General features: G+C 45.3%; 5 protein-coding genes, 1 long non-coding RNA gene and 1 other non-coding gene across 14 annotated transcripts in view; 3 read left to right on the top strand and 4 right to left on the bottom strand.

Moving 5' to 3' along the window:
• The window catches only part of NCMAP (non-compact myelin associated protein), a 49,646-nt gene extending 43,818 nt beyond the window's left edge, over nt 1-5,828 (bottom strand). The window contains exon 1 of one of the 2 annotated variants that reach the window (XM_060016340.1): nt 5,719-5,828. The gene's annotated coding sequence lies outside the window, so the exon portion shown is untranslated. The remainder of the gene's footprint in view (nt 1-5,718) is intronic. The other variant, XM_060016348.1, reaches the window with a different exon arrangement.
• A 4,356-nt stretch (nt 5,829-10,184) lies between these two features.
• RCAN3 (RCAN family member 3) lies at nt 10,185-63,715 on the bottom strand. 3 transcript variants are annotated; one of them, XM_069540824.1, is made up of 5 exons: nt 63,504-63,715; nt 55,966-56,220; nt 39,459-39,632; nt 38,200-38,371; nt 10,185-10,277 (listed from the first exon to the last, which is right to left on the bottom strand). In XM_069540824.1, the coding sequence occupies exons 2-5, from the start codon at nt 56,158-56,160 to the stop codon at nt 10,237-10,239; spliced, it is 582 nt and encodes a 193-aa protein (XP_069396925.1). In that variant the 5' UTR covers nt 56,161-56,220; nt 63,504-63,715; the 3' UTR covers nt 10,185-10,236. The 3 variants fall into 3 exon arrangements, with proteins under 3 accessions (XP_069396925.1, XP_059872273.1, XP_059872283.1); XM_060016290.1 differs by lacking the exon at nt 10,185-10,277 and adding an exon at nt 35,073-37,210; XM_060016300.1 differs by lacking the exon at nt 10,185-10,277 and adding an exon at nt 35,073-37,210 and having other exon boundaries at nt 55,966-56,217.
• TRNAS-GCU (transfer RNA serine (anticodon GCU)) lies at nt 47,101-47,173 on the top strand. The gene has a single exon. It is a non-coding gene; the product is annotated as a tRNA-Ser (tRNA).
• Nucleotides 63,716-63,838: 123 nt separating the features above from the next.
• Nucleotides 63,839-81,136, top strand: LOC132415659 (uncharacterized). The gene is made up of 4 exons (XR_009517406.1): nt 63,839-63,971; nt 79,958-80,098; nt 80,686-80,804; nt 80,914-81,136. It is a non-coding gene; the product is annotated as an uncharacterized lncRNA (long non-coding RNA).
• Nucleotides 81,137-83,860: 2,724 nt separating this feature from the next.
• Nucleotides 83,861-135,768, bottom strand: NIPAL3 (NIPA like domain containing 3). Of its 4 annotated transcripts, XM_060016246.1 has the most exons (15): nt 135,673-135,768; nt 134,641-134,784; nt 132,279-132,611; nt 114,029-114,097; nt 112,274-112,445; nt 109,652-109,711; nt 105,561-105,706; nt 101,818-101,914; nt 99,127-99,262; nt 97,140-97,228; nt 95,033-95,096; nt 93,217-93,311; nt 88,583-88,778; nt 84,776-84,892; nt 83,861-84,072 (listed from the first exon to the last, which is right to left on the bottom strand). In XM_060016246.1, the coding sequence occupies exons 3-14, from the start codon at nt 132,369-132,371 to the stop codon at nt 84,790-84,792; spliced, it is 1,320 nt and encodes a 439-aa protein (XP_059872229.1). In that variant the 5' UTR covers nt 132,372-132,611; nt 134,641-134,784; nt 135,673-135,768; the 3' UTR covers nt 83,861-84,072; nt 84,776-84,789. The 4 variants fall into 4 exon arrangements, with proteins under 4 accessions (XP_059872229.1, XP_059872240.1, XP_059872259.1 ...); XM_060016257.1 differs by lacking the exons at nt 83,861-84,072; nt 84,776-84,892 and having other exon boundaries at nt 84,938-88,778; XM_060016276.1 differs by lacking the exons at nt 83,861-84,072; nt 84,776-84,892; nt 88,583-88,778 and adding an exon at nt 89,061-89,159.
• Nucleotides 135,769-137,366: 1,598 nt separating this feature from the next.
• On the top strand, nt 137,367-188,424 carry STPG1 (sperm tail PG-rich repeat containing 1). Its single transcript, XM_059998795.1, has 10 exons — nt 137,367-137,441; nt 139,783-139,901; nt 147,299-147,439; nt 155,094-155,212; nt 164,453-164,554; nt 168,904-169,074; nt 174,042-174,150; nt 177,902-178,067; nt 186,267-186,466; nt 188,252-188,424. The coding sequence occupies exons 3-10, from the start codon at nt 147,367-147,369 to the stop codon at nt 188,326-188,328; spliced, it is 1,017 nt and encodes a 338-aa protein (XP_059854778.1). The 5' UTR covers nt 137,367-137,441; nt 139,783-139,901; nt 147,299-147,366; the 3' UTR covers nt 188,329-188,424.
• Nucleotides 188,425-193,225: 4,801 nt separating this feature from the next.
• Nucleotides 193,226-228,667, bottom strand: GRHL3 (grainyhead like transcription factor 3). Of its 2 annotated transcripts, none has more exons than XM_059998699.1 (16): nt 228,501-228,667; nt 216,543-216,729; nt 213,742-213,803; nt 211,179-211,524; nt 210,848-210,921; nt 210,235-210,388; nt 209,920-210,031; nt 208,430-208,524; nt 206,036-206,194; nt 205,368-205,446; nt 205,113-205,246; nt 203,326-203,417; nt 202,098-202,186; nt 201,161-201,246; nt 198,647-198,711; nt 193,226-194,160 (listed from the first exon to the last, which is right to left on the bottom strand). In XM_059998699.1, exons 1-16 carry the CDS (start codon nt 228,515-228,517, stop codon nt 194,046-194,048), a joined length of 1,866 nt encoding a protein of 621 aa, XP_059854682.1. In that variant the 5' UTR covers nt 228,518-228,667; the 3' UTR covers nt 193,226-194,045. The 2 variants fall into 2 exon arrangements, with proteins under 2 accessions (XP_059854682.1, XP_059854766.1); XM_059998783.1 differs by having other exon boundaries at nt 203,383-203,417; nt 228,501-228,666.
• Between the last annotated feature and the right edge of the window lie 24,877 nt (nt 228,668-253,544).

Below are 253,544 nucleotides of genomic sequence, written 5' to 3'. Positions count from 1 at the left end.
GAAGAATGTCCACGAGCTGATCATGTACCCTGCAGCCCTACCCCTAATGCTACTTTCAAAACCCTTGCCTGAAGGCCAGGGTAGTTCAGGTCTTTTGAGTACTAGCCGCCCGTTCTCCTTGCTTAATGCCCTGCAATAAACACTGTACTTTCCTTCACCACAACCCAGTAGATTGGCTTTGCTGGTGTCAACTGAGCAGACCCGGGTTCAGTTCGGTAACAACTCTTCCTCTCACCAGCCTCCCCCATAAGGAATTGACCAGGGTCAGACACACCAGCCAAGCTCAGTGAGGCAGAGGCATAAAAAGGCTCTAGGTAACCTTCATCTCTCAGTTTATTTATTCATTAAGTCCTCCTGAATGTTCACTACAGGCCAGGCACTCTGCAAGGTGGGGCAGAGTCAGTGGGGGCCCTGCCCCAGCCAGTAGACCTCACCTTCCAGTGGGGCTGTGAGGACAGCTGATACCCAAGCACAAAAGATGGTAACACAAGAGAAAGACAGTCTGTGAAAAGTTCTACAAAGGAAATAACGTGCTGTCTTTGATCATTATCCATGGGAGGGTAGGGGCTCCTTCAGAAAAGGAGGGAAGGGCAAGGACCATCTGCTGGGAGAAGACGGGTGAGCTGAGATCTAAAGGACAAGCAGGCAGCTGTGGGAGAGGCTGGGGCTGGGGAGCATTCTGGATGGAGGGAAAGCCCGTAAGGCCAGTATGGTGGACCAGAGTGGGGGTAGAGGGCAGAGTGGACAGCATGAGGTCAGAATCAGGCAGCGGTCAGATCTCGTGAGGTCTTAGAGGTCAGAGTGAGGAGTTCAGATCTCATTTCAAGAACCATGGAAAATCATGGGAGGGTTTAAGAAAGGCAATGGCCTGATCTGACCTATGTTTTTAACGGACCACTCTGGGCAGTTCCCTGGCAGTCCAGTGGTTAGGACTCGGCACGTTCACTGCTGAGGATGCGGGTTCAATCCCTGGTCAGGGAACTAAGAATCTGCAAGCTGCGCAGTGTGGCCAAAAAAAAAATAGACCACTGTGGCTGGCTGAGAAGAACAGATCAAGGGAGCCCAGGTAGGAGGGAGGTGCGGAACAGGGGGTGGCAGTGGAAAAGGAGAGAAGTGATCAGATTTGGGATATATTCTGGAGGACAGGCAGACGGGAATTGCTGATGGAGAGGAAGGTTCAAAGAAGGCCATGTGGTGGCTTGTTTGCTGCCGAGTCAGTTCATGCCCTGAGCAGTGGAAGCTCCCATGACCAGAATCCCTGACCCTCCTTCTGCTGAGCTGGATGCAGCTCGGAGACCTTCAGGTCACCCCCGGATCTTACATCCACAGAGTGTGAGCCCGGGGAGGTGGGGAAACGTGCCCAGGTAAAGGCAGAGGTCCCCTAGCTCCCAGTCCAGAACCTGCCTGACCCACTGGCCTTGATTTATTCCTTGGGCAAACCAGGAGCTGGTCATCTAAGGTGCCGCACCGGGCAAAGGGATTATCGAGAGATATTCTGCACGTAAAAGCTAGAAATGACCACAATTCCAAGCGATAGAGAATGGCCTAGCCAATTGTGCTTCATAACAGATGCAGCAGACATGTAAATACTCAGGTGTTTCCAACTGTGGAGATACATAAGAAATACGTATTTTGGTCTTCATCCAAGGTTTCTGGCTCACAGCTCCCCAAACCCTGTAATTCCTAAGTGATTAGAGCCATAGGGGCATCTTTAATTATAATATTTGGTTTTTATCCTCAGTTCCTAAGATAGCTTCAGAGTGATAAAAGTGAAACGAGTGTCTTCTGTGATTCACAACAAACCCCTTTCAACCACACCTGAGTTTATGTTAATGGGGTGATTTTTGGAAAGCCGCTAGGTAACCTAAGGATGGGAGCTAGTTGCCAGACCAACCAAGTGATTAGAGGGTTGGAACTTCCAGTGCAGCCCTCCCTGAACAACCTCCAGAGAGGGGAGAGGGGCTGGAGTTTGAATCAATCATCAATGGCCAAGATGTAATCAGTCGTGCCCTATATAAGGAAGCCTCCATAAAAAACCCCAAAGGGTAGGATTCAGAGAGTCTCCCGGTTGGCAAATAAGGATACATCCATGTGCTGGGAGGGCGGCACAGAAGCTTCTGTGGTCAGGACCCTTCTGGACCTCGTGCTATGCATCTCTTCATATGGCTGTTCATTCGTATCCTTTAATATCCTTTGTAATAAGCCAGTAATCGAGTAAGTAAACTTTTCCTGAGTTCTGTGAGCCACTCTAACAGATTAATCAAGCCCAAGGAGGGGGTCACGGGAACCTCCGATTTATACCAGGTTGTCAAAAGCACAGGTAATAACCTGGACCTTTGATTGGCATCTGAAGTGAGGGTCAGTCTTGCAGGACTGAGCCCTTAGCCTGGGGGATCTGATGCTGTCTCCAGGTAGATGGAGTCCGAATTGAGTTACATTGTAGGACACCCAACTGGTGTCGCAGAATCGCTTGAGAAGACCACCCCACTCCTCCAGCAACCCCCCACACACGTGGTGGGCAGCAGTGTCAGAAGTAAAGCAGAGTGTTGAGGGTAGAGGAGACACAAGGTTACGCTTTCACATAAGAGTGTATAAATAGAAAATGAAAACAGCAGGCGCAAACTCTGACAACTATATAAAAGGTATGTCCACGTACTGATTAAGATTTGAAGGGAATTTGGTGGAATGTAAATAAAGTGTGGGGATTTTCTGTGTTCTTTTTTTTTTCTGTAGAGACGATGATATTTATGTAAAACAGTTTTATAAGTCAATGAAAATGGCTTATAAAATTACCCAACAAACCACCCCTGTTTCAGACGTACCATATGGATGCTTAAGCGCCAGGAGGTTTAAAAATAACAAAAAACTGCTCTTTCCACATAGGAAATACTCAGATGCACCAAGCTACCCTTCCCTTTCTTGTTAGCAGAGGGCGTTGCTGCAAACCAGCCTTTGAGCCCCCGGGTTTTCATCTCCTGGCCTGGACCGTGTAGTCTCTCACCTCTGCCCTCAAAGCCTTAATCTGCTATTCATGGCATCTGAGATGGTTGCTGGGGAAACAAGACAAATGTCACGTAGGGTTAGAAGGCAATTTTAGGGGGAGATGAAGCACAGAGAACCATGAATCCAGAGACATACAAGTCCACACTGATTCATCCAGGAAGAAAGAGGAAGCAGACATACCCAGGCCAGTCGATTCTGAAATCAATTCCTTGCCTCCCAGCCAAGGGGATGGGGGGAGCAGCAAAGGGCAAAAGGCTCAGAAGCCACGGTTCTTAGTTGGCTACAGAGCACACCGTGTGATCTTCCATGTGACTGCTACCCAGATAACTGTGTACCCCGTGGTACCCAGAGATGTGATCCACAAGCCGAGCAGCGGTCCTGCATTCGGGTTAATTCCCATTTCAGCTGTGAGAAAATCTGGGTGATGGAGGGTGAAGACAGGAGAGAGTGACGAAGGCTGAGCCAGACTTCTGTAACCCCCAGCAAGCCACCTGGTCTCTTGGGGCCTTTGTTTTCTCATCTGTAAAATGGCAGATTGGACTGTTTTGTTCCTGAGGCCTCTTCCAGTGAGTTTGACTGTCATGACTGCCCCCACCCTCTTTATTTTTTTTTCGGTACGCGGCCTCTCACTGTTGTGGCCTCTCCCATTGCGGAGCGCAGGCTCCGGACGCGCAGGCTCAGCGGCCATGGCTCACGGGCCCAGCCGCTCCGTGGCATGTGGGATCTTCCTGGACCGGGGCACGAACCCATGTCCCCTGCATCGGCAGGCGGACTCTCAACCACTGCGCCACCAGGGAAGCCCATGACTGGCCCTTTAAATAGCCAGCCCTGGTCATTACCTGGCAGCTTCCTCATTTTTATGCCACATTTTTAGGAAACCCATGATTCAATTTTACTGGTTGCAAGGGAAAAACTTCTGTTCCCAAAATGAAAATGAGAGGCTGTAAATTAAGTTAAGCCCTTTGGCCACCAGCGGAAGCTGCCCTTCCTCACCCTGGCAAGGAAACTGCTTTTATCTGAGATTCTAGGAGCAATTCCTGGCAGCAGTCAGTCCATTTGCAGCTATCTCTGATGCTGGATTTGCTCTCCCCTGGTACCTCCTGGGTCCACCCTAACTAATATCAGTCACCCTAGGAAACCTAGAGCAGGAGTAGAAAGAACACACACACACAGAAGCTACTCTATTTACTTGCTGTGTGACCTCAGGCAGATCTCCTAACCTCTCTGGGCTTTAGTTTACTCTTCTATGATTCATTCATTCATTAATTCATTGAAAGAATATTTACTGAGTGCTTGCTATGTACCAGCAATGAACAAAAGAGACAATCATCCCTGTCCTGATAAAGCTGACGTTCTGAGATGAGGGGAAAACAATAAAAATAAGTAAGCCAGTGATATGGCATGTCAGAAGGTGGTAAGTGATCTGGACAAAAATAAAAAGGAGTTGGAATAGTGATGTCTGCCTACTGCCTACCCCTAAGGGTTGTGATGAGGACGGAATGAGCTGATGCTCATTAAATTTCTTCCTCAAACAGTAATGGGCTGTGCAAATATAAAGAACAATTATAATATATAAATGAACATTTTGTCCAATGAAAGCATTTACAGAGATCCCAAAGGCCCAGAGAATGTGGTGATCCAGGGATGGAGAACCCAAGTTGGCTTGAATCATGGCCTGGGGCTGGAAGGGGACTTGGACATCCGCTAGCCCAGGGATCTGGCTGTCCCTCGGAATCACCCGGGTGCTTTGAAAAACTGCCGAGGTCAAGGTCACACGGCAGATGCCCTTGAACCAGAGTCTCTGGGGGCGGTGCCAGGCATTCATGTTGTTTCTTACAAGCTGCCCTGGTGATGCTATGTGTGATCAGGGTCGAGAGCAGCATCTGACCATGGAGAGGGGGGCGACTTGCCTAAAGGCTGGTACCCAGGCCTGAGATCTTTCCTCTCCCAGGCCCAGTGTCATTGTGTGCCGCTCAGCACCTCATTCCCTTCCATGCTGGGAGCCCCCACGGGGCTGTCACCGCGTCTCGGCCACTCCTCCCACCTTGCTGCAAGCCGGAGTGGCCCTCTTACCTGAAGGCTAAGAAACTGTGTTACTTCTCAGTGATGGCCAGGCTGTTGATCATTCCAACTTCAATTTCTGGTATGGGCTGAATTGTCCCCCACGCCCACTCCTGACTCACTCCCCCCTCCACCCCCAGAAAATTCCTGTTGGAAGTCCTAACCTCTAATACTTTCGAATATGATTGTATTTGGAGATAGGGCCTTTAAAGAGGTAATTAAAGTAAAATGAAGTTGTATGGTTGGGCCCTAATCCAATGTGATTGGTGTCCCTATAAGAAGAGGAGATTAGGACACAGACGCAGAAGGAAGACCATGTGCGGACACAGGAAGAAGACCGCCATCTACAAGCCTAGGAGGGAGGTTCTCAGAAGAAACGGACCCAGACCTTAGATTTCCAGCCTCCAGAACTCTGAGGGAATAAATATCTGTTCTTTAGGCCACCCAGTCTCTGGTACTTTGTTCTGGCAGCCCTAGCAAACTCATACCACCTCGTAATTGGTCACATCACGGGCATCCCGTCCCCTGTGGCACTGGAAGGAGAAAGCGTATTTGATTCCCTTGCAGCCTAAGAACCTTGTGTACCCTTCAAGTCTCAAGACTAAGCTCAACTGTCAGTTCCCAGGGAACTTTTATAACCCCAATCGCATGTACCTTCACTTGCTTCTGTCATGGACAAGGTGGTTGTTATTCTTCCTCTCCGAACAGACCATGAGCTTCTCGGGTCCTGTTCACCTGTGTGTCCTCCACAGCATCAAGCACAGTTCTCTAAACAGATGTCCAGGAAAGTCATGAATGAAGATATGAAATACAGTCTTTGGCCAGGGTTTCTTGGATCATCGGGTAAGAGTGAAAAATAAAAATTAAAATTATAGGGCTTCCCTGGTGGCACAGTGGTTGAGAGTCCGCCTGCCAATGCAGGGGACACGGATTTGTGCCCCGGTCTGGGAGGATCCCATATGCCACGGAGCGGCTGGGCCCGTGAGCCATGGCTGCTGGGCCTGCGCGTCCGGAGCCTGTGCTCCGCAACGGGAGAGGCCACAACAGTGAGAGGCCCGCGTACCGCAAAAAAAAAAAAAAAACACAAAAAAACACAAAAAATTAAAATTATAGGTCATGTTTAGGGAGCATGTGTTACATGCATAAGTCATTTGTCTAGACAATTCTATGAAGTAGATACTATTATTTAGTGCATTTTACATATGAAGAAATTGATGCTTGAACAAGTTAGTACAATTTGCCCAAGGTCACCCACGTCGTCTGGCCCCAGGGCTTTCAGGCTTACCCACCGTGAGGTTAGCCCTACAGTAGGAATTGACCTTGACCTTCAGGGACATATGTTCTCCATCCTCAATTTCACTAAGGATCCTGGTCTGACCATTTGTTCGTCTCTTGCTCCCATCACTGTGGCCATCACTCTCTGGGCCTGCTGTCCTTTCCAGTCTTATCTGGACTTCTCCCCAGCCCCGTGGGCGGCTTCTGCTCTGCAAACCTGCCCTGGGCTCTGGGTCAGAGCGGGCCATTCCTTCCAGAGAGATGCTCTCCTGTCCCTCCCAGTCACAAATGGCCTTCCTTCAAGATCCCACATCCTTCCATGAAGTCCCTCTAAGCCCCCAGCCAAAGTCTGGCCCCCGTTCTTGGGGAGCCCTAGCGCTGTGTCTGTCCCCAAACCATCACCTGTGATTCTGTCTTACACTACAGCTGGCTATTTGCAGACCCATCTCTCCTGTTCTGTTCTGGGCTTTGGAGGCCTGAGTTTATATTTCCCAGAGCATTTAGGTTTTTGTTTTGTTTTATTTTGGTTATTTTGGCTGTGCCATGAGGCGTGCAGCATGTGGAATCTTAGTTCCCCGACCGGGGATCGAACCCATGCCCCCTGCACTGGAAGCACGGAGTCTTAACCACTAGACCGCCAGGGAAGTCCATCCCAGAGCATCTAATGTTAAACAGGTTTTTTTAAATGTGTTGGTTTGCAAAATGAATTCATTTGCCTTATAGCACCCTCTCCTTTGAATGGATTTGGCCTTTCCCAACTGTGGACATGGTAGGGAGACGCAGCCAGCAGGGGACTGACAGAAGCTGCTTGGTAGGGCTACAGGATATCCAGGACCAATCCCAAGAGCTCCCGATGGCTTCTCGTTTTGCCTGGAACTGCTCTGCCTTGGGATGGAAAAGCAAAACATTCCAGTGAGAGGAAACCATTTTGGGATTTACTAATCAGGCCCCCAGAGGAATTAGGCGGGGAGGACTCAGTCATCCAGAGGTGCTAAAGATCACAGAATCCTGGCTGCCCACAGGCCTGGACATTGTGGAATTTTCTAGAAAGACTGGTGTCCCCGGGGGGGGGTTCTGCTCCCAGGATGGGCGGATTAGAGAATTGTTCAGGTTGAGCCTCATCCTTCTTCTCTCTGTCCCTCTCTACAAGGTGAACTGAGTGGGGCACAGCACAGGGGAAGCATGTCTGCAACAGCCTGCGTGGGTCAGGTGACAATGTCCTCTACTTCGGTGGCATCTGTACAGCTCACACAGCTCGTTCACTCTGCTGACGCGACAGTCTGGAGATTCAGCAGGTCAGGTCAAGTTTGGGCAGCTCTGACACTGGCCAGCTGCACTTGCCAAGTATTTTTTCTCTCCTTGGTCACTTATTCTTACGGTTAACTTGTGAGGCAGGAAGGATCATTACCCCTGTTTTACACACAAGAAAAAGGGCCACAAAATGATGTGGCCAAGATGCCAGGAAGGCAAAACTTGAAGCACAGCAACTTAACTCTGAATCCCAATTTCTTTCCAGATTTTAAGCCCACAAATCCTCTAGCCTGCTTCTCCTCCACCCGCTAACTGACATCCCATTAGACACCATCAGACTGAGTTTCAGGGGAGCCGGTTATTCTTCTAGGCATCTCCTTAGACTGCATCACCTAGTCCAGCTCTTCCCACTGCACAGATGAGAAAGGGACTTGCCTATGGTCACCTGGGGAGCCAGGAGTAGTCCAGGTTAGAACCTGGGCTTTCAACTGGCTCTTTCCTACACAGGTGTCAAGTGTAAAAATGCATGACCAATGAAACCAGAGTCTGTTTCAGAGAAAAATCATTTCACAAATTGGGGCAGGTAGTGAGTGACGATCCAACAGGACAGCTGCTGGGATCCCAGGGAAGCAGCCAGCTTTGAGAAGCCGGTGGCAGTGCCCCAAATACAACACTGGTCAAACAGGAAATGTACCAAAATTTGTTTTCAAAACCATGCCCTTTGCTGTTTGTCAAATGCAAAACACGGAAGAGTTTATAATGGCCAAGTTCAGAGGCCATGGCACAAAATCAAAGTAATTCCCAAACCATTTAGCACACTGCTGACGGAACCACCTTCCAACAGCCAGCTCACCATTGCTTTTAGGATCAAGGACAGTCATTAGGTCCGCATTCAGGGCCTGCCTTAGTTGTCTTTAGCTCATCTCTCCAGTGTTACCTTCTACTATGCACCTATTTATACCCAACCCTTCAACCAACTACACTTGCTCCCACAAATGCTGAACACTATCTTTAGGCTTTTGTTTCCTCTCTCCTGATAGCCATTCCTTCCAACCCCACTTTGTGAAATTCCTGCTTCTCCTATAAGCTCTGGTTCATTTTATTGCTCTTTTTTCTAGCTTCTTGAGTTGAACGTGTTGTTTATTTAGACTTAATTCTTTCTGTTTTCTAATACATGGACTTAAGGCTACTATGCATTTTCTTCTGAATACAGCCATGGCCACATCCCAAAAGTCTTAGTAGGGAGCACTCTCACTGTTCATTTCCAAAACCAGTTTTGTTTTCCTCTTAACTAAAGAACTATTTAGAGGGGTAGTTTTGTATTTCCAAGTGGTTAGATTGGTTTTTCTATGCTTTTATGGTTAATTTTGAATTTTATTATATTATGGTTAATGAATGTGGCACATGGGTGCTGTAAGACTGAATATTTGTGTCTCCCCTCCCCCACAAATTCGTATGTAGAGATCTAATCTCTAAAGTGATATCATTTGGAGGTGGAGCCTTTGGGAAGTGACTAGGTCACGAGGGTGGAGCCCTCATGAACGGGATTGGTGCCTTTATATATATATATATATATATATATATATATGTATATATGATATATAATAAATATATATTATATATATTTTATAAATATATATAATATACACTTAAAATATATATTATATATATTTTACAAATATATATTTTTGTAAAATATATATTTTACAAAATGGATGGAACCCCTGCCCTTGCATTGGAAGCACAGAGTCTTAACCACTGGACCACCAGGGAAGTCCTCTCATGCCTTTATAAATGAGTGTCCAGAGAGATCCCTTGCCCCTCCCACCGTGTGAGGACCCAGTGAAAAGGCAGAAGTCTATGAATCAGGAAGCGGCCTCTCATCAGACACTGAATCTGCTGGTGACTCAATCTTGGACTCAGCCTCCAGAACTGTGAGAAATAAATTTCTGTTGTTTATAAACCATCCAGTCTACGGTATTTTGTTATAGCAGCCCGAATAAATTAAGACGATGAGATTTCTGCTTTTTGTGATTTGTTGAAAATTTCCTTGTAGACCAATACTTGATAATCATTAGTGATATTAGATATATGCTTGAAAAGAATGTGCTTTTTGGGGTACAAAGTTATATATAAAGATACACATATAATCTATGTATATAATCTATCACATAATTATGTATCATGATACTAGATTATATTATTATACAAGGTATATTTTGTGTAATGCAATATATATTTATGTTACATATAATATGTAATTAAGCTGTTTAATTTTTATTTAACATTGTGTTATCTATATTTCTTTTTTGTCTACCATATTTCTTATGATATATATTAAAATCTTCCCTTCCTGTTCATATACCATCTCCTCTGTGAACTTCTTCCGAATGCCCTAGGCAGGCTATTTCAAGGCTGACTGCTGTCTCTGAGATGAGTCCATTTTTAGACGGGTTGCTGGTACCTTAAGCATGACTTTGTCCTCCGTGTCCCTTTTCCTCCAAGCCTGGAGTGCCATTCCTCTCTCCTCTTTATCCTATGTGCTCACCTCTTCTCAAGATCCACATTGTGTTTTTCTTTTTCTTCGTGACTTCCCCGGGCACTTCCTTGAGTTTCTGTTGAGCTCAGCAACTGTGTTTTTGTCTGTTAAACAGTAATCACACATGCCTGGCTGGGCTTCTGGGTTACTGTGAAGGCCAAAGGAGATAACGACTGTGAAAATGCTTTGAAAACGCTCAGGTACAAATGTCAAATTATTTACAATAATTAATAATTAGACCCATAATGACTGGAACACAAAACATCGTGACTGTGTTATGGCCTAGTGTGGAATCTGTTGTGGGGCAATATTGTCCGGAACTATTAACAGCAATTGAGGGATGCCTGTCAATCAAGGATGAGGCTTGCTTAGGAAATAAAGTAAAGCATCCTATGAGCTCTTTTTACACAACTGATCATGGAACGGCATTCTGAGGTCAGACGCTGCTCTCAGAGATACGCTTGGGAAGAATGTGGTCAAAGTTTTGCTTCTCTTCTGTAAAACTTGGTGGCTCGTTGTTTAGATTTCAAAGATGTTATTTTCCCAGTGGGTATCTTTAATGCTTCTGTACTGTAAGGAAATACAAAGCCTTCAAGGAAAAGTCTTTTTCTTCTGACTTAAGAGGCAGAGAGAATAATCCTCTGCATGTAAAGAAGTTGATCTGATTTTTCTCTTCCTACCAGGGCAGCCACCAAATACTCAATAATGTTATTACTTATTTAGAGCATATTAGATACCAGAACACTGCCAGTGTTACTGAGTCCAAACTCGCTCTCCTTGCTGCACAACAGACCAATAAATTGGGAGGCGAGGTGTTGAGGCAAGGAACACAACTTTATTTGGAAAGCCAGCAGACCGAGAAGATGGCGGACTAGGGTCCCCAAGAAAACCATCTTATGGGGTCTGGATGCCAGTTTCCTTTATAGAATCAGAGAGGGAAGGAAAGTAAAAAGGCAGAATAGAGAGGGAGAGGTGGGGAGGAAGTAAAGTAAAAAGGGCCATCAGTCTTGACGTCTCCTGGAATGGTCAGCCTGGGGGGAGGGGATGTGATAAATGTGTTAATTTCTTCTTTCTCGCAGCCATTCACAGGTGGGTAGGGTTCCCTGAGGTAGGCCATTATGCATGATTATAATACCAAAAGCAACGAAAAGCAAAAGCTAAAGTCAAAGAAACAGATCCAACATGTAGTCAAAATTGGCTCTTCCCTGTTACATTAGATGATCTACAAGTGTTTTTGAAAAAATTGTGCACCTCAGATTGGGACTTGAACCCACGCGGCCGGGACTCGAACCCAGACAAAACCCCCAGTCTTCCAACTGAGATCACACACCTGGTTTCAGGACTTAATGAAGCTCAGGTTCTTGATGTCTCATCACAGAAAGAATTCAGTGAGAGACAAAGTGATAGGTAAGAAGTGGATTTTTTTAGAGAGAAACACACTCCACATGGGCCATCTCAGGAGGTGAGAAAGGTGCCAGGGCACGGGGTTGTCAGTTTTTATAGGAGTGGGTAATTTCATAGGCTAATGGCTGGGAGGAGTATTCCAGCTATTTTAGAAATTAGCCTAATTTCATAGGCTAATGAGTGGGAGGAGTATTCCAGCTATTTTAGAAAGGGGCGGGGATTTCCAGGAATTGGGCCACCGCCCACTTTTTGATCCTTCTGGTCTGTCTTGGAACTGTCATGGCGCCTGCGGGTGCGTCATTTAGCTGCTGCTTTTTTTTTTTTTTTTTTTGTGGTACGCGGGCCTCTCACTATTGTGGCCTCTCCCGTTGCGGAGCACAGGCTCCAGACATGCAGGCTCAGCGGCCATGGCTCACGGGCCTAGCTGCTCCGCGTCATGTGGGATCTTCCTGGACTGGGGCACGAACTCATGTCCCCTGCATCGGCAGGCGGACTCTCAACCACTGCGCCACCAGGGAAGCCCTCATTTAGCTTCTTGATGTGAGCGTATACTGAGGCTCAAGGTCTAGTGGAAGTCGACTTGTCTGCCATCTTGGACCCACTTGGTTCTAATCAGTTTATGTCATGTCCTTGGGCTATGTCTTTCTTTCAAAGGTTGTGCCCTGCCTCCTTCCCTCCTGTTTCATTTTCATTAACCCTTACTGCAGTATTTTATTATTCCCATTTTGAAGGTGAGGAAACTAAGTTTCACAGAGGTTAGGATTAGGAGTCTTGCCCTAAATTGCACAGTGCTGAATCAGCATCTGAGCCCAGGTCTGTCTGACTCCAAAACCTGGGTCCTATGATCCCCTGCAGAGATCCTCACCATCTGGACTCCATCAGAAGGCTCCTACCTGGGCTCCTTGCCTCCTCCTTACTTCAGGGTATCCCACCCGCTTCTGCCAGGTCAACTGTCCTGCAGCCCCACCTTGCACAATTCTCCTTCACTTCCACCCTTCCTGAAAACCTTACTCAGGGTGAAGTCCAAATCCTTCGCAAATCAGACTTTGACTCCCACACCCCCAGGCTTGTTTCCTTTATTGTACAAAGTCCAGGCCAGGCCAATTCAGTGATTCTGCTTTTTGCTGCTCCTTTGCTTAGGTCTTCCTCTTCTCTGCAGGATCTTTCCTCTTTTTCTCTACTTACGTGAGGCTTATTCTTTCTTCCCAGCCTAACTCATCCTTTCTCTCTCATGAGGACTTTCTTGCTGAGTTCACATCTCAGTGATCTCTCCACCCTCAGAATTTCCATGGCATCCATCCATCCCTCTATCATCCATCCATCCATTCACCCAGAGCTGACTGATCTGAGGCACAGTATAGGCACTAAGGATAGAGACATAGTCCTGACTACAGAATTATGAGCAGGTAATTACAATCCAATTCAACAGCACTTGCCGATTTCAAGTGATGTCAGTGTACCAAGCACCATGGAAATGTGGTGATGAATGAGAGAAACATGATTCCTGTCCCAGTGGAGCTCACAGCCTGGTGGGGGAGAACTCCAGTGCGATTAAATGGGAGGGGCCCTAACCTGGACTTCTGTGGATGGTCAAGGAAGGCTTTGAGAGCCAGAGAGCCTATATCATCTAGCTCTGCCTGGATGGTTTCAGAAAATTTCTCAGAGTCTACAGCATTTAATCTGGGAACTAAATGTACCCAGCGAGAAAGAAAAACATAAGTGGACGGTTGCATCAGTCCTTTAGTATCATTTAGGTAGCCACCCAATTCTTTGAGGAATTAAAAACAGCTATCCTTGTTTTACAACTTTTGTCTTTACAGTACCAGAGGTGTGGCTTCAGAAACAATTCAAAGCCCATCAAAATTTTTTTTTTAAACTACTCCCCAAACCTCCCCTATTTATCTTAAGAGGCTTGTACGCATTGATGATGGCAGACTCAGAGAATTGTGGATCCACCCGTGGAACAGAATGGAGACCCAGAAAGATTCGCCCAAGCCCATATGTTTGGCAAAAGTGCAAAAGCAAAAAGATGGCCTCTCCTTCCAGTGGGAGGAGGGCCATCGGACATGGGCAGGCAAAACACCCAAACAAGCAAGCAAGCCAGCCAGCAAACAACAGACCAAAAAACCCTTGACCTAAACTTCATACCTCAGACAAACAGGAACCCCAAAAGGATCATGAACCTCCACGTCCTCATTTGTCACACCACCTACAAAAATAAACTCCTCATGGATCAAACACACGGAACTTGCATTTCTCTCCCTGTGCCTTTGAGATGTAAATGTTCTACCTGGTCTTCTCCAGGAACTCTTTTCAAGCCATCTCTTTATTTATTTTTAAAATTTTATTTATTTTTGCTGCATTGGGTCTTCATTGCTGCACGCAGGCGTTCTCTAGTTGCGGCAAGCAGGGGCCACTCTTCGTTGCGGTGTGCGGGCTTCTCATTGCAGTGGCTTCTCTTGTTGCAGAGCATGGGCTCTAGGCCTGTGGTCTTCAGTAGTTGTGGGGTGCAGGCTCAGTAGTTGCAGCTTGCGGGCTCTAGATCGCAGGCTCAGTAGTTGTGGCACACGGGCTTAGATGCTCTGCGGCATGTGGGATCTTCCCGGACCAGGGATTGAACCTGTGTCCCCTGCATTGGCAGGTGGATTCTTAACCACTGTGCCACCAGGGAAGTCCCCAGGCCATCTATTTAAAAATGCAAATTTCAGGAAGGTAACTTATCAAAAGAAGAAAAACCAAAAGGGGTAAAGGTCATTTGGAGCTTGACTTGTCAAGGAGAAATGCAAATCTTAAGTCTTCTCCACAAACATTAGTAAAAGGGCTTTAGCCATCTGAACAGATGACCTTGATTTGTTCCATCTGCCAGAAATCCAATTTGAATCAAACCTATTTTGTAACTTGTGGGGTTTATGTTATTGTACCTGAGTCATGGCTGAAGTTTTGGAACAGGAGTTATGGGTTCTCTGTTTGTGCCTGTTGGTATGTGTCTCGTAGATGTGATGTTTTCTACCTTTGGATGGCATTGCCAAAATTAATTTGTAAAAGTGTTTCATTTAATTGGTTTAAAGAAAATTAAGGGCTTATATAAATTCTCAGAAATATAATAGAAACTAACCCAAATGAATTTCAGGTTCATGTGATTTGGGAAAATATTTGGTATTAAACCTAGTTTAAGTTTGTTGGTTTAATTAATACAGGTATGTCTTTAGAGTTATATATGACTACTGTTCTAAATATAAAACAATTTCTGTAGAAATAGCTGCATCTGGAAAACTACCAAACTGCTTCTGGAAAGTTCCTCATGATGTATAGAGTTGGCTTTTGTTAAACTTATTCTATGGGGAGTGGACGTCACCTTTTCCAGGATACACGTGTTAACTCAGCCACATGTGGATTCATTTAAGTAAGCACACATTGAGAGTATATGAGGGGCAAGGAACTGAGTTTGGTACTATGAGAGACACAAGATTACTATGTCCTCTGCTTTCGAGGAGTTGGTATCTGGACATAGCAATTCTTTTTATATGTGCAGCACTTTGCAACTTATAAAATTTCTGCAAATGCATATACATCATCTCACTTGAGTCTAACAACACCTTGAGATACGGGGCAGATGTTGCATCAGCATTTTACACATCAGGAAACAGACTTAGGCAAAGGCACACATTCAAGGTCACATGATGCAGTAGCTGCGATCGGGATACTACATTTTAAAAAAAATTAATATGCTTTTCTCCTTTATATTTACTTACCTGACTTCCCCCTGTTCTGCCAGGTTACCTGTGTTTTCCGAATGTTTTATCAACCACAGTGATACTTCCACTGTGGGTGACATGTGAGGACAGTTTTCCTGTCGTAAACTGGTTACATGAAAGCCACATTTTTAAAGATTTCCCTCCAGTGAAAATTATTTTTGTTGGAGTGGTTTTTATTTTTACTTCTTAACTACATTCTTTTTTTTTTTCCCAGCACACCACCATCCCCTCCCCACTGCGGTTTCCCCACCTTGGTGTCCATACGTTTGTTCTCTACATCTGTGTCTCAATTTCTGCCCTGCAGACTGGTTCATCTGTACCATTTTTCTAGGTTCCACATACATGCGTTAATATACAATATTTGTTTTTCTCTTTCTTACTTCACTCTGTATGACAGTCCCTAGATCCATCCATGTCTCAACAAATGACCCAATTTCATTCCTTTTTATGGCTGAGTAATGTTCCATTGTATATATGTACCACATCTCTGTATCCATTCGTCTGTCGATGGGCATTTAGGTTGCTTCCCTGACCTGGGTATTGTAAATAGTGCTGCAATGAACATTGGGGTGCATGTGTCTTTCTGAATTATGGTTTTCTCTGGGTATATGCCCAGTAGTGGGATTGCTGGGTCATATGGTAATCCTATTTTTAGTTTTTTAAGGAACCTCCATACTGTTCTCCATAGTGGCTGTATCAATTTACATTCCCACCAACAGTGCAACAGGGTTCCCTTTTCTCCACACCTCTCCAGCATTTGTTGTTTGTAGATTTTCTGATGATGCCCATTCTAACTGGTGTGAGGTGATACCTCATTTCACTTTTGATTTGCATTTCTCTAATAATTAGTGATGTTGAGCAGCTTTTCATGTGCTTCTTGGCCATCTGTATGTCTTCTTTGGAGAAATGTCTATTTAGGTCTTCTGCCCATTTTTGGATTGGGTTGTTTCTTTAATATTGAGTTGCATGAGCTGTTTATATATTTTGGAGATTAATCCTTTGTCAGTTGATTCATTTGCAAATATTTTCTCCCATTCTGAGGGTTGTCTTTTCGTCTTGTTTATGGTTTCCTTTGCTGTGCAAAAGCTTTGAAGTTTCATTAGGTCCCATTTGTTTATTTTTGTTTTTATTTCCATTACTCTAGGAGGTGGGTCAAAAAAGATCTTGCTGTGATTTATGTCAGAGTGTTCTTCCTATGTTTTCCTCTAAGAGTTTTATAGTATCCAGTCTTACATTTAGGTCTCGAATCCATTTTGAGTTTATTTTTGTGTATGGTGTTAGGGAGTGTTTTAATTTCATTCTTTTACATGTAGCTGTCCAGTTTTCCCAGCACCACTTATTGAAGAGACTGTCTTTTCTCTATTGTATATCCTTGCCTCCTTTGTCATAGATTAGTTGACCATAGGTGCATGGGTTTATCTCGGGGCTTTCTATCTTGTTCCATTGATCTATGTTTCTGTTTTTGTGCCAGTACCATATTGTCTTGATTACTGTAGCTTCGGAGTATAGTCTGAAGTCAGGGAGTCTGATTCCTCCAGTTGTTTTTTTCCTCAAGACTGCTTTGGCTATTCGGGGTCTTTTGTGTCTCCATACAAATTTTAAGATGATTTGCTCTAGTTCTGTAAAAAATGCTATTGGTAATTTGATAGGGATTGCATTGAATCTGTAGATTGCTTTGGGTAGTATAGTCATTTTCACAGTATTGATTCTTCCAATCCAAGAACATGGTATATCTCTCCATCTGTTGGTATCATCTTTAATTTCTTTCATCAGTGTCTTATAGTTTTCTGCATACAGGTCTTTTGTCTCCTTAGGTAGATTTATTCCTAGGTATTTTATTCTTTTTGTTGCAATGGCAAATGGGAGTGTTTCCTTAATTTCTCTTTCAGATTTTTCACCATTAGTGTATAGGAATGCAAGAGATTTCTGTGCATTAATTTTGTTCTGCAACTTTATCAAATTCATTGATTAGCTCTAGTAGTTTTCTGGTAGCATCTTTAGGATTCTCTATGTATAGCATCATGTCATCAGCAAACAGTGACAGTTTTACTTCTTCTTTTCCAATTTGTATTCCTTTTATTTCCTTTTCTTCTCTGATTGCCGTGGCTAGGACTTCCAAAACTATGTTGAATAATAGTGGTGAGAGTGGACATCCTTGTCTCGTTCCTGATCTTAGAGGAAATGCTTTCAGTTTTTCACCATTGAGAATGATGTCTGCTGTGGGTTTGTCATACATGGCCTTTATTATGTTGAAGTAGGTTCCCTCTATGCCCACTTTCTGGAGAGTTTTTTATCATAAATGGATGTTGAATTTTGTCAAGAGCTTTTTCTGCATCTATTGAGATGATCATATGGTTTTTATTCTTCAATTTGTTAATGTGGTGTATCACATTGATTGATTTGTGTATATTGAAGAATCCTTGCATCCCTGGGATAAATCCCACTTGATCATAGTGTATGATCCTTTTAATGTGTTGTTGGATTCTGTTTGCTAGTATTCTGTTGAGGATTTTTGCATCTATATTCATCAGTGATATTGGTCTGTAATTTTCTTTTTTTTTTTTTTTTTGTGGTATGCGGGCCTCTCCCTGTTGTGGCCTCTCCCGTTGCAGAGCACAGGCTCCGGACGCGCAGGCCCGGCAGCCATGGCTCACGGGCCCAGCCGCTCTGCGGCATGTGGGATCCTCCCGGACCGGGGCACGAACCCATGTTCCCTGCATCGACAGGCGGACTCTCAACCACTGCACCACCAGGGAAGCCCTCGTAATTTTCTTTTTTTGTAGTATCTTTGTCTGGTTTTGGTATCAGGGTGATGGTGGCGTCATAGAATGAGTTTGGGAGTGTTCCTTCCTCTGCAATATTTTGGAAGAGTTTGAGAAGGATGGGTGTTAGCTCTTCTCTAAATGTTTGATAGAATTCACCTGTGAAGCCATCTGGTCCTGGGCTTTTGTTTGTTGGAAGATTTTTAATCACAGTTTCAATTTCAGTGCTTGTGATTCATCTGTTCATATTTTCTATTTCTCCCTTATTCAGTCTTGGCAGGTTTTACATTTCTAAGAATTTGTCCATTTATTCCAGGTTGTCCATTTTATTGGCACAGAGTTGCCTGTAGTAGTCTCTTAGGATGCTTTGTATTTCTGTGGTGTCTGTTGTAACTTCTCCTTTGTCATTTCTAATTTTATTGATTTGAGTCCTCTCCTTCTTTTTCTTGATGAGTCTGGCTAATGGTTTATCACTTTTGTGTATCTTCTCAAAGAACCAGCTTTTAGTTTTATTGATCTTTGCTATTGTTTTCTTTGTTTCTGTTTCATTTATTTCTGCTCTGACCTTTATGATTTCTTTCCTTCTGCTAATTTTGGGTTTTGTTTGTTCTTCTTTCTCTAGTTCCTTTAGGTGTAAGGTTAGATTGTTTACTTGAGATTTTTCTTGTTTCTTGAGGTAGGCTTGTATAGCTATAAACCTCCCTCTTAGAACTGCTTTTGCTGCATCCCATAGGTTTTGGATCATCGTGTTTTCATTGTCATTTGTCTCTAGGTATTTTTTGATTTCCTCTTTGATTTCTTCAGTGATCTCTTGGTTATTTAGTAACGTATTGTTTAGCCTCCATGTGTTTGTTTTTTTTACATTTTTTCCCTTGTAATTCATTTCTAATCTCATAGTGTTGTGGTCAGAAAAGATGCTTGATATGATTTCAATTTTCTTAAATTTACTGAGGCTTGATTTGTGACCCAAGATGTGATCTATCCTGGAGAATGTTCCGTGCGCACTTGAGAAGAAAGTGTAATCTGCTGTTTTTGGATGGAGTATCCTATAAATATCAATTAAATCTATCTGGTCTATTGTGTCATTTAAAGCTTCTGTTTCCTTATTTATTTTCATTTTGGATGATCTGTCCATTGGTGTAAGTGAGGTGTTAAAGTCCCCCACTATTATTGTGTTACTGTCAATTTCCTCTTTTATAGCTGTTAGCAGTTGCCTTATGTATTGAGGTGCTCCTATGTTGGGTGCATATATAGTTATAATTGTTATATCTTCTTCTTGGATTGATCCCTTGATCATTATGTAGTGTCCTTCCTTGTCTCTTGTAACATTCTTTATTTTAAAGTCTATTTTATCTGATATGAGTATAGGTACTCCAGCTTTCTTTTGATTTCCATTTGCATGGAATATCTTTTTCCATCCCCTCACTTTCAGTCTGTATGTGTCCCTCGGTCTGAAGTGGGTCTCTTGTAGACAGCATATATATGGGTCTCGTTTTTGTATCCATTCAGCAAGCCTGTGTCTTTTGGTTGGAGCATTTAATCCATTCACGTTTAAGGTAATTATCGATATGTATGTTCCTATGACCATTTTCTTAGTTGTTTTGGGTTTGTTTTTGTAGGTCCTTTTCTTCTCTTGTGTTTCCCACTTAGAGAAGTTCCTTTAGCATTTGTTATAGAGCTGGTTTGGTGGTGCTGAATTCTCTTAGCTTTTACTTGTCTGTAAAGCTTTTGATTTCTCTATCGAATGTGAATGAGATCCTTGCCGGGTAGAGTAATCTTGGTTGTAGGTTTTCCCCTTTCATCACTTTAAGTATATCATGCCACTCCCTTCTGGCTTGTAGAGTTTCTGCTGAGAAATCAGCTGTTAACCTTATGGGAGTTCCCTTGTATGTTATTTGTCATTTTTCCCTTGCTGCTTTCAATAATTTTTCTTTGTCTTTAATTTTTGCCAATTTGATTACTATGTGTCTCTGTGTGTTTCTCCTTGGGTTTATCCTGTATGGGACTCGCTGTGCCTCCTGGACTTGGGTGGCTATTTCCTTTCCCATGTTAGGGAAGTTTTCCACTATAATCTGTTCAAATATTTTCTCGGGTCCTTTCTCTCTCTCTTCTCCTTCTGGAACCCCTAAAATGTGAATGTTGTTGCGTTTAATGTTGTTCCCAGAGGTCTCTTAGGCTGTCTTCATTTCTTTTCATTCTTTTTTCTTTATCCTGTTCCACAGCAGTGAATTCTACCATTCTGTCTTCCAGGTCACTTATCCGTTCTTCTGCCTCAGTTATTCTGCTATTGATTCCTTCTAGTGTAGTCTTCATTTCAGTTATTGTATTGTTCATCTGTTTGTTTGTTCTTTAATTCTTCTAGATCTTTGTTAAACATTTCTTGCATCTTCTCGATCTTTGCCTCCATTCTTTTTCCTAGGTCCTGGATCATCTTCAATATCATTATTCTGAATTCTTTTTCTGGAAGGTTGCCTATCTCCACTTCATTTAGTTGTTTTTCTGGGGGTTTATCTTGTTCTTTCATCTGGTACAAAGCCCTCTGCCTTTTCATCTTGTCTGTCTTTCTGTGAATGTAGGTTTTGTTCCACAGCCTGCAGGATTGTAGTTCTTCTTGCTTCTGCTGTCTGCGTCTGGTGGATGAAGCTATCTCTACATTCTTTTTTATGATCAAAATATAATCAGAAAATACATAATGGTTAAATATCCTGCTTTCCCTGAAGCAAGACTCAGATTCCGTAAATCTTTGGTGTCTGGTGAAAACTAGCTTTCTAGTTCATAGACAGCCATCTTTCTGCTGTAACTTCACATGGTGGAAGAGATTAGGGTGCTCTCTAGGGTCTCTTTTATAAGGGCACTGATCCCATTCATGAGGGCTCCACCCTCCTGACCTAATTCCCTCCCAAAGGCCCCACTCACCTCTTAATACCATTGTGTTGGGGGGTAGGATTTAAACATATGAATATTTTTTAAAAACATCTTTATTGGAATATAATTGCGTTACAATGTTATGTTAGTTGCTGCTGTATAACAAAGTGAATTAGCTATATGTATACATATATCCCCATATCTCCTTCCTCTTGCGTCTCCCTCCCACACCTCTAGGTGGACACAAAGCACCGAGCTGATCTCCCTGTGCTATGCAGCTGCTTCCCACTAGCTATCTATTTTACATTTGGTGGTTAAACATATGAAGTTTGAAGGGACATGAACATTCACTCTATAGCAGTAACTAACTCTGTGAATGACGGTGAATATCTGTTTATATGTCTGCATTCTAGTGTTTCCCCCACTAGAATGCATGCTCAAGGGCAAAACAGATGCCTCAGTCATCTATTGAGAAGACATAAAATAGATTCTTGTTGTATAAATTAATAAATGAATGAAGAATGAATGGGAGCCAAGAACAGAGTAAGGCATTTACTCAGAAGAGCTCAGCCACATTCATCCTCTCTCTCTTCTCTCTTACATTTCATTACAAATTGTGTGACTTTTCCTAACAAGTATAATAACACGTGTTTAAAGTCATTCCTAGGATACGAGTGAGGCAGGCTGGGAGCTGGGACCCTTTGCTGCAGTGCTTGCACCTGAATGCACCTCTCCTCAAGCAACAAAATACAAAGAAACTATAAGGGACCAAAAATAACTGCATGCATGCGCAGTTGGGGAAGATTACGGACAAAAAGATACAGAAAGACCAAAAAACCCAACTGCCACTTCTGAAGAGCTAGGAACTGAAACAGGTGTTGGGAGCAAAAGCAGGGTACTGCGCATGCCCCCTGCACACAACACCACCAAATGGGTGGGCAAACCACCTAAGCTACCCCTCTGGCCAGAGCCCTGGTCACACCCCGTAAGGAACCAGCTTGCCCCCACTCAGGGAGCGAGCAAGGGAACCTGCTACTTGTTTTCACTCCTTCCTGCAGCTTCAGGAGCCCCAGTAAAGCCTTGTCTGAATTTCTTGTCTGGCCTCTAGTCAATTTCTATTGATTGGGGAAGGCCAAGAACCTTGGTCAGTATCAGGAGGACAAGTGGGAAAAAAATAAACATAAAGAGATAAGCACAAATATAGTCCTTTTAAAACCAAAATACAAAAATTTGCTTTTAAAGCTAGTGATATAAATCAGACTGTTGTTAAAAACTTTAACTGTAAGGAAAGAATTAAGTCCTATGTAGTATGTTCTGGTTATACATTGAAGTTGTGAATAAAAACACAAATAACCCCATTTAAAAACAGGCCAAGAAGCTTGTATTAGTTTCCTACAGTGGCTGTAACAAATTTCCACAAACGGCATAGCTTAAGACAACAGAAATGCATTCTTTCACACTTTTAGCAGCTTTGGAAGTCTGAAATCAAGGTGTTGACAGGGCTGGCTCCTACTGGGGCTCTGAGGGAGAACCTGATCCATGTCTCTCTCCTAGCTTCTGGTGGTTGCTGGCAATCTTTGGCATTGCTTGGCTTCTGGAACATCATTCCAGTCTCTTTGCCTGTTTCCACATGTCATTCTCTTTGTGTATGTCCATGACCAATTTCACTCCTCTTATAAGAACACCAGTCGAACTGGACTCAGAGCCCACCCTAATCCAGTATGACCTAACATTGACTTAATTACATCTGCAAAGACCCTATTTCCACATAAGGTTCCAGGTGGACATGAATTTTGGGGGGACACTACTCAATCCATTATACAGCTGAATAGACATTTCTCTAAAGAAGATATACGAATAGCTTATGATAGGTACATGAAAAGGTGCTCAACATCACTAGTCATCAGGGAAATACAAATCAAACCCACAATGAGACACCACTTTACACCCACTAAGATTGCTAAAATCAAAAAGACAGCTAAAGGGACTTCCCTGGTGGTCCAGTGGTTAGGACTCTGAGCTTCCAGTACAGGGGGCGTGGGTTCGATCCCTGGGTGGGGAACTAAGATACCACATGCTGCACAGCTCGGCCAAAAAAAAAAAAAAAAAAAGACAGCTAATAAAGAGTGTTGGTGAGAACTGGAACACTCATACACTGCTGGGTTGAATGTAGAATGGTGCACCTTTGGAAGACAGTCTGGCATTTGCTCGAAAAGTTAAACACAGAGTTACCACATGACCCGGCAATTCCACTCCCAGGTATATCTATCCAAGAGAATCAAAAACATATGTCCCCACAAAAACTTGTATAGGATGTACATGAGAGCATTATAGATAACTAAAAAGTGGGAATATCCCAAATCCACCGACTGGTGAATGATGCAACACAATGTGCTATATCCATTCAGTGGAATATTTTCAGCCACAAACAGGGATGAAGAATTCATTCTATGACACGGATGAACCTTGCAAACATGCTAAGTGAAACAAGCCAGACACAAAAGGCCACATATTGTATGACTCCATTTATAAGAAATGTCCAGAATAGGCAAATCTATAAGACAGAAAATAAATTTGTGGTTTCCAAGGGCTGGGGGCAGGAGAGAATGGGTAGTGACTACTTATGGGTGCAGGGTTTCTTTTAGAAGTGATGAAAACATTCTGGAATTAGATGCTGGTAATAGTTTTCTTTCTTTCTTTTTTTTTTGGTAATAGTTTTGAAAACTTGTAAATAAAAATTTACACTGAGAAAAAAGAATGGAAGGATACAGTGTGAGAGTAAAATTTTATACAGTCAGAAAATCTAAATAAAAACAAGCTGTGAGGGCTTCCCTGGTGGCACAGTGGTTAAGAATCCACCTGCCAATGCAGGGGACACAGGTTCGAGCCCTGGTCCGGGAATATCCCACATGCCTTGGAGCAAATAAGCCCGGGCGCCACAACTACTAAACCTGTGCTCTAGAACCCGTGAGCCACAACTACTGAAGCCCGCGTGCCTAGAGCTCGTGCTCTGCAACAACAGAAGCCACCACAATGAGAAGCCCATGCACTGCAGCAAAGAGTAGCCCCCGCTCACCACAACTAGAGAAAGCCCGCATGCAGCAACGAAGACCCAACTCAGCCAAAAATAAATAAATAAAAAACAAACAAACAAAAAGCAAGCTGTGATGTTTCCTTCTCTGGATCTTTAAGTATTTAATAAGTGAAATAATATAAAGTGACTTACCCTATCAAAAATTTAGAGTAGTGATAAAATAACGTTCTTCATGGATTCTGAGTACATGTCTCTCAGTGTAACATGGAAGACTGTGGTACTGGTGTTGTTTGTCACTTGACGTCAAGATCCTAAGGAAGTTCTGTGGTAAATTATCATGGAAGATCTGTGTCAGAAACCTCTGTATCACAAGTTATTTTGGGTACGTTTATAAGACTCCCTTAAAATTTACTCTTCATATCTTGCCTGGAATCAGTTGGATGGTAAAAAATAAATACCAGATTAAAAAACAAACACTGCTTATCTGTTAGATTGCTAAAATCTGACAAATTCACCAATCGGTAAAATGCTGTCACCTTTTAGGCTTTATAATACTCATCAGTATGCTGAAGTACATACATGGTGTTTTTGTCTGCCCTTCTTCTGTTTCCCTTTCTGGGGTAAAGGACTTGCCCACCTGGCCACAGGGATGGGCATGTCATCCAACCAAGCCAATCAGAATCCTCCCCTAGGTTGGGACTCTAGAAAGTTCTCCGTCTACCTGTTTGCTGCCTTGTTCTCTACTCTGAGAGGAAAGTCCTTTTTGCCGTAAGAGGGGATGAAGTGACCACTAAAGAGAGTTAGCATAAGGAGAACTGATAGATGAAGGGAAAGAATTAATTCTTTACCCTTCTCTTAATCTAGGTGTTTAGAGCTTTACATTTCCCTCTCAGGATTGTTTGAGCACCCTTCCTCTCCTCCCATTTGGTACCAGGGTTGGTCTGTGTGACCAACAGCATACGGCAGAAGTGATGGGATAGCACTTCTGAGTTTAGGTTATAAAAAGACTCCAGGGGCTTCCCTCGTGGTGCAGTAGTTAAGAATCTGCCTGCTAATGCAGGGGACACAGGTTTGAGCTCTGGTCCCGGAAGATACCAGATGCCTCGGAGCAACTAAGCCCTGCGCCACAGCTACCAAGCATGCACACCCTAGAGCCCGTGCTCCACAGCAAGAGAAGCCACCGCAATGAGAAGCCCGCGCACCACAATGAAGAGTAGCCCCCGCTCGCCGCAACTAGAGAAAGCCCATGAGCAGCAATGAAGACCCAACACAGCCAAAAACTAAATCCATAAAATAAATAAATTTATAAAATACAAATACTTTATATAAAAAAAAGACTCCATATTGGGTTCTCTCTCTGATCCCTCACTCTGGGGAAAGCCAGCTTCTATGCCCTGTGTGCACCGACGGGGAGGCCCTGTGGTGAGGAACCAAAGCCTCCCGCCAACAGCCCTGTAGTGAGCCCGGAGGCGGGTCTTCCAGTCCTGTCAGGTGACTGCAGCCCAAGCTGACTACTCAATGGAAACTTCTGAGAGACCCTAGGCCTTCACCTTCAGACAGCCCCAGACTCCTGACTCTCAGAGACTGTGAGATAATAAATAAATGCTCTGTTGTTTTAAGATGCTAAATTCTGCAGTAATTTATGATGCAGTAGTAGATAACTAATGTGCTCCTCAATGGGTTTTTATTAAGCCTGCAGTTTAATTTTATTCCAGTATGAACAATTCGTAAGCCCCTCTCCAGGAAAACACATTTTAAGGTGCTCCATTCCTGAATGGATGGTGAAGGGAAATTGAAGACTGGAACCAAGTTGGAGGGCAGCTCTGTCTCTTTCACAAAGGAACCCACTAATTCATTAGAATCAGCAGGTGGCACTGGTCAATCAATGCCCAAGGGCTGCTTCTCATTTGGAAAGGAGACATCTCCATTCTAGACTTTCCAACAGTTGTTAGAAATTTCTAATAAATAGTCTAGGAAATGACTCAAGTTATCAAGGAAATAAGTAATAGAAGACGTGTAAAGCTGGCCCATTAAAGACCTTTTATTCACAGGACTTACCCAGGCAACCTCTGAGAAATCATTTGTGGTCTAATTACCTGCTCTGGGGCCAGGGGGCCTACTCAGATCTCTCAGGACAGAAAACTGTATAATTTTCCATTAAAGATCTCAATTATTCAAAACACATGGAAGAAAGGCAGCACCAGGCCAAGAAATAACTTGATTACTTCTTTGAAGCAAAAGGAAATGGTGAATCTAGAGTCAAACCACATGCAATGCTTATCTGTAGCTCAGAGAACCATGAATGGTGGGTATATTTTTTTCCATCCATATGGGAGTACAGTTAATAAAGAATCTATGCAACTTACTTGGAGAAAGCATTAATATACACACATCTAGCATCAGAATAGGCATTCCTGACATTTTTCTGAAATATTTATCCTAAAAGGCAAATACCTCCAATAAAATCTGCATTTCACCTAAACAAATCACAGCAAAATATTTTCTTCTAGGGCAATAATAAAGAAAAATAACATAAAAATTTTAAACAATGTAGAATCAACGGAGGAAAGAGACTGAGGTATGTATTAGTAGTTTCTTAAAGTCTATGTAAAGGTTATGTATGAAATAATGCCACGTGAAGCAACACGGATGGACCCAGAGATTGTCATACTGAGTGAAGTCAGACAGAGAAAGACAAACATCATGTGATATTGCTTTTATGTGGAATCTAAAAAAAAGGGTACAAATGAACTTATCTACAAAACAGAAACAGTTACAGATGTAGAAAATAAACTTACCGTTACCAGAGGGTAAGGGTAGGAGGAGGGATAAGTTGGAAGATTGGTATTGACATATATACACTACTATATATAAAACAGATAACTAATAAGGACCTACTGTATAGCACAGGGAACTCTACTCAATACTCTGTAATGGCCTATATGGGAAAAGAATCTTAAAAAAGAGTGGATATATGTATATGTGTAACAGAGTCACTTTGCTGTGCACCTGAAAGTAACACAACATTGTAAATCAATTATACTCCAATAAAATTTTTTTTTAAATATTAAATAATATGGGCCAACCATCACCTTGGCCAAGTGTCATAAAACACACCTCATCCCCACTCCAGATGGCTGTCAATAAAAAGTGGCATTTAAAAACACTGACTGGAAAAAAAAAAAAAGGTTATGTAAAGTCTAATAGTAAATCAGACTTCTCAGTTCCCAGCACAGTATCATCATTGATCCATGCAGGATGCCTCTTATGTATATATATGTGTGTTTAATGTCTTTTTATTTGTATATATTCTTGCATAGTGATTACTGTCTTTGTATTTTAATTTATGGAATGCAACTGTTATATACATCTCACTCTCACTTTTGCCATTCAGCTCTGTTTTTCAGACCCATCCATGCTGTTGTGTGCATGGTTACTCTCTTGATGTGCAGTTCTCCACAGTGTCAATTTCCCAGTTGGGGACACCAGCTTGCCTCCATAAATAACGGCACAATGAACATTCTCAAGACGTCTCCTTACCGACCTGCATGAGAACATCTTTGGGATACTCTTGGGATATATATCTCCAGGAGAACTGCTGAGTCAGAGACTTTGTTCTTTTTTTTTGGCCATACCACACGGCTTGCGGGATCTTAATTCCCCCGTCAGGGATTGAACCCAGGCCCCTGAAGTGGGAGCGCAGAGTCCTAACCACTGGACCGGCAGGGAAGTCCCCAGAGACTTTATTCTTATTGATATGACAAAGTACTACCAGCTAGTTCTTCAGAATAACAGTCTCCATTCCCACCAGTATTATATCAGGTTTCCTATATCCCCACCCTCTGGCTAGACTTGGCGTTATCTGCTTTTTACATTTTTGAGAATCCAATAGGTGTAAAGTGGGATCTTGTTTTAACTTACACTTATTACTGGGTTGGAGTATCACTTCATAGGCTCACTTTTTCCTTTGTTGTCAACTGCTGTTTGTATCCTTTAGCCAGTTTTCCTATTGGGCTGCTTTTCCTTTTGATTTCCAAATTTTTATTAATCCCATGTTAGGATTGCAAGTATCTTCTCCCTATTGTCTGTCAACATTGCCCATGGCAGTCTTCACTGAACCTAAAACATTCATGTCAATGTAGTCAAATTATACTTACATTACAGCAATGCTTTTAAAGCTGTATGAAGTCTTTTCCTGTGTCTGGGTCACAATGGCATTCCCCTACAATTTGTTCTGCTACATTTACCATTTTACATTCTATATTTAGGTCTTAAGTTCATCTGGAATCCATCTTTGTGCGTGGTGTTTGATGGGGAACCAATTTTTATTTACCTACATATGCTAAGCCAGTTTCCCCAACACCATTTACTAGACAATCCAGCCTTTCTCCATTTTTATTTTATGACGGCACTTTAGGGGCTTCCCTCGTGGCGCAGTGGATGAGAATCCGCCCGCCAATGCAGAGGACATGGGTCTGAGCCATGGTCCGGGAAGATCCCACATGCCGCGGAGCAACAAAGCCCAGGCGCCACAACTACTTGAGCGTGTGCTCTAGAGCCCATGAGCCACAACTGCTGAAGCCTGTGCGCCTACAGTCCATGCTCCACAACAAGAGAAGCCACTGCAATGAGAAGCCCACCCACGGCAACAAAGAGTGGACCTGCTAGCTGCAACTACAGAAAGCCCGTACACAGCAACGAAGACACAACGCAGCCAAAAATAAATAAATAAAATAAATTTATGATGCCACTTTATTGTATATTAAATTCTTATATGTACATGGGCTGGTCTCCATTATTTTTTTTTTAGTTTATTTGCCAGTTCCTGCACCAATCTCATTTGACTTTTTGGTTAATATTTGGTAAGGCATATCTCCATCTTATTTCTTTTTAAGGTTGTCTTAATTATTTATTTTGTTATTCTTCCATAAACATTTTAGAATAAGATTAATGAGTTTATTATAAAACTAGAGGTGGAATTTTGACAGAGATTTCACTAAATTTATAGATTTTGAGAAAATCTGACATTCCTAAAATATTGCTACCCCATTTAAACGCATTACTTAGGGCTTCCCTGGTCGCGCAGTGGTTGAGAGTCCACCTGCCGATGCAGGGGACACGGGGAGATCCCTGGTCCGGGGAGATCCCGCATGCTGCGGAGCAACTAAGCCTGTGCGCTACAACTACTGAGCCTGCGCTCTAGAGCTCGCGAGCCACAACTACTGAGCCCACGTGACACAACTACTGAAGCCCCTGCGCGTAAAGTCCGTGCTCCGCAATGAAGAGCAGCCCCTGCTCGCTGCAACTAGAGAGCCTGCGCGCAGCAACAAAGACCCAACACAGCCAAAAAGAAAGAAAGAAAGAAAGAAAGAACATGCTTGATGAAAAAACGAAGTTCCTAGAAGCACTGCAATATAGCTGCTTAACTTTTCCAAATATTTCAGACCACAAACTTTTTCCAAACATATAACAAATTTTGATACACCCTATTTAAATACCTAATCCATGAATTACTTATATTTATACCTTCTATGTCTCAGAAGACCAGGGGAAGTTTGGCAAGATTTGAGATCTTTCCTATGAGCTTAAGAATTTAAATCTTTTTTCTTTCTAGATTGGAACCATATTTTCATGCATTCAATGAAAGCATAGTGGGTTACTGCTCACTCCCCATATCTGTTCCAACATGTTTCTTGGTGATAATAGGACTCTGATACACACATTGTTGAATCTAACTTTTAAGTCACTCTATTTTTTCTCTTTTTTTATTTATTTATTTTTTCTTTTTTTAAATCTTTTATCTCAGTCAGTCTAATTTTATGAGGTAAATTACTTAAACCTTTATTCTTGTATTTTCTATCCTGCATTAAAAGAGTGTTTTACCTTTAGGTTATTTGTAGTGGTTTTCCAACTTGCTGTTTCAGCCAAGGAATCCTTAGCTCCAGTGAGATCTTATTTTAAGGCCATTATGTGCAACAGATTAGAGTGAAGAGTGCCAGGCCCCGGTCACCTGGAGGCTCAGCGCCACCTGGAGGCCGCTCCCCAGAACACAGCTTGAAAAGCATGTGTGACAATGGCAACGTCCCCAACAACTCTGGCTTAGTTCTTTTAAAACAAACAAAGAGGGACTTCCTTGGTGGCACAGTGGTTGGGAATCTGCCTGCCAATGCAGGAGACACGGGTTCGAGCCCTGGTCTGGGAAGATCCCACATGCCGCGGAGCAACTAAGCCCATGCGCCACAACTACTGAGCCTGTGCTCTGGAGCCCACGTGCCACAACTACTGAGCCTATGTGCCACAACTACTGAAGCCCACATGTCTAGAGTCAGCCCGTGCTCCACAACAAGAGAAGCCACAGCAATTAGAAGCCCGCACACCACAAGGAAGAGTAGCCCCCGCTTGCCGCAACTAGAGAAAGCCTGCGTGCAGCAACAAAGACCCAACGCAGCCAAAAATAAATAAATAAATTTATAAAAAAACCAAACCAAACCAAACCAAAACAAAAAACAAAGAAAAACACTAATAATTTTAAGAACCTCTGAATCGTGATACGTCTTCTCCCGAAAAATTAAGGATTTCAGTTTAACAGAGTAGGAGAGTGTGGTAGAAAGAACCTGGGACAGGGGCAAGAAACTGTGATTTTAGTCCCAGGTGGCCTACCATCCAGATGTGTGAACCTGGCAATGCCTCTTAGGCCGTTTGCTTGTAAAGGTGTGAGTGGAGAACATGGGGGTGGGGGTGTGGAGGCTACTGAAATAGATCCCTGTGGAGTGCTCTGAACTGTTCCATGAGCTCTCACACGGGCTGGAGGGGACTGTGGGTCCCCATTCTCCCCACCCCCTGCCTCCCTTCAAAAGGAGCAGCTCTGTTTACCTTTGTTTTTGGTAATCACTTTTACACTGGGATTTACATAAGACTTTTTCTGAACAAAGAGCAGAGTTCAACAGCTTAAAAACTGGTATATGTATATATATATATATATATATATATATATATATATATATATATATATATATATAAAATCACTGTACTAGATAACCTCTACAGTCATTTTTAGCTTCAACATTTTGAGTTAGAGACTTTTTTTTTTTTAACCAAGACAGACAATAAGCCTTTAACAAGAGTAAATCGAATTTTTTGGGGGGGCCACACCCCATGGCTTGTGGACCAGGGATTGAACCCAGGCCCTCGGCAGTGAGAGTGCAGAGTCCAACCAATGGACTGCCAGGGAATTCCCAGAGTAAATCATTTTTAACTGAGGAACAAACCAGGGTAAAAGCTTTTCTTGCTGACGAACGCAAACCAGAGTCAGCAGTGAGTCACCACCTTTAACTTGGGCACAAACCCAGCACTAATGTCCAGCTGGGATCTAGTTAAAGAATCAAACATAATATTTCACTTTTCTGCCTTTTGTGTTATTACCTAAATGTGATACTTATTGAAAATACTAAGAAAACTCAGTTCAAAGGATTAAAAAAAACCTAACTTTATTAGCTTTAAAAACAAAACTGTTACAATTAATCACAAAGGCTCCCCCCCCAAATTACATTCTGCTTTTATCACCTTGATAGGATGAGGAATGTTTAAATGTCCTCAAAATACAGAAGAGCCAAAGCTGACAAATAACAAAGCACTACAAACTACGAATTGCCACTTCAAACACACTAAAATGTGGAATACACACATGTGAATTACTGACCAGCTTCTTGAAGTACAATAATATTCACTACAGTCGATAGTACCAGAAAGGTAATGTGCCCCAAAATGTAACACAAGATCACACATGTGTTCAGGTAAAATAACAAATTCAACTCCTGGGTTCAGTTAACAGAACAGCGAAATGGTGGAGAAACGTTTCTTAAACTTGGAGGATATGCACAATACAGCACGGATGAAATCACGGGCGCCCCAACTGGGGCTGAGAAAGCAGTGGGAAGAGTATGGCACAATACCAGGATTAGCCACCTTCCTCTCTCCTCAGTCCCCAATATGAGTTAGGAAGATCGGGGACTACGCAGAAAACAATACAGAAAAACACATATTAGCTGCATAGATATAAATCTTCCCTTACGGCAAGAATGGACATTCAGTCAAAGCTACGCTTGGTTCTCAGCGCCTGCAGAACGTGGTTTTGTTTCAAAAGGAAATGCAGGTTTACAAGACGGACCACGTGGCTGCTTCAGTAAAAGGCCTTTAAACTTTTGTTTAAATGGACAGAGACACTTTGACTCAGTCCAAGGTTAGTTCTTAACCCTAGCTGGAAACTTCTACTTTGAACTTGACCATTTTAATAATTTTTTTGGTCAGTGAACCTAGGACTCGTTGCAAATTTCAGTGGCTTTGTTGCTTGTATATTTGGTAATAATAATAACACTCTACAAATTTTTACAATTTCCCCCGATTCATGATTTTTTTTGTATTTTATTTATTTTTTATACAGCAGATTCTTATTAGTTATCCATTTTATACACATCAGTGTATACATTTCAATCCCAATCTCCCAATTCATCCCCCCCACACTTTCCCGCCTTGGTGTCCATACATTTGTTCTCTACATCTGGGTCTCTCTTTCTGCCCTGCAAACTGGTTCACCTGTACCATGCAATTAAAAAAACCTGCATTTCAATGAAGATGTTCTGGCTGACCCCACTTCAAAGGAAGTTTAAAGAACATGTATTTATCAAATTGTTGGACAAGGTTCACAAATCTTACTCTTTAAATTTATTTAACCTTTTAAAAGGCGAGGTTCTACAACATGGACTTACCTCCTCAGCTAGGAGGCAACTACTTCTCCAAGTCTTTAGTTTCTTTATATTGTCACACTTATTGTCAGTAATTTATTTCCCTTCCTACAGGAAGATATAAATGCAAGTGTGCCAAGAAGAGAAAGACTGACCAAGCTCACCTGTAGGACGGGTATGAAGTACACAACTGTGGAGAAAAGAGAGAGATCCAGCAGACAGTGACCCTGATGAACCAAAGAATTTTGTACATTTTCCAATGCTTAATTAGGCGTGAGATTTTCCCTTTTACAAATGAAGCCATGGTCTGTAAGAGTCTATATAGAAACCTGAAGCACAGGTCAGCCTTCAATCTTTAACAGAACTCCATCTTACAAGCACTGAGTGAGCGTGCCATTCCACTGCAAGCTCTTTTCAAATCATATTAGATCTCATTATGCTTCATGAGAATCACATCTCAAGTATGCCTATTTATATTTTAATCTCATTACTATGAAATCTAGGAAAGCCCACATATTGACAAAATGTCAACACAATTCCTCGCTACCAAGACAATATTTAAGTAGATTCCAAACCCAATGGTACAATGACAACAAAGACAAAACATGGAACATTGAATTCATTCATTAAAATTACTAAGTCACTGATTTCATCAGGTAAGATTTTTCTTATTCATTGTATCGCATCAGGGGAAAAGGAATTTTTTTCCCTTTTGTTTGTTTGTTTCTTTTCTTATGACTGGGATTCACTGCCTCTGAGTGTCTTTAAGAGGCTAAGGTGAGAAAAACTAGAGGAAGGCCCTAGCCTGGGAGTTGGGACTGCCAATTCTAGAACCAGGGCTGCCTTCTGTGGGCTTCACAGCAAGTCACAGCTCCTGTTTTCTAATCTGAGTAACACGAAGAGTACATTATGATTTCCAAAGTCATCTTCAGCTCTGTCATTGAGATTCTGAGAAATCAAATCTTTTCACTTTACATCACAACTTTTTTTTTTTTTGCTCTGCTGTGTGGCATGCGGGATCTTAGTTCCCTGACCAGGGATTGAACCCAGGCCCCCTGCAGCGGAAGCACGGAGTCCTAACCACTGGACCACCAGGGAATTCCCTATATCACAACATTTTAAAAAGACAGAATTATTGTGAGTGGGAAACACAAACAACTGTATTCTAGAATGAAAAGTGCTAACCTGACTCTGTCTCCTGGCATCTCTTTGATTTGAACATCCCATAAACCACAATGTTTATCTAAACTTCTACGTTATAAACAACACGGTCCTACTGCACAGCACAGGGAACTATATTCAATATCCTGTGATAAACCATAACGGAGAAGAATATAAAAAAGAATATGTATATATATGTATAACTGAATCACTTTGCTGTATGGCAGAAATTAACAAAACACTGCAAATCAACTAAACTTCAATTAAAGAAAAAACCCTTTATGTTGAACTTAGAAGTTCCCAGGAGCTTTTATTTGGCTCTTAATTACTGATAGGTTTTAGTGTATAATATTTTGGCGAAGGAGAATGTGAGAAGACTAGTTGGCTTTCACCTGGTTTTCAGCTCTCCAAGGCAAGGGAACTAACTGCTCTTACCACTTCTGCTTCTTAGCACCTTAAACTAGTAGATGCTCACGGGGGTACACTTTTAAATAGATTAACTTCCGGTTTCATCCGGTGGGTAAATTGAAAGAACCTAGACCATAATAGCCCACGCATTACAGGTTCTGTCGACTATTTTTACTGTCGTACAATTTTCTTATCCTTCGCAAATGTTTTTTCCTAACGAAAAACATCATCTTCTTTCCTCATAACTGTCTACATAAATTGATTCCCAAGAAGAGGTTATCACTTCTAAAGAAAACATAGCTACCATATTATCAGTTAAATCTAAGCAATGACTCAATTTCAAAGAAGAAGTAGATAAACTTATTAGAAGGTACTTAAAAAAAAAAAAAGATGCATGAGACTCATCTCCCACAAGATGGATACATGAACTGGATACAAAATAGCCAAAAATAGAGCTCATAATAACTGGGGAGATCCTGGTTGATTTCACAATATTTAAAAGTCAAGGGGAGGGAATTCCCTGGCGATCCAGTGGTTAGGACTTGGTGCTTTCACTGCTGAGGGCTCGGGTTCCATCCCTGGTCAAGGCCCCATAAGCCGTGGGGCATGGCCAAAAATTAAAAAAAAAAAAAAAAAAAGTTAATGGGCATATAGTAGTTTTTCTTTTAGAGTTCATTTTGTGGAAATATTATACTAGAAAGAATGAAAATATTAACGTTTTCCATTCAGAAAAGTTTAATATATATTAAATAATTATATTTTAAATAAAAATATATATTACTTAATATATATTTAATTTTGGTTTAAGTTTTTCTTCAATTTATTCAACACTGGAAAAAAAGAAAGAAAAGAGAAAAAGAAATATTCAGGTAATTTGCATTGTTTGACTTTAAAAGACAGTTTTAAGTTAGGGATAGAATATTCTTTAATTGGAAGGTAGAGCATGAAAGCCAAGCCAGATAATAAAACATCATGACTTTTGACCACTTAGAAAATTATAGCAAATAAATATGATCTAAAAGGAAATTCAAAAATTCCCAAATGTTGAAAATACATACATTTCCTGACTTAGGGTCCGTCCTGCAATAAGTTAGTACACCCAGATAAGATTAAAAAGTGACAAAATGCTGAATTTAGAACTGCAAAGTAAATTTATTAAGTGGCTGCCAGTTAAACTGCCAAATAATGAGTTTAATAAACTGCTTACAGAATCACAAGTTTCAACTGAATTTACACTGAGGCTTACCAGTGGTGGATATATACAAATAGAAGAGTTGATCATCTCAGAGTATTTGAGGGCAAGGAAAATATAGAAAACTCTTTTTTTTTTGCAATGAAGTTTATGTCCTTAGAAATAAATTCTACCATAATAAGAACATCTAGACCACAGAAACACATTACCAAAAATGTATAGACAGCACAGTCTGAATTTCTGCATTTTTCTTTCTTTGTAGTGGCAGCCATATTGGTTTATTAGTCTAAACTCACACGTCCCTGCACAGACACACCAGGGAACCCCAGACACTTGCCATACAAAGAAAACCTCGGAGTGAGCAGAGAATCAGCAGAGCCACTTGACCTGAAGCAAAGCATTCTTAGTTTTGATGCTTCTCTATAAAAGGGACCTCAAAGTCCAAACAGACCACAAAGAGTTAAGAAGATGTCTGCTTCTACCTTAGCAGGTTCAACGACACACTCTGAAACACAAGTAGGAAACACTTCTATTTTAGGGGAAAATGCCAACTGGAAGCCAGGGTAAAAAAATTTCACCCAGAAGAAAGTCCAATTAACAAAACGATCTCCGTTTGCCCCATCTTTCCCTAATTCACAGAAAAAGAATGTGTATGACTTTTCTTTCAAATCAAACTGAAAAATGTTTAAATGGACGATTTAAAAATGGAAAATCTTATCATGACCTTTTCTAATTCAAGAATAATGACACACAAATATGCGTAACAAAAACTCAACTGGTGGTTGAAGACAGTCGAGCTACAGGCCAGGACGTGGTCACAAATGGTAGAGTGCAGTGGCCGCCTGAGGTCACAGTCATCAAGCTCACAAGGGATACGTCCTGCGTTCCAAAGCAACAGCTCTGTGTCCGGGAGGGATGGCACATCAGGAACTGAGGTCTGTGTATCACTTTCGGGATGAGAACAATGTGCACATAGATTTGGGTCCCTTGATTCTGACAGTCAAAGGGAATTGGGTATTTCTTCCCCAAAGTTAAGGAAAAAACACTTGAGAAAAATGATTTTCTACAAATTATTCTCTATGTCAGGTTTCTTTCTGTGCAAAAAATTCCATGTATATTGAAGAGCAATTAACCATTTACCAACAGAATAGCTGGAAGCCAATAGACCATTACAAAAAAAACCCGCACTACATTATTAAAATTGTAAGACTATTTTTAAGTTCTTAAAAATGGTACTGCACTCAGTGACTAGAGTTTTCATTTTGCGGTACCCCACGCTATACGGAAGCAGGGAAATCAACGTTGCTGGAGGGAGCCATTCTCCCAATTTGCTATTGTTAAAAATGGTCAAGAGTTGCCACATGTTGGGCGCTAATCCTTTAATTTAACGTGCTGCTCAGAGCAACAGTTAAAATTTTGAACAGGTAAACCCGGCTGCTACTCTGTACTCCCCTGTCCCCAAGGCAGGCGCTCTGTTCCCTCCTGTCCTCGCCTCAGCTGAGCAGCGGTCACGGGCAGGCATGTCCCCACCACCCCAGCCCAGGTGGCAGCAGCCTCGCCCCACAACCAAAGCCTCACAGCGTGCAGTCAAAGGCCCGGGGCTTGCTCAGTCCTGCAGTCAGAGGTTCAGGGCGCCTTGTCTGGGTGATTTTCTGTTTGGGATTTTTTGTTTCCTCTTCCTCTTCAGTTTCACTTTCACAGACATGAACCACCACGCTCGGTGTCGACTCGGTTCCCGCGTGAAGTTCGTATTTCTCTCCTGTGGAGGTAAACAGCAAAGGAAGGGTTCCGTCCCTTGGAACTTCTTGCTCTACTCATATTTTCATTGCTCATTATTGGTTTTTCAATCTTTAAATCCTATTTCAGAGAACTTCATCTTGTCTTGGCATTAGAGAACTGATGCTTTAAGGTTCTTAAAGAGTTTTGGCATTTTAAGACATTAGCTAGTACGGAGTACTGAGGTCTTGGGGATTAAAATGTAAGCGCTAATTACTGTTTATGAATAACACAAGTACATCTGCTTAATTTCATAATGGTTTCTGGTTTTCCCTTGGTAGACACCTGTAAGGTTCCGGGCAGCATCAGCAATCTCGTTACTATAGGACCTCAGAGATCCAAGATACAGCTCTGATGTCTAAAAACAACAACTAGCCACTTCCCCTCAAAATGCCTTTTGTATCCCCTATAAAAGACATAACATTATTTTAGGTGGACAACTTGTATGAACAACAACGCTACAGATTTCTTATATTATTTTAAAGGGATGAGAGAGAGAGAGAAATAAAAGAGAAGGAAAAGAAGAAATGAAAAATAAATACAGGAGAAGAGTCTGGAAGGGATGACATGGTATCACCACCAGTTCCCCGATATACTAGTCAACGTGACGTCTGTCTATTCTGATGGCAACTAATATTCACTAACGACCTGTTATATACTAGAATTTATAGCGGTAAAAACCGCAGTTAGATTAATTATTACATATATATCATGTAATCCTTATAACCACGTTGAAAGGTAGCTATTATGATCCCTATTTTGGATTTTAGAGGAGAAAACAGAGGCTCAGAAAATTGAAGCTAAGTAACTTGCTCAAGTTCACAAAGTTAGCAAATGCTAGAATTTGAACCCAGGTTTTATCCTCCATGCTGATCATGCTGTTACTACTTGGCTAGAACACAAATTGCTGAATACAGTCTTTAATACCAAAGTTTCTTGGGAAAAAAAACAGGAGAGACAGAAGTTTGTTACCTGGTCCCAATTTGGAAACAGCACAGAGTAAATCATAATTTATAACAGGCATCGCGTCTTCCCCCTGCTTCCACCCCACTGGAGGCGACGCAGGAGGGGAGATGAGGAACTGTTTGACCGGCTGGGGGGGCAGTAAATACGATTTGTCCTGTGTTTCGCTGGACATCTGTACCTGCAGGGAGGAAGATGTTCAAAATTTGACTGGACTATTTTTTTCACTTTCATCTTTACATTAACTGTAACATCTCTTGGGAGAAAATTTTTAAAAATTAAAAATTTCTCTTTAACAGTACATCTCCCAGTGGCTGGGTCAGGGTCTGTGCCTGTCTGGTTCACCACTGAACACTCAGTGCACAGCACAGAGCATTATGTGCTCAATAAAGATTAGTTGAATAGAAAAATAAATTGGTGGAGAGATGAATGAACAATGAATGGTACTAAGCACTGAATCCCAGTTTTAGAAGAGATTAGGTTATACCATCTCCATCAATTCCACCAAGAGAAGTCCAAACATGGGTTTCATTTGGAGTATGAGATGACAAACCCCTTAATTTTTTTTTTTTATTTTGAAAGCTAAGACCAAGGGAAAAAATTCTGTGTTGAAAATAAAACAGTGCCCTTAACACATCATCTAATGCCTTTATTTCACTAACTCTTCCGAGAAGAAATTGGCTTCTCAGAGTCCTATCAATGTAGGATTAGAATAATAAGCATAGCCAATTCTTGGCAACCCACAGGATCCTTTTCAATTCCAAAGTCTAAAACAGTCTTTCTGTATGTGCCGTGCCTCCTCCCTGCTCACCCCTTGGGCTGGGAGCCATTTTCAAAGGGGTGCCTCATCTGAATCACAGCACACGGAAATGATTCCAGAGACTTCTTTCTCACTTCTTCCAAGGATGTCCCAGCATGAGTGCCATTCTAGATGCACAGGAGAAAAGTTAATTCACTGGCCTTAAGGTGTTAGGGCTTAACCTTCTCAACCCCAGTTGAGAAAAGCTGCCAGAAAAATGAATTCCTTAAACTGAATAAAAAAGAGGTTGAAACTCTTTTCATGTTTAAGCAAAACAAAGTTAGGGCGGCAAATATGCTTAATAAATAAATGTATATATCTGTAAAATAAAGGAAAACATATTTTTCTCCTTGGCGATTGTTCATATCAAAGACCTCTGGCATAATAATAGAGAAAGTGGAGAACTGACAGTATTTCTGGATGGAGGAAAACAAGTTTAGAGAACACTGCCCTCTGCACCATGAAGTACCTGTGCGAAATACAGCTTCAGCTTCTTCCCATTGAAGTCTGTCTCGTGGAGTTCTATTCGAGCCCGCGCTGCTGCTTCAGGTTTGCTGAAATTTATTCGGACTCTTCTAAAGCTTTTAAACAGCTGAAACGTAACTTGGTCATCATAGATGGTGAAAAGCGCTTCAAATCTCTCCTACAAATTGAGGGGCAGCCAGGCAGAGAGAATGGGGGCGGGGGGAGAAACGACAAACCTTTACCAAGAGGAAATTTAAGTCATTAAACATAATTAATGGGATAGAACTCATTATAATTTGCCTTTTTCCCCAAAAAAGCATTTTTTTCTTGTAGGTATACAAGAACAGGTATCCTGTTAGTCATATGCTAAATTCTGCAGTTTGCACTTATTCTAAAAATAACCTTATTAAATATAGTGTAGATTCATATTATAAAATCATATGTAAAGTATTATAAAATAAACGTAAGGTATAAAAATCAAAAAAACATTCCCAATTATAGAACAAAAACATTACTATCATTTTGAAGTCCACAGTGTGTCAGAGTTTCTACCCCCATCCTATTCCTTTCCTGCTTCAAAGTAACCATTTTCTGGAATTTTGTGCTTATCTTTCCCTTGCTTTTCTTTATAGTTTTACAACATTTATATGGATCCCTAAATATTGCATCATTTTGCACATATTCCTCTGTAACTTGCTTTTTTTTTTTTTTTTTTTTTTTCCGGTATGTGGGCCTCTCACTGTTGTGGCCTCTCCCGTTGTGGAGCACAGGCTCCGGACGCGCAGGCTCAGCAGTGATGGCTCACGGGCCCAGCCGCTCCACGGCATGTGGGATCTTCCCGGACCGGGGCACAAACCCGTGTCCCCTGCATCGGCAGGCAGACTTTCAACCACTGTGTCACCAGGGAAGCCCTGTAACTTGCTTTTTGTTCCTAAGATTCTTCCTTGTTGCTGCGTGTAACTGTGAGCTATCCTTTTCATGACTGTATAGTATTCCATTGTAGAGCCATACCACAATTCCTCTAGTGCTGCTGGAATCTGGACTGCCTCCAGATTTTGCTACTACAGTGCTGCTATGAACATTCTTTGTACCATATGCATGAGTTTCTCTGAAGTGCAATCCCTGGGCCTTAGCACTGGCACATCTTTAACTTTAGTAGATGTTGCCAAATAGTTTTCCAAAGAGCTTATATCAGTTTACTCTCTAAGAGTGAATGTGTGTTCTGGTTGCATCATATCTATGCCAACATTTTATAAAGACCTTTAAATTTTTATCAATGTGAAGTAGGGAATATGAAATGGGCTCTAATTTTGGTTATAATTCACGTTTCTCTGAATAATAAAGAGGTTGAACCTCGTTTCATGTTTATTGGCCATTTGGGGCTCCTCTTACTGTGAGGTATCTGTTCATATCTTTTGTCCATTTTTCTATTGGGTTGTCTTTTTTTATTGAGTCATGGGAGTTCTATAGAGATACTAATTCTTTGTCAATTATAGGTACCATAAATATTAAAATTTGAACATAACTAAATGTATCCACTTTTTCCTTTTGTGTTGTGTCTTGAGAAATCCTTCTGCACTCTGAGATCACAATGATATTCTCCCGGATCGTCTTCTCTAAGTTTTATGGTTTTACCTTTCCTGTTTAAGTCCTTACTTAAAATAAAACAGATGTGTATGAGGTGCCCCCCCTCACCCCAGTAACCACCATCTCTTTTTCTATCACTCTAGATTAGATTGTATTTTTTAGCATTTTGTATAAATGTACTTTTGGTCTGTGTGTGGGGAGGTCCAGGTTTCTTCCCTGAGCATAATCATTTTGAGATTCATATTACTGGGTTCTCTTTTGTGGTCCTTCTTATTGTCAAGTAGAATTCCACTGTAAGGATGTTTACCCATGTACCCGCTGATGGACATTTGGGCTGTTTCTAGTTTTGAACTATTAGGTATTAGGCTGCTATGAACATTCATGTACACATTTTGGGTCGATACATGATTTTATTTCTTTTGGGTAAATACCTAAGAGTAGAATGGCTGAATTGTATGACAAGTATATGATCAACTTTTCAGAAACTGATTTTCAAAGTGATTGTACCATTTTACATTTACACCAACAGTGTATAAGAGTTCTAGCTGCTCCACATTCTCACTGTTTGGTATGGTCAGTCTTCTTAACTTCAGCCATTGTACTGGGATACAGTATTATCTCACTGTAGTTTTAATTCACACTTCCCTAATGACTACTGATACTGAGTATCTTTTCCTAAGTTTATTTGCCATCTCTATAATTTCTTGGGTCAAGCGTCTATTCAAATCTTTTCCCACTTTTAACTTGGGCTATCCTTCTTATTAAGTTGTAAGAGTTCTTTTATGTATTCTATATAGAAGCCCTTTGTCAAATCTATGTCTTTCAAATATTGTCCTTGCTTTCCTTTTTCATTTTGAAAGAGTATCTTTTGAAAAGCAAGTTTTTTTTTTGTTTTGTTTTTGGATGAAGTGTTGACTCTGTGTGTTGACTTAAAAAAAACCTTTGTGCTTTTTCAGGGAGATCAGCTCGGTGCTTTGTGACCAACTAGAGGGATGGGATAGGGAGGATGGGAGGGAGGGAGACGCTAGAGGGAAGAGATATGGGGATATATGTATATGTATAGCTGATTCACTTTGTTATGAAGCAGAAACTAACACACGATGGTAAAGCAATTATACTCCAATAAAGATGTTAAAAAAAAAGAACTGTATCAAGTATAAACGCACGTAAGTATAAAAAATAAAGACAATAAATAACTTAAAAAACCCCACAAAAAACCTTTGTGCTTTTTGTGTCATATTTAGGAAATCTCAGCCGTACCCAAGGTCACTAAGATTTTTTCCTATGCTTTCTTGTAGACGTTTTATAGCTTAGTTCTTACGTTTAGGTCTATGATCCACCTCAAGTTAATTTTTGTATGTGAGACAAGGGTCAAAGTTCATTTTTTATCCCATACGGCTATCCCTTTGTTCCAGCACCCATTGTTGAAATGATTATCCTTTCCCCTGTGCACTGAAAACTATAAGACATAGTTGAAAGAAATTAAAGACCCATATAAGTGGAGAGATAGAATTCTTTCTCCTTGGGGAATCACCTTTCTGACACTGTTGGCTCTCTCCATGTATGTTTATTCACTTTTCATTAATTCCTGCTCTTTATTCTTTTCTTTGAGTTTTTTTCCTATCACCTTAAGATGGATGCTTACTCCATTAGTTTTTCAACTTTTCTCATTTTTAATATAAGCATTTTAAAAATATACATTTCTAAGTATTCTTTTAGCTGTCCCCACAAGTTTTAATATATATTATTTTCACTATCATTTGATTCTAAATACTTCAGTCTAATTTCCATTATGATTCTTCCTTGTCTCATGAATTGTTTAGATGTTTCTTAAATTTCAAATAAGTTTCAGGGAAGTTCAGGTTCAGCTTGAACTTCACATCCAGCCCCAGGCTTCTATTGGAGTAGAGAGAACTGCCTGTAGATGGTCCGATGGCCCCCAGTCAGGGACAATGTCGTCCACATGGTGGTATCTTTCCTGTGACTTCAGTGACCGAGCACTGGCTTTGATGAACAAGTACAAAACCCACCTCTGCATTTGCAAGGGGGACATGAGTACACACCATCCATTCCTGAGGCTCTCTGCTCACTGGCCTTTAGCATGGGTAAAACACTCCTTTTTGCATCCAGTAACAGAGACTCTTCACTTCTTCAAACATGAGACCACAAAAGGAAGACCTAAGGAGGAATTCACAGCCTGGACAGATCACTTCAGCAAGGTCTTATGGCTTCTACCAGCCACTTATCTTCTGAGCACAGAACTCTGGAGCTTGGCTGTCTGTGTTTAACTCCTGGCTCCATTACACATCTGTGTGACCTTGGGCGAGTTACTCACTTTTGCTGTGCCTACAGTTTCCTTATCCATTAACTGAGGATAGTAAAAGTACTCACTTCATTGGGTTATTGGTGATAGAAAGAGAGACCATTTAAAGGTCTTAGAACAATACATAGGGAGTATTATCACTATTATTAACAGAAATAGGTAGAGCTGTGGCAATAATCCATTTGCCATTCTGTGGTCACATAAATAGCTGTTCTACTGTGTGATGTGGATTCCCCAGGAAGGAGGTAAATACACAGCGATGACAGGGTGAACTAGATAGCAGGTACCACGGAGGTCGCCAGTGGAAAATTAAAACCTGCCCTTCCTGACAGTCCTTTAGTGTAATTCAGATGCATCGAGCTGATGGAGCAGTCACCTAGGAGACATGCCCTCCCAGGAGTCTCGGTTGCAGTGGGTGATACAGTGAACCACTAATTAACAGAATCAGTGTCCATCTTCCCAGGATTCTTCTGAACTTGACCTATGACCCTGACCCCTTGAAGCAGAGGACACTGCTTCTCTGTTATGACACTGAGGACTCTGCATTACTCTGCTATGAACTTTGACTTGAACTGAGGGAGAGGATAGCAGGGTTTTTTTGTTTTTTATTGTAGCGATAAATTGAATTGTACATACAGAAAAAATACACTATTTCCATGCCAGTGGCTTTTAATCTTCCTTATTAATTTTGTCTTTTTGTTTTGTTTTCTATTTCATAAAGTCAACTGTTTGGTGATGGCCTTGGAGGTGCTTACTATGTATGTATTCACGGCGCCAAGCTTGCACAGAATGAAAAGCCACTTAAAACAAATGGAAACGGCTGATATGAAGCTATCACAGTATGCATGAAAATGTGGAGGAGCAAGACACGATTCCTCTTCGTCAAGGTCAGTTACGTACAAAGACCAAGAAACATTTCATTCTCGGGCTTGTCCGTGTGCTTAAGGATTGGCAGTAACTTGAGCTCTGTTCCAGTTCTTTGGTCTCCATCTAGATCTTTGTGTGTACGTGTCTTGATAAATTCTTTCTCACTGTTCATCCACTCACTCATTCAATAAGGCCAGGTACTATCTTAGATATTGAGGCTAAAACAAGGAACAATATTGATTGTGTGATTTATTCCAGGGTAGACGTTCATTTCCTTTCCGGTGGTGTTTTCTTCATGGACATTAGAGAATGAAGGTGATTTTTCAAGTTAGGGACCCATCTTTCCAAAGACATGTAAACTTGAAAGAATGTCAGAAACAAGTCTGAGAAGGAAGTGTATTATTTGTTCCTTTAAAAAGAATAAGGCATCCTTCCTCTTCCTGAACATTCGGTTCAGAAGCCTTCAGGTGTAGCCAAGTAAGGTTGGGGTGCCCATGCTGATGGGGAGCCTGGAGCAGGGTGTCAGATACAGGTGGGTTAAGGGGGGCAGACACCAGGGAGGGAGGCAGGCCCAGCATGGGGTACGGGAGCCCAACAAGGATGAGGACAGTGTGCCCACATAGGGGTAGCCCAACACAGGGTGCTGAAGCTCAGTGGGGTGAGGTGGATGTCCATGCAGGAAGACTGCCCAGAGCAGGGCAAGAGGGAAGGTATCCAGCAAAGGGGCAGGCTGATGGCGCGAGAAGGCCGAGGAGGGGACCTGCTCAGGAAGGCAATCCAGCCTGGAGCTCGGAGCCCAAGTGGGTAGGGATATGTCTGTAGGAGGCCAGCACAGGACACTGGATCCTGAGCAGGGTAAGGAGGGCACCCACGGGAGTATCAGAGCCCAGGTGGGGTGAAGGGGACTTTCCTGTGGTGGGTCTGGGTGCAGGGTGGGACCTGACACGGGGTGTTGGAACACAGGTGGGTGTCCACATGGGAAAGGGGTTGGGTGGTGATTTAATTTAAGGTGATACAGAAGAAGTGATTGAATAAGTAACTATAATAAGATAATGGAAGCTAGTTATCTCTCTGTCAGAGAAAGGAGTTACAGATTTGAAAAGGAAGAAAACTAGAAACAACTCTTTAGTGTTGGACTGGAGCTGGAAGTATACGTGTAAACACAGGTATGTATGCAAATATGTTCATTTGCACATAGTTCCCATCTCTGTGCCAGAGGCCTAGGAACAGTGAGACTCCAAGAGCACCCGGCACACAGCTAACTCCTATCTCGGTTCCTAAATATGACTGTTCTCCATTGAAAGGAATCAGGGCTCCTCAGAGGAATGGCTGATTCCAGCGCTGGGGCAGGGAGAGTACAAGATAATTCTGGAATAGTTTGTTATGCTATAAAGTTTAAAGAGGTACCCAAAGAGTGATGGGCACATGTCAAAAAGACACAGAGACCACCTGGAAGGGGCAAGTGCTGGCCAAACCTGGGACAAAAGTGAGCATAAAATCGTGACAGTAACAGATTATAACCAACGAATGAAATAGGAAATCACGAATCTTGCTGATATGAGTAAATATGTTTAAAACTTGACGGGGATACAGGATATTTACTTTCATAGTAACTCCCACAAAGTACTTATTAATTACAAGGAAAAAAAGAATAACTCGACAGTGCAGAAACCTGGGAGACACTGTCTTAATCAACGGCTCAAAGTGAATTTCATTGGTAATAGGACAAATTAAAGATGGATGTGAGAAGAGGACAGCATCACTTCTGGGATGTTCCTGCCAAAGGTGCACAACCTGACTGACCCTGAAGAAACAGTTTTCAGCCAAACCCAAACCGAGAGATGGGCTACAAAACGACCAGCCTGCAGTCTCCTAGAGGGTGAGCATCCTGAAAGGCAGGGAGGACTAGGAATTGTTTCAGACTGAAAGAGACTAAAGAGACCTGACAACTGAATGCACTGCATGATAAGGGACTGGATTTTTGATGTTGTTGTTGTTATAAAGGACATTACTGGAACCACCGCAAATCTGAGTAGGGTCGGAGAATTAGAACAATGTAATGTATCAGTGTTGATTTCCTGAATTTTGTTTTTTCTCTTAGAATGCCCTTGTTTGTAGCAAATACAAATTAAAAAATTGTGGGTGATGGCCACCATTGCTGGCAACTTACTCTTAAAATGGTTTGGGGAAAAAAGTCCTTTGTACACCCAAACCAGTAAAAGTATTTCAATACGCACTGCCAATATACTTTATTTATTTATCTACTTTTAAATTTATATACATACACACATACCCATACACACACATATTATGGACATGTTGTGCTATTCCAATATAATATGCCCTATAAAACTTATAAAAATAGAAATGTAAATCAGATAAGAAAATAAAACAAACAGCAAAGACATGGTTACTGAAATTAATTTAGGAGGGCTCAACATAAACGCTGGCGAGTGCTGGTACCCTGACCTTGTAGATAATCTTCCCAGTTTTTTATTCATCACATATTTAATGCACAGCAAGGCTCAAAAGCTGGGCTCTGTGACAGGCAATATAGAGGTGACACACGTGCCTATTCCGAGCTCGCTCACTCCTGAATTATCCCACCCTCCCCCATGGGAGCACCCTGCTTTGGAGAGATTAGGAACACATACACATGGGTAATCTAGATGTTTCTTAGAACCCAAGGACCTTAAATCCTACATTGATTTGGGGACCGGCAGATCTTTTCCAACTGAAATTGAGATTACTGGGGAAAAAAAGCTTCAATGCAGTTATTTGTTTTGAGAAAGATTAAAAAAAAAATTATAAGGCATTTCAACTATATACACACATGAGAGAAAAGTTATTTAAATTATGTTAGGGGACTTCCCTGGTGGTCCAGTGGGTAAGACTCTGTACTGCTAATGCAGGGGTCCCGGGTTTGATCCCTGGTCGGGGAACTAGATCCCTCATGCCGCAACTAAGAAGTCCACATGCCGCAACTAAGAAGCCCGCATGCTGCAACAAAGATCCCGTGTGCCGCAACTGAGACCCAGAGCAGCCTAAATAAATAAATATTTAAAAAATTATGTTAGGATAAATCTCAATTAAATTATAGGAAGTATTAAATATTATACTGGTTCTTTCTCATTATTCGGTGACTTCAAACGTCACTTCTTCAGACAGGCCTTCCCCAACCACTCTAGTTAAAAACTGTCACCCATCAAGTCACTCTCTACCCCTCCACTATTTTATTTTCTTCACAGCAATACTTGTTATTATCTGAACTTCTGATTCACTTGTTTGCACGTTAAATATATTTATCTCCTTAATGTTCCATCAGGGCTGGAGAGTCACTGTGTTCACCACTGTCTCCCCAGAACTTTAACTGTGGCTGGCACAATGCTCAATAAACACTTACTGAATACACAAACCAAGATCGAATGTGGAATCTGTAAACCAATTGTCTCTAAGAACATGACAGCTAACCTGACTATTCAGTGATCTCTTAATATGGCCGATAATTAGGATACCTAACTAAATGATCTAAGACCCTTTTTAACTCTTGTTTTTGAGACAAAGTATTTACAATGGAAGCTACAAATATAATTGAAGATAACTGAAGATAGCTTCTTCATTTCAAAATCTTATATTTGTAATTTCCTAAATGTTATATATACGATGCGGTGGTCTGAGGACCCAGCACTAGTCCATGAACTTCGCTACTGGTCCACAACAAGGTTTGGCATAGAAATTGAGAGAAAGGGTCTAGGAACATTTTAGCAAGTTTACACTGCTGTGACATTCTTATTGCATTTTACAAATCTGTGACAGTTTGGAGGAAAAACCTGGTCCTTCACTAAGCGATAAATTTGAGAAGCATTCATCTACAGTTTATGCAAAAGTGTGTTAAAAAGGAATAAAAATGTTAACTACCAGACTGGCAAACATTTTCAATTCTGAAAATATAAAGTATTGGTGATGCTATGGAACAATGGGAACTCTTCTACACGGCTGGTAGGAATGCAAACAGGTACAACTTTAGAGACTATCTGACAGTTTCCACTAAGATGGTGAAAATGCGCAACCTGACAAGCCAGCAACGTCATTCCTGCTTATATACCCCGAGGAGACGCCCCACCCTCACCCTCACATATACAGGACACACACAGAACACTTACAACATCACTGTTGCAATAACAACATCTCAAAAATAACCTAAAGGTCCAACATTAGAATGGGTAAATAAAGAATGGCATATTGGTAAAACAGGACAGTATACAGCAAGCGACACTGAACACATATCTTAACATGGATTAATCTTACAAATATAAGGGACTTCTCTGGTGGCGCAGTGGTTAAGAATCCTCCTGTCAATGCAGGGGACATGGGTTTGATCCCTGGTCTGGGAAGATCCTACATGCCGTGGAGCAACTAAGCCCGTGCACCACAACTACTGGGCCTGCGCTCTAGAGCTCGCGAGCCACAACTACTGAAACCCACGCGCCTAGAGCCCGTGCTCCGCAACAAGAGAAGCCACCGCATTGAGAAGCCCGTGTACTGCAACGAAGAGTAGCCCCTGCTCACCACAGCTAGAGACAGCCCGTGCGTGGCAACGAAGACCCAATACAGCCAAAAATTAATTAATTAATTAATTTAAAAAACCACAAAACTTTGCAGGTCAAAAGAGAGAGGCATGGTATTTAAAAAAAAATCTTACAAATATAACATGGAGAAAAAACATATAATTATGCCATTTATAGAAAATTTTAAATTATGTAAAATTCTATGTATTCCATTAGTGTTATAGTTTTCAGCATACAGATCCTGCACATATTTTGTTGGATTTATCTTTAAGTATTTCATGGTGCTACTGCAGTGTTTTTTAAGTTTCAATTTCCAAATGTTTACTGCTAGTATAGAGACATGTAGTTGATACTGTATATTGACCCTGTATCCTACAACCTTCTTAAACTCACTTATTAGTTCTAAGAGTTTTTATGTAGATTCCTTTCTAAATAGACAATCTTGTCAACTGAAAATAGAGCAAAATTTAAAAATAGTATACATACATACACACAGTATTAGGCTGAACCAGAAGAAACGCCAATACAGGTATCCACCACTTTTTGAAAGTTTGCTTTATGCTGCTTTGCTTTTACAAAAGACCTACATTAGTACCTGTTTTCACTAACTGAAAGAAATCCAAAGAGGATGTTTCCCTTTTACAAAAAAAAGGCGAAAATCGCACTCAGCATCTGTTTTGCAGCAGCTGTTATAGAGGCAGTGCACACCACAAGCGGTGAGAGTGGCACCACCAAGCTCCGTCCCGGGGAACTATCCTTAGCATCTCAGCATCTCAAGCCACCTTAGCTTTGAACTGTGTCTGTGAGCATCTGTGCTCTACCTTGATTTATTCTGTGCATCCTTTGGTAAGATGTGTCCTAAGGAATTGCTTCTTCATTTTATACCGTTTCAGCTTACAAAAGGTTTTGTAGAAACACTCTACTTTTGGAGAAAGGGGGAAACCTGTATTTGACCATTTTGGCCTACAGATACACCAATTTCATACGGTTAAACTTAATAAAAAGTTAAAATTGCATGGGAAATGATAAACATGGAGTTCAGGACAACGCTTATCTCTGGGAGAAGACAAAAGGAGTTCAATTTATTAGTAAAATTTTATTTGCTAAATTGGGTGGGCACGTGGTTTTTCTTTATATTAGTCTTTATCCTTTCTGCACAAGCTAAAAATTGCCCCTTTTTTGAGAGCCTGAGACAGTGCCTTTACACAGGAGGAATAACCAAACTTGTAAGTTATTCACCTGTGTCTTGCCTGGGCTCCTTGTGAAAGCAGAGGCCGAGGCAAGGGCACACACAAGGAGCTTGTTTTGGGAAGTGACCTCATGTGACAAGGTGGGAACAGGGAAGAAGGGAAAGCCCGTCCTCCTTCTGTCCAGGTTGTGTTACCAAGCTGGTCACCTCTGTGAGCAACTGGGGCTTGATCCTGCTAGGAGCACTCTGAGGAACCAGAATCCAAGGAACTGGTGGCTGGAGAGTAGAGGAGAAGGGACGTATTCACTGGCTTCAGCCCCCCACTGGTCTAGGATTGCCCTGTGAGATGTTAATTAACTCCCTCACACTGCTACGTCTGCACCTGCATCAATACGGACGAGCATCTGTGCACAGTCAGCAGAGAAACACTGGGACAAAGAGTAAGATATCCACAGTGCCACGGAGGCCAGCTGCTGTGGGGTTACACCTGCACATTACACCTGCACACAGGTGAGTACGCTCACAACAGCTGGAGTGAAAACGTGGGCCGAAAGCATGCAAAAGAGGTGCCCATACATATATACATATGTAGTACACACACATATGTACATATTATATATATATTATATATGTATAAAAGCACATTACAAAGAATGATAAAGTCAAGAAAAAGGGGAGGTTGCATTTTTTTTGTGGTAAAATATACAAAACGCAAAATTTACCATTTTAACCATTTTTAAGTGTACAATTCAATGGCATTAAGTATATTCACACTGCTGTACATAACCACTATCCATCTCCAGAACTTCTCATCATCCCAAATTGAAACTCTGTAGCCATTAAGCTGTAACTCCCAATTCCCCACTTCTCACAGCCCATGGCAACCACCATTCTACATTCTGTCTCATATAAGTAGAATCATACGATATTTATCCTCTTGTGTCTGTCTGGTTTATTTCACTTAGCATAATGTCTTTCAAGGTTCATCCACAGCATCAGAATTTCATTCGTTTTTAAGTCTGGATAATAGTCCATTGTATGTATACACTGCATTTTGTTTATTAACTTATCCGTTGATAGACATTTGAGTTGTTTCCACTTTTTGCCTATTGTGAATAATACTGCTGTGAACATTGGTGTACAAATATCTGTTGGAGTCCCTGCTTTCTTTTGTGTATATACCCAGAAGCAAAATCATTGGATCATATGGTAATTCTATGTTTAATTCTTTGAAGAGCTGCCATACCATTTTCCACAGCAGTCACACCATTTTATGTTCCCGCCAGCAATGCACAAAAGGTTCCAATTTCTCCATATCCTTGTCAATAATGGGTGTGAAGTATCTCATTGTGAATTTGATTTGTATTTCCCTAATTATTCATGATGTTGAGCATCTTTTCATGTACTTATTGGCCATTTATACACCTTTGGAGAAATGTCTATTCAAATCTTCTGCCCATTTTTCAATTAGTTGTATATACCCCATTTGGTTTTTGTTGTTGAATTTTAGGAGTTCTTTATATATTCTGGGGATTAATCCCTTATCAGATATACGATTTGAAAATATTCTCTGCACACGTTTTAAATTCTGATAAAGTCCAATTTATCTACTTTTTCTATTGTTGTCTGTGCTTTTGGTGTCCTATCTGAGAAATTAATGCCAAATCCAATGTCAAGAAGCTTTCCCTCTATGTTTCCTTCTAAGAGTTTACAGTTTTAGCTCTTACATTTAGGTCTTTGATCTATTTGGAATTAATTTTTGTATATGGTGTAAGGTAAGGGTCCAACCTCATTCTTTTGCATGTGGATATCCAGTTTTCCCAGCATTATTTGTTGAAAAGACTGTCCTTTCCCCGTTGAATGGTCTTGGTATCCTTGCTGAAAATCATTTGACCATATATGCAATGATTCATTTCTGGACTCTCTGTTCTATTCAATTGGTTAATATGTCTATCTTTATACTAGTACCATACTGTTTTTTTTAAATTGAGATATAATTGACAAGTAAGCACCACACTGCTTTGATTACTACAGCTTTGTATTAAGTTTTAAAATCAGCAAGTGTGAGTCCTCCAACGTTGTTCTTTTTCAAAATTGTTTTGGTTATTTGGGGGTCTCTTGAGAGTCTATGAATTTTAGGATGAGTTTTTCTATTTCTGCAGGAAACATCTTAGGGATTGCACCAAATCCATAGACTGTTTTAGGCAGTACTGACATCTTAACAATATTACGTATTCCAGTCCACGGATATGAATATCTTTCCATTTATTTATGTTGTCTTTAATTTCCTTCAGCAATGTTTTGTAGTTTTCAGTGTACAACTGAAAAATGGGTTCTAAAGCAAGCTCAATTACTCTGTTACTCTGAAACTACTGTATGAGACTTGGCTAGGATTTCTTCCAGCTCTAAACTTCTATGATTCTCTAGTGTTTAATCTAGCCTTGAAGTTAATTAAATTTTTACTAATTCTTGGCCAGAATGGCACTACAGATTCAATTGAACAAATATTTACTGAAACCATATTATGTTCCAGGCACTGTTAAAAATACAGTTCACTTTAACATTCTTCCTTTGAATCCCCTTTTTCAATTCTCAAGTTTAAAACAAATCACTTTCCTCAAAAGATTCATTTCTCCTGGATTGAAGGTTGTATTAGAACACTCAACAATTGATTAGGTCTAAAAACCAGAGACTCAGGGTATTTCAGTTAACTTCCAGATATCATTTATTTTTCTTAAGTAATATTTTCTATTCTTTAAATGGAGGGTATAGAAACCAAATGCTCGACAGAAAGATTATATTATGAATATGATTATACAGACCACAGAAGAATTTGCGCCAGTGTATCTGAAATCACAATTTCAGATTAAATCTTCTACATACTACTTAACCTCACTCAGCTTATAAGTCTGTTTCTCTACCACAGCTCTGTATCACTAATCCTCCACAAATATCTTACATAATCCATTCATTCAACAAACATTTAACAGGTGTTGCCCCGTACTGGGAACTGTATTAGATGCTAAGTGTCACTGATCAAAAAGCAGGACCAGGAGAGCAAGTAGAGATGTCTTAATATACCCCAACCATCGTCATTAGAAAAATAAATCAAATGTCGTATGGTGAGTAGGTCAGTGGAAACAGTTTCATGAGCGAAGGGTAGTGCTTTGCGAAGAGACTAATCCAATAGCCACATGCATTTCTTTATAAAGTCAGTCCTATCGGAACGCTGCTTCGCATCAACATTTACTGAGTCCCCTCAGATACTCAGACCTAAATCAGAAAGGAGAATCACTCCAGTTTCTCCCATCATAAAAACCTAAATTGCATTTTGAAGACCTCTCATGTTCAAACCAGAAGGCTGCTCAATTTTTCCTTATTTTAAGAAAGGGAAAATTGGGGTTAAAAATGTCAAGTTAATAAAATCACACGGAACAAATTCCAATCTGTTACAGAAAAATTAGGTACTAAACCTGCAGTGCTCCAGATGGAGCCGCTGATTAGCTGAGCACATGTATAAGAACTAGCAACCGTGCTGCTGCAGAAACAGAAATGACGAGATAAGCCTTTTCCTCGGTTTATTTTTCTTACAGTTTCCTATATTCTTTACTTTTCCTCCCCCACCTCATGCAATTTTCAAGAAAAACTGATGAAAATGTAGAGCCCAAATCCAGCGATCTAAAATGAAGATTCACCTTCACATGACAATGGCCCCTGTGTTACTCAGTCCACCATTCAGAAGAGGGTAGAAGCGCATTCCAACAATTATAAAATTATCAAGACAAACGCCTTTTCAAACCTGGAGAAAAAACTAAAATTCTTTTGAAAATAAAACATTTAATTGCAATCAGAATGATTTTGTCCATAATCCATCAGAAGTGGTTTTTGTTTTGCTTTGTTTTTTGCACGTATGTGGATGACCTGCACAGACAGGTTATTCCAGAAGAAACTAAAGCAAAATAAGACACTGATAGTGAGAAGCAAACTATAAAGAAAACATTTGATTCTCCTTACACTTTATATCCAATTAATGATCCATATATAATTTTATTATATAAACATTTTATATTCTGCAGCTTCAGATATTATCATGAACTCATAAAATTTACTATGAGTTGTAATGTGAACTGTATGTAATGTGAAGTCCACTGAACTGCTGCTAGAATTTCTGGTGATATGATTTCCAATATAAATTTAGGTTAGATACAACGTCAAATGGTTTTAAAATTGAAAACCAACCAGAATTCATCACTTCGGCAAGTTAAACAAACCCCTAGGCTATAGTAAAAAATGAAAAACTTGGGACAGATAAGATTGTGAGGTTTCTTGAAAAATTCTTACGAATTTTAAGATAAACTAGTAATACATGTGGTTTCTCACAACAGCAAACAACAAAGTCAATGTAATTATTTATTACATGAAAATTTAGAGCTCTTAAAACGTATGAGAAAACTAGGAAGAATGATTTCAAAATGTCTACACTGTGACTGAACTTGGGAAAGAAAATAGCATTTGTAAATGTAAACAAACCCAAACGGTAAAAACCTGGTGGCTGCCACCCTCTCCCTCTCCCCTTCCAGGTCTCCTGTACCTCTAGGCTGGTTTCCACAAGCGCACCCCAACGGGCCCTGCTTTTGGCTCTCCTGCCACTGCTCTGCCCTTTACAGGTTGTGGCTGACCTTCCCAATGTGTAATTCTGACTGCCACTCCTTTGCTCAGAGGCTACTGACCACAGAAGGGCAAGCTCCTTGAGTCTGCAGGATGCCTCACACTCACCTTTCCAGCCCAACTGCTCTTGACGTTGGCTACATCTCACCTCAGCGCCAGCCACACAGAACTGCTCACTACTCCCTGCCGTAAGCGGTCCACCCTCTCCTGATTCAGCTCTTTTGCTCATTCTGTTCCCTCTGGCTGGAACTGCCTTTCCCTTCCCTGCTAAACTCCTACCCAACTCACACAGCTCCTCTGCAATGCGTCTCCCCGTAAGCTCTTTTATTCCAGCTGGCTGTGATCCTACTCCTCTGTTACCTCAGTACTTTCAAGTGTCTCTAAAGGCACGAGTATTCTATCTTACATCAAATTACTGATCATCTCCACTGCAGGACTGTAAACTCTCTGTGGCAGAAGCTGTTTAAATTCCCTGAAGCAACTGGTACAGTGCCTTACACACTGGAGCACTCAAGTATGTACTGAGTCAAACTGTATCAAGTTCTGCTCCATGAGAGTCACTGGAAGGAAAATACTTAGAGGGCATAGATAGCAAATTAAAAGGATCGTGATAGGATTTTTAAACGAAGTCTTAGAACATGCAAAATTCATACCAGTGGCAGAAATATTTTACTTTTGTATGACTAAGACCCACAAGCTTTTGTGAGGTCACGACGGAACCAAAAGCGCACATACAATCTCTTTTTCCAGTTAAATAATGAATGAACTAAAGAAGAGTAACCTTTTAAAAAACTAAACTCAATCATTTTGCCCTGGCCAGGTTGTAGAAAGTAAAACAAGAAATACTAACAACTCTGTTAAAATGAAATCATAAATAGTCCTAATTATGTAATTAGCCCTAGAAAAAGGCTTAAAATAATTCCTTCTTTTGTGAATTAGCTCCCAAGTAATAGGAAGCCAGGCTAAAAATCACTTAGCTTCTCTTTAACCACGGGCTCCAAAAATGAATGACTGCATGAATAAATGGATGAACTTAATAGGACTTGATTCAGAGTTCACTAGAAACCAGTACTTCTCAAAATGTCTGTGGGGAAGGACTGGATTTTAAATATTTCCTATCTGTTGCAGACTGATAGTCTCATAAAGCATAATAAAAATGCCCGAGCAATGTCTAAAGTTTGGTGCACACTTCTCTACTTGTCACGGACCAGTAATAAACTTTGCAAACGGGCAGCGACATGCTGTTTCCCCGAACCCGCACACATTTAACACACTATCAAAGGCAGGGAAAGGCAGGGTACATGCCTACCTTCTGCTCTGGCACCTCAAACACAGCTTCATGGACACTGCAAGCAAAAAGTGAGGTAGGCAGATCACTTAAATCCATCATTTCTTCCAAATCATCTTCATTTTCACCAAAAATCATCTCTTCTTCCTCTTCTTGGTCACTGCTACAGAGATCTGACTGGCTGTCATTCCAAGATTTCATAGTGTCCCTCAGCATTATCCCCTAAAAGCAGGTCTTTTCCGTTCTTAAAGTTCTAAGATGTCTACCAGGCATCTACTGTTAAAAAAAAGAAAACAACAGAGATAAGACTTTGAAGGCCCAATAACGCTCCAATTAATTCTCAAGACAGCGACTCATCAAATGAAGCAATTTTATTCAGGAAAGATCACTCAAAGTTTAAATAACCTCATTACAGTCCTCATAAATGAATTCTATACATACTAATTGGATTTGCTTAGCATACTTTATGTAATATATTTCACTGGCAACGACATATTACGAAAAAAAGGCTGCAAGTTTTCTACTGAAATGGAGCTGGGAGTATAATACAAAATGAGATACTATCAACATGTACACCAGTTTACAAGCAGTAGGAAGGAAAATGTGAACCAGAACTGCCTTTGCATATTTGTTTGGGATTTAGGTCTGCAACACTGAAATTGGCAGAGCAGAATAAAACCCACACTGATTCACTCACCATCTGCACCCTAAAATATGGTCTGCAATAAGCTGACTTTACCTTTTTTTTAAACAATTTGTTCTTTTTGAATACACTCTCGAAGAACTAAGTTACACAGAACCGAAAGTTCTATACAAAGTTGGTCTTTGCTAATATCAGTAATATTTACAACGGGCAAAATCTGACATAGAAGACAATTTTAAAAATGTCCTTTCTCTGAATGCTTAAAAATCAATAATTTAAACCCCAAAGCATGGAGCTGATAGTGTCCCACTGTTAAATAATGAGCAGAGTCTGTCTTATAGGACTGTTTACGTGCATTTTTGTCTCTTCTGATGAACTGCACTCCACATCCACCAAGCAGAGTGCCTTGAACATAACACATTTCAAAATGCTGGAATTTAAGTAATACTTCAGGCACAGAAAAATTAAGTGAGCATGATTATTACTACCTCAATATTCCCTTCGTGATTTTCTCTTTTATTTCAAAGAACACGAAGTTGCAAATATATTGCTTATATAGAAAACAGTACAGAATGTTAATTATGCGAAAAAATAGTGATTTTTTTCCCCCCGTTATTCCACTGCATCAATCAGGAAAGACTAATTCTAAAAAGTAAAATCTTTACTTGTTTTCAGAAACATTTTCCGAGTGTCTACTGCATGCCAAGTACAGCGAGCTATGAGATGAATAAAACATGGTTCCTATCCTCAAGGAGATCCCACCAAAGCAAGAATTTCTTCTCTTCAATAATACCCCCAAAGGACCTTGTTCCATTAACTGGCTCCTATACTTTTAATTTCTCCGTCTCCACCCATTCACTCCTCTTCTTCAGCAAACATACCTCTTCAAGATTCCCCACCCCCACTCCGGCCCAATCTTGAAAAAAGAAAACCTTCCATTTGGAGTCGGCCTGCCCCTCCATCTACCTCCCTCTGTCTCTGCTTCCCCTTTCCTACCAGCTTCCTGGAAAGAGGAGTCTCCTCAACTCCAGTCACTCCTGAATTCAGGACTGCAGGACTCCTGCCACCCTCTTCCAGCTAAAACTGCCCCCATTGGACAGCAACAGCCTCTTCGTGGTGTCCTAATCCCAGGCCTCTGCCTGTCTCTGCAGCTCGGGACCGCCGCCCACCCATTCCTTCTGGGACGTCTCTGTGCCCCTGCCCTCCCCGGGCTCCGTCTTTCCCGGCTCTCCTTCCTCCCCAGCTGCCCTTGTCACTGGCTCCTCTTTCCCTACTCACCCTTTACAACGTCTCTTCGAGGTTTCAACCCCATCCTCTTCTTCATCTTACTCTTCCTGGGTGGTTTTATCAAGGCCCAAGGATTTTAACTACTCCACCACCAGTGTTTCTCAACTTTGTTTCTTGCTTCCCCGTGGTTGACACACACAACACATGTATATCAATACAGTCTCTCGCTTCAATAATTCTTAAGCGGGGAAAGATGTCACCAAAATTGAGGGGGAAGCAAGAGCAGAATCTTGGGCATTGGAGGCGATGATGCGTTGAAAACCTACAGGATCCCGAAAGATTCTCATCTGCCCCCAGGTCTTTCCTGCCTGTGCACACTGAACTCCACCTCTCTCTCCTGAGTTCTAGACTTGTATTTTTAGCTTTCCTTTGAATATACCTATCTGGTACTACAACTGTTTAAAACTTATTCCTTTAAGTAGATGACTGTGCTGGAAATCTCTGATCTGGACAGGGGCGTGCTGGGGGGGAAAATGGCATCTCACTGTGACTTTCATTGTAATCTTTTCTTTAAGCCTAAATTGTCAGGTAGAGTCCGTAGCTTTGTTCATTTCTCTGTTATGTACTTGATTATTTGTTTACAAATCACTCCTAAGCTACCAGAGCTTGAGTACCTTTGAATTCCCAGTCCCTGGCACAGTTTCTAGCTCAGAGTATATGCTTAATAAGGATTACTGAACGCAAGCAGGTAGTATTGTGTTTACCCCTCTGATACGGCAGCACAGACAAAGGAAAATTTAATTCTGCATTAGATTAGAGACAGCTTCCCCAACGGAGGTTATAGTTAGACTTAAAAGATGAACAGAATTTCTGCAGGAAGAGAATGGGGTGCATTCCAGGCGAAGCCAACAGTTCACGGACAAAGGCAGGAAGACAGAAAGAGGAGCAGGCACAAGACCATGAGATCTGGTGTGGCCAGAGTGGACCAGGTTTGGTGCGGATGGCACGAAACAAAGTGAGAAAGGTAGGTTTGGGCCAGGCTGCCTTGAAAGTAGGGTTACAGAGTTCTGACATAAAAATTAGTCAATATTAGCATGGCATTGAAGGTTTTAGGCAGGGAAATGATATAACCAACCTAATTTAACTTTCAGTATCACTAAAAGTGGGCTGTCTTTACCTCTTATCTCTGAGACACTAATGTCTTTATCCTCCCCCTCCCCATTAAAAAGAGGTGAGGGGCTTCCCTGGTGGCGCAGTGGTTGAGAGTCCGCCTGCCAATGCAGGAGACACAGGTTCGTGCCCCGGTCCAGGAGGATCCCACATGCCGCGGAGTGGCTGGGCCCGTGAGCCATGGCCGCTGAGCCTGCATGTCCGGAGCCTGTCCTCCGCAACGGGAGAGGCCACAACAGTGAGAGGCCCATGTACCGCAAAAAAAAAAAAACAGGTGACGAAAACACCTGGCCTGGCTGGAGTGTTAGGGAGCTTTGAATGGCTAGATTTTGAAATTTGAGAAAGTCAAGCTATTTTTGATAAGATTTTCTGTTTGTCTCAAGTTCCTTCCTCCAACCTCTAAAAAAAAGAAAATCAGAGCACAAGAAACAATCCTTCACCTGACTTAAAAAAAAAAATTCTTAGAATGTTACACCTTCATTTCCTGTTTTCTACCTTCATTTTGGGGCAACTTTTTCTTTTGATATAATGTCAAACAGAAAAGTTGTAAGAATAGTATAAGGAATTCCTGTGTACCCTTTTTCTGTATACAATTACTTACATTTTTGCCTATTTTAAAAATCATTCCCTCATTTTAATACATATACATTTTTCCCCAAACCGTTGAGACCAAGATAGGGTATGCCCCCTTTACTCCCAAATACTTCAGTGTATAAGAATAAGATCATTTTCTTATACAACCTACAGTTCAATTATCAAAACCAAGTACTTTAACATTGATATAATATTTTTATCTAAATCAGAGTCGATTTTCACATTTTGTCAGTTATCCCCTATAATATCTTTATAGGTATTTTCCCTTCAATTTTTTTACATTATTGTTAAATTATTTGCCTTTTGTCCCAAGATATTTCAATAATCTTTATAGTATTGCTATATTTTCTTCACTTATACAGTAGTGTATATTTGATACAGCTTAAAAGGATGGATTAATGAAATACCATAGTAACTGCAAACAAGTTTGAACAATATTTAAATATATCTCAGAAAGATTCAGGCTCCATAATCAGACTCCTCTAGATTTAAACTCTGTCCCCTGTATTCTATGTTAGGTAAATTACTTTGCCTCCCTTTCTATTTCCTCAACTATAAAATGGGGGTGATAATAATAATTCTTATCCAATAACGATGTTAGAAGTATTAAATGAGAGAATACATGCTGCGTGCTCAGAATAATGCTTTGCATATAGTTGGTGGTTGATAACTAATTATTTTATATAGGCACAATCTATGTCAATGTATTGTTGGGTCGAAAGGACCCCAATAATATCAGAACCTTCGGTGGAATTTATATTAAAATAACAAAATGAGAAAAATGCACACCCAAATGATCTAATTCCAAGCAACAAAAAGGATACAAAAATAAAACTAAAAAAATAAAACTAATACTTTGTATCATTTCAAGAAAACTGTTCAGTTGCAGATCAATAAAATCAGCTCCAGAGCAACCACTGGTAGTAGTAATATAGCTCCAGTATGAAATCATTTAAAGATTTAAAAACAGACAGCTGGGCTTCCCTGGTGGCACAGTGTTTGAGAGTCCGCCTGCCGATGCAGGAGATGTGGGTTCGTGCCCCGGTCCGAGAGGATCCCACATGCCGCGGAGCGGCTGGGCCCGTGAGCCATGGCCGCTGAGCCTGCGCGCCCGGAGCCTGTGCTCCGCAACGGGAGAGGCCACAACAGTGAGAGGCCCGCGTACCGCAAAAAAAAAAAAAAAAACTAAAAAAACCCCCAGAGAGCTAACTGAGAAAAGGCCATGGTGCACTTTTTATGGGCCTCAAAGAATTTTATGTTGTAATTCAGTGCACACAGTATTAGAGATGTTGTCCTTCATATGACGGTTCTCTTGCTAAAGGCCTGCCATGAGATTTTTTTGGATATAGCTTAAGTCAACATCATCAACTATTTCACAATTTTCTGACATCATAAATGCAGCCAGATTTGAACAGAGAGATATGATCAGAGTCAACCAGTGGAAAAGACAATCCTAGCACATCTGTAAAGAAATCATCTTACAAGGTAACTCAGCCGGTACTTAAGTTGTTTGGTTTTATTAAGGAAAAGAAAAAAATTTACAGAAGTATACAGCCTCTATGCTGATATTACTGGAGTTGTTGCTAACTCTGCCTCACTGCAACTCCTACAAGGCTAACCTGTCCCTCAGTTTACTAACTCAGGGAAATATTGATTGGAAAGGGCTGAACCGATATCCACTAGCTTTTGTAAGCCAAGGTCTGTGCTAATCAGGGTTTAGCATCATCTGCAGCACAACGGTAGCTGTGGCTGGCTTCTGGCAAATTGTTTCTTCATGGAAATATCACATGAGTGGAAAACTCCAAGTAGCATGACCCTCTGCTCTGCTACAAGCCTAGTGACAGAAGTAATCCATCAGGGGAAAATGTCAAGCACATGGATTTGACTCTGCATTTTAAATTCTGATCAGGAAAAGGTAAATTCCTCCTCCTCCTCCAGGATTAAAAAAAGAATAATTTTTCAAAATAGTATGCTTCTCAACTTGGTGCATATTTAAAATACCTTAGCTAGATGCACTTTATTACGTTTTGATGTGCTCAAAATGCTATTGATCAATACTGGAAGCAAACAAAATACCCCATTTCCAGCTCTACAAGTGCCCTGCTGAATAACCTTGGAACAGTCACTTGGCTTTTTGTATTACATTTGTCCTCTCAATATAAAATGAGGAAAATACTCACAGATGCTGTTGAACTACTAAATACCTTTTAAAAACGTCTAAATTATAAATTTAGACTAAATTCCTTTTTTAAAAAAAACCCTCTGGATTGTCAATGTGGGGGTTCTGAATAGCTATCCTGCAAGCCTCTATCTCCCACTTCCTCCCCACTCACTACTTTTAGGTAGAATCTTACTACTTTTTAGTAGCTGTGGTATGAAAAAAAAAATGGTGCAACAGTAAAGATGAAAATTAGATTTTTGAATTTTGTATGTTTCAATGACCTATGCCCTCTTTTCACATTTGTCAGAACAAATGAAAATAACAGGTTTTAAAGAATAATTGAAGTAGAGATGTAAAGACTGATGCTATTCGTTTCGCTGTATGTAATTCATTTCCTCTCACTATAACCTCTACATTCTAGGAAAAAAGTGGAGATCCACTGTCTGACCTCCACCTTCTGTAGCTCTTTGGGTCTAAATAACAAACGGTATTGAACTTTAGACCTCCCATTATTTCACAGGTTTCAGCCTAATAGATTTCCAAATCACACTATTTTTCATGATGTTTTGCCTAAGTCTTTCAACCAACATATCCTCTAGTACCATACAAAATTTGTACTCATTTGTAATCCTTAACATGAACACGTTTAAAAGTTTTACAGATGTTACAATTCAATAGTGGGACAAATCTTGTTTTCCTGAAAAGCACTGAAATCTCTTCCCACGCTAAGAAAGAAAAGTTTTGCCAACCTGATAAAACATAAAGCTGACAGCGTGGCTAAAGAAGGGGCTCTGAGTTTTCAGGCCTTTCACTGTCTTCCCGCATCAAAAATCCATTTCTAGAAAACCAATATAATATCCCCACCAAAAAGCACGCACTTAGCTGATACACAAACATCTGTATTCTGAGTCTCAGTCTATGTGTTTTTATAATTTAGTATTTTGAATCAGAGCTAATGAAACAGTCTTAAAATTAATCACTTTAAATCCTATGTAATCACAGCTACAAATAAGTCAATCGCTTATGAAATTGTACATCTGAGACTTCTATGAAATACAGAGACTTCTATTAAAAGTTCGAATAAATGTGGTGTGCTAGGTAACTTTCAACAAGAAGGAGCAAATACTTCTGGCTTTGAGCACTGCACTAAACCATCACTTTAAATAATCCTAGTTTGTATCTGCAACACGGATCTGAACTGCTCCCTGCACTAGACTCCTAATCCCTGAAGGAGATGATCAGATTTTGCACGGAAGCTGGGACGAAGCAACCTGAAAACGGACCACTACTGCTCTATTGGTCCAGGCAGCAGATGGAAGCAGACAGACAAGTTTCAAGAAGTTATCGAATAGGTAATGCGATCGTTACCCGCGCATCACGGAGGAAGGAGAGCAAGAAAAAAGGAGGGGCTTCCAACTTCTGGTCGCCCCTGGACTGCACCCTTCTGCCTTCAGGAGCACGCTGGCTCTGTCAGCTTTTCAAAAAGTCAAACAGCTGTTGGGAGAGAGAACATTTTTCTTGGTTTTGTTTTCCAAGACACGACCCCAGAGCTGTCAGAGAAGAGCCTGGACGCCAGAGGGGCTGGACCCGGAAGGCAAAGGCGCAGCGTCTCTGGGGTCTCGGGCACAGGAGCGCCCACCCCTCCCGGCACCTGTGGACCGTTTCTTTTTTTAACTTGCCACACCCAGTGCCCCCCATCCTACCGAGAGCCGGGGGCAGAGCCTGCTCGGAGAGGCGGCCCCACCCTGCGAAGGGGAGACTCACCTGCTCGCGTGGCCGCCGCAGGCAGGCAGGCAGGCAAGGAGAGGCCGGGACGGCCAGACGGGCTACGCGGGAGACGGGGCGCCGCGAGGGGCCGCACTTGGGGAGACGCGGCGGGCGATCGCCGGGGTACAGTCTGCTAGGTGCCCGTTGCCCAGAGCCTAGCCGCCACGCCCTCGACGTCCGCGGGAGCGGCCGCCTCCGCCTGGGCGCGAGCCGCGTCCTGTAGAGCGAGGCCGTCGGCGTCGCGCGCGCGCGCGCCCGGTCCCGCGCGGCTCCGCCCCCCCTCCCCCCACCTCCGGCGAGCTCGCGCGGCGCAGGCGCCCGGTGTAGACCGCCCGGCGGGGGCGCGCGGGGACCAGTAGCCGGCAGGAAGCGGCCCCGCCCTTCGCGTGCGGCCTTGGGGCCGGGGCGGGAGCCTGGCTGCGCTCTCGCACTTGACCTGCATCCGGGTTTTCTTGTTCCGCGCAGGTGAGGGGCTTGGGCGGTCTAGCTGGGGAGGGGGCTTTAGGTGCCCCCGACGGCGGGACCTTTGGCGATCTTCTGGGCTTGCACCGTGACCAGAAATGGCTTATCTCCTTTTCTTGCTTGGTCCCATTCAGTCGGTGGCAAGAATAGTTAGTAGGAATATAATGAACATTTACTGAGGGCTAGTTACTATGTACACTGCAACGTGTGCTTTGCAGGATTTACCTCGTTTAACCTCACAACCAGCGAACCGAACATTATTATCCTCCTTTTATAGATGAAGAGGGCTTCCATGTGCTTAATTCCCCAAGGCGAGACAGCAAGTTAGGTGGTTGAGCTATAGGCTGCGTCCGGGTGCTGACTCCTTGTCCTGGGCTCTGAACCACGGTGGGCTTCTGCTGCAGCCGCCGCCTCCTCCAACCCCCCGCCCTCCACTCCCCCTCCACCTCCTCTTCATCGTATGTAGAATCCTAATAATATTTACATTTCTAATGTTTTATTCCCCGTTTGCAAAACACTTTTCACCTCACAGTCTTCCTTGATTCTCTCAGAAGCCTCTATTTCTTTTACAAATAGAAAGACCAAGGGCCTGAGCTGTTCAATGAGTTGTCCAAAGTTACAGTGGTAGGACTGGGGCTTCCTTTGTCAGGTTATTTAAAAAAAAAAAATTTTTTTTCCCAAGGCGTCTGAGCCAAGCTTGGAAAGGAGCCTGTGTTCACAGAGAGGGAAACAGAGGCACAGAACAGGAAAGGAATTTGACTTAAGGTGTGCAGTTAGAGGAAAATCAGCTCTGATCTCCCACATAATCCCCTCTGAGGCAAAGTGAAGCAAATTGAAGGTCAAAATCAAGGAAGCAGTGCCGTGAGGCACTTAGCCCCTGGGTCATGGGACAGGAAGAAGGATTAAAGTGTGTAGAATACATCTAATCTCTGTTAGATTTAAACTAAGGAAACAGGATTGCATTATGGTCCCAATCATTCTTTAGCAATTGACCTGGCACCATCACAGAGATATGTCCAACGGATCACCCCTCTGGCTTCCTGTTCATTGCTTGTGTTGTTTCTGTTGCTTCCAACCCTACTGCCCCTTGCGCCCCACCAAGTTCTCCCTTTCATTCACTTAACAAATATTTATTGAGAGCCACTTCATGCGTTAAGGTCACCCTAAGAGCCGCAGTTATTTTTCTTCTCTAAATTTCTCAAACACAGCAACTTCAGCAAAAATTGAGCTTTTAGGTCAAATGAATTTGGAAGTTGCTGCATTCGGTACCCCTGCATGGGGATCCATTAATGCATCTTAACACAGAAATGGCTCTGAGAAGTCCTAAAGTAAAAAGACTGGTTTAGCCTTGTTTAACTCAGGGTTTAGGCCTTGTGCTGGGTACTAGGCTTACAGGGGTAAGGGCCATGCAAATCTATCCCTTCAGGAGGTCACAGATAGGGGAGACAGATAAGCAAACAACTAACTATGACACGACTTTATATGTACACTGATAGAGGCATTTGCAAAGTGCTGACAAAGCAGAGGAAGGATCGAGCAATTCTACCTGGAAAACTGAGGGAAGGCTTTGCATTAAGAGGATATTTGAGTAGGATTTTTCTAGGTGGAGAATATGGAAAAGGACATTCCATAGAATAATGGCATATTTAGAGACATAAAGGTATGCCTTTATGTTGGTCTTTGGGATAAGTATTAAATATTATTCAAGAGGTTTTGTTTTTGTTTTTTTTGCATGTAATATACCACTCAAACTGGATTAAACAGCAAATGGAATTCATTACCTCATGTAATGCAGAAAAGTTGTGGGCTTCAAGCATGGCTGGATCTAAGGGCTTAAAAGTATGACATCAGGATTTGATCTCCATTTCTTAACTCTGTTTTCCTTCGTGTTGACTTCTTTCTCAGGCTGCCTTTCCCCATGAGATAGCAGAATGGCTGCTAACAACTTCACATCATATCCTTACCATTAGAGTTTCTTTTCTTCAGTGCTGTCAACAAAAGTCCCAGGACTGCATCTCGTTGGTCTAACTTGGGTTACTTGTGCATCATTAAGCCACTCTCTTCAGAAGGGGCGTGGACTATTCTGATAGCCCAGACCTGGGTCATGTGCTAACCTCTGGAGTAGCTCTTAAATCTCATGGACTGAGAATTGGGGAAACGTGGCTTCCTGTGTGACCAAAAATTTTTCTCTTGGTCCCTTTATCTACTCTACATTTTTTTCTACCTGATTTGTGCCTTAGGAGATACCAGCATGGACTGCTTCAATGGGTCCCTAGTTCTCTGGCTTACAGTTGAATTTATCCATAGAAGGCATTGGAGGCGTGCAGAGGATTGGAGGAGGATGAAGTTAGGCCCCTTCCGCAGGCCCTTTCCCTTCTGGGTCACTGCATGTTGGCCACATACCTCTGTTGAGTCTTCTGTCTAGTGCCCCTCTTCATACGGGTCTCTCCTAGCTCTGGTAGAGTCTCCCTTCTCTTGGCCTAGAGGTGGTGGTAGCTCCCTACTGCTGGCAGCCTCAGAGTTTCATCCTATCATTCCTTCTTGTTTCCCTCAACCCTGCCCACACATTTGTATATAACCTTTACCAAACTCAGCTCAGATTAACCTTCTGCAGGAACCCTGACGGTTACATTCACCAAAGGTAATTCAAGTTTTTATTACCGAAAGAAAGGGAAATGTGTAAAGAGCAGGCAACAGGCGATAAGATAGCAATACTGATTTGGTAGAGCTATTACAATAAGGCAGGCCAGAGATGACAGTGGCTTGGACAAGGGTTATAGGAAAGGAAGTGGTGAAAAATAGTATGTTCCTGGTGAAATTTAAAGGCAAAGTTAACAAAACTTACTGATGAATTATATGTAAGTTTTGAGCATGAGAGAGGAGTTGGGATAGAAGCAGCTGGAAGACACAGGTCTGGAGCCTAGGAGTGGGCTCAAACCAAGCATAGTGATTTTGGAAGGAGGTGTGCGGGGTAGTTGAAATCATTAGCTCCGGTGAGATGACCCCGGAGGAGCAGGTGGAAAAGAAACACAAAAAGGGCAAAGGGCCGAATCCAGAACAACATCAATCTTTTCATGGTGGGCAGAGGGAGAGGTGCCATCTTATATCTATCAACTAGGTTGTGAGCAACTTAAGGACAAGAATGGAATCCTCCACATCTTCCCTCTTACATTGTGCCCACGGTGTATAAGTGCTTGTTATGAACGAACTTCACATAGTTTTACATTTCTAACACTCCCTCCCTCTCCTCTTCATCATTGTGAGGTTTGAGTTACAGGCAGAGAAAAAAAGAGAGAGAAATTGATCCCTTGTGACTCAATCCATTGAAACCTATGCCAAGGTTGATAAGCATTTTTGCTGTCCTGAAAAACTCAAGTAGAACTCATCAGGTAAGGCTACAGATCCTGAGTAGCTCATCTCTTACCTTGGAGGAGAATTTCCAGACAGATGATTTCATTTCAGATTTTGTTATTCTTATCTGAGTAGACTTAAAAGTCAATACTTTAAAAAGTCCTTATTAGGGACTTCCCTGGTGGCGCAGTCGTTAAGAATCCGCCTGCCAATGCAGGGGACACGGGTTCGAGCTCTGGTCAGGGAAGATCCCACATGCCGCGGAGCAGCTAAGCCCGTGAGCCACAAATACTGAGCCCACGTGGCACAACTACTGAAGACCGTGTGCCCTAGAGCCGGTACTCCTCAACAAGAGAAGCCACTGCAATGAGAAGCCTGCGCAGGGCAAGAAAGAGTAGCCCCTGCTCGCCGCAACTAGAGAAAGCCCGTGCGCAACAATGAAGACCCAACGCAGCCAAAAATAAATAAATAAATTTATAAAAAGTCCTTATTAGGTTTGTGCTATGGAATTAATAGAAATGATAGAAGATCTCCATCTCACACTCCAGGGTTGCTGGTGGAATGTAAAAGGAGACAACCAATTTGGGGGAACTTTTGCCAGTTTTTCAAGCTAAGTGTACATCTACCCTGCGGCTCGGAAATTCAATTCCTAGTTATATATTCACAAAAAATGTCAGCAAGTATCCCCCCAAAGGGGGAGGGGTTGTACAAGAATGCTTTTAACATCTTTATTCACTCATAATATACACAAACTGGGAATATTATAAATGTTCATCAAAAGAAGAATGGATAAGCAAACTATGGTATATTCCAACAATGGAATACTACACAGCCATTAAAAGAATAAACTACTGATACACATAACAGCATAAATAAATCTCAAAAAACTGTTGGGCAAAAAGAAGGCAGACACCAAAGAGTTATAGATGTATGATTCCATTTACATGAGGTTAAATAAAAGGCCAAACTAACCTATGGTAATCAGCATCAGAATAGTGGTTGCATCTGAAGGATGGAGATTGACTGGAAAGGGGTACAAAAGAACATTCAGGGAACATTCACATTTATTGGATTCCTGCTATTTGCCCAGCACTGTTCTAGGCATTGAGAAGATAGTGGTGAACAAAACAGACCATGTCCCTGCTTTTATACAGATCTAAGTTCTTTTCATTGGCTGCGTAGCATCAATGCACTTTAAATAGAAAAAAGTGGCCTTTCTTTAAATATAATCAATGACAAGTCTGAGGAACTTTCTTCTCCATTTTTTTAGTTGCTGGTGGGAAGGCAGCAAAATACAATGGAAAGAGCATGGGCTTCAGGAAGTCAGCTCCACCATCACTGGTGGTGTGATCTGCGAGCAGTTTCTTTAAACCCACTGAACCTCACTTTTCCAGTCTGTTGAATGACAGTGATGATATCTGCACTGCAGGGTTGTTCTCTAAAGAGCTAGACACATTAAACATTAGACACAGTAAACATTAGTTGGTTTATTATCAGTTTACAAGTAAATGTTATTCAAGGCAGCAATGTGTTACCTCCCTTGCAACTAGGCATAAATTAATTTTGCCTAGTGAGATATGAGCAAAAGGAAGCTGACTTAGCTGGGAGAGGTACCCTGTGCACTTCTACTGTTCCTCTTTCTTCTAGCCTGCAATATGAATATGATAGCTGGAGCTCCAGCAGGCATTTTGGACCAGGAGGTAACCTTGAAGATGGAAGCCACATGCTGGGGTGGTGGATCCAAAAGATGTGGATCCAGGATTCCTTGTGACACTGGAGCTGTCATACCAGCCCTGGGTTGCCTGTATCCAGACTGCCTTTACCTGGGAGAGAAATATTCTTCTATACTGTTAGGTGTCTGTTGCAGCCAAACCTAATCCCAAATGATATACCTTGTGAATGACCCACAGTTCCCTATGCTACTTTTCATGGCATCTATCACAGTTGTATTTAAGAGAATAATTATGCAGTTACTGATTTAATGGCCTAAGCCCATTACTAGAATATTAGTTCCATGGGGGCAGGGAGTAGTCTGTTCACTGATAAATCCCCAGCTCCTATAACAATATCTGGTTCTGGTATATAGTAGGTGCTCAATAAATCTGGAAGAGAGAAAGGGAGGGAGGAAACAGAGCTGCTTCTGATCGTGAGAGAGATCACCTCATGAGAGAACACACACTGAGGAAGGAAGAGGCCTGAAGATGGAAGCCTGCCTGCCTGCCTGCCAATTGGTCTCTGTCTCTGTCTCTCTGTCTCAAAGGCTCATAGAACCCAGGCATATTAGATATTTAAATTCACGGCCTACCACATGCTCTAGATCTCCTATGGGATTTGCCTTGTAGATGACACCTTTTCCTGAAGAGGCTTTAATTGCCCAGCCTCCCTGGTAACACCCTCATTTATCTCCTCTTCCTGGAAAATCAGTCATTCCCCAAAGAAGAGAGTTACAACAGAATCCAAGAGCCGGCTGGGAAGGGGGAAGCTTCTTACCAGCACCATTGGTTGGGAGATGAGTGATGTCGATTTTTTATACTTAAAATTTCTCATTATAAAAACTAGACTTGGGGCTTCTCTGGTGGCGCAGTGGTTGAGAGTATGCCTGCCGATGCAAGGGACACGGGTTCGTGCCCCGGTCCGCGAGGATCCCACGTGACGTGGAGCGACTGGGCCCGTGAGCCATGGCCGCTGAGCCTCCGCGTCCGGAGCCTGTGCTCCGCAACGGGAGAGGCCACAACAGTGAGAGGCCCGCGTACCGCAAAAAAAAAAAATAAATAAATAATAATAATAATAACCTAGGTTTTTATGGATAATTTGAAAACAAAAGGATAAATAAGAAAATTAAAATCACTTATAGCCCCATGATCTAGAGATTATTCAATATTTTGGTATATTTCCTTCCAATCTTTTTTGTAAGATGAGGTATATCAGTGCCTTCTGAAGCCTGGATGCTGTGTAAGATTTCATCCAGTTATGTTCCTCTAAATTACGAAGAATCAGTCCTATTTGCCTGCAGACTCAGAGGCTGCAGAATTCACTGCAGATGGGTTCAAGAGCAGCAGGGCTACTCCACGCTGGAAGGAGCCGCTCTTTAAATGTTGCATTTCTTGAATTTGTTAGGAGGAGATATTATTTCCTGATTAATTTGGGCTGCAGATGGGTGGAGGATAATAAGAGCTAGAAGACCATCATCAGGAAAGGGGATGGGGCACAGAAAAGAAAGGAAGAAAATGGAACATTAAAAATAGGCAGCTGCATGAATAGCCCAGGAATTCAAATTATCTTGATTTTTCTTGACTCCCAGGGTTTGATCAGGAGACAGAAGTCACACTAGTGATTTGAACAGAAAGAATTTAATATAAAGAATTGTTACCTACATATAAAGTTATTCACTAGTAACTAAACAGGTAAAAAAAAGGGATCACAGAGGTAGCAACTGCAGGAAGCAGGATGAAAGGAACCAACGGAAGAGGTTTAATTATTAAAACTTAGAAGATAAGAGGATATTCAGCCATAAAAAGGAATGAGGCACAGATCCATGCTACAACTTCGATGAACTGTGAAAACATTATGCTAAGTGAAAGAAACCAGTCACACTAGTCCACATATTGCACGATTCCATTCATGTCAAAGTCCAAAACAGAAATCTACAGAGACAGAAGATAGCTTAGAGGCTGCCAGTGGCTGGGAGGGTGGGTATAGGGAGTATAGGAAATATGGGTGGGGTGGGGGGGAGTGTGATAGCTGCAGGGTACAGGTTTGTTTTTTTTTTTAATTGTGGTAAAATATGTGTAACATAAAATATACTATTTTAACCATTTTTAAGTACACAGGTTAGTGACATTAAGTACATTTGCACTGATGTGCAGCCATCACCACCATCCATCTCCAGAACATTTTTCATCTTCCAAATTGAATCTCTCTACCCGGTCAACTCCCCACCCGCCTCCCCCCATTCCTGGCAGCCACCACTCCCTGCTTTCTGTCTCTATGAATCTGACTACTCTAAGTACCTCATGTAAGTGGAATCATACAGTATTTGTCCTCTTGTGTCTGCCTTGTTTCACTTAGCACGTTTTCCAGTTTGATCCATATTGCAGGATATGTCAGAATTTCCTTCCTTTTAAGGCTGAATAATATTCTGTTGTATGTATACACCACATTTTAAAAAAAATTATTTATTTTTGAATTTTAAAAATTTATTTTTTATACAGCAGGTTCTTATTAGTTATCTATTTTATACATATTAGTGTATATATGTCCATCCCAATCTTCCAATTCATCTCACCACCACCGACCCCCACCCTGCCCCGCTTTCCCCCCTTGGTGTCCATACGTTTGTTCTCTACATCTGTGTCTCTATTTCTGCCTTGCAAACCGGTTCATCTGTACCATTTTTCTAGATTCCACATATATGCATTAATATACAATATTTGTTTTTCTCTTTCTGACTTACTTCACTCTGTATGACAGTCTCTAGGTTCGTCCACGTCTCTACAAATGACCCAATTTCGTTCTTTTTTATCTCTGAGTACTATTCCATTGTATATACGTACCACCTCTTCTTTGTCCTTTCATCTGTCGATGGGCATTTAGGTTGCTTCCATGACCTAGCTATTGTGAGTTTATCCACGTGTCAATGGACACTGAGTTGATTCCATCTTTTGGCTATTATGAATAATGCTGCTGTGAATGTGGGTATTCAAATATCTGTTTGAGTCCCTGCTTTCCATTCTTTTCTGTATATACCCAGAAGTGGCATTTCTGGATCATATGGTAACTCTATTTTTAAAATTTTGAGAAATCACCATACCGTTTTCCATAGTGGCTGCATCATTTTACATTCCCACTAGCAGTGCACAGGGTTCCAGTTTCTCCGTATCCTCACCAACACCTGTTATTTTCTTTTTTTCTTCTTTTGGAGCAGAGAAAGCTTTATTTCAGGGCCAAGAAAGGAGAACAGGCAGCTTATGCTCAAAAGACCCAAACTCCCCAATGGCTTTCAGGGGAACATTTTTTGTGTGTGTGTGTGTGTGGTACGCGGGCCTCTCACCGCTGTGGCCTCTCCCGCTGCGGAGCACAGGCTCTGGACGCGCAGGCTCAGCGGCCATGGCTCACGGGCCCAGCCGCTCCGCGGCACGTGGGATCCTCCCAGACTGGGGCACGAACCCGCGTCCCCTGCATCGGCAGGCGGACTCTCAACCACTGCGCCACCAGGGAAGCCCAGGGGAACATTTTTAAAGGCAACATTTGGGAGGGAAGGCTGAAGGATTCATGACTTTCTTCTCATTGATTGGTTGTGAACTAACAGTGTGGTGTTTTAGGAATCTTAATCATCAACCTTCTGGTTCTGAACAGTCTGGTCCCGTGCTTGTGCTCAGCAGGTAGTTGCCACCCTCCACGTGAGTATGGGGGTCTTAGTTCCTGTAGAACAACTGGTTTCAGGACTTAACGAAGCTCAGGTTCTTGATGTCTCATCGCAGAAAGAATTCAGTGAGAGACAAAGTGATAGGTAAGAAGTGGATTTATTTAGAGAGAAATGCACTCCACAGACAGAGTGTGGGCCATCTCAGGTGAGAAAATCCACCTATTATTTTCTTTTCAGGGTTTCTTTTAGAGGTGATGAAAATGTTCTAAAATTAATGGTGGTGATGGTTGCATATACCCATGGATATACTAAGAACCATTGAATTGTACAGTTTAGATGAGTGAATTGTATGGTATGTGAATTATGTCAATAAGGGCGTTAAATATGTAAGAGGAGGGCACAGCAGACCTGGACCCCAGACCTCTGAGGAGGGGGTGCTGATGTCTCTGAGGGGTTGCTATGAAGTTGGTTGTCCAAGTGCTGGAAAGAACTGCAAAACCAGATTCAGCTGCTGCTGCGCTAGAGTGAAGCAGTGTTGCTGAGTGACGTACTTACGAACAAGAAATAGGAAGGAGTAAGTCCTTGTTCCTCGTGCAGCCTCACTGTCTCCCTCACCGGGAGCAGCTGGCAAAGCAGAAAGGCGGTTTCAGCCCCGGCACCCCAAAGCCATCCGCTGGAAGTGTGGGTTTAGAACTGAGAGAAAATCTTAATGACATGCTGTCTTAATCAGCTTGGGTTGCTATAACAAAATACCGTAACCTGGGTGGCTTCTCAACAACAGACATTTATTTCTCAGTTCTGGAGGGTGGAAGTCCAAGATCACGATCAGGTTCTGGTGAGTGCCTTCTTCCTGGTTTACAGATGTCTTGTGTATCCTCACGTGGCAGAGAGAGAGCAAGCCAGCTCTCTGGCCTCTTCTTTTTTTGTTGTTGTTAGTTTCTGGTGTGCAGTGAAGTGATTCAATTATACATATTCTTTTCCATTATACGTTATTACAAGATATTGAATATAGTTTCCTGTGCTATACAGTAGGACCTTGTTGTTTATCTATTTTATATTCAGTCGTTTGTATCTGCTAATCCCAAACTCCTAATTTATCTCGCCTTACTCCCTTTTCCCTTTGGTAATCATAAGTTTGTTTTCTATGTCTGTGAGTCTGTTTCTGTTTTGTAAATAAGTTCATTTGTATATTTTAAATTCTACATGTAAGTGATATCATATGGTATTTGTCTTTATCCTGACTTATTTCACTTAGTATGATAATCTCTAGGTCCATCCACGTTGCTGCAAATGGCATTATTTTATTCTTTTATATGCTTGAGTAGTATTCCATTGTATGTATATACCATGCCTTTACCCATTCATCTGACGATGAACATTTAGTTTGCTTCCATGTCTTGGCTATTGTAAATAGTGCTGCTATGAACATTGGGGTGCATGTATCTTTTCGAAGTATGGTTTTCTCTTGATATATGACCAAGAGTGGGATTGCTGGGTCATATAGTAACTCTATTTTTAGTTTTTTTAAAAATATTTATTTTATTTTACTTTTTATTAATTTTAATATTTTATTTATTTATTTATTTGGCTGCATCCTGTCTTAGTTGCAGCATGCGGGATCTTTCGTTGCGGCACATGGGCTTCTCTTTAGTTGAGGCGCATGGGCTCCAGAGCATGTGGGCTTAGTTGCCCTGCGGCATGTGGGATCTTAGTTTCTTGACCAGGGATCAAACCCACGTCCCCTGCATTGGAAGGCAAATTCTTTACCACTGGACCACCAGAGAAGTCCCTATTTTTAGTTTTTTAAGGAACCTCCATACTGTTTTCCATAGTGGCTGCACCAATTTACATTCCCAACAGTGCAGGAGGGTTCCCTTTTCTCCACACCCTCTCCAGCATTTATTATCTGTAGACTTTTTAATGACAGCCATTCTGACCAGTGTGAGGTGGTACCTCATTGTAGTTTTGATTTGCATTTCTCTAATTATTAGTGATGTTGAGCACTCTTTCATGTGTTTGTTGGCCATCTGTGTGTCTTCTTTGGAGAAATGTCTATTTAGATCTTCTGCCCACATTTTGATTGGGTTGTTTTTTTGGTTTGTTTGTTTTTTAAATTAATTAATTAATTTATGGCTGCATTGGGTCTTTGTTGCTGTGTGCAGGCTTTCTCTAGTTGCGGTGAGCGGGGGCTACTCTTCGTTGTGGTGCGAGGGCTTCTCATTGTCGTGGCTTCTCTTGTTGTGGAGCATGGACTCTAGGCACGCAGGCTTCAGTAGTTGTGGCACGTAGGCTCAGTAGTTGTGGCTTGCGGGCTCTAGAGCTCTGGCTCAGTACTTGTGGCGCATGGGCTTAGTTGCTCCATGGCATGTGGGATCTTCCCTGGCCAGGGCTCGAAACTGTGTCCCTTGCATTGGCAGGCAGATTCTTAACTGCTGCGCCACCAGGGAGGCCCTGTTTGTTTGTTTTGTTATTGAGCTGTATGAGCTGTTTATATATTTTGGAAATTAAGCCCTTGTCAGTTGTATTGTTCGCAAATATTTTCTCCCAGTCTGTAGATTGTCTTTTTGTTTTGTTTATGGTTTCCTTTGCTGTGCAAAAGCTTATAAGTTTGATTAGGTCCCATTTGCTTATTTTTGCTTTTATTTATTATTGCCTTGGGAGACTGAACTAAGAAAACATTTCTCTGATTTATGTCAGAGAATGTTTTGCCCATGTTCTCTTCTAGGAGTTTTATGGTGTTCTGTCTCATATTTAAGTCTTTAAGCCATTTTGAGTTTATTTTTGTGTATGGTGTGAGGGTGTGTTCTAACTTCATTAATTTACACGTGGCTGTCCAGCTTTTCCAACACCACTTGCCAAAGAGATTATCTTTTCTCCATTGTATATTCTTGCCTTCTTTGTCAAAGATTAATTGACCATAGGTGTGTGGGTCTATTTCTGGGCTCTTTTTTCTGTTCCATTGATCCATATGTCTGTTTTTGTGCCAATACCATGCTCTTTTGATTACTATAGCTTTGTAGTATTGTCTGAAGTCTGGGAGGGTTATGCCTCCAGCCTTGTTCTTTTTCTTCAGGATTGCTTTGGCAGTTCTGGGTCTCCTATGGCTCCATGTAAATTTTAGGATTATTTGTTCTATCGATAGTTCTGTGAAAAGTTTCATGGGTAATTTGATAGGGAGCACATTAAGTCTGAAGATTGCTTTAGGTAGTATGGCCATTTTAGCAATATTAATTCTTCCAATGCAAGAGCATGGGATATCTTTCCATTTTTTTTTTTTTTTTTTTTTTTTTTTACATTTGAAGGTGAACATATTCTTTTTTTTTTTTTTAACATCTTTATTGGAGTATAATTGCTTTACAATGGTATGTTAGTTTCAGCTTCACAACAAAATGAATCAGTTATATATATACATATATTCCCATATCTCTTCCCGCTTGCGTCTCCCTCCCTCCCACCCTCCCTATCCCACCCCTCCAGGCGGTCACAAAGCACCGAGCTGATCTCCCTGTGCTATGCGGCTGCTTCCCACTAGCTATCTACCTTACGTTTGGTAGTGTATATATGTCCATGCCTCTTTATCGCTTTGTCACCGTTTACCCTTCCCCCCCCCCATAGCCTCATTTCCTTAAATCACCTTCAACTTCTTTTATCAGTGTTTTATAGTCCTCAGTGTATAAGTATTTCACCTACTTGGTCAGGTTTATTCCTAAGTATTTTATTCTTTTTTGATGTGATTTTAAAAAGGATTTTTCTGATGTTTCATTGTTAATGTAAAGAAACGCAACAGATTTCTGCATGTTAATCTTGTATTTTGCTACCTTGCTGAATTCGTTTGTCAGTCCTAGTGGTTTTTGTGTTATGTGCAGATGACATGATACTATATATGGAAACCACTAAAGTCCTAGGAGTCTTTAGTGGTTTCCATATATAGTATCATGTCATCTGCACATAATGACAATTTTACCTCTTCCCTTCCAATCTGAATAACTTTTATTTCTTTTTCTTGTCTGATTGCTCTGTCTAGGACTTCCAGTATCATGTTGAATAGAAGTGGTGAGAGTGGGCATCCTTGTCTTGTTCCAGATTTTAGTGGGAAGGCTTTCAACTTTTCACCATTGAGTATTATGTTGGCTGTAGTTTTGTCATAAATAGCTTTTATTATGTCGAGATATGTTCCCGCTATGCCCACTTTGGTAACGTTTTTCCTTTTTTTTTTTTTATTACGAATGGATGTTGAATTTTATCAAATGCTTTTTCTGCATCTACTGAGATGATCATGTGGTTTTAGTCATTTCCTTTGTTGATGTGGTGTATCACATTGATTGATTTGTGTATGTTGAACCATCCTTGTGACCCTGGGATGAACCCAACTTGATTGTGGTCTATGATCTTTTTTATGTGTTGTTGGATTTGGCTTGCTAGTATTTTATTGAGAATTTTTGCATCTATGTTCATGAAAGACATTGGCCTGTAATTTTCTTTTTTGGTAGTATCTTTGTCTGGTTTTGGTAGTATATTTATCAGGGTGGTGGCTTCATAGAATGGCTTTGGGAGTGTTACCTCCTCTTCAGTCTTTTGCAAGAGTTTGAGAAGGATCAGTATAAGTTCTTCTTTGTATGTTTTGGTAGAATTCCTCAGTGAAGCCATCAGTCCTGGACTTTTGTTTGCAGGGAATTTATTTTATTATAGATTCTATTTCACTTCTAGTGATCGGTCTGATCAAATTATTTATTTCTTCTTGATTCAGTTTTGGTGGGCTGTAGGTTTCTAGAAACTCGTCCGTTTCTTCTAGGTTGTCCAATTTGTTGGCATTGCCTCTTCTTATAAGGGCACTAATCCCATTCATGAAGGCTCTGCCCTCATGACCTAATTACCTCCCAAAGGCCCTGCCTCCAAATACCATCACATTGGGATTAGGGTTTCAGCACATGAATTTGGGGGTCACACAAACATTCAGTCCATTGCATTTGCATACCTTGGTAACCGGAAGATTTTATCCTTAGGTATGACTGAGACTAGCTTTGTAGTTTTAGAAACTGTGTATGCAAGGGCGTCTTCAAAAAGATACCCACAAGCTTGGTGATAAGGTTAAACTTGTAAAAATCCATTCATGAGTAGATGAGATACATGTCTATTCAAAAGGCCTCCCAAAGGTGGCCAAGCCCCAAATACAATGCAAGAAGCCAAAATCTAAGCACCTAGCTCTTTGACTTTGGCCTGTGGCTCTGTGCCTCTATTTATACTGCTCCCTAGCTTAAAGAAAAATAATAACAGTAGCTAATGTTATTTAGACGTCACTCAGTACCAGGCATTGTTGTATATTACATCCTTACAACAAACTGCAAGGGAGGCAGTATTACCATGCCAATTTTACAGATGAGGAAACTGAGGTTTGGAGGGGTTATGTATTTTCCTAAGGTTTCAGAGAAAGTAAGCTCCAGAGCCTGTACTCTTAGCCTTGATACTGTGCTGCCTCCCTGTGTCCTGCTCTGTGCTTCTCTTAGCTATTATTGGACAGGCCATGTGATCTTCCTTCAGTCAGGGAGCAATATCACCGGAGATCTAGAAGACACTAAAAAAACCCCGCCTAAACGACCAGACCAGAGATCATGTGCACAGTTGTACTACAATGTGTGTGGCCACTGAGTGGTTTTCAAATGCTACGAGCATTCATCTTGATGTTGCCAGTGTCTAAAGGACCAGGCTGAGTTGCCTCAGTTCTGGGAGGGACCACTGAGTTGGGCTTTCTTTTGATGAAGCCAAATTCTTGAGGAAAGACTTGTTCTTTCAGGGCTCAGTGGGATTAGTCAGGTCTGGGTTCTCAGGTGCTCAGAGAAACCTGGTGGAGGAGAAAGGGGATGGGCAGCTAGCCCCATGGTGTGGAGGCCTACCTGGAACCAGATGAGAGTCCTGCTTCTGAAGGGTTCCTGAGGTTCTGTTTGGACTTGTGGGCTCACAAGAAGCTATTTCCAGGGGCTGCTGAAGGCCTGACCCATGCTTTGGAGGGGGAGGCCCACAGTAAGGACCAGAGAGGGTAGGGGGAGTATATATCAGTGGGAGGTCACCAGCAGGGGGCAGCTGACCCAGCTCAGTGATGGTCTCAAAGTGGCTGGTAGAGCAGAGGTCATGGCAAGAAGAGTAATTAAGAAAGGAAAACCCAAGAGATGTTACAGAGCACACAGTACACTTGAAATGTTTCCTGAGAATCTCTCAAAAAAGCAGAATATGGGGCTGGGGAAGAGAATGTCACATTGAAGTGGTTAATTTCTAGCTATTAGAAGCTTGTGCTGTAACAGTCTGGGTATAAAAAGGAAAAGTATTATTAGCCAAAGTCATGGTCTGGTGAGGCCTGGGTTGAATGGGTTACAGTTGAAATGTAAATTAGATAAGCACGTTTATCCAACAAATCAAGCTGTCGGCTTTAGGCTTCAGGTGATTTGACTTGAGGGGAATTGACTCAGGCACCTACCTTGCTCTTTTACTTCAAAAGTATCCCGTGTACTAAACTTACTGTGATAATCATTCCATTGTGTGTGAGTCAAATGCTGTACATCTTAAACTTATACAGTGTTGTATGTCAATTATATCTTAATAAAACTGGAAGAAAAAAAAGTATCCCAGGTAGCTTTGACCATTTTCTGAATTTACAGTTTTTCAGTTTTTAAAGTGGAAGCAGCACACTGGAAATGCCCACACAGTAGAGTTTGTTTTCTTTCTTTCTTTGAATCTTTCTTTCTTTGAATCTGAGATTTATTTCAGTCAGAATGGACACCAACACCTTTTAAGAGCAATGAAAGACATTTTCACATATTGAGGTATGGGGAAGTCATTCTGGCTTATACATAGGTTAACTTGATTTTATGCTAACTAACACAGCCTGTTTGTGGCCTATCAAACAAACATTGTACATCTGCTTTAATTATTAAAGAAAAGGACATATTGACCAGAAGTAAAGAATGTCCGTGTTAAAAATAAAGATTAAATGCCTCCCTTCCTGGGATGCCAATGCTAGTACTCCTTTGAATGATAAGACTCCCTTTCCAGGTGCCAAGGCCATACTGACTTACTGTGTATGTGCTGATCTGTTTGTTTGTTTTTAAACCTTGAAGGAATGTATCCCTGACTTATTTGGTTTTCTTTGTCCTGACAAGATACAAAATTGTGCTGAAAACCATGGTTCTCTAGAGCAGTTCTTCACTTATCCGAGAGGCTGTCTCCTGGGCTATAGTCCTCAGTTTGGCTCAAGTAAAACTCTCTTCTATTCCTATGACAGGTTGGGACCTGGGACCTGGGACCCTTTGCTGCAGTACTTGCACCTGGACGAATATCTCCTCGACCAGCAGAATACAAGAAACTCTAAGGAACTAAAAATAACTGCCCACATGTGCAGTTGGGGCAAAATATGAACAATGAGGTACAACAAGGCCAAAACCCAGCTGCCACTTCTGAGGTGCCAGGAGCAAAGGCGGGGTCCTGCGCATGGTCCCTACAAGGGGGTGGGCAGACCCCCTAAGCTACCCCTCTGGCCTACCCACCGATCCACCCCCCCCACCCCATTTAAGGGACCAGCTTGTCACCCCCTCAGGGAGTGCGCAAGGACACCTGTTACATGTTTTTGCTCCCTTGTGCCGCAGCGATAAAGCCTTACCTGAATTCCTTGTCTGGCCTCATCAATTTCTATTGATTAAAGAATCCAAAAACCCAGATTGGTAAAAGGAGTTTGCTGTCGTTCATGAGATGAGACCCAGATTGACCTGGATTCAGGGCAGCTTTCACACTGAGGACCTATCAGTTTGCTACTATGAGTCCACATACGCGGGCACCGCGTGGGGGTCTTGGGAAAGCCCCTAGAGAGCCAGAGCCAGCTTTCCAGGCATGGGTGAACTGTGCACTCCTACACGACCCCACGCTCAAAAGGGCCTCACACTTGGTTTAATGCTCTGCGTTTGCCATCTTGAAGTTCTTAATAATTTTATCTTTGAACATCTTTCTGTTTGTCAGCAAGGTATGATGGGTGCCACATGCATGTGAGCAGAGGAGTTAAAAGCAACGTGTGTGCGGCGTTCTTTGCACGTAGCGTTCCTGATGTCCTCATCAGGCGTGCTCAACGCAAATCCTAGGTGACCGTTAGGCCTGTGATTCAGTGGGGGCAGGGGTGGGAGTGGGGAAGGGCTGACATTCTAGAGAGGCTACACTTTCCATTCCAACTGAAACTTTCTTCCAATGCAGGAAGGAGGCAACGGACAAGGATCCCCATCACGTCCTTCTTACACGTGTTACTTCCCTGTATCAGCCTATCAGACAACCACATCCGCTGAAAATGACGACCTAGATGGAAAGGGAAAGCTCAGGCCACCCACAGCTCCTTCTCTTTTTATTTCTTTACTCATCAATAAGCTGAAGGCTGAGAATGTTGGTAGGATATGTGTACACCCATTAAGAAATAAAAACAGTTGAGTTAGTTTTGTGTAGGATTTCCATCGTTCAGGTAAGAACACAATACTTATTCATGTACAAGCAATGAAATACGAATTGTGTCATATCAGTGATTTCCTTATTAGTTAGTGCTCTTATATTTGCGTTTAAAATGGGTATTGCATAACACAAAAATGAAGGGTAAAAAATGGTCCCTTTAATGGCACTTTTTGGGCCCCTGCACTTTCGTTTTGCACCGGGCCCTGGATGTTATGTAGCTGGCCTTGCAGATACCTTAGTTTGGACTGAAAAGTTGTCTCCGCCTTCTCCTGAACTCCGGGTCCAGCTCAGCCCGGGCTCCGGGGCTGAGACACAGTGCCTGCTCTCCACCGCACCCAGGGCCATGTCCACAGCTTCCGTCTCCCCTTCTGGGTTCTCTTGTTTCCTGCTTAGTCCTGGCCCCATGAAATTTCATCATCAGTCCCTCAATTGTATTAACCATCACACTTTATATTGTTTGCTTCGTTTTCTGACTCCTTTGTATGGAGTTTCTCTTTTTTTCATTGCTGTATGTATGTACTTAGCACATGACAAGTGCTCAAAACACCACTTTTTCACTTTTTATTATGAAAATTTCAAGCATACACAAAAACAGAGATGACAATTTAATGAATCCTTGTGGACTATTGCCGGCTTTGACTACACTATCTTGCCATTCTTGTTTCACCTCAACAATTTTAGTCTTTCTCTTTCGTGTTGTTGGATTTCTTCAAATGCCTTGCATCTCGGTGGACAACTCCCACTTATGAATGAAGAGCTATATTGCTTCCTGCAGAGTTGGGTGGGTTTCCTTCGCAGTCGTGTGGGTTTGTTTATTCAAAGGCTTACGGTCCCCTCCGTGGGAGGGGTAATTTTTGTCTCTGAGGAAGTGAACGGGGTCTCTCCATCAGCTTCCCCTTCAGGCGTGTGAGTGTGGAGCCAGCAGGCTGCCTGGGGATGCAGGCAAAAATAAGCAAGACTGACTCTAAGGGTAGGGAGCTTCAGTGTCTATCATGCCTGCACAGGGCTGTCTTTCCTTATTTCTCCTCCTGGTTATTCTAGAGGTCCATTCATTTCTTCAGCTCCATCTTGACACCCTCCCCCACCCCGCCGCAGTATCCTTACCGTGGGCCCTCTACAGCCAAATCACTTCCACTGTTTAGAGTAATTCTTAGAGCTTCAGCTGGGGCACAGCTACTCTGTGCCTGTCGGCACGGCAATCCCTCGGATTGCTGCCCAGAGCACTCTTGTTCTTGATACCTACTGACTTTAAGCCCAAAGCCGCTCTGGGATGGAGAGGAGGTGAATGCGTGTGCTTAGGCTCCATATTGAATGGGAAACTCTAACAGATATTTTTGGCGTAACTAAATTTTGTTTTCTCCCACTTAAGTTCAGAGAGTGTGGCTTCTTCATCTGTGGTCTCCAGGGCTTATCCAGAGGCTCGTGGGCCTGGGTCCCAGTTTTCCAGGGTCTTCCTCCAAGCTGAGGCAGAGCATCAGCCTCTGTTTCAGCTCCTCTGAGTTTCAGCTCCGCGGGGCCCCTCCTCCAGGCATCTAAGTTGTAATCATTCCAACCTCTTCCTTTATTCCCCCCAGCCTTTGGGGTGGGAGCTGTGTCTTATCTGTATGACACTTAGCGGTCTCTCTGTACCCTTTCAGTTGCCTAGTGAACAGCTTCATTCCTAGTTACCAATTCTTTATATTAAAATTTCTGTTCTAAAAACTGGCGTGGTTTCTGTCACCTGACTGCACCCTGACTGATACAATAGTTGCCTAAAATACCATATACTCAGTGTACCAAAGGAACGAAAGATGCCTTGGCCCAGGGCAACGGTGAAGATTGAAAGCTAATGCTCTTGTGCTCCTCCAGACTCAGAGAAAGTTGCATTTTATGCTTAAAAATGAACAAAGAATGTAAAGGTACAAAAGTATTGTCTATTGACATATCGAGGATGGGATTAAAAGAAAAAGTACAGACTTTGGAATCAGTTATATCTGGGTTTGAATCCAGGCTCTGCGGCTTACACACACAAATGACTGAATTTCTTTGAGTCTCAGTTTCTGTATTTGTTAATCAGGGATTGAACAGGTTCCTTGCAGGGCTGTTGAAAGAATACAATGCGATAATGGATGTAAAGTCCTTAGCACAGGGCCTGGCACAGAGTTAAAACTCAATGAATGGGGTGGATGTAGGATGTAGGATATAGCACGACTCAGTGATGCAGTGGAAAGGGGACGGACTAGAGCTCATAAGATGGTTTTAGTCCTGTGTCTACAGCTAACTAGCCCCCCTTTCCTCACAAGTAATACCAAGTTTGAGCTGTGTCAAACCAGGTTAGGTTCCCTAATGCTGGTTTCATCTTACAGGCCTGCAAGAAAATGAGGCAAATAATGAGACTGTCCTATATTTTTCATAAAGCTAAATTATTCAGTTTCAAGGATTATCCTTTGTTTTGAGATTTTGCTCTTACTATTTGGGTGCTGATGTCCTGTTTTAATGAAATAATAGTATAGTAGGGTATTTTTTCCCATGTTCTCACTGGACAGACGGGATGAGGGAATTCTCTGGGGTCTCTTTTATAAGGGCACTAATCCCATTCATGAGGGTTCCAACCTCATGTTCTAATCACCTCCCCAAAACCCCAACTCCAAAAACCATCACACTGGGGATTAGATTTCAACATATGAACTGGGGGCAGGGGGCATTCTGTTCTTTAAGTCTGCATCCTTCTTAGAAACTGTACATCCTTTTTATTTGTCAGATAAAGGTGAAATCCTAATGTGTGGTGAACTTACCCCATGGAAATTCAACCACACCAGGAAAGGCAGCACAGCAGAGGGATGAAGAGCTCAGGTTTTGAAGTCAGGCAGATCTGGGCTCAAATAGCAGTTCTGCTATTTACCAGCTATATGACCTGAGTCTCAGTTTCTTCATCTGTAAAATGGGGATAATATTAAAACTTACCTCATGGAATTGTTATAAAGGAGAATTGAGATGTACGTGAAGTCTTAGTATAGTGTGTGTGGCATATAATAAGTGCTTATTAAATGTCTGAGTATGTATACATTATTCTGTGTGTGTGTGTATAAATAAAGATTTAGGCTCTATTCCACACCTGTCTTTGTAGATTGGAAACTTAGAATGAAGAGAGACACATTTGCTTAGAATTACTTAAGAAAAATCACAAGTGTTCATTATACAATTTCAAAGTGAATAAGTAAATAAATAAGTAAATAAGGAAACCATTGCTTCAGTGTTATACAGTGTCCTGATGGGATGCCATACATAGTTCTAAGACTTTACAGCTATTAACTCACCTGATCCCCATAATAACCCTTAGGAAGTGACCATTACTATCCCGGATTTACAGACGAGGCACAGAAAGTTTAAACAACTTGTTCAAGACCACACAGCTACTAAGTAGTAGAGCCAAGAATCAAACCTAGGCAGTGCGGCCACGAGTCTATACTCTTCACCACGGCAGTGGGGAAAGAAAAAGTGCTTAATTCAGCCTTAAGTACAATCACGGGCATCTCTAGATCTGCACGGTTTCTACAGCGGCCACTAGCTATATGTGGATATTTAAGATAATTGAATTTAAATAAAACTAAATATCCAATTCCTAGGTTGCACTCACCAGGTTTAACGTGCTCAATAGCCACATGTGGATAGCGGCTGCCGTTTGGGCAGCACAGACATGGAACATTTCCATCGTTGCAGAAAGTTCCATTGGACAGCACTGTCGTAGATAACTCTGGAAAGTATTAACCAAACATAAAAGACTCAAACTCAACAGGCATCACATGGATTTTCTTTAATTAAATACCACTTCATAATGCTATTTGCACATAGCACATACATTTTTTTGAAAAATAAGACATGCCATACTTTAGTCACTAAATCAACAAAATGTGGGCTTCCACATAGAATATATCCTAAGGTGACATGATTTACACAGCTTCTCAGAGAAACACACAGTAAAATTTTTTGTCTGTCAGCCAGTGTTGGACCAGATTTGGAATTCACAAGGCTGCGGGTTGGAGATTCCCCAACACTACCCTGAGGGACATCTTGTCTCCACACTGTACCATCAAGCCACCTCATTTCCACCAGAAGAGCCATGGAGATGTCAATCCTCCCTTGCCTACCCAGTGTTCAACTCCATCCTGCAAAACCCTTGCATGATCTGAGACTTCACGTGATGGCATGTCAGACCTGCGGCTTCGTGGGAGGGCTGGGGGCGGGTGGAATGGGGCTTAGGTCCCTTCAAAAGCTGCAGGCACCCATCTGTGAAGAACTGCTTTTAATGTCTGATTAGGGACCCCAGAATCCCAGCCTTTAGAAGAGGGGAACAGAGTGGGGTGGGGAGAGGAAGCCAGAGAACAAGTGGAAAGCTGAAACCCAAGTTTGGTGACCTTGCTGTGAGAAGGGAGATGGCGGCAGGATACGTATTGTTGCCTGGAGCCTTCGAGAGGGCTTGGCGACGTGAGAGCCATGAGAAAATAAAGAGTCAGGGCTGTGAGTGGAAAGCTGATGTCCTTGGGCCCCACCCTAACAGCAAGTGCTGCTTATCTGCCACCAGCAAACCGTCCATTTACACTCAGGGACAAAGACTGGGAGATGCCAGCCCAAGACAGAGTCAGAATTCTGGGGACCATGGCGCCACATCAGCCGTTCTTCCCGGGACCCAGGTGACCTACCCTGGCTTCCACTCCGCAGCCACCATGCAACCCTGCGCAACCTTCCTGTACTCAGCCTCACGGGATGGCGCTGTTGCCCCAAACCTGAAGGCAGCTCCTGGGTGGCACTGAACCCATGACTGTCAGCTGACCTGAGATTACAATGTGCTTTCAATCCATTCATCACTGTTGCCTGACTCCAGGTTAAAAGACCCAACACAAAACCAAGGGAAGGGGGCAGAGTAAGGCTGGGAGCACATAAGATACCAAATGATCACCTGGGTTTGACACATTTAAATGGCCTCCCCGCTCACCTTCCCTTTATCCACTCTGCCCTCACACCCCCTCCCGGCCCACATTAGAAACATCACTGGGAAAATGTGAATAGCAGCGAAATTGGATTTTAATTCCCCTTATGTGTTTTGTTCCTGCAGCTGTGCAGCCTGACCTTGAAAAGTGAGTTTTATTACCCCTTCAGAGTCTTCCTCCGAACTGCATAGGGCCTCCTTTCCAATCAGTGCGGATCCTGCCACTCTCTTCCTCATGAACCATCAATGGCTCCCATGTTCTCTAGGATATGTTTAAACTCCTCGGCCAGGCCTTCCAGTCCCTCCATGATTCTACCTCCACTGCTTATCTTTCCAGGCTCATTTCCCATTACCTACCCCGGCTCTTCCTTTGCCACCCGCCTCAACCCATCTCTGTGTCTTTGCAAATGCTGGCCCCTCTGCCTGGGGGTGATCACCCTACTTTCTATGCTTTGCCCAAATCTTAGCTAGATTTGCCACCCATCCATGAGTGGAGCCTAAATCATCTCCAATTCTGAATACCCAGTTCCGGGCTCAGGGCCTGACCTTTAGCAGGACCTCCATAACCGTCATTTTCTGTGGTCCGCTATTGCACTCGGCCCGCCCTGTCATAGTTGACCAGGTATTTGTGTCTCTCACGGCTGGCTTGGAGTGCAGAAACCAGGTCTTATTACTTGTAGCCCTCACTGTCCAAATGCTTAACACATAGTAAGTGCCTCATAAATACTGTTTTGATACTTATTCTAAAGGAAAAAAAAGTCATCGTCTGTTGCCTTCTTAGGCAGGTAAGACACAATACAGAAGTGGTTATCACAGGCAACAGATATCAGTTTTGAAGTCAAGGTACTAAATCAAATCAGTATGAAGCAAATCCATAAAGGTTAATGATCTATCAACACGGGTCTGTTAACACTGTTATCTTGCCAGTTAGTTCAAGGCCGCCTAGGGAAGCAGGAAGTGTAGTTCTAAGAAGTAATCACTGGATGCAGAAATGCCCTGGATCCTACGGGGAATATTCGGCCTGCCAAATGAACCCCCAAGAGGAGACAAGGAATGGTAATTCCAACCTTCCAGCAGGGGTGTGTCAGGGTTTCAGCAGACTGTCTCTCTCAGTTATTAGGTTTTCAAGGTGTGTGATACAGGCAGGATTACCTGCCTCAGGATCACCTGTGCTGCCAGTTAAGAATGCAGACTCTTGGGCCCGGTCCCAGTCCCACTTAATCAGAGTACCTGTGGTTGGGGTGGAGGAATCTGTATGTTAAATAAACTCCCTAGGGGATCCTTATTTTCATTAAAGTTTGCAGACCTTTACCTGCCATTCTCAAAAGCATACAGTCAGTCTAGGGGAAGACAATCGTGTATGCAGCCAGCCAGCCAGCCAGCAGCAGCCCCATTTCTGAGAATGCCTACTTCCAGATGTACGTGCACGGGGATGAGGACCCAAAGAGTCTATCGACCCCAAGGAAGTTAACCAATGACTCAAGCTTGGTCTGTCAATCTATGAGGGAGAGGAGAGAGGAGAGCTGAGTGAGGCTGTCTCTGAAATGAGCACCCCTGGTTTTCCCAGAGGACCCTGGTGTGCAGGAAAATACACATACAACAGCCAGATTGTCTGTCCGTCCTTTATAGGTGATGCAATCACCTCTTGCAAAATGAAAAGGGATTTTTCTCCCTTTATGGGCTGAAGGCTCATGACCCCTGCTCCTGTCTTTCTTATTCTTCCCCTTCTTCTCTTAATTTCTCAGCTCCTTCGGGGGGAAAGAAAGCAACCAAGTAATTCACAGAACCAAAACCAAATTCGTTTTCAGAGTGGACCCAGTATAAACACATCAAGCACACCCTCACTGGGGTGGCACAGACCATCAGAAAGCAGATGTGCATTTCCTACAGGCAAGTGACAGGATGTTACACCCAGGGCTGGTTCACCATGCCGTGTGAAGGCGACACAAAGCTTATCTCAAGTACAGAATCAAGAGGGAGGTGGGTAGAGATCAGGCCTGCACATAAGGTGAGGGAAGACTAGATTTGGAGGTTTCCAGCCTTTCAATGGATTTGGAAAGTATAAGGGCAGAATCTCTGCCTTGCTTTAGCTCTAAAGAATGTGGTCACCTTTGGTCACTGACTGGGGAAACCCAGTTCCCATCCTCAAGGATGACAACGGCTTTCCAAATCTCATTGGGCTAAATCAGGCAGAGGCTGAACTCTGTACTGCCCACCTAGAATACTGCTTTCAGCCCCCCACCCCAGCCCCACCCTCATCATCTGAAACTTCCAGGACCAAGATAATCTGCCCTTTGCCAGAGACGAAGGCTTTTCAAGATCCCCGTCCCCAGAGTTCTTGGATTAAAAAAATAAGACTTGAAAGGCAAGTTTTAGAATTAAGGGTTGAACCGCTATCAGCATGGCTTGAGCAGCTGTAAATGGAGAGGAGGTGAGTCTCCCTCAAGGTGGGCTCACTCCTTCTTGGTGTGTTCCAGGACGCGATAGGGAACCCCAGAGGCGCTTCTAGAGCCGTGTTCTTCCTGCATGATGGGCAGCGTGGCGGGAGCGTAGATCTCAGAAATGTTGTCATTGTTTTCCAGGGCCCCGTAGGAAAAAGAAGCTTTGAGGTCAGGCTGGACGGTCATCCCTTTGTCATGCATGTTTTGCATACCTGAAATGAAATTCATTTCCCCCAAATCATTATGCAATGGGGCCAAGGGAGGCTGCATCTCATCCTCCTCTATCCCACCACAGACTAATCACAGTGCTCAGGAGCTAAGCATGTGCACTGTCAACTTCCTGAATGGTTTGGATTGAACAAAAAAAGAGCACCCATAAATATACACTAGAAATATTATAGTTGCTAAGCAACAAAGGATGACTCTTCAGGAAATAAGCACACAGACCAGCCACTGTCAAAAGAAACCATTGGCTTAGAATGAGGTGGGAATGTCCGGGCCACAGGGCAAGTGGAACCAACACTGTGTTGTGAACGTGGTAGATGCCAACACTTCTCGCTGAATTGAATCAGGATCCAGAAAACTTCATTATACTGTTGAGAGAAGACGAAAACTTTTGTGTCGTGGATACATGATGGTGACACATGTATTATGATGCTCAGAGGGAGAGTTTTGACGTTAACATCCCTGATCCACATATGGAGTAAGGTGCGATTTTGCTTATTACCTCTGGGCACACTGATGTCGGATTTCTACTTACATTTGAGGGCAAAGACTTTAGTCATTAATTCCTTTAAATGTAGTCTACAATTCCCCTAGCTACGTAGGACCTGGCCTCCTCTGAGGCCAGTTCTTTTCCTGGTAGGGAATTAAGACCCTTCAAATTCTCTTGCCCCCGGTTGAGTAATAAAAACGCTGAATGCAAATTATCTTCCATGAAACCATGATGATAATAACAGCTGACATCTGACTGCTTCTTATGCCTGACGCACTGGGCTAAGTGCTTTAAATAGTAATAGTAACAACAACAGCAGTAATGATAATGGCTGATGAGGACTGAGCATTTAGTTGGGGGCAGACACCGTTCTAAATAGTTACAAAGTTTTGTTTTGTTTTGTTTTGTTTTGCGGTAAGTGGGGCTCTCACTGCTGTGGCCTCTCCCGTTGCAGAGCTCCGGACGCGCAGGCTCAGCGGCCATGGCTCACGGGCCCAGCCGCTCCGCGGCATGTGGGATCTTCCCGGACCGGGGCACGAACCCGTGTCCCCTGCATCGGCAGGCAGACTCTCAACCACTGCGCCACCAGGGAAGCCCAAGAGTTATAAAGTTTTATCTCATTTGATTCGCACAACTATTGATTAGGAAAATGAGGCAGTTGGAAGTTAAGGAACTTGCCTGAGGTCGCCAAGCTAGCAAGTGGCAGCTCTGGGGTGCAGACTCAGGTGGTTTAAATTCTGAAGCCCACACTCTTAACCAGAATGCTGTGTGGGCTCCCTATAGACCTTAATCCCCCCAAATCCTATGACAGAAATATGCTACTATCTTCCTTTTCCAGAGAAGAACACAGAGATTCAGAGAGGTAAAGTAACTTGCTCAAGGACACACAGCTAATGAGAGACAGAGCTGGGATTTGACACCGAAGCCCATGCTCTTATCTACTCTGCAAATGGCCTGGGAAGACCCAATCTGTGGAAGGGCCTTTGCTTCCACATTGCACAAGCCTTGGCTGATGGGAATTTTTTTGTGGTACGCGGGTCTCTCACTGTTGTGGCCTCTCCCATTGTGGAGCACAGGCTCCGGACGCGCAGGCTCAGCGGCCACGGCTCACGGGCCCAGCCACTCCACGGCATGTGGGATCTTCCCAGACCGGGGCAGGAACTCGTGTCCCCTGCATCGGCAGGCGGACTCTCAACCACTGCGCCACCAGGGAAGCCCGGCTGACGGGAATTTGAAGGGTACAGTTTAAGAGTCTGTGGTTTAGATTTTGGGGAGGTAATTGGGAGGAGATGAGGGGTTGCCTATTCCTCAGGGAAGAGAGTTGGCTTACCAGGTATAGTTTAACTTTGTCAACGTTCCCCAGCCAAAACCCACCAGGAATACACCTATAGTCTAACAAATTTGGGTTTCTTGACTCATTTCAGTGAAGGAGGCGTACGTCACGGGGAGCTGTTTCAGTAAGAGGGTATTAGAAGGACTTACTACAGAATTTGGGTTGTGTTAGGTGATTTCAGGAGGGTTTAAGGAAGCAGGGCTTTGCTTTCAATTAGATGCTGTCAGGAAGTGGGGATAATTCTATAACTGGGGATCTTAATGATTGTTATCTAGAAGGAAAGAAGACTAGATGGAGACTAAAGCTGTGACTGGTAAAGAAGCAGCAGTCACTCATGTGAGGGGGATGGTTGGTCTTTCTATGGTTTGGACAATGTTCATGTTTGTCTGTGTTTGGACATGACAATGGCATGGTCCTGTTTGTGTCTTGATCCCTCACAGTCCCAGAATGACCTTGTGTGATGTTGATGTTCTGTGAAATGGTCTATGTTCAGCCAGGAACACCAAGGCCCAGCTGTGAGAGCCAGGCCAGCTCCTCGCTGCCAGGGACTGTTTTTCTCCTTCTCATTTTCTAGAAGTCTTCCAGGTGCTAGAATTATTTCAAGCCTCTCCTAACTGTGACGTGTAGTTAATTTTCAGAACTTGAATGCCTCTTGAACCGTGGCTACTAGTCGGTTGTGAAGATATCAATCTGGTTAGACCCAAAGCCAGGGAGGCCCTGATGCTGACCAGGGAAACCAAGCAGCTGGAAAAGCGTCTCTGTTTAAGAGTTTTCTTCTTCTTATTTTACCTGACATCAGGTCAAACGAGTGTTTGAAATTTTCACAGTCTTTTTTCAAGTAAAAACAACGTGAAACCAAATTCAACCAGGCATCTACCAGGTCCCAGACATTGTGCAAGGGGCCTTTAACATATTATCCCACTACCCTGGGAAAAGGAATCCCAATTTACAAGCGAGGGTCAGAGGCCTTGGGAGGTCCGGGCACACGCCCAAGGTCACTCAGCAGGTAGGTGGTTGAGAGCTGGGATTTGAATCCAGGTCATCTGAACTCCAAGCCCACGCTCAGCTTCAAAGTACAGAAGCCAGGCCTACTCAGAAGTCCTGACATGCCACGGCACGAGGGCAGGTCTCCTTTCTCCAACATCCAACTTCCCACCGGTCACGAGGCACAAAGAGGAAGCGAGAGCCACGTCCACAAACAGATCACAGAACGCGGATACCTAAGATTACCTTAGGTTACCTTCTATCTTCTACCAGAAAACACATCTGCATATACGCAAATACTCATGTAGATGTACACACATACACGGTTTATAAACACACAAACACACACATACATACACATACTTGCACACACAGAGTTGACACCTCACCTATCTGGAATTCAGCTATCCAGCGCCCTCATCTATCCGGAACACAGCCGAGAAACAAGGAAGTAAGCAAAAAAGGCATCTGAGCAGCCAGATTAGATGTTTCAAAAGTCCATGCACTAAAGCTCATGCACTTAACTCATAGGAGAAACCTTAAGGCCCCAACTCAGAGCTTATTTATTTTAACTTTATACATGATTCGAACAACTTGGGTCAAATGAGAAGATTGACACGGAGCTGCTACACACAGGCAGGCTGGTAACAGCAAGAATGACAGACAACAGCTTAATAGCAAGAGATGAAGAAATAATATAAAAAGTAGACACATAAACCCTGGGGCCATTTAAATCATGGGCACCTCGGTCAGCCCTGAGAACACACCTGCCTCCCGAGTACTTTATTAAGTAGTACTCTACTCCATCACTGTGATTGTCTTTTGTTCAGAAGACTGTCTTAATGGAGGGTGGGAGATTATGCTTTGGAGAGAGTTCCATTTTATATATCTAAAATAAAAATTAAATTTGAGTTAAAGAGTGAAAGCTAGGGGCCGCTAGTATCCTATAGAATTTAGGTCAGCAAATCTAGACGGGGCTGCCCAACATCTTAACTTTCTCATCTGAATCCCTTGAGGCTGGAAAGTGCTCTCCAGTCCTCTACAAGCCCCATCACTCCCTTTTGTGCAGTACTCAGCTGATTCACACATTTTCGTTCCTGCCATTTGAACCTGTGCTTCTCAGCGTGAACCCTGAGCTCCCTGGGGAACTAGGCTCTCCAGAACAATCCACTCCCTTGTGGAATCTAAGGAGTGAGGTTATGGTATTTGAATTTCATTCACCCTATTTTCCTTCCCCTCTCTGATCATTCCATTCCACTGAGATGAACTGGATTTCTCCTTTTGCAGGCATGAAGCCTGGTGCTGCAGATGAGAATTATATCCAGTGTGAATCAGAATTGTCTTCAAAAGATCCCCAAATTGACATGAGAACTGGCAAGATGTGCGCAAAACCAATCGAGGTGCCTCAGCCATTGCCTCCTCTTTTGCAAACTGAGATCAAACAAAAAACCAAAAAAAAACCCACAAAAAAACAGAAAGAAAAAAAAGAGAGACAGTCACGTCATAATAGCACAGCACACCTTCCCTGCACCAAACCCAGAGGCTGGTTGTGTCTTTTTAAACAGGAAGCAGCAGTCATTCTATGTGGACGGGCTGGCCAGCTGGGTTTGAATGTTACCTGGCATGGCATCCATGGAAATGTAGGGCTCAAAGGGAATGGCCTTCTTCCTGTTACGTGTGATTAAGAAGACGCCCAAGAATGCGATGAGGCACCTGGCAAACACAGAGGAAGAGAAACAAGGCCAGAGTGAGGTTGGGAGGGATGCTTTCAAACGTGAGTAATGGGAAAAAGGGGAAAACAGGGTGGCAGGCTGCGGAGGTGGGCTCACTGCTGAGCGGCCCTGAGAGGCGGCCGAGCCTGGGATCAGCAGGAAGCAGATGCGAGATAAATAATAACAGCCCTGCAGCCCACACAAGCCTCAATCAGAACAAATCAGGCCATCCTTGGCCAAACCCTCACCTCCACTTACGCTGCATCTCAGAACCCTGCCTTTAAAGATTTTTTTTTTAATTAAAAAGTTCTTTATGGCCTAAATTCAATCAATACTGGAGCAGAGAAAGTAAAAATTAGGAAGTCCCTGTACTCGGCCCCACTATAGGTGTATATTCTTCCGGAGTCTTTTTTTGTTTTGCTCTTTTCTCCAGAGCTTAGATAAACAAGCACACTTTCTAAAAACTGAGGCATAATTTACAGGCAATAAAACGCACAATCCTTAAATGCGGAGCTCGATTAATCTTACCTGTGCACACACTCGTGGGATCACCACCCAGGTCAATAGAGGAGTCATTTCCATCCCTTACCCACAGAAAGTTTCCTGTGCCCCTTCCCCATGCATGCAGACCCTTCCCCAGAGGAAACCACTGTTCTGACGTCCTCAGAATCGACTGGCCCGCTCTTCAACTTCTTGTGAGTTAAACAATGCAGTGTGTACTCTTCTATGTCTGACTTCTTTCGCCTGATAAATGTTTTTAAGATGCATCCACTTCATTGTGTGCATTAGTAGTTCATTATTTTTTTATTGTTGTGTGGAACGCATTATCTGATCCATTGTCTGAATATATCAGAACTTGTTTTCCACTCTCCTGTTGTATCCAGTTTGGGTATATAATGAATAAAGCTACTGTAAGTATCATGTACAAGTCATTTTGTCAATATATATATAACTAATTTCTTTTGGGTCTATATCTAGATGTGGAATTGCTGGCTCATAGGGTATACTATACATTTTAAAAAATGTAACTTTTTTCATTCAACGTATCCTAGACATGGTTCTACGTCAGTACCAATAGACTGACCTCAATTTTTCAAAATGGCAGTATGGTACTTAATTATACGAAGATGTGTAATGTATTTAACCTGTATTTTACTGATGGGCATTTAGGTTGTTTCCAATTATTTGCTTATACAATTAATTTAAAAAATAACAAACACCCTCATACATGTGGCGTTACGTCCATCATTTACTTTTCCAAGATAAATGATTAGAAATGGAAGGCTGCGTCAAGAAGCTCATTTAAAAATCTCACTGTTATCGCCAAACTGTCCTCCCACGTTAAAGAACTTCTCACACTGTGGCAGAGAGCTGGGCTCCTCATCCTCTTGCCAACATGGGACATTACCCCCCCTGTTAGGTTTTGCAAAATGATGGCATCTTGTTCAGCTTCAGTATCCATGCCTTTGATCTGAGGTGAGGTTGAGAGTCTTTCCTGCGTCAAATTGTGATGTGTTCGAAATGACAAGGAGATTAAAGCCCAAAAGAGAAGAAAGGAAAAGTAAAGCCCTTTGGGGAATAAAACGCTCACCTCTGGGGACAAAGCTCCCACTGCCAGCTGCTCCTCTGGCTCTAAGGGACTGCCTGAGAGGCTGGAGCAGGGGTAGGGAGAGAGGGGCAGCCTGCCTGGAATTCGGGGCCAGGGAGCAGGATGGGACTCACCCCAGTGCAAACATGCAGACGTGCAGCACGTCCTCCCCGAGGAAGTCCAGGTAGAAGATGGCGCCTGAGCAGCAAAGAATGGAAAATACGGGTGAGCTGTTTTCAAATCACCCACCTGCCAGTCTGTTTAGGATCTGGCGAAGCTCCCTTCCCTACAGAATACCAAAGGGGTCCAAAATACTACGACTGCACCTAGTAAGAGATTAGCAGAATGGAATAAAAGCCATTTGGGGGGGAATAGACTGTCTTCTCTTTCTCCCCCACCTAGGTCCCTCTTACCTCCATCTTTTTTTTCTTAACTTTTTATTTTGAGATAATATTAGATGCACAGAAATAGTACGGAATTCCCACGTACCCTGTGCCCAGCTTCCCCCAGTGAAACGACACTATGAGCTAAACTAGAGACTTACCAGTTTTTATACACTCCTCTCCCTCATCTTTCTTTCTTTTTCTTTTTTGTTAAGTTTTTATAGGAGTATAGTTGATTTACAATGTTGTGTTAGTTTCAGGTGTACAGCAAAGTGAATCAGTTATACATATACATGTATCAACTCTTTTTTAGATTCTTTTCCCATATAGGCCATTACAGAGTGTTGAGTAGAGTTGCCTGTGCTATACAGTAGGTCCTTATTAGTTATCTATTTTATATATAGTAGTGTGTATATGCCAATCCCAATCTCCCAATTTATTCCTCCCCTCCCCTTTACCCCCTTGTAACCATAAGTTTGCTTTCTAAATATGTAACTCTATTTCTATTTTGTAGATAAGTTCATTTGTACCTTTTATTTAGATTCCACATATAAGTGATATCATATGATATTTGTCTTTCACTGACTTAACTTCACTCAGTATGACAATCTCTAGGTCCATTCACGTTGCTGCAAATGGCATTATTTCGTTCTTTTTTATGGCTGAGTAATATTCCACTGTATATATGCACCACATTTTCCCCCCATCTTTCTTAAGATGGAAAACCAAGGCTTCGTGGTTAAGCCGCCGGAGCTTTCTAACCTCATGAGACTGGCAGATGTCACACCCTGCAGTGTGGCAGTGCCACAGGCCTGCCGCCCTCACCCTGCAGCCAGCGTCTGTCTGGACCCACTTCACACCCCACCACCCCAACCCTGCCCGGAGCTCCTGATTCCCTGCCTGACTGCGGACTCAACCACGGTGTTTCTATCCCTTTCAATCTTGCCTGGACCGAAGCTGTTGACCATGACTTAAATCTCTGCACGAGGTTAGCTTTCTGGCTGCTCTGGGTCAAGCCCCGCTCAATCCCTGGTCCCGCTCACGGCACAGGCCCTGGCAGGCTGTGTGCCCTCTTGTTCTAACCTCTGTGAACACCAGTTTGGGCACCACTCGTCCAAACTGCAGTGCGAAATATATGGCTTTCCGGCTGGGCCTTCCTCAAAGGGAGGCACACTGGTTGTTACTGGTCTTTTTACTCTGAAAATCTTAGTCACCATTGCCATTTAAAAACAAACAAACAAAAAAACCCGACACACACACACACACACACACACACACACACACACACACACACACAAATATGCTTGCAGCCTCTGAAGCCACCTCAGAAAGAAAAGGAAAAAACATATAGGGGTGGAGTAGAAGAAAAGGGGAATGTAATAAAGACGATGATCACTTACTGAGCACATGTTATGTACATACTCATGATCTCTAAAAATTATACAGAAGAAATGTGTGGTCACTTGGCCAGTGGAGGCTGTGGAGTTAGCAGATGATGGTAAACACTGTTAAAGAAACCTAACACAAGCAGTACAAAGTAGGGGACATTTGGACTATACATATTTCAATTCTAGGAGGAAAGTATTATTACTCCCATGTTATGAATGTGGAACTGAGGCTCAGAGAGGTGAAGTGATTTTCCCAGAGCTACACAGCTCCGTGTCTGTGCTGGGGTGCAAACCTAGGCCTCTCTGGCTCTAAATCCTGCGCTTTCCCCACAAAACCATCTACAACTGGGACAGGCAGAACAAGTCAGCAGAATTGGCCTTCTGACAGAGGCAGCGCCCCTTCCCTCCACACTGGGGTAATGTCCCTGCTGTCAAGGTAGAAGACAGAAATCTAGCGACCACACCCTTACCTGCTGTGATAGCCACGGTAGTGGATAGAATGTAGCCCACGCTGGCAATCAGAGAGGAGTCATACATCTGTGAGGCCTGACCTAAAAACCTTCAACACAAAAGCACTCTGGTCAGTGGGCTGTGGGGAGGTCGGAAGGCCGAGGTGACAGCCGATGACCGCAGGCTTGGTCTGAAAATACGAAGATGAGGCATGAAGGAATATTCCTTGGGATTATAAGCATGCCAGCCTTGTGTGTCTCCTGGGCTGGGGTCCACGCTCTGCTTCTGTTCTTCCTCTAGACACACAGCCTGAGGCCCATCCCTCTCCCCGTCCAACACCTCTGACCACATAGTTCTTATCACCGCAATGCCCTTCTCACCTCTGTGTCCCCTGCATCCCCTACCCACTAAAAAGCCATTCCTCGTCCCTTAACACTCCAAGAAACTCCTGTAGCGCTTATCACATCCTGCCTCGTGTTGTAATTATTCTTTTAAACAAATTTTCTTCTTAATTCAACTCTCACTGCAATAAATATAGGAAAACGAGAGAGTAAATTAGAGTCACTCCTAACCTCTCCACTGCGGATAAACACTCCATCATTTAGGAATGTATCCTTTGTCTATTCTCTGCATAGCATTTTGGTTATTGTCGCAAAGTTCCTTACACCATAACACACTTCCCACCCAACTGTAATTGTCTGTTTACCCGGCTGGACCAGGGCTGTGAGCACCTTGAGTTCAGTGACTATCGCTCATGTCTCTGTGCGTGGAAGGCCCAGCACGGGCCCGGTACACAGCAGGCCTTGATGAATGTGTGATGTGTGAGTGAGAAGCTTCCCGAGGAGGGTGGGGCACCTGATCATCTTTGTCAGCCCTGGAGGGCACAGCACAGAGCCCTGGAGGGCACAGCACAGAGCCTTGCACTGGACAGGGGCTCAGGGGTGATGACCAGAACCATTGTAGGAGGACTAAGCATAGTCATACTCAGCATAATAATAAAACAAAAATCATAAAAGAAGCTACTATTTACTGGACGTTATCCTGGATCCTACTAAAGCCTGCTGCGGTCCTGTTAGGTAGGGGCTGTTGCTATTGCCATTGCAGACGGGGAATCTGTGTCTTGGAGAAGCTGAGGAGCAGGCCTAGAGCAGAGGGGTGAGGGGCGCGGGACGGGGAGGGAGACAGACGCCGGGGTTCCAGTCTCAGCTCCGCAGTTCCTGGCCTCTCGCAGCAGTTCCTTACATGCAAAATGAGGATATCATTGTCGTGGGGACCAAATGAATTCAAGTTCCTGTGAAGGCAGTGAGAGCACAGCTTACACTGGGCACCCAGGTGGCAGCGGTCACCGCTGTGTTCCCCGGAGGCACCGCTGGTGGATGGTGAGCCCCGGCGGCTGGAGTCCAGGGCCTGACCTGTTCGGGGTGAACCGGCCCCATGCACCACACTGAAACCTGCACTGTCCACCCTCCGTCCCCACGCAGGTTTGCCACATGCTCGCCCAGGCCCCCTGCTGGGCACCGGATCTCTGACATGAGCAAGGCCCAGGCCTACCCTCAGAACTGCTGCTTCTGAGGCAGAAACCATCACCTTGCTCTTCTACTTGGAAAGATTTCTTGAGGACAAGCAAGTTGGAGACAACTTTGTCTTCCACCGGGCAGACAGACAGGTGCCTCACGGGGACGGCACAGCTTCTTCTGATGCCCCGGAAGTGGGCACCTGCCTCGGTCCAGATGGGAATCGAGGCTGCCTCTGATTGTGTGCTTCTCACATTTTGAGGCAGAGGGAAAAATACATCCACTCCAGGCTTTTCAAGCAGCACGGCACCCCTCCATGTGATAACTCAGCAAATTAGCGACCCCTCTCTCTCCACAGTGGATGCCAAACCCTGGCGACAGAACATTTGCATGTTCTACCTGCCCTACAGCTTCAAAACCGATTGTCATCAGGCCCAGAAGCTGGAAGAGACCTTTGTGGGGAAGCCCAGCAGGAAAAGAATCTGCAACTCACGCGGCTTGATAGATAGCAGTCGCCACCATGCACACGAGCATCACGTAGAAGATGGGGTAGTCGAGCTGCAGGTTCCCCTGTATGGACAAGACGAGCATCCCGGCCACAGCCTTCACCGTCACCACGGTCATTGAGCCTGCAGAAGGTTAACAAGGATGTGTGGCAGCCTCAGAGACATGGGTGGGGGGGACAGTTTATAAACTCAAAGGACAAAGTGACCAAAACACAGGGAACACGGGCAGAGCCCAGCCAGTGATTTACACGGTGAGAAGATCCTATTGGCATTGGTTCTTTTGTACCCTCCCGTGAGAGCAGAGAGGAAAGCAAAACTCCAAAGGGTATTTCCAAATACCCTTCTAAACTCTACCAAGAAAGGGTAGTGAGTTCACTCTGAACTCCAGAGTGGCAGCACTGTGTCTGGAACACAATGCAAGGTCAAAACAATCGAATGTATAAATGAACTTCTTTTGAGTATCATTCTCACGGCAATCACAAGAAAAATGTGGTGTGTACAGAGCTCAGGAGTTTTTTGTGTTGTTTTTTTGGTCTATTAAAATGCTTACTCACTGGTATTTTTAAAAACATTTCTTTAGACCAGAGGTCGCCACATGTTTTGGAATGCATACCCCTATGCATATGTCTATACTTTTCAAATATATATACATTTATTTAAAAATTATAGTCATGTAACACTGTGCTTATATGGTATATACATCATAAAACATGTGTAGGAAATATACTTAAAAGGTGGAGATAAAAATAAATACCAGTTCTAATATTTTTTCTTCCCATACACCCACCTCACTATGGAGACCACTGCTTTACCCAGTGCTGCAGAAACGACTTGGAACTCTAAACTGCTGCATTTCCCTGCCAGAGCAGGAATTACAAGGAACTCCCAAGTACGGTACAAATGAAGTTCCTTGTTCTGGCTGAAATGCTTTGCTTTCCTATTTTTCTCAGCGTCCGCTCATTTTGCCTTCTCCTGCCAACAGCCCAGCAGACACAGTGGCTTCTGGGCTCCTCAGCTACTTAGACTACAGTTTTCAAACATCGGCAGGCAGTTAGGTCAAGCACTTTCTCCAGGCTGTCCTTGTTGGTGAGGAGGGGGCAGAAAGGAATTGGCCAACGTGCCTCAGAACCTTCTGACCTTCCAACTCACCAGGAGCGAACGTTCTGGGACCGTGATCTTCCAATCCACTTTGCAAACAAAATCATCAAGGAACGGACCACTGAGTCATGCTGCAACAGGAATGAACCTCTACAACATCATGCTCAGTGAAAGAGGCCAGGGACAAACAGCCACATGGTGTACGATTCCGTTTATGTAATACGTCCAGAAAGGCAAATCCATAGAGACAGAAAGTAGATTAGTGATTGGCCAGGGCCTGGGAGGATAGAAAAATGGGGAGTGACTGCTAGTGGGCACAGGGTTTCTTTTTGGGGTGACAAAAATGTTCTGAAATTCGATTATGATGATGGTTGTATCCTCTATGAATATATTAAAAATCACTGAGTTGTAGGGGCTTCCCTGGTGGCGCAGTGGTTGAGAGTCCGCCTGCCGATGCGGGAGACACCGGTTCGTGCCCCGGTCCAGGAAGATCCCACATGCCGCGGAGCGGCTGGGCCCGTGAGCCATGGCCGCTGAGCCTGCGCGTCCGGAGCCTGTGCTCCGCAACGGGAGAGGCTGCAGTGGTGAGAGGCCCACGTACCACACACACACACAAAAAATCACTGAATTGTATACTTTAAACAGGTGAGCTTTACGGTATGTAAACTATATCTCAGTAAAGCTGTTAAAAACAAAAAAATGGAGCCCTGTCCTATGATGACATATCTGTGTGTTTTATGGCCTGTCGCTGGAACGGGGGCTTGCTGTCGGAAGGACAGAAGGAAACAACACACACTGGGGACCGGTGCTCATCTCATTTAATCGCCTCTCCCCCCGAGATCTGGGTGTTCTCTTAGGCCCATTTTTAGAGGACAGCGTGGCTGACACAGGGGCAGTCACTAGGAGGTAGCGGCAGGGCCGCACCCACCTCTCCCTCTCCAGGAAGAAGGGGTGCTTCTCACAGCTCTACTTAGTGAATCTAACTCTATGTGGGGTTAGAACCTTGCCCCAAGCTGATTTAGGAGCCATTTCCCCCATTGCACCCATGCCTTTAAAAGGAAAAAAAAAAAAAAGATAGCAAAATCAAAATCAATTCTTGACTTTGAATCCAGAATTAAGTCTTAACCTCTGATAGGTCTTACACGGACCCTTAGGGGTTCACTTGTTGGAACCTGTTCCACCCCTGACTTCTCTGAAATAACCTCTTAACCCCCCACCCCTACCCTTACTCTGCTTTCTTCTTCATCATTGTAATTGTCACTGCCCAGACTTATACTATCTATGTATTTGTCAACTCGTTTACTGTCATTTCCTCCCTCTCGAATGGGTGGCACCCTGAGGGGACGGGTGTCTGTCTGGCTCAAGAATACCAAATGCCGTCCGCAGCACGATGGAACTGACAAGGCCTGCATCCGGTTAGCAGGGACCCAGCTCCTGCAGCCGCCGATGCAGAGGGACCAGCCTGAAGCGGCCTCCAGCAGCTCCTGGGTCCAGATGCCACAGCTCAGTAAACAAAACCCACATTTCCTTTTGGTGCTACTTAGTGGTGGCAAAGCTCAATCCCCAGGACCCTCACTTACCAAGTAACGCCACCAAGAGGAGAATCACAACAATGTTGTTGGCGTTCCTCTCCTTGTAGAAGTACAGCAGCAAGCAGAAGAGAATGATCTCCACGAGCTACAGAGAGCAGCAAGGGAGGGGGGAGGTCAGCGGGGGCCACAGGCAAGACCAGGAGACCCTGGAGGGCTGGGCTGGAGTTTATGCTGCTGATTGCATCAGTCACAGGCCCTCAGAGTTGAAAGGGAATTGAAACAGCCAGTATTTCCCACACCGCTGATACATACCCTGCAGGAAAGCAGGGAACGCTGAATCTCTCTACTCCCAATACTGAGGAGCAGTTCACCTCGCGGTGAGGCTCTGAGGGCGCTGTGCTGGCCTCAGGTCCACCCTGCCTTGGATGGTCAAGATTCATCAGGCTGAACTGGTGTCCCATTTCACTGCTCCACGGTAACCCCCACTAAAACTGGGAGTTGGTTAAAGAGGGAGCTGCTTGTTTGGTGAGGAGAAGAGCTCTTTGGTTAAGTATATAAGTATATATACCACTTGCCTGCTAACCGAGCCTCCACTGCGTGCAGCTTGGTAGAGTTGGAAAAAAGAGGACTTCTGGAGTCAGGGAGGCCCAGTTATGAGCTTGGATCTCCTTCTAAACTAGTTGTGTGACCTTAGCCAGGTCACTTAAGTTCTCTAAACCTCAGTTACCTCCTTTGTGAAACAGGGATAAGTGTTCTTAACTTAAGAGGACCACAATCACAGCTTATACTTGGTGAACTCATAAATCTGCCAGGCTCTATTCTAAGCATTTTATCTTTACTCAACTCACTAAATCAGCATAATAATTCTATGAAGAATCTCAAGCTAGCAAAAGGCAGAGCTGGGATTTGAACCCGGATAGCCTGGCTCCAGGGCCCATGCGCTTTCCCACTAGGCTACACTGCCTGCAGATGGGGGCGCAGTGCCTGGTGTTCAGAAGGTGCTCCATCAGTAGAATCTTACTAGACAACAGCAAGTTTGAAAACCGAAGTTTGAGAAGTTCCCTGCCTTCGCAGCAACAGCTCGTCCCTTCTATTCCTTAAAGGTCCAGACATTTGGCAATACTTCCCCAAGGAGTGAAGCCAGCCCCAGCCCCCGGCAAAACTAAAGCAACGGCTCAGCTCTGTTTGCCTATCCCAACCTCCTACCGAAGTTCATTTATCACAAAAACCAATGCAGAAACATTAATGGGCATTTTAAAAAGAAAAAAATTGTTAAATTCCTCAGAACTAGAGATCATAAAACACAGCTGCGTTCATTTTCCTGTTTCTTCCCGTCTTTGTCACAGTGAATATATATTTTATCTACTTGTCATCACAGTCAAAGCACAGTTTTGTGCTGGGCCGTTGTTCGTTACCGTAAACAATTTTCATGTTTTATGAAGTTGTCATCATTATCTTTAATTGTTGCAAAATACACCATCAAGCAGATGTAGTTACTCATCAACATTCCCAAATGATGTGCATACATTTGGGCAGGGGGGTGGGAGTGGCCGATCTCCCCACCATTCTTCATGATGCTTAAACGCACGCTGGGAGAGCACTTGGCGTTCTGTCGTGAGATGGCTGTATATGTGTTGGTGCCTCCTGATGGACCATGGGTTCTGTCAGCCTGTCTCGTTTAGCTTTTATACCCACAGTGTCTGGCACATAGCAGACACTCAATAAATATTTATTGAATTTGATTTGGCCAAATCTTTCCAGCTGGCAGCACTGCCTCACAGTGACGACGGAGGAAGCCAAACTGAATTGGTCACTGAGCATCCGTCACGTGCTGGGTGGACCTGACAGCCACCCCGGGTCCAGTGACCCCTCCAGTTAACGTACAGAGAAGGAGGCAGAGCATGCGGCTAAGTGCCTTGGTTACGGCTACACAGTATGCAATGGACTCGAGCCCAGGACTCTCTGAAAGAGAAGCCTGTGTTCTGGGGTTAAGCTTTTCCTGAAGAGGTGGGTCTCTGGCTCTGCCCGGCAGACACTTCTCCATGCCTACAGGTCAACGCTGGGGCTGGCTGGCACTAGGGAGATGACACAGCCCCAACCTTGGGGGAATCTATCATCTGCCTCACGGGCAATCTGAGGAAAAAGGATGTTCGGGGCCTCTACAGCAGGCCCAGGCTTCTTGAGTCAAGGCAAAACAGTGAACACCTTCGTTAGCAGGCTGTGGTGACACGTGAGGCCAGCCAGGCAGGCAGGCTTCAGGTCCAGCTCGGCTCTCACGGGACTCTGAGCAAGTTTGCTAACCCTGAGATCCAGTTTTCTCATCCATAAAATGGGGAGAAAAACACCTATGTTATAGGACTATCGAGGGAGTCTGAGATGTGATGAAACAAATCTTCACACATTGAGGTCTAGGGAAGTCATTCTGGCTTCTACATGATTTAACTCAGATTTTATGCTAACAGGGACTTCCCTGGTGGTGCAGTGGATGAGACTCCGAGCTCCCAATGCAGGGGACCCGGGTTCGACCCCGGTCAGGGAACTAGATCCCACACGCATGCCTCAACTTAGAGTTTGCATGCCACAACTAATGAGCCCGCCTGCCACAACTAAGACCTGGTGCAACCAAGTAAATAAATATGGAAAAAAAAAGATTAAAATGGAGAAATTTAAAAAAAAATTTTATGTTAACTAAAACGGCCTATTTGTGGCCTTTCAAACATACATTGTACACCTGCTTTAATTATTAAAGAAAAGGGTACACTGACCAGAAGTAAAGAATGTTCACATTAAAAATAAATATTAAATGCCTCCCTTCATGGGATGCCAATGCTAGTACCCCTGCGATGATAAGATTCCCTTCCCAGGTACCAAGGACAAACCGACTTGCTGTGTACATGCTGATCTGTTTTTTGTTGTTGTTGTTTTATACCTTTAAGGAATGTATCCCTGACTTGTTTAAAGTTCTTTGACCTGAGAAGATATAAATCTGTGCTGAAAACCATGCTTCTCCAGAGCAGTTCCTCAGAGTTATCTGAGAGGCTGTCTCCCAGGCTATAGTCCTCAGTTTGGCTCAAATAAAACTCCTCTGTTTACTGGTTATTTTTGTTGATAGATAATACATTAAAAAGTGTTTAACATGCTGCAGGGAGAGCAGGAATAAGCTTTACCAAATACCTTAGATGTTTTCCTTGATTAGTCTATTTGTAATCAATTTAGATTACAATTAGTCAGTGGTAATCTATTTGTAACCTTGATTAGTTCTGGTTGGGGGTTTAGGAGATAAAGTCTGCAGTGTCTCCCGTGTTTCTATCAGCTTCTATCAGCTGTGTGATAGCGGGCAAAAATATATATATAACATTCTTTAACTGTTAGAAATTTTAACTTTTTTTCTTACCATAACAGTTTTAAATGCTCACTGTAGAAATTTTGGGTAATATGTAAAGACGAAGGTGAAATAAAGACACAATCATAATTCCATCTCTCAGAGACAACTACTGATGGAGTTTCTGTTTTTCTATCCAATCTTTTACAGGTAACGTACAGACCTACAAATACCTCTAAAAAAATCAAGTTATCACACTATACATGCAGTTTTAGACATTACTCAGGGCACAAGTGAAAAAAAGCACTTCCCCAGGAACTACGTGCTCTCTGCGAGCGTGGTGTTCGGCGCTGTGAAATACATCATGATTCCCGTGAACCCCGTCTTGCTGGGAATTTGGGTTTCTGGTTTCTAGGACTCCATCCCCACCCCCATCCTCTCAGGTGGAAGGACCGGAGGCTTCTCTCACCATGTACAGGAGAAAAGGCCAGCTCACAAGATGTCTGATGATGTTCTCGCCTGTCATCTTCTCATGACTGTTGGGTGCGAATGTCACCAGCAAGTAGGTGCCCACGATGGCCAGACCGCAGCCAACGAAGGATAAGATGTAGCGCCCTGCAGGGAGAGGGAGGCCATCACAGGGCTTACTGCAAGCACCCGCCCCAGGCCAGCATGTGTCTTTAGGGTAACATATGGGGACCTGCTATTGCTTGAATTTGGGGTTTTTCTTTACTTGAAAAAAAACAGAGTATCTTCATGAATGTCACTTTTTTTTCTACTTTTTTGGCCACGCCTCAAGGCATGCAGGAACTTGGTTCTCCCACCAGCAATCAAACCCGTGCCCCCTGCAGAGGAAGTGTGGTGTCTTAACCAGTGGGCCGCCAGGGAAGTCCCCTGAATGTCATTTTTTAAAGATACATTTAGTGTTAAAAAATTTTTTTAATAAGATAGCATGCATACAAAAAAGTGCTTGATGAATTCTTACAAAGTGAACTCACCCACGTAACCAGCACCCAGGTCGAGAAAGGGAACATTTATAGGACCCCCAAATCCCCACTCATGTCCCCTTCCAATCACTAGCCCCCACCCCCAGGGCAACACTTTGACTCCTACCAGCACTGACCATTTGCCTGAGTTTGTACTTTATATCAATGGATTCGTACAGTACGTTTGCTTGTGTCTGGGTTCATGCAAGGCTATGTTTGTGAGATTCATCTGTATCCTGGCATGTGGTGGTAGTTTCTTCATTCTCACTGCTGTACGGTGGTCCATGTGTGAATAGGATACAATTTATCATTTCTACTGTTGGTAGGCATCTAAGTAGTCTCCAGTCTTGGGTTATAACAAATCACGTTGCTACAAACATTCTTGTGCATGTCATTTGGAAAACATATGCATGTAGTTCTATTGGGTACAAAACTAGGAGTGGAATTCGTGGTCATGGGAGATGTAGATGTCCAGTTTAGTAGGTACTGTCGAATGGTTTTCCAAAGTGGCTGTACCAATTTACACTCCCACCAGTAGCGTATGAGCAAAACTGCGTATTTTTTCTTCATTTTAGCCGTTCTAGTATTGCACTCTGGTTTTAATATGCATTTTACAAGGAACGTTCTAAAGCTAGATGGGCTAGATAAAAACAAAAAACAAAAAAACCTCAAAAGCAAACCTTCAGAGCCTACGGTATGCCTTTGAAAAACTGTCTTAGTCTCTCCCAACTGGCTATTTAACCTACACCCAAGGGAACTATCTAAATACTACCAACACTCTAGTCCACAGACCTGTCAGATATTGTTGGTGGCCCAGGAGGCATGCTCCTGGGTGAAGGACCAGAGTCTCCTGACTCTTCCCCAGGGTCCTGTCACACTCCAATTGAACCCTGTGGGGTTGGTGAAAGGCCTCTGGTTGAAGTTGAGTGAGCCCAGCCCCATGCAAGCTGAAAAGGACCGTGAGTTCTGAGCTGCACATATTGTGACCACAGGCTTCTGGATTTTTCTGTGATACAATTAACTCTACCTGTTTCATTTCACTATCTCGAGGAAATGTGATATCATATTAAATGTCCTTTATTTTCATTCTAGGCCTCAAAAGGTGTTCAAAAACCAGTTGTTCAATTGCTCAGTGAATGAATGAACCATGGTTAAACTCAACATGGTAAGTTCTGTGCAAGTCTATTGTCTTAAGTTCTCCGTAAGCAGGGACAGGTCTTACTCATCAATATACCTGCGTTGTCCAGCAAAGGTCTAGCACTGGGTGAATGTTTGCTGAACTTTAATAGAACTCTAAGCAGGGCAGCCAGGTACAGTTGTGCAGGTTGCTCACTGCACAAGGGCAGTGAAGAGGGCTAAAATCTAGCCCATGCTCTGCTCACCAAGGCATTTGCCCACAGAACTATAGATGCCCAGAGGGGCATCTTTTTCTAATTCACATAGGGCATGCCTCTCATTCCAGGACCACCTAGCATGACCCTGGAAGGGACATAAACCTCTACACTGATCTCAGAACCAGCCCCGCCCCGCCCCTCCCCCAGCAGAATTACTACAAATCATTCTGAATCTTTCGGTCTTTGTGGCATCATTTGTTTGCTGAGCAGTAGTTCTGCTTTTTTCAGTGTAAGATTCTTTTCTTTTTCCACCTCCTGGTCCAATCTTGCTGTTACTCTACACCAATGATTCAGAACAGTGATTCCCAAATGTGGCTGTGTGTCTGCAGCATCTTGGGAGCTTCTTCTCCCTGACATTTTGTGTTTAAAAACTTTCGGACACAAGGACCCTGGTGGTGCAGTGGTTAAGAATCCGCCTGCCAATGCAGGGGACACGGGTTTGAGCCCTGGTCCAGGAAGATCCCACACGCTGTGGAGCAACTAAGCCCGTGCACCACAACTACTAAGCCTGAGCTCTACAGCCTGCAAGCTACAATTACTGAGCCCGCGTGCCGCAACTACTGAAGGCTGTGTGCCTAGAGCTCGTGCTCCACAATAAGAGAAGCCACTGCAATAAGAAGCCCGCTCGCCGCAACTAAAGAACACCCACGCACGGCAACGAAGACCCAACACAGCCAAAAACAAATAAATAAAAATAAATTTATATAAAAAGAAACTTTAATAGTAAGCACCCATAGTCCCACCACCTAGATTCTAAATTGACATTTTATTATACTTGCTTTATCCCATATCGTGATCCATTTTCTTCATCCCTCCACTCAATCATCAAGCCAGGTTATTTTTGGATACATTTCAAAGCAAGTTGCAGACTAATATACTTCACCCTGGGGAGCTTTATGAGAATGCAAATGCCCAGGCCCCAGCCCAGATTTAAAGTCTCTGGGGATAGAGCCTGGACCCACCATCATGTCCCTCCTTAACTCCTTAGCATGGCTCGTAAGCCCCTGCATCATCCAGTTCCTCCATGCCTCCTTGCTCTCATGTCCTGCTTCCTCCTTTACTCATCACCCTCCAGCTACACTGGCCTTACTGATACCGGACACGCCAAGCTTATTCCTGCCTCAGGGCCTTTGCACCTGCTGCTCCTTCTACATGGAACACTGCCCACAGACCTTGGCGTTGGTAGTCTCCTTACTATCAGTTAGGTCTGGGTCCCACCTCTTCAGAGAGTCTAACCCTGACCAGTCTAGGAAAAGCATCCCCACATCCCCAGTGCCCCAACAAAAAGCATTCTACTTTCTCTGAAGCACTCGCTAAGATCTAGAATTATTTTATTTGGTTAGTTATATAGTTAACTTGTTTACTGTATGTTCTCCCCTCCAACACACATATACATTAGACGGTAACCTCCATGAGAGTAGGATCCTCATCTGTCCTACTGCTATATCTCCAGCACCTACAACAGAGGGTGGCACTCAGTAGGTAACTTGTTCCCCACTCCTTGGGTTTCTATGTGGAGGAAGCTCCAATGGACCGACACTTCTGCCTCTTGCACCATTGGTCTGCATTTCTCGACCGAAATGGAGTTAATCTATCGAAAGAATTTAAACACTCAGGCTTTGATCTTTTTTTCTCCCTTCTCTGTCCCAGGATATGTACGGCAGTAATTCTGGATAAGTGTTCCATTCTGTAAACCCAAATATTTCCTTGGGAGACTGGCCCAAGGTCTAGCTGTGGGCTGGAGCGCACTGCGGGGAGAGCGTAAGCAAGTTCACGTGGCTGCATGTTCTAATCTAGCTTTTATTAGTAATAAAGCATAACTTCTGATCTCTTGTGTTTGACTTCCTTATTTAGTTCTCACTGTTTTAAAACTCAGTTAGGGAAAGAGGGTGCCTTTTCCTGGGCCTCCTAAAATCCCAGCAATAGATGTTCAATAAATATTGATTGAATGGAATAAATGAAAGCCCATTTTAAAAAGTTGCACGGATGGTTCTGATGCGTAGCCAAGTTTGGGAACCACTGATTAAAAGACCCAGCTCTCAGGAGCCCGATGAGGGTGGGATACAGAACCACACAGGGGAGAAGGAGACAAATGATCTCTACATTGGGGTGAGCTGGTTTCACAATGAAAAAAAACACAAGCATAAAATTAAGAACAGAGCTCCAATCCACGAACTTACTCAGAAAGTCTTTAGGTTTCCATTTTTCTTTGATGAATATGATTCCTATGATGGCGCTGGCTATAAAAAAAAAAGCACAGGGAGAAGAGCGTTGAGGCTGCCATCAGTCAAATGGAGTCCCTTCGCCAGTGCCCTCTGGGTTGGCTCATTTGCGCTGGAGCTTGCCTAAGCTCTCACTCATGCTCCCAAGAGCTGTCTCTTGTTATTAGAAACAGAGGCTCCTCTCTGAGCCTCCCTGAGGATTTCCTACAAGGAACACCGGGGGTTGAATACTCGCTGTGTGACAGGCAACTTACACAAGTTATTTCTGGCGTGTTTGCTCTTTGAGGTGGGCACTGTTATGATTCCATGTGGAAAATGGGGACACTGAAGCTGAGAGAGGGAAAGGACCCGCTCAAGACCATGCAGCTGGCGAGGAAAGGCTGGGCGCAAACCTAGGACTGTTGGAGGCCAGGGCTCTTGCTCCTTCAGAAGGCAATGCCTACCACTGACATTTCCCCCCTGGTTCTTTTCTTTTCACTCCCTGACTCTTCCACATTTGCAGATGTACTCAAACTTTCTTGTGACTGTTCTAAAGGATGGGGCTGGCATTCACCGTGAAGAGACCAGGGTTACTATCTCAGGTCCGCCTCCTCTGGCTGGGTAACCTGGGTAGGTCACTTCACCTGAGAGTCGGTCTCCTAGTCTCTGAAATCGTGTGCTGGATCCAGCCTTCACCAGCTTGCTGAGGGTTAATAGTCAGGAAACCATTGGCAGCTTGGAATCAGCGACAGTGTGGGTATTTACACCCTTACATCAGAAACATTAAAAATCAGGTCTTCTTTTTCTTCCACTTTTCTGTCCCTTCCCTTCTTCCTTCCCTCCCTCCACCTCCTCTTTCTTTTCTTTTTCTTCTTCTCTCATTCTCTCGAGTTGGTTTATCAGCATATCACTGAAAATACCTACTTCTCAGAGTCATAGGGGTAATTAAATGAGATAATATAGGCAAATCACTTAGTACATGCTCAATAACTGAGTAATTATTATTATTAAAGTAACTGGAACAGTAACTAATAAGTAATAGGTACCCAATAAATGGTGATTATTATTTTAATATTTATTTTTAATATTATTTTTCACTTGGTGACTTAAGAAACTCTAAGAGCCCCTTAATTTCTAGGGGATGATATGTGAAGTCCCATCATTATAATTCAGCCCATTTTTAAGAATTTGGTTATTTGATCCTTATTAAAATTCAAAGACTAAGATTTAAAGTACTTAGTCATTCAGTCACATATTCCTCATTGTCAATAAAGGTTCTGAGAGCCCTTTGGATAGATGAGCAATGGGCAGAGGACAAACCTAAATACCTGTTGGGGCTGGGCAACAACACAGATGTAGAAAGCGGGCCAGATGTAAGACAGTAGAGAGAAGCTGAGACTACGGCAGACAACTTGCCTCAACTAAAGGCACTCAAATGACATTTTGAAACGATACTGGGTGGGAAAGAACACAGCATGCCTGAGGACCTCAGTCATCTTGTAGGCTGCCTGTTTACCAACCCTGGTCGAAAAAAAGAGGGGCTTTCAATAAATAGGATCAGGGAAAGCAAATAGATTTCCGCTCCTCTGCCAACTCCTAGTAATTGGTAATGACTGCCTGAAGCTCTGAGAATTCTGAGGGCCCATCCAGGCTCACTATGATTGATTAGTGATATCTGCCTTGGGCACTGCAGGGGCACATAAATGCCATGCCTATGCCATCCCTGTATGGAAGAGGCCCTCTTAATTCCAGGAGGATTAAGACTCAGAATAGGATTTTCTCCTTTAAGAGCAGAGAAGAGCTTCTCGGCACTGTAATGCTTACCAGCAGGATGGAAGGAAACATTTCAAAGCAAGTTCACTGTCCCTGCTCCTATGTACAAAAAACTATTGTTCACTAATCTACTAACATCTTTTACTTAAGAAGAAAAGAATTTTTTTCTAATTCTATTTTATTTGTGACTTCATGGATATTAAAACTCCTTTGTCTTCTAGTTGGTTCAAACGTTCTGAAACACTGGTTCAGTGATTACAGAAATCATAGAAAAATGGCAGATGAGAAAGTTAGTGATGTTTTAAAAATGGTATCAGTTGATGTAAAAAGATCAGAGGATAAGCTGAATGTGCATTTCTTAGAGGTGTGAAGTACCTGAACTCTGAAAGCTTAGTTTATCTTGACAGTGTTAGGATGAATGTGTCAAGGTTTATCTTCCTTCTGCAGTAGAAATAAAAAGCAATTCTGATAAACTTTCCGAATCTTAAACAGCTTCTGGAGGCAGAACGCCAGTTTGCATCCCAGCCCTGCTTCTCGCTAGCTGTGTGATTTGGGGAAAGTAATTTCACCACTCCGTGCCTCGGTTTCCTCATCTGTAAAATGGGGATAATAACAGTATCTCCCTCAAAAGGCTGCCAGGAGGATTAGAAGAATCACTATCTGTAAAGTGCTTAGAGCAAGTCCTGCTGAGTATGAAGCGCTTTGTAAGTGTTAGGCATTACTAGCAAAGCAAAAGCTGGTTTGGTGAGTCTCTTTGATACTGGCGGTGACCTGCTCACAGAGGTAGGCAAGTCCCAGGGGAGGGGCGGGGTGGGAGCTGGGTCTTACCTATCACGGAGACGGCGCTGAGAGGCACAATCAGCGAGAGCGGGGCGAAGGCGTAGGAGGCAAACACGCCCAGCTCGCCCAGCAGCATCAGGAACAGGCCCAGCCACCATGTCTTGGTCTTGAAATAGGCCCGAGGGTCCTTGGAGCCCGCGAGGCGGATGTGACAGTACTTCTAGAAATCCGAGAAAGAATGCGATTTGTCCAGATCTCCAGGAAAAAGATGCTAAGATGCACGAATCCTAAATCCACTCCCCACTTTTAAAAATAGTTTGGGGAGACCTGTCAAGTGTTTTTGGAGTTCTGACTCAGAGAAGAGTAAAGCAGTAGTGATCTAAACCTTAGGTTGCTATTCTGAGACAGTAGTTCTCAAATTGGCTGGGAAGCCTTAAATTCCCTGGGAAGCTTTGAAAAAATACATGGGCCTGGGCCTCACCCTCAGCGGGGAGATGTGGGTGAGGCCTGGAAATGTGCATTTCTGATGCACATCACAGGCAACGAGCATTCTGGGGTGGGAGCCATGATCTAAGGACCCCCACTTTAGCCTGGCCCTTGGGTTGACTTTTCCCTCTAATAGCAATGCCCAGGAGTCCCCGTGTTCAGTGTGCCCACTTGGATACACTCCTTTCCGTAGAGATGCTGGCTGCTCTGCTGGGCAGCCCTGTGGGTGCTAGTGGACGCTGCTCTCCCTCGGGTGGATACTTGGCCCAAGCATGGACAATATTCCTGGTTCTGGACTTGTGAACTTGGGACACAGACCCTGAGGCAGTGACTAAGGAAAGCCAGAAAGCCATGTTGACTTAGAGGGTCAAGGCTGCCATGTGGGGAGGATCTTGATGAGGGCTGCTGGTCTGCAGAGAGAAGAGAGGGAACCACATAAGGAGCTAAGAGACCATGCAGCCTCGGAAACACACAGAAACACACACGTGTGTGTATGTGGAAGCAGAGTGTTCACGTGCCTGCTCCAGAGGGGCAGAGCGGCTCGCCGAAGCTGGAAGCTGTGCAGCGCTGGGGGAAAGCGTTGGCCAGTGTGCTGTGGGATTTGTCCTGCTGGCAGGTGTCAAGTCTTGGACTGGGTTTCCCAGAAGCAGTCCCTGAAACAAGGGCTGGGGAGCAGGGAGTTGATTTGGGAGGCGATTCCAGGAAGCATAAGTCAGGGAGTGGGAAAGTGAGACAGGGAAGGGAGGAGGGCCAGTGAAGGGTGCTTTCACGGTGAGTTAGTGCTTTGGGCAACTGGGGCTCAGTCATTCTGAGAAACCCTGTGAACTCCCCTCAGAACCATCCTACCCAAGGACGGGGGCCTGGAGCATTTATCCACTGACTCCCATCCCCCACTGGTTGAAGGCTGCCCCGGGGCATTAACAACCGCCACCAGCGCCCAACACACACAGCTGGTTTCCCAGCTGCACCTGCAGCCAGTGGGGCCAGTTCCCATGGTGTCGTCAACTGGCTCTAAACCACAGCTGTCTGTGAGCTCAACTAGGCCGAGGAGTTATGGGGCAGGGCGTACACAGCAGCTGCTCCAAGGCACCCCCCAGAGACTTTTAAGTAACGGAGAGCACTGTCTTCATGGTTGAGGGGTGATGGGGGATGAAGCAGGGGCAAAGAATCAAGAGAGATTCTGGAACAACCTAAAAGGTATTGTCCCAGCCCTGGGATGGAATAGGCAATGTCCCCCAGAGAGGAGGCAGCCGGGCCTGCACCAGATACCCATCGGCTGTATCTCTGCCCCAGGCAGTGCTGGTGACCGAAACGTACCTGGAGGTTAAGTGCAATGCTGACCACAAGGTGTCCGAAAATCGCCAAGAGGGCACCGATCAAGTTTTCCTGTAAGGAAAGTTCACAGGAGCAGACGTGAGCTGGGCCTAAGCCAAAGGGCCCCAGGACACATTGGAATCCAACTGTTTGTGGTCCCAAAACAAAACCAACAACATCCCTCACAAAGCCACGCCCCCCAGACACTCCAGTGGAATTTTTCTACCCGAGTTTACTCTGGCTGCCTTGCTGGTTTACAGAACACGGCCTGCGATGGGACACTACCAGAAAGCACCATCCTTTGTCCTCCAGTCACAAGGACTTGATAAGGCCTAAATCTGCTCTTCCAGTTCCCTTAATGTATTGATTTGGTATGGTCTTGCGCAGAAAAGCAATGTTCAGAGATCAGAATTTACAAGAAAAACACAGGCAGGGATACTATTTGCCATCTAATCAATGGAGTCTTCCTATTCCCAGAGGGGTCTCAATGAGGCTCCTTTAAGTGGCAAAGTTGCTTAGGGCACTTTTAATTATTTAATTTATAAAAATTTAATTTATGTCACCTTAAGAATGAGGTTCAGATTCCTTAGCACGGCATTTTTTTTAAAACTTTATACAATGATTACCAAACGTATATTCACTGTAGAATAATTAGGAAATATAAATGAAAAGAACAAAAACGCAAAAAAGATAAAAGCCATCTGTCACTCTAAAACCCCCAGAGATAGTTACTGCAAACATTTTGATTTTTGTAAAAATTTTTTTCTGTCCATGAATTTTGATGTCAATGGCAGTGTTAATTTATTTTTATAAAAATAATATTATAATTTGTTTTACAACCTGTTCCTTTACCTAAGATATTATAAATACATTCTCTTGATAGGCATATCTAATTCACCATTTTTAATAAATGTCAAAATAACTTACCATTTGGATGTGCATTTCTATCATTGCTTCTGTATTATTGGATACTTAGGCTATTTCCTTTTTTAAAAACAATGCTGTGATCGAACATCCTAGTTCATGCATTTTTGTGCATTTATGAAGATTAATCCCTTGGGATAAATTCTTAGAAGTGGGACTGCTGGGTCAAAGCGTACATGGCCCAGCACTTAAACCACACTGTGTTATGTGCTCAACACACCCTCCAGCATTATCCTGCTAAACACCAAAGGAATGCATCATTTTAACCAAATAGGAATCCTCTCTTTCCAGCATGGGCTTTCCCAACTCCTCCTTTGCTCAAGAGTCGCCTCCTGGGCTTCCCTGGCGGCGCAGTGGTTGACAGTCTGCCTGCCGATGCAGGGGACACGGGTTCGTGCCCCGGTCCGGGAAGATCCCACATGCCACGGAGCGGCTGGGCCCGTGAGCCATGGCTGCTGAGCCTGCGCGTCCAGAGCCTGTGCTCCGCAACGGGAGAGGCCCCAACAGTGAGAGGCCCACGTATTGCAAAAAAAAAAAGAGTCTCCTACCACTGGTGCCCTCCCTTGTGAAATCTGCATGTTCTTCAAGGCCTGGGCCAGGCCCAAGTGAACCAGCAGTGAACATCAAGACAAACTCAGTCCAGTAAAAATTAATTTAAAAAAAAAAAAAAAAGACAAACTCAGTCCTTCAATCCCTCTGGAAGGACAGATAATCAGCAAGCAGTAAGGGGGATAAAGTCAACCCTCTATCCCGCCTCCTGCCCCCCTCTTCCCTTCCCTCTCCCAGAGTGCTGAGGGCCCATAGAGCTGAGGGGGCCTCCCCAGAGAAGGGGCAGTCACTGTGGGATAGGGCGGGAGGAGGGCAGAGGAGGCCTGCTGATGGAAACCACCGTGGCTGTCCCCGACTTCTCCCCCTCAAGGTGCAGTGCTGCAGCATAAAGGAAAGATGCTGAGCTGGGTGCCCAGAGACCTGGGATCTGGTCCCAGCTCTGCTACCACGTCACTACATGGCCTCAGACAAGTCCCTTTCCCCTCACCAGGCTTGTGTGTCCTCTCTGGATGACCTAAGTGCTGGCCCAGACGACTGCTAAGGGCCCCTCCGGCCCTGACCCAAGCTTTTGGTCACAGCCAGACTGCTCAGAGAAACCAAGTGATGATCATGCCAGACAAGAAGCCGACCAATTCATTTCACATAAAATAGCTCATTAACTGGAGGTTATTGGCGGCATCTCCTGGGACCCAAAGGAGCTGGCTTCCACTGCTTCCCAATACGGCTCTCAGCCTGAGCTGCACTGGCTCGGTCCTTCTCCATCTCCACTGTTTCATGCTTTTTGGTTTCTTTTCAGTTAAACAGAAGCCATGTCCTTCCTGCAGGATCACAGAATCTCAGAGCTAAAAGGGTCACTGGAGGCCAATCAGGCCAGGGTTCCTAGATACGTCAATGGGGTTCCAAGGCAAAAGGCATCATGTGGTTAGATAAGTTTGCAAAACGCTGTATCCTCCATCCAGTGCACTGGCCCAGTAGAGGCTCTCAGAGGCAGTTTCTCCTTATCTAGCTCAGGTTTCCCAAACCCATTTGGCTCTAGAGCTCTTAGCTTAGAGTCCATCCACTGGCATCTGTAGTACCTCTGCGATTCTCACCAGCCTGACATTTTAATCACTTTCCTTTCCTTCTGGTAACAGCACCCCGATTGTGCTGTGGAGGACTCCTTGCCTCCCCCCTGCCTCCTCATTGGATACTCCTGTTGGGACTGTCATTCAAAGGGCTCCAGTCTCCTCTCCTAGACAAGGATGGGCCTGTGACCCACGCTTGATCCAAGCCAGGCAGGTCAGAAGCTCTCTTTCTGGGCTCCAAATCCTGGACTGAGAAACACAAGGGCGGAAAAAGGCTGGTTCACTCCTGCCCGAGGTGAGGTTTAGCCAAGTCAGACCCCTGGAGCCTTCCTGGTTCCTGACCTTCTGAAGCTGGCTTCTCCAGCTCTTCCTTCTTTTCCGGAAGCAGCCCCACAATCTTTTTTGCTTACGAGCTAGTTTCTGTTACTTGCAACCAAAGAGCCTAATAGAGTCAAGGCTTCACAGAACAGAGTTTGGGAATATGTTTATTATTATTAGTCCAACTCCTAGTAAGTATGTGTCCCCCCCTCAGTTTTATAGACAAAAACGGGGTAGCTTTTATGGACAAAAAAGGCTATGTGCATTCACTTTGTTTTTTTAAAAAAGTATATACGTTATTAAAATAATAGATTCCCTGATCTGGTTCTTTGGAAACAAAACCTTAACAAGGAACTAAGTTTTTCTTATAAGTCTAACAAACTGCACTTATGAATATAAGGAAACTGAAATTCTCTTAAATACTTCAGCTGTTCACATACAATAAAATTCTCTGACAACTTTAACTTTAAAAGACTTCTGCTTCCAGTAAGACGGAGTAGACATTCTTTTTCCTATGCTTCCTGCTACGCACAACTAAAAACCCTGGACATTATATATAAAACAAACATAAGAAGACTGAAAGGTGGACAGAACAAGGCGGACAGGCTAAGGAGCTTGAGATCTGAGGAACCACACGGTAGGGAGTTCCTTGAGCTTTCTTTCTGCCTCATGTATCCAGACTTGGAGCTGAAGAAACTGGCAACTTGGAAATAGCAACAGGTGTGACCCAAAAAAGCCCCAAGAAAAGCCTGCACTCTGGTCGGAGAATAAGGAAAGGAGCAGCCAGGCCAGGCAGAAGGCTTTTAGACAATAACTGATGTGCTCCAAACACTGCCGGAAAAAAAAAAAAAAGGCTCCACCCTGCCCCTGCCAGCATAAGCCAAGTAGGGAGCTTAGATTTCCACCCTTTGGAGGCTGTAACAAAGCAACCCAACTCCCCTGCTGGGACTATCAGAGAAAGCCAAGTGGGCAGCTGAGGCCAGCGATGAGGCAGTACCCCCCTCCACCCAGCGTCAGTAGAGACCACAGGGAGACTAGACCTCTGCCCCACCTGGCAGTCACGAAGCACCCCTTCTCCTCCCCACTGTGGTGGTATCAGAGGAGGCCTGGTGGAGAGGCAAGATTCTTCCCGCTAGACTTTCACAATTACATTGTCCTGAACTGGGGGTTATCATTTGTAGTAAACTGCAGTGACAGCTGCCAACGATTCCTCCCATCCCTGTATGCATGCGCTATGCCTCCCCTCAAGAGGTGGGGTCTTTTCCCCATCACTTGAACCTGGGTTGGCCTGTGACTTGCTTTGGTCAACAGAATGAGAGAGAAGTGAAGTTCTGGGATTTCCGAGCTCAGGCCTTACAGGTTCTGCTTTTGTTCGGAGGGGAACCCAGGCACATGTAAAAAAGCCCAGCCTGTCCCCCAAAAGAGAGAGAGGTCATGTGGAGGGCCAAAAAGATATATGAGTGGGCCCAGTCAACACCAAGAGAAGAGAGAGGCACAGCCACCTCAGCCCACTCCAGCTGATTTAACCCATCCCAGCTGAGGTTCCAGACATGAGTGAGGACCTCTTGGATTCTCCAGCTCCAGCCCCAGCCAAGCAAAGATGCAAAGGCCACCACTGCTGAGCTCTGCTCGAATTCTTTCTTTTTAAAAAAAATTTTACTGTGGCATAAACACTTAACATAAGATATACCCTCTTAATAAATTTTTAGTGTGCAATACAGTATTTTTAACTGCTGGACAATGTTGTACAGCAGATCTTAGAACTTATTCCTCTGACATAACTGTGACTTTACGCCCAATGATTAGCAACTCCTTACTGTCACCCTCCCTGCCAGCCCCTGGCAACTGCCATCCTACTCTCTGATTCTATGAGTTTGACTATTTAAGATACCCCATGTAAGTGGAACCATGCAGTATCTGTCCTTCCGTGACTGGAATACTGCCTTAGTCAATTTGGGATGCTATAGGGATGCTAACAACAGACTTTCATTTCTCACAGTTCTGGGGGCTGAGAAGTCTAAGATTAAGGCGCTGGCTGATTCTTTTCCTGGTGAGAGACTCTTCCTGGTCTGCAGATGGACACCTTCGTGCTGTGTCCTTACATGGTACAGAAAGAGAGCTCTGTCTCTCTCTTATAATGGCACTAATCCCATTTATGAGGTCCACCGTCACAACCTAATTACCCCTCGAAGTCCGCATCTCCAAATACCATCACATTGGGGATTATGACTTCAATACATGAATTTGGGGTGGGGGGGGAGGCGAGGCACATTCAGTCTAGCACTTATTTCACTTAGCGTAATGTCCTCAAGGTTCACCCATGTGGTGGCATGTTCCAGGATTTCCTTCTTTTTTAAGGCTGGGTAATACTCCATTGTAGGCTGGGTAATACTCCATTGTAGTATATACCACATTTTCTTTCTTCATTTATCAATGGACATCTAGGTTGTTTCCACACCTTGACCACTGTTGATCGTGCTGCAATTAACAACAGAGTACCACTATCTCTTCGAGATCTTGATTTCAATTCTTTTAGATCCTGTCCAGACTCCTGACTCATAGAATTGTGAGCAGTAAAATGGTTGTTGTTTTTAGCTACTTAGGTTTTCAGGTGGTTTGTTACCCAGCAATAGCTAGTGCTTTCTCAGTGGACCAACGTTGCTTAATGATCCAGCAATTTTTGGCTGGGACTCAAGATGTGACTCTATTCCAGACATTTACTAGTGGGCGGCTTTGATCGTCCATCTGATCTGAGTACGGATCACTCTACTGCTTGGTCATCTCCCCCCTTTTTTGCTCAGTTAAGGTATTTTAATGTCTTCCCATCTTAATGCCTGGTTCTAAATGCTCTTTAAGGCCATTCTATGAACTCAGAATATCTTTCTTTAATGTGTCACTACCTTTTTCATTGAGACAAATTCAAAAATCATAAAAGTCAGCATTTTGACGTTTTTAAAGTGTTCCATTCAGTGTTTTTTTTTAGTATCTTCACAATGTTATAAGTGATGCCATTGAAAATGGTGGAATAGAGAAGAACTCCAGGGATCCATCCCTCCAGTAAAACAATGAATGAACTGGCAAACACTGTCTGAATCAACTTTTCTAGAACTCTGGAGTCTAATTAAAAACTTATAATAAGAAGAGGAAGCCTTGGTGAAGAAAGAAGCAGTTGCCTTATGGTCAGAAAGCAATGTGGCATTTTAAATTGCTTGCCAACCATCCCTTACACTCCAGACCTATGGCAGTCATGAGGGCAGAGGGAGCAATAAGGACCTTATTTTTAAAAAATAATTGTGGTTGTGGGGCTTCCCTGGTGGCGCAGTGGTTGAGAGTCCGCCTGCTGATGCAGGGGACACGGGTTCGTACCCCGGTCCGGGAGGATCCCACATGCCGTGGAGCGGCTTGGCCCGTGAGCCATGGCCGCTGAGCCTGCGTGTCCGGAGCCTGTGCTCCGCAACGGGAGAGGCCACAACAGTGAGAGGCCCACGTACCGCAAAAAAAAAAAAAAAAAGAATAGGTACCTGTATATGTATAACTGATTCACTTTGCTGTACACTTGAAACTAACAAAACACTGTTAATCAACTATACTCCAATATAAAATTAAAATTAAAAAAAAAATTGAGGTTGTGGATTCCAACCTGTCTGGCAGCTCCCTGAAGGAACAGCACAAGGGCTTGCCTTTATTTTGCCTGACTTGGAGCAGTACCAGGGCTGGGGGGCGGGGGCAGCTTCCGGGATGCTTTTGCTGAAAGAATTTAAAGTCATAAGTGTTGGCTGCAGCATCCTGAGGCGAGGGACAGCACTGGGATGCACAGTACACAGAAGGAAAAGCCTGAGCAGGAAGAGCTGGGAAAGAAGATACGGGGGTGCGGGGTGGAGAGAGAGAGGGCTTTTAAAAGCTCCGGTGTATCCTGGGGAATCAAGACTATTCATATACCCAGGGCTGGATGCGTGCTCCAAAAACACTTGAGAAGATGCTAAGCCTTCACCTCAGGTGGCCTTCAGGCTGGGCAGAGCAGCAAGTAAAAGTGAAGGCAGAGCTGTAAATAGACTGGTAAACGATGGAGTAGTGCCCCAGCACAGAGCCAGTCTGCAAAGACTGGGAGAGGTTTTTTTCTTTTTTCTTTTTTCCTCTTTTTGGCTCTAGGTATTTAACAAAACTATCAAAACAAAACTGACCACCGAGCTAACAGACACAGACTTGGATAGGCCACACACAACAGAAAACACAGACTTTACAAAAAGAGTTGAGAAAAACCACTAAACAAGCAAACAATAAGAAACCACAACAAGCAGCAACAACAAACAGGAGGCCGGGTGTGGATCTGATTTCCGGAGCTGCCACATAACCTTGAAAACGTCCAGATTTCATCAAGTTGTGCCGTACCGATATCTAAATGCAGAACACTTCTGTCATTCCTCAAAGGAGCCCCAAACCCACTAGCATTCATTCCCTGCTTCCCCTCCCCTCACTTCCTGGCAACCACTAGTCTACTCGCCGTCTCTATAGATTTGCCTATTCTGGACATTTCATATAAATGGAACTCTACAATATAGGGTCTTTTGTGACTGGCTTCTTTCACTTAGCATAATGTTCTTAAGGTTCACATGAACCTTAAGAACTGGTTCACATGAACCAGTACTTCATTCTTTATTACGGCCAAATAATATTCCATTATATGGATATACCATTTTTTGTTTATCTGTTCATCAGTTACATGTAAATTATTTCCACTTTTTGTCTATCATGAATGTTGCTATGAACATTTGTGTACATCTTTTTGCATGAACATATGTTTTCAGTTCTCCTGGGTATATTCCACTAGGAGTGGGATTTCTCAGTCATATAGTAACTCTGTGTTTAACTTTTTGAGGAACTGCCGAACTGTTTTCTATGGCGGCTACAGCAAATTACATTCCCACCAATCAAGGGTTCTCATTTCTCCACATTATTGCCAACACTTGTTATTTTCCTTAAAAAAAAAAAAATTACGATAGCCATTCTAAAGAGTGTGAAGTGGTATCTAATTGTGGTTTTGATTTGCATTTCCCTAATGACTAATGATGTTGAGCATCTTTTTAGGTATATATTGGCCATTTGTTTATCTTCTTTGGAGAACTGTTTATTCAAATCCTTGGCCTATTTAAAAAAATTCACATATAATAGAGTTGACTATTAATCATCTTAAAGTATACAATTCAGTGGCATTTAGTACATTTTCAATGTTGTGCAACGCTTTGCTTATTTTTGTGTTTTTTTTGCGGTACGCGGGCCTCTCACCGCTGTGGCCTCTCCCATTGCGGAACACAGGTTCTGGATGCGCAGGCTCAGCGGCCATGGCTCACGGGCCCAGCCGCTCCGCAGCATGTGGGATCTTTCCGGACCAGGGCACGAACCCATGTCCCCTGCATCAGCAGGCGGACTCTCAACCACTGCGCCACCAGGGAAGCCCACTTTGCTTATTTTTAAATTGAGTTGTCTTTTTATTATTGAGTTGTAAGATTTCTTTATATGTCTGGATACTAAACCCTTGTCAGATATACGATTTGCAAATATTTTCTCCTATTTTGAGGGTTATAGTTTACTTTCTTGACAGTGTGCTTTGATGAACAAAAGTTTTAAATTTTGATTAAGTTTAATTTATCTATTTTTTTCTTTTGTTTCTTGTATGGTTTTTGGTGTCATCATTTTAAAAAATTGTTGTCTAATCCAAGGTCACAAAAATTTGTACCTATGTTTCTTTCCAAGAGTTTTATAGTTTTAGCTCTTAGATTTAGGTCTTTGAATTAATTTTTTAATTTTGAATTAATTTTTTTTACATGGTATGAGGAAGGAGTCCAACTTCATCCTTTTACATGTAGATATCCAGTTGTCCCAGCATCATTTGTTGAAAAGACTGTATATTCTTTCCCTATTGAGTGGTCTTAGCACCCTTGTCAATAATCAATTGACCACAGATGTGTGGGTTTATTTCTGGTCCCTGTATTGTCGTCCACTGATTTGTATGTCTGTCCTTATGCCAGTACCACATTGTTTTGATTACTGTAGTTTTGTAATAATTTTTGAAATCAAGAAGCATGAGTCCTCCAACTTTGTTCTTCTTTTCCCAAGATTGTTTTGGCTAGTTGGAGTCCTTGGCATTTCCACAGAATTTTAGGATCAGTTTGTCTCTAATTTCCCTTGTGATTTCTTCATTGACCATGGGTTAATTTTCACATATTTGTGAATTTCCCTCTTTGCTGCTGTGAATTTCCTTCTGTTATTAATTTCTCATTTCATCCCGCCACAAGAGAGGCCACAAGAGAAGCTGGGGCTACTCTTCATTGCAGTGCATGGGGTTCTCATTGCAGTGGCTTCTCTTGTTGCGGAGCATGGGCTCTAGGCGTGCAGGCTTCAGTAGTTGCAGCACGCGGGCTCAGTAGTTGCAGCACGCGGGCTCAGTAGTTGCGGCACACGGGTCCTAGAGGGCATGTGCTTCAGTAGTGGCAGCATATGGGCTCAGCAGTTGAGGTGCGTGGGCTCAGTAGTGTGGCTTGCGGGCTCCAGAGCACAGGCTCAATAGTTGTGATGCATGGGCTTGGTTGCTCTGCTGCATGTGGGATCTTCCTGGACCAGGGGTCGAACCCGCGTCCCCTGCGTTGGTAGGCGGATTCTTAACCACTGCGGCACCAGGGAAGTCCCAGCCTGAGTTCTTTTACATGGCTGGCCAGCTCTTCTACTAGAGAGAGCTCAGCCTTTGGAAACTGACAGACTGGGTTTGTTGTAAATATTAGAAATAAACATGACAGCAATAATGACAAACAACAGTACTTATTGAGCACTTACTACATGCCAAGTACTATTCCAATTACTTCATATATATTAACTCATTTAATCCTCATAACAACCCTATAAGGTAGGTAGTATTATTATCTAATTTTACAGTGAGGAAGCTGAGGCACAGAGGATATGAGGTAGCTGGTAAGTGGATGAAGCAGGACTGGAACCCAGGGAGTCTGACATTAGAGCCTATGCTCTTAACTAGTATGTCAAGCTATGGAATATTTAAAGCTCTAGAACAGTGCCTGACACAGGATAAGTATTCAATAATTAGTAGCTATTATCAAGGGCTGGGGAATTGGTTCTTGACTCAAAGGTTCCTAGGCTAGTGCAGAATACAGACACTTTACAGAGGAGGGAAGAATAGCATTCCAGACACTTATTCAGTGCCTAGTGTGTGCCATGCACTGACTGCCAACGTGCCATGCGCTGTCCCGGTCCTCATGCAGTATATATTAAACACCTGACTATTTTTAAGCCCACTTCAGTTAGAGCTACCTAGGAGAAGCACAGATGCCTGATGTAGTGTGTGAGAGACCCAGGATTAAGGGAAGTCAGGGAGGCATCTTTGAAGAATGGTTTCAGAGAGAGATCTGAAGACGTAGAGTGATGGGGGTGGGGTGGGAAGCCCCCACGGTGGGAATGAGCACGGTGCCTTTGCGGAATGGAAAGAAGGTGATGTGGAGGGGTAAGACCCAGGGGGAAGTGGGCTCAAAGGCACTGAGAGGTAAAAGGGGATGTGTGTGTGAGAGCTTGAGGACCAATGAGGGCTTCTATATAGCTGGGCGAGGGTCCACAGAAGACAGAAGAAACGTGAGTGCAGAGGGATAAGGCTTAGGGGTGGGCTGGTCAGATTGGGAGGGGGCTTCTCTACTTCAAAGGGTTTGGATTTGGGCTTGGAGATGATAGGGAGGCTCTGAGTGATGTCATTAGGACTGTTTCCAAAAGAGAAATCAGGGTAGCAGGATCTAGAAGGCCATATCCTTCAGATTGGGGGGCCCAGAGACTCTCTTCTACAAAGGTTTTGCTGATACTGACAGTTTTAAGGGATTCAATCACCATATCCTCATTTCCACCTGTGCCCTTTGCTAGCTTCCCATTGTTTCCCTTCCTTACTTTTCTCTGTAGCTTCCTCCCACTTTATCAAAGAAAGGCTTGTCCTTCACTCATGTGGAATCTTACTCTGGTACATTGCCCCAAATTGTAAAACCACTAAGAAACCCAGGGGAATTTTGAAATTTTGTTTCCTGGGAGATTTCTTTAGTGATAAATGCCCATTCTAGGAACTGTTTTCTCTCCCCCTCTCATACGTATTCCTGTAAGCCATGACAGATATCAGAATGGGGTAACTTGGCCCTTGTTAACATATTCTGAAATCAGAAAGTCTGATTTAACTGATGTTTGTACAATAAAAACTAGCTTTGTTAATTAGGTTATACCTACAGTTGTAAGTTTTGACAAAAATATATTCAAGCTAGGGATAAATACATGTACAAATATTTATAGTAAATATTTGCATTATATTCTAGAGTTAAAATATATGTATTACAGTACAGTAAGGGCAAAGGTGTAGTAAAATTAATCATATTTCAATTTCCCCAATCCTTTCTGGATATATGAGATTAACCCAATGTGCCTCTAAGCGAAAAAAGTGACCGGCATAATTGATCATGCTTTTTTGGTAAACTTCATGGAAACTGTAAAAGCAAAAACAAAACCTGTTCTAAATTAAGTATGTCTAGTACGTTGCTTTGAACAAAAATGAATGAGGTCCTAATCATACAGTTAGCTGATAGGTCAATAAAACTAGTTTATCACTACATGATTTTTAGCACATAACTTGGAAGGAGTTGAAAGAATTCAGTGATACTGCTGTAACAATACTTCTTCCATTCGGGGTACATGAAGAGACTCAGCACTTCTAGCCATAAAAACCAAAGCTTGCTACAGGATTGATGCTAAACCCTATCTCATTCTACCAATTAATAATATTTACCTTGAATATTGAAAATCAAGTCCAAATCTTTTCAGATACATTTTTCTAATACAAAGTTATTTTTGTTCAATAATGATGATAAAAATTTATACTGCATTAATCAATTGCTTTTATTCAATTGTATAAAAAATTCTGTATCGAATCAATATCTATGAACCTTATATCAAAGGAAATTTTAAAAAAGAAATTTGGTTACATACTCTACATTCTTTCTTGTAGAGAAGTATGATAGATGTCCGTAAAAATTTTAAGTATTGAAAGACAGATACATATAAACAAAGAAGAACAAGAGCGTTTTTGCTCACCACCCAATTCTGCAAGGATTAAGCTGTAATTTGTTGCAGTCGATAACCGACAATACACTCTGAACGGAAATTAAGACAATGACAGGATGCTCTGTGCTTGGACAAGCAGGCCCCTTAGATAGTTAGATGCACATCTCAGGAAGAATTTTAATGAACCCAGATTCTTGCATCTTCCCACACATTAAAAAAAGCACTAAATCATTAACTTGAGATATCTGTTCTCTGTGACCGGCAGTAGTCTTTTACCAAGATGTATACTTTACCGCATGTATTTCCTAGCCAAAAATCACATACGTATAAACTGGTTTCCCCCTCAACCTCTTCAGAACAGCTTCCTCAGAGCTACTGAGCGTCTGTCTCCCAGGCTATAGTCCTCAGTAAGGTCTCTGAAAAAAACTTAAGTCACAACTCTTAGGTTGTGTGTTTTTCTTTAAGCTGACACAATTTTGGGATAAAATTCTGTGGGGAAATGGAAGGGAAATAGAAATTCAAGAAGGAAAAGGAATGATGTAAACTTTCCAACTGTTAAAGAAGAGTCTTTTCAGAAGTCTGATGGTAGGGATCAATGGTCTTTATATTCTGGGGGCTTTAGTTAAGTACGTGTAAGAGTTTAAAAAAAATAATTTAAATGTGTCAGGAATTACATACTTTGTGAATATTTAAACTTGTAATCATAAGTTTTAGATGTCAATGAAAAGAAAGTGTGAGGAAATACACAGTGTTTCCTTAGAGGGGCAAGTTTGAGGACCTCAAAGGAAGCCCTTCACTACATGTGGTTCCTAAGGATTGAAAGCAAGGACCTCAACCTCATGGGAGGCAAAGAACTTGGGGCCAGGCAGGCACTCTGCCTAATAACTCAGTTTACCTACGCTAATGAGTAAATTGTTACAAAGTGTTAAGTGGCAGTGATTTTGCAGGAACTGCCTTCGGCAGGTAGGAGACAAAAAGACTCCGGTTGCTGCTCCAAAAACACTTCAAAGCTGCTTTAACACCTTAGTGGGAGACAGGGGAGAGCTGGAAACAGGCCCCAGGAATTGTGCAGAAACGGAGACCTGAGCAGGGGCTGCTCAGAGGACAGCTACAGGTTCAGGGTCGGCAGGCTGCTGAGATCTGCTTCACTAAGCTTCGGTTCCGCTCTCTTCTGCTAGTTGGGATGACGGTGCCCCTCTGTCAGAGCTGGTACATGAACTTCTTGAGATCATTTGGAAGAAACACTTAACTCAGTAAATAAGAATTAGGGTGAACCATAAAAATTGCCAATATCCAACCAGTTTTGACCTACAAAAGTGGTAGTTTCTTTTGGTTCGACCTACAACTGATGGCCACTACATTATTATTACCCAGAGATACCAAGCTGTCCTCTGATGAGACTGAATCCACAAGGCTGCTGGAGAATGTGCTGTGAAATGTGACATAAAATGGAGTCATTTAAGTCAGGGTTTTAAAATGGGGCTGGGGGGTTTCCCTGGTGGTGCAGTGGTTAGGAATCCGCCTGACAGGGCTTCCCTGGTGGCGCAGTGGTTGAGAGTCCGCCTGCCGATGCAGGCGACACGGGTTCGTGCCCCGGTCCGGGAAGATCCCACATGCCGCGGAGCGGCTGGGCCCGTGAGCCATGGCCGCTGAGCCTGCGTGTCCGGAGCTTGTGCTCCGCAACGGGAGAGGCCACAATAGTGAGAGACCCACGTACCACAAAAAAAAACAAAAACAAAAACAAGGTTAAAAGGTTACCATAATAATATTTATGGAGCATTTATATATAATATCACATGTACTATATATATAGATGTCAGGCATGGCACTAAGCCCTTTCTACGCATCACCTTTGAGCCACAAATAACCCTATGAAGTGGGTACTACTATGAGTCCTATTTTTAGCACACAAGTTGGAAGGAGTTTAGAGATGAACGAAGGAAGACTCAGAGTAGTTAAATAACCTGTCCAAGGTGAGGATGGGAGAACTTAGGTCTGACTTCCAGTTTCCTGATGAGAATCTGTGTCCCACTGTATTCTCTGGGGTGTCCTTCAAAGGTGGCAAGATAAAGAAAAAAAGATCCCCACCTTGTAAGGGCTACATTCCCACTAATGACACAGGAAGCTGAGGTTTCTTTTAAAAGGCTTTACCTCAAGCATATTAATCTCCACTCATAACGACTGGCTACAGACACAGTAACAGCGCAATACAACTTCACGCCCTTTCATCCAAGGGTTTCAAAGGGCTTCGTCAATGCTAATTATGCCCCAAACCCTTGTGATGTGGTGGTTGGTTCAATTTTATGAGCATTTAAAGTCAAGCAAGGAAGCTGCCAGCAGCCCAGGGGTTACACAATTTGAACACACACCTACCAGCCGCCCTCAAGTGCCTGGTGGAGGGCAATTCAGAGTTGAGGCGACAAGCAGCAGGGCTCCTGACGTTAAGTCCCTCCTCCAAACCTCAGCACTGGAAACTGTGAAATGGTGGTGTCCAGGTCTACTGGCAGGGAGGGAGGAGGACAGCAACGGGAAACTCCAGCTCTGGACACTCTGCTGGGAGACTTCTCGACCCAGCATGCTCTGCTTTTGGCTGAGGAACCACCCGGGGGTTTTCACCAAAGTTATTCAAAGTGTTAAGTGCTCGTAAGTACATGTGGACGGCTAACCCAGGACAGGGATTCGATCTTGGGATCAATGACTCTGTGCCTTACGAAAAGGTGCAGACTGGAACACCGGTGCTCCCACTGAGGGGCAGGTTCAAGCCATGGCTCCAACAGACCCAGCCCTCAAGGGAAGGGGGCAGCAGACCCAAAGTCACTTCCCTCTCTGCTTCAGGTAACCGATACAGATTTTGAAGACCAGCAGACCTGGGCTGGGGTCCTGCCTCTGCCACTCACTGCTGTGTGACTTCAGGGCAATCACTCTGAAGCCTCAGCTTCCCCTCTGAAAAATGAAGCTGACCGTAAACCCTCATGTAATAAATATTAAAACAATTCTAGCTGCTACCATTATTATTTTTACAATTTTTATTTGTATCATCATCATTAGCATTAGCAACAGCTCTAAGGACCCTTCTGGCTCTGATATTCTCTGATCCGAGTTACAACTCTGAAAGAAAAGAAACTGTTCGCAGAAAAGCAGCCACAGGTCGCAGAGGCAGGAAACCTTGGATACTGGTATCCAAGTGAAACCTCAGCTCAGATCTCCTGTTCCAGCGCCTGCTTTACATCTGCCAACAACAGCATCTATTTACATACCGCAGTGACAAGACTGTCATCACTTGCTATTTAAACTGAACTCTCAGTCCCTTGGGCTTAAAATGCTAACAGTTAAGTATAAACTGCATTCTGGCTTGCTCTGAGGGTTACTCATATTCAAATACAAGGGAGGCAGCAGGCTGGCTAATAGGCTCTGCTACACCCGTGACCTGGCTTCAGGCCAGCTCCCTGACGTTTACCTTCTCCAGCAGGTAAGGCATTACCTTATCTAAGACTGCTATTTCGACACTTAATAACCAGTATCAGGGAGAGAAGGGGCGTTGCAGAGTGCCCAGCACAATGTAGGCAAGAGGAAGTGGTGGATAAAACCACGGGCTTTGGCAGAGCACAGGCTTGTTTCAAATTCCAGTTTTATGACCTATTGACTGTGTGGTCTTGGGAAAGTTAATTAACGTCTCTGTGCCAGTTTCCTCATTTGTAAAATGGGGATATAATAGTACTTACCTTATGGGACTTTTGTGAGGATTAACACAGTCCCTGTTATAGTAAACACAACAAATGTTAGTTGCTATTATTATGATGATGATTACCATAGTAATTGTGAATTGGCTATAAAAGTGTGGATAAAGGGCCTATATTTTCCTGCCAGGAAGACTGACAAAGGCTTCATGAAAAAGGTGATATTTGAGCTGGAGCTGGAAGGGTGGGTAGGATTACCACAGGCAGAAAACTGGAGATGGTACAGGCAGCTTCAGTTTCCTTTTCTGTAAATTCAGGTCATCCTCATAACTACCCTATAGGATGAACTTAATGCTGATGTGCAGAGGAATTACATGACTTTCCCCAAGTTATAATGCTACAAAGTGATAGAGCTGGAACTGGAAGCCAGGTCTCCCTGATTCCAAAGGTCATGCTCTTAACACCCTGCTGAATCTCTCTTTTTGTGCCAAATTCTGTCCTAAAGGGTAGATACTTGTGGAAATGGCTTCCCCGCCACCCTTCTAGACTCCTTCAGGGAGGAGATATCTCAATTACCTACATAGCTCCCGCCCCACCCAGCATAGGCACGTATATGGCAGGTGCTCAGTTGAGAGACCTGTTTGCTACATAGAAGTGAGGCCCGACTCTTGCAGGCTGAAGCAGAGCCTCCAGTGTCAGAGACCCGCAGGGATGCCGACCCTCGGGCAGCTCAGCCTGTTGGTCTCACAGACCACCTTCCCCCAACAACCAGAATCCATTCCCTGCTGGGTAGGGTGAGGGTGGGGCTGTAACTCAGGGCAAACTGCTTGTTTCTAGCCATCCCCCATCAACGTGGACTTGGGGCCTCTCAATGTTTTCCCCAAAGGTAGGAGATGCCTCCAGGAAAACCCACCCAGCCACAAGCCCACAGTGTGGAGACACCATGTTTGCTGGAGGACCCCACCCCCAGCCACTACTGATTGGACGAATGTAGACACCTGACCCAAGCTGGGCCAATCAGATCCTCCCTCTCTTGAACGTGTGATTAAGTTCTACCACCTTTCAAGCCCCACGGCCCTTCTTGCCCCTGGGTTCCATGAGCTACCCTGTAGCCTTATAATAATTTTACCTTTCCCTTCAGCGTCTCTGAAACGGATTTTTATTCCTTGCAACCAAAATAGCCTTAAAATCAAACAGGAAAGAGACAGCTTCCCCTTAGAACCCCTTCCCCTTCCCCCAGGCAGAATTAACTACTCCTTCCTCTGCTCTGTGCACCTTCATCTGTTCCTGTTTGTAACCACGAGACATTTCTGAGTCAAGCCCCTCCTGCATGCCTAGCGCTGGGCTATGTGCTTTCTCATTGATCCATGCAGCCGAGGAGGGATGAGGGATGGAGGGAGGTGTTGCTACTACCATCCTACCCGTAAGAGAAGCTCTGAGGGTTACCTAAGCCCTACATCTAATCACTTGGATAGGAACAGGTAGGGATTTGAAGCCTAGCCTTCTTCCGTTTATTCCCCCGGTACTTCCGTCAGCCCATCACCCTTTGTTCACATGCCTATCTGCCACCTCACTTCTTAAGCTCTTTGGTAGAGTCACTATGACTTATTTACCTTTTCTGAAGATACTTCTGTAATAAGTAACTGAATAAAATTTGTGATTAAAATGGAAACTTACTAGACGCCTCATGAGGGAGAGTGTTCTGTGTCCATTTGGCATCCATTCACCACAAGGGCAATTATATCAACTATATTTTCTTATTTTCTGTATTCTTGATGCACTGGCATTTGTGAGCTCGCTTGCTGGGGAGAGACTGCCTCTTCCAGGGCTATCCAATTTTTTTTTTTTTTTGCAGTACGCGGGCCTCTCACTGCTGTGGCCTCTCCCATTGCGGAGCACAGGCTCCGGACGCGCAGGCTCAGCGGCCAGGGCTCACGGGCCCAGCCGCTCCGCGGCATGTGGGATCTTCCCGGACCGGGACACGAACCCGTGTCCTCTGCATCAGCAGGCGGACTCTCAACCACTGCGCCACCAGGGAAGCCCTATCCAATTCTTAGAGATAGCAAAGGGTCATGATCTCTGGGATGTTCACTGCAGCATTTACAGTCATCCCAGATTAGAAACAACCTAAACATCCAACAATAGGAGGTCTTTCCAGCAAATTTTGATACAGCAGCTCAACAGATTACTGCGCAATCATTCAGAAAGCATGCTTTCAATCACTACTCAATGACGTGGGGAAACAGTCCACAAATAAGGTTAAGGGAAACAACCAAGAAACAAAACTCTCTGTACAATCTGATCCCCAATCTGTAATACCAGAAAAAGACAGGAAGGAAATACACAGAAATATGAACAAAGGTTGTCTCTGAGTAATGGAGCAGGTGATTTTTAAAAAAAATCAAGGAATGAATTCCTTTTAAAATATTTCTCTACCTTCCTACTTTTATGTATTTTAATGAACATTTCTTTTGATTACACATTCTCTTGTACGCGTGGAGGGTCTGCCTGTTTCTGCCAGCGATAGGCACGCGGACCCTGGACCTATCTGTTAGCCAATGCTGCACCGTGTTACTTTCTTGTTAGAAAAATATAAAATTCCCAAACCAAAAAAATAAAAGCTCTTGCCTTGTAGGAGAAGGAAGCCTCACTCACAGGGTCAGCACTGCTCGCGGGCGGGAGCTGCTGCAGCTGCAGGGCTGCTCTGTGGGCTCCGTCCATGGTGGTCTAAGGGCACATCCCACCGGGCCTGGTTTGGCAGCTGCAGCTGCTGCTAAGCCATCTTTCCTTGCGGGGTTCGCCTCCTTCCACCAGCCATCACTTTCCCACGCGGAAGAAGTACTTCAAGGCTCTTTTGGCCAATTTACAGCCTTTTCCTCATCTTCCCTCAGAGACGTGCCAGTTTCTAGGTCTCTTCCCAGGCACACAGACAGGGATGCGTTTCCTGATTCTCGCGGTGCTCTAGAGGGTGGGGAAGAACATTAAAAATGCATGTACAAGGAAACACTGAAACATTATCATCTCAAATAAAGATATGGCTCACCTGCCTCAAAGCCTTTTCCCGGCCCTTTAAAAACCCCATCCCTCGCCTCCTTTGCTTCCTTCCTTCCATCATATCCTAATTTAAATGCTACTTTTCTATAGGCTCCCCTACATAAGAAGTAGAACACTACCTACATCTACTTCTCCAGGACTCCAAAGAAAGAAAAAAATCCCACTGCCATAAAAAAGGAACCATCTACATTCTGATGCAGGAAAGAAAGAATGAGAAGAAAAGTTATCTCCATGGAAGATGGAAGAATTGTCCTGCTTCTGAGGGTCAGCCTAGCACAGGTGATACAACATTGGACCAGGAGGGGTAAGACCTAAGTGACCAGATCATTTTGCCTCTGGAGTCTCAGTTGCCTCATCTGTAGAACAGGGGTAAAATGTGGCCTCAAGTAAAACAAGCAATGACGGTAATTCCCATTAACTTCATTGGACTGATATTTTCAGGGCATCTCAAGCTTTTCTACCAAACAGAGAAAGAGGAAGTACGTCCTTAGTGTTATAGGAAGCATGGCCAAAATACCTTCTGCAAGTGCTAAGGGTTTCTTTGACGTCTTCTTATATTTTAAAAAAAAAAAAAAAAATACAAATTTGGATTCTACTGCAAAGTCTATGTTTATTTATTTTATTTTTTTTGCGGTACGTGGGCCTCTCACTGTTGTGGCCTCTCCTGTTGCGGAGCACAGGCTCCGGACGCGCAGGCTCAGCGGCCCTGGCTCACGGGCCTAGCCGCTCTGCGGCATGTGGGATCCTCCCGGACCGGGGCACGAACCCGTGTCCCCTGCATCGGGAGGTGGACTCTCAACCACTGCCCCACCAGGGAAGCCCTATGTTTATTTTAATATAAAAATATTTTAAATTACTTTTGATCCGCCATGTGCTACCTGTTTTACCTGGGCCAAGTCATTTAACTTTTCAGCCAGTCTCCTCTGCTGTGAAATATGGATATTCGAAGCCCATGTGTTTTGAGAATTTGGTGAAATAATGCATATAAAATATGTGCACAGTGAATGGTCAATGAATGTCAGTTATTATTAGTATTAATTTTATTATTATCGGTCTAATTATTTAATTTGCCTATGAATACACCTTTCTTTCTCTCAAGCAACGAATATTTGAGGGCTTACTGCGTGCGAAACAAAGTCTCTGCTGTGCCTCAAGGTGTCAGAAAGCTGCCTCCTATCTTTCCTGTAGCTTCCAGTTCCTTCTGTTATCTAGCCCTAGGCCCAGGAATTCTGGTTCCTGGTGTGAACAGCACAGTCTTATGTTATAGGACTAACACTGAGTCCAGTATCTAGGAGACATCAGATGCAGGGCTTAGCACAGGAGCAGCACTTAGACAATGTAGCCCAGGTCTCACTTTGTCAAAGGGCCTCAAAGTTAAATGATTGCTTCTGCCTCTAGATGAGGTTATATATTCAGTATATATATACCTGAAGTACACTCATCAGACAACTTTGTAACTCACATCCCATAACCAGACCTCCCTGACTGTAAAGCCCTACGAATATTTGTTTGTAATCTTGTGAAAAGCGTAATTATTATTCACTCTACTTTTATGCCTTAAGAAGGAAGGGTGGCCCAGGGTTCCCTTGATCTCTGAGACCCTCTTAGAGGCTTTCGGCCTGGAGGTGAAGGGGCACTGGAGCACAAATTCTGGGAAGCAGTTTGCTGAATCCCCTGCTCCGTTGCTCCCTGCCGAGATCTAGCCCAAAGCCTGGCACGGTGACCTCCATACGTACCTGCTGACTGGCTATAGACAGGCCTGTGAAGCACCTGGTGCACCGTGGCTGCTTCACGGGCAAGAAGAGAACGGATTACTCAGGCCTAACCAACCACGACTCCAGAGATACAGCCCGTATAGCCAGCCCCGCCCACAGCACGTCAGAGAGACCTCAGGGATGTGCCAAGAGGCTGATGGGAATCCAGGCCCCTAACTAACCTCCTTTGCATCAGCTGGTTCCTCCAGGTGGGTTTCTGTTTTTGCCCTCCTTTGTAGCGTCTGTGGTTACTCTCATTTAATTCGCTTTGAAAAAGCAGCTTCCCTCTCTGCCTCAGGAAACCCAGGCCTCTGAGGCATCATGGCCTGCAAAGACAGAAAACTCTCCCTCAGCTGGGTAGCCGTTGGGACTAAAAGCCTTGGAGGAACTCTCTGCAAGTTGCCCTTCCTTATAAGGCACACATTCTTTGCCCAGCGACTCTCTTTTCCTTACTTCAAAGCACTTTTCCAGGACTAACATATGCCCTAGAGGCAAGGAGCCAACTCTGTGCTGCCAGCCACCCCTTAATTTTGAGGCCCCTCACAGCCACCAGTGAGCACAGGGTCGCTGACTCAAAAAAGGAAAGATAATTCACTAGGTGATGGCTTCCACTCCATCCCCCAGCCCTCATCTCAATGAATTACTTCACTGACCCACAGAATACGGTTTCCCAGCCTAGAGAAACGTAGCTCGTGGCTGCTAAGAGTCGGGTCTTGGCTCTGCCTGAAAAACTCAAACACGCCCTTTCCCAACACCTGCAAATTCAGCTTCCGGTTGCTGAGTGCCAGTTACAGGCCAAGCGCTTTCCCTTTCCTGGGCTTTGGCTCACTGAAGGGTTACACGCTAAAGTCCCCACCCAATGCGCAGGAAACAACTGCCAGAGGCCAACATGGATCAAGAAGGCCTTCTCTCATCCACCTGATAACTCCACCGTCTGCTATCGCCCAAGCCGGCGTGTATAGGTACAATTCAGGCGAAGTTACTCTAGTTCACTTCCTGATTTGGTAACGCCTGGCATCACCTTTACTAAGGCAAATCCATGCCCCTCTCCTCGATGCGAAAATGGAAAAAGCATTCTGAGGCAATGAGACCCAAAATGACAAGGAAGATATTTACGGTAGATGATCACAAGTGCATTCGCTTTTCCTGAAACGAAGGGTGAATTCAAGTCCCCCTTCCCCCTTCCCCCGCCCTTAGTCTTAATCACTACTCACCGGCGGCGTTTCCGCTAAGGCCCACCTATCAGAGGTTTCTGAGCAATGACTTAGACTCTTCGCGCAACCCGGAGGCACAGCCTCCCAGATTCCTTCCCCAACCCAGAGCTGCCCGAGTGCTGCAGTGTTTTGCTTTCAAGGCCGCGATTTGATTTGCCAGACAGCCTGCCAGTCAAAAGCTGGCAGGCATTTGGTGCAGACGAGTGGCTGCGAGGAGGGGGTGGGCGGGACAGACCTCCGGCATTGGCTCCGCCGAGAAGCTTGCTTGAAGCGTAGGGGGAGAGCCTTGAGGAGGCGGCGCCCCGCAGGAGCTTTGCGCTCGCCTGGAGAGGGTCCCCTCTAGCGGCCACAGGAAAGACGTTGGAACAAAACTCCGCTCCCTCCTCGGGCTGTGTATGGAAAGCTGCGGTGACTTGCTCACTCCACTTGCCCTACAGGTGGGCATCCTGACAGGTGTCCTGCCTCCTTATCCTCAGAGCCCCCTCCCAGGCTTTGCTTCTGCTGTTGCCCCACCCCCACGCTCTCACCAGGTATTCAAATCCTACACATTTTTCAAGGCCCGGTTCCTCCCAAAGCCGCGGGGCATAAAAGTCTCTCCTTGCCTATCCTCCCGGAACACCTGTTGGCAGCACAATATACCAACCCTCCCGGTGCGTCCCCAGCTCAGCAATACTTAAGGTCCACCAGTAAGCCCAGCACTTGAATGCTTCCGTAATGTACAAGTGTAATAATTATGATTGCCTCGAGGATATATTGTACAATACAGGGAATATAGCCAATATTTTATAACTATAAATGGAGTATAAACCTTAAAAAATTGTGAATCACTGTCCTGTACACCTGTAACATATAATATTGTACAGCAACTATATTTCAATTTAAAAATTTTTAAAAATGAGTTGTATTTAAAAAATAATTAGTACGTGCATGGAGCTTCTGCTTTTTCACTCACGTGCATTTCATTTCAGATCCTCTCAACAACCCCCTGAGCGAGACACTGGGCTCATGCCCATTATACAGGTGAAGACATGACATTTGGACAGAGACCTCGATGATGAGAAAGAGGCAGTTGTGGTTCAGACCCTGACACCAAGCGAACTCAGAGGGAACACCCGAGAGCAGGACGAGGTTGACATATTGTAGGAACTGCCCAAAGGACAGCGTGGCTGGTGCGAGATTTTTCTGGCGCGTGGGAAGGGGGAGCGGGACGGGCAAGGGACAGCTTCTATGAAGATGTTTGGATTTCATCCTAAGTTTAAAGGCGAGCCCTTGGAGTGTTCTAAGAGAGCGAATGACAAGATCACTGTGATTGCTCTTAAGTGTGTAAAGAGGGGCTCCTGGAACACTACATGGCTGCCCCCGTATGTTGCCCGTTTCAGTCTTTTTTCTTTGGCTCTTATAAACAGGGCTTCGATGAATGTTAGTTCTTTTAGGTTTATTCCTTGAAGTAGGATTTCTGGGTGATCAAAAGTCTAAGGCTTTGGGTCTATCACAAGATTTTGGGGGGTTGCCTAGATAAGCCCTGTTAAGGTTCCCCACCCATCCTGACGTAGTTAACCCGAACCCTAAAATTCTGGCAGCTTCCCAGCGGTTTTTGAAATGCCTCTGATCATTGGCCAACAACTTTTCACGCCTAAGAAACGGAAGACACCATTGGCTCGAGTTCATCCGGAAGCGGGCAGAGGTGGAAGTTAGAACGTTTAGGCCTGTGGTTGCCATAGCGACAGGGAGGTTGACAGGCCAGATTCAGCCCTGGGGGAGCCGACAAGGTAGGAAGATGTCCCTTTTGGGGGACGGATGCCAGGGTCGTGGGGAGGAGGACCCGGCGCACCGCATGGGACGCCCACTGAGACCGCCGCCTACCCGGTGCGTGCGGAATTCCGCTGCCGAGCTAGGTGGTCCCCTGAGGGCCGGAAGAAGCCACTGTTGGAGGTTCCCCTCCCTGGAGGTGTGCCCTCAGAGTCCCCACCTGAAAAGTGGTGATAATAACCAGGGCATCCCTTCCTCATAGAGCTCCGGTGAGGGGCGTGGGCATCTGACTCCCCTGCCTCAGCCCCGGCGAGTGGACAAACGTTTGGGGGCGTCTGGCAGCAGGTGGACCACAAAGAGCTAAATTCTAATCCCAGGTCCACTCCATCTCCTTCCCTGCTCGGGGCTTCGGTTTACCCATCTGTGAAACGAAAGGCTGTGATTGGAATCTAGAGGTCACTAGCCGGCAGCCAGCGGAAGTTTATTCCAGCTCTCCGACACACTTTCTCGGCTTCAGAAAAATATCAAATAGATTATTTACCCAAGATTGCTTTGAAAAATGTAAAATACTTCCAAGATGCACCATAGCATTGTAACTGAATCAATAAAAATCTCATATAGTCAAAACTACTCATGCAAGTCCCATAAAATTCCACATAAAGGTAACAGTATACACGAGGTAGTATATATTGATATACTTGTACAGTAAAATACATGCATAAATATATGAAATATGTGATAATACTATAAGATAAATAATAAGGGTTTTTTAAAACATAGAGATGGTAGAATGAAAACATGCCTACAGTTGTAGTTTTGTGAGTTAAAGCTTTCTAGAATGTAGCTCCTAATGGAAAGAGTTGTATTTAATATTATGAGTACATCTATATACATTATGGATAAAATGTGTCTACTCCTAGTATTCATCCATTCATTCAGTCCACAAATATTTATTGAGCAACTGCTATGTGCCAGGAAACAGATTGGGGATTCAGTGATGAACATCTTATTGATGAAGATCATAAAAAAATATTTTACGTATTACATATAAACTATGATGTTGGGTAGTAAAAAAGTGCTTTGAGAAAAATAAGACAGGGTCAGGGACTAGAGAGAGATAGGTGGTGCTTCCGAAGAGAGAGTGGTCAAGGAAGTCATCCCAAAGGCAATTTGAGGAGAGGCCCGGATGAATCTGGTGACAGGGCCAGAGGATGGTACCCAGTATAAGGGAGGAATCCCCATGTTACAAGGGTATTGCAGAAGCTGAAGAGGTCCCTTGTGGAGAAGAGGATTAGTCTTTAGGTTGTGGGTTATGACAGCTGCCTTCAAATACCTGAAGAATAGTCATATATAACAGTGGCTTTCAAACTTTTTGACTGTGACCCATGGTAAGAAACGCATTTTATATTGTGATCCAGCACACATACACATGCACATAAAAGCTTCACAAAAGGCTACAAGCTATGACCTGCATTTCAGAACTCACCAAGGTGGAAGAGGAGTGAGACTTACTCTGAGCTGATTCACGCAGGAACTTTCTAGCAGTTAGAACTACCCAACAGTGAACTGCCTCAGGAATTTTCAAACTGAGTTCTGGGGACCCCCAGCATCCTGTGAAAATTCAAGACAGCCTAAATATTTGCATAGGACTCTATTTGCATAGTACATTGCATAGGACTCTATGCAATGTCCTAATTTTTTAAAAAAACAACCATACATACTCAAGGATAGTAAATGTCAACATTTAGCATGTTAACATTTAGTGTGTGCTACCTTAGAGGTTATTATAGTGGTTCAGAGCAAGCAGAAGTCAGACTTCCTGGGTTCAAAGCCTGATCCCACCTCTTACTTCTGGTGTGACCTTGAGTAAGTCACTTAACCCCTCCCTCTGAATTTCAGTTTTCTCATCTGTAAAATGGGGATAATACCTCACTGGATTATTGTAAGGGTTGCGTGAAGTATTCTATACAAGGCATTTAGGAGTGTAAGGGCTCAAGAAATGACAGCTATTATTTTAAGCTGTTAATACATTATCCCCGTGCATGTATTAAAATCTAATATTAATAAAAGCCTACTGTAGGCTAGGCAGCATTAACTACTACTTGTGGATCATCGTATTTGATCCTCACAAGCAACTTGAGAGGAAGGTACTATCACCAATCTCCCTTTATGGAAGAGGAAATGGATTTAAAAGGTCAAGTGACTCATCCAAATAAGAACTATTAAGTGGCAGAACCCAGGACTATTAACCTTGAACAGAGGACTGGATACTCTTGATCACGGCACTGGCCCTCACCTGGGAACTGCTTAAACATATGCTGTTGATTAGGAAGTTAGTATATCTTCATTGCTCTTTCTTAGATTCCAGGCCCACGACATCCTGTCATGAACAGTTATACAAGCAAGTGCACCAGTGAGGCACATCTGCACAGTGCTCCATTCACACCTGGGCTGTACCTTCTCTCATCCTGGCTTCACAGGTATGCAGTAACAAGGCTGGAAAACATTATTAATAGTGTTGTCTTTGGGTGGTAGGAATATGGATTGTTTTTTTAAATCTTTTAAATTTATCTTTCCAAAAATTTGACAATATGTACATATAACCATTGTAATAGGAAGCTTAAACCTTTTCTAATTACTCATAATTCTAGCACACTAATGCATTTAAAAAATAACAGCTTTATTGCAGCTAGGGAAGTAGATGGTTATTTCTAAGACAACAACACTGCACTGAGATGTGATAAGTGAATAGTGGCTGTGTTTATAGATCCTAAAAGACATTCTTATACTAGAGTAGTGATTGTGCTGTGATCGATATTGACTTGTTTCTGTTGTTTTTGATTTCTTAATTTCTTTGAGTGTGTTGCCAATAATTATATTAAATATTAAGTTTTTAGTATAGATTGTCCACCATAAATGATTGAGAATTGCTGCTGTGAGGGTGATAGAATAAAGTGAAGAGTAAATACTGAAGGAGCAAAGGATTGGTAGAGCATAACATCATTTATTCAATCCTTCATTCCTTAGTATTTATAAATGATGTAAGTTCCTTAGGAAAAAAGGTGAGCAAAATAAAACTCAAGTCTGTTCATGAAAGATTAACTTCTATGAAAATTAAATCATGCTCCTGCTGTTAACAACTGAAAAAACAGAGAAATATAGGAAACATAGTTTTTAGACATTGAACAACAGGGAGTCCAGTACTGTAATCCCTGAGAGAAGAAAAACGAGGTGAGCCCCACAATTGCTCCAGCTTAGTGCTGGGGGCAGTTTCTAGGCCACAGTTCAGGGTGAGGGAAACCTCAGTTTCTGAGCTGGGGAGATAGAAATCAGAGTTCAGGGAGACCAAAGCAGCTGGAATTTACAAGGTAGAACACCATAAAGGAGGGACCTGCACATAAAAAGTTCAGAAATAGGAAGAGAGTTCTCCTTAAGTCTTTGGCTGAGGAATGATGGGCACATGCATGAGAAGAAACTAAGACGGGGGAAAGAACCACCAGAAAGCAGTAGGCTGAACAATTTCTGGGCCTTACACAGAACTGGGACTACTTCATGGTCCCATAAACCAGAATAGAGAGACACTGTATCAGATGAGGATGGATTGGGCAGAGTCTATAGAAATATCATGTCTTAGTAGTGGAGATAAATTATTCCTAGAATAAAAGCTGCTCTGGATTCACTATAACAAAGCTTAAAAAGCTGGAAGGGAGCATATGGGTCTGTAAGTTACTGGAAATTGTGCCAGAAAAAAAAAAATGCAACACTCTACAGAAATACTTCAAAATCCAGTACCCAACAGTGTAAAACTCACAATGTCCAGCGTCCAGTACAAAATTGCTGGACATGAAAAATACAGGAAAATATGACACATATCCAAGAGAAAGAGCAGTCAATATTAGCAGTCCCAGAAATGACAGAGATCATCAAATTAGTAGAAAAGGGGCTTCCCTGGTGGCACAGTGGTTGAGAATCCACCTGCCAATGCAGGGGACACGGGTTCGAGCCCTGGTCCGGGAAGATCCTACATGCCGCGGAGCAACTAAGCCCATGCACCACAACTACTGAGCCTATGCTCCAGAGCCCTTGAGCCACCACTACCGAAGCCTGCACGCCTAGAGCCCATGCTTTGTAACAAGAGAAGCCACCGCAATGAGAAGTCCACGCACCACAATGAAGAGTAGCCCCCGCTCACCGCAACTAGAGAAAGCCCATGTGCAGCAACGAAGACCCAATGCAGCCAAAAATAAATAAATTTTAAAAAATTAGTAGAAAAAGACATTAAAGCAGATATTATAAAAATGCTCAAATATGTAAAGGAAAACATGAACATAATGAAGATAGAAATGGAAAATATTTTTTAAAAGGACCCAAATGTAACTTCTAGAGATGAGAAATGCAATATTTGAAATAAAAATATAATAGATGGGATTAACAGCAGATTAGAAACTACAGAAGATCATTGAACTTAAAGGCAATATACACTGTCCAAATGAAAGTGGGTGGGGAGGGGCAAGAACAGAATCTCAGTGATTGTGGGACAATATTAAGTAATCTATGTACGTATACTTGTAGCTCCAGGAAAGAAGCCAGGGTGGCAAAAGGCTCAAAATTTTTTGAAAAAATAATGGCTGAATATTTTCCAAATTTGATGAAAACTATAAATCTGCAGATTCAGGAATTTCAATGAATCCAAAATAGTAAAAACATAAAGAAAATAATAAAATGATGCAAAGTCATCATCAAAATCAAATTTCTGAATAAAAGTGATAAGCAGAAAAACTTAAAAATAGTGGGTAAAAAAGATATATTAGGACATAAGATAAGAATTACAGTGGATCACTTATCATAAACTATGCAAGTTAGGAGACAATGGAGTAATACATTTTAAAGTCGGGGAGAGGAGGGAAACTGTCAACACAGAATTCTATTACCAATAAAAATGACTAAGAAAATGAAAGGAAAAAAGATTATTTTAGGCAAACAAAAACCTAGAGAATGCATTATCAGAAGACTTGCACTACAAGAAATGTTAAAATAGGTTCTGCAGACAGAAGGAATATGATACCAGACAGAAGCTTAGATAAACCCAAAGAATTAAAGAACACCGACAATGGTAAATATAAAATACATTTTTTCTTATTTTAATCTCCTTAAAAAATGATTGACTGTTTAAATGAAAAATAACACGAGGGACTTCCCTGGTGGCAGCCAATGCAGGGGACATGAGTTCGATCCCTGGTATGAGAAGATCCCACATGCCGCAGAGCAACTAAGCCCATGTGCCACAACTACTGAGACTGTGTGCCACAACTATTGAGCCCCCACACCACAACTACTGAAGCCCGTGCACTCTAGGACCCACATGTTGCAACTACTGAGCCCGTGTGCTGCATTACTGAAGACTGCGTGCCTAGAGCCCAAGTTCTGCAACAAGAGAAGCCACCGCAATGAGAAGCCCGTGCACCACAACAAAGAGTAGTCCCCGTTTGCCACAACTAGAGAGAGCCCGCGCATAGCAACAAAGACCCAATGCAGCCAAAAAATGAATAAAATGAAAACAAGTCTTTAAAAAAAATAATAACATGAGATTCATAATATATGTAGAACTAAAATGTATCTCAACAAAAGTATGGAATGTGGGAAATGGAAGTATACTATTGTAAAGTTCTTACATTATATGTGAAGTGGTGTTTTTTTTTTACTGTGATAAAGATGTAAACGCTAAACCTTAAAGCAACTGCTAAAAATAAAATAGGTATAGCTAATAAATCAGCAATGAAGGTAAAATTGAATCATAAGAAATACTCATTTAATCCAAAAGAATGAAGGAAAAAAGGAACAAAGATCAAATAGGAGAATGGTAGATTTAAATCCAACCATATATATTTTTACATTAAATGTAAAAATTTTAAACACTCCAATCAAAAAGAGATAACCAGGGTTTCCCTGGTGGCGCAGTGTTTGAGAATCTGCCTGCTAATGCAGGGGACACGGGTTCGAGCCCTGGTCTGGGAGGATCCCACATGCCGCGGAGCAACTAGGCCCGTGAGCCACAGCTACTGAGCCTGCGCGTCTGGAGCCTGTGCTCCGCAACAAGAGAGGCCCGCGCACCGTGATGAAGAGTGGCCCCCACTTGCCACAACTAGAGAAAGCTCACGCACAGAAACGAAGACCCAACACAGCAAAAATAAATTAATTAATAAACTCCTTCTTCTTCTTCAAAAAAAGAGATAACCAGAACAGATTTTAAGAAACCAAGATCCAACTCAACTATATGTTACCTTTAAGAAACCAACTTTAAATATAAAGACACGGATAGGTTAAAGGTAAAAGGATGCAAAAAGATACAGTTTGCTAACAGTAGTCAAAAGAAAACTGGAGTGACTATATTAATGTCAGAAAAAATAGACTGCAGAACAAGGAATATTACCAGGGATAAAGAGGGGCATTTCACAGTGATAAAGGGTTCAATTCACCAAGAAGAGGTGAAATTCACCAAGAAGAGGTAAAAATTATAAATGTGCATGCACCAAACAGTGCGTTAAAATACATGGAACAAAAACTGACAAAACTTAAAAAAGAAATAAACAAATTCCCAATAATATAATGTGGGAGATTTCAACACTTTTCTCTCCATATTGATAGAATGAATAAAGAGAAAATCAATAAGGATATAAAAGACTTGAACAACATTATCAGCCAATTTGACCTAATTGACATTTATTTTAAAAAACCTCCATCCAATAACAACAGAAAAACTCAAAATCCCTCCAGCGACTTGGAAATTAAACAGCAGTCTTCCAAATAAACCATATGTCAAAAGATATTATAAGGGGCTTCCCTGGTGGCGCAGTGGTTGAGCGTCCGCCTGCCGATGCAGGGGACACGGGTTCGTGCCCCGGTCCAGGAAGATCCCACATGCTGCAGAGCGGCTGGGCCCGTGAGCCATGGCCGCCGGGCCTGCGTGTCCGGAGCCCGTGCTCCGCAATGGGAGAGGCCACAACAGTGAGAGGCCCGCGTACCGCAAAAAAAAAAAAAAAAAAAAAAAAGATAAGAAAATAGAAGCTAGTTTAGGAAGAAAATGAAGGCACAACATTTCAACATACATGAGACGCTGTTAAAACAGGGATTAAAGGAAAATTAATAGTATTAAATGCTTATATTAAGAAAGAAGAAAGGTCTAAATTCAATGATTTAAGCTCCCACCTTAAAAAGCTAGAAAAAGAAGAGCACATGAAGCCTAAAGTAAATAGAAAGAAGGAAATAATAATGGTAATAGTAGACATAAATGAAATAGAAAACAGAAATGGGAAAAAAATCAATGAAACCCCTTGCTGTTTTCTTTTGAAAAGATCCATAAACCTCTAGCCAGTCTTAACAAAAAGATATAAGATGCAAATTATCAATATCAGAAATGAAGGAGGGATATTACTACAGAACTTACAGACATAAAGGATAATAAGGGACTATTATGAACAACTTAATGCCAATAAATTACACGACAGAGATGAAATGGAAAATCTTCCTTGAAAGACACAAATTACCAAAGCTCACTCAAGAAGACATAGATAATCTGAAGACCCTATATCTAACAAGCAAATGGAGTTTGTCATTAAAAAACCTTCCCACTGGGCTTCCCTGGTGGCGCAGTGGTTGAGAGTCCGCCTGCCTTGAATTCAGCAATATACAAAATTGATAGTATATCATGATCAAGTAGAATTTATTCCAGAAATACTAGGTTGTTTTAACATTTGAAAATCAATCAATATAATCCCATTAGAATACTCAAAAAGAATAATAATAGGATCATTTCCATAGATGCAGAAAAAGTATTTGATAAAATTCAACACCTGTTCCTGTTAAAAACTCTGAAGAAACTAGAATTGGAAGTGATAAAATGCTTTTATAAGAAAACCTACAGGGCTTTCCTGGTGGCGCAGTGGTTGAGAGTCCGCCTGCCGATGCAGGGGACGTGGGTTCGTGTTCCGGTCCGGGAGGATCCCACGTGCCACGGAGCGGCTGGGCCCGTGGCCCATGGCCTCTGAGCCTGCGCGTCCGGAGCGTGTGCTCCGCAACGGGAGAGGCCACAACAGTGAGAGGCCCGCGTACCACAAAAAAATTTTAAAAATAAATAAATAAAAAAGAAAACCTACAATTAACATCGTCATACTTAATGTTGAAAATAATTGGAGAAATATACCACATTAATGGATCATAACACTCGACAAAGTTAAGATATTAATTCTCTAAATTGTTTTATAGGTTCAGTGCAATCCCAATTCAAATCCAAAGAGGTTTTTTGGTAGAAATTGACCTGCTAGTTGTATAAATTGCATGGTAATTCGAAAGAACTTATAAGGGCTAGTACCAATGGTTCCCAGAGGGGAAGTGTGTTGGGGGGGTGGGTGAAATGTGTGAAGGGCATCGACTGTATGGTGATGGATGGTAACTAGACCTGTGGTGGTGATCATTTTGTAGTGTACACAGATGTCAAATTACAATTCTGTACTCCTGAAACTTATATAGTAATAACTTTAAAAAGAACTAGTATAGTCAAAATAATTTTGAAAATGAAGAGCAAAGTTGCAACTACCTTGATTTCAAAACTTATAAAGCCAAGATAGTGCGCTGTTGGTATAAGGGTATACATATAGGTCAAAAGAACAGAATTCTTGGACTTTTGATGACTATGCCAAAATAATTCAATAGAGAAAAGGATATTCTTTTCAACAGATGGTGCTAGAACAACTGAATATTTAAATGCAATAAAACAAACCTGACCTATATCTCATGCCAAATATAAAATTTAATTCAGAATGAATCTTAGACCTAAGCATAATAGCTAAAAGCATAAAACTTCTAGAAGAAAACATAGGAGAAAATATTTGTGACCTTGAGTTAGGCAAAGATTTCTTAGACAAGACAAAAAAGAATCACAAACCATAAAAAAAATCGATAAATTCGACCTGATCAAGATGAAAACTTCTGCTTTTGAAAAGACATATGAAAAGGCAAGCCTCAGACTGGGAGCAGATATTTCTAAAACACACATATGATAAAGGGCTTGTATCCAGAATATATTAAGAACTTCTATAACTCAATAGTGAGATAACCCAATTGTTTAAAAAGTAGTCAAGATTTGAACAGACACTTCACCAAAGGAGGTAGACAAATGGCAGATAAGCACATGAAAATATACAAATTAAAATGACAATGAGATACCACTATCCAATCACTGGAATGCCTAAAATTAGTAAGACTTACCAAATGTGTTGGTGAGAATGTGTAGCAACTGGAACAAATTATTGATACATGCTACCACATGGGAGAATCTCAAAAGCATTGTGTTAAGTGAAAAAACATAGACACAAAACAGTATACATACTGTATGATTACACATATATGACATTCTAGAAAAGGCAACTATTGTGACAGAAAGAAAAGCAGTGGTTTCCAGATGCCAGGGTTAGGAGGGTATTGACTGCAAAGAGACATAGGGAGCTTTGGGGAGGCGGAGGATGGATATATTTATATCTTAATTGTTGTGGTATTTTACACAATTGTAAACACTTGCCAAAACTTAAAACTGTACACTTTGAACCGATGAATTATATTGTATGTAAATTATCTCAGTAGAAATAAATTTATAAAATTCAAGCCTACAGGAGCTCTGTAAGTAACATCAACAGAGACCACTTACAGAGTTCCTACTACAAGCAGTGCAATGTGTTTGGGATTTGGGGTCGTGGAACTTGGTAAATCTCAGCCTCTACCCACAAGATTTCTCAGTTTATCCTGCAGATACAACAGAACCCAATCAACATACTTACCAAGATTGTGAAGTGGTCCCTACAAATGCTGTATTTTGCTGTTTCAGGTGCTTAGAAGAACACGCAGTCAAGTTTTTCATCAAACACATGGAATATATCACAGAACTTTGCTAAGATGGACAACTCCATGCAAAAAGACCAACACTCTGGCAAAAAAAATTCCAGAAAGACTGACAAAGTACAGAAAGGTCTAGTGAATTTTATAACAGAGGTCTTTGGGGACGAGAGCTCCTGACATATGTTCATTTTAGTACATAAGAGCAAATTTTAGGGGGATATAGTAAATCCTGGGTTATACCCACAAGGCCACTCTTAAGTATATCAAATAGATTGCTTTGGTCATTCTCCCACTGCCTCTAGGGTGATGATTGGGAAGAAACTATGAGAAGAAAGGATGGTGGGGGGGGGAGAAGGAGGAAGAGATCTTACTTTATTTCCTAAAACTTAACCCAAGCCCCCATTCTGCCAGGTTGTTGGAAAGTTAAACTCTAGCCATTACTGGCACAAATGCTATTCCTCCTTATTTCAAGTTTTGGACCTTTCTCAGTAGAAAAAGGTGATGTGATGATGGGAGTCTGGGTGAGGGAGGGGAGAGGTACTCAGATCATGGGTCATCCATCCAGACAGGTGAGAGCTCCACTGTCTCAGCCCATGTATTCCTTTGGTTTTGTTAGTATGCACTAATCCGGGACTACCTCTGGGCTTGGGGAATCATTGCTGAGGCTGGAAACTTCGTTCCAAGATCCTCACTCCACTGCTTTTTCTTTTAGGGGTATTACCACCTCCCTGGTGGGCCTCTAGAGTCCCTGCTGCTCTCAAACCCACAGCTGAACCTCTCTTTCTTCCTCCCATCTTTTGATTTAGTACTCTCTCTTTTTCTTTAATACCTTTAAATTGAAGCTTAGTATATATTCAGAAAATAAATCATAATTGTACAGCTTAATGAATATTCACAAAGAAACCACCACCTATGGAATCACTTCTCAGACCCCGTGGTAAACACCAGCATCCCAGAAGCCCTTGTCTTGTCCCTTCCTGGGCATTACCCCCCTTCTCTGCAAAGGTAAACACTACGGCTATCCTGACTTCTAATATCATTAATTACTTTAGTCTGTTTTGAACTTGATATAAATTGGAATCATACAATATGAACTCTTTTCTCTCAGGCTTTTTTCTCTCATGTTTGAGAGATTTAACTTCATGTTTCATGTATCAGTGATTAGTTCATTTTCATTGCCGTGAAATGGCATAGCATTCTTTGTTCTAATGTACCACAATTAGTTTATCCATTATACTATTGAAGGACATCTGGATTATTTCCCGTCTTGAGGTACTATGACTAAAAGCTTTTATGACTATTCTTGTTCATGTCTTTTGGGACATGTATGTATACATTCCCTGGGTCTATACCTAGGAGAATTGCTGGGTCATAGAGTGTGTCTATGATCAGCTCAGTTGATACCACTAGTTCTCCAAAGTGAGCGTGCCAATTTTACTTCCTTACAAGCAATGTATGATCATTCCAGTTGCTCTACATCCTCACCAACACTTTTAGCTCATCAGGGTTTTAATTTGCATCGTCCTTTGATCAAAAAGATTGAGCACTTTTTCATGTGTTGGCTGACTTTTAGGATATTCTCTTTGGAGAAGTGACTGTTCCCGTTTTTTACCCATTTTTTCTATTGGGTTTTTCTTTTCTTAGGAGTTCTTGAAAACATTCTAGAAATGTATCCGTTCGTTGGCTATAGGTAAAGTAAATATCTTCCCTCCGTCTGTGACTTTCCTTTACATTCTCTTAATGGTGTGCTAATGAAGAGAAGCTCTTGATTTTACTATAGACCATTTTATCAATATTTTCCCTTATAGTTAGTGTATAATGTCTGTCCTGTTTAAGAAATCTTTGCCTATCCCAAAATAATTTCTTCTAATAACTGTATTATTTTACCTTTCACATCTAGACCTACGATTCACTTGGAATTGTTTGTCTGCATGGTATGAAGATGTCCAAATCTATTGTTTTCAGTATGTATATCCAATTGCCCAGCACCATTTATTGAAAGAGTGTTCTTTTTCTGCTACTCCGCAGTGCTATCATTGTTGTGAACCATGTCTATGTATATGCAGGTCTGCTTCCGGATTCTTTGTGCTGTTCAAATACCACCTTTAATTACTGTAACTCTATAACAAGTTTTTTTCTTATCTAGTATAAGTCCTTCAGCTATGTACTATGTTTATCTTGGCTACTCTTGGCCACACTGAATTTCCATATAAATTTTAGAATCATCACATTAATGTCCTAAAAAAATCTTTACTGTCATTTTGATTTAGATTGCATTGATTCTAGACATCAAGTTGGGGATAATTTACATCTTTACAATATTGAGTTCTCCAATCCATGTGTATCCTTTCTTTTATTTAAGTCTTCTTAAATTTTTCTCAATAATGTTTTATAGTTTTCTATGTAGAGGCCTTGCATATCTTCTATATCTCTATTCTAGGCATTTGATTTTTATGCTGTTGTAAATGGTACTATTTTAATTTCATTTTCTAATTGTTTGCTGCTGGCATAGAAATAAAATTAATTGATTTTTGTATATTGACATTGCTAAATTCAGTTATTACCTCTAATAGGTTATCTATAGATTCTTTGGAAATTTCTCCATATACAATCTTGTCTATGAATAATGACAGCTTTATTTCCTTCCTTTCTGATCTATGTATTTTTATTTATTTTTCTTGGCCTTTGTACAGGTTAGAGTTCTTCAGTACAATGTTGAACAGAAGTATGAAAGCAGTCAACCTGGTTTTGTTCTCTATCTCAAGAGAAAGCTTTCAGTATCATGTTTGGTTGTAGGCTTTTGTCATAGATACCTTTTATCAGATTAAGGAAATTTGCTTCTATTTCTAGTTTGCTAGGGTTTTCTTTTAATCATAAAAGAACACTGAATTTTACAAAGTGCTTTCTCCATCTACTAAACAGACACTTTACCAAAAAAAAAAAAAAAAGATAAACAGGTAGCAAATAGCATATGAAGAGATGCTCAACATCATTAGTCACTAGAGATATGCAAATTAAAGTCACAATGAGATACCACTACACATCTAATGGGATGGCTGGAATTAAAAAGACTGCCCATGGGACTTCCCTGGTGGCGCAGTGGTTAAGAATCCGCCTGCCAATGCAGGGAACACGGGTTCGAGCCCTGGTCCGGGAAGATCCCACATGCTGTGGAGCAACTAAGCCCGTGCGCCACAACTACTGAGCCTGTGCTCTAGAGCCCGCGAGCCACAACTATTGAGCCTATGAGCCACTACTACTGAAGCCCGTGCACCGAGAGCCCGTGCTCCGCAAAAAGAGAAGCCACTGCAATGAGAAGCCCACGCGCCACCACAAAGAGTAGCCCCTGCTCGCCGCAACTAGAGAAAGCCCGCGTGCAGCAACAAAGACCCAACGCAGCCAAAAATAAATTAATTAATTAATTAAAAAAAAAAAAAGACTGCCCATTGTTGTTGAGGATGTGAAGTAACAGTAACTCTCACACACTAATAGTGGAGATATACAAAGATACAACAACTTTGGAGAAGGGTTTGGCAGCTTCTCAAAAAAGTTAAAGTATGATCCAGCCATTCCTCTCCTAGGTATCTACCCAAGAGAAATGAAAACTTATGTCCATTTTAAGACTTGGGATTGAATGTTGTTAATAGCTTTACTTGTAATACTTCCAATCTAGAAACAATTCAAATTTTCATCAACAATGGATAAAAAATTGTCACATTTCTATACAATGGAATGCTACTCAGCAATAAAAAAACAATGAAGTATTGATACTTGAACAACATGGATGAATCTCAAAATAACTGTGCTCAGTGAAAGAAACCAGACAAAAAAGAGTACATATTGTATGATTCCGTTCTGCCTCTATTGACGTGATCATATAGTTTTTTTTTTTTAGTTTGTCAATATGGTGAATTACATTGATTGTCAAATGTTAACCTATCTTTGGATCACTGGGATAAACCTCATTTCATCATGATGTGTTATCTTTTTTATATATTGTTGAGTTTAATTTGCTAACATTTTTATAAGAATTTCTGCACGTATATTTATGAGGGTTAATGATCTATAGTGATTCCCTCTCACCTTCTGTAATGACTCTGTCTGGCTTTGGTAACACGGTAGTAACTGGCCTCATAGAATGATTTGGGAAATGTCTTTTTCTCTTCAGTTTTCTAGGATAGATTGTATAGAATTGATAGGTGGAGTGTTCTATAAATGTCAGTTAGGTCAAGTTAGGTAATAGTATTGTTCAAGTCGTGTATGTCTATTGATCTTCTATCTACTTGCTTAAATTACTGAGGGAGGGATTTTGAAATCTCTGACAATTTTTGTGGAATCTTCTATTTCTTCGTGCAGTTCTATCAGTTTTTATTTCCTGTATTTTGAATTTCTTGTTATTGAGTATATCAGTGCTTAGAATTGTTATATTCTCTTGAGGAAGTAGCCGCTTTATCATTATGAAATTACCTTCTTTATTGCAGGTAATATTTTTTGCTCTGCAATCTGCTTTGTCTGATATTAATACCTAGCTTTCTTTTGATAGCATAGTGTATCTTTTCCCCATACTTTTACTTTTAACCTATCCCTGGGTTTATATTGAGTGTATTTCTTGTAGACATCATGTAGTTAGGTCTTTCTTTTTTATCCAATCCAACCACCTCTGTCTTGTAATTGGGATGTTTAGTGTGTTTAATAATCACATTAAATTAAATAATGTGTTTAATAATCACATTAAATTTAAATTTAGTGATTATTGGTGTGTGAGTTTAAGCCTACCATCTATCTATTTGCTTTCTATTTGTCCCATCTGTTCTTTATTTACATTTTCTGGATTCTTTTGTATTGAATATTTTTGTGTTTCTATTTTGTCTACTTGGTTGGCGTTTTAGGAATAACTCTTTGCAATGTTTTCTTCATGGTTCCTTTAGAGCAAGGGTTGGCAAACTTTGGCCCTTGGGCCTAATCTGACCTGTTGCCTGTTTCTATAAATAAAATTTTATTGGACCATAGTTACCTCTATTTGTTTATGTGTTGTCTGTGGCTCCTTCACTCTATAATGGCAGAGTTGCATGGTTGCAACAGAGACAATATAGCCTGCAAAACCTTAAATATTTACTATCTGGCCCTTTATAGAAAAAGTTTGCTGATCTGTACTACAGAGTTTATAACATACATCTTTAATTTTATCACATTCTACCATCAAGTGATATTATTACACTTCACATATAGTAGAAGAACCTTACAACTGTATCTTTTTATTTTTTCTTTCCTTGCCTTTGCACTGTTGCTGTCAAACATCTTACTTCTACATACGTTATAAATGCCACAATAGAGTTATTATTTTTGCTTTAAATAGTCAATTATTTAAAAAATGATTTAAATTTTATGTTTATATCTAAATGCATCAATTTATACTCAGGGTTCTACATTTTACATTTACCTACATATTTACTAGTTCCAGAGCTCTTCATTCCTTTAGGTAGATCCAGATTTCCAACCGGTATCATTTTTCTCTTGCATGAAGGACTCCCTCCATTTCTTGTAGTTCCAGGTTACTGGTGATTAATTCTTTTAGTTTTTGTATATCTTCAAAAGTCTTTATCTTGCTTTCATCTTTGAGAGATATTTTTACAGGGTACAGGATTCTAGGGTGATAGTTTTTCCCTTCTGGTACCTTAACAGACATTGTTTCTGATGGTCATCTGCTGTTATTCTTACATTTGTTGCTTTGTGTGTAATGTGTCTTTTTTTCTCTGCCTGATTTTATGACTTCCTATCACTTTAAAAAGGCAATTTGATGGGGACTTCCCTGGCGGTCCAGTGGTTAGGACTCTGTGCTTCCACTGCAGGGGGCACGGGTTCGATCTCTGGTCAGGGAACTGGGATCCCCACATGCTACAGTGGTGAGGCCAAAAACTTTTTTTTTTTTTTCTCTCTCTGTGGTACGCGGGCCTCTCACTGGCTCACGGGCCCAGCCGCTCCGCGGCATTTGGGACCTTCCCACACCAGGGCACGAACCCGCGTCCCCTGCATCAGCAGGTGGACTCCCAACCACTGCGCCACCAGGGAAGCCCAGGCCAAAAACTTTTAAAAAACAAATTAAAAGTAAAAAAACAAAAAGCAATTTGATTATTATGTGCCTTGGTGGAGTTAAATTCCTGTGTCATGTGCTGAGTTTCACTGCCTTTCTTTGATCTGCAGGTTTATGTTTTTTTAAATCAAATCTGGAAAATTTCAGCCACTTTTTTCTTGAAAGATTTTTTTCTATTTCCTCTCTCCCACCTCTCTTCTTTGGAACGTATATTAGGTTCCTTGAAGTTTTCACAAAGCTCACTGATACTCTGTATTTTTTAGTCCTTTTTCTCTCTGTGTTTTGTTTTGGTTTGTATTTCAATGTCTTCAAGTTCACTAGTCTTTTTTCTGTAGTGTCTAGTGTATTTTTAATCTCAGACTTTTTAGTTTTCATCTGTAGAAGTTTGATTTGGATCTTCTTTATATCTTCCATGCACCTACTTAATAAGTTCAATCTTTTTTCCAGCTTCTTGAACATATCAAATGCAATTATTATTGTAATGTAATGTTCTTGTATTCTATCATCTCTATCATTTCTGAGTTGGATTTGATCGATTGTTTATTTTCTCCTCATTGTGAATTGTATTTTTTCCCTTCTTTGTATGCCCATTAATTTTTTATCAAATGCCAGTTATTTTTACCTGTTGGGTGCTGTACATTTTAGTAGTCCTATGAATTCTTGTGCTTTGTTCTGGGCTGCAGTTAAGTTACTTGGGAAGTTTGATCTTTTCAAGTCTTGCTTTTAAGCTTTGTTAGCTGGAACCAGAGAAGCATTTAGCCTAGGGGTAGTTTTACCCTATTTCTGAGGCAAAACCCTTCTGCATATTCTCCTTGTGTCCCATGAATTATGAGGTTTTCCACTCTGACTTGTGGGAACAGGAGCTATTCCTGTTCCCAGTGTTCAGGTATTGTTTACCCTAACTTTTTCAGGTGAATCTTTCCCCAGCCTTGGGGAGTTTTCTCACATGCCTGGGCTGATTGATACTCAGGAAACTACTTGAGGGGAACCTAGTGCACGTCTCCGGAACTCTTTCTCTGTATAGCTCTCTTTGCTCTGGTTCTCTGCACCATTCACTGGAAGGAATGTAAAAGGGGGAGTTTGTATATCATTTATACATCACAACCCAGACATATAAAATTTTAACTTGATTTTCTATAAATGATCCTTCTGCTTTTTCACCCCAGGTCTGCTCAGAAACCTAAACTTACGCTTGTGTTGCACTGTGTCCTGAAGAATGAGAGCGAGCCCCACTCTGCTCTGGGATTTCCTGACCTCTCTGTATCTTTACGGTGCTTCGCTGATCTGTGATTCTGGGCTGAGGATGAGTGAGGTCTCTTGCTCTGTTCCCCTGCCTGGCTCTCTTCCAAGGCTGCTCCAAATGGTTTTGTGTCCCCTTCCTCCTTGGCAAGAACGCCTTTCCTGTCGGATCCTTCCTCTTCCCTTGATAATATGCTTCAGCTGTGTGACCAAGTCTCACTAGTTTAAGAGCTGGAGGTGCTTGGAAAGGTGGGGTGAATGGCCGGGCGGGAACCAATAAATTACCAAGAGGGTCTTTAAAAAAAAACAACCCAGTTTCATGTTTATCTCTTGTCAAAAGGCAAGTTTCTCTTTTTATTCCATTTAAAATAAAATGTTAACAGATAGCTCTGTGTTTTGTGCATTCGTCAGTTCTCTGTTTTGTGCTATTTTTTATTCTATTTTTGTTGTTTAGGTTTTACTGCTGTGTATACAACACAATCCTCCATTCCTGTTAAATATCAGCCTTCCAGAATTCCAGAATCAGAAAAAAAAGGATTTAATAGTCAAGCCAAGAGGTTTTACCATAAAAAGGTAATGGCGCGCCTCTTGGCGTTTTCGTTAAAATCAAATGTAGTAGTTGTTTGTATCAATTTAGCCTGTGGTATGTTTTGTATCGAAAAGTAACACATTAAATGAGTTTTTAAAACCGAGGGGAAAAAAAAAAAGGTAATGGCATTGTCTTAGAGATGCTTTACTTTTAGTCTGGATTTTAGCCTCAGGGGACAGACACGCGAGTCTGGCTGGTGCGTCTGTCTCTGTGACCAGTAGAGGGCAGTGTCATCCAAGGAGCTGCAGCACCCTCTCCAGCTGTGCGCTCTGACTGGGTTGTAGGAATGAGCTGGAAAGATATTACATCCAGTGGAAAACATGTCTGGACTTATGGGGCCACACTGAAACCAAACATTTTTTCACAAGAAATGTATTTTAAAAATTACTATAAAAATCAAAAATGCAAAAATCCCAGACGTATGAAGTAAAAGATAAAAATCCTTCCCCCTGCCCCCAGCCTCACTCAAAACATGACAGGAAGAACAAAACTTTCTTCAAATAACATAAAAGGAAAAATTAACGAGTCTAATAAACGTAAAATTACCTTTGTGATGACACCCCCCTCTTTTTTAAGCTTCCTTTGACAATGTGTTAGAACTGTTCCTGCATTTCCCCATTCCTTACCCTCTTCCCCAAATACCTGTGTCTCTTTTTCTCTTTGATCTGGAACGTTCTGCTTGGGTCCTGGTGGGTCCTCACCTAACTTCTGTAATTTCACCGGCTGAAAGCCCAGGTCTGATGTTCTCCCCTCTCACCAGCAGGGGGAGGAAGCAACTCGCAGACGCAAGAGTCTTTTAACATCTTCGTTCCTTTATTCGTTTAACTAGGACCTTTAGAATAACATTCTTTTGGGGAGTCATCATGTCAGTTACCTTTTGCTGCATTCTAAAAATGTTTTTCATCCTACCCCCTCGCCAAGATGGCGAGAGGGGATGGGGAGATCTGGGTCCTGGACGCAGGTGAGTCCTCGGCAAGCCCTGTGCCCCTTGGCCTGTTTCCTCCTTTGTAAATAAGAGCGCTGAGCTAGAGAATGTTTAAGTTCCCTCCACTTCTGATATTTTAGGATTCCGAGAAAGCAAATAGTAAAGAATATAGTGTGTGTGTACACACATACATATATTTTTAATTACTTGCAGGTTTTCTCCAACGGTGAGAAATAAGCTATCCGCTCAGGTGTCTCCTCTCTATGTTTTAACTGTCCGTCTGTCTCTCTGTCTCTTTTTTGTCTGGTTTTCCATTTGTCAATTTACCGACAATATACTGTCCATCTCTCAGATATCTGCAGCCAACCTCCAATAAAAATAATGACAGCCACCATTTACCGATCCCTACTATGTGTGAAACCAGTTTTAGACCATATTTCTAATCCTCTGAACAATGCTAAGAGGAAGGGTTTATACCTTAATTTAACAGAAGAGGAAACCCAGGCTTAGGGAAGTTAAATGACTGACCCACCCGAGGTCTCACAATGCAGGGTTTGACACATAAGAGGCCCCACATGAATATCTGCTGAATCAATGTTGAAAGAATTAGACCTCAAACCCAGGCCCGGCTCACTCCTAAGCCTCATGCTCTGTCCACACCTGGCACCACACCTCCCTCTGTGGCCCCCAAAGCCATCAAGTCCATCTATGAAAGTCAGCGAGTGCGTTTCTGAAAATGCCTCCGCCAAACAGACCAAACTCAAGATAGGGGAAGATGTCGTGTGTGTAGACCCCATTCTACATGATCATGTTCTGAAGACTCAAATCCAGAAACTGAATGGTCTGGCTTTTAAAGTTTGCATTTTAAACGACTATTACTTTTCAGAAATTTTTCTGCTGAAGGAACCAAGGTGGCAGCCAGCCAAAGCTATAGGCAGCATCCGATACAGAGAGAAATAGCTCAGAAATTTGATTAGTACTTTTCAAACGTGGTTGCGTTGGTTTGACGATGTGAAAACGTTCATCTAAGCACTTGAAAGCATTTTGTAAATAAGTATGGAATTTTTTAGAAAGGGCATGGGATCCATAAACCCTGGCCCCTGGGTTATTATTTTTGCTTTAAATAGTCAATTATTTAAAAAATGATTTAAATTTTATGTTTATATTTAAATGCATCAATTTAGATGCATTTTTAGATATAAAATTTCATGTTTATATCTAAATGCATCAATTTATACTCAGGGTTCTACATTTTACATTTACCTACGTATTTACTAGTTCCAGAGCTCTTCATTCCTTTATGTAGATCCAGATTTCCAACAGGTATCATTTTTCTCTTGCCTGAAGGACTCCCTCCATTTCTTCTTCTGCTCTGTTACTAGCTGACCGGGTTTAGACTAATCACTTGACTTTTCTGGGCTTCAGTTTCCTCAACTGAAATGTACAATTTGGATTATTATACTTTTTTAGATTCTTCAAGCTATAAAAACAGGAAGAAAATGTCTTTTTGCCTCCTCATTATTCTCATTCTTCCTGAGAGAAATGGGCATTGAGAAGTTAAGAATTCTGTTTAACATCACCCAATAATTTAGTGAGGCAATACAAATTAAAAGCAGATTTTAAAACTCTGGTGTCTCACCACCCTTCTTATGACATTAATCGTACACACCCTGTGCCTCATCTCATGACTTGGTTGTGTCCTCACATTCGTTCTGTGACCCATCTAGCACACCTTTAACACAGAGAATCAGTGCCCTCTGAAATGTGCACTTACCTTATCAGGCTGACTTTGGAGAGAAACTTCAGGGCCTCGTTGCCCGGCTCCCATTCCCCATGAGACTCTGACTGCTGCGTACGAGGAATCCTTCACTGGGCTCAGCGTCCGGGCTGGCAATTTTGGCTGCTAGAAATGAAGTCTACTTCCCTGAACATGTTACAGTTATGTACAGATGTGCTGCTGACACTGGGTTCATGAAGAGACATGCCTAATCTGGGACAGAGCATAGCCCAGCCACCCGAGGGACACTTTCCTCCCCCACCTCCCGATTCTGTCCCCATGCCACCCTGGATTGTGGTCACTATTTCCCAAGCTGTGTAACACTAAGGACACTCCCTTAAAGTCTTTGCATCTCTGTTTCCTCATCTTAAAAATAAGGATGTTATAATAGGTAGGCCCTTGCCAGGGATGACTATTCCATGATCCTAAACCTGATTAATCCCTTCCAGGCACACATGAAAGGATACTGGTAGGATACAGACACCCTTTCCTCTAGATGCACAATTTTAAAATACATGTTAATTTCAGAATAGCCTGACAGCAAATCCACCCTCCCCAGCGGTAAGCAGGACAGTGTTTAATTTGTGGTGAAATTGTACAAAGTTAATACGGTTCACTTATTGCCTTGATAAGGCACCAGACCAGGGATATTTTTAAATGAATTTTTTAATGTCAGAGCTTTTTCAATGAAAGGAAGTTCAGTCTGCAGAGACCGCCACCTTCAGGGGGATAATTTCCCCACATGTGCACTCAGCTGCGTGTTTGAACCACAGTGGGGTCTGCCCGACCTTCCTGCTCTAGAAGCCTGACCACTTCCATATCAGTCACCAGCACCCCTTCCTCAGGGGTCTGCAGGACACGCTGGTGGAAATCGCAAACACTTGGCGGCACAGACAGTGTGCCAGGCTCCCCTTGAAGATGTTGCCTTTATGAACTCATTTAATCCCCATAATCCATTACCCTGGGAGCTAAGTCCCGTTATTATCCCCACTTTTCAGGTAATGACTCTGGGACACAAAGAGGGTTGAGTAAGTGGCACAGCCAGGGTCAGGCAGAGTGAGGACGACCCTGGCAGCAGCTCCAGGCTCCCATACTGTTTCCTCGCGTCTCCCGGGTGGAAGCCAGCACACCTTCCCCTGAATGCCCGAGCACCTCCTGCTTGGCAGGGTGGTAATGGGCATGCGCATCTTGTCTCCACCCAGCCAGAACTCCTCGGGCAGCAGTCATTGTCCTTTCCAGACCCCCAAAGCCCCTCAAAAGTGGGTCGAATGAATGATCCCAACTCAAGTCTACGAGCCACGGGAACTTGTCCCACCCATCTTGCATTGCTTTGCTGCGTCTCCTCCATCCCATTCCTAGAACATCTAAGCTGCCAACCGCCTGTATCCTGGTGCCCCCGCCCGGGCCCTGGCCCACAGCAGACTTCAGTGTGTGCTTGTTGAATTGAGTCTTGGCGCACATTCCACTCAGGGGATTTCCAAGGGCTGCTAATGAGCTGACGCCAGAGTGAACAGAGGAGGGGTCGGCCAAAGCGGACCATGGGTGCTCAGGGACGCTACTGACGTAAGCCGATGCTTTGAAAATGCAGGTTTGGCTTCTCTTGTCTGACTGTGTTTCCAACCCAGCCAGACCAGCGATGGGCAAAGATCTGGTCCCCATTTTCATCTGCCCAGGTGGCCAGTGTCCCTGGGCTTCCCCCACACCTGCTCTTCACCTGGGCCACTAAGAAACAATCTCCTCAGGAGAACTCATCCCGCTTTTCCTGGTTGCTCCCTGAGGGCACCCAGGGATCTTTCATTTCTGAGATCCCCATTCTGAACAAAAAGTGTCATTTTCTTGCTTGAAGTGCGCTCCCTGCCTCTCCCTTCTCCTCTGCTATCAGAGGCGTGGAAACTTTGATGCCAGACATGAGTGTATGGAGCTGGGGCGGGGAGAGGGGAGAAAGCAGAAAGGAGGAAGGGCGTCTTACAAGGGGCACTTCTCAGGCTTGTAGACAGTTTGAACCAGAAGGGCTTCAGTGACCCCGAAATCCCTGGGCTCAGCAGAGGGGCCCCATCTGTGACAGCATCCCATGCTGAGGCCCGTCGGTGGCGCGGGTAAAGGGGACTTGCTGCTCGAAGCCACTGCCGATCGGGCCCCCTTTCCCTGAGTTCCTCATGGAGGCCCGGAGTGGGGTTGAAAACTGTAGCTCTCCACACCCGCACTTGCCTCTTTGCAGGTTCACAGATGGGAGGGCTGAGGCCCAGTGAGGGGACGCGCCCTGGGGGCAGACACTGGCCCATGCTATCACCACTTTGGCCACATCAGCCTGAGAGAAGTGTGGATGGATGCCTTGTCCTGAGACCCTAAGACCAGAGGTGTTTGTAAAAGGAAACTGTTCCCGCAGGAACCCCAAATTCCCGGGCACTTGTGCCAGTGGGTTAACCACAGGACAGGGCTCTGTTTCCACCTCAGGCGTGTCTTCCTCCTGTAACATACCGCTAGCCCTTCTGCAGACTTAGTTTTCATTCATCTTGTGCACTCCTGAGAACCCCAGCTGGCCGCCCCCATAAGAGACCAAAGCAGAGCGGAACATCCCTGAAGAGTCAAAAGGCAGCTCTAGTGTTGTGGGCTTTGGCCAATGGTCCAGCAGAGACCGCATTTTCCAACCCGGAAATGGGTTGACAGACCTGAAAGTCTTAATTGGACAGAATCTATGAAATCGGGACTAGAAAATCCAGGCTGTGTGCAGATGTGACCGGGTCCAGGTTGTGGACACCAGGCCCTGCCGTACCCTAAGGAGCTGTCTGGGGTGAGGGGGTAAGTGCCCTGCTCCCTCTCTTCCCCTCCTCCTCATGACCTCTCTAAACCTATCCCAAGGTCAAGTGAATGTCAATCTGTGCCCCGCCCTTGGCACGTGCTGCCCGTTTGGGACTTTAATCCTTCAAGAGAGCTCTCAAAGTGCATTTCCACCAATTGTTGCCCAGCAACATCAATCATCTCTTGCTCCATCCCACTCTGAGGGCCTTTAATCGCCGAGGGAAGGTCCTGCTCCCTTGAGGCTGTTGTGGCAACTTGAGGACTGGTAATGATGAGGCCGGTGGGACGTGCATTGACTCATTCAGTCCTCACGTGCACAGGGGACAATGGGTGTAGCCCTGGCCCAGAGCTCCCCGTGGAACACGCAACAGGCAGTCAGCAGAGCTCAAATGAATAGTTCTCTTCCCTTCTCCCTCCCCACACCCGTTTTATTTGGTTGGTTTATTTGGTTTTTGCCTTCTGGGGTGGTCTCGGCCGAGGGCTGGCTGAGTTCACACCAGTTTCGACTTGGATTCTCGCTCTCTGGGAGATGCTGAGAAGCCAGAACTCATCAACCTCCTATAACATTAGTCACATGAGCTGTTATCCCAGAGGCCAAAGGCTGGACTTTTATTGCCCTCCCAGGGAGCCATCCACCACCTCTAGCTTTTGCAGGAGAAAGCTTGAACCCCCTACAGTCGGACCTTTCCCTCCAGGCAGCTTTGAAACTTACTTGGTGTGGAGCGCAGGTGGTGGTGGGCTGGTAAACCAGCTCTCTCCTCCACAAGGAAAGCTCTGATTTAGAGCATCGGCCAAGCTCTGTGGTGTAAATACCGCCCCCCAACCTGGTCAATTTCAAGCTACCACGAGCAACATTTCTGAAAATATTTAACAGTCGCCCTCTTGAGCCACCACTGGCAAGCCCCAGCATCCTGCTGCCTGGAGGACCCTTCTTGGATAGTCATTAAGAGCAAATAGGCAGCATGCTCTCCCTCCAGGCTAAGAGGTGACAGTTCTCTTCCTACTTGTCCTGGACTCAAACCAGTTTGCAATGTGGCAGAATTAAAATGTGATTAAGGTCCAGTAGGGTTGCCAGATTTAGCAGATAAGAATACAGGATTCTTAATTTAGAATTTCAGATAAATAACAAACCACTTTAGTATAAGTATATCCCAAATATTGATTGGGACCTACTTATACTAAAATAGCTTTTTGTTGTTTATCTGAAATTCACATTTAACTGGGCAGGGTGGGATGGAGCAGGCTTGTGTTTCATCTGGCAGCCCTAGATCCTCAGACACATATAGGTGCCCAGAAAATTCTTGTGGGCTGATGCTGGTTTTGGGAGTGTGGCAGCAGTCTGGGGGCTGGAGATGTCCAAGACTGTTTATTCTTTCAACCTAGAAGCGTCGCAGTTACACTTCCTGCTTCAGCTTTCCCTCACTGTAGGGACTCTGGAAGCTAAAAGGTGCCCGAAGTCATTTAGTGCAACCTCTTCGCTTTACACATGAGGAAACTGAGGTCTAGAGAGGTGACTAGATCAAGGTTACTTAGCTAGTGGCAGCACTGATGCTAGAATCCTAATTCAAAACTCAGCGGGACTGTTTTTCCTTTCATCCTGCACATTCTATCCTGCACTCGTCTGAGAGTTAGTTTGGCTTAGTGGTCAGGAGTCGACTGTCCTCACACTGCCTGGGTTCAAATTCTGGCTCTGTTACTTGCTGCGTGACCTTGGTCCTTATCCCTTTCGGCCCTGTCTTCTCATCTTTAAAATGAGGATTAAATGAGCTAGTGTGTATAAAGTACTCAGAACAGTGCCCGGCATGCAGTGACCATCAATACACATACGCCACGGGCTTCCCTGGTGGCGCAGTGGTTAAGAATCCGTCTGCCAATGCAGGGGACACGGGTTCAAGCCCTGGTCCGGGAAGATCCCACATGCCGTGGAGCAACTAAACCTGTGTGCAACAACTACTGAGCCTACGCTCTAGAGTCCGCGAGCTACAGCTACTGAGCCCACGTGCCACAACTACTGAAGCCTGCGTGCCTAGAGCCCGTGCTCCGCAACAAGAGAAGCCACCGCAATCAGAAGCCCGTGCACCGCAACGAAGAGTAGCCCCTACTTGCCACAACTAGCGAAAGCCCGCGTGCAGCAATGAAGACCCAACGCAGCCAAAAATAAATAAATTAAATAAATAAATTAAACAAACAAACAAACAAAAAAAAACATATGCCAGTCCTGCAAACAGCCCCCTAGAAAAACCTCTTTCTGTTCCTTCCTGCAGCACCTCAAATTGCACCCACGTGCCAGGGCTCTTCGGGTCAGGCTGCATCTCCTGCATCTCCTGCCTCACTCTCCTGGCAGTCAGCTCCCCCTCTGTCCACCAGGGACCATAATCACCTACAAGGCAGGAATCAGCTCCCCTGCCTCCACCTGCAAGGCTCAAAGGCTCACTGCATTTAAAATTCAGCACAGAAGAACCTGTTAATAGCCCTTAGATTAAACCATAATCACACACTGCTTGGGCCACACTGGAGAGTCCTTGAAGGCCCTGATGGTGCCTTGAGCTCTCTCTCTGCTCTGAGGAAGGTAGTAGGGATGGCGGGGACAGGAGGAGCCTGGGTGGCAGGTCTTGGAGGTAGCAAGCTCTGGAGTCAGGCTGCCTGGGTTTAAATCTGCGCTTCACCATTTACTAGCTGCGGCCCCAACGTCTCCGGGCTTCGCTTTCCTTAAAATGGACCTGCTGATAGCCTCACTGCAAAAGGCTTGTGTACACCATCATGAAGCGCTGAATTCAGGTGCTGCCACGGACAGCAGTGGGACCTCGGGCAAGTTCATGTCTACGTGCCTCAGTGTCTCCATCTATAAAATGGGGGCATCCCTTTCTCACCGGGGGATTAAACGAGACAACCTTTGAAAAGCTCTTGGCACCAAGGAGGCACCCGGTAAACTCTCGAGACGGGGGGCATCCTTATCATTTCATGTCACTTGCCTGGCCAACTTTTGTCAACATTTACTTCCCCCTGGTAACTAGCATGGGAAATGAGACCCAAGCCCAATTAACTGCGACGACGGCAGAAATGAGCTTAGAAATCAAGCTTTTGTTTGTTCCTCTCTAACGTACCGGCATCACTTAGGACTTGAGCCCCATGAACCCGCCTCTTTTTGTCTGAGAGTTAGAAATAGTCTTGTTTGGGATGAAGGTTGTTTTTGTTTCATTTTGCTTTATAAACAGAAACACTCCCTGGTTTCTCTTCTGAAAGGCTGGGGAGGAAGCTGAGTCAGGTGGGGTGTGGTGAACATGAAATCGGTCACCCTTCCCTCGCCGTGGGTTTGGTGAACCCAGTCAACACACACTGACACACACACTGACACACACACTGCACACACACACTGCACAGCCACTGCCGCACTCAGGATTGCATTTTCTGCTCATATCTCTAATGGCACAAAGAAGCAACAGCATTCTCCTGGAATGCAGTACAGCACTGTGGAAAGAGCAAGGGCCCTGGGGTGGGGGCGGGTCCCAGACCCGGGGTGGAATTCCAGCCCCAGCGCTTGCTAACTGAGATGGTGACTGGGCAGGTCAGGAATTGGTGGAGCCCGGCTGTCATCCACGAGGTGGCATCCCTGCCTGTCCCAGAGGGTTACAGTAAGGCTTAGTGTTAATGGATGTAAAACTTGCAGAAAAGCACCATGGAATTGAAAGTATCCCAGTGACACTACGTTCTCTTCCCTTTCAGGATGATATCCCAGGTCCTGGGTTCTACAACGTCATTCACCAGTCGCCTGTGTTTGACAGTGTGTCGTTGTCTAGGAAAGGGACGTGTACTTTTCCCTCTATGGTGAGAACCCCTTCTCTGAACATTAACTGCTCGGTACTTTCCTTCATTCATTGCATAATCATACATTGGACAACTGGTCCCTTCTCTCCAAAGGCCCGTGGTTCTAATTAGGAGAGTAACTGCTTCCTCAAATTTCCTGCAGGTAAACTGGAGCCTATGTCTTTAAGGAATTTTTTTCCCCACTGCTAGTGTTGCCAGAGTGGGAAGAGAAGCTAGAAGAATATTCAGAACCTGATCATCCAAAACCAATGTTGTCAGTGTGGAATGGACTTACAGATGTTTTCTTGAGATTTTTAGGCAGACCAGGAAAAAAGTTATTATTATACATCTTGCCCTAATAGGACTTTTTACACTGCTTAATCTAATTGGGTTATTCGAGTTACTGAGAAATCTGATGGGACCAAAAAGAAAACAGGCAGCAGGCAGGTAATTTAGTGATATTCCTCTCCTCCCCATTTCTCTCCTTTGTAAGATGTGGGTCTTTATCTTTGTGGAAGGCTACAACCGTCAAGTAGCTAAACGAAGTTCCAATGTCTCTGACCAGACCTGGGCAAGGATAGTCTTTATTTGAACACCTCTCAGTTGCCAAGAAAAATAGATATAACAAGGAGAAAGGGTCAAAGTAGGGTAAGACTAGCTGAGGGAGGAAAGTGAAAAGGAAAGCAAACCCAAACTCCAGCATTAACAAAACACATATGCCGTCTGTCCCTTTAAAACTTATAATAATCTCTTGCAAAAATGTATTACGATACCTGACACTGGAATTGATTTTTTTAAAAAAAAAAACCACACACAAAGAGACCATTTAAGACACACTGAATGCAGCCACTTATTGGAATTCAAGCTTGGCAGGGTTGAATACTCAAGGAGAAAACCGACTTTGGAGTTAACTCCTTATTAACAAAGACGTTGAGGCTACACGTGCCCCCAGTGAGTTCACAGAATAACCACGCCTCTACTTCTCCTTCTGTCCCAAGCCCTGTGAGTAAAGAGACTCCAAAGCGATCTGCAGAAGAAGTGCCCCCTCCCAATGGCCTGGCACAGGAGACAGGACTTGAGACCCAATCTTGACTCAGCCGTGGGTTCTCGATGTGACCTCAAGCACGTCACCCTCTGTGTCCCAGTTGCCTCATCGAGTGGAGACTCCCTGGAGGCGATGGGCAAATTGACGTTGCAATGAGTAAAATAGACTTTGAAATTGCAGAGCATTATAAACATGTTGAATGTTACGATTGTCACCACCTGAGTCACAAACAAGACTTCCTGCAGCACCTAGGTTTTCTCTCTGAGACGTTGCCAAATAATGGCACTGCCCATCCCTGCCTGGTGCCAGAGAAGGCACTGAATCAGAGCACACCATCAGTTCCCTGCTAGGCTTTACATGTAGTAACTTTCCAAATGACGTGGCTGGGCCACCTGGAGAAGAAGGGGTCCAAGGGAAGCTCTGTGTGTGACAGGATCCTGTGTATGACAGGATCTAATCAGGTCTTTAAAAAATTCAGACCAAACCCAAAAGAAGGCAGAAGGTGAGTTGTTGAGGCTTCCTCTGCCCGCTGTGATGGATATGGGGGTTTCTATTTCTGTTTGTAAACACATAAGTTCCTATATCCTTGGGAAGGGACCTTAAGTGGTTGGTGGAAGTCTGTCAGGAGATCCCCACATCTCGCCTCGTTCCTTCCCAAACTGGACGAGAATTTCATTCCTCCTCCCCTTCTTTTGCTGCCTTTCACATTCAGTGCCTCTTGTTTCCGGATCCCAATTCCCTGAGGGAATTAAAAGTAGTCCCCATCAGAGAAACGTCTGCCTTACTGGAGCCAGCATGGCCAGCAGGAGCGTGTCTCTCTGGGTGAGGCTGACCAAGAGACTCTGGGGGTCAACACGCTTTAAAAACTTCCTGATGACTCTTGGAGCAACAGCGCCCAGCCTTTTGAGAGGACCTGTCATCCGCCTAAATTCAAATCATCTGAAGAGCGTCACGACGGTATTCCAAAGCTTTGCTCCAGAATTATTCACGGGACGGACTAGGAAGTTGAATGGGGCAGGTGGGAGGAGGCGTCCATGGCCTTTCTGTATTTGTGTGGTGGCAGCAGCGGCTCTGGAAGAGCTGGACAGAGGTTCATAAATGCCAGCATGTGGCCAAATTGGAGACCGGAGGCCTGGCAATGAAAAGAAAGCCAAGGGGCGGGGAGGGTTGTTGAGTGACCGTCAACTTCAACTAGACTCAGACTAATTCTACTGCAATGCTTTATGAAACTTTGCCTCAAATAGGAATTTTTTAGTACAGTTTTTCCCAAAGGGTATGTTAGTAGGTATCTTAAGCCAAAAGATTCTATGATGGAGAAAGGTTGGGGAAGGCTGTTTAAACAAAGCTAGACATGGGACTTCCCTTGTGGTCCAGTGGGTAAGACTCCGCACTCCCAATGCAGGGGGCCTGGGTTCAATCCCTGGTCCAGGAACTGGATCCCACGTGCATGCCGCAACTAAGGAGTCCACGTGCTGCAACTAAGAGCTTGCACACTGCAACTAAACATGCCACGACAAAGATCCTGCATGCTGCAACTAAGTCCCAGTGCAACTGAAATAAATAAATAAATAAATATTAAAAGAAAAAAAACCCCAAAGCTAGAGAGGTTTCTTTATTGCAGACCTTCCCAGAGCACTTACTACACCAACGTGTGTTATGAATCTTCAAAATGGGAACATGGTGTGAAACTTCTCAAATTTATTTGACCCTGGAACTCTCTCCCTGCTGCCGCTACCACCAACACAACCTTATCTCACAGACCTGGAAGGCCGAGGAACACACTTTGGGAACTAGCGCTTTAGAAGAACGCCCTCTGCCCACTCTGTTGGGTGACTCAGGATAGACACGCTACAAATGGCAGCACCAAGGAAGGTCTGACCTTGCCACCCTTCTTCTGTGGAAGTGAGAAGGAAAGAACAGAGGTGTGTCTGCCCCGTCGGGCACAGCAGATTTCGGGTAGTGATTCTTCCAGAGCTAAAACCTCCCACAGGCATTTATCAGCTGTTCGTCTTGTAGATGCAAACGCATTGCTGTGACTCCTCTCGGCTCATTCTTCTTCAGAATGGATATCTGATCCATATCCTCTCATGGAGGCGAGAATGTTGGTTCCAACACTTCGCTAGCTGAGGAAGTTCAGGGTCCTCATCTGTAAAGTGGGGATATTCATAATATCCTCGAGCCAGGGTTGTCATGAGGATCCAATGCAACGCCCCTGCAAAGTACTGGGTTAACTATTGCCCCAAATGCAAAGGTAAGGTGAGTCCAAGGCTGGGGTGACCTTACTTCTGGGAACATCAATGAATCCTTACAGTTAGGAGGAGGTGGAGCTGGGACTCGAACCCAGGTTAGACTCAGGACAGCTAAGACTCTGGAAAGAACACTCCTGCTTCTGGTGGCACATCCACCCACATTACTGGTGGTCCATGAACCAGATGGTGAGGACCATTGCCGTCACGTACAGAGTGAAGTCAGGCGAGGGGCTGATGCCTTCCCACACCTCCCCCACTGTCTGCGCTTGTTTATTGACCCCTGTCAAGTGGAGGAAACCCAGGGCAATGTTCTCAAGCTTTTACCCATAAAATAATGACATTTTTTTGTTGTTGTCTTATCAGACTTCAATACTTGCCATACTATCCCAGGGTAAGGTGATGTTATCGCCGAGTTTTTATGGCTTTTGTCCCTGTTCATTTGGCAAACATTGATTCTGTTTGTTTTTTTTTTTAACTGAAAATAGTTTATCATGGCTTCCTGGAAGGAGTAGGATTGGTTTCTGTTGAAACAGCAAAAATATCGTAGAGTTTTATGAAATCAGTGATTAGGTGGTGGATAGGAGGTGTGGGTGGGAGGCAAGCCCTATGGAGCCTTGTACCCTTAAGATGTTAGAAGCAAACTTGTTATTTAGGAAATTTGGATTATTTAAACTTAGAAACAAAAAGTGAGGGTTTTACTCAAAGGAAAACCAAGGTTGGAAGAAGCAAGTCTAAAGCGTCCCATCATATAAATCACCCACCAGCTGATGAGTCAAGTATAAGTGTCCTGAAATGAGATTGGGTGGAAATGCTTTTATGGAAGAATTATCTTTGCCAAGTCCCAAACATAAGATGAATAATTAGAGTTAGTTTACAGAAGTTAACACAGGTCTGAACTTGCATTTTCCAAGAGCAAATTCTCAAAGCCCAAGGTCATTTTATCATTGTTACCTGCCAGGGTTTCACCTTTTATAAAATGTGTTTAGACCTGGTGCTGGGCACCATCTTTTTGACATCGGCCCTTCGGAGCCATAAGATATGTGATGATGTGGATTCCCTTGACTTTCTCCTCACAGTGTGACCGACTGGATACCATCGTCTCTAAATACCCTGCAGCTAACGCGTACACTATACCATCACGTTTTGTTTCGAAGAAAGACTTCAGTAATTCCTGTTCCAGCATGTTCCAGTTGCCAAGCTTCGTGAAAGTTCTCAAATTTGAAACTCCCGCACCAAACCATTACAATGTAAGAACACTGCCTGTGCTTCTTAAATATATATTGAATTAATGGTTTGCTAAAATAAAAGAAAGGAAGGGGGGAGCTTTGGGGAATAGCATTTACTGCAATTGGTAAGCCAGTTAGCATTTGCTGACTACCCAATGGCTACGTGAGGCTGGGCAAAATTCTCACAGGGAATTTGCAGAAAAATGTGGGCAACACGGAGGTCAGTATAGAGCAGTGGGAAGACCACTGCCCCGGAAAATACTTACTGCAATTAGTCTTATCACATAAGTTTTCTGGGACGGTTTTCTCATCTGTAGCAATGATTATATTACGTACCACTTTATCTGCAGACACTATTATATTCTTTTTTTTTTTTTTATTTGCGGTACACGGGCCTCTCACTGTTGTGGCCTCTCCCGTTGTGGAGCAACAGGCTCCGGACGCGCAGGCTCAGCGGCCATGGCTCACGGGCCCAGCCGCTCCGCGGCATGTGGGATCTTCCCGGACCGGGGCACGAACCCGCGTCCCCTGCATCGGCAGGCGGACTCTCAACCACTGCGTCACCAGGGAAGCCCTGACACTATTTTATTCTTGCAGGGAAAATAAACTTCTGTCTTCCCATATCAGAAAATTGGATTTTTTTAACAGCAGTGGTTCACCATTTCCCCTCACTTTGTAGTGACTGAGGCAGAATGGTGTGGTTAACAGGTAAGGGACAGACTCAGGTTCAAATCTCGACTCTGCCATTTTCTAACTGTGTATGGCTTTGGGCAAGTCTCTTAACCTTTCAGGACTCAGTTTATTGATCTGCAAAGTGGGGTTATATGTCTACTCCATGGTGTTAATGTAAACATTAAATGAGATAGTCTAGGCTGAGTGCTTACCTAGCACAATATCTGGTGCACGAGGACTCTACAATACATGAAAACTGGTAGAACTGTCTTTAGGGAAGCCCCGTTACCTCTTGAGTTTCAATTGTAAAAGGGAATTAATTATACTTGCCCTATAGGGTTATCATAAGAAGCATATGAGACTACAAATATGAAAGCACTCTGAAATACCTAAGACATGAATTGTACATAAGGTAGTAATATTATTATACTATATTTAAGAATATTTTGGTCTTAGAATACTTCATTATAAATTTCCTTTTTCTTTTATAATATTTATAAATAATATTGATTTTTCTGACTGCAAAGACCCTGCCTACCTTCTATGATGAATCCAATCAATTATAACATGTTCAAAGCAATACAAGTGCCTGCTAGGCCAGCATGGTCCAAAAGGAATATCAGTATAACAGGAGCCACATACATCATTTAAGTTTTCCTAGTAGCTACATTTAAAGTAAAAAGAAACAGGTGAAATTAGTTTTAATTATAGATTCTATTTAACCCAATATATTCAAGATATGGCAAAATCTAATCAATGTAAAAATTATTAATTAGATGTTTTACATTCTTTCCCTCATATTAAGTCCTTAAAATTCAGTGTATATTTTATACTTGCAGCACATCTGAATGTGGACCAGCCGTGTTTGCAGAGCTCAATAGCTTCATGTGGCCAGTGGCTACTGTTTGGGGTTGTATAGCTCTAGATACTCTTCTCTTAGGGTAATCAGAGCCTGAAAATAAGAATGATGATGATATGATGAAGCACTTTTCACGGTCTATGTGCTGTTCTAAGAGTTGTGTACTCACTTATTTCATACTCACAAGAACCCAGGAAGTGGATTCTCTTATTCTCAATTTACAGAAGAGGAAGCTGAGGCTCAGAGAGGGGAAGGGACTTGCCCAAAGTTACCCAGCTTGAAGGGACTGTTCCCACATCGGTGAGCACGGGCAGGTGCCAAGGTATAAAGCTGGGGAGCGATCAGAGTCCCCATGTTCCAGCCCTGCCGGGCTTCCCTTCATAAATCCTGTGGCTGCTCTGTGCCAGACCAGTGATACAGCTTAGATCCCAGTGGGGAACTCAAGATGAGAACTAGGAGACAGACAAACAAAATATTTACTGTGTGGCCAGCTCTGAGGGAGACAAAGAGTTGGAGCCTGAGAAAGAGAGTATGTGTGGGGTGTGGAGGTTGGCAATACCATGTACTTTAGACTGGGTGGTCAGAGAAGGTCCTGAGACAAGGATTGAGGGAAGAGCCAGAGTTGGGGGAACAGCATGTGCAAAGGTCCTGGGACAGCAAACACCTTAGCCCATGGCGAACTGTAAGAAGGTAGCTAGAGGGAGTTCCCTGGTGGTCCAGTGGTTAGGACTCGGCGCTTTCACTGCCGTGGGCCCCTGTTCAATCCCTTGTCAGGGAACTAAGATCTTGTAAGACGTGTGACGCAGCCAAAAATAAACCAAAGTATCTAAAGTAGAATGAACTAGGGGGACTCGGGGGAGAGGGGACGAGGAGAGGCCAGACAGATAGGCAGGGACCAGTTCATGCAAGGCCCTAAAGGGAGGGAGTTCGAATTTTGTTCTCTGTGTGCTGGGAAGCCCTCCTTGAGGAGGATAGGAGGTGTGGAGTGATGTCTTCTGATGTACCTTTTAAAAAAGATCCCTCCAGTTGCTGTGTGGAGAATGGACTGCAGTGTGGGTTAAGGGTGGATTTTGAAAAAACAGTTAGGAAGCTGTCATGATAACAAAAGAGAGGTCGAGGTCTGGTCCAGGCAAGTGATAATGAATGTGCTTGGCCATTGCGCCGTCGCCATTCCTGAGAGAGGGCTGGGTTCCTTGGGAGACAGACACAAGTGCAGGCTGTCTCCGTGTGAGCGCCCGCTCTGCGTCCTCCTGGGGGCTGCTGAAGGGCACTGTGGTGTTAGTGCTTTGTGCCTTCACCTCCCCAGCCCACTGCTCCTTCACCCTGGCTTCCTATCTCCGAGGCCCAGCTCAGGTCCTGGCATGCAGTAATCATGCAATAAATGTTTATGACTCCAAAGGAATAACTTCCTTTGTTAATCAAGAAATGACCATTCCCCATGTCAGGACTCTGCCACCAGATCAATTTTAGTTTGCATGTTTTTTGTTCATTATTGTTTTAATGTGGCTCTGAAAATAATACATGCTCATCATAAAATATCTTCGAACATCACAGAAACCCATGAGCCAGAAAGTGGAAGTCCCTCATCATTCTGCTCTGCAAACAAACATCAAAAACCGGGGGGCAGGGCTTCCCTGGTGGCGCAGTGGTTGAGAGTCTGCCTGCCGATGCAGGGGGATACGGGTTCGTGCCCCGGTCCGGGAAGATCCCACATGCTGCGGAGCGGCTGGGCCCGTAAGCCATGGCTGCTGAGCCTGCGCGTCCGGAGCCTGTTGCTCCGCAACGGGAGAGGCCACAACAGTGAGAGGCCCGCGTACCGCAAAAAAAATTTAAAAAAAAACGGGGTCAATATCATTCGTATTCTCTTCCTCCAGTGGTCCTTCCCTTGGTTTTGGGATTATGCTGTCCACAGTATGCGTGCGTTTTCTACTCAATTATATCTGGGATTTGTTTTTGCCCATGGCAATACAATGAATCTGCTTCATTCTTTTTTAACCTGCCAGTGGAGCTGACTCTTCCTAGTCTAATGGTGAAATCTTCCAGCAACACCCACACTCAGTGTATACAAAAATGCCCCCTTTTTCTGTTGCTTTTCTGTCTGGGCGAGGAATAAAGCTGAAGTAGTGTTTTGTCTACAGGAGGCTTTTTTCAGACCTGGAGAACAATGGTTGAGTCAACTGGCGAGGAGCAGAAATGCGGTAATCCTGTTAGCCACACTGTGCTTTGAGGCTGTCAAGACCTCTCTACCTTTGCTTACTGGGATCCCCCGCTTCTCTGTTGGAAGCCTTTCCCTTGGTACCTGTTATTACTTCCTCTCTGGCGTCCTGGCTCTTCTCCCCGTGTCCAGTAATTAGCCTGGTCCACCTGATCTTTTTGTCTGCCCTCTCGGCAGGCAGTCTGGCCGTCAGGACCCTGGGAAAAGCGAAATTCCTCTGCCTTTGTCAACACAAAATCAAAATGCCATCTGCATTTCTCGAGAAACATTTTTTTTGACAAAGGAGTAGCACAGAAAATCAAGCATCCTGGCCTCAGCAAATAGTTTCACTCATTCAGTAAATATTCCAGCCATTGCAGGCACAATTTTTATTGCATCTTTTATCTAATGAATACAGGAGACTGACTGCAAATTAGCCTTTAAAATATTTATGATTCATCATAAGAATGATCTCAGGGTTCTTTTTTTTTTTTTCCAAAATTATTTTTAGCATTCTGAACTCACTGGACACTCTCTAATGTATATTGCCTGGGTCAACCAAAATTCTAAATTTCTGGTCAGCCCAGAAAAGTCAAGACAGTGCTTACAAATCTGATCATAATCTTTTTTTTTTTTTTTTGATCGTAATCTTAAGTTACACAATTTCTTTGTGTGTCCTAAATCCCACATGTATTGAAGGATTATCTGAGCAGTGAGGAATCAGGGTGGGGATATGTAGGACTAAGTGTTCTGAAAAGAATGAAAATCGTAGAAAACATGATGAAAATAATTTGCCTATGTAATGTTACACACTTTTTAGAAAAACAGATGATTTGTGTTGACCGACTGTCCCCTACCCCCAACCCAACAGCACTCTGCCTCAAGTGGAGCAGGGATTATCTGATCCATTATACAGATGAGAAAACTCAAATTCAGAGAAATTAATCCGTTTGAGCAGGATACGCTGCCCTGTGTGCGGGGAGCGAGCCTGGAAGCCAGGGCCGCCGGCTGGTTCAGGCCACCGTCCTCCGTGTTGTGTTGGGTCCCCAGACACTGGCTAGCGATGACAAGCTCTTCCGCCAGTCCAGCTGCGGTGAAGGGGAAGGCATAGCCAGTGTGACGTTTTCCACTCACGTGCGCTCATTTTCTGAAGACAGGTTTAAATTTGTTTGTTTTTTTAACCCCAAAGTGCCCCTCGTCCAGACACAACAACGACAAAGAAAGGCAAGACACTGAGCACACCGTGCTTATTTTCTCCCCCAGGCCTCTGTCTCTTGCTGCAAACAGGCAAACAACGTTTGTGCCCGAGCCGGGTTCATGTCCAAAACCCAGAGAGGACTTTTCACTATTACTAAAACAGGACCTGCCCCAGGTAAGCAGCTGCCTCGCACTGGCCTTGACTTAAGTCTTCCTGTACCAGATCTGATCAGCAGGGCACTTCTCAGGGAGTCTCTCTGGAAGGAGTTAGGCATTGAGGGAAGAGGGGGTGCAGGCAGGTATTGTACAAAGAGGAGAAGCCTGGCTCCCCATTCGGGGGAAGAACGGCGGCTCTGGAAATGGACCCCAGGGCGGCCTATCACGGCGGCCTGCCTTCCAGACCCAGAGCACCTGCTTTGGGCAGCCAGCTGGGGAGGGGCTTCTCATGCCAGAAGTGTGCCCATGCGCATACCCCAGGTGCCCTCCCAGGCGCTGGGGGGAGGTGGGGCACACAATACGCTCTGATCCTTGGACACTCGGCTGCAATATTCCTCTCCTCCCATGTCTACAAAGCGGCTTCATCATCTATCATCAAATGATGCGAAATAGCTCTGTTTACAGAGCGCCTACTCAGTGCTACGTTTTTCCACGCGGTCCTCACACATCTGTCCTCATAGGGCCACTCTTAGTCCTGTGTTTCAGGTGAGGAAATGGAGGTCCAGAGAGTTGAAGCAACTTGCTCAGCATCACACAGCTAATAAATGGCCGGCCTAAGCCCAGAGGTGTCTGACTGAGGAACCTCTTAACCCTGTCATCCCAGTGTGACTTCTGAAGCCTCCAGGATTCAGGAACACACAAGGGCTCACCTGCAGATGTTTTCCCTGCTGGGCTGGGGAAAGGCATTGCACCTGTTCTGTGCCCTCAGACCTCCTCCCCACCCCAGCCTTAGTGAAAATTTTCCAGAGGGGTCTGGTGACATAGCAGTCCATACTCCAGGACCACTGGTTAGACTAGACCTTCCCAAACAGGTCCAGAAGACCCCCGAGGGAGCTCTGGGCCCCAGAGCCCAGAGGAGGAGCAGGGAGGGTTTACCTCTGCAAATAATGCTTCTCGGATGGGGGTGTGGGCAAAATCGCAGCGCATGTCAGATTTCAGCAAATCCAGATTAAAGTTGAGATCAGCCTGAGGCTGAATAACAAAACCAGCCCTAATTGGGAGGCTAAGCCTGGCTAAAGCTCCCTGCCTTGCATCACCACGGGCAAAACCCCACCTTGTTTGTTTATACAGGAGAATAAAGCCAGCATCCCTGGGGTTTGGCCAGAGGTTCCACCAGAGAGCCCCTGGGAAGTGGGCAGCTCCTCCCTCTGGGAGGGTCCCGAGGGGCCCCTTGTAACACAGCAGGAAGGGGAGAGGTGGGCACCAGCATGTTTTAAGCTCCTACTGTGTGCCAGGAGCTTTCAAAACCCCGTGGAGGGTTGCCTGGCACATATGTGCTCCGAGAGCGGGGGTTATTATTAATATTATTATATCCCCACTTTACAGGCAAAAATGATATATAGAAAACAGGTGACTAGTCCAGGGTCCCACTGCTGGATTTGAATCCAGCTCGATGCCTGGTGCCTTCAGGACTCTCCCCGCATCCCCCACATTTGCCAGGGGCCACAGCCCGGGGAATCTGCTTCTCTGAGAGAAACAATCTGCTTTGACCTCTCAGAAAAACGCTGTGGTTTCTGCTTCTCCCCCTTGTGGGAAGAAACCAGATGTGGAGCCATGATTGGCATCCCTGCTGGGTTCCGCCCACCCGGAGTGCCCAGGCTCAGGGGCTGAGGGCCGGGTCTGGTCTGCCTTCAGTTCTGAGCAAAATGCTCACCTTTACACGTTGGCTGGTTGGATTTTCTACAGTCTGGCTGCATCAAACACAAGGCCAAGCACTTCCCCAACATCCTTCTCTCTATTTCCTTAAACACAAAAAAGTTATTAGATCATGGGGAAACAACTATGGTAAAGTGTCACTTGAAAAATGTGGGTGACACGATCGAATCCACTCTGTGGGCCCAACACCATGAGACAGTGTCCAGTGCACGATGGAAAGACCAGGGTAAATACAGCAGAGAGTTCAACCCTGGTTTATTCTGGGCCTTGAGAGCATGAATGCCTTTCCCCCTTGCTTCTGCTTTTTAACATTTTATAATCAAGCGTTGCTTTAAACTATTTTTTTTGGTAGGGGGAATAAAAATAAAAACTAAATAGATGTATATGTAAAAAACCCAGAAAGATAATTTTAGAGATATATACCAGTATTATAAATGCTGCTAACTGGACATCTGTTTTTTTTTTTTTAACTTTAGCGTATATTGGGACCATCTTTTCATGTTATTAAAAATCCTCCTAGAACATCTTCTGTTAATGGATGCATAGTATTCCATTATCTGGTGGTACCATCAGTTAAGGAACAAATGCCCTCTTGCTGGCATTTAGGTTGTTTTAAATGGATCACTCATATAAATAGAGTGGGAGCAAACATCCTTATAGCTCACAACTTGTGTACAATCAAGATTACCTCCTTACCTAAATTGCCTAATGTGAAATTGCTAAGTCGAAAGGTATGTAAAATATTTAAGGTTTTTGATATTTGTGACCAAATTGCCCTTCAGCACAGAGATAATTTATCCTCCTGCTTCTATGAGAAATATGCTTTCCCTCACCTTTGCCATCAATGAGTATTACCATTTCAATAAAATCTTGCTAATATGTCCCATATTGTTGTTTTCAGTGCTTTTGCAATGAAAAAGTCGATTTTATTTTTTTAAAAATTAACTTTACAGTGGTTAGAAAATTTGAAATATTTTTCCCACCCACAATGCCACCATTAATATAGTTTTTCCCACTTTTCTGGGTTCCCACCTATTTTTACTCACATGTATCCATTTGCACACTGACTTCATAGTGTATACAGTATAGACTGTTAGGCTTTATTTTACTTTTCTCACTCACCTTTATTTTTGAGAACATTGCCATAGGCTTCATGGCCTTTGCATTTACCACCCTCAGGGCTGATATTCCACCACATTAGGCTGTTTTCCCATAACTGTGCCCTTGTACTTGGACCTTTGGGCTATTCATCGTTTCTCACACTGTAGCTACTGCTGTTGTGTACATCTTTAGGCTTAGAGCTTTTCCATTATGTTGAATAATTTCCTTAACTTCCAAGTAATAGGAAGCCAGGGTCAAAGTGTGCAGCATCTTGAAGGCCTTTGCCTAGTACTGCCGCTTTGCACCCCAAAATGCCTGCCCCCATTTACAGGGTTACTTGCTCTTTAGGGTGAGACTGCTCCCTCTTTACCCCAGCTCAGATCATTCTCTTCTTCCTTAAAGCTTTGTGCACAGCCAAATTACTTATATTCTGACAGTTTCTTGAGACAAGGCATGGTGGGGAAGCATGGACCTTGGAGAAAGGTGGGTCTGGGTCCACATAGTAGGTGCTCAATAAATATTTGTTGATTACATAATAGTTACTGAGCAGCTACCATGTGCCAGGAACCTAAAATGTTCTTTTTCTACCATAGCCTCCCAGTTGTTGGAAGAATTATTATCCTTAGTTTATGGAGGAGGAAGCTGGGCTTAGGCCCTGGTTAGATGAATGTCCTTTGGCAAATTACTGAGTATCTCTGAGCCTATTTCCTCATGTTTAGAATGGAGGTGCTAATACGCACCTTGCAGGGCTGCCGTGAGGATTAAATGAGCCACATATGTGATGCACGGACACATGTTCTCTAAACGGTGAGCGTTATTTTCAGTTATTCCAGGCCCCTTCTACTTGACCATCCTGGAGTGATACTGCCTTATAGTCATTAAATGTATTCTTACTGCTTTTTATTTTTTTGAGAGAAGCTCTTTATTCTGTTTTAAAATTTCTTTCTGCTCAGGGCATTATAATGTCAACGAATCCCTTGTGAAGCAGTCGCCGAAGATATTAATGTCTTGTTTTAAATCAAAAACTGGCCGTGGATTAAAACTGATGTCGACAGGCCCAGGACCCGGTTATTACAACCCAGGAGGTCACATCGAAGTTCAAAAAAAGACTCTTATCCCGTGAGTCCTGATCATCCTGATATTTCTTCTGAAAGGTATTCTGGGGAAGGACCCGAACCTGGGGAGAAAAGGAAGGGGTGTCACAGCTTGGCAGACACAGGCCGAGTTGCTCTCCTGGGGCCCTTGCTGACACATAGCAGGTGCTCAAGAAATACTTGTTGAATACATAGAATTTACTGAGTAACTCTTGTATGCCAGGAACTTAACATCTTCTTCAATGATCATAACAACTCCATTGTAGGGATGATTATTCTTACTTCATAGAGGAGGAAGCCAGGCCTCAGCGAGGCTGAAAGACTTGCGTAAGTCCACACAGCTAACTTGAGATGCACCTGGGACTCAGGCTTAGGACTGTTTGCATCTTCCAACATTCCCCATGATGCTGTACTCTCCTGGTGCTGGTATTCTTCTATCTTTATAATATAAAATCTCCACTGGGGTGGCAGGATATACGAAAGCGGTGAAACTCTCATAGCTTTCTACTGATAGGTTAACAGCCTAGACTTTGGAGTTGGTCAGCCCTGCTAGATTTGAACGTCAGCTCTGCTATATTCATGCTGTGTGACCGTCAGCACTGTGCTAACCCCTCTGAGCCTGTATGCCCTCGATTGTAAAGTGGGGATAATTTATCCGAACGTTGCTTTCTGATTTAAAAAATATATTTGATATAGTAGGTACAAATAGTGAGTCAATAACACAAATTTTAAAAGACAGGGATTTGTGTTACTGTTTTTAATCTCCTGTACACTTGATGTTACTTTCACCTCAGAGGCTCAAAAATTCACGGGGCTTAATATTCCTCAAATGGGTCTAGAACTTCTAGAGCTAAGTGCCGTGAAGGTCAGCCGTCCTGTCACTCTCAACAGGATTGGCTGTTGTGAGGGCGGACCAGCAGGGCTGGGACCAAGGGTATAGCCACCTGGGGGCCTCCAGAGAGGTCACCTGGGAGCCTCCAGGGAGGTCAGGCAGCTGGCTGGGCGCAGAGCCACAGGGGGTCAGGAGGCTGGGTGGCCCGGGGAGGCTGGCAAACTGGGTCTACTCGGACCATGAGCCCAGGGCAAGGGGTCAGGGGTAAGGGAGAGGAGCAAGACATGAGCCTGCTGAGTCCAACCCAGGACCTGGGGAAGGGATTCAGACCTCAGATGGAGTCCACCAGCTGAGTCCCTTCTGCCCTTCGGATCTGGGGTTCTGCAGGCTGACCTTTCATAGGCTGCAGGACTCGGGACCGGGGCGGGAAAGTCTCCAGGAACAGGCTCTCTCCAAACGTCAGGGACTTCCTGCCTCTGGGTTGGATTGGGCACCACTACACACAACCTTTCCCTATGCTGCCCCCAAATGGAGTGGGAGAGAGGATGGGCTTTGGGGTTAGCAGACCTGAGTGAGAATCACAGCTCTGTCTCTAGCAGAGACTTCTCCTCCCTGAGCCTCCATGTTTCCATGTATTAAGTGGAGATAAGAACCTTATCTCATGGGGGTTCTGTGAGGATTAGATGAGAAAGTGCTTGAAAATAGCTCTCACTCTTCTTATTACAGCAGCTATTATTCTATATCCTAGAGAGGCTATGTGACGATAGAGGATGCAGCTGTTTGAGGCATGGAGGCTCAAGCCCCCACCCTGACTCTGGAAGCTTCTTCAGGGAAACGATGAGAGGAGGGTGAGGGGCACTCGGTGTTTAACCGCCTTCCCCAGAGCGGTGTCATTTGGCCTGCGTCCGAGTTTGGATGAGTGGTTTGAAATAGCCTCATTTTATGGCCTTCGCATCCGTCAGTCAGCAGGCCCTGGAGGTTTCTGGTGCTGTGCTGAGGGCTATGGGGGAGCTCACATGGACAGAGCACCATCCATACCTTCAGGCTCCCCTGGCAACAACTCCAGAGCAAGGCAGAGGAACGTGCCACAAAACGCCGGATCGTTTTGGGCCCCAAGGTTGCATGACCACACTCCCCCACCAAGGGCGCCAGCTTTCTGATGGGAGCAGTGCAGTAGTGCTGGTGTGTCTGGGGGTATCTGGGGCGCACTGGCTCTCTGTGATGCTTCGTGAATGGTGGCTCCTGGGTTAATAAACCCAGGAAGCACTGCATACAATCCCTCTGCCCCCGGGTGCATCACAGTATACATGAGCTTATTAAAGGCTCTGAGAAGGTCCGCAGTAAAGAGACCTGTCAAACCCAGTGTCTCTTAAACTTGGGCTCACCCTGGTGAGTGGACAGTGCCCCAGCCTCCACGGCAGGCTCTGTGGTCTGGGGCTGCTCTCAGCGCCTCCCTGAGCCTTTGTTTCTCCATTTGTGAAAAGAGGGGAAATCTTTCCATTTCTCACACTCTGTGACCCCAGCTTTGCTCACCATGTCACTTCGGAGAGCATACGGAGGCAGTGAACATGGGGGCACGCAGGACCCACAGAGGAAGTCCAGTATATATTGTTGAGTTGGCATGGAAAGGGTGAGGTTGAGAAATCTGTAATTTCATTTAAAAGCAAAGAGATAAAACTAAAGTGTGCTGTTGGTTATTCCAAAGTAGCATCCATCTGTTTATGTGGGACGATGGAGAAAGGGATGTGACACAAAGAAGAGAAACAGCGAATGTGGTAGTATTGAAGGAGTATCCAAACTCCAGTCTCTCAAATTCAAATTCTGTTTCCTTTCCTGTGACCCTGGAGGGAGGAGAGGGGCAGGAGCACCTGAGGGCCCATCCTGGGGTTGTCAGGCCCCGGAAAAGGTGTGCGTTGTTTCCTCCCCATCGATGTGTTGAGACTCTGTCTACATCAAGCCTAATCATACTCAGATCTCCGGGGGCTGCATGGGGCAGTGGTGGAGAATCTGAGAATCATCACAGTGTTTCTTTTGTGGAAGCACGGGCCGCCCAGGCGTCACACGCATGTGACAGGATGTGAGGCCTGCCCTTGTTTCTCTTGCTTGGAAGTGTGTGGCTCCCCATTCACGGGTGGGGCTCCAGTTTGCAAAGATGGTATTTCGGCTCTGCTTTCTTCAGGATGCAGGGAGAACGGGGGAGATGTTAATTCTCGCTGGGGTCACTGGTGCCGTGTTACCGACCCCTGCTGGCCTCCTGAGCTGGGAACCGGCTGCAGAGGCCGTGGCACCGAGGGCATAAGCACAGGAAGGGAGTCGTCAGGCCGCTGAAACTCCCGCCTTCCCCCCTCACCAGCCCTGGGAGGCTGGGGGTAGGGGTGGGGGGGGGTGTCACTTAACTCCCTGGGAATTCAAATTCATCCTCTGTGAGTTGGGGCAAGCACACTTTACAACACGCTTGCAAGGATAAAAAAAGATGACTCACATAACTGGCAAATTGTAAACTTCTGATGTGCGTGATTTGTACTTTCATCGAAACGTGTGAGCAAGCCCTCTGCACTCACCCGATGTTTCTTGAGTGGCCCTGCGGCACAGATGCGGTGAGGGGCTGTAGGGTCGTTGGCGTGGCCGTTTCTGGGCTCCTCGGCTGAAGAACGCATCACAGAGTGTCTTTGTTATGGCCACGTTGCTGACTCGAAAGCTAAGAGGATTTACCAGCTTCCGGGGGTCTCTGGAGGAGGCTATCAGCCGGGGTTTCACTTCTGTAGGTCTCCAGCATCCGTCACAGTGCTGACTCAACGGATCAGGGTGAGTCAGGGGGAGGGCTTTTGGAGATCAGAATACTTCCTCCTAGGCGCTGCCTTCCGACTCACGCCAGGAGGGAGGTGAAACACCCACTGACATCTTTCTAACCCTTGATCTGCTTCCTGGAGTTTTTAAACCACTGGTTTTGCTCAGACACGCTGTCCTGTCACAGCCAGAGCCCCATCGGCCCCACTCCAATTTGGGTAATTACGTTGGACCCACCTAAAGTTCCCCTGGGATTTTCAATTAGATATGGGATGCTTCTTCCCAAGCAGCTGTAATCTGTCACCCACTCCCCTGTTAAACAGATACCGCATTCCACCCCAGAGGCAATCGGCTGCCCTTTAATGATGAGAAAAAAATTGCCCCTTTATCCCTCCCAACCCTGGGAATCCCTGAGGCAGAGTGAATCTGTGCCTGGGAGTGTCCCGAGGGTCTCGGATGCCCTCCCCAGGTGACCTGCTGAGTCCTCTGAGACATTCATTATTCTTTGGTGATTTGCAAACAGCTCACACTGGAAGCTGCAAACACAACTTAATCCAGTTGTGGCCAAGTCAGAGCCTTTGACAGATGTTTTTTTCCACGGGGCAGGACCAGGTTGGCTTTTAAAACTGGGCGATGAGGCTCATAAAAATCCCTGGTTACAATGCACTGTGGCTGCCCCGGGTTTGATTCAGTCTGACCTCAGTGATTTACCCAGCCCCATGAGGACATGGAAGGACCATCCCCGGGTGGTGATAAAACTGTCAGGTGGGGTTCAGATGCCTGGGCTCCCCTACTTGCTTCAACCCCTCTCCTCCTCTCTGCAGTTAGGCAAATGTCCTTGGGAATAGGGACCAGGGCCTCAGTGATGGATAAGACACCATCCCCTGCATTAAAGAGCTAGACAAGTAAACAGCATAGAAAAGTAATGTGTTTTGTGCAGAGAAGAGAAGAATGGCTACAGTGTATTGAGGGGCCAGCTTCCAGCCCTCAGAGTTTTCACAGACTTCCTACAGCTTCATCTTCCAACTCTCCCACGGGTCAGGATTGTTACATAGAGTTTACAGGGGATGCAGACTCTCCCCGGTGGTAGAGCAGAGGGTGGAATTCAGGTCCACCTGACTCCAAAACCCATGCTCCTCTATGGAGCCCAGGAAGGGAGGCGGGGAAGGGGAAGGATTGTGGCCCGGGGAGTTTCCCTGGAGGAGGTGAGAAGCAAAGAGGGAATCAGAGTTGGCAGGGAAAGGAGGTGCTCCTGGCAGAAGGAACAAAGGCAAAGGCATGGAGTCGTTGGACAACGCTGTGCTGGGTATTTCTGGTCATTTTTTTTTCTTTTGGCCGCACAGGGTAGCTTACGGGATCTTAGTTCCCCCACCAGGGATCGAACCTGGGCCCACAGCAGTGAAAGCATGGAGTCCTAACCACTGGACCACCAGGGAAGTCCCTGTGCTGGGTGTTTCTGGGAGGTGACCTGGGAGTTAGGCTTCACTGAGAGGCCACTGGTAGTTTTCCTTTAGCTCCTCCTCAGGGCCTGTAACGGGGGTTGGTCGGAAACCCAAGCGAACAGCCCAGAATTCACGGGTGGAAGGAGGCTTGAAGGCGGTCCAGGGGCTTAGCCTCTGGCTCCTTGTGCCCCAGTCCCGGCCCCACGGAGCACAGCTTGTCCCTCTTCCAGGCTTTTGCCCCTGCTGTTTCCTCTGTGGGAAATGCCCCCACCTCCACCTTTTCTACCCAAAGAATTCCTGCTTACCTTTCAGAGCAAATGTTACCTCTTCTAGGTAGATTTCTGGATTCACCCAGTTAGAATTAGTCTCTCTCACCTATATTCTAACATTTCATGTTAAAAAAAAAAAATGGTACCAGTAAAGCACTCGTTAATCTTCATAACAACCCTGGGAGGCAGGTATTATTATCCACCGTTTTACAGATAAAGAAACTGAGGCCTAGGGAGATTAAGAGGCTTTTCTAAGGATGCACGGCTGGTGGATGGGGAAGCAGAGATTCAAACTCAAGTCTGTCTGAGTGCAAAGCCTGTAAGTTGTCACCGGCCATGATTGTCACTGGCAGTGGATTGTTAAGCCCTCCGGGGCATTCAGGGTCTGTGTCTTAGCACAGAACAGTCTGGACTCCCCAGAGTGCCTGGCACAGAGCTGCACACGGGGCTGACACTGTCCGAAGATCCGGAGAGCTGAGTTGGTGGGGCAAAGCCTCTCCTGGGCATGTGGATGGAGGGGAGGGTGAGGGACCCGTCTCACTCACTCTCAGCAAGAATCTGGTGATGGGCTTCCCTGGTGGCGCAGTGGTTGAGAGTCCGCCTGCCGATGCAGGGGACGCGGGTTCGTGCCCCGGTCCGGGAAGATCCCACATGCCGCGGAGCGGCTGGGCCTGTGAGCCATGGCGGCTGAGCCTGCGGGTCCCGAGCCTGTGCTCTGCAGCGGGAGAGGCCACAACAGTGAGAGGCCCGCGTACCGAAAAAAAAAAAAAAAAAAGAATCTGGTGAGAAGCTGACCCCCCCTGCCCAGCTCCCTGCAGGCTGTCCCTGGTCAGGAGAGTAGACATCTCACAGTTTCCTCAAAGACTCAGGGTGACCCGGACCCATTGAGTAACCTCATGCGGTGATTGGCTCCTTCCACCTCTAACTTCCAGCAGTCAAGCCTGTCTCTCAATGATCAAATTTCTGAGGGTGCTCTGAAGGGGTGTCGCAGCCGGAACAAGGAGACGCCAGCTTTTATTTGTAAGGGGAGAGTGGTGGATCACACACTGTAACCAGTTCTTCCACGCAGACTGGAGGGAAAGAAAGGAGGCAACGTTTTTCCCCCATTTTCCTGTGGGCACCTTTATCCTAAATATATATATCCAAGCCAGCTGTTCCTCCATCCCAAGACGTGAGCCTCTCGCAGGTTTACGATGGCTGCCAGCAGCCTCCGCTGGCAGTGGGAGTGTCCACCCTGCCCCAAGGTAACTCTGGTGAGAGGCCCCCTAACCTCACTTTCCTGAGGCTCCGTTGCCCGTCCAGGCAGCGGATGGTGGTGCTGCAAGGGATCGTAGTAATAACACTGCTTTTACTGAGGACTTACTGTGTTCGGACGCTCTGCTAGGCACCTTACATAGCTTTTCTCCAGTCATCAACCCGCATATAAGGAGTGAGTGTTACTACTCCTTGTTGCCAGGAACAGAGAGGTCCAGGGACTTGGCTGCCCGGTATTCAGACTCAGGTCTGTGTGACTCTAAAACTCGAAAATTCTCCTCTGCCACAATGCCCTCCCCATCTTGCTAGTCACCAAGACTTGAGTTCCAGTGCTGGCATTACCATGAACTTGCTCTGTGACACTGGGTGACTCACTTTCTCTCTCTGGGCACCAACTTCTTAAGCAAAACAAGGATGTTGGATAAGACATCTCTAGGTCTCCTCTAGCTCTCCGAGTCTAAGAATACCTCTGCTTCAGAAGGTGTTGGCCAAAGGGCAGCAGAGTTCCAGGGGCTGGGCATCCCAGTTCCCTCCTCTGTTTGGATGGGTTGGCTTTGAGCTGTGGTGAGTCTCCTGGGGCCATTCAAGGTTCTGAGAAATCTCTCTTTCATTTTCGTGAAAGACCTTAGAAGAAGCTTCAGATGTGAGGCAGAAGTGGGCAGCCCTTCTATTGCATGGCCAGGAGGGTAGGACATTTCCTGTTAACAATTCCAGGATTCCTGGGCAACCCAGCGGACCTCTCTGAATCAAGGCCAGATGGGAGGTCACAGCTGGAAGGGACCTCAGAGGTCGTCATGTCCAACCCCCCTCATTTTACAGATGGGGAGACTGAGTCCCAGAGTGAATTAGTAACAGAGTGAGGGCTCGAATACAGGTTCTCTCTTTCATTTATTCTCTCAAGAACAGGCTTAAAAGACTCCCTTTCCTGAGGGGGGGAAGACAGACCTGAAAACAACTGCAATCTAAGTGGTGATCGTTATTCAGAGGTCTCTTGACTTCCAGCCCAGTATTTTTCCACTCCTACCTCCTGCCTTGCCAAAAACATGTTTAATAAGTTTCTGAGATGTCAGTGCTAGAATGACCTCTAAAGATCTACTAGTCTTGGGATGGCAAATCCTTGGAATTTGGGATTCCTCTTCCCATTTCCTGGCCATGGCAGACATCACAAGTGGCTCACCAATGCTCTTCCCATAGAGCCCAAACGAGGCCTCAGTTCTTTACATGGCGCTTCAGCCAGGCACTACCAAGCGATCAGAGTTGGCACATGGCATCGATGTCTTCTGCCATTCCTGATTAGCTCAACGACATCCGTCATCCACAACGACGAATGTACTGGGCTCTCACTTTGTGCTGGGCCCTGTCCTGACTACTGTGTTTTAGGTGTGTCATCTCCTTTAACCCTGAAAACAAGCCTACAGGGTAGGTGCCATTATGACTGCCCTTGTGCAGGCGAGAAGACTGGGGTCCAGGGTCCCCAGATCACTAGCAGTGGAGCCGGAAGAGGAAATAGGTCTCCCAGTGCCTCGTCCAGTCCTCTTGCAGATGGCTGGGCACTGGGCAGGTCCTGGCTATGTCGAAAAACTGCCATTTCTCCAATAGACTGATTTAGGGACATCTTCCCATTTTTGTCTTTTCTGAAGGAGAAACCCCATCCTAACTTTCTCTGCCCAGCCTTTGCCTCTGCCCCCGAAGCCGCCTCTTCCAGGCCCTGGGCAGTATGAGATCGTGGACTACACGGGGCCACCCAAGCACTTCGTCTCCAGCGCATCCTTCGTGTCCAACACCAGCCGGTGGACAGTGGCGCCGTCCCAGCCAGGCCTGCCCGGCTCGCCTGGCCCAGGTCAGAGGATTGCTTTCAGTGATTGTAAAAACCAAACCTGGAATTGTTTGTCATTCCTGGGCCATCAAATACCACTGATTTATAGGCTGTTTGCCAAACAGTTTACAGGGGTTAGAGTGGATCTAGAAGACTTTTCGGCTTACACTGTCAGAGTATGAAAGGTGGGTTTTTGTTTTTGTTTTAATTTATTTTTTTAAGGTGAAAGGGCTCTTAGAGATGATCCAGGTCAGGGATTTATAACTGAGGACCATGAATGTTTCAAGAGACACAAAGCTGGGCTCCAGGAGGTCTGTGACCCTGAAATCGTCTGCAAATTTGGAACGTGCAGATATTATTTTCTGTGGAAAAGAGCCACAGCTTTTGTCTAAAAAGTTCATGTTCTTAAGAATGTTTAAATCGTAGGTCTAGTCTGGCGGGGTCACCTCCCAGATGGGGAAGGCCCGGAGAGCAAGGTGTCATAGCCCTGCAGAGGGTGAGCGGAGGGCAGAGGCCGAGACTCTCTCGCCTCGACGCCTTGTCTGTCATGAAATAAAACAGGGCTCCACCCGAGCCGCTGTTTCAAGCCATATAGTTACCCCCAGGATCTGCCTGAGAGCTGATAGTCTGAGGGACTTGTTCCAGGGGGTGGTCCCTGCACTCCCCTGCCTACTTGGAGCCCCTAGCTATTTACCACCCCCGACACTGGCCAGAGTTTATGGCATTGGGGAATGACAGGTGCGCTGATGGGCTGGTGGCGTGGGAGGGGGAAGGCAAGAGCTGAGGTGGCCAGCAGGCCTGTGAAAGTCAGGCTCTCAATGAGCATCGCTGATGCTCCCACCCTGCGGAGGCAAAGATGACTGAGGCTCAGTGCTGGCCCCCGAGGCGTCCCCTTCCCTCCACACACACAGGTGAGTAACATGTAAGGTAGGCGGGAGAGGGAGAATATCATCCTCATGGCTCTGTCCTTGGAAACGTAGTGATAAGCCAATAAGATGGCACAGGTTTGACCTACGGGTCATCTGGTCAGTCCAGGCAGAACTCAGCTTGGTCCCGCAAATGTACGAATGCCCCATGGAGTGGTGGGGCCAGGACCCCAGAGACCAGCCGGATCCTCGTCTGACCCTGTTTGGCCCAGTCCTCCAGGAGCTTTCTCCAAGCATCTTCTCCATGCGGGCACCTGGAGGGCAGGTGCAGGCCAGGGCCTGCTGCTGTGATCACCTAGGCCAAGGTGGGCTTCCCTGAGGGCCTCCCAGAGTAAGTGCATGCAAACACCTGCCTTCTTGGCTTCCAGTGGGCGCAGATCTACCTGGACACCTCAGCAGCTTCCTGAGGGTGTACCGGAGGCCGTGCGCGGCCCTCGTGAACAAATCAGCATCAGCGTGAGAGTTTCCAGCCACCCCAGGTTGTGGTTCCCAAGCCCTGCGTGGTCCTGGCCGCTACTGTGATGGCTTTCAGTTTTCCCGAAATTTCTGAACTAAATCAAAGCAAACCCGCATTAAGCTGACACCTTGCTTCTATAAGAGTGTTGCTCTATTCATTTCTTTTCAAATTTCCTACAAAACTCTTTTGTAAATTTCCTTCTGTTAAAAAAGTTAGTGAGTTGAAGAAGGTGGGCAGCCGGAGTTCGAGTCCCGCCTGGGCCAGTTCAGAGCCGGATGACCTAGGCCCAGTCCCTCCCTCCCTGACTCCCCACATGTCAGGTGCAGGGGTCCCGCCGGCCTCACCCGCTCCAACGCCGAGTGCCAGGACCTTGAGAATTGGCCTTTTCTCTTTCAACACTGTCTCTCTCTCTCTCTCCTCTCACAGCCACGTACAAGCCGGAATTCCCCGGAAAGCAGTCCTTTCTCTACAATGGGGACAAGAAATGGATCCCAGTGTTGTAGTCACCTCATCCGAGCTCAAGGGGACCCCCCCGGCCACCAGCTGTCACCCCAGGCACCCCGGACGGTCATTCAGAGAGCGCCCATCTCGTGTGTGATGGCTGATGACTTGGGACGTCCTTGCCCCCTGCCTGGTGTTACAGCTGGCCTGCCGTGCTTGTCCTTGTCCTGAGTTGCCCCCTGGAGCATGGACCCCCACCCCACGGACCCCCCTGGATTCCTGAGCAGACAGAGCCCCCCGGGTTACTTGGTCACGTGCCCTCCGGCCTGGCTCGGCCCGCCTGCCCTCAGCCCTCAGAGCTCGTGCAGCTCAGGATCCAGGAGGTGGTGGCCGATGGCAGATGCCCCGTCTGGAAGCCTGCTGATGAGCCAGGGCTCTGGGGTCACAGGGTGGGCAGCGCAAGGCCGCGGCCCCGGCACACTCCCATGCTGTGGCCTTGACCTCCAGACTCCTCCCGGAGTTCCAGGAGCCGGGAAGGCCCACAGGCACTGTGACAGGGACCTGAAGGGGTTGCCTTGCCCTCGCCCCCAGCTCAGCCTCGTGTCTCGCCCTAGGAAGAGCATGGCAGCGTCACCATGGTCACGTGAGCTCATCACCCACTTTCAGGAGAGGGCTCCACATCCATTTGTTGGCTCCGCGCACAAAGGGCAGATGTGGGCAGGACCCTCTGGGGCCAGAGCCCTGGGCACAGCGGTTCTGAGGGGCGCCTGCAGGTTCTTACTTTTGCCCGGCCTTTCCCCTTCCCTGGCCTGGTCTCCGTCCCTCCCACCTCATGCTCAAGTCCAATATGATCTTTAATGGATCCTTTCTGGCCTGCCAAGTCGGTCCCCCTCAGCAAGAGGATGAGATTCTCAGAGAACCAAGAGGAACTGCAGTTAACCACACATCCCCTCCTTCCCCAGCTATCCACGTGTCTTGGGCTTTTGTAAGTGGAAGCCTCTTGCACCGCCTCCCTCCCCTCCGCGTGTCCCTCCCTTGCCCTTGGCTTTCTCCTTGGACTTTCCTCCGTGACTGTTAGTCCAGAACTGGCCGATGACTGCCTCTCCCTTCAGGGAGGGGCGGGTGAGGGAGAGGGAGGGAGAAGGATGGCACAACGGGTCCAGTTAAACAGCGTTCTCATTTCTCACAAAAGCTGGCCTTGTTGTGAACCTCATATTCCCGCAAGTGCCCCACTGCTTTGGGATGAGCGGGAGGCAGCCTGGAGCATGGCGCCAAGAGCGACCAAGGTCTGGACCTAAAGGTGGACACCTTGTGCTGAGTCTGCTCAGGCCCTTAGCTTCTCCTAGAGGTCAAGAGTCAGATCCGAATTTGGAGGTTCAAGGTCAAGCACTTCCACGGTTGGGTGGGCAAGGCAAGGGAGCAAAACAGGTGAGGCAAGAGGAGGTCCAGGAGCTGAGGAGGCTGCCCATCTAAAGGCCAGCTACCTATTGCCAGATCTGCAGATTTTTCAAAAGAACCTGGGAAATTTTAAAATGTGAAACTTCTTGATTGGAGATGTTAACAACCATATTTCAATTAAAAACTTTTTGTTCGGGCTAAAGGAAACTCTTCTGCTAACCATCAATTGTCCACTTCGGCGCTAGAAATTCTGGAAGACCCCTTTAAGGCTGACACTTGAAGCTGCACCTTTCTTTGAACCCAGACTCTTGACAATAGGGCCAGACCTGAAGGCCTTGGCTTTTAGGTCCCTCTGACCCTAGGAGACCTTAGCAGGCCACTGGGCTGGAAGCAGCCGGCCCTGGGATCACTGCAGGCAGAGGCTGGTGGGACTGCATAGAAAACAAAACAGGCCGCTCCTCCCTGGGGCAGCTGGGCTGAGCACCAGCAGGTGGGGTCTGTCTCTATAGAAACCCCTCCAAGTGGGGTCAGGAAAGTGGAGAGTCTGGGAAGAGGATGGCCGGGCTGCTCTTGGCCAGCCGGAATCGGGGTATTCCATAGAAGACACGGCTGGAGCTGAGGCCCTGAGCTCAGAGGGTCTGTCTGGGTTGTACCCAGCCTCTCTGAAGATGTCATAGGCTGCTCACAGCCCTGTCCAGCCCTGTGGTTCTCAAGCCCCATCTGTATGGTAGGATCACTTGGGGAGCTGTTATAGAGACTGCCCAGGCCCGACCCTCGAAGTTCTGATCTGAGGTAGGGTCTGGGCAGTGGTATCTTTATTAACATTCTTGGTGTGATTGCAAAGTGTCTAGTTAGGGTTAGGATGTACTGATAGTATTTTCCTAAATTCAATGTGCATACAAATCACTTGGAGATCTTATTAAAAGATCTCGGGTGGGGCCCGAGAGTCTACGTATTTTTTCTTTTTTTTTTTAAATCGAGATATAATTGAAGTAGAACATTGTATTGGTTTTAGGTGTGTTTCTAACAAGCTCCCAGGTGAAGCTGATGCTGCTGGCCCATGGACCACACTTAGAGCAGCAAAGGTCTAGTAAATACACCTGATTGTGGAGCTCTTCATCTGGCTCTCCATGTGTTCATCCAACTGCCTGTCAACCTATTTATCCTTCCCTCCCTCCCTCCTTCTTTCTCCTCATTATTTGTTCATTGCCTCACTCCTGCGTTCCTCATCCATCCTTTTCTCCCCTCGCTCACTCGCTGTCTACCGTGCAAAGCTACCTGCAGGCAGGAGATGGCAATTCCTCCAGCCACCAGCTGCGCTTGTAGTGACCCCCGTTTGGAAAGGACTTACCTTCACTCCTTTCACCTTTCCACTCTTTGAAGAAGGACAACCCCGGCATGGCTGCTGTCGGGCTCAGGAGCTGCCCTTTGCTCCCCGACCTTCTCTGAGGGCAGGACAGAATTTCCTCAAGCCTTTCAGAGCTCTCTTTGCTTGAGGTCCAAATGGCCTTCCTAGCCATAGACGGCCTCATCTGTTGTCTGCTCGTGTGGAGGGGAGAGAAGCGGGCCCTGGCATTTTGGCTGGAGGCCGTGGGTGGAGGTGGATGTGGAGCTGCAGGCCCCACCCCTGAGCTCGGCAGCAGGCTTTGCACTGGCCCCCATAGTTCCCTGTGTGCATTAGTCAGCCAGACACTGGCAGGTTGCAAAGGCAGCAAGGCCTATGGAACGACGGCCATAGAGCAGTGGTTCTCGACCTTGAGTGCACATGGTAACCACCTGGGGGGCTTGAAAAGCACTGAGGCCTGGGCCCCAACCCCAGAAATTCTGACTTAATTGCTGCAGGGTGTGGTCTGGGCAGTGGGGATGAAAGCTGCCTAGGTGATTCCCGCGTGCAGTCAAGGTTGAGAAGATCGCCTTCCTGCTTCTGGAGGCTCTGGAAGGAAACGAACAGACGCGGAACACCTCTGCGTACCTGGCCGCGTGTTGGTACTCTGCATACGCTCTGCCATTTCACCCTCATGCGGCACCCAGGGGGACGTAGCAGCGAGGCCCGGAGTGGGCAGAGCAGCTCTGGGTGCTCCATGGGGTCGCTCCAGCAGTGCCGGGCAAGCTGTATTGGAGTCAGAGACCACAGGAAACATCAGTAATACTGACCCTCACGTCAAAGTTTTGATATGTTATCATGTTTTTTGGGCCTTAATTTCAAAAAGCATCGCATTGGACTGTGACTTAACTTGGTTACTGAGCTCTTTGGCTCCTCTTAATTTTGTGCCTGAGGCTAGGGCCTCTCTTGCCTGACCTGAGTCCTGGCCACAGGGCCTTGAGAATTCGGACTCTAGACCTCCTATCAGAGCCGGAAGGCCCTTGGAGACATCCACGGTCTTCATACTTCTTTTTTTTAAGTTTAGTTCAGACAAAAGTTAATATGAGAAATCTTAGTGTATAAACGAAGGAAAGCAGAGCTGCTATGACTGAGTCTGGGGAGGATGCCTAAGGGCTGCCTGCTGTCTCCTCCCCCACATTGTAGGGGCCTTTGAGACCCACCAGTGAACCGTGGGGCTCCAAAGATGATAGCTACCCAATGACCCATTTTACAGCCAAAGAAGCTGAGGACTAGAGCTGGTGGGGTGCTGGTAAGCCAGAAGGGCCGAGGGAGGGAGGAAGCTCTGACTTGCCATTTGTTCTCTAGGGAAAATAAGGCCTTGACTTGTAGCATTTGTCAGTTCCTGCGGTGTAAACACTCCCTCCAACATACCGACAGGACGTCACTGACCTCAGAGTCGGGGAGAGACGGCTGGATCGCGTCTGTGAGTGGGTAGGAGCCGGCAACAGGAAAAGTGAGTTGGTCGAGAGCATGGGGGCAGAACTGGCAGGAGAGTGTGGTCACACGGCTCCCGGCCCTGGGTTCTGCCCACTGCCCCAGCTGTGAGGTCCTTGGCAAGGGCATCCTGGGACTTCTTCCCCTCCAGAGTCAGTGATCCCGACGTCATAACGTTCAGCCTGTGGGACCACGCAGGACAGGCCACACAGGACAGGCCACACAGGACGGGCCACACAGGACAGCACACAGGACGGGCCACACAGGACGGGCCGCACAGGACGGGCCACACAGGACGGGCCGCACAGGACAGCACACAGGACGGGCCGCACAGGACGGGCCACACAGGACGGGCCACACAGGATGGGCCGCACAGGACGGGCCGCACAGGACGGGCCACACAGGACAGGCCACACAGGACGGGCCACACAGGACGGGCCACACAGGACAGCACACAGGACGGGCCACACAGGACGGGCCGCACAGGACGGGCCGCACAGGACGGGCCGCACAGGACGGGCCGCACAGGACAGGCCGCACAGGACAGGCTGGGCATCAGGACTCGGCCGCCTTCCATGGCGGCATCTCTGCTTCACCAGGGCCCAGCACTTACCAGCACCCTTCAAGTTCGAGGCAAACCACTTACAGGATAGAGAAGGAGGGAGGCCTTGTTTACTTTCACCCTCTCCTTCTGGAAGACTTTCACAGAAGGAACTAGTGTAGCATTTGAAGTAATACATACGTAGAATTTTATTACTAAATACCATACGAGTATACAAAATGCATAACTGAATAACAGCTAAAAAAAATCCAAGAAATGTGACATACACATTTTTTGAAATGATAAAAACGTATCCATGAAAAATATAAAATGTTGCATATATATACAATATATACTTATATATATAAAACATAAATGAAAATTGTAAATAAGAAATGTGTACAGTAGTGAGCAGGCATGGCGGTCGTCTTACACCGAGGCCACTTCGTTCCAGTCGGCCGGCTCTGACTGCTGTCTGGTGTTGAGGAAGTACATCTATGAGGAGAGTATATCCACTACAGTGTCTTTCAAAAGTCATTTGCACTAGAAATCAAGTGTTTTCAAGTTAACAACTGACCAAAGGGTGAGGACTCATTGGTCTGAAGTTGATGGAAGAGTCAAGAACGGGAAGAGTGAAGTCAGCTTGGGGAGACAGGGCCCACTTCCCCCATCCGAACGGCAGCCCGCAGGAGAGGGGCTGTAGAGAAGGTCTTCCGAGGAGGAAACAGCCTGCTGGGCTTGTTAACCAACATGACACTGTCTCTGGCTGGGCAGGCCCTGGCCGGAAGTTCAGAGAATAGATTCAAGCACGAGATGAGGGTTCGGATCAGGACACCTCCCAGGTCCCTTCCTGGCCTTGACGTCTGTGGGTCTGTGACTTGAGGGCCTCTTCCCTCAGGGAAGGCATTCAAGTAACAGCACTGAGGCATGCGGAGAGGTTGTGTGTGGCGCGGGGCCACTTCCCAGCTGGCTCCTCGCCTGGGGTCCACTTCAAGAGGTCTGAGGCTGTGGGCGCCCAGGCCTCACAGCTCCTTAAGGATGATCTGAATCTTGCCGTCAAGCTCCCCCATGTCCAGCAGGAAGGCGACGTGGTTGCTGTAATGCTGAATGATGTTGTTGTCCATGTTGACCAAGATTCTGGAAGAGAAGAGAAGGTGTGTGTAGAATGGGCTGGGCCCCTTGTTTACAGGGCCTCTGAGTAAAGGGAGACAGTAATGGCTGCTACCTATCGGGCGCCCCCAGCACTTCAGGCACCTCTTGGACTTTCTCTCTGACCCTCATAACAACCCACAAGGTGGGCACTCACTGTCCCACTTTACAGGGAAGGACACAATTCCCAGTGGCCGAGCCCAACTCAAACCCAGGCCTGCTGGCAGCCACGCCCACCTACTGCACCAGATTGCCTCTCCTCACACACACGAGCGTGGACACAACCAGCGCAGTGCGCCTTAGTCACCAGGCCAGACTGACCACTCGGACGCGGAGTGAGTTCAAGTGCAGCAGGCATGGCGGGTGGACCCGTGAGGTTTGGGTTCAGCAGGAGGCTGCGATGTGGCACTCAGATGTGCCCGCCTGACCCACAAGCAGGTGCCACGCAAGGCCCCCTCGGTTTCACCCCAGGAAGCTGAAATCTCAGGGATGGCATCGTGGACTTGAGGGGCTTGGCTCTCTCCCCCCACAGTCTTCAGGCAAGGACCTAGGCCAACCTGAGAGGGACAGAGCCTCTGTGGGTGTGGCCCTCTGCAGAGGGTCAAAGCCATAGTGTAGCCAAGGGCACCCCTCTAGGAGCTGCCTCCCCAGTGAAGGACCCACCGGGCTGTGACCTGACCTGAGCACAGCAGCTTCCTCTTTGTAATGGGGCAGGTGTTTTCCTCCATCCACCCCTCCATCCACTTCACCAGCATCTGCTGAGGTCTTTCCATGTTCAAGACCTTGCTCCAAACAAAAACAAGGGCCACATAGAGATCCTAGGTCCCGCCCTCCAGGAGTTTTGAATCTACTCGGGCCCGGGAAAATGGGTCCTTATAACCGTATTAGCCCGGTACACAGACGGGGCAGCTGAGCAAAGTCATTTGCCTGGGATCACACAGTTAAGAGACGGCAGAACTGGAATTTGAATCTGGACTTTTGTCTCTTTCCACTGCATCATTTTTTTAGAAAAACAACAACAAAACCCAAAACCCTGTAATTATAAGTTAGGGAGTGGCATATAAAAGGAAGGGAAAATCCAGGGCTGGGGAAGAGTTCAAGATAAGGCAAGATTATTTAAGTGGGACGGGAGGGAGGGCGGTGAGAATCCCAGACTACTACTCCTGGCAGGTAGCCAGCCGTCTGCTTTCCCCGGGGACCCCAGGAGAGGCAGTGGCTTTGTCCCCCCACCCCGCATCCCCCAGACCAGGAGGTGTGATGGAGACAGCAGTAGGCTGAAGCCTGCGGCCCATGTCCAGTCGTCTCTGCAGTGGCACCAAGCAGCCGCTGCTTTCTGGAAGGAGGTCTGGGCTCAGGCTCCAAGGACTGGGTGCTGACTGCCAGCATCTAATTATAAGATCCTGCTTCCCTGGGTCCTGTGTGCAGTGCCTTCATTTCACAGAGGGATCTTTGTCTGGGAGCTGCCGGCTGGGAACAGACCAGAGGAGACCAGGGCTGCGGCAGAGGGGTGGGCGCTTTGTCGGTGATGGTGCTTTTGTTCGTCTCCCACAGTGGCATTTACTGAGCGCCCTACGTGCACTAACTTGAAGGCCTACTCTCAGGCAGGGCCTCCCAGAAGGCCCGGAGCGCACGCCCGCGCACAGGGGATCCCACACAGGCCCATAGACCCGTTCCTCTCAGAGGTCAATGACAACCGGGCCCTAGAGGCAGGGGCTTGTCAGGAGCCGCTGTCCCAGAATGGGGGCCTCCTGTCACTTGCCAGCTTCTGGCTGTCTTCTGTCCTAGTTCGCATAGAACCCCTGGCCAGCCGCCAGCAAAAACAATGTATTTGTTAATCTTTCAAGCACACTCAGTGGTGCTTGTAAAGCTGATTGTATCTACCTTTGTCCAGAGGACTTTCTGGAGGGTTCTGTGAAAATAAACGAAGCCAGTGATTACAGTTTCCTGTTCCTCAGATGAGGGAAGCAGCAGATGAGCCTGCCTCTGCTCTCCCAACAGGTTTTTTGGGGGATTCTTCTCATTTAGGCATCGCAGACAATCCTAGGCCTGAGGTTTCATAGCTGGGGTGTGTATGGGGTGTGGGTGCTTCTGAAGGGCCGCTGGGTGATGCCCTGGGCTGTAGAGCTGGGCAAATATAAATCGGCTGGCCTGGCCACAGCCTGTATTTGCACATTGCTTAGCGGTCAAGGGAACGAGCAGGAGGCAAGATGAAACAGTGGGTGTGCGCACGGGCTTTAGACAGGCCATGCTTGCTCCTGCCATTACTAGCTTTGTAACCCTGGGACTATCCCGAACCCCAGTTTCCTCATCTGTAGAAATAATCATACCAAATTCAAATGGTCAACGAGATGATGCTTGGGAGTTCCTTAACCCAGCGCGTGGCATGTAGGAAGTGCTCCACAAATGGAAGTTATTATCATTATAGTTGAAATATCTGGCTGGGGCTTAAGGGAAAGACTTGCAGCTCCGCCAGTGGGGCTCTGGGGCTTCTTTGTACGCAATCACACACAAGGCATTTCCCAGCCCCTCAGCGCAGCCTGAGGTGGGAACTGGAAGAGAGGACGGCAGTGGCAGGTGGGGTGGCAGCCAGGGGGTGTGGACACTGGCACCAAAGGGGAAGTGGGGCTGGGCTTGTCTGGGCAAAGCAGAGCCTGCCCTCTGCTATGAGGTGGATTCCGCTCCACAGAGCATGTGAGCTCCAGTTCCCAGTTTGAAACCGAAACTTGGAAGGAAAAAAATACACAAAGAACCCTAGACATTCATACAACCAAAACCAAACGATCCTTTCCCAGGGGCTGCAGGGCTGCACACCTTCCCCCCACCGCCGGCCCTTCTATGGGAGGCTGGGTGGGAGCCAAAAAGGGGAGGGAAGGAGGCCTGTCTGTGAGGAAGGAGGTGGCCCCTGGGCCTGACTGGATGGCCCTCAGCTTGAGTACAAAACATGCCTCATTGTGCAGTCCCCTGAAAGAAGAGCTACAGACAGTAGCCCCAGGGCAAAGCCTGAGCACCTTCCAGGAAGAGCCGCGGGACTTAGTCTCAGGCTGTCCGGAGCTGGAGGGTCAGTCCGAGCTGTTCGGGGGCGGGGAGGGGCTGGGCGTGTTTCCCAGGGCCCTAGTCCAGGGTCCTCTAGGCAGGTAATGGCAGTCACGATTCCTCACTGCACGGGGGCCCCCATGCTGGGCTGGTGAAGCGACCTAGGCAGCAAGGGCTGCAGAGGCCCGGCTCACTGGCTCTGACGGGGGGTGGAAGCCTGGGAGGGCCGTCAGCACGTGGCCCTCCAACTCCACCCCCCCATGCCACCCCTGCCAAGGAGAGATCTCCTGGGCAGAGAGCAAAGGCTACTGTGGTCCTTAGCACTAATCCTCTGGAGCCCGTGGCAGGTGGCAGTCACTGCCCAGCCCCCTGGAAGGTAAAGCTTTACTCCCTCCTGCCTCATCCAGACTTGAAGATGGAGGAGGCCTGTGGAGCATCCCTGGCTGGGCTCCCTCAAAATGACATCCAGGGGGCTTCCCTGGTTCCCTGGTGGCGCAGTGGTTGAGAGTCTGCCTGCTAATGCAGGGGACACGGGTTCGAGCCCTGGTCTGGGAGCATCCCACATGCCGCAGAGCAACTGGGCCCATGAGCCACAACTACTGAGCCTGCGCATCTGGAGCCTGTGCTCCGCGACAAGGGAGGCCGCGATAGTGAGAGGCCCGCACACCGCAATGAAGAGTGGCCCCCGCCCACCGCAACTAGAGAAAACCCTTGCACAGGAATGAAGACCTAACACAGCCAAAAATAAATTAAAAAAAAAAAAATGACATCCAATCACAGTTCCTTTCCCAGACTCATCGCCAGCCATTTCTTTCTCGGACCCTCTGATTCAGCCGGTAGCAACTTTGCTGGGCCCTTCTGCTTCTGTGTCTTTCCTCCACTGCTCCTGCCCCTCTGAACATTGCTTATCACCTCTGAGCCTCAACTTCCCTATCTGTAAAATGTGTGTAATGGTATCTACCTCACGGTATGGGTTAAATGAGGGTTTAACCCATGAGGGTTAAATGAGATAATGAGATAAGCTTAGCCTAGTATGTGGCACGTAGTAGGTGGTTAAGTGAAGATAGTCGTCACCCTCATCATTACCATTATAGTCAAATGACTTGGTTACCTTGGTTATTCCTGACATGTGGCCCTGTGCTTCCCTCTCCCCCTGAGTAGGTGGCGTATAAAGACCCTTGCATCCGGCTCCCACTCCTTTCCTTCCCAACAGTGATCAGTGTCTGGTCTCTGCAGGTGGCCTTGGCCTGATAGGGCACTCTCCACCCCAACTCCACATCGCCTCTACCTCTCCACAAAGCCAAGTACAAACACAGCTCAGCTCCGAGCAGCAGGCCTCTGCCAGGCAGGGCGAACCTTCTGGGAGCTCCCTGAGCCAACGTTTTAGAGGGAAAGGGGCAGGGTGGGGGTGTGAGGAGGGAGAGCTGTGCTGGGCACTTACCCCCGCTTGCATTTCTTGTAGACTTTGTAAATGTTCTCCTCAGGGAACCCATACTTCTCAGAGATCTGGAAGAGAATGACAGGAGATTCACCATCTGCGGCCCAAACTGGGTTTATACCAGTCTTTTCTGTCATGACTTTTAATTTCCTGATTATAAAATATATACCCATATTGTAGAAAAATACAGTGAAGAAAATTATAACTCATCCATAATCCTGCATCCCAGAGATAAACACTAATAACATCTGAGTGTATTCCTTCCTGTCTTTTGGCCATGTACACGGGTATTTTTATATTCCACGTAGATAGTTTTACTTATCATTGTATGTTATAAGCCTTCCCATATCACGACAAACTCTTGACCAACAGCATGTTTGGTGGTTGTAAACTATTCCAAAGGTCATCTGCCATTTCCCTCAATCCTTGCCTATCATCAGACATTTGGATTTTTCCAGTGCTGGGAGCTCCCCACTCACCAGCTAGCTGACCAGCTGTGCAAACCACTCGTGGAGATGGAAATGGTGCCTAGCTCATAGGGTTGTTGACAGAATTAAATGAATTGGTCTATGTAAAACACTTAGGACAGTTCCTGGTATGTACTAAATAAATGTCAGTACTCAAATAAATGGTCATTATTACTTCAGAAGTGGTGCGACAGGGATGCTCCTGTCCTGCTGTGGGGGGAGGGGTGGATAACCCAAACACTTTCCCTTTCTAGCAGGAATTATTTACCCCATCTGATGGGTGAGGGTGCTGAACTCGAAGAAGATAAGGTATGCACCCAAGGCCTAGCCTAGAACCCAGATTTCCTGCCCCCATCACATCCCAGAACATTGGCGCTTAGTCTACAAGTGAGGAAATTGCAGCTCAGAGGCCTCAGCAACCTGGCTGAGCTCACACAGAGTCAGCCCATTTCTCCCCAGACCTCCTGAAGTCTCCTGTGGGGCGGACAGAACTGGTCTGGTTCCAGTTCCACCACCTGGGGTTGCAGAACTCTGAACAAGTCACCTTACTTCATGGAGCCTCAGTTTCCTCATGTGTAAAATGGGCGCCATGATGGGATGTACACACAGGTGGTTCTGCACAGGAATTGAGACGCTTACGTCAAGGGCCCGGCCCAGCGCCATCCCTGGGGAAAGCTCGGTCAAATGCCGCTGGTTAGTACTGCTGGCTGCCTTGGAGCTGCAGGGAGCGGCAAGCAACAAGCTTCAGGCTGAGGTTGTCCTCTCTGGGCCTTTCAGGAAGAGGAGCCGATTCAGCTCCTCAACTGGTCTCTGCCTTGACAGAGATCTCTCCAGGCAAGAAAAGTTCTTAGACTACTTATCTTAATGGCAGGCAATGTGGCTAGAGGCTATCAGGAAGATCTCAAGTCAGTCTAAGCAAGAACTTAGGAGCTTTCTAACTATATGTTGTACCAAGACAACTGCATTGTATGGCTGTCCCCAAGCGATGAGCTCTCCACCCCTGAAGTATGCAAGTCAAGAGTGGGCACCCGCTTGGAAGAGTCACTGAGGAGAGAGCTGGGGCACCAGGTGGGAGCTGACCCTTTAAGGTACTGTCCAACCCAAAGATTCTGAGTCTATATTCTAGTGACATTAATGGCCTTTTGCGAGCCCAACTTCCTGGGGCTGGTGCCAAGCAGGGCTGATGCTATGTGAAGAGAACAGGATAACACAGCCGAGTGGAGAGAGCTTGGGCTGGAACCTCAGCTCTGTCACTTCTAGTTACCTTGGCAAGTCACCTGACCTAATAGCACCCACTTTTCAGGGCTGTTAAGAGAATATGGTGAGCTAGCGAATGCAGCACGCCTGACAAGATGCCTGACACGTAGTGGGGCTTCAATAAAAGATAGCTATGTTATCACTTGATTCATTTTCCCTTCCCCAACCTGACATCTTAGAACCAGCTGGCTTTTCTGTGTGGTTCGACCTTGAAACACAGCTGGCCCTGGCGGAGGCTGTGTTTGCTCAGTTTTTAGCTGAACCACAAAGCTGCTGTGGATTTTGTTCGGGGCTGTTTCACCTGCTCTCTGGCGGTTTGGGGGGTTGGGGAAGGTCTCCTTGCCCAGACACCACCTTCAGCCGCCCCAGCCAGCGCCCCCCGTCCAACCACAAGCTGGAGGAATGAGGCCCTCTGGGAAAGAAAAAAGGGTATCTCTGGGGCCTGGCCTTTTGGGGTTTCATTCCCATTAAAATAGAAACAGGTTTGCAAAGCCAACAAAAAGCTCTGGCCTGTCAGACAGCAGCCATCAGATTAAGGAGGATTTATGGTGTGTGCGACTCCCAGGGTGGAGCCCGGGTTCTGGCTGGGAGATAACATCTCAGAGGCACACCTCCACCAGCCGGGCCCCACAGGCGCCCTCAGATGGGTGGGACGGATGGGCCACCAGAAAGCCAGCGTTCCAGCATATTCCTTCCCAGAGTCTTCCTGTGGGAAATCGGAACTATATGGCGAAGAGTCGGGGGAGATGGCAGTGCAGAGAGGGCCACGGCCAGGGTCCACAAGGCCTCTTACCGCACTCCTCAGGCCCTTCAGGTCCGGGGTCTTCAACATAAGGGCATCAAACACCTCCTCAGTCTCTCTCCGCACGTACAACAGCACTGAGAAGCAAAGGGGTGGCTTTTAGTGGTGTAAGGGAACATCTGGGGGTGGGAGAATCTTAAAAAATATTATTTGTAACCTAAGATTGATTTCTGCAAAAAGAGCAAATCCTTGCTGAGGGTGTGTACCCAGCTGGGAAACACCCCACCTGGCTCTGCGGGTCCCACACACTTGCTCAGACTTTGCTGATTTTGGTGGGTTTGAATCCCTGCTCTGCCACCTGCCAGCTCTGTGACCCTGAAGAAGTTCTTTTAATATCACTGAGCCTCATTTTTTCCAGATGGAAAGTGGAGACAGCTCCACCCACTATTTCACAGAGTTGTTGTGGGCAGTACTGATAGAACACCAAGTGGGGTGCAAGGCTCAGTTCCAGGCTGCTGGAAGCTTCTGATCTTGCTTGCTGGTTGGTTTCTTCCTGATGGTCAGCTAGAGCACCCCTCTCTCAGGAAGTCACAGACTTACTGTGTCAAAGACAGAAAGCCAGGTATTGAAAACCCACCCCACTCCTACCCCCATTAGAGAAAGTGGGGAGGACCTGCCCAACATCATGAGCCTGTTGCCTTACCAGCTGCCCCAGGACGCCCACGTTCAAACAAGGTCAGAGGCAGAAGCCCCCCAGCTCCGTGGCTGTCCCTCCAAGCACCCTGGATGCCCTCCTTACCCGCTCCACCCCTCACTCAAATCCTGGCCCAGGCCCAAACTCCAGGGAGTAAAGCAGCCCCTCGTGCTCTCCCCACTGGGGTGGGCGCTGCCCTGGCTGCCTGGACCAGAATCAGTCTGAGGCTTTGGGGAGGCCTCATGGAGGGCTGGGGCTGGGATCAGAGGACAGACGGGGTGGGAGTGAGGCTACCTCTCTGTAGATCATCTTCCTTGGCCTGTTTGGAGGGCAGAGGCTCAAACTCCTCGGTGAAGGGTGAGCACGTACGCTTCAGAGGCAGCCTGTGGGGATGGCAGGGAGAGACCTGTGAGGAACCCAGAGTCTGAGGGGCCCCAGAGGTGAAGAAGACCCTATGAGGGTGGGCACAAAGCAGTGGGACAGAAGTTACAGGAGCAGGTTCTGGAGTTGGACTGCATGGGTTTGAATCCCAGCCCTGCCCCTCGCTAGCAGGGTGACAGCCCCTCAGTGTCCCCATCTATAGCAGCGTGCTGCATGAAGTTGTGAGGTTGAAGGAGATAATGCACACTGCTTTTAGAACAGTGTGTGACACATGGCAGGCCCTCCATAAATATGGACTATTGTTTCATCATCAATAGTATTCTTTTTTGAAAGAATCAAGTTGGACGTGAGTCAGTGGGAGGAGGGAGGCTTGTGGATTTTAGAGTGAGTCAGACTTAGCTTCCAGCCTGCCTCTGCTTCCTAAAAGCTGTGTGACCTTGGACAAGTCATTTCACTTCCTCTGAGCCTCAGTTTCCTCATCTATAAAGTGGAGCAATAACCCCTGCTTGCCTGACTCACTGGGGCTGTTGTGAGGTAATAAGTGACATAATTTGGTGTGAAAGAACCTTATGAAAAGTACTTCTTGTTTGTAAGGAGGAGACCTATATCAACAATACACGATCTTCATAAAGTACTTTCCCATTTACAAAGATTCTGTTACATGCCGCTTCTCATATCTGCCTCATTCTCATGAGGCCATTTTCCTCCTTTGACAGATTTCTAGCTGAGGCTTGAAGAGGTGAAGGGACTGTGGCTGACAGAGGGAAGGACGTGGAGGTCCATCCTGGGCTGAAGGGCCAAGGGGCCCTGGCCACCCCCTTGGCCTCCTGGAGTCTGGTGGGTGTGGGGGGAGGGGACACGGGGTTGATTCCCCTAAGTCCTCCCACACAGCTCCCCTCCCTACTCTCCGAATCTGTACCACCATCTCAGAGGCTTTCTCTTTCCCATTTTACAAGCAGGTGTCTCGCCAAAGATTCTCCAACTTTTCAAATAAAACAAACCCATAAAAACTCAGGCAATTTCAGTGAGAAAGGAGCATGAGTCTAGCTTGGGGGTTGGGGGCAGAGTCTCAAGGCTGCTTCCTCCGGACCCAGCCTCTGGCTTGGGGGACAGCAAAGGGAAGGGCAGGCGGGGAGCTTACGAGCAGTAAAGTGGGGACAGGCAGGGAGATGAGGCCCTTGGCTGCTTCTCTCCGTACCTGTTGGAGGTGCCGTGTCCTGCTGAGGGCACTGCCTGCAATGAAGAGAAAGACATTTTCCATCACATACAGGAAGATGAGAGTAGCCCTCAGCTGCGGAGGCTTTCTGGGATGAACAATCTTTGTGGGGAGATACGGGGGAATGCAGTTTCAATGGCTTTCTAGCTCATTCTGCTCAGATGTGTCCCCTCAAGTGAGCTGAGACCTTGAGTTGAAAGGAAGTACCAAGCCCCAGTTGGATGAGTCAGGACTCAGTGAACACATGAGGTGCTAAGGAAAGGGTGGCAGAATCAGTGAGTCCCATCTGAGCCCCAGCAGGCCCAGAAGGGCTGGAACTGCAGACTGTCCTGCAGCTCGTAACTAGGTAGTTGGAGCTGAGGCAAAAGAAGTGGAGGGGGAAGAGGCAGTCTTTCTGAACCCTCACGTGTGCCTGGCACTGTACTACCTGGTGCAGCCATCACCAGCCCCGTGAGGTAGGACACCCAGGCCCCGAGACGGCAGGGTCGCTGGGGGACCACCATGGGGGCAGAACTGTGGCTCAGAACCGGGCTCTCTGCCTTCCCGCACCCCTGGTGCCCTCTCTCAGGCTCACAGGCACAAGCACTGGCGCCCCACTTCTTCCTCCCACAGGGAGCTTTGAGCCCAAGTGGTCACCTCCCTACTTGAGGCCCCTGGCTGGGGAGAGAGAGTGGGTTAATGCAGCCTCCTGGGCTGTGGGGGCCACAGAACTACTTCAGGGCAGCGAAGGGGGTGCGGCAGACACAGAGGAGGCTTTGAATGTGAGCCAGGGCTGACCTCAGGACTGGCTGCTCTTTCAGCACCATAATCTATCTTATTGTTTGAAGTCACTGCACTGAACACATCCGTACACCGAGGGCCATTTCTGCAAACATTCCCACCTAAACGGTGGGAGCTCAGTGGAAGGCAACAGTCAGATTGTTTAATATGGAAGCAAACTCACAGACAGGCTCTGGGGTCTTGATTCTGCCACTGACTTGTTGAGTGACCTTGCCTGGAAAATGGGAATAACAGTCTCTACCTCAAAGGATGGCTGGGCTGGGCTGCCCAGGTGACGTGAGGGGGAAATGCAGCAAAAGGCTGGGCCCAGCACCGCGGGCCGGTCAAGGTGCTTGGTAAACGGCTCCCTGTGTTGAGAAGGGGTGTAACTCATGGTAACGGGCGCTGTTTCTGAAGCCAGGTTGCCTGGGTCCCAATCCTGGCTCTGCCACGTCCTATGTAATTTTGGTCTCAAAGCCTCCATTTCCATGCCATGAATCCAGGGAGAGTCGTATTAGCAACACAGGGAGGTAGTGAGGGCTAAAGGAGATAATGCGTGGAAAGCACTTAGAGCAGCGCCTGGAGTAAAGTGAGCGCTCACAGGTGTTGCTGTGACGATTATTATCCACCCAGCTTTGATGCGGCTACAGTCTAACTTGGGACCCTGATATTAGAAACCTGCCCTGTGTGTGCTCCAGGAGTGAACATTTCGATGGGTATGAGGTCCATTTCTTTATTAACATTCTTCTCTTCAGTAGAAAAGGTCACTTAAGTTACATGGCCATATATACATTTTTTTAGTTCCCTGGGATTCAGTAAAGATAATTTGATGATATCAGGACCTATCAACATCTAAACTGGCCTGTAATGGCTGAGTGGCAGGTTGCTCCCTGCTGGTCTGTGCTAAGACAGCCCCACCCAGGGGCCACCCTCTCTCAGCCCAAGACCCTCACCCCTCCAGGCCGCTGCAGGCCAGAGAAGTGCACGTTGGGGATGAACAGCACTGGCGGGGTCTCCAGGTCTGCCTCAGGCCGCAGGTAGGTGGTCTCATTGCCCCTGAAGCCGGATAGCAGGGAGCCCTTGATGCCTGATGGGAAAAGGAAGGCATTGTGCCGTGAAGTCCCTCCATTTATGCCTCCGACCACTGCCCTCTAGTCTCCTATACCCTTAACCCCAACCCTGCCCCGTTGTGACCCATCCCCACTGACCACTGTTGCTGGAGTCGGGGCACTTGACCTTCCTCCGGAACTGCTTCCGCTCATCATCCCGCATCTTCCTTTCCGCTCCCTGTGGGGGAGAAGGGAAAGGTGGTCACCAATGGTCTTGGGAGGGGCTGGCTGCTTTGCCTCTTAAATGTGGGCCAGCCCTCTGGTGTTGCTTTCTCCCCAGAGTGAGACCAGGAGATGGGAAGGTACCAGCACTCGGCCCAGCCCAGTGCAGCCCAGCCCTGAGTTCAGGTAGACCATGAGAGACAGAGAAATAGAAAGACGGAGAAAGAAGAAATTGAGAGAGACAGAGAGGTGTGGGGAGAGAGGAACAGAGAGAGAAACAGAAAAGAGAAGGGGACTCGGAGAGAGATAAGAAGAATGAGAAATGTGAAAAAGACAGACAGACACAGAGAAAAAGAAACCTGAAGAACTATTTACAGAGATCTAGAAAGAGGTCTTCAGAAATAGGAAGGGATGAGAGACAGAAATGCAGAGAGCAGAGGAAAATATACACAGAGAAACCAAGACAGACGAATGACAAGCACACAGGAGAGACATTCAGAGAGCGAGAAACAGAGACAGACACGCCCAGAATGGCTGGGGAGGATGCACAGGAGGGGCTGGCCCTTCTCCCCCCCAGGGCCCAGCAGAGGGTCCACCGCAGCCACCTTGTCACAAAAGATCTTGATCTGGCAGACAGCTCGGTGTAGCAGGCGCTCAGTGCCCGAGCCACAGTCGTAGGTGTCGACCTGCAGGTTCAGGGGGACACCCTTCACCCCCTTCTGCGAGGAGAAGTCTGTGCTGAGACAGTTGATGCCGATAAACACCTGAGGACAGAAGAGGGAGCTAAACAGCTGACCCGGGTCACCAGGCCCCCCTGTATAATTATGGAGCCTACTGTGTGCCCGGCGGTCACCCTTAACTTCACAACGCCCCTGGAAGGCAAACATCACCACCTCTCTTTTACAGACGGGGAAACTGATGCTCAGAGAGGGGTGGCAGCTGTCCCAAGGCGACACAGGGAATGTATAAGGGAACCGGAGTTTGGGCTCAGGTCTTCATCAGTGGACAATGCAGCTTCCACTAGATTGCCAAGGGCAGCCCAAAGGATCAAGGCCCTGGGAGGGAGACTAAGGGTCCTTTAGGAGCTTAAAATCCAGAGCCCATTTTTTTGCAACTCAGAGCAAGGAGGTAGAGAACGGCCAAATCTCCCTCCCCGCCAGCTCCAGAAGACCGCTTTCCTGCTGGCCCTGGGCCACAGCGAGTGAGACACTGCCCCTGTGCACGGCAACCACCAGCTCTAGCCATAGCTGAACCAGGCACCCCCATTGTACAGCTGAGGAAATGGAGGCTCTGAGCATGGACGTGACTTGTTAACGTTTCCACAGGGAGTTGGGCAGGGCGGCATGGTGGAATGAGCCTGGACATCGGGCCACTTAGACCTCTGCCACTCAAGCCATGTGGCTTTGGATAAGTCCTTTAATCTCACGGGCCTCAGTTTCTTTATCTGCAAAATGGGGACAATTAAACCTACCTCTTGTGGCTGTGAGGCTGGCAGAACACCTAGGGGGCTTGGATATTTTGTAACTGTTGTTATAAGTGGGACAGTTGGAGTCTCAACCCGAAGCCTATGTGCAGCTGATGGCAGTCTGGGGTCAGTCTTAGTTGGGCATCACTTGGCAAGCTCACCTAGTGATTGCCTACTGCTGATTCCTCCGTGGGACCCTAGGCCAGACCCCACTCCAGGCTGGCCCCTGTTCCTTGGGGCATTTCCCTTGGAAATGACCCTGACTTGCAGAAGTAGGGGTGGGGTGTGGTACCTGAGCAGACCCCCTTCCTTCCCTGGCTGGGGGGGCCAGGCCCACAGGTGCATGCCAGACATACCTCCCCCTCAGCCAGCTCAGCCCTAATGCAGCCCCCACCCAGCTCACGCCTGAGAAAGACCCAAGCCTGGGGGCTTAAGAGGCTGTGAGAAAATCCCAACCGAAACCCACCTCTCCCTTCCCACGAAACTCATTCCCCCCCTCCCTGAACTGGAGGCCCCAGCTCCTCCCCCAGTCCCTGGTGTCTGTTTGAATAATAATAATCCCTCGCCTTTGTGCCTCCCTTTGTTGTTTTCAGAGTCCCTTCACCTCCGTTTTCTCCAGGCACCCTGGACCGCCCCATGAGGCAAGCCAGGGAGACAGGGATTAGGTCCCCCAGCTTTTCTAGGCCAGAAAGGCCCTTGCCAAGAGCCAGACCCAACCTTGGTCTGATGGGGTAAGTCTGGCCCAGGTAGGTGAAGGGACAGGCCCAGGGTTACCCAACTCGAGTCCCCAACACGCAGACTAGTGCCCTTTCCATGATGCCACTTGTCCAAACAGAAAACCAAGACACAGAGGGACACTGCAGCACAGGTGACTTCAAGTCTGGTCTCAAGCACTAAACGGCTTAATCACTGGTGTGAAAAAAAAACACCAGAGGCTCCATTTCTCAGGCCTCTCCGATGGGCCTGGCATCGTGCCTGTCTCTTTGACGTGTGTGATCTCATAGGATCTCCACCACAGCTCTAGGAGGCAGATTATTCTTCCCTTCCTATGCGCTCAGGAAGTGAGGTCATGGGTTTAAGCCCTCATCTACCAGACTCCAAAGCACTTCTCCTGCAACACCCTGCACTAGCTCACAAGTCAGGAAACCCGGCGTCAGCGGCAGCTTGCCGTGTGGCCACGCACAAGGCTTAGTTTTCCTATCTGGTAAATAGGTGGATTGGATTAATTAACAACAGCCACTGCTCATGTGCCAGGCTGTGCTCTACCTTTTCCTTATCTCACCCGATCCTCACGCCAACCTATCAGTTGGTGCTATGGTTACACCCCAATTTTCAGCTAAGGCATCTGTCCAAGGTCACAGAGCTGGGAAGTGGGCCTAGCGTTTCTGGCTTCTCCACCACTATGTATCCTGCCTCCTCCACTGGTGCCCTCATCGGAGCAGCTGCCACAATCCTAGGTACAGGTAAGGCCTTTTCCCAGGATGGGGACTTCCTGGCAGCCTAGCCCCATGCTGGCCACGGCCCCAGCACTGACCTTGGCCTCCTCGTTGACGTTCCACACGAAGGACAGTGCATTGTACGCCACCTCCTCGATGTGCTGCACAGTGTTGAAATTTTCTTTGCAGTCAGCTGAAACCACAGGAGACCAGAAGGAGAGTCAGAAGGGAAGGGATTTGGGGGCCCCATGGGGAGGGGTCATTTAGGGGGTGGGCCTTGTTCTTGGCAGGGACTTGTATCCTCTCCCCCAAGGACCATGCTTCAATGCAGGGAGGAAATTAGTAATTGTGCCCTGGGCTACAGGTGGAAAAACTGAGGTCCAGCCTGAGAAGCAGATCTGTCCAAACTCCAGAGGGACTCCTTCACTTTGCCAACTAGGCCAGGGCCCTCATGGTTTTGTGGTGGAGCTTATACTTTCCATGGGATTGTGATTTAGGACATCCCCCAGACAAAGCAGTAGTAGTAGTAGTAGTAATCGCAGTAATAGTGGTAGTAATAGCCATAGTCACAGTCGTAGTACCAGTACTACTAGTATTGAACTAGTCATATTAAATAAATGATAGTACTATTGTCATTTATTGAACACTTACAATATGGCAAGCCTTCAGTTAATCCTCACAACAATGCTATGAATATTCAGCTTACACATGAGGAAAATAAAGCTCAGAGAAGTTTGGTCACTTGCCCAGGGTCACACAGCTAATAAAAGGTAGAGTAAGGACTGGAGTCCGGCTCTGTCTGTCTCCTGAGCCCAGGCTCCTAACCACTTTACTAACTGGCCTCTCAGATAAGTCACTGAATCATCCCTATTTGTATTATGTTCTCTAGTACACGTGGCTCCAAGGCAGAAACAGCACTGCAGGCAGGCAGGGCAGCTGCTGTTTTCCCAATTGACAGCTGAAGAAACCAAGGCCCAGGAAGGGGAGGTGACACAGGTCACACAGCCAGGAAGAGGGTGATAGAGCCAGAGCCTGGAGATCTGAGGATGGGCTGTGCCTCCCACTCATCTCGGGGCCCGGGACAAGGTGGCACACACAGAAGGCCTTTCCCCGTCCCCTTGCCTCTGACAAAGCCCAAAGGTTCCAGCTTCCAAGGCAGAACTGCCCTTGCACTGTGCTTCAAGCCTTCCAAATCACCCACTGCCTGCACTCTTATGCATTTGTGTCTCAATTGGCCAAGCCCCCTGATGGGGACAAGCAGGTCAGCATCCCAGGGGTGTATTTATCTGACACTACTAGGGTGCCCAGGGTCCTGTTTATCCCAAAGCAACACAGAAAAGAGGTCATTGCTTCCAGCCAACAGATGCAAATCCCTGCAAACCTCACAGCGTTCGACCTGGAGACAGGGGCCAGGCAGGCGGCTGGAGTCAGAAATAAGTCCTGCAGAGGTCAGAGGGGGCTGGGAAAAAGGGGCACAGCAAGCAAGGCCTAAGTGGGGTGTGTGTGTGTGTGTGTGTGTGTGTGTGTGTGTGTGTGTTGTGAGACAGAGGAAGGGAGACTGGGACGGAGGGCTCGGGCGGGCTCTCACCCACATCGATGACCCGCTGCTTGGCGGTGGGCTGCCGGGAATGCCAGTGCTTCCAGAAGCGCAGCTGCTCCACCGGGCCCTTCTCATTGTCGAAGACCACCATGACCACACTCTGCAACACAGCAGTCACTGTGACCCCAGCCTCAGAAGAGGCCCGGGCAGCCTCATCCCTTGCCCCAGCCCGGGTCAAGTGGCCCAGCCCTTTGGCTTAGTTTCCCCCTCTCCGTGGCAATGGGCAGTCATACAACAGCACCCTCTCCCTGGGGTCCCTGGCAGGCAGGGCTGACCCGACCCCCGCACCTACTGCCCAAGTACCTTGACTTTGCTGGAGGACAAGGCAAGGTCTTTGCCGCCCGCTGGGGTCCGCAGGGTGACAGGGTAGAACTGGCCCTTGTTGAGGTAGGCCATGGGTGACTCACCCGATTTGATGTGGATGGCTTTAGGGGAGCCCAGGGTGTACTCAAAGTCACTGCAGGGAGGAGGGAGAGGAGAGTGAGGCTGGGCTTCCAGGCAGGAGTATCCCAAAGGGCAGTAGGGCAGGAAGCCCAAGGCTCTGCTATGGCCTTACTATGTGACCTCAGTAAATCACTTTACTTCCTGGGGCCTCAGTTTCCTCTTTTTCAGAGTTTCTATTTAATGGCTTTGTTGAGCCATAATCCTCCTGAATAATGAATAATGGAAACCAGAGATCCCTGAGGGGTGACAAAGTTATAGGGACGACTAGGACAACAGAACCCTGGTTTTCTAACAGGGTGCTGAGCTCTGAGGTCCTTGTCACAGCCCAGGAAAGGGATGTAGAAATGACTCTCTTCTTTTATGTGCCTTCACTCCCCTCTTTTCATTCACTGGCAATGCCTGTTCTGGGGACAGTAGCGTCTTTCTGCAGCCCACTGCCCAGGTGGCCAAGGGTCCAGGGAGGCTGACTTACCTCTTGGGGCTGGGATAGTCCTCTGGACATGGGGGTTCCGGGGATGTTTTCAGGATATCTGGGAAGAGCAGCGACTGCAGAGAAACACAATCCAGAGAAAATAAATGACCACATTCAGTTCTGCTGGGACCTCAGCCCAGGGCCACTGCATACAACTGTGAATGTTGTATAGTGTACAACCTGGACAACAGTACATGGCAGCCCTGCCTCAGCTCAAGGACTCTTTCTCCCATGGATTCCAAAGCTCTGATCGCCTCACTGTCTTCTCTCCTTCTGTACACGTGTGACTAGACCCAGGGAGGCTGTGAGGGATATGAGGGTGGGCCCTCACCTCCTGTGGGTCATCTTTGAAGGTGCTGTCAGGCTGCCAGCGCTGTGTGGGAGGCACCCCATGAATGCTCTCAAACAAGGAGCTGAGGGAGCCATTATCATACACATCACTGGTGGGCAGCAGGTAGCCATCCACAGAGCCAGCTTCCAGCTTGCTGGGGCCTGGGGTGAGGAGAGTTGCCTTGCCCGGTGTGGGTGCAGCCCCCTCCAAGCTCATTAGGTTATTCTTCTTGAGCACATCTGGGTACTCTGGGGCTCCAGACACATTCTCTGTCAGGAATTTCATGAGGTGCGTGGGACTTTCAAGGGGGGTGAGGTCCATCTCATATTCCATGCCATGGTAGTACCTGAGGAGAGACAGGAGGGATAAGTGCGTGCACCTCTTCTCTCTGAGAGGCGAGGGTTCCTTGGCTAGATTGGAGGGTGACCATCACACTGACATACTGACCTCTTTTAATCCATTGTAATGTTAGGTCTTACCAACATGTGTGAAACACGATACTGCAGCAAGCCAGTGTGTCACAGGGATAAGCAGGGAGGAGGGTGTCAAGAATGGAACCAAGTACAGGCTCAGAGTTCAGGGGGCAAATGTCTGCTTTATCCGTTACAGTACTTGGTAATTAAAAAAACTGAAGGTTTAATTATTTATTTCTTATCCAGAGTCAAATGTCTCCACACTAAAAAAACCGTATTGAGTCATCCATGGTGTGGGCAAGAGTGGGTATTTGTGAGTACAGTTAATGTACGTTGAGAAAAAGGTCTGAAAGGATATACCCCAAACTATTAAGGGGGGCAGGGAAGTAGGATTACAAGAAACTTACTTTTTTACTTTATTTATTTTTTAGCAAAAATAACAGTGTCTTTAATGCATTTAATTTTACAGAATCCAAAGAATTTTTACATATGGTCCTCACTTGGTTGTCAAAAGAGCCAGATAGACTATTTTCACACATAAGGCCCAGAGATTCACATAATCAGAGACACTGAGTGAACACACAGACCTTATAATAAGATGATTCTATTATCAGTGGGTGCTCTTATTTAATTGTGCCAGTCTTCCATTCCCACCACCATACTTCTGTTTCTCAATGCCCAGCCCCAGCATGGATATTTATTTTTATTTATTTATTTTTTTTGCGGTACGCGGGCCTCTCACTGTTGTGGCCTCTCCCGTTGTGGAGCACAGGCTCCAGATGCGCAGGCTCAGCGGCCATGGCTCACGGGCCCAGCCGCTCTGCGGCATGTGGGATCTTCCCGGACCGGGGCACGAACCCGTGTCCCATGCGTCGGCAGGCGGACTCTCAACCACTGCGCCACCAGGGAAGCCCTGGATATTTATTTTGTTACTACACCAAATTTATTTTTAAAAAGTAAACTAAATTTAAAAATAGTTACAACAATAGGTAGTTTAATTATTATAATTATACAAATATTGTTTCCTGGCTGGTCAAATATTTTACTATAACTTTTCTTAGAACAACTTTTGTTGTTATTGGAATTATGATATTAACGAGTTTTTTCATTTTATAATTTTCTACTTGTCTATTCATAATTTCCCTAAAACTGTCATACACCTATAAACAATTTTCTTCAGATGAACAAGTATATTATGTAATCCACCGGTTCATTCCTCCCTCCTCCCCTTCCTTCCTTCCTTCCTTTTTCACTTTATACGTTTCTACAGAGTTTGAATATTTTATAACAAGTAGGTATTATTTTATAATCAGAAAAGCTAACAACATTTTAAAAAATTAGTTTTGAGAAAAGTCTCCTGAACCAAAGCCTACAGTTTCTAGCAGTGGAGGGGCCCTGAGGCAGCTGCCAGAGTTGCAATGCCTGCCTTAGCAGTTTGGATGTTCTCAAAGGCAGAGAGGAGACCAGAAGGTTTCCCATCAGAAGCCCTGCCCAATGGGGGGAAAGGAAAAGTGGAGAAAGGGGGCAGGGCCCTTCCAGTGCCCATCTGGCCATGAGCACGGCCTGGGCTGCTTTCTACAAGAAAAGGAACATCAGTGCCCCGAGGCACTAATGCCAGGCAGAGGCCCAAGAGAGCCAAGGGAAAGAAATACGGGAACATAGGTGTCCCCTCCCTTTGAGGCTGCAGGGAGGGTTTTGGAGCTAGGACAGAAAAGCTTCCATCAGGGCTTTTCCACCACTATGGCTTTGAAGTTTGTTTTCAGTAAACTCCAGCTCACATGGCCTACAGGCACCTAGGATATGTGTGTGTGTGTGTGTGTGTGTGTGTGTCTGTGTGTGTCTGTGTGTTCAAGCAAGGTCTCACTATGATTTTGTGGGCCCTACTCTCTTTTGCCTTCATAGATCCCTTCCTCCATAAAAATATTTTAAAAACCTTTTACAGTTGCATTGGTATAAATACAAATATAACCCAGGTTGGATCATATTCATTGTTTTCTTCTGACTTTAAAATAGATTACAATGCCTTCGTGGGCCCCTAAGAGTACGGTGGGCCCTAGGGACTGTACCTCCTGTGCCCAGGGGATAAGGGGCCTAGAGGTGGGGGTGGGGAAGGGCAAAGGGCCAGAGATGGTGGCGCCGGCGAGCCTCACCTCTTTCCTTGGTCGTTCCGGCCCCCGGTGCTGGAGGATAGTAGCCGCTTCTCCTTGGGGCCCTGAGAGGAGAGGAAGCAAGGATTTATGCATAGCTCTTGGGTAAGATCTGGCTGTTAGGAGCCTCAACCCCCTGCGGGGGACTTGGCCGGGCAGGGTAGCTACCTTGGTCACTGGGAGAAAACCCACCAGTCCTTCGAATTGTCAGGCCATCTTTTAGTCTGAGCCCCAAGTTACAGCGTGGGGAGAAGTACCCCAAGATTAGCAGTTAGGAATCATGGAATTTGGAGTCAAGCAGGCCTAGCTTAAGTTCTAGCTTTACCACTTAAAAGTGCTGTGTGACTCTGGATAAATGACTGTGCTTTTCTGAGATTCAGTTTCTTCATATGTCAAGTGGGGGATTATGAACTCTACTTCAAAGGGATTGCGAAGATTTATTAATAAAAATAATGTTCACTGTTTTTTAATGGAGTACTTCCTATGCACTGGACCCTGTGCTATGTGCCTTCTCTGTGTCCTCTAATCTAATCCCTATAACAACTCTATGATGTCTACTAATGTTATCCCCATTATATGGATGAGGAAACTGAAGGCAAGAGAGCTCCGTCATCTTAGTGATTAGGAGTGTGGACTTATTGGGTTTAGTTCCTAGATCTGCCGCATATTGGCTGTGTGATCTTGCGCGTCCCTTAACCTTTCTGCACCTCATTGTTCTCATCTGTAAAACAGGAATAATAATAGTAATACCAACCCCTGGGACTGTTGTGAGTGTTTAGACCAGCACCTGACACGTGGAGAGGACTATGTAAATGTTACCTTTCATGATTATGATCATAATATTGTTGTATCTTAGAACATCCAGGTCATTTCTCCCTGAGGCTAATAAAGCCAGAACAAGGTCTCCGTCCCAGCCTAGTGACTCCAATGCCTGGGTTCTTAGTCTCACCCCGTGGAAGAGCATGAGGAAAAGTGCCCGGCACAGTAACCAGCATTCAGTAAGGAATGGTAAGTGGTCACCTTTAGGACTATATTGCCCAAAGCCACATTGCCAGCTTGTGGTAGGAACAGGTCTCGAACTCCCAACTTGGTGCTCTTTCCACACCATTAGATCATGTCTTTACTATACACAGTGCTGCTCTGAATCTAACATGCTCTGGGATGGGAAGAGGGGGCCAGGTGTATCTCACCGGAACACTATATTGCAATAAACCACTGCAAGCGTCACCTTCAGAGCCTGTCCCCACCACTCTGGCCCTGGGAACGGCCTCTTGCCCAGGGGAGATGCTGCTAGATTTTATTTTATGGCCCAACCTCAAGCTATATATCCCAGGCTGGAGTTTAAGCTCAGACCTAGAATTCTGGCTCCTACCATGTCCCCAGGCTGAGGCAGTCAGTTCCAATTTCTTTTCCATCAAATGCTATGAGGATGTTATCAGTCTGCTGGGGAGAAGGTAAGGTAGGGTAACCATACTACTCCAGGATGAGAACCAAAGCCAGAGAGATAATTTGGGGCTTTCTCATATCTGAGGCCACTTCCCTCCTTGGCCTCTGAATTTACAGAGAGTTTACCTTCCTTTGTGTAGCAGAATAGATAAACTACTTCTTGGGCCTGTGAATTTGATGGCTTATTTACAAGGTGGCTTTAAATCTTCAAGTTCAGATTCAGTTATCACAACAATTAGCTATTCATGTCCCCCAGCCTGATATCTGGGAAAGTCTCTTGGAGCAATAACCCAGCCTAGGAAGAGTAAGAAAGTTTGCTGTATGACAATTCAGACAGATGGGTAGTGGCTGCCTGGAGTACTAGGTTGGAAAAGATTTTGTGTCCTCATATACCCTCAGTGAGAATACAGTTTGTAATCCATTAGCAATGTCTGGCACAGGCACTGGAAGAGGGGTGATGTCGTGTGTTATGTACTTGTGGTTATTGACAGGTTTAAGCACACTCATCATATATGAGAGGGCCTAATTCCTGTTCTCAGGAACTGAAAGTCTCCCAGAGTCAAGGCCAAGGCCCAGGAAACAATTAGAGAACAATAAAAGATGGTCTGTCAGGAGGTATTACAATGCATATAATGGCAGTGAGGGTATGAACAACAGTGAGACACTCAGGAGAGGGAGAGGTGATGTGGCAGCATGGCTTCCAAGAGAAGGTGGGCCTTGGGAAGGGCCCTGAAAGAAGGGAATGGATTCAAGAGCAAAAGGCATGTTCTAGGTGGTGAGGTTAGAATAGGCAGGTGGGGATGACAGGGCAACTGGGATGACCTAAGGTACAGGGGCAGAAAGAAGATGGTAGGTTGGGGGTATTGCTGTGGTGTGTAAGGCCAAGGCATTGATCCATTCAGTCAATATGTATTGAGCAATGTGTGGCAGGAAGTATGGGGTGCTAGGGGCTCAGTAATGATCATGACATGACTCTTGCCCTACAGGAGCTCAGTGTCAGGGGGGAGATGGAGGAATAAATGCACAAACAGCAAGTTTCTAAGGATAGCTTCAAGGAAAAGGATGGTGGTTGCTAAGGGTGCCCAGAGGAGGCACAGAATGGGAGACCCCAGAAAGCCTTCCTCACCTCCGGTGGAATGAGCTGACATTGAAGCTGAGGCCCAAAGCTGAGAGTATGGTTTAGCTAGGGGGAAGGGGAGGGTACCAGGCAGAGGGAACAGCATGTGCAAAGGCCCAGAGGTGTGAAAGAACATGGTGAGGGGCTAGGGGTGGTCATGGTGGGCTAGTGAGCCATGAGGCCTGAAAGCGAAGACACACAGTCAGTTAGAGGGGGGCATGCCCAGAGGTGGCAAAGGTACCATGTAGTAATCGTAGAGGAAGCTCAGGGCTGCAACGCTCTCATCGTCTCCATTGACTCTCATCATGGCCTTTGTGGCCGCCGTCAAGGGATTTTCAAGGTAGGTCTTCCAGGCCTCATCCTCGTTAGTGTAGGGGAATTTCTGGAAGTTAACTGGGTCGTTCTTTAGCAGCCGTACAGATCTGAAACTGAAAGGCAAAAAAGGAAGGTCAAATTTAGGCTGTCCCAGCAGAAGTTCCATGAATGGTCAGCCTCAGAGCAACACCCAGGAATTCAGAGAGTTACCAGCCTTGAAAACTTGAAACTGCTTCTTCTGTCATCATTGGGCAGATGGAGCAGTAGAATGTATCCAAGCTCTGGAGCCAGATGCTTTGGGTCACCACCAAATGTTACCATGTAGAAGCTGTAGACCTAGGGCCTCAGTTCCCTCATCTACAACATGAAGACTGTAATCCCAACCTCGCAAGGCTTCAGAGAAGATTCAGTAAAATGCTCCCATGGTAGATACTTATTCAAGGGGAATTAGTGTAACAAGGATGGGAAATAACAATGACAAGCTGCAAAGAATAAAATTTCCAGGTAACTCAGCATGAGTTCTTCTGATGAAATTCTCCTCAAGACGGAGAAAGACACAGAAGACTGGAGATCATTTCAACTTAGAGAGTGTGGTGAGGGACAGAGAGAGCCAGAGCAAGGAAGCCCATAGGCAGAACCTGGTCTTGGGAAATGGCATTTCAGATCAACTTTTATTGTAGAGTGCCCAAGCAGCTGCTCAGATGCCAGGAATTGGAGTGGAACGCTGCAGGGCACCCCTAGGCAGGCAGAACCTGGGCGCTGCGCTGAGAACTTGGACAAATACAAGCCACATAGGCCCAAAGGCAAGAGATCAGGAAAGACTCTTTGGAGGAGGCAGACATTTTAGTTGGGAACCCTCAGCAAGGGGGATTATATCACTCAGATATGTAGGGTGAGTGTCCCAGGAATAGCAACATAATACAGATTAATGATGATGATGATGAAAATAATGTCTAATCTTTATTGAACACTGACCATGTTTTAGGCACTGAGCTAAGTACTTTTCATGGATTATCTCATTTAATTCTCACAACAACACTGTGAGGCATGTACTATTATTTTTCCTATTTTACACATGAGGAAACTGAAGCTCTGAGAAGTTAAGGGAGTTGCCCAAGGTCCCAGTTAGTGGGTTAGTGAGTGGCCCAGAGGGGATTCAAGCTTGAGCAGGATGATGCTGTAATATAGAATAGCGTTCTCAAACTTCCACTGCAACAGAATGACATGGAAGGCTTGTTAAAACACAGATTTCCAGGCCCCACCCCTAAGTTCCCTGGTAATGCTGATGCTGGTAGTTTGGGGACCACACTTTGTGAATCACTGGTGTAGAACATGCTCTTAATCATGAGCAAGGGCATAGAGGTGGGAAAGTTCTGGTTATGTTCACTTTAGAACAAAGAATGTATGAAGGATACTGGTAGGGGAGAAGCTGGGGACAGCCAGGCTGAGAAAAGAGAACTCCTGAGACTGGTGTCCTGGTGCCCTGGTGCCCCCCGTTCTAGGTGAGTCTCATAGATTCTCTAATGTTAGAGACATAGGAATAATGCCAGCTGCCATTTACTATACTATATATGAACCCTTTCCACTCATCAGCTCTGCTCCTTACAAGAACTTCAGAGGTAAGGATCATTTGCTGCAGTTCACAGATGGAGAAACCCGAGACTTGGAGGAGATAAGAAAATGCCCCCAAATCACCCAACTAGTCCATGACACAACCAGGATTTAAACCCAGTCTTGTCTAGTACCAAAGCCACACATTTTCCACTAAGCCACACAGCTTTACCATAGTGCAAGAGGGCAATCCCTACCACAACAGAAAAATGCTCTAGTTGTGGAATTGCAGGCACTGTGGCAGACTGGTGGGTGGGCAAGGACCTTCACAAATCACACCACAGGAAGTGCCCTCCTGCTGCCCGGCAGCTCAAGCCTACATTCTCAGACACAGAATGGGAACAGCAGCCAGGCCACACCCAGACAGGCCGAGGGTGGCACTCTCCCAGGGGCTTCTTCCAGGGCAGTGTCTCCCATCTCACTGAGCCCCAGGGTGTGGGGTATTGGGCTCTGAAAGGGAGGGAGAGGGAGCTATCACACAGGAAAGAGAGATGACAGAAACCTTCCTGCTCCAGGGGCATGTAAAGGGAGGCACACCCCAAGTTTCTGCTTCTATAAATCAAGGGCCTTAAGATGGAGAGGCGAGAGAAGGCCCCTCCCAGCTGCCTCCTGGGCCTGGGGTTAGAGGAACTTACAGAGCAAGCCCAGGTGGCTGCCCCCAACCCCTCCCAGTATCAGCCTAAATGGAACTGCTAAACCAAGGGGGCACAGGAGAAACAGGGACCGGCCTGGCGGATCACTCTCTGGGTCAACAAGGAATCCCAGTGCTTAGCACTGTTCCTTGTTTATAAAATGTGTCTAATAAAAGCACCCACCATGTAGGATGATGAGGATTGAGTGCAACATCACAGGAAAAATGCTTAAAACTGTCTCTGGCACATAACAAGTGCTTAATACAAAAAGAATGATGTTGCCATGCCATGGAAAGGATATACTTTACAGAACACTCTTTCCAGAATGTCAAAAATCTTGAGCCTATGGAATCTTATGCTGTAGTTTGGTCTTCAGGTGTTGAAATAATTCCTCATTTATAATTTCTAATAAAGGAGTAATATGCCAAAAAAAGAAATAATTGTGCTCTTGGCCCAGCCTGGAGCTAGACATCAAAGGGTTGCAACGTGGTACAAGACATGGTCACCCTGAAAGTCACTGGCAGATCTGGGCCTGGAGCCCCAATTTGCTGACTCTGGTGGAATGACCATCATCGGCTTTGATGAGCTATCAGTTATCTTACCCTATTCAAAAGTTAATTTTTAGAAGACAATGATAAAGTCACATCAGAAACGAAAGGACAGGCAATGTTTGCTGTTCATTTGGAGGGTTTTTCTGGTCTACAGTGGTCTCCAATCCATCCTGTTGGGATTCCAAAGTCTGATTCCTTGATACACAGCAGCTACCATACCTCAAGAATTTACCATAGGTAGACACTGTTCCACCTATTATTCTGCATCATCTTATCTACTCTGCACAATAGGTTTAGGGGAAGTTGAGACTCAGGTGATATTACCTGCTCAAGGTCACTCAGCCAGTAAGTGGCAGAGGCTTACCTTGAACCTGGACTTGTTGGACTCCAAGACGCAGCTCTTAACCCCATGCTAGTCTCCTTTCAAATGCCTCTTTTATTCCGGCAATTCCCCTCCTCTGGAATAAACTGAACCAATCCTCCACTGTAAGACAGAAAGGGACTTCCCACCCACACAAGACAAGAGGGACTGAGTGAGGAAGTGTGATGAGTGGAAGAGTTTCTGGCCGGGCGCTGGGAGCTCTAGGGTCCTGGTTCCCAAGTTTGCTACCAATCAGCGTCACGTTCCAAGACTACGCATCTGGCTTCTAGAAAGTCTTGGCTACGGATAAGGTTAGTTAGCCTTGACTCAGTGCCAAACACGGATCCAAAAACTCTTGGCTCCCTGTTCTCTTAAAGGTTAGAATTGAGAGTTGAGGGTCCAGTGGGTAAGGATGTGAAAAGGGCTCCAGGAAGGAGGGAGCCCTACTAGTGGGAGACAGAGCCGGAACAAAGAGGGGAAACCAGCTGACTGGAACCTACGTGGTCACCTTCCCCGAGGGCCTCCACAAACTCTCTGTTGGTGTCCCTGTCCAAGGCCAAACTCCTCAGCCGTCAGAAGGTGAAAGGGGAACGGGGGAGGAGGGTATAGGGAGAGGAAGTGGCTCTGGGCAGCCTTCTAGCCATCAGGTCTCCACCAGGCCGCAGCACAGAAGAATCTGTAGCACCATGGGAGGAAGGAGCAACAGGGTCATAGCCTGACAGACCCGAGTAACCATGTGTCCTTGGGTCAGGTACTGAGCCCCTCCAAGCCTATTTCCTCATCTCTTAAATGGGGTCTATTGAGAGTCTTCTGTGTGCCAGTCAGGGACTCTTCTAGGCACTGGGGAATCCGCCAAGAACAAGACAGATAAGGCTCTTCTCCCTTCGGAATTTGCAATCTAATTGGGGAAGACAGATGGTAAACAAGTAGATAAATGAGTTAATTTTAGTTAGTGATAAGTGCTGTGAAGAAAATTAGAGCACAGTCATGTGATGGAGTTACCAGGGCTGGCTACTTTAGAGTGGGGATAATCTCATGGGCTGTTGGGAGAATTAAGTACATTAACATAAGAAATGTGTTTGGCCCAGAGCCTGCCAGAGAACCATCGCTTAGTAGATAACTGGCATCATCACCGTCATCATCATCGTGATCACCATCTTCTTAGAACCCCCAAATGAAAGTAAAGCGGAGACGCTGCCCGAGGCTCTTAAACCAACATCCTCTCCAAGCCTCCTGTTTGTGAACCAGGTTCCACATCAAAAACAAAAGAGACAGTGTAATAACCCCTTGCCTCGATTTTCACATTCATTATCTCGTGGAGCCTCCCGACATACATGACATGTTATTGTCTCTACTTTACGACCAGGAAATAGACAAAGGAAAGAGACATTAGGTGACCTGTTCCAGGGGACTTGGCTGAGTGAGTTACAAAGCGAGACTCCTGGAATCTAATTCCATGACTAGTCACTTTTCCACCAACCACTAGTTTCCAAGAAGGGATGTAGAAGAGAGGGGAAAAACCAATAAATCTGGGTGGCATCCATCCACCTAACCATCTATGCTTCACTTTAATAAAATGTATCAGTATTTATTATACTATGTGCCAGGCTTTGTCCTAGGCGGGCAAGACAACAAGATCCCTACTGTCACAGAGGTTGCATTTTAGTGGCAGCCGAGGCAGACGTGACCACAAAAACAAATGGACAGCTACTATCAGGTGAAGAAAGCTATGAAGGAAAGAAGCAGGAGGACTTCTGACCTGCCTAAACTTTGGGGAATGACTAGATGTTGGCTGAGGAGAGGGGTGGAGGGGGAGAGGGGCGTGAAGATGGGTGGGGAGGATTTTGGACTTTCCAGGTGAAAGGCAAGACAAAGGCAGAAGCCTGGGACAGCTCCCAGAGCTTGTCTGCCTACTGTGTGACAGGTGTGAGCCAGGTTTTTTGCATATGTTGCCTTGTTTCAAGGAAGGCCAGCCCATTAAGAAGGAAACTCAAGTCTGAGATTTGATAATCCCTCACATTTGCATAGCGTGTTATAGTTTTCAACATGCTTCTCATACATTTGTCATCACCTCTGATCCTGCAACGCCCCTGTAACGTAGGGAGAGAAGGTATGACTATCCCCATTTGATAGCAGGATAAAATGAACCACAGAGAAGGCCACTGGTTTGCCTAAGGCCACCCAGCTGGTATCTCATGGTGCCAGGCCTAGAATAGAGGTCTCTGTCTTCCATCATCAAGAACCTTCACAAGGCTGCCTCCTCAGAAGCTGGAGTGGTGAAATGCCTACAGTGGTGAAGTAGGGTTTCATCCCAAGTCCTTTCAGACTCCAATGCTCCCTGCATTCTGGCTGAGCCACTTAAAACTCCCAGTGAGAGTACGTCAATGTGTCTCAGCCATTAGTTGAGACTTTTGGGGTTCCAGTTAGGGTGCAGAGACTTTAGAAATCAAGTCTCTCTCTCTTTTTTTTTTTTTTTTAGTTTTGTTTGTTTTGGCTGTGTCACGCAGCTTGTGGGATCTTAGTTCCCCGACCAGGGATCGAGCGCAGGCCCTCAGCAGTGAAAGAGCTGCGTTCTAACCACTGGACCGCCAGAGAATTCCCTAGAAATCTAGTCTCTGGGAGCAGGTGTGACTTGCCTAAGGACACACAGCACAGAACTGGATTGGGACTCAAGTCTCCTAGCTTCCTGTCCAGTACTCAGCTCAATCACTACCTTATCTCAAAGGCATTTCAATAATTCAGAGATGGAAAAGTAAGGCCTCTGACTCAATCTTACAGATGGGGGAAGAAAACTCACCACCAAGGGGGCAGCCTCAAACCCCACCAAAGGAGGTGCCTGACACAGGACAGATCCAGTGACCTGGGCCGCACTTCCCTCCAGCCTGAGGAGGAAGAGTTCCAGGGGCTGCCTGAGCTGGGTGTTGACACCCAGATACACCCAATGACTTGTCAAACCCTGTTGTGAGCCACCCAGCCTCATCAGCAGTGATCAATCACATTCACTAATTACCCACAGGGAGGCCCTGCCGCCGCTGCTCACGGAGGAATCATTTTTCAGTCATCCGCATGGAAGGTGTTCCCTGGGCATGACAGGAGCACTCCGGGGCTGTTGTGCTTGACAGTGGCCCATCTGGTTTCTGGATGCACAGGTTGTGAAATGTGCCTTATCACACGCTGGGGCTCACTTGGGGGCCTCAATTGGGAAATGGCAGCGCCTAGGGCATGGCTCTACAATGACTCCAGTTTGAATGAGGCAGTGTGAACTAATAGTTACAGGGTGGGCCCCAGAGCTATGCTGATCTGGGTTCCAGTTTCATCTCTGCTATTACTAGCTGTGTGACTTTATGCAACTTGACCTCTCTGTGCCTCAATTTTCTTACCTGTAAAAAAATGGGGGACGATGAGAGCACTAACCTCACAGAGTTATTATGATAGCTATTGTTCACTGAGGGCCTACTAAGTGCCAGGTGCTGGCCCAACAATTTCTAGTCATCGTTTTGTTTAATCTTTAGAACTTTGTGAAGTATTACTGTTGGAAAATGCAATGGGATAATGGAGGCATGGGATAATGGAAGCAAAGTGATCAGCACAATGCCAGCACATAGTAACATGAACTATTACTACTAACGCTCACTTTGTGGGGTAGCCCCCAGAAAACTGCATGACAACTCACAACCTCACTCTCTCCTTCTACTAGCGGCAGAAGGAGACCTGATGCTTGGAGAGTCCCAGATAAAGAGGGGCACGCACTGCCAGCTTCATCCTCTGGATCCAGGTGGGCAAGCTGACTGAGAGCCATCAGGCTCCAGCCAACACCTCTAGTTGCACGGAAATTAATTATATGCCATTTTCTAATTATACCACAAACTCACTTTCTCCCCTTTGAAAATCCCTTCCTCGATGGGAATTTTTCTTTCATGCTATATTCTCCTCTTGGTTTCCTGTCCAATTTTCCTATTTTTTTCCTCTATTGTTCAATTGAGATGTGAAAGAAGTTGCAATCTACCTCTAGACCCAGGGCACCACATCCTTTCATTCATTCATTCACTCTGCTGAATAGGCCCTGTGCTGGGTACTGGGACATAAAGGTAAATATCATGCTGTCCCCACCCTCAAAAGTTCTCAATTCTTGCTGACCTCCTAGGAAGGCCCAGTGAAATAACATCAAATATTTGTGAGAGAATTTCCCTTCAAGACTTTCACTAGATCAGTTGCTCTGACCTTTTTAAGGAGGCAAAAGCAATAGAAGAAGGGGGCAGCCAGCCAGGATTATTTGCTCCATTTTACAAATGGAAAAGCTGAGTTCCACAAAGGGGAGGGAAGACAAGGGAAGGAAAGGAGCTAAGTTATTTTATGCGTCAGGCCTTGTGCCTTTTCGTTCTCAAACATGCCGTGAGGTGGGCGTTATCACCATTTTACATATGCAGAAACTGACACTTACGGACTCACCCAGTCCGTACACGGCAGAGCTGGGCTCAAACACAGGTGTGACCCCACAGCAAAGCTCTCAGCCTGCCTACTCAGCTACTATACTGTAGGTCAGCGGTAGATCTGGGAATCTCCTGCCTTCCAATCCTCTGCCAGGTCTTCTAGGCCAATGGTTCTTTTTTTTATTTTTATTTTTTTGTTGCGGTACGCGGGCCTCTCACTGTTGTGGCCTCTCCCATTGCGGAGCACAGGCTCCGGACGCGCAGGCTCAGCGGCCATGGCTCACGGGCCCAGCTGCTCCGCAGCATGTGGGATCTTCCCGGACCGGGGCACGAACCCGTGTCCCCTGCATCTGCATCGGCAGGCGGACTCTCAACCACTGTGCCACCAGGGAAGCCCCCAATGGTTCTTAAATTTGAACATGCATTAGAATTACCTGGAGGGCCTGTTAAAACACATATTGCTGAACCCCACCCCCAGAGTTTCTAATTCAGTAGGTCTAGGGTGGGCCTGAGAATTTGCATTTCTAAGGAGTTCCCGGGTGACGATGCTAGTCCAAGGACCACACTTTGAGAACACCGTTTTTTCTTTAATTAGGTGAACCAATAATTCTCTCTTTTAAAAATAATGACTCTCTTTCCTTCCTTTCCTCATTTCAAAAGTAACACAGATTTGTAAAACACAGTATATAAAATATGGAACATATAGAAAAATTAGAAGCAGAGGCTAGCATTCACCTGCATTCCTCTGCTCAGAAATAAGCACTGGTAAGCAGTCTGTTATAACTCTTAGTCTTTTTTCAACATCTGTGCTGGTAGGAAGCAGGGTAGCACATTGGTGTGGGCATCCTTGTGGCCCCTGGTAAGATCTCAGCTCTTCAGTGAGATGTTGGGAAGATATTGCCTGGGGCAAGCTGAAATCCCCTCATCCTTAAATTTATACTCCCATCCTTCAGTGGATTGCTGGGAGGGTTACAGGAGATGATGTATTTATCAAGTACCGGACACTGTGTCCGCTGTGGAGTCAGCGCTCAAGAAAAGGCTTGGCTGTTATTTTTGTTCTAACCGAAGGGCGCTTAGAGTGTGCTATTTGTGTTTTCAGCCCTGCGGCCCTTCCTCCCCCTCCTCCTCCTCTATGTGGACCCCTGACGACCCTCTTGGCTCCAGGCACCGACCGGGCCTCCTGGGCGAGGGCAGCGGGCCGAGTGGCAGGGACCGCCGCCGTTTGGGTCGTCGAGGGATCTCTCGGACCGGGGCCCAGTCCGCCTGTTTTACATCCCAGCCTTAACGAGGATTTTTAACTTTTCATTCACCAGCAGCGTAGCTCCGACTTTTAATAACACACCTCGTGCACGACAAAAATTTGCTCCTGGCAATCATGGTTTCGACCACAAAACCACAGCGGGAGGCGTTCCTAGTTAACTCTTTCAGCGCTGCAGGCAGTCTGGAGCTCAGCGCTCCCGGAGCTTGGGTGGAGCGGTGGATGGGTCGGGTCCCCCTCCCACCCTCCGCTTCTGCTCTCCAAGATTTCGGGGACGAAGATGATTCCAGACGGCGGCTGGGGGCCCAGACTGCGGCCCGAGCGGGGCTACAGAGGGGAATCCTGGCGCGCCTCGCTCACTTCCCTCTCTCTCGTCCATTCGATAGATCTACTACGTGCTGATCACTTAATCTTAATCCCCTCATATCCTCGACGGGCTGGACGGGACAGTGCAGGCCGGCCAGGCACCCAGTAGGCCCTCGCGCACTCTAAAGATGGGACTCTAAACATGGCGGCCAGGCTGGGGCCCGTCGCCCATCTGGGAGCTCTTTTCCCGCGAGAAGTGGGCGTCCGGCAGCGACTTCCTGCGCCCTCGCCGCCCCAGGATCCCTTGCGACCGGCTTTAGCCCCCCGAGGCGCCCAGGAAAGCGGGATGGAGGTACACGAGGTTTGCGGAGTCCTGGAGGCTGGCAGATGCTCCCGGCCCGTCCACATAAAAGTCCCGTGCGCTCCCCCCACCAGCTGCCTCGAGCTGGCTTTTAACTCCACCACCTTGGCCTCCATGCTCCTCAAGCGCCGGCCTTCGAAGTGGCCTAGTAATAGGGCTCACGTTTATGGAGCTGCTCCTCCGGGCCGGTTGGCCTACATACGGAAGCTCACTGTTTCCCTGACCAGGTGGGTGTTTATAATCTTTATTGGACAGAGGAGGAAACTGAGGGTCAGAGAGGAGAAGGAGATTCACCAGGACCCTGAAGTTGCTAAGTGGCAGAGTTTAGAGTCATGTGCAAGTCCGGCTTTTCCTACTACGCCAAGGCCCAGCAAGAGGTGGTGTTTCTGTCGGGATCAAAATGGATGCTAGGACCAGTCCTCTTAATTCTACACGTTTGGGGGGAATGCAGCAGCAGCAGGAGCTCAAAACTTGCAAGCCAAGCAGCGGATTCCACCCCTCAACCCCCCTTATCAGTAAAGGCACTTGAGCCCCCAGGCACTGAGACACTGTCATTGTAATCTTTAGTGGTGACTTCAGAGTCTGCCAGCAATTACACAGCAGGCACAGGTTCCCCTCACCCCACCCCAACCGGAGAAGCCTCTACTGTCAGGAGTTCTGACTTCAAACTCAAATCATTAAGGAGGAGAAATGCAGGAAACCTTTTTGTTCAAGTAACCCAGCTTCAGGACATTTACCCCCTAAGGGGCACCAATGAATACATTTCTGTCCGCAGCCTCTGCTGTTTTAACCAACAGATCTGAGTGGGATGGAGACACATCAGAAGATGTTTTTTGTTTTCAAAGTATGGAAAAATAGAAGGCAAGAGTTTCAGAAATGCTCATTGATTGGTTATTTCTGTATGAAGTAACAAGGCTATCTTAGATTGCTCCTTACCAGCCTTTAAGTCAATTGCTTGTCTAAAGTTACTGGATACCGCAGCAGCTCCATTAAGTGGGTCCCAATATGGCCACAATTTACAGATGAGGAAACTGACATTCAGACTGGTGAAGTGACTTGGCCAAGGTCACACAGCTAATTAGTGGCAGCTGGAACTTGAACCCAGGTATTGGCTCCACTGCCCCTGTTCTTATCCTAGTTGTTAACATGTTATCAGCCCCAGGGAGCCCATTCAAGAGGAATCCGATGCCCAGTGATTGTACCATGAACATAGTTAGCTAACCCCAGAGAATCCAAGAGCTGACTGGTATCGTGGAAACTTGTCTGCGGTCAGGACCCACCAACTGCTCTGCTCTCAGGTCTTCAAGTTCTTAAAACAGTCTATTAAGGAGTAGCTAGAAAAAAAGATTGTTCAATCCTTGACTCTGCCTACTCACCCCTGAGGGTGGCAGGAAGAGGATAGTCTGTGTTTTAGAAGCCTGGCTTCTGCCAGCTTCCCAAACCCAGGCTACGGCAGCCCAGAATCCCAGCCTCATCCCACCTTCTCTGAGGTCTGGACCCCAAGCCAGGGGTCCATGGTGAAAGTCATCATCAGCCAGCGGGGATTCTAAATCCCAGATATGGGCAGGAAGGCACCTGTGTCCTGTCAGGCAATAGAGATGACCTCACTGAAAACCACATCTCAGCCTCCTCAGCCTTAGAACCGCCTCTGGATGAAATCAACCACATGTTATTTGAGTGCATCTTCAGACTTTGGCTCTGTGCTAAGCATTTTACAGCCTTTATCACACAACTCTCTCAAGAATCCTACAAAACATTCTTGTACCCATTTTCTAGATGAGGAAAATGAAGCACAGGTCAGTTGAATGACTTGCCCAAATCAAGATCTCAGCCCATGAGGAATGGAGCCTGGATTTGAACCTAGGTCAAGCTGACTAAAGAGTGCATATGTTTAACCAGCACACTTCACCTTCCCACTTGGGACTGTTCCAACCCAACAAACAAGTCCCTTTAGAGAAACCCAACTCTCTGCCTAAGACAGTTCTTAGAACCACCTCAAAGAAGTTCCTTTTGGCAAGAAGATAGAAAGCCTAGATGGGACTGGAGCTGTCTCTGATTTCCAAGGCCCCCTTCACAGTATCAGAAAGTGGTGCTGAAAGCCTTCACAGTTTCAGTCCTGTGTTTCCCTACCTGGCTCGAAACTGCTCAGCAGAGAGAGAAAGGAAAAAAAATTTTTTTTCCCAGGGAAACACTCAGCTCTAGCTTGAGACGGGGCTTGCCTCAGCACGCCAAAATGAGATCGTCAGCCCATTCATTTACCCTTACAAATTGCTCTGTGAATCTTGGCGCCAGCCTCCCTGCTCTTTCCCCTTCTAGAAACCCCATCCAGACTCCATGCTCACAGCGCGCCAGGCATCCACTGGTGTTTACTCACTCAAGTTCATTCGACATCTTCCTGCTCCCAGGCTCGCAGGCTTGACGGATGGATCGGCACCGCGCACCAAGGCTCTGCTGACCGCTCGTCTCTAATTCTTGCCTGACACAGACATTCCCTGCGCAGGGAAGTGTTTGATTTATGTTGAGGTTTCAGTGTCGGGATTCTGCTGACAGGTAGGTTCCCGGCAGCTCTGCCGCTGATTGGCTACAGGTACAGGTGCCGGCGACAGCAGGTATACCTCAACAGGTGCAGCTGTTAACTCTTGGCCTGCCGAGCTGGGGGCGGAGCCATGGGTGGAGCTGGCCAATTCCTTCCTTGGTGAGGGGGTGGGGGGTGGAGATTAAGGAGGAGGGAGGAGAGAAAAATGTTGGAGAGAAGATAGCCAGAGGAAAAGTACAGGGACAAACAGATACTTGGCTGCAGGAAACCTCGATTCCTGTTTCTAGTTAGTATCCTGGATACCCCGGAACATCCCACCACCCCCGCAAATTCCTTGGGCCCCTCTTCTACCCAGCATCAACTACTTCACAGCCACCAGGGAATTCTCAAAAGAGAGAGCAGATCTTCCCCTGTGGGTCTCTGTAAAAGTTCCCTTTCTTTTTCCTAGAGCTTCCCTTTAAGATAACGACATCTTATTTCTGAATAGTCTTCTTCAGTTATTCAGGTGATTTCTTTTGACTTTCACAGTGACCCACTGTGGTAGCTATGATTATCACGCTCTCTTCCTCCCCAATACACACACTTCACAGGTGAGGAAATGGAAGCCAGAGAGGTAACGTGACTTGCCCAAGGGCATGAGCTAGTGAGTGTCAGAGCCCAGATCTGAATCTTCAGTCATCTCACTGCAAATTTGGCTTTCCCTTTGAGCTGAAGTCAGTGGCCACAATTCAGCAGACATTTATTGAGCACCTGTGGTGTGCCAGGCCCTACTCTGGGTTCTGAGGTGACAGAGGCCAAAAAGACAGGGTCACTGCTCTTAGAGGAGTTTATAGTCTGGGGGCGGGTGTTGGTGGTGTGGGGGGGTGGGGCAGTAGGGTGGGAGGCAGCCTGTTATTTGGTGTGATACAGATCTCAATGAGGGGTGAGCAAACCACATACCTCCGGCCAGCACAGAAGGGATGGAAAAGTCGAAGTCAGTCACCTCCAAAGCCTTAGCTCGCCAGTCATTTCACAAACTCTAATAAGTGCTTCATTCTGTGTTGGAAACGCAGGAGAAATCAGTTGCCCGTTAGACTAAGTAATTGTGAATGATTGCCATGAGCTGTCTCCTGTAAAAAACAAGGTTGGTAAACCCAGAAGGTCCACAAACACAGACAGGAGAATGCTAGAGGTTTTTTTTAGAGCTTCCACCAGGATTAATTTGAAATTGAATCTAAGCCAATCTTGGTATCTTTTGTTTCTCCTTTCTCTCTTTCTGTTCTCCCCCCACCACCCCCCTTTTGGCAAATTATCTCTTTGCTCTGTCTTCCTGGGAGCCTCACCTTGGCCCACTCCTTTCTCTCTCACGGAAAGGCGGAGTTTCAGCTACTCCTGCCAATTTGATGGAGGTTTTCAAGGTAAAGTAAGGATCCAGAGCAGCCCCCTTGGGGTGCAGTCATGCCTGTGGAAAGGGGGTACCAGGTTTGAGAACTGTCAGGTTGGTTTCTCACTGGAGGCTGTGTTGGGGATAGCCAAGGGGGTCGTGACAAATAATAGCAAATAATAATTGCTAATGAAGCCACCTCCTCAGAGCAGGCCTCTCCTGCCACCCTTGTCAAAGCAGACATTCAGTCACTGTATCGCGCCACTTAATTTGGTTCTCTGCAAATCCCTTATGACTTTTGGACATGTTTCTAATTGTTTATTGTCTTTCTCCCCTTCTTCTGGAGTGTGAACTCCATAAGAGCAGAGACCTTGTCTGTCTGTTCACTGTTGTAGCTTCAGCGCCTTCCACAGTGTCTGGCACATGGTGGGCGTTCAGTGTACCGCCTGCGTCAGGCATTGTGCTAAGCCTCTGCATACATTGTCTCATCTAATCCTTACAGCCACCCTATGCGATGGGCACTTCTGTTATGCTTGTTTTAGAGATGAGGAAACTGAGGTACGAAGTGATTAAATAAGTTACTCAAGCTGCAGGGCCTGGGAGTGGTAGAGCTGGAGCTGGGATCTGATCTGACAGCATAGCCTGGGTACCCAAGCACTGGACAGGGGTTACTGGTGGCAGGAGGGCCATTTGGTGCCAGTTGTAACTGCAGAGCTTACTATAGCCCAAGGGATGGCACGCTTGTCTGTGTACCTGTCCGCCCACCTCCTGAAAGGCTGTGGAGTTTCTGTCAGCTGTGTTGCAACTCACAGGTAAAGGGCCATGGGGGTGACTCATGCTGGCTGGGCTCAGGTGGAGGCTGGTATTCCAGGCAGCGTGTCTGTGCTCGCTGGGCTCTTTAAAATGGGTCCTTTCCATCTACCTCTGGATCTTGCGTCTTTAATCACCCGCACGCATCTGCAGAGATCAGCAGAGGCCCAAATCATGGGGCACAGGGCTTCTATGTCTCCACACACGGAAGGCTCCAGAAGGCACCCTGGATGAGATGGAGGGACTAGTGGTCTGCGGTAGGTAGGCAGGGTACCATGAGCCAGTTTATAAGGTCACCAGACCCCTCCAGCAGGAGCTGAGCCTCCCAATATGGAGGTACCGGCTGTTGTAGGCCTTCGTTGAAAGCCTCAGAGACGCCAAGGTTTTAGACACCACCCAAGCTTCGCTCCCGCTCTCGGCCCTCTCCTTCTCCTCTGTAGCATGGGCATGGCCCAGGGCTTGGCTGGGCTGGCATCTCTTCCCCTTCTCAGATTGGCCCCATTCTTGGTTTCTTGGCGGAGGAGATTGAAAACAGACCATCCAATCCTATGTGACATAATAATTATATTCACAGTAATAGTAAACAATGATGGCTGCTATTCGTTTCATGTTTGCATTTTGCAAACACAGTGCTAAGAGTTACCTGTGTCGTCTGATAGTATTGCTCTGAGACTGGCAGACCTGGGTTGAAATCCCAGCCCAGCCACTTACTGGCTGTGTGATGTTGGGCAAGTGACTTAAGCTTTCCTCACCTGTTTCCTCACCTGTAAATGGTTATAAAAATAGTATCCCCCTCATGGGCTTATTGTGAGAATTAAATGAGATAATGTATGTGAAGTGCATTGTGCAGCGCCTGGCACAGAGCACTCAGTAATTGTTAGGAAAGCTTCTTTTCCCCTCATTTAATTCACATTTAAACTCAGTGAGGAAGCTGTTACCTCACTTTACAGGCAAAGAAACAGATTCAGAGGGGTTAAATGATTTGTCAAAAGTCAAAAGCTAATTAAGTGAAAGAGTTGAGATTTGAACCCACATCTTTCTGCCTCCACTCTTGTAGAACTAGACTAAGTTAGGAATTATCCTGGGTTCAAGTTCTGCCCAACCGCTGGCCACTTGCCAGCTAGCTGTGTGACTAGGTAAATCTCTTTTCTCAGAGCCTTGGTTTCCCTCTCTATAAGACAAGATTAGTGAATCACTGTAAGGGCAGAGGTACATATCGTCACCTAGGTTTTCTTTTCTAGATTAGTTCTGGAAAAGAAATATTCCTCCTCCAGACTTCGTGATCTGCCCCCCTGGAGGATGGCACAGTCCTTCATTCCTCCCTCTGCTTTCCAGGGTCGTGACTGCCCGTGAGCCACTGTTCCAAAAGAGTGTGACATTCTTGGCATGTTGGGGAGGAGTAAAGGTTAGGACCACTGAGTAAGTGAGTGCTGAGAGCCAGGGCTGCTTTGTACATCTGTGAAGGTTGTGCACTGCACAGTCACAGGGCTGTTTACAGCAGGAGACTTGCACTATTGGGCATGATGGTCCTGCTAACAGCCCTTCCTTTTCTAACACATTAAAACTTCATGGTTGGGCTTCCTTGGTGGCACAGTGGTTGAGAATCTGCCTGCCAATGCAGGGGACGCAGGTTCGAGCCCTCATCTGGGAAGATCCCACATGCCGCGGAGCAACTAAGCCCATGTGCCAAAGCTACTGAGCCTGTGCTCTGGAGCCCACAAGCCACAACTGCTGAAGCCCACACGCCTAGAGCCCGGGCTCTACGAGAGAAGCCGCTGCAATGAGAAGCCCACGCACCGCTACGAAGAGTAGTCCCTGCTTGCCACAACTAGAGAAAAGCCCGCACGCAGCAACGAAGACCCAACGCGGCCAGAAATAAATAAATAAATAAATTTATATATATATAAAAAAACTTCATGATTATCCCAAACTTAATGAAAATTTGTTGGCATATATAAAAATATAGAAAGGACAAATACCCAAATGTCAATAGTGCTTCTCTGTGGGTGCCGAAATGATAGGATTTTAATTGTTTCCCTATCTCCCCTCTCCCACCAAATTTTCTGCATTGATGGTGCTTTTGTAATTAGGAATTCTAAACAAAGCCCCAGTGTAAATGTCATTAAACCAAAATAAATGCCCTTTGACTCAATGGTCATCATGTCCCTATTCTTCCTGGAGTAAAGATGGAGATAAAGATAGTAAAAATTCAGTCCTTGCTCAGAGCTTCCCTGTGAGGTCCATGGATAGAGATTGGGGGGCTGTCCAACCTGCAGGCTCTAGTCAGCTCAGGAATCGGATCTTAATTAGAATTATTATCATTTGCTGAGCACTTACTCTATGATACTGTCTTTAGATGCTTTATCTCACTCCTCCCTGCATTATGGGATCGCATAATTCATCCCAGACAGAGATTGGCAAACTCCTGGAGACTGACCAGGTTCCTAAAGGAGTAACTCTGGAGTCAACTGCCCGAGACCTTGGACAAGCAACTTCACCTCTTCATTACCCACGTTTCCTCCTCAGTGACATGATCACCACAAGGATTAAAGGAGATAACCCAGTGTCCTTAGTGCCTTACTGCCAGACACAGTCCAGGAGCTTTATTGCATATCATGTAATTCTCTTGAGTCCTGTGGAGTAGTTGTCGTAATTATCCCCACCTTACAGAAGAGGAACAGACTCAGAGAGACGAGGTAACTCATCTAAGGTCACTTGGCTATCTACTTAGTAACAGAGATAGGATCAAAGCAACCTCTACCCGACCCCAAAACCATGGAAACGGTCCTTTCAGTCTCCTGAGTTCCTTTCTGGAACAAAGCCTAAGATGGATGGATGGACGGATGGAAGGAAGGAAGGAAAGAGGGAAGGAAGGAAGAAAGGAAGGATTTGTTAGCTTCTGGACTGCAGGAACTCTACAAGGAAAAATGAATCTCACATGGCACCTGTCCCAGATCTCAACAAGTGTTCAATAAATATGTGTTGAATAAATGAAAAATGAGTGTGTATAATTTACACAAGATCATTCTGGACAAATCAGCTGTGTGGCCTTCTACCCCCACCCCACAGGGAAGACCTCCAAAGTTTGAATCCCTGCCCTCCCTTTTCTTAGCATATACCTTTGGGCCAGTGACTCAATTTTGTAAATTTCAGTGTCCCCATCATCCCTCAGTGGGGTTGACCTGAGGATTAAATAAGATCTCAATGTAGACCCAATGGCAAGGAGTAGTAGGTAGCTGGTATTATAGGTGAGCACTCAGCTTAGGAAGGGGTCCCCAGCCACCACCTATTTCTAGCCTCAATACACAGCTTAGTTCACAGCACTCAGCGCTCAGCCTCCCTTAGAAAGAGCCCCTTCTATGTGTAAAGCTCTTTTCAGTTTACAAAGTGTTTTCCTATGCTTTATCTCCTCTGATAAGGCCACAGAGAGGTGGGGGCACAATGTATTACTGGCCCCATTTGATACATAAACTGAGGTTTAGAGAAAGCACCCCTACTTAAGCAAAGGAGTTTGGATTGGAACCTCAAGTTTGGGATAAAGCGTTACCGTAGACACCATTATGGATCCCGTGGGTCCCGTAAGTACCATCCTGGATGTTCACCTAAAGGTCTGTTTCATCCTAATATTCTCTACCCTGTCACTGGACTTAAGTGGAGGGATAGGCCACACACCAGACATAGAGAATATAGCCCTGATTTGAAGGCGTGGAACGACCTGGAAGTTGTGCTCATGAAGAGTCAGGACAAGGAGTGGGCAGCCTCCAGGCCCTTTTACACTCTGTACTTTAGATTTTTATCACAGTTCTGCCAATAACATGACCTACATTCCTTCTAGAGGAATGGAAGGACATGAGGAATCATGGGGTCTAAAGCCATCCTGGAAGCTCCCCTGAAAAAAAACTAAGAGAAAGTTTGAAACCCTGGAAACAAGCAAACAGGCAGGGTTTGTTAGTTTGTTTTTTCCACTTGTCAAGTTGATAAAGATGAGAGAAAAGATGCTGAGCCCTGGTGTTGGCAAGGGTGAGAGAAAACAGGCGCTCTCCTTGCTGCAGTGAGTGTGAATCAGTCCAGACTTGGGCTTTCGATTTTAGCCCATCCTTTGATCTAACAGTTTCACTCATAGGAATTTCGCCTAAGCAAATAATCTGTATGCAAAGAGTTATCTGCAAGGATATGCGTCAGAGCATTGTTACAATCCTGAAAAATTAGAATTAATATAAATACCCTTCAGCAGAGATTCAGTGGAGTAAATTAAGGTACTTGAATTGTAGTTGGATACTGAGTCATGGTTCAAAAGGATGCTACAGAAGGCCCCTTAGTACCATGGAAATTACTTCCTACACTTACAGCACAATTGTTAGCATTTTTGTCTTTGCTGTGTGCAAGGCACCAGGCTCAGTTGATTAATCTCATTTAATCCTCAAGACAACGCTGTGAAGTAAGTACCATTATCCTTATTTTACAGATGAGGAAAGTGAGGCCTAGGACTGAAGTGACTTACCCAGGGTCATTTCCAGGGAGTCTCTGAGCTGGCCTTGAACCTGGGTCTGATTCCCTACTTTAAGTCTTTCACTTACTCTACCTTTAGTAAATTAATCCATTCCTATTTTTAAAATCCATTTACATGAATAGAGAAAAAAGAGGAAAGATACACACCAGAGAATATCATGGGTGATAGGATCAGGGGTGATTTATAGCTTGTTCTTTTTGCTTATCTGTCGACATTATTTCTTCCGTTAATAGAAAAAAAGAAACTATTTACAGTTATTAAAGAGTAATAAATCAGAGAAGGCTTACCCCTGAGCTGAGAAGGAAGAAGAGGCCAGAGTGCTGTCTGGAGATTCCTTCTCTGTTGCCAGGAACCAGACAGAACAGGAGGCAGCTAGAGAGAGGAGTGCCAGGAAGAATGTAGCCTCAATCCTGGAAGGAGCGGACCCACTGGAAAGAACAGAACCCAGCTGGCTCAGCCCCTGAGGTCCATTCTTTCCAGGGACCTGGCCTCAGGCCCTAGTAGCCCACCTGCTACTGTGGGCCATCATCAGCCTGCATCAGAAAAGGGCCATTAAACAAGATACTGCCCACTTCCAAATAAGAGAGCTTCGCTGAGAAACACCTGTTAATCCCTACCACCCTGGCAACAAGGCTAAAAATGTATTTCCCCCTCTCTTTCATCTATCTGAAGGAGTCAAACTGGGGACTTGGGGATTCAGATGAGGATTTCCTTGCGGAACTACAGAGGAAAAATGTCCAAGGCCTGGCTTGGACGGAGGGGGTCCTGGTACCCCAGTGCTGAATGGAAGAAGTGAGTGTCTGGGGTCAGGGCTGCCTTCCTAGGTTAGAGTGAGGTGCGGTCGGGTGGGGTGGATGGGGTGGGTGTGGCCTGCTTCAGGCTCAGGGAGGTTCAAATAGGCACAGTTAATCCTTAAGGTCCCTTCCTTTTCCTTAAGGGTTTTCCTTCCTAGGCTGCCTCTGGTGTTTGTTTAGATCTGATCTCACTGGAGGGGGATGTGGTAGGAGGGGAAGGGATTTGCTAGGGCCTTCTGAGCTCAGTACCTTCTGCGGAAGGCAGAGGCCATGTGGTCAGAGGTTAAGTGCTTGACCTTGGACCTTGGGCATTCAGGGGAGGGTTTTTCTGAATCCACGGCTGGCCTGCCCAGAAGAATTTTAAGTCCCTCAGTTTGGGGTAAGGTGGTCAAGCAGTAGGGAAGGGAAAGGGGAATGGCCTAGAGGGGCCTAAGAGCCATATCTTACACCAGGATCAGGCCCCTCGGGCTCTGCCCTTGGGAAGGCGGTCACTCAAAGGTCACCAACCATTCACCGCCCCTCACTTGCCCCAACTCACCTTTCAACTGGTGTCTGGACAGGCTGCCCACGCTGCCTGGGCACGTGCCATGCTGTGGCCAGCTTTCCCTCCCAGACTAGGCTCATTTATTTGACTCCATCACCCCCCCGCCCGTTGCATTCCCCAATTGCTCTGGAACCTCCTCCACTTCTTGACCCAGCTGTGTTCACACATTATTCATTTTTTTAATACTTATTTAAAAAGGTATTCTTTAATGAGTAGCTCTCACTTTTTTAATACTTAACTATATGCCAGACTGTGCTAAGCACATTACCCACCCTGTTCCACTCAATCCTCACAAATGCCCAAAGGTTTCGTTACAGCCATCACCTCTGTCTTACAGGTGTGGACACAGGCTAAGGAACCTCATCATGTCATGCGGCCCTGGAGTGACCAAGCTGGGAACTGAGCTCAGGCTGTTTGCCTCAAAAACTCAGTTTCCGAACCACCACTTTCTGTTGCCTGAACAAGCAGTCATTCAGTAAATTTAGTGAGGACCTGCTCTGGTCAGGCATGTGTACCACAGGCTGCGGAGAGAAACGGATACTGTCTCTTTCTGCCCACAAGGAAGCCTGATGGGTGAACCTTCATCAAATCCCTCTACTGGGGAAAACCTTTCCTCGTTTCTCTATCTACAACTGGAGTTTTGCTCAATCTTTTTTGCTATCGAATTTCATGGATTCATGTGTGTTGGAGGATTCCATGAGAATTCTCTAATCTCACCCTCCAGGTGATGCAGGAGTCTGTACTGCAGAGCACCTGCCCCAGCACACACACACACACACACGCATGCACACGCATGCACGCACACACGCACAGACGGTAGAGCACATCTAGTTGAGAACTTAGATTCTGGAGATGAACTACTTGAGTTCAAATCTTGACTCTACTATTTACTGCCTGTGTGACCTTGGGCAAGTCCTTTGATCTCTTTGATCCTCAGTTTCCTCATCTTTAAAGTCACTCCTACCTTGTAGGGTTTGTTTGTTTTTTTTTTTGGTTTGCCTTGAGTCTTCGTTGCTGTGCGCAGTCTTTCTCTAGTTGCAGGGAGCAGTGGCTACTCTTGGTTGCGGTACGCGGGCTTCCCATTGCGGTGGCTTCTATTTCTGTGGAGCACGAGCCCTAGGTGCACGGGCTTCAGTAGTTGTGGCACGCGGGCTCAGTAGTTGAGGCGCACAGGCTCTAGAGCGCAGAATCAGTAGTTGTGGCACACGGGTTTAGTTGCTCCACGGCATGTGGGATCTTCCTGGACCAGGGCTCGAACCCGTGTCCCCTGCACTGGCAGGTAGATTCTTAACCACTGTGCCACCAGGGAAGTCCCTGTAGGGTTTTATTTTTATTTTATTTATTTTTTTAACATCTTTATTGGAGTATAATTGCTTTACAATGGTGTTAGTTTCTGCTTTATAACAAAGTGAATCAGCTATACATATACATATATCCCCATATCTCCTCCCTCTTGCGTCTCCCTCCCACCCTCCCTATCCCACCTCTCTAGGTGGTCACAAAGCACCGAGCTGATGTCCCTGTGCTATGCGGCTGCTTCCCACTAGCTGTCTATCTTACATTTGGTAGTGTATATATGCCCATGCCACTCTCTCACTTTGTCACAGCTTACCCTTCCCCCCCCCCCCCCCGTAGGGTTTTAAATGAGGTAACACATGCCAAACATTTACACCACTCTTGTACACTAAGTCCTGATAAAGTGAGCTATTGTTGCTGTCATTAGGGATGGGCCTATCTGGCCTCCCCAGTGAAACAGTGAGTTCCTCTCTTGCCTCTTCCTTTGCTCCCGCCACTCAGCCCAGGGCAGATGTGCCTGGGGATGGAAGTTAGTCACCAGGTTCCTCAGCCTCACAGGGCATGTGAGCATAAGTGTTCCCCTCTGCCCAGGAGCCTTTGAAATCTGAGTCACAGCCTGACAGCTCTCCCTAAAGAGAGATTTCCTTCAGCCTCAACCTACTCCCCTTTCACAATAAACTCAGTCATTCGTACCCTCCGAGGTCATGTGCAGATACCCACAGTTTTACCCATTGATGGGCCCTAGGGAAACCTCTGTGGAGATAAGAGTCTTGATAGGCAGATGACAGTGACTTGACTCTAGCCAGTGGCTTTGGCTGTTTGTACATATTTCCAAACTACTAGTAGCCTCTGGATTTATGAAGCAATAGAGGGTCACAGTATTTCATTTGGACTAAGTGGCATCTCAGACACAGCCCTGTCTGGATGGGACAAGCTCGGGAGCTTACGTTTCACTCTCTTCCACTCTCCAGTCCCTGGGGGTTCCCTGAAGCCTATGAGGTGGCTTGGGGTGTTGAAAGTTAAAGCTCTCAGTTTAAAGACTTAATTGTGCATTAGATAGTTTAGTGTTAATGATGACAAGCTCCAGGTCTCTAGAGCCCTAGACCCAGGTTCAAAACCTGGCTCAGCTTTTTGTTAGCTAGGACCCTGAGCTTCATAACTTGTGTCTCGGAGCCTGTTTCCTCATCTGTAAAATGGGAATAATAAAAGTATTTCCTTCATAGGGTGGTTATGAGGGTTAAATGCATGTGGAGCATTTAATATAGTGCCCAGCACATAATTGTTAGCAGTACTATTGTCTTGCAGTGGGGGAGACAGTGCTGGACCCAGAGTCAAGAGATTGGGGTTTGAGTTCCAACTCTGCTGCTCATTGGCTGTGTTGACCTTAGGCAAGTTAACTCCCTTCTCTGAGCCACAGTTTCTTCAACTGTGAAATGAAAGTTTTGGGTTTGAAGGTCACTTGGGTTCTTTCTAGCTGTGTAAGATCTGTGAACTGTGACTTCGAAGGTACAAAAAAAAAAAAAAAAAAGAAAGGAAAAAAGAATTAGTACCAGATGCCTTTATCTGCCAAGATTACATTTCACAAATCCCAGGACCTTGACACCATCTTCAAAAGCCGCCCCATCCAGCAGCCTCTAGGCTGAAGCTTCTCGACCCAAGGAACTGTTCAAAAGACCCCAAGATGCTTTCTAGAGCCACAGCCAGGACTCCGTGTAGAAAGCAAAGCAGGCATCGCAATGAAGTAGCCAGCCCCCAGCATCATACCCTTCTGTGCCTGGAGCAAGCACCACCCTTCACTCTACCAGAATGGATTCGTTTATGGCAAGGGAGGGATGCTTCCTCTGGAGCCTGGGAATGTTCTGATCTGTCATAAAACAGGCCCCGCCAGGGAACTAGAACGCTTTCTTTTTGGTCTAGTGACCTCTGACACTACCCCCCTTCTTGGCCCCCCAAGCAGTCTGAGCCACCCCCTGCAGGAGACAGATGCTGGGAATGGAGGAGGCGTTCAGCATCCCTACGGGTCCCTCCCCATTGTGTCTCCGTTAGTGCAGAGTCCCACTGAGTTATTCTTATGCTCTGTTTGAACCCGCAGGGGGATGAGACGTGTGGGATTTGCAGAAAATGAAAAGCAATTGGTTTCAACTCGTTCTACCAGTTTTTACCCTCTATAGTAAAACATCACTTCACCATTTTAACGTAACAAATTTCCCTTTACAGAGACGGTGGGCCTAAGAGGAATTTATTGGTGGTAACTAACAGAGGTATCTTTTATGAAGCCCTGAGTACCCAACATCGTACCAGACATCTTATACCCATTATCTTACTTAAAAAAAAATATTGGCTTCACTGTGGGGAAAAAATATGATTTTAATTTTTCAGGTGAGAAAACTGAGGTCCAGAGAAGTAAGGTGATTTGCTTAGAGTAAGTGGTGGTGCTGGAACTTGTGTTATTGCAGAACATCTGCTGCAGCCAGGACTTCAGTGTGCAAACTTAAAAGAAGCTTTCTTGGTGAAGTCTGCTCAGGCAGAGATGTGCTCACCTTTTATGAAATCTCAGACTCGGTGTTCTGGAAGACACACCTGATCATCTTTTAGTCCTTTGACAGCTCAGGGCTCCTCTGTCTGTGGGAAAGAGGCTGGTTCTAGGGATAGATATTGCGATGGGGGACGCTATTTCCTGATCACTGTCATGTCCAATGGCCAGTAACCATGGTCCTTTTCCTCCTGTCCAGCAAATGCAGGGTCCAGATGCAGCCAGTTTTGAAGATAAAGTTTCTGTGAGAATTCTGCAGTGTGGGTGTCCTTTCCAGGCTCCAGTCCAGCCCTGAGCCAGTTCCTTCTCTAGCTGGAAGTTTCTTTCCTCTTCCTACTTCTGTGTAACTGCTAGGCCCAGCTCAAGCCCACTTCCTTTGCTCCTTTCCCTATGCCTTCCTGAGGAAGTAGCTCCCTCTTCTTCACAGCCGTGGGCTCTACCCTGCTCTGGCTCAACCTTCCTGGGCAGTTTGCTCTGTAACTCTCCTGGACCCAAACTGCTTCCGAGTCCCCTCAAGTCATGTCAGGGAATCCCACAAATGCATTCTGGGAGACCCAAGAATGCCAAAGATGCTCCAGGCGGAAAAGGTTCTGGGATCGAAATACTTGGGAAAAGCTTCATACCAGATGCTCTCATTAGAAATTAACAGTATACAGCTATCAAGTGTCTGAAAATTTCTACAGTTAGGAATCCTGTTTTGTTTGTTTTTTCAACCCAAGGTTTCCCAAACTGAGATGACCATGAAATCATCTCCCCCTGCCCCCATCTCCACCACATACCTATAAAACCCATAGAACCAGTGATCCGTTGTGGAACACACTTAGAGAAATGCTACCCCCAGCCCACCACCAAAGTATAAAATTGACCTTCATATTTCTCTGGGCTAGTCTAACGTGCAAAATAATCTAAGGTGATGTCTGCTCAGTAGGGTCTTTGAGAATTACATACTAAATGGGGATGAAGATTCTCTTAAGATTTGATGAGGATGCTACTTTCAGAAAAAAATCAGGGATTTTTCAGAATTTGGGAAGAGGAGGAGTAGAATTTGAAACAACCAGCAGACAGGGTTTACAGCACTTACTTCCTATTCCAAGGACCAGAGCCAGGGATGGAATGTACTGGAGAATAATCAAAGTCCAGAGCCCAGAATCAGATAAGTACTTTTTGGATGAATGAATGAATGATCAAATAATTGGTCTCCTGGCCTCCAGACCCTTCCTACTCGATTTTATGCTTCCTGTTGTGTATATATCGTCTCAAAACCCAGATCTCATCAGTCCACTTTTCTGTCCAGGAATCCTGTGTGGTAACCTGCTTCCTTCAGGATCAAGTCCACATGCCGTGACCTGGCATTTAAAACCCTGCGAAATAAAACTCCAACCTACCTTTTCATCCTTCTTTCTTACTACTCCCCATTGAGTACCCCTTATTCTAGTCACAGCACCTCCCCCAAAGCACTTTATGTTTGTCTTTCTCCCTTCCTGCCTTTTCTCAGGCTATTCTTTTTGCCTCAGATTCCCTCCCCTGCCCGCACTGATACTTATTCAATCCTAGCAACGAGGCTCAATTCAGAACCCGCCACCCATGTTAAATGAAAGCCAGACACAAAAAGAGGACATTATGAATGATTCCATTTATACGAAGATCAAGAATAAGCAAAACTAATCTATTGTGGAAAAAAACAGAGCTGTGGTTGCCTTTGAGGAGTAGGATTGATTGGAAGGGACGCAAAGGGGCTTTTGAGGTATGGAAAAGTCTATATCTTGACTCCAGTGGTGGTTATATGAGTGTGTACATTTGTCAGAATTCATTGAATTGTACATTTAAGATTTGTGTATTTCCCCGTATTGTAAATTTAATCTAAAAATTAAAATCTTACCAGTTAGATCTCCCTGCCAAGAATGCACTCCTTTGTTATTCTCTCAAAGCACTCTGTCTATACTGGCAGCCCATCACTCAACATAGACAGCCTTCCATAATTATTCATGGAAGGCCCTCACACAGCAAGTATTTGACAAATGTTTGCGAGATTGAGTTGAGGCTAGATTCATAAAAATAAAGAACAACAGGGCTTCCCTGGTGGCGCAGTGGTTGAGAGTCCGCCTGCTGATGCAGGGGACATGGGTTCGTGCCCCAGCCCAGGAAGATCCCACATGCCACGGAGCGGCTGGGCCCGTGAGCCATGGCTGCTGAGCCTGCGCGTCCGGAGCCTGTGTTCCGCAACGGGAGAGGCCACAACAGTGAGAGGCCCACATACCACAAAAAAGAACAACAAAAACGGCCATCATGTATTAAGCACCTACTGTGTGCCAAGCTGTGTGCTAAGTTCCTTACACATATATTTAATTATATATATATATGCATGTGTTTACACAAGTATATATAGGTATACACACACAACCCCCATGAGATAAATTCAGAGTAGCCATTAAGTCTGAAAACGGAAAATCATGCATAACAAATGTGAATGGTTTAGCTGTATTACATTATAATACAGGCAAGTTAATAGTATCTTTGTTTCCAAGCTTTATGTGATCGTGTGCGTGTGTGTGTGTGTGTGTGTGTGTGTGTGTATGTATTATTATTATGAGTCTCCATTGTACACCGAGAATACTGAGGCCTAAGGTCACAGAAATGTGTCGTGCTGGAAATAGGATGCAAACCAAGGACTGCCTGATCTCAGATCCATTTAGCTGGACTGCCTCCAAAGTGGCTTCACATAAATCCAGGAGAAATGTGACATCTTTCTGGCCAAGAGACTCGAAAACAGCAGTTTCCCTGAAATTGAAAATGTGTGTGTGTGTGTGTGTGTGTGTGTGTGTTTTCTGGGAAATGTAAAGGCTTTGGGGGGCTCCCACAGCTCCAGGAAATGGGTACTTAGCAAGAGGAGGACTTGGGTTTATAACCCTAACTTTACCATTTATCAGCCACACAACATGACCATGGGCAAGTTATTTAATATCACTCAGCCTGGGTTCTCCCACCGTGGAGACTGGTATAATAACAGTGCCTACCTCATGGCTTTTAAGGGAGGATTCATTCAATGAGACAATGCATGTAAACCTCTCAGAATGTGTGAGTTCTCAGTAAATGTTTGTTGAGCTTATTATCATTTTGCTATTTTTACTATGATTACAACGCCCTGCCTCCTCCTCCCCCTCCCCCAACAGTGCTGTGGCCTGTTCCCAACCCCTCCCTTCCTCAGAGGGTGGAAACCCAGGCTATAGTCCTGTAAGAGCTGTTGTGACAGATACTTTCATCATAAACACATCACAGCAGCCAGTCAGCCCAAGAGGAAAAAAAGTCAGCTAACTCCCTGGTGGGGATGACTCCAGGGGATCCCTAGCTGATTTGGGACCAAAAAAAAAAATCTTTCTTTTGTTTTTTAAGCATCTTTGCCATCTGCTTTGGGCTTCTCCTTGCCTACCTCATTCTGAAGTGGATTGGTTGGAAGGCTTGCAATAGGAAGAATGGGGCCACTATGACCTGAGTGCCCACCTTTGAATTGCTGGTGAAGTCCAGGCCTTGGAATTCAGGGGTTGATGGGAAGTTCCACCAGCTGGAACCTTGCCCTTTGGGATTCTGCCTGAGGGGGGCTGGCGGGGGATGAGGTTCCCCCATTACAGTTCTGAAGATCAGAACTTAGGGTTCTCTGCCCTCAGCCTGAAACAACCCTCTGGCAAGTGGAGGACTTGCCAGGGAAAAACCCTTTTGACAGGTCAAGCTTTCGGTTTCTTTGATTTGTAGAATTCAACAGGTCAGTGTTTTTTGAAATAAAATAATGATTTTTCTCATTTCAAAAGCAACCCATGGTCTTTGAGAGGGGGAAAAAATGAAAATGCAGGTAAATATAATGAAGAAAAATATTAAATTCTGATAATTTTCCATCCAAAGAGAACCACCATTGTTCTTTCCTACCCTTTATTCTGTTTAGAGGAAGACCGTCGTCCCACAATTAAAGGCACAGCCTCTCTGGCTGGACTCTAATCCTAGCTGTATACCTGTGGGCTAGTCTCTTGAACTTTCTGAGCCTCATTTCCTCAACTGTAAAATGAAAATAAAAAGAGCATCTATGATATAAAAAATTTTTTTTAAATTTTAAACAGAGCATCTATGTTATACGGTTGAAACAATGCCTAAAAGTGACTCAACAAATGTTAGCTCTTATTATAGCAAATGCATATTCTTCCCCCAAAAAAGGGCCATCACACCATAGCTACTGTTTGTAACCTGCTTTTTTACCCCCACTAGCCAACAATCTGAATCTGTTTCCAACATCAGATATTCCATGACGACCTTTATATGGAAGACCTGACCTCATTTATCAGTCCTCCATTGATGGATATTTAGGTCATATCCAATATTTCATTATTAGAAACAATGCTGCGTGAAATTAACTATGGCTACATCTTTGTGCCCAGCCATCATTATTTCCTTGGGGCCAATTTCAAGAAGTAGAATTGCAGGGGTTTTTAGGGTAGGCACAATTTTATGATTTTTTATGCCTGTTACCAAACTGCCCTCCAGAAAGTTTGCACCAAGTTCCTTCCCCACCAGCAAGGAATGAGAGTGGCTGTTTCCCTGTACCATCACCAACCCTGGCTTTTATCATTTTTGTCCATCTATAAGCAATTATTCTTGAGCAAGGAGATTTCTTCTATCTGTTTGATTCAACTGGGAACTCCCAGAGGGCAGGGCAGGGAGGCAGTTCCTTCTACGTGTAGCTCCCATGCCTAGTACATGCTCTATTCATAATAAACACTCACGAAATATCTGAACTGAGTCTCAGAAGACAAAGTGACTTTAAGTGCCCTGAACGGCCATTTCTTAATAATGCAAAACCTAACAACTAAGAATGGTACCTGGAGGAAATTCAGCGACTCTGCACAGAGGAAGGCAAAGGCAGTTCCAGAAGCGCTGCCCTGATATTCAGATATTAATCAGACATGTGATAAGTTCTGAGATCAGCCTGGGCCGGGGCTCTGTATCTGCCGGCAGATTTGCATGTATCACTAGAGATCCAGTCCAGTTTCAAATACTTAGGGGAGCTCTGAGCCAGGATACTCGGGTTTCACACTGTCACCATTTTGGCGGTGGCCCAGGGCACGTCACCTTATCCTTTGGGGCTTGGTGTCCCCCTCTGCTTAATAGTGATTCCAGCAGAGGTATTTTAACAATCATGGGATTCTCTCCCTTCCAACAGTTATCGAGGATTTATTATGCTTCCCATCTGTGCTGGAGGCAGGTTGGCATGTGGATAAGGAAACAGACTCTGGAGCTGGGCATTGTGGGTTCAAAACCCTTGCTCTGAAGCATCCTCACTATATGAATTTGGACAATGGGACTAATGAGACCTGCCTTAGAGGGTTTGGTGGGAAGATTAAATAAACTCATCTGTGCAAAGCAATTACGACAGTGCTTGGTACTTAGTGAGTGCTAAGTGTCAGCAATGACTATGTCATTTAAACCTTGCAGTATCACGGTGAGGTAACGATTATTTACTCCATCTTTTTTTTTTAATTTTTATTTTTTGGCTACGCCAGCAGCATGAGGGATCTTAGTTCTCCGACCAGGAATCGAAACCACACCCCCTGCATTGGAAGCGCGGATTCTTAACCACTGGACCGCCAGGGAAGTCCGTATTTTCTCCATCTTAAAGACGGGGAAATGAGGAGCAGAGAAGTTACACAGCTGGTAAGGATAAAGCCAGGACTTTTTGCAGAACCCTAAAAGGTTAAAGCTGGAAAACACCTTCCAAATGATCTAATCCAGTTCTGACAAGGCCCAGAGACTGGAAGGGACTTGCCCAAGGACACACAGCAAGGTAGTGACAGAGCAGGGCCTGGGCTCCAGCCTCACAATGGCTGCTCAGGAGCCAGCCACCTGGTGCCCAGAGGAAACAAGCCTCTCCCATTGCTGCCCTTGCTCCCAGGCGAGGAGAGGAGCCCAGGAGCTTGTGGGGACTTGAGCAACTTTGTGGGCCGGCACAAGCCAGATACAAGGAGAGGGCGCTGTTGTCACTGGCCGCTCCAATGACCCCTTTTGTCCAATAGTTCCAATCCCGGCTCCCCTCCCAGGGGGAGATCATTCACCAACTTCTGCCTGGACTTGTCCTCTCTGCAGCTCCCCTCGGTGCCAAGGCAGGGTGACTCCAAGGGTGGCTGTTCCTGCTGCCTGGCCCACTCTGCTCCTCATTCAGGCTCACCACTGGGCGGGGGGCACTGAAGGGCGAGATCCTGGGGGGACAGTCCCCGCCCCCTCCTCAACAGCTCACACCTCCCCTGCCTTGTTCTTAAGCTCTCTTTTTAAAAAATGATCTATTTTATTTAACCCAATGTATTAAAAATAGTTTCAGTGTGTAGTCAGTATAAATAGAGTATTAATGAGGAGATCTTATATTCCTTTTTTTGTACAAGTCTTTGAAATCTGGTATATATTTTATACTATAACACGTCTCAATTTGGATGCTACATTTTCAAGGGCTAATGGCCAAAAAGTGGAAAAACCTAGATGTTCACCAACTGGTGAATTAACAAAAGGTGGTATATTCATACAATGCAGTATTATTCAGCCTTAAAAAGGAATAAAGTACAACGTGAGGAAACCTTGAAAACAGAGGCTAAGGGAAGGAAACCAGACACAAAAGACCATATATTGCATGATTCCATTTATATGAAATGTCCAGAATAGGCAAGTACATAGAGACAGGAAGTAGATGATAGTTGCCAGGGGCTGGGAGTCGGGGGGATTGTGGAGTGACTGCTAATAGGTACAGGGTTTCTTTTGGGGGTGAAGAGATGTTCTGGAATTAGTGGAGATGGTTGCACAACCTTGCGAATGTATGAACAGCCATTGAGTTGTATACGTTCAAAGAGTGAATTTAATGATATAGGAATTATATCTCAATTTTTAAAGTTAATTATACAATATATTAAAAATTAAAATGTAGTCCTACCAAAGCAATAAAGTTGTCTTTTTTTTGTCCTTTTTTTCTTTTTTATATTGGAGTATATTTGATTTACAATGTTGTGTTAGTTTCAAGTGTATAACAAAGTGATTTAGTTATACATATACACATATCTATTCTTTTGCAGATTCTTTTCCCGTATAGGTTATTACAGAGTATTGAGTAGAGTTCCCTGTGCTATACACTAGGTCCCTTTTGATTATCTATTTTATATATAGTAGTGTGTGTATGTTAATCCCAACCTTCTAATCTATCCTCCACCCTGCACCCTGCCACCTTTCCCCTTTGGTAACCATAAGTTTGTTTTCTACGTCTGTGAGTCAGTTGCTATTTTGTAAATAAGTTCATTTGAATCATTTTTTTATATTCCACATATAAGTGATATCATATGATATTTGTCTTTCTCTGTCTGAATAAAGTTGTCTTTAATAGGAAAATATTTTACACTGATTCAGTTTCCAAGTTTAAAAGTAAATTAACGAAAAATTAAATAAAATTTAATATTCAGTTCTTCAGTAGCAATAGCCACATTTCAAGTCTCAATAGCCGTGTGCCAGGGCTACCATACTGGATGGTGCAGCTCTGAGGTATTGCTGCTCCAGGTGACCGACCACAAGAGGCTCTGAGGGGCATCCTTGGCCATCTCTGGCCTGGGTAAATCCTGAAGGGACCAGAGGCAGACGGGTATCAGGACACTGAGGTGAACGAATGAAATTATAAAAGGATACACATCTTTTTTTCCCATCATAATGCAAAAACATATCCGTTTAATCATTCCTTTCCAATAACAACTCTGTCTTACAGGTGAGGAAATCCACAGAATGTCAAAACCAGAAGAAATCTTTGAGATAATTTTTAAAAAATGTACATCAAGTACAATTCACTCTTTGTGGTGTGCAGTTCTGTGGGTTTTGACAATGTGTGACACTGTGTGTCCTCCACCACAGTCAAGATACAGCACAGCTCTGACACTCCCTAAGTTCCCTCGTGCTGCCAACTATTGTTTTATGCTTTCATTTCTGCGCTGCAAGACAGCTTTCCTACTTCATCTCCTCAGCAGCCCTAGGTCATGGGCATTCAGCTCTCCTTTGCTCAGGACCACTCAGGTCTCAGTGCCAGCCCTGGGATGTGAACCCAGATCCACCAGCTCCAAAGTTCACATTCCTAACGACAGCTTTCCAAGATTCATGTATCGAGCGCCCACTGTGCACGTGTTATTCATACGAATACCCTGTCTCCCCCAAGCCCTCCTCGCACAAGTCTTCCTTGGGGTGAATATAATCTCCTGGGAGGTTGCCTCCCTCTGAAGCTTGCATCCTGTCATCTGAAACAGCAGCAGGGCAGCAGGCCCAAGGGAGCGCTGGGCCACTCGGAAGGTCCTCCTCACGGGCCAAGGTGCTTTGTGACCGTGAGTGGAAGGGAGGCTCGGGAGAACGTCTGAGGAGCGATGGCCTGCCTGGAGGGTTTTTCTCCCCTGCCCCTGGGAACTAGGATCTGAGGTTTCAAAATCAGTTTTCAAGCTTCATCAGCCAAAAATGTTGTTTTACTCTCAAACGACCGGTTGTCATCTTCCCGATCTTCTAGATCTTTTTTATAAGCCCTTCTCCTTCCTTAAAGTGACGTGATGCCAAGACTTCCCAGGCTTAACTTCAGGTGAGGGGGGAGGCAGGCCATTTTCGAGAGAGCTGAAGAGACAGTAACAGAAGCCTCTCTCTGAGGCCTCGCTTGTTCCTGGCTTCTGCAGAGGATACAGCCCCAGACAGATGGGAGAGAGAAGGCTGGTTCCACACTCGAGGTTCTGGTTACCTCAACCCAGGTTTAAACAGAGAATTTTTATAAACAAACCCCCTCTGAGAACGGAACAGTAGTTCTAATCCCTGGCCTTTCAGGAGAAAGCAGAGGCTGGAGAAACTAAACATTTTAGGGCTGTGGAAAGACAGCCGCTCCCACCCCTGCGTACTTCGGTGACAGCTCTCATTATGGGGAGAAACCAGGTCTAGGGGAAAAAATGTGCTACAGAGTCAAACACAAATGATGAACGATAATTTCTCATTAGCTTCAACCCCCTGGGCTTTGGGGGAGGTGGGCCTGAATTGAGGAATGAGGGATAAAAGTGGAAGTTAGCTACTGACATCTAGATTTTTTGTCTGCTTTGGAGAGACAGTTTAAGCTAAGCCTGGGTTTGATTAACCATGGATATCCTGGGGGTTGTGGGATTCTCTTTTTTTAAGAAAATTTCTAATTATGTATGTTTGTTGGAGAAATCTTTCAAAATTGCCAAAGGCAATAAATAACTAAAAAATTTTTAAACCGCATTATACCAACATTCAGTGCTACCTTTTAAACCTTCCAAACTGTATTTCTGTCCATAAGTGGATCTTTTTTCCACCAAAACATGGAATTGCACACCAGATACTGTGTTTTATAAACTTGCTTTTTTTCCCCCCAAAAAACCATATCAGTGGTTCATCTTTGATGTTGTTGTTTTTTAGGATGACCTTATGAATAGTTCTTAGACACACCAGATAAATTACTAATATAACCAGAAACGATGCCCCCAGCCTCCGGGGAGAGGAGCGCGCTTACGCACAGCAGTTTCAGGATGGCATATTAAGGAGATCAACTCTTCCATCTCTTCTCCTTAAGCGGCTGTTAAACAGTCGAGGCCCAAGATGAAAGGGAAGTGGTGTCAGGGCTGAATCAGCACCTGGATTCGCCGGGCCTGCCACCTGTTTTATTAAGCGTGCTGGTGTGTCGAATGCCATGGAATGAAAAGAAAGGCGTTTTTGTTCACTGAGACTGTGTCCCCTCACCTCCAACCCTTCCCTCCCACCCATCTCAGCCCGAGAGAAATTGAGGGAAAAGTGCCTCAAAAGTTAAAAGCTGCCCCACGGACCTACCTCAGAAACCAGGAAGCTCAAAAGAGCAGTGAACCAGATAGAACTCTACTACCTTTAGAGACCAAGTGTTGGGCCTCTGAATTTTAAAAGAAATGTGTGTACGGAATCTCCGCAGGTCCACTCTGGCTGTGTGTGGGGTTTGCCCGCCGGGGACAGGAGGTGGTGAGCTGGTGGCCCTGGGGAGCAAGAGCCCATCTGGGCCTGGCATCTCCGTCTCTCATCCCGCACCTTGTCGTTTCCAGTGGAAAGACCGAGTTGTCTAGAACAGTGTCAAAAATCCTAAGACAGAATGCTCAGGAAGGAGGCAGCCATAATTAAGGCAGTCCTGAATGTCCTAAGCCCACTCGTTAATAAGAGGAACATAAAAACAGGCAAAGTCGGGCTTCCCTGGTGGCGCAGTGGTTGAGAGTCCGCCTGCAGATGCAGGGGACACGGGTTCGTGCCCCGGTCCGGGAAGATCCCACATGCCACGGAGCGGCTGGGCCCGTGAGCCATGGCCGCTGAGCCTGTGCGTCCGGAGCCTGTGCTCTGCAACGGGAGAGGCCACAACAGTGAGAGGCCCACGTACCGCAAAACAAAAACAAACAAACAAACACACAAAAAACAGGCAAAGTGAAGAAGCTCACAAATTACCTAGGAAGCCCCAGCACACTTGTGGGTGGGGCCCAGCAGATGGGACCCGGGGTTCATTTCGGGGTTTAATGGAGCCCTGCCTGGGCCTTGGCATTGCCCAATGCCAGGCACGGTATTTCCTTCCTGCTTCGCCTGGAGAGGTGAGTAAGTTGGAGGGAGGTGATCGTAGCATAGTCACCGTGAGCCAGGGTGTTACTTGCTCGGGGCCACAGAGGGAAGTGGGTCACAGGAGACATGAGGCTCTGTGCTTTGTCTTGGAAAGGTGCTCCCAGATCAGTAAATAACAGTTCCCTCCCTTTCCTCCTCCCTGTTGCACATCTTCCCCTCCCAGGCATTCATCACGGAAACAGAAGACAGGAAAAGGGAAACAAGGACAGGATGACCCAGGGCTTCTAAAACCCCTTTCCCTCCGAGAGCTCCGGGCTCTACCCTATGGTCACTACGAACCTCAGAGAGAAACTCAGGAACAGAGAGTTTCATTGACTGGATGCAACTCACACAGCAAATCGGGGATCCATTTCATTTGCTTTCCATTGAAGATTCTGTTGCTTACTATACATCCCACAACTCGATGGCTTAATAAAAGCAAAACGGAAAGCCCAGGACTCAGTGCATTTTTTCATGACGCAGGATCTGGACAAAATTGGAAATGTCGCATGTGGCATGTCTAATACCAAGAGGTTTCTTAACGCCTTGATGTCTGTATGTATGTAGACAGTGATTTCAGGACTCTGCAGCCTAACGACGACAATGACAGTGAATGAATATTATCCGAGTCTTACTGAACCCTTATCTGTCCCAGGCACTTACAGACGCTTACATACATTTTCTCAGCTAGTCCTCACAACAAACCTGGGAGGAAACCCAGGCTCAGAGAGGTGATGTGACTGCCCAGGATGACACAGGTCAGAGCCAAGAATCAAACCCAGGGCTCTTGGGGTCCAGAGCCCAGTTTCCTAACTGTATGATTACTACCAGATTTTGGTACCATTTGGGACGCAAATGGTACCATTTGGTACCAAGTGGAGGTTAAGATCACGGGCCCGAGGTTCAAAAAGACCTTGGAGCCTGTCTTGGCCACCCCCTTTGCCTCCCTGAGCCTCGGTTTCCTCATCTGTGAAATGGGGAAAAGAATGCCCTTTGTGGGCATTAAATGAGATACTTCACATAAAGTGCTTAGCACACACAGTTAAGTTAGTCGCTGGGCTGGGAGTGCTGGCTTCTGGGGGCACCCAGGCAGGAGGGGTTGTGGAGGGGCCCACAGAACCCTTAGAGGAGCCGCAGAAAGCAGCGTTCCTTATATCCACAATTTCAGTGAAACCCATAATTATAACCCCTCCTGCCAGCCCCCACCCTGGGGCAGTGATAGGATCTTTGCTACTCTCCAGGGTCAAGTCTGATCACCGCATGGATGGGCAGACACAAGAAGACGGGTAGGACCAGGTGGGAGGGGGCGCCTCTCTCTGAGTCAGGCAGCAGGACACACCCACTTCCCTTTCACAGGAGATTGCAGAGTGAGATCGAAAGCCTTGGAGTTTCTGTCCAGGTTTGTTTTTCTTCCCCAAGAGCTCATATGTAATGTGCTGAATTTGAGCTAAATTCATACTAAATAACAGCTTCTGTCAATTGAACTCTTACCATATACCAGGCTCTGGACAGGGCACATTTTAAGTATGATCTGATCTAATCCTCACCACAGCTCCGTTGGGCTGTATCAATTGCTCATATGTCTGTAGCAGTTATTATGTGCCAGATTCTAAGCACTACATGTGTAGTAATTTATCCAAATACACATAGATTTTCTTTTGGAGAAATCTACCCCCAAATATGCTTGAACATTACCATGTTTGGTCCTGGGGCCATAGAGATGATGTGACATGTTCCTGGCCTCAAAGAGCTATCAGGGGACAGACACATGGAAATACCCATTGCAGTGCAGCAGCAAGCCTGGTAACCACCCAGGTAGGTGTGACGTGCAGAGAAACTCGAAAGAAGAAGTGGTGCACTCTGGGGCAAAGGAGGGCGCTAAGTGGTCAGGGAAGGCTTCTTAGAGGAGAGGACATTGAACCAAGTTTACAAGGATTGGATTCTCTCTCTGAGCAACTGAGATGGGAAAGAACATTCCAAGTATTGGAACAGCATGGCAAAGGCACAGAAGCGTGATGAAAAGCGGTGTGTACCGAGAGAGTCTTAAGGAGTCCTAGAATTAAGGACTCTGGGACGCCAGCATGTTATTAGCAGCTAGCAGCAGAACATGGACTCATGGAGCAGACGACTTTTAAACTGTCATCGACTTTTACTGTTAATACCCTCATTGTATCCAAAAGGTCAGAGGTATGTTCATTTACTATGTCAGTTGCAGTGCCAGGTTGTGGGGACAAGGGCATGAGGCGGACTAAGCTCCCTGCTCTCCAGCATCTTAAGGTCTGGGTTGGGGAGGGGTGTGAAGTTGCAGCGCACGCTGTTGGTCAATGAGACTTTCTTAGGATGGGAATGGTGGGCGGAGGGGGAGAGGACCAGGGCGGGGTCGGC

This window comes from Delphinus delphis, chromosome 1 (genome assembly GCF_949987515.2).
Source record: "Delphinus delphis chromosome 1, mDelDel1.2, whole genome shotgun sequence".
In the NCBI taxonomy this organism is placed as follows: Eukaryota; Metazoa; Chordata; class Mammalia; order Artiodactyla; family Delphinidae; genus Delphinus; species Delphinus delphis.
This window is presented reverse-complemented; position numbering and strand designations above follow the sequence as displayed.

Excerpts from the sequence above, each read along its gene's own strand:
- RCAN3 (XM_060016290.1), bottom strand. The coding sequence starts at position 56,160 with ATGCTGAGGGACACTATGAAATCTTGGAATGACAGCCAGTCAGATCTC. Across the intron at positions 39,633-55,965 it reads TTGAGGTGCCAGAGCAGAAG|GAGAGATTTGAAGCGCTTTT; the intron begins GTAGGCATGTAC and ends CTCAATTTGTAG. Across the intron at positions 37,211-38,199 it reads TGTTTCCAAATTGGGACCAG|GAGAGAAATACGAACTTCAC; the intron begins GTAACAAACTTC and ends TTACCTCCACAG.
- NIPAL3 (XM_060016246.1), bottom strand. The coding sequence starts at position 132,371 with ATGGACGGAGCCCACAGAGCAGCCCTGCAGCTGCAGCAGCTCCCGCCC. Across the intron at positions 109,712-112,273 it reads CAGCGCCGTCTCCGTGATAG|CCAGCGCCATCATAGGAATC; the intron begins GTAAGACCCAGC and ends TTTTTTTTATAG. Across the intron at positions 88,779-93,216 it reads TTCCATGGATGCCATGCCAG|GTATGCAAAACATGCATGAC; the intron begins GTAACATTCAAA and ends ATTTCATTTCAG.
- STPG1 (XM_059998795.1), top strand. The coding sequence starts at position 147,367 with ATGGACAACTCCATGCAAAAAGACCAACACTCTGGCAAAAAAAATTCC. Across the intron at positions 147,440-155,093 it reads GACTGACAAAGTACAGAAAG|GTTTTACTGCTGTGTATACA; the intron begins GTCTAGTGAATT and ends TTTGTTGTTTAG. Across the intron at positions 155,213-164,452 it reads AGAGGTTTTACCATAAAAAG|GATGATATCCCAGGTCCTGG; the intron begins GTAATGGCGCGC and ends CTTCCCTTTCAG.
- GRHL3 (XM_059998699.1), bottom strand. Across the intron at positions 205,247-205,367 it reads CCCCGACTCCAGCAACAGTG|GCATCAAGGGCTCCCTGCTA; the intron begins GTCAGTGGGGAT and ends TTTTCCCATCAG. Across the intron at positions 198,712-201,160 it reads TGAAGGGCCTGAGGAGTGCG|ATCTCTGAGAAGTATGGGTT; the intron begins GTAAGAGGCCTT and ends ATTCTCTTCCAG.